The following is a 288,358-nucleotide window of genomic DNA, read 5'->3' as shown; positions in this document are numbered from 1 at the left end:
AGGGAAGCAATAGGAGGCAAAATAAATTTGACTGTAACAAGCACCCCCAAAGGAGCATTCATGCTTTAAACAATGACTTCTGTAACACTTTGTGGTAAGAACAATGTGCTTTGTCAAAACAGTGTTATGAAGAATTCCTGACAACCATTCTACTTTTTCGTGGAATGTCAAAACAGGTGATCAAATGATATAACCACAAAGAACCTTTCATAGTCCTATGTCCTTGCCATAGAAAGGAAGAAAAAAAGTACTGTTATGAAACAGCCTATCTTGCCCCAGGCTCAGAATCCTGAAGTGATAAATTTAGCATAAAATAACATTGTTCTAACAAAGTCACTTAAATTATGCGGAACTGGTTGTGTTGTAAGATACATAACTTCCAATAGGTCTTTCATATGTATACATATGTGAGTGTAATATATATATATATATATACATATATATATATATATATGTACTTTTTAAGTTCTAGCAGAGTTAAAATTTCATTAATTTAATTTGCAACATGTCTACCAATATATACTGAAATGCTTCTTCGGTTTTTAGTTATTGTACCAGCTTTCACATTATAATTTCAGTTTCCTTTGCCAAAAACAGTAATGTAATAAATGCATATCACCTAACTTTTAAAAATATATATATAGGTGTGTCATTTAAGAGAACTGACTTTCAAACTAAAATATCCATAAAAGGTATCTTTTCTGTGCTCCATCAGAGTAATTCATATTTAAAGTAACTTATTTATTAGTTAACCAAAGTTCTCTCTGGGGAGCACAAAAAATGTTTCTGTGTAGATTTGAAGAAGTGGCATATGAAACAGTAACACTGACAAGACATCATTTAACACTATTAAGTAACTTTGACAATTACAGCAATGACCATCTACAGTGTGTGAAATGCCACAAGAAGTCATCAACAAGGGAGAAGAGTTATGTCAGTCCAATTTCTTCAAGAACACTACGTGGGGTTTCAGCTTTCTGTGGAGGGAAAATGTGAGACTAGTAAGGAGATCTAGAGAGGCTTAAAAGTGTGAAATTGACATGGCAGGTTGTACATGTTTTAGAGAATAAAGAAAGCAAAATGGGAAACAACCTTTAAAAAAACTCCTCAGGATTACAGGAGCTCTCTACTAGTGATAGCTAGTGGTTATTTAGTGTTTGGGGTCCAAAACACCTGGGATCACAGAAAAATTATTTTCAGCATTCTTTAAATACCTAATGATTACCTACCATACTAATAACACAAAATTGCAAACTGACCAGCAATTTCTGAAATCACTACTACTGACATATGCAGGAAAGAGAAACTGTTAAAACTAAACTCCTCTTCTCCAAATTGAAAGAAAAAAAAAGTGTTTCTTTCCATAAATCTTCAAAAGTTATTTTTTGTGCTGTTCTTGGGTCACATTTTTATAAAAATATACTTTTTAAAAAAATTCTGTTAAATTAATTATTCATAGGCAAACCTTCAAAAAGAGTTACTGCCTCAAGCCTTTCAAAAGCAACCAAAGGCAATGGTAGAAGCAAAATAGAGAAATAATGCTCTGGGACAAAAAAGGCGTATTTAACAATTGGTAGTCATTGTTAAATTTCCAAGAGGACAAAACAAAGCAGGAATATTAAGAAAAATTTTGAAAAATTTCTGCTGTGGCTGGTTTTGCACATTACAAAAAAAAGAAAAAGGTACCAAGTAAGTCAAATTTTAGATTTTACCACCGACAGTTTTGTAATTTAAAGGTGAACTGTACGTTAATGGAAGAAACAGTTTAATTTTATAATATCCATCAACTAAATACATAAACTTACTTTTGCATCCTAATCATGGTATAGCACAAAAAAAAGAAAATACAAATTATATAAAACCACAAATTGTTAAAACATTAGATTTAATGTGTTTAGAGCACTAAACATTGTAATCTTATTTATCTGCTTAACTGGATGGTCTGTTTCCTTATGTGGAAAACAAAAACAGTACTTACGTCATGCATTTAGATTATCAAATAAAATAATTCTAATAACTTACTGATAACATAAATAATTGATTAGCACATATTTTGTATTACATATTATATACAGAAAAGAAAGTATTATTAAAAATCATAAGGACTATACTGTATTTATTGAAAAAAATCCACCAATCAGACCTATACAGTTCAAACCCTTGTTGTTCAAGGATCTACTGTATATGTCCATAATATTAGACTTTAGGAAATAACTTTCAAAGCCCTCTTTTAGTGGTAAACCAGTTTGATTAACTTTTGAATTTACTGTTTAATTATAACTTACTTAAATCAGACATTAAATTCCCTAGATATAAACAATGAATTATTTGGTATTTTTCCTTTTATATTGAATGTGATGCATGTTTTAATAAAAGCACATACAATATTAAAAACCTGGTTTTAATATTCTATAATATAAAACCATAACTAGAAATCATTAACTATAAACACACTTAAACTATATTACAAAACCAAAACCATATTTTGGTAAAAATACTTAGTTAAACAGATGGATATATATTTTTTAAGCTTTTATTTATTTGAGAGATGAGAGAGAGAGAGGGAGAACGAGCAAAGCGAGGGGCAAAGGTAGAGGGAGAAGCAAGCTCCCTGAGCGCAACAAAGGGCTGGATCCCAGGACCCTGAGATCATGACCTGAGCTGAAGGCAGACACTTAACTGACTGAGCCATCCAGGTGCCCCAAAACAGATGATATCTTAACTCTATAAATAAAGTTAGTAATAATACCTTTAAAGTGATACTTACTACTAAGCAACATATATTGTATATTTTCTGACAGTTTTGAGATCCTAAAGAGAGACCGTTTAATACCATTATATAGCAAAATATGATTCAATGAATGAGGCATTAGAAATCCTTAAAATTGCTAAGAAATGTTTACCTTAAACATTATATAATGGAAAAATTAATTTTACTTGAATACTGTTTCCACATACTATTATTATGGGACGAAACTAAGTGATAACACATAAGCTTGTACAGAATGGATGTAACATAAAACCTACAACTTAAGTTTTAATGTTCTTAAATATATCAATTATTGGTTTGGAGACCAAACTACACTGTTGATTATGGCACTACTTATGCTAACCTAGTTTTCCAACTCTTCGTTTTCTTTAGTAAACATTTTAATAATTGCAGATTTTAATCTTACAAGGTTAACCAAAGATTAAAGTATTCAATCATAAAAAAAAATTTCATTATGATGAAATTCATGATGTTTCATCTTTAGAAACATATGCGTTTAAAAAGAAATATTCCTCAAATGTTCATAGGTCAAAATTTTTTTCAATAGGAAATATGTCAACTGTGGGCAGGAATAAGGTATATGAAGATCACACACATAATAAAAATAAAAAAGTAGGATTAGAGTTGCAGAGAGGGAAATATATACTTGTAAAAATACTAGATCTACACTGAGCTGAGTGTATCTTCATTCATAAGTAGGTTTTCATAAGTGTGTCAGCTCTTTATGTTTCTTTTAAAAAAGATGACTAGTTATTTAGCACACCAGTTATTAGACTATTCATAATGTGGCAGAAAAAGAAATGGGCATGTTCTTACATAGAATACATTAAGTTGACATACAGTAAGACTTCTACAACACTTAGTGCACAGTAAAACAAAAACAAATTTTGCTGTTTTTTTTAATGATTGAATATTTAACTTTAAAAGAACGCTCAAGAATTCAGATTCATTTTACTATTTCTATCTTAATGTATATCATGATACTCATTCAAAATGACAACCTACCTTCCGCAAAACCATGAAGCATTTTATTAAAAATAATGGAAATATGTTCAGTATAGTCATCTGCTGAATACTGAGTTAACTGAAAATTCAATTAGAATAATCCACTCTGCCAGTTTATCAGGATTAAGTTAAGCAGGATCTTATTACTACTGCCTTCATGAAAATTACTACACTGTAATAATCATTACATCTTAATGTGATCATAAACTCCTACAGATCACCAAGGAAAATTTTTCCCAAGGAAAAGTAGTTTCTCATCAGCCATTTTAAATAGTAATGCAGATTTCTAACTATTAAACTCAGCTATGAACAACAACAAAAGCCAAAAGAATGACTTTGAAACTAAGGATATTACTTTAGGAAAATAAACAAAACACTCCACAGATTTTAAAGAATTCCCCAAACAGATGTGTTAGATGCCCAAGCCTACAAATTTAAAAACATGTCTCTCAATTCCACAGGAAAAAAGAACCACCTTTTTACTGTCCCTTATAAAGTCTATGGATGAAATTCTAGTAATACGAGAAACCCTTAACATTAGAGACAAAATTATGTACATTTTTTTTCTAGGCAGAGGGTCCTTGGCTCTTCCGAGTCATGCCCAAAATACCTGTAATACCCAAAGCTAAAACTATTAATTTTAAAAAGCAATGCATACTAAGTATTTTTAAAGTATTTCACTTTAATATTTAACCACAAACACTGAATACTTAAGGTATGAAATTATGTAAAGTACTCTAAAAAAATGTAGATACATTTCAACCTAAACTTACAAAACAATTAAATGGAGAAAAGCCAGTTAAATAGTAACCCTTAGTCCACTCCCCAACATTTTAAAGAGATATTTACCTTACCTCTTTTTTCCATTCCACTTGTAATGGAATGAAGCTGTAAGTTAAAATAAGTTAAACACAAACGCAATTCATTCTCTTACAAAAGATCTTACTTTCTGGGGGGAATCTATTTTTTAATCAATGCCATTAGTGATTCATATTATTTTATGAATAAATATTTTTCCAGTGAAATTCTGGATCTATTTCAATATTCTCTCTAGAAAAGTTGCATTATAAGCTCTGATGTTAACACATTAGGGCAAAATTTCCAATAAAAATACTAATTTACAGGGGAAAATTTCCAATAAAAATAATTAACAGGGCAAAATTCCCAATGAAAGTAACAATTTAATGAAATATTTGGGGCTATCTCTTGTGATACAATTAGACTTTTCAGGTAATATGAAAACATAAATGGCAAACCTGACAAAATTATAAATACAAATGGACTTCACAAATTGTACTAGTTTTTAAATTTTTAATCTGTGTTTCTGTGACTGGCTTATTTCATATATGCTAATGTCCTCAAGGTTAATGATGCTGTTCCATATTGAGAATTTCCTTCTTTTTTTAAGGTTAAATATTCCTTTGTATGTATATACCACATTTCCTTTATCCATTCATCTACTGATGAAAATTTAGGTTGCTTTCATATCTTAGCTATTGTGAAGAGTGCTTCTTTTTTGGATAGACACACAGAAGAGGGACTGCTGGATTATATGGTAGTTCTACTATTAATATTTTGAAGAACTTCCATACTATTTTACAAAGTAACTGTACATTTAGCATTCCCATTGAGTGTATAAGGGGTCCAATTTCCATATCTTCATCATCAGCTGTTAGATTCTGCTTTTTGTTACCAACCATCCTACCGCATATAAGGTGGTATGTCACTGTGCTTTTCAGTTCTGATGAGTGGTGGGATATTACGCATCTTTTCATACACTTGTTGGCCATTTGTATGTCTTCTTTTGAGAAATGTCTACCAAGTCCTTTGCCCATTTTTAAAATCAGTTTTTTGTTGAGTTGTTAAGAATTCTTGATATATTTTGGATATTAACTCATTATCCAGTCTCAAAATCCTAAAAGAGACTTATTATGAAAGAGAATAAACAACCCTGTATGAACACCTACAAAATGTGATAGTCTCAGCCAACCCTACAATTACATAGATGAGCAGATCTTTTTCTTTAGGCAAGGATTGATAATAAGCCAGAGTATTCCTCACAGGCAATAATCATTCTACTAAAATAAAAGATTAACATTAATTAGCTATGAAGGCCATTCTCCTTTATTAGGGAGAAAAATCCTCTTCATTGTAAGAGAAAACAACCTTAAAAGAAATCTCTGAAAGACTCGGCCAAAAATAAATACGTTAATGACATTTAAATATTTAAGATTGAGTTTTAGTTAAATGATATATAAGCCCGACAATTAATCAACTCATTTTGTTCTCTCATGTATCAAGAAAATATAATGGGGTAAGTATAAATTTAGTATTCTGGGTCTTCATGACATTAATACATCTTGGGAGTAAAAAAAATAATAAGAAGAATTACGGAGTGATAGCAGCAAAATGGTAGCATAGGCAGTGCCAACCTGTCATTCCCTCAAAGAAACATCAAGAAACAAGCTGAACTATCAAAAACCAATCATTCTTCTATATACAGAAGAATGAAACTCGACCATTCTGTAAAACCATACACAAAGATAAACTCAAAATGGATGAAAGACCTCAATGTGAGACAGGAATTCATCGAAGTTCTAGAGGAGAACACAGGCAGTAACCTCTTTGACATCAGCCACAGCAAGTTCTTTCAAAACACGTCTCCAAAGGCAAGGGAAACAAAAGCGAAAATGAACTTTTGGGACTTCATCAAGATAAAAAGCTTCTGCACAGCAAAGGAAATTATCAAGAAGACCAAGAGGCAACCCACAGAATGGGAGAAGATATTTGTAAATGACACTACAGATAAAGGCTGGTATCCAAGATCTATATAGAACTTCTCAAACTCAACACCCAAAAAACAAATAATCAAGTCAAAAAATGGGCAGAAGACATGAACAGACACTTCTCCAAAGAAGACACATAAATGGCTAACAGACACATGAAAAAGTGTTCCTCATTAGCCATCAGGGAAATTCAAATCAAACCACATCGAGATACCACCTTACACCAGTTAGAATGGCAAGTATTCTAACTTTGGAAAACAGTGTGGAGGTTCCTCAAAAAATTAAAAATAGAGCTACCCTATGACCCAGCAATTGTTCTACTGGGTATTTACCCCAAAGACACAGATGTAGTGAAAAGAAGGGCCATATGCACCCAATGTTCATAGCAGCAATGTCCACAATAGCCAAACTGTGGAAAGAGCCCAGATGTCCTTCAACAGATGAATGGATAAAGAAGATGTGGTCCATCTATACAATGGAATATTACTCAGCCATCAGAAAGGATGAATACCCAACTTTTACATCAACATGGATGGGACTGGAGGAGATTATGCTAAGTGAAATAAGTCAAACAGAGAAAGTCAATTATCTTATGGATTCACTTATTTGTAGAACATAAGGAACAGCATGGAGGACATTAGGAGAAGGAAGGGAAAAACGAAGGGGGGAAATTGGAGGGAGAGATGAACCATGAGAGACGATGGACTCTGAGAAACAAACTGAGAGTTTCAGAGGGGAGGTGCGTGGGGGGAGGGGTTAGCCTGGTGATGGGTATTAAGGAGGACACGTACTGAATGGAACACTGGGTGTTATACAAAAACAGTGAATGGAGGATCACCACATCAAAAACTGATGATGTAGTGTATGGTGACTAACATAACATAAAAAAAAAAAAAAACAATTTTGTCAGGACACTGGAAACCAGTCAAGTTTACAGGAACTAAGTAAGTTCTGAATGAAGAAAAAGGTAACTTGAAAGTGGTAGGAAAGCTTTGTAGCATTTTCTATACTACCACCCACTCCCTATAGGCCACAGTGGCAGTTCTGAAGTACAGATAGGCATGCTTCTAGTGTAGGACCCTTCTGGCTCTGGAAGGAGCAAAGTAGAACTTCTTTGTAAAGTACTGTCTATATCTATACTAAACTGTGTGCAGGCTCTCTGAAGAATTCATGTAAGGCACTCAGTTCTTTCATGCAGCAAAAGGGCTTCCATGTAGACTTTGGACAAAAACAATATAAAGCAAATTAACCGCAGTGCTTGGGGCAAAAGTAAGACTTACAACTGACTACTTAAGGCCTTAAGGGAAAGCTATAGGAGATTCTTTGGGAAACTGAGACTTGCAAAAACAGAAGAGAAGGAAACATTTCCTAACTTATATTATGAAGCCACCATTATTCTGATCCAAAGCCAGATAAAGACATCTTGAGAGGGATAAAAGAGACAGTGAACTAGAAAGCTCCAGGCATTTGTTCTCCCATTATTACACCAATAAACAATAACACAAACCAAAGTATCACTGAGAACTCTAAGAGCCAGTTAGAAAATTGCAATTACCAAGCAAACACGGAAATAAGCAAAAGCTGAACTCAAATACTAAGAAATTTCATGACATCTTCACTTTACCCTTAACCTACATGTTTCCCCAGCAGGGCTAAAACCAGTAGTAACCCCAGTAGGAACAAAGCCACCCAATTTCTGGTCTTCCCTTGAGTTAGAAGAAAAAATGTGGAACTTGCTTGCAACATTCTGGTTTGTATGGGGCTACTCCATGAAATGGTATCTCCTCACCTTACTCAAAATGATGATGGGAAGAATGGCATAATTTGGATATCAAGTTGGAGGCTACTTAAAATAATGGCAGGTGCCATGGTGTGTGAGGAATTGTAGGGATGCTGCAGACCTATGGGTGCCTGCAGATTACAGACAAAGACATAGAATAGAAAGCGAGCTCAAAGAACTAGAGGAAGAGAGAGGGACAGAGAATCCCAAGCAGGTTCCGCACCCAATGCAGAGCCCAGGGCAGGGCTCAATCTCACAACCCTGGCATCATAACCTGGGCCGAAATCAAAAGTCGGACACTCAACCAACTGAGCCACCCAGGCATCCCCATTTACATTTTTCAAGTAATTACTTTGAGGAAAAGATACTATTGCCACTCTATGTGTTATCAGACTGAAGCTCAATAAGGAAATTTAGAGCTTGAACAATCATACTATGAGACAAGTGGACTTAAAAGACAAAGACAAGAATACTCCACCCAGCAACATCCGAATATGCATTCGTCTCCAGTGCACATGAGACCATATATTAGACCACCAAACAAGTCTTAATACATTTGAGATTATCTTTTCCTGTCACAGTGAATCAAACTAGAAATCAATAGCTGAAGAAAATCAGAAAAATCCACAAATAAATCCACAAAATTAAATGACATAATCCTAAATACCCAATGAGTCAAAGAGGAAATCAAAGAAATTAGAAACTATCTTTAGACGAAAAAAAATTATAACATGCAATGTTAAAATTCTAGGTTTTGCTATAAATTTCCATTAAAAAAGATAAAAGATCTCAAAACCAACACCTAAACTTACTCCTTACAGAACAGGAAAAGAACAAACTTAAACCCATAGTTAGCAGAAGGGAGAAAAATAGTAGATTTACAGCATAGATAAACAACAGGGAGGCTGGAAAAACAGAGAAAATCAAAGAAACCAAAAGTTTGGTCTCTGAAGAGACCAAAATTGACAACCCCTGAAACTAGTAATACAGTATATGTTAAGTAAGTTGAATTTAAATAAACAATTTAAAAGAACTGACAAATCTTTAACTAGATTGACTAAAAAACAGAAGATTCACATCCCTAAAATCAAATCAAAAAGGTCATTGTAACGATTTTTTATAAAAATAAAAAAAAGGATTGTAAGAGAATATTATGAACAACTGTGTGCCAACAAAACTGGATAACCAAATAAGATGTATATATTCCTAGAAACACAATCTATCAATGAGCTATAAGGAAATAAAAAATCTCAACAGATCCGTAGCTAATAAGACTGAATCAGGAATCAAAACTTCCCAACAAAGAAAAGCAAGCCCAGTACCTGAGTTACACCAAACATTTAAAGAAGAACTGACACCAATTCTCTTCAAACTCTTCAATAAAATTGAAAAGCAGAAAACACTCCCAAAATTATTCTACTAAGCCAGTATTACTTTGATACCAAGCCAAACAAAGGCAACTATAAGAAAAGCACAAATGAATATCCCTAAAAAATACTGATTTAAAAATCCTTAACAAGTTACTAACAAACACAATTCAAAGCAAAATAAAAAAAATTATATACCACCACCAAGTGCAATTTACTCCTAGAATATCAGGTTCATTCAACATATCAGTATCAATCAACATAAGAAGCCACACTAAAAGAAAGTCAGAGAAAAAAAACCACATACTCATCTCCACTGCTGCACAAAAAGCATGACAAATTTAATAATCTTTTATGATTTAAAAAAATTAACATTTCCGGAACAGAAGGATAATAAAGGGTATGTATGAAAAGTCCACACTCACATTCAGTGATGAAAAGTCTAAAAGCTTTTCCTCTAAGATCAGGAAAAAGATAAGGGTGTCCATTCTTTCCACTTTTATTCAACATAGTCCTTAAAGTCCTAACCAGAGCAATTAAAAAAGGAATAAAAAATATCCAAGTTAGAAAGAAAAAAGGAAAATTATGTCTGCTATAACATGTATCTTATAGAAAAAGCCCTACAAAATCCACAAAAAAATCAAATCAATAAAGTCAGCAAAATGGCAAGATAAAAAAAATCAATATGCAAAAATCAGTCTTATTTCCACACATTGGAAATGAATATTTCAAAAGGAACTTAAAAAAACAATGCCATTGACAATAGCATCAGGAAAAGTAAAATATTTAGGAACAGACTAACCAAGAAGGAGGTAAAACACTTGTACACTGATAAATACAAAACATTGCTAAAAGAAATTAAACACAAATGGAAAAATATCCAGTGTTCACTAACTGAAGACTTACTAACATTGTTAAGATTAACTATACAAAAAGTCATCCACAGACTCAATGCAATCCCAATGGTGCTTTTGCAGAAATTGCAAAATCTATCTTAAAATTCATATAAAATCTCAAAGGACCAAACTATCTTCAAAAGCCAATCTTCAAAAGTGAAAACAACCTTGAAGAAGACCAAGGCTGGAGATCTCGTATTTCCTGATTTCAAAACTTAATATAAGGCTACCGTAATCAAAACAGTGTGGTTCTGGCTCTGGCATAAAAAGACATACAGACCAGTTAGATAGGACTGAGAACCCATAAATAAGCCTATCATACATCTGGGGCCAACTGATTTTTTGTATCAGTTTTATTAGTAATCTATTTATTATAAATTTTCTTAAACGCTGCGCTACATGCATTACAGAATGGGTATCACTTCCAAATGGTAAAATAATTCTGTCATATACACAGCTTGTAGGTAGCTTTCTTAGAAGCATCTGTATTACAAGTCTTTTTATTTCCCCAATTTTATTAAGATCTAATTGACATACATCACTGTATGAGATTCAGATGTGCAGCATAAAAGTTTGACTTACATGTATTGTGAAATGATTACCTAACATCCATCATCATTTAGATACAATAAAAAGAAATGGAAACAAAAATTTCTCCTTGTAATCATATACCATAGCGTCTACTCTCTTAACTTTCCTATATATCATACAGCAGTATTATAGTTATCATGCTTTACATTCTACCTCTAATAATTATTTATCTTATAAATGGAAGTTTGTACCTTTTGACCACCTTCCTCCAACTCCCCCTTCCTCCACCCCCAGTAAATACAAATCTGATCTCTGATCTCTTTTTCCATGATTTTTTCCCCGTAGAGTCCACATGTGAGATCTGTCTTTGTCTGACTTATTTTACTTAGCATATTGCCTCCGGTCCAGCCACACTGTCACCTATGACAGGATTTCCTCATTTTTTTATGACTGAATAATATTCCATTATACCTATCTATCTACTTATCCATCTATCTCACAATTTCTTTTACCATTCATCCATGCATTGATATTTAGGGTTGTATTTCTATGTTTTGACTACTGTAAATAGTGCTCCTATGTACATAGGGGTGCAGATAATTTTTCAAATTAAGTGTTTTCATTTTTTTGGGTATATTCCCAGAAGTAGCACTGCTGGATATAACAGTTCCAATTTTAATCTTTTAGGGAATAACCAAACTGTTTTTCATAGTGGCTATACCAAATTACAATGCCTCTAAAAGGGCACAATGGTTCCCTTCTCTTTACATCCTCACCAATATTTGTTATCTCTTATCTTTTTGATGATGATGGCCAGGCATAATATCTCATTGTTGTTTTGACTTGCATTTCCCTAATAATTAGTGATGTTGAACATCTTTTCATGTACCTGTTGGCCAACTGATTTTTTGAGAAGGGTGCCAAGAACACTAAATGATTAGAGAATGGTCTCCTCAATACATGTTGCTGGACTCATTGGATTTCCACATGAAAAACGAGATATGGACCCATTTCAACTTTTACTATATATAAAAATTATTTCAAAATGGACCACTGATATAAATGTAAGAGCTAAAACCTTAAACTCATAGAGCAAAACACAGGTGTAAACCTGATGACCTTGGATATGGCAACAGATCTACAGGTATAACACCACAATCATTACTAACAAAAGAAAGAGGATAAATTGCACTTTTCAAAATTAACACCTCTATGCAAAAAAGGATTTAATCAACAAGATCAAAAGCTAACATACAGAATGGGCAAAAACATCTGGAAATCATATACTTGACATACATTTAATACTTTCCTTCCTCTCTTCCTTCAAGAGACAGGGAGGGGTGGGAAAGGGGGAGAGAGAGAATCTCAAGCAGACTCCCCATTGAGCACAGAGCCCGACTTGGGGCTCAATCTCACAATCCTGAGGTGATGACTTGAGACAAAATCAAGAGTCAGATATTTAACTGACTGAGCCACCCAGGCACCCGTAATTTTCATAATATATAAAAAACTATGGCAGTTTAACCACAAAAAGACAAACCAATTCAAAATGGCAAAGAACTTGGATAAGCATTTCTCCAAATAAGATATAAACTGAGAACAAGTACATGAAAAGATGTCCCAAATCATTAGTCATTATGGAAATACAAATCAAAAGTACAGGATAGTACTTCATACCTACTAGAATGGGTATAACAACAATACCACCACCACCACCAACAACAAAGCAACTACTGGCAAGAGTGAGAACAGACTGAAAACCTTGTATTTTACTGGTGGAAAGCACTAATGGAGCAGCTACTGTGAAAAACAATTTGACTATTCTTCAATAAGTTAAACCAAGAATTACCGTGACTCACCAATTCTATTTTTAGGTATATACATACCCAAGAAAATTTAAAGCAGGCACAGACAGATACCTCTATACCCATGATAGTAACATATTTTTCACAATATCCAAAAGGTGGAAATGATCGAAGTGTCCATCAATGGATGAATGGATGAATGGACACAGTATGACATGTAAATGCAACTGAATATTATTCAGCCATAATTCTGATGGTAAAACATGGTTGAAGCTTGAGGACATTATGCTAAGTGAAATAAGCCAGACACAAAACAATATGAAGTAGAACCGGAAAGAGGCAGAAAACAGCATAGAGATTACCGGGACTGGTAAAGGGTAGCAGGGAGATGAAACTACTATTTAATGGTTGAGTGTTGCAGTATGGGCATGATAAAAAGTTCTGGAAATGGAGAGTGATGATGGTTGCACAACACTGTGAATGTAATTAGTGAAACTGAATTATGCACTGCAAAACAGTTAAAATGGTAAATTTTATTTTACATATACCCTAAGAAAATAAAAAAGTTAAATTTTTAAAAAATACATGAATGGAGTATACCTGATTTACCAAATCCTAACAACTGTGAGAACTAATGGAAAAATATGAAGAAAATTGAGAAACACATTTCCTCAAAGGTGAAAAAAAGGGAAAAAAAACCCTAAGAAAACTCTAATCTGCTTTGCTACATTTACACTTATCAGGCATCAAATGAAAATAAGGACCAACTGGGAAAGAAATGCCAGGCTCAATTACCCAGCCTAAAAAAAGGAGGTTTTCTTAAGTAACTAAAACAATATATAATAAAGTTCTTGAAATATTAATGTTAACTGATTCTTTTTTTTCCCTTCTTAATGTAGTCTACCTACTAAAAACTCAGGCTGATATTCTGAGTGCTAAAAATAGGCACAGAGAGAACACTGACAGACCATTTTCAAAGTGAATAATATCCATTGATAATTGAGTTGATGTGACTGAACATGTGTTATAAGAAATAAATAGCCTGCACATGAACACTATATTCCACCTATGTTTCTGAGTACTTTCTGAAAGTATAAGGATGATGACCAAGACTTCTCTAGCAACAGCAAAACATGATAGTCCTAGTAAAGAAGACTAGTAGAAGTAGCTTACCTCCTGAAGTAGATCTGCCTGCTCAATTGCTTTTAGGACATTTTTCTTGGGATGTTTCCTGAACTTCCCCCCTAAAAGAAACTCATCCAAAATAAAATAAGCCTTCTCAAAATTAAAGATGATATCAAGTTCACACACCTAAAAAGCAAAAATAGTAAGAATAATAATAATGTTAAACTAAAGGAAGCAAATTTTGCTTATATGCTATTAGGTGGTAAAATAAAACCTAACACAGTCAATCAATCTTAACTCCTTGTAAAATAGCAATTATACTAGTCAAAGCATCACCAACTTACCTTTCAAATTTGAAGTACCTGAAAACACAATGTCTACAAGCTAAATAATATTTGATTTTGCATGTTCCCAACAAAATTTTTCTACCTTCAAAACTATTGTTTCCGTACTTATTTAACAAGTAAATATAGCTGCTATTCAAATCTAAATTCCATACTAAACATTTTCAAAACAGTAAACTATTTGCAGTTGAACTTCCAATTCCAGTATCTTAAATCTTATTCTTAGTACTATAAATAAATGAATAGTTCTCTAGGTAAAAGGAATTTTTTTTATTGTGTTATGTTAATCACCATACATTACATCATTAGTTTTTGATGTACTGTTCCATGATTCATTGTTTGTGTTTAACACCCAGTGCTCCAAGCAGAACGTGCCCTCCTTAATACCCATCACCAGGCTAACCCATCCCCCTACGCCCCCTCCCCTCTAGAACCCTCAGTTTGTTTCTCAGAGTCCATAGTCTCTCATGGTTCTTCTCCCCTAGGTGAAAGGAATTTGAGTTAACTGACTACTCACACTTACAGGAAGCTGAGTCATTCTTTACCTCCCAGTAACAGTAGCATTTAAAGAGAATCCGTAAAACAAATGATAAACTCATCATGAAGGTTAAAAAAATACTATGGCATTCAATTTCTTACAATACTACTCACACTGCCAAAATATTTGTCAAGTAATTCCACATAACGATGAATTATTTCCAGAGTAATCAGTTCATTTTCCTGATCCTCAATAGCACAGCAAAAATACAAGCTAGCATATCTGTAACAAAATATAAATGTGGGATAAAATTTTACCCTGTACTTGTGTTTTCTAAATACATTTTTATACACTATTGTGAAAATCCCCAGACTTACAAATTTTCTTTCTTCTAATAGTCCAGATTACTTTTCTTCTAGACTAAAAAAATAATAAATGCTTCTAAGAGAAATTCCGAAAAATACACACAGGGAAAAAGAAGAAACATCATTCAATCACATAAACTAGAAAGGGTAACATTTTTTTTTTTTTTTACAAGACAGAAGAAAGAGAAATTAAGGCTAACATATTTTTTTATACTTTCTTTCAGGCTCCTTTCTATGAGTATTTTAAAACACAGCTGATCCAGGGTTTTTTTTAATTTAAGGATTTTATTTATTTATTTGATAGAGCTCACAAGCAGGGAGAGGGAGAGGGAGAGGCAGGCTCCCCACAGAGCAGGGAGCCCGATGTGGGGCTCGATCCCAGGATCATGACCTGAACCGAAGGCAGTTGCTTAACCAACTGAGCCACCCAGGTGACCCTGATCCAGGTTTTTTCTTGCGCTTACTTAATTAAAACAAAATACACTCCATGATTAGTTCAAAGGACAAGTAAGCAAAGAAGAAAATAGAGGATTTATTGAAGATACTGTCATTTGAAACACCACAATGACCCTAACCACAGAACAAGGCTTAGTTAAGTAAAGGGCCCAGGGTAAGTAATATAATAAAGATTTTTTCTCCCAGCTGTGAGCATTCACAGGGCTAGGATAACTTCACAGGCAGCTTTTACCCAAAGTGTTTAAATGCAAAATTATTGGCTGCACCAACAATGGGCAGGAGATAATAGCTGGGAGAAGCAATACAGAGCAAAGCAGACCTAAAGGCTTGTGAGAGAGTGGGAAAGGAGACATGATGGGGAAAGAGAGTTTTTAAGATTCCTGAGGTATTTTGGGTAGTTTAGAACATCACATGTATGTCCATGGCTGGACACATACTCAGAAAAAGCCTGGACAGACACTAGAGAATATTTGAAGAAATGGCCAAAAACTTTCCAAATGTGATCAAAGAAATGAATTTACACATTCAATATTCTCTAGCAATTCCACACAGAAAAGTTCAAAGAGCTCTATACTGAAACAGACTATATTCAAATTGCCAAAGACAAAGACATATTCTTGAAAGCATCAAGAGGGAAGAAACTCACCAAGTACACAGATCCTCAATAATATTAAGTGCTGATTGTTATTCAGAAACTGTGGAAGCCAGCAGTGGTACTACATACGTAAAGTGCAAAAAGCAACAACAAGAACAACAGAGTCAACCAAGAAACTAGAGGATCCTGGTTACTAAAATCTGAAATAGAAGTGGGAACATTACTACTAACTTTCAGCAATGAAAAAGTATATCAGAACACTAAAAACAACTGAATACCAACAAATTAGACAATCTAGACAAAATGGAAAATTCAAAGGAATGCACAAAATGTCAAATGACTAAAGAAACAGAAAATCTGAATAAATTTCTAGCAAGTAAAGAGACTGAACTGGTAGGCAAAACCTCCCAACAATGAAATGCCCATGACCAGACTGCTTCAATGGTAAATCCTACTATATTTACAGAACAATTAATAACAATCTTTAAATTCTTCCCTAAAGAGAGAGGAGGAGGAATTTAACTTAGTTTGGGATGCAACCATTACCATGAAAGCAAAGCCAGATAAAGATTTCACAAGAAAACTAAAGATCAATTTCCTTTATAAATACAGATACAAAATTCCTCAACAGAATAACTGAATCCATCAACATGTTAAAAGGACTGTACATTATGACCACATATGGTTTCAAAAAATTCAAGGGTGGTCAACATACAGAAAAAAAAATTGTTATAATACACTACAGTAAGAGAATGAATGAAAGATAATAACCACATAATCATTTCAAGTGATGCACAAAGCATCCAGCACCTTTTTATGATAAGTAATAGGCAAAGAACTCGAGTAGACTTTTCTCCACAGAAGATAAATGAATGACCAAAAAGCACAAGAAGATGCTCAATATCATTAGTCATTAAAAAAATGCAAATTGAAACCACAATATCACTTCACACTCACCAGGATGGCTATAATAAGGGAAAAAAGCAAATTAAGTATTGGCAAACTTATAGAGAAATTCAAACTCAGCTTGTACATTTATACATACAAATATTTTTTGAGGGGGTAGGGGCAGAGGGCAAAGGCGGAGGAGAATCCTCAAGGAGACTCTCTGCTGAGCACAGAGCCTGACATGGGTCTCCATCTCTTGACTCTGAGATCATGACCTGAGCTGAAACTAAGAATCTGACACAACCAAATGAGCCACCCAGGTGCCCCAGAACTCTTGTACATTTCTAGTAGGAATGTAAACTACTAGAGCCATCACAGAAATTTGGCATAACCTCAGAAGGATACACACAAAATTATCTTACAACTCAGCAATTCCACTCCTAGCTCGCTAAAGAACTGAGAACAGGTAGTCAAGAAAATACTTGTACATGAATGTTCATAGTAGCACTATTCATAATGGCCAAAAATTAGAAACAATTCGAATGTCAACCAACAGATGAATGAATAATCAATGTAGTAAATCCATACTATGGAATATTATGCATCATAAAAAGGACTGAATTATTGATATGTGCTATGGCATGGTCAAATCTTGAAAACATTATTTTAAATGAAAAAAGTAATATGCAAAAGGCCCATTTCACATGACTCCACTTACTTGAAATGTCCAGAAGAAGATAAACCTACCCTGACAGAAAAAATTAAGGTCACAAGAGAAATGGACAGAAATAAATATGTAGCCACTGCTAATATGTGTGAAGTTTCTTTGGTGATGATGAAAATAGAGGTGATACAGCTGGGTGATAATTGCACAACTCTGTAAATACAGTAAAAATAATGAATAATGTAAGGATTAATGGTTTATGTGAATTTTATATCAACCTAGGAAAACACAATGGGATACCATTTTATACCTAATAGAATGGTTATAATAAAAAATGACAGATAACATCTGTTGGCCTAGGTGAGGAGAAATTGGAATCCTCACAACCTGTTACTAGAAATGTAAAATTGTACATACGCTTTGGAAAACAGTTTAGCAGTTCCTCAAAATGTTACTTTATGACCCAGGAATTCTACTCTTAGGTATAAACCTAAGAGAAATAAAAACTAGGTCTACAAAAAGTTTGTACACAAATGCTCACTTTACCTATAATACCCCCAAAGTAAACACAACTTAAATGTCCATCAACTAATTAATGCATAAAATGTTGCCTATCCATATAACAGAATATATGTAACAAGGAAAAGAAATGAAATACTAATACATGCTACAATAAATCTTTGAAAAGTAATGCTACGTTAAAGAAATCAGTGACATGTTTTACGATCACATGTTTTAGAAGTCCATTTACATGAAATGTGTGCAACAGGTAAATCTATAAGGCTGTACGTTGATTAGTTACATAAGGCAAGGGGGATGGATTTTGGGTAGTGTGGCAGCTAAAAGCTACATGGTTTTTGGGGAGAAGTACTGGAAATGTTCTAAATTGATCATACTGGATGCACAGCTCTGTGAATATACTAAATATATTAAAAGCCACCGTATTATACACTTTTGAATGACTGATTTATCTGATATGCTAGTTATATCTCAAAATTGTTAAAGAAAAAAACCCAGAGCAGTAAGAAATTATCTGCGTTGTTTTTAACACAGCTTCTTTTAATTATTAGCTTTCAAAAACATATAGAAGTATCTATTCATATATTCAAAACACTTGACTTCTCCGTCAGCTAAATATCTATAGACTGACTGTCCATGAATATAGCTGAATGTCATACCCACTGGTATATTAATAAAAATTGTTTTGCTATTAAAGAAAATCTGTTCAGCAATATTCTTTAACAAATTCTCAAAATGATAATTTGGAAGTATGTTTATTTTATAGTAAATGTAAATTCAGCGCCTCTTCCCCCCAGCCCAAAAAAAAGCATTCAATATTCTGTCTTCAAGCAATCTTTAAGAACATTTTCTGTAGAGAGGAGGAAACAAAGGGAAAATGCTAGTGGTAGAAACGGAATAAAACTGAAGTCTCTACACTTTTCAATGTGTTGTTTTTTTTTTCAACTGTATTGTCCTTAGTCTCTTATCTTTCTTTCCCAAATAGGGAAAATCTGCATAAGAGATATTCAGGATAAGAATATGGATGAGACAGAACACAATGTATAAGTTAATGAAGATATAAAGACCACTTGTTGATGTGAACAGCAAAATATCAGAATTTCTCTGATGCTCAAAAGTAATTCTCTTGCTTAAAAGATCTTTCCTCTTCCAGCGGGGCTAGAGAAAACAAATCACCTGTTTATATCAACAAAAAATAGTTCATTAAGTAGTAGCATAAATGAGTCTTCAATACAAAACAGGGGGAGGGGATTTTAATAGGTACACTGATTACAAATGACACAAAACTTTTTCATGTGAATTTTCCCTCAATTCAAGTATCAATCACAATAGATTACATACTATAGCTATTAAAAGGAAGGGACAGGCTGATTGATATGTGTACTGCTTCTCCTTTCATCCATTTAACAGCCCTTTTACTTCAAATACAGGAACTTTGACTCATGGGACTTACTCTCTTGAAAGCACTTTCAAATCTTCCTCTTTTAACAGGGACTCCCTCTATGTATAAACAAGCTTAAGGTTCTCAATCCTTTTTGAAGCCCTATCTCCCAGTCCTAGGAGTATGGGTGGATACTACCTCTTCTTTTCTTTCATGGCAAAGTTCCCCCAAATAGTCTACATTTGCCTTTTAAATTTCTTCATTTCTTCACATTGCATTTCACTACATGGAGAGTTCTGCCTCTATTACTCTATTGAAAATGTTTTGGCAAAAGACATTCATGAAATGCCCCACTGTAAAATCTAATGGATTATTTCTTCATTTTAATTGGGAACTTTATCTGACATTTTGAGCCATATTTGAACTAGTAATCTTATTTTTAAATAAATTATCTTTTTGATTGTATACTAGAGGAACAGCCTTGCCCAAAAAGACATCTGGGTTCTAGAAGATTATCTCTAATATCTAACATCTTGCAATTCCCTGCCCGACGAGAGTATCTTTGTTTACCTGGAGGCATTGGGCGTACCACATAGTCTATGCTGAGAATCATTTACAGTGGGGGTTCTGGGCCACCATATATCAGCTGAAGTAGGCCATTCAGTTATGTTTATGTGACCAAGCAAACCCCAATAAAAACTGGTCACCACGACTTCCCTGGTTAGAATGTTTATATGTATTTTTAGACATTACAGCATAGAGAAGGTCACATAATTCCAGTGAGAGAAACCAGTCAGAAAGTTCAAGCCTGGAACTCTTCTGAACTGTATGCTACGGTCCTCTTTTCTTGGCTTATTGTAATCTGGATCCTTTCCCCGTAGTAACCATGAATATACTACTTTTCAATAAGTTTTGTGAATTATGATGAAATTAACTTAAAGTGAGTTATGAACCTGAGGGTAGCCTTAGAAAACCCTGATTTTATATCTGGTGTCAGATGTGAGGATAATCTTGGGGAGTCCAGGACTTTACACTGATTATATGCTCATTGTTTTTCGTTTTTATTCCACTCTGGAGGTTTTTTCTTTTATTCCTTTTGCCAAATGCTAAATGCTAATTAACAATTTATATCAAAAATTTCAACATACTTTTCAGCATACTCACTCCATCAGAAAACTAAACACTGGCAAATGCAAGTCACACAGGCATCACAAACCACCTAAAAAATGAGCCAAGTTCTCCAGTTTATCATTTTCCTACTGAGCTGAACCAGAAATCACCCCTCTACCCTCCTTCATTCATTGCCTTCCCTACTTCTATGAATAACCAAGTCTTACAAAATTTACCTTTATTAGAACTTTCCTTTCCACCTGCTGAGGGCCACTGTCCTTGTTCAGGACCTCATTATAATATCTTCTTAAGTTATCTCTTAGGACTCAGTCTCAGAAGTATACAACTTCAATTATTTTCTTATTACAATAATCTTTTAAGAAATATAAATCTGATCCCTTATCTGTGAGGTCTTTTTATCTCTATGATTAAAATTTGACTTTTAGTGGCATGTCATTCACCCTTCAGACAAGACTCCTTGAATTTGAGGTTTGATCAACAGCAACAGATTTCTGAGAAACTCTATGCAGAAGACAGAAGCCAACTGAACAAAGGCACAGGCTCCCTATTCCTGACTTTACAATCGCAGCTCCACTTCTACTTGTTCTACTTATTAGGTTCTATCTTAACTAGGTATCTCCTAGCTCTAAATTTCTATGGTTTTCTATGATATTTTCTTAGTAAACACTAAAATAACACTGAATATTAAAAAAAAACAAAAATGATCAAATTCATTCTGTTAGAATATTTAAACTGTATGTTCTATAATCTCCATTTGTTCTGCCACCATTCCAACAAAGATATCACCAACCATATCGAGTGAAATAAATGAAAGCAGATAAAAAAAAATCAAACTTCTTTTTAATCCTCACAGCATCCATACCATTAGTTTCCTGCACATCTCCCATGTAAGAAACAATTTTTTACATACAGAAACTGTCTTGTCTTTACTTGAACTCATTAAGGTAGTTATTTATTTTTTTTTTAATTTTAACATTTTTTTGAAGACTTTATTTATTTGAGAGAGCGAGAATGAGAGAGAGAGAGACTACATGGGGGGGGAGGGTCAGAGGGAGAAGCAGACTCCCCACCGAGCAGGGAGCCCGATGCGGGACTCGATCCCGGGACTCCAGGATCATGACCTGAGCCGAAGGCAGCCGCCGAACCATTAAGGTAGTTATTTATCTTTAAATTAAAGAGCTTAAAGGGAATAGGAATGGGGAAGAAACAAAGTAAATATGGCCCAGATGTTCTATAAAAGAAATTACATTTCTTTTAACCTTCTCAGAAGAATCTTTAAAAATTCGTTCTAAATTTTTTAAAGCTTCAGATACTAATAAAGAATATGCTATTTCCAATAATAATTAAGATAGCATATTTTTGGTAACTTCAGTGTTAAGAGAAATCCATGAGATGGACTATGAGATCAAATTTTAAAGAAGTTATCCGTGGCAAAATTGATAATTATTCACACTTCTACCATTGCTTCATTTTACTTCAAATTAATAAACCTACCTAAAAACCAGATCCTGTACACAAACGTAAGTTACAAAATAAATGTATTTAAACAACTAAATGACTGAACATCATATTTAAGATGTGTTTATAATTGAATAAGACTTGAAAATGAAGAAAAAAGCCTTATCAATATCAATCATTACAGAGTCATAAGGAGAGGTGGAGTGGAGTGGGAGAATGCATTATTACATTCTCTTATCTATTCTTACCTAAATTAAAGAACTGATGACTTAAAATATTGACCCTACATAATTTGCAAGAAAACGAGTTCACTGAATTTTTCTAGAAGGTAAACATGAACATTATTTGTAAACTGAGTTAAAAGTATTCCCCTGCTTTTAAGATTTAATCTGGGTAATAAAAAAGTTATTTTAAAAAACAAAGTTTCTACCTAAATAGGTTTATCAAAAATTTTACTATTTATAAATGTTCGTCCTCAAAAGTCTACAATTTCCACACTACAAATGACCTAACATTTGATTCTACTTCCAAATTTCTGATAAATAAAAATTATACCTTTTGTAAACAATCTTCAGATCTCGCCACTCAAGAAAGCTGCACATTTTAGGTTTACGTGCTAAAACAGTTTGAACAATTTCCCTTGTGATTTTTTTCTTCTCTCTGTCTGATAGTGAGACATACCATTTCTGCAGTCGAAGCTTTCCCTGACGACTAAAAAGCAACATAAACTGCATCTGTTAAGATAAATAAAACCAAAGTTACATTTGATGACTTCATTCAGTAAAGTTAAGATTACAAAATAAAAGGCCTTTGAAGAAAATGAAAATAGATAATTCTTGTAGAAAAAAATCTTCCCAACCTACTTTGGTCTGCTTAAATCCGGAAAGAAATGAATGGGGAAAAGAGAAAAGCATTGCCTGTTGCAGTCAACTTTGCAACTTAAAAAACTATTTTCTATCTTTTCTGTACATTCCATACTCTATTTAAACAAAAGAGAACTGTATACATCAATTAGTTAGACAAATTTAAAAGAAAAAGAGACCCACAATTTTTGACACTTGGGTCTTTCCACTTCCAGAAAGAATCATTTAGACTTTCATTTAGAATGCTTTCTTCAGTTAATGCTAGCTAGCATATTTTAAGCAAACATTAAAAATCTAAAATCAATGAAAAAACCCAAATGTACATACAGGTTTTTCTTGAAAAGCTAATTTTTAGGTACCTTTTCTCATCTCACTTTAAAAAAAAAATCCAAAAAATATGCATACAATAAAGAACTGAGTTGATGCAATATAAAAGTATATAAGCCTTTAAAAGGCAAAAGATATAAATTTGGAAGCATTACACAAAATTCTTCATTGAAAATAATAAATAGCAGCTTCTACAGATGGAGTGGGTGTTGAAATCTAGCAAATTTATAAAATATTTCGTTTATATTTATTTAGAATCTAGAAAGCAATCTGATTTATCTTCATGGTTAGTTTTTGAAGAAAGCCTGTTGTAATTCAACTGGTTGTACCAACTGCAAACAGAAAGTGATATTTCTACAAAGATTAAAGGCAGAATTTACGTAGGTAATCTTTTCTTTTCATTTGCTGAAATTTCTCTTTATTTTAAAAAAATAAAATTCAAGCCTGATATTAATATTTGCCACACTATCTTAGATTTGAATAAGGGTGAATTAGACAACCAGAATAGAAAAAGAATGACTCCTAAATCGCAAAGCTACTAAGAAATCCGAAGATTTCCACATAATCCAAGAAACATTAAGCAAACATTTGGAAATTTATGAAGCGACATTAAGTATTGTCTTAACGATCCAACCCATTTTATTTCACTGAAAATGATTCATTAGCACAAACTACAAACATTCGTATACATCAACTCGCTTCCTAATATTGTACACAGCAGCTCTGAAAAGGAACAACAAATAAGTGTCACTAGGCAATATACAAATGCAAACTGGCTACCGGAATTCGGAAAAGAATGGAGCCTAAATTCGTGGATATTGAAACAGAAGTGAGGGTGCGGATTTGCTTTGGAAAGGTAGGGTATGCACCTAAGACTGCTTGTAGGGTACCGGTATTCCGCACCTCCACACCAACCCCAGCTATTCTTTATAGGAGTAATAACTTACTCTTCTTTAAATATACATTTTCTCCTAGAATGGACAGGTACTTACTTGCAACATACAAGTATTCATAACCCGCCTTGTTAAAAAGCAATGCTTTTATTACTCTGCCGAAAACGACAGCATACCGGAACTCTGATTTTGGTATTAAACACACCGGCTCGACCAAGACGCTGGGCCGCCGTCCAACTCTCCTCGACGGGTCGTCTCCTATGCTTCACCAATGATGGACGCCAGGGGAGATGATAGGCAAGGTGCACAATAAAGGCATCAGCCGACAGCGTCCCTGTTCGCGAGCCCCTCCCAAATATGACCCACGAAATTTAATGATTCCAGAACCAAAGATAACGGGTTAGGCCACACCGCATCAGTCACTGGCTTCCACATCCCCCGGGGTGACGCGGATGGAAAAGGTGCTCAACACTCGTTTACGGCCCCCGACGCCCCAGTCGCCCCCCAGGACTTACGGCGGCCGCGGGCCGCGGGCTCTCCGTAACTTGTTCTGCCGCACCCGCGGCAGTTGAGGGGAAGCCCCTGTCGCCAAGCTGTGGAAGAGAAGCAGTGTTGCTGTCAGGAGCGGACCCAGTTGGCGGAAGGAAGGCTTTGGCAGCCAGGAGAAGGCGGGCCTACAAACCCGCCCCAAGGACCGGATGAGAGAAGGGCCGGAGTTGTGTCGAACGGAGGGGAGCACCGCACTACATGCGGGACGCAGCTCCGCTGTCCCCAATGGCTCGGGAGCCTGCGCACGGACCTCACAATCCGAGGAATCCGGAATGACAAGGAGGCATGTCCCGGAAACAGCTTTGGGGGAGGGCGCCTGCGCACTTCTTTCTAAGGAGACCCAGAGGGAATTTGTCCTAGTTCAAGTGGAAGGTTTTCGTACCTTTGCAAGTGAAGAGACAGTTTCAAGGCCGGGTAATTCTCCGTGCCCCCAAAAGACTAGCAGCTTATCCCCGATGGAATGGTAGGAGAGAGGGCGCTGTTATCCTGGGTGAAAGAACTCAGATCTTTCGTGTAGTTAGTGCCGGCATTAGAAGTGTCTTTTGCAAGTTTTTCTGCTACAAAACTGCCTGAAACTAAAAATGGGAAGCCCCCTCCGACCCGTGTGTACTGCTGTACGTTTTGCACGTGAGACAAAACGTCTTCTATGGATGGCTTCGCCCGTCCTGCCTGGTGACGGACTGGTCTCTACTGACAACCCAAACAGCGGCTTTTCTCGGCGGTAAATCCCATTCCTTTCTGCACTGGACACGGCCATGCTGGCTTTCAGTCCAACTTGGAGGTGAATCCAGACACTGTAAAACTCTGTCCAAACATTGTAAAACTCTCTTTTTCACCCACTTCCCATTTCTCTCTATGTACCACATCATTTTGACCATTCATTTTATAACCTCAGCCTCCTACACTATTTGGAAAAAACTTTAAAAAATCAGTTGACTGACAAGGACCATGAAATTAATAGACTTGTTAAAACCCATAATGCTCAGCATAGTGCCTTTTACCTAATGGGTGCTCTTTTTTTCTTTTTTCTCTCTTCTTTTTTAATGGAAAAATGTGTGATCCCTCAAGTCTAACTTGTCTTATACACATGAAGAAAGGGGAGCCTTATATACACATGAGGTTTCCCATGTGGAATGCTAATTACCCATCAATGCTTCTTAAAAAGGAAGCAAAAAGCTGACCTTGTTGGCCCATAAACTTTTTGTTGAATATCCCAAAAATAAATTAGAATTTTTTTCAAAACTAGATCCTTTTTCAATTAAGCATTTAATTCTAATTACAGTATAATGAATATTTAGTGTTTAATATTAGTTTCAGGTGTACTATATAGCAATTGAACAATTCTATACATTAGTAGATGTTCATTCATCATCATAAGTTTACTTATATTTAAGGGAGTGAATTACAAGTAATTCTTTTTTTACGCATTTATTTTATTTTCAGTATAGTAACAACTAGTGTTTTATTAGTTTCAGATTACAATATACTGATTTAACCATTCTGTGCATTACTTAGTGCTCATCATAAGTCCTTTAATCCCCATCACCTATTTCATCCATCCTCCCACTGACCTCCCCTCTGGAAACCATTAGTTTGTTTCTCTATAATTAAGAGGGTGGTTCTTGGTTCGTTTCTCTCTTTTTTCTTTTTATTTTGTTCCTTAAATCTCCCATATGAGTGAAATCATACAGTATTTGTCTTTCTCTTATTCACTTTGCATTCTACTGTCTAGTTCCATCCTTGTTGCAAATGGCAAGATTTCATTTTTATGACTGAATAATATTCCATTGCATATATGCATCATCACATCTTTATCCATTCATGGATATTTGGGCTGTTTCCATAACTCGGCTTTTATAAATAATGCTGCTATAAACATTGAGGTGCATGTATTCCTTTCAATTAGTGTTTTTCTGTTTGTTAGCTAAATACCTAGTAATGGGATTGGTGGATCATAAGGTAGTTCTATTGTTACTTTTTTGAGGACCCTCCATACTATTTTCCAGAGTGGCTGCAGCAGTTTGCATTCCCACCAATAATGAAAGAGGGTTTCTTTTTTTCTACCTCTTTGCCAGTATATGTTGCTTCCTGTGCTTCTGAGTTTAGCCATTCTGACAAATATGTGGTGATATCACATTATAGTTTTGATTTGCATTTCTCTGTTATAAGTAATGATGAGCATCTTTTTATGTGTCTGTTGCCATCTGCTTGTCTTTTTTGGAGAAATGTCTGTTAATGTCTTCTGCCCATTTTTTAATTGCATTATTTGGGTTTTGGGTGTTATATTATTTCTTCATAGATTTTGGATACTAACCCTTTGTCAGATATGTTGTTTGCAAATATCTCTCCCATTCTGTAGGTTCCTTTTTAGTTTTGTTGATTGTTTCCTTAACTGTGCGGAAGCTTTTTATTTTGATGTAGTCCTGATAGTTTATTTTTGCTTTCATTTCCCTTGTCTCAGGAGACATCCATAGAAAGAAGTTGCTAAGGCTGATGTCAAAGAGTTTACTACCTGTGTTCTCTAATACCTACATTTCTGAGTCTCCTCTCACATTTAGGTCTTTTATCCATTTTGAATTTATTTTTGTGTATGTTGTAAGAAGGTGGTGCAGTGTCATTCTTTTGCATGAGGCTGTCCAGTTTTCCGAAAACCATCTGTTAAAACGTGTCTTTTTTTTTCATTAAATATTCATTCCTGCTTTGTTGAAGATTAATTGCCATATAATTGTGGGTTTATTTCTGGGTTTTTTATTTTGTCCCACTGATGTATTTGTGTAGTTTGTGGCAGTATCATACTGTTTTGTTTACTACAGCTTTGTAATATAACTTGAAGTCTGGAATTCTGATGCCTCCCGCTATATTTTTCTTTTTCAACATTCCTTTGGCTATTCGGGGTCATTTGTGGTTCCATACAAATATTAGGATTGTTTGTTCCAGCTCTGTGAAAACTACTGGTGGTATTTTCGTAGGGATTGCATTAAATGTGTAGATTGCTTTGGGTAGTATAGATATTTTTAAATTTCTATTCTTCCATTCCATAATTATGGACTTTCCTTTTCTTTGTATTCTCTTCAGTTTCTCTCTTCAGTGTCTTATGTTTCAGAGTATAGGTCTTTCTTCTCTTTGGTTAGGTTTATTCCTTAGGTACCTTATGGGTTTTGGTACAATTGTTTTTTTTTTAATAATTTTTTATTGTTATGTTAATCACCATACATTACATCATTAGTTTTTGATGGGTTTTGGTACAATTGTAAATAGAATTGCTTTCTTAATTTTTCTTCCTACTACATTTTTAGTGTATAGAAATGCAAAAGATTTCTGTACATTGATTTTTATCCTGTGACTTTACTGAATTCATTTATCAGTTCTAGCAATTTTTTGGTGGTCTTTTGGGTTTTCTTAATATATAGTATCATGTCATCTGCAGAGTGAGAGTTTTACTTCTTCCTTACCAATCTGGATGCCTTTTATTTCTTTTTGTTGTCTGATTGCTGAGGCTAGCACTTCCAGTACTATGCTGAACAATAGCAGTGAAAGTGGACATCTTTGTTGTGTTCTGACCTCACGGGAAAAGCTCACGGTTTTTCTGCATTGAGGGTCATATTAGTGGTGGGTTTTTCATAGACGACTTTTATTATGTGGAGGTATATTCCCTCTACACGTACTTTATTGAGGATTTTTTTTTTTTATCACAAATGGATGTTGTGCTTTGTCAATTGTTTTTCCCGCATCTATTGAAATGATCACATGGTTCTTATCCTTTCTCTTATTGAGGTGATGTATCACATTGATTGACTTGCAAATGAATATCCACACTTGCAACTGAGGAATAAACCCCACTTCATCATGGTGGATGATTTTTTTCCTTCTAATGTGTTGTTGGATTTCGTTTGCTAGTACTTTGTTCAGGATTTTTTGTATCCATGTTCATCAGAGATATTGGCCTGCAGTCCTCTTTATCTGTGGTGTCTTTATCTGGTTTTGGGATCAAGGTAATGCCTCATAGAATGAGTTTGGAAGTGTTCCTTCCTTTTCTATTTTTTAAAAGTTTGAGAAGAGTTAACTCTTCTTTAAGTGTTTGATGGAATTTACCTGGGAAGCCATCTAGGGCTGGACTTTTGTTTGCTGGGAGTTTTTTGATTACTGACTAAATTTTTTTCCTGGTTATCAGTCTGTTCAAAATATTTCTTTCTTACTGTTTCAGTTTTGGAAGATTATATGTTTCTAGGAATTTATCCATTTCTTCTAGGTTGTCCAATTTATTAGCATATAGTTTTTCATAATTATGTATAATTATAAGATTGACATTAAATAATTATAATTGTATTTCTATGACCTGATTCTTATTTCTCCCTCATTTGTGATTTTTTTTTTGAGTCCTTTCTCTTTTTTTTCTTGATAAGTCTGGCCAGAGATTTATTAATTTTATTGGTTTTTTTCAAAGGACCAGTTCCTGGTTTCATTGACCCATTCTTTTTCAGTTTCTGTATCATTTATTTCTGCTCTAGACTTTTTTTCTTTCCTTCTGATGATTTTAGGTTTTGTTTGCTATTCTTCTTCTAGCTCCTTTAGGTGTAAAGTTAGGTGTTTTACTTCAGACTTGCTTCTTGAGGTAGGCCTGTATTGCTATATACTTGTCTCTTAGGACTGCTTTTGATGTATCCCAATGGTTTTGGTCCATTGTGTTTTCATTTTCATTTATTTCCATGTACTTTTCAATTTCTTCTTTGATTTTTTGGTTTGCCCATTCATTGTTTAGTAACATGATATTTAACCTCCACATATTTTTCAGATCTTTTTCTTGTGATTGACTTCAAGTTTCATCGCATTGTGCTCAGAAAAGATGCATGGTTTGATTTCAGTCTTTTTGAATTTGTGGAAGCTTGATTTGTGACCAAATATGTGATCTATTCTGGAGAATGTTCCATGTGCACTCGAGAACTACGTATATTCTGTTGCTTTAGGATGGAATGTACTGAATGTATCCGTGAAGTCCACGTGGTCCAGTGTGTCATTCAAGGCCATTGTTTCTTTATTTTGTTTGAAAAATCTGTCTTTTGATAGAATTGGGGAGTTAAAGTCCCCTACTATTATTGTATTGCTATTGATTAGTTCCTTTATGTTTACTATTAACTGTTTTATGTATTCGGGTGCTCCCATTTTAGGTGCACAAATATTTATAACTGTTATATCCTTCTTGTTGTATTATCCCCTTTATGATTCTATAGTGTCCTTCTTTGTGTCTTATTACAGTCTTTGTTTTAAAGCCTGTTCTGTCCAAAGCAAATATTGATTCTCTGGCTTGCATTTTAAATGTTTCTCCATCCCCTCACTTTCAATCTGCAGGTGTCTTTAGGCTTGAAGTGAGTGTCTTATAGGCAACATATAGATGGTCTTGATATTAAAGCACACTGTCAACCTATCTTTTGATTAGATTGTTTAGTCCATTTACATTCAAAGTAATTATTGATAGATATGTATTTATTATCATTTTGTTACTTGTTTTATGGTTGTTTTCGTAGCTTTTCTTTGATCCTTTCTTCTCTTGTTCTCTTTCATGGTTTGCTGGTTTTCTTTAGTGATATACTGGGATTCCTTTCCCTTTATTCTTTGCATGTTGGTGGTTTTTGTTTTGTAGTTACCATTAGGTTTGTATACAACATCTTCTGTATATAGAAGTCTATATTAGGTGGATAGTCACTTGGGTTTTGACTCATTCTTTACTCTCCTTGCCCAATGTTTTAGGCATTTGTTGTCATATTCTACATTCTCTTATTTTCTGAGTCATTTGACTAATTTATCACAGAAATAGTTGTTTTGCTGCTTTTGTGTTTCCTACTTTTCATAGTCTTACTTAGGGTCTCTCCTTTGCACTCACAGAGTCCCCATTAATATTTCTTGCAGGGCTGGTTTAGTAGTCATGAACTCCTTTAGTTTCTGTTTGTCTTAGAGACTGTCTCTCCTTCTACTCTGAATGATAGCATTGTTGGATAAAGTATTTTTGGTTACAGATTTTTCCTATTCAGCACTTTGAATATATCATGCCACTTTCTTCTGGCTTGCTAAAAAATTAGCTGATAACTTTATGGAGTTTCCTTTCTATGTAATTGTCTTCTTTTCTCTTGCAACCTTTAAAATTCTTTCTTTATCACTGTGTTTTGCCATTTTAATTACTATGTGTCTTGGTGTGGACCACCTTGCTTTGAATTTGCTGCGAGACCTCTGTGCCTCCTGGATCTGGATGTGTGTTTCCCTCCATGGATTCAGGAAGTTTTCAGCTATTATTCTTCAAATGCATTTTCTGCCTCCCTTTTTTTTTTTCTTTTTCCTTTCTTTCTTTTTCTTTTTTCTTTTCTTTTTTTTTTTTTTTTACTCTTCCTGGGATCCGTTTGATGCAAATGTTATTGTATTTCATGGAGTCATGAGTTCTCTAAGTCTGTTCTCATTTTCGTGCTCTTAGGCGCTTGTGTATAAACTAAGGAATTGCTATGTGCTTAACTGCTTGAAAAAATACAGTGCTCTCCCATCTTCTCTCAGTCTCCTCTTTGTCTGTGTGTGTATGTTTTACATATATTTTCAGTGTATAAGTTATGATGATGTAAGTATAGTTCTCTACAGAGCTAAGTCATGAATGTTTTCATCCTTGTACACATTCTTGGTTTTACCAGTCTATTGGGGTTTCTGTCTTGGTGGTCTGCTCATTTTGCATACTTGCTTTCAAACAATTCCCCAGTTTTCAGCACCGTGCTATGGTTCAGTCTTCCACTTTTAATGCCTCTAGTTCCAGTATACCCCAAAGGGTATGTCAGATAAATTGGCTCCCACTTGTTTAGTTGCCTTTTCTTCAAGAACTTTCTCTGCTTTTCTATGTCAGTTACCACTTATCAGTGTCCACTTTATCTTGCACAATTTTGTTGACATTCTAGTGTTACTATCTCCTACTGGTACTTCTATGTCCTGTATAATGTAATACTTAAATGGTCCTTTATTTTCACTTAATTGTGTTTCGAGAGGGACAGGAAATAAAAGCATGTTATCATCAACATTTAACAACAACTACTAAACCCTAGGAAATTAATACGTATTTTGGCACTGCTGTAACAACTACCAAAAATGTGGCAATTGCTGTGGAACTAGTTAATAGAGGCTAAAAGAATTTTGAGACATTTGACTGCAAAATCTAAGATTTCCTTGAAGAGATACTTAGAAATATAGATAATAAGGGCGATTCTGAGTGGGTGGTAAGGAGGAAGTGTAGAGGAAATGGATAATGCACTGTCATCTTAGAGGATATATTTACATACACATATAGATATATAGGTGGATAAATAGATATCTTAAGTGAAAAGCTGAAAAATTTAACTTCAGTAACTATTCTTAGACTCATCAAACTCTAATCCATCAGAGACCAATCTAAATATTGCCCCTATAATTGAAGAGGGGCAAATGCAGAGACTGACAACTTACCAGAGGACAAATCCATGGGTGGAGTCCTCTTTTGGAACTAATATCAGGATAGGAAAACCTAAATATAACTGACCAGTTTCTAGACACTCATTGTGGCCAAGTCTAAGAGTTAAAAACTCCAGAGAGCTATAGTCATAAGCTCAGTCAGGCTCTCACAGTAAATATCAGAGAAATTTTTAACAGAGTTTAAGGAAAGGGAACCATTTTTAAAATACACCAGAGCATCTGTTAAAACTTCCCCTGAGAAGAAACTTTTTTACCGTAGCCTAAATTATTGGAGTTCTATCGGAGTCTAACTGGCATATGGGAAAAGAAATACCCAACTCTAGCCATTCTACCTCCTACTCAGGGCGAAAAACTGAGAAGCGCTTTTGAAGTTCATAGTCCACCTTAATAAAAGACAGACTTAATCCTAGGACTACAAAATGATTCCCATCCACCACATCTTACTAGCACATTGCTAAAGATATATTTATGTCAGTTCGTTATACCCAGTACATCATATCCAGTTATGAAAAAATGATAAAACACACTAAAAGGCAAAAAATAACCCTTTTTGTTTTTTTTTTTTTAGAGACTACCCTTTACTTACTGTCAGACATTGCTCTAAGTACATCACATACATTGCTTCATTTACTCTTTTAAAGGTCACCTAAAGGAAATGAAAAAATTATTTCCTCTGCCCCAGCTTTAGGATATAATTGACATATAACGTTGCATAAAGTTTAAGATGTAAAATGCAATGATTTATACATGTATACATTGTAGAATGTTTACTGCAGTAAGGTTGGATAACACATTTTTCACTGCATAGTAATTCCATTTTTTGTTGTTGTTATGTTGAGAAATTTTAAGATCTACTCTTACCAACTTTTAAGTAAAGAATAGTTTTGTTAACTGTAGCCATCCTGCTATACAATAGATCCCTGAACTTATTCCTCATAACTAAAACTTTATGCCCTTTACCATTATGTATTTATTTCCCTGAGACCCCAAGTGCTGGCATCCACATATTTACCGTCTGTAGTTTGGCTTTTTTAGAGTCCACATATAAGTGAAATCATAGTGTTTCTCGGTATGACTTATTTCACATGGTGTAATACCCTCAAAGTGCATCCATGTTGCAAATCGCAGGAGAGCCTTCTTTTTTATAAATGACTAAATATAGCTAAATATACAAATTATGTACACACACATATGCACCACATTTTATTTATCTACTCATCCACTCATCTGCTGATGGGTATTTAGGTTGTCTTTATGTTGACTATAGTGCTTAATACTGCAATGAATGTGGGGGTGTACATATCAGTGATTTCATTTCCTTCAGATAAATAGCCAAAGTGGGATTGATAAATCAGGAGGTAGTCCTACTTTTATGTTTTATTTTATTTTTCTTTTTTTTAAATTTTAAAATTTAAAGATCTTATTTATTTGATAGAGGGAAAGATAGAGAGAGAGGGAGAGAAAGAGGGAAAGAGCACAGAGGGAGAGGGAGATGGAGAAGCAGACTCCTTGCTGAGCTGGGAGCCAGGACCCTGTGATCATGACTTGAGCCAAAGGCAGATTCTTAACCAACTGAGCCAACCAGATGCCCCATGTAAGTCCTATTTTTAATTTTGGGGGGAAATTCCCTACTGTTCTTCATAGTAGTTATGCTAATTTATAATCCTACTCACATTGCAAAGTGTTTTTTCCTCCACATCATCACCAGCACGTATCTCTTGGCTTGTTGTTAAAAACCATTCTGACAGGTGTGAGGTGGTATCTTATTGTGGTTTTTATTTGTATTTTCCTGATGATGAGTGATGTTGAGCATCTTTCATTTGTCTGTTAGCCATCTGGATGTCTTTAAAATAGCAGTTTGGGTCCTTTGCCTGTTAATCAGATTATTTTGTTTTTTTGTTAATGAGTCATGAGGGCTTCTTACATGTTTTGAGTATTAATCCTTCAGATTTGTGTTTGGTAAATAGATTGCATAGGTTGCATTTTTATTTTGTTGATTATTTATTTCCTTTACTGTGCATAAGCTTTTTAGTTTGATGTAGTGACATGTGTTTATTTTTGCTTTTGTTGCCCTATCTTCGTCTCATATCCAAAAAACCATTGCCAAGACCAATGTCAAGGAGGTTTTTCCTGTGTTTTCTTCTAGGAATTTTATGGCTTCAGGCCTTATGTTTAAAGGTAAAATAAAAGCCCAAAGCTTATATAAACATCTTAGAGATATAACAGTCTCTTTTAGCCTGATAATTGAACTTCAGTCCCTCACAAAAAAAATCTTCCCTTGCATTCCTCCCTCCCACACACATTTTGATTGTCAGGATTTAAACTGGGTATCCCTTAAAAAAATTGTAGCTATAGCTGTTTTAAGACTTCTGGTCTTTAACCTCTATATTAGAGTAAGTGATAACACAATGCCATATTACAATATTGAAGCATTTTAAATTTCAGTATATATTTACCTTTACTAATGTGTTTTATATTTTTACATGTTTCCTTGTCACTAATTACCATCCTTTTATTTCAGCTTGCCTATTCCTTCCTGCATTTCTTGTAAGGCAGGTCTAGTTGATGAATTCTCTCAGCTTTTGTTTGTCTGGGAAAGTCTTTATCTCTCCTTCATTTTTGAAGGACAGCTTTGCTGGATAAAATATTTGCTGGATAAAACTTTCAATAAATCATTCCACTGTCTCCTGGCTTGTAAGATTTCTGCTAAGAAACCTAGTAACACTTGTGTGGGCCTTCCGCTGTAAGTGACAATCTTCTTCTCTCTTGCTCTTTTAAAATTCTCTTTCATTTTAATTTTTTATAGTGTAACTATAATATGTTTTGGAGAATTGAGTTAAATTTGTTTATGTACGTATCAGCTCCATTAATTGGATGTCAGATATCTCCCAGTTTTGGGAAGTTGCCAGTCATTATTTCTTTAAATAAGCTTGTTACCTTTCCCTCGTCTCTCTCCTTCTGTAACTCCAATAATGCATACACTGTTTATATTGATTGTGTTCCATAAGTCCCATAAGCTTTCTTAGTCCCTTTCATTCTTTTTCCTTTTTGCTCCTCTGACTAAATAATTTCAAATGATATGTTCAAGTTCACAGATTTTTTTTTTTTCTTCTGCTTGGCTCAGTTTGATTTTAAAGCTCCTGTTAAATTCTTTAGTTCAGTCATTGTATTTTTTAGCTCCAAAATTTCTGTTTAATTCTTTATTTTTTCTATCACTTTGTTGAACTTCATATTTTGTCCTTTATTGTTTTATTCATTTTGGTAAATTATGTGTTCTTTTGTACCTATTTGATCATCTTTACAATTATTGTGTATTCTTTGTTAGGCATTCTTTGTTATATCTCCATTTCTTAATACTTTGCTAAGGGCCAGAGGCAACCTTAGCCTGACCCCCAGGATCCTGTAAGTCTACTATCATATATAAAAATTCATTTGGAAACTTTCTTTATCTCTAAACGCCCCCAATATACGTGTTGGCAATCATCCCACAAGCGTATGACCCACCGATACACATCTGAAGGGTCTCATGAGTCAGGTTTTACTAGATGGTAATAAATGACCTTTTCCCAACAATAGCCAGGCCCCTCGAGGTCCCAGAAACCTTGCTTCCAAAATTCCTTGGAGACTACGGCTATGGTTACCCCACTCCCAACTTGAAGGTATATAATCAGTCACCTGTCACAATCCCAGGGCAGCGCTTTCTGCCCATGGGTCCTGTCCCTGTACTTTTTTTTTGTCCCTGTATTTTAATAAAATGAACTTTTTGCACCAAAGATGTCTCAAGAATTCTTTCTTGGGCATTGGCTCTGAACCACAGCATTTTTCTACATCAGTAGGAAGACCCTAAACTCATCTTATCCCTCCAACACAACTAGACAATTATTAAATCATCCTAAATACCCCAGAAATCATCCTAAATACTGACAGAACAAACTCCACAACTAAAGGGGGAGAAGAGGACTCACTGAAGATTGTAGGAAGTGCAGACATGTAGTTTGGGGGAGAAACAGATTACAGGTGCTGCAAGGGGAGGGAGCCCTGATCACAGAGAAGGGCCAGAGAGAGAAGAGCACGCAAGGTAATGCACAAGGAGAATGTTTCCCCAAAGCATTGGCTGGAAGAACAGGGGCTGAATTTCATGAGTTGTAGCAACTAGCAGGGCTTAAAGACCTGGAATTTTAAATGACAGCAGACAGCAATGTGGCTGGTATAGAGGCCAGGGAGCACTGCACTGCTTCTGGAGAAAAGACAGGCAAACAACCTGGAGGAGAAGGGGGAACAGCATGGAAACAGTGATCTGAAGAATATCTGGGGCACTCAGTGGGAAGATCCTTCACTCTTCTTGGAGCCTCTCCCTGAGAGACATATTCATGGAGACACCTGGAGGGTGCGGGAAGGAGCTGGCTGGCACCCTTTCCCTTCTCCACCCCGGAGCATATAGAAAGAGCTATGTGCAGGAAGCAGCTGAGTCCCAACACTGGCTGCATAACTTGCTTATACCAAGTTATGCACCTTGTGCACTGGCAGGACTGTCCTTCTTGGCCAAGCCTGCCTCAGTCCCAGTACAGCAGACCCCTTCCTCACAAGACCACCAGAAAACCCTGTTCACACCATTTCTCTTGATTAGAGTGTTCTGTAAGACTTCAGTTCTGATGGAGGTGGTGTCAGGTCTCATTTCACAAGCAGATCAGAGCACACACAGTTAAATCTCACCACATTCACGCCAGGAAGCAAACACTGCCCACTGAAGGCAAGGAGAGCCTCTGCAGTCAACTGGTCTGAAGGACAGAGCAGCCAAGACAGAGCAGCCAAGACACAACAGCAGACTTCACGCAGCACACAGCAGGGATGCTCCCTGAAGTGATGTGCCCTGGACAATACATGCATGACCTCTTCTATAAAGCACACTAGTTTCAGGAGCAGGAGATTTTTATGGCCTTTTCTAACAGAAAATTCATTAAAAAAAAATCATTCACCCTGATCAAGTTCGATTTATTTCTGGACTGCAAGGGTAGTTCAATATTTGCAAATTGATCACATTAATAAGAAGGATAAGAACCATATGATCCTGTCAATAGATGCAGAAAAAGCACTTGACAAACTACAACACCCATTTATGATGAAAACCCTCAACAAAGGATTAGTGGGAATATACCTCACCATAATAAAGACCATATACAAAAAAAAAAAAAAAAAAAACAGCTAAATTCATACTTTATGTGAGTTTCTTGAGTGATTGTTTTACAGATATACTTATTTTTACTGTTGCTGTCACTTTGGATCTCTCCTTTGCGCTCAAGGAGTCCCTTTAATATTTCTTGCAGGGCTTGTTTAGTGGACACAAACTCCTTTAGTTTTTGTTTGTCTGGGAAACTCTTTCTCCTTTTATTCTAAGTGGCACTCACTGGATAGAGTATTTTGGCTGCATGTTTTTCCCATTCAGCACATGCAGTATATCATGCTAAGTTTCTATTGAAAAATCTCACGCTATCCTAACGGACTTTCTCTTGTAAGTTAAGGACTGCTTTTTCCTTGCTGCTTTTAAGACTTTTTATTTCCTAAATTTACAGTATTTCTTGGTGTTGGCCTGCTTTTGTTGAATCTGTCAGGGATCTCTGTGCCTATTTACTGGCTGTCTGGATCTCGATGTCTGTTTCCTTCCCCAGATTAGGGAAGTTTTCAGCTCTTATTTCTTCAAATAAATTTTCTTCCCTCTTTTCCCCCTCTTCCTCTTCTAAGATTCTTATGATACAAATGTTGTTAATTTGATGAAGGCACCGAATTCCCTCAATCAGTGTATTGTCATGGTTTTTACCTGTCTTTTGTTCAGCTTGATTACTTTCCATTACTGTGTGTTCTAGGTCATGAATTCATTCCTCTGTTTTTTCCAGCCTGCTGTTCATTCCATCCAGCAAGTCTTACATTTCATATATTGTGCTCTTAATCTCGACTATGTTATACCTTATCTTTGTGTTAACGGTCTCATTCATGTCTTCCACTCATTTTCTCAAGTGCAGTGTGTATCCTTATGATCATTGCTAAATTTAAATTTATTTTAAATTTAATTTAATTTAAAATATTTTCAAAATATTTTAAATTCTGTATCAGGTATATTACATATGTCTGTTTCACTTAGATCTCCGACTATAGCCTCCTCTTGCTCTTTCATTTGGGAGACATTTCTCTTATCTCATTTTGTCTGCCTCTTTGTGTCTGTTTCTGTGTGTTAAGAAAGTCAGCAGTGTATTTTTCTCTTGAATGTAGTGACTTTATGAAGAACAGGTCCTGGAGTGCCCTCTAGTGTACTTCAGGGTCCTATGTGTTTTGCTTCCACCCTCTGTTGTGTCTGAGTCAATTTGCCCTTTAGTGTCATCATCTCCACTGATTCTCTGCCTGTGATGGGCTATGCTTGCTCTCTATGGTCAGTAACCCAGGCAGTCCAGCTCTGGGGAACTTGATAGTGGGATAGAATTGTTAGCAAAATTTTCATTGTACCACTAGTCCTATGCTTGATACCCGCAAGTGCTGGGGCAGGTGGGGGTTGCAGGTGGGACTGCACATGGGACTGCTGGGGGCGTGAGGTTGGGCCTGGTGTGCTTGGGTTTTCAAGCAAGTGGCTATATGTAGTACAGTGCAGTGACAGCAATGCACCTGGTCACTATATTGGTGTGGCACACCACAATGGCTAGGGTTACAGGGCTGGTACTGTGTTATGGCTGGACAGAGACTGTGAACAGCTTTAACAAAATTTGTCTTGAGTCCTGAGTTGAGACTGAATGTCTCTGCACACCTGACTCCTGCAAGTGTCTTTGTGCTTATACTAGGGGTTAGGAGAGGACAATGGCACCTGCCAGCTCCCTTGTTTTTGAAGTCCCCAACACATTCTAAAATCAGTTGACCGGATCTGTCCCATTTGCCCACGACTTTGTGTAAACTGCCATTTGTATGCTGTCTCTCCATGCAGGTTCTGTCTCCTTAGGGGCAGTGACCTTATCTATCACTTGCTCTCTCAGCCTGCCCAGTGCTGAGTCAGCTGACCTCCAAAGCTCCAGGCTCCAAGGCCCACTTGTTATATAAACTAATGGAATTTAGCCCCTCTGGTGTTTAAAGCCAAATATCATGGGATTAGTATTCCTATGTGAGCATCCTGGTGATGGGCTCAAATGAGGGCCCATTTCTCTGCCCTCTCCACTTACGGTTTTTCTCTCCTGCAGGCAATCTGCCTCCCCGTTTCTGACCTCCCTAACCATTCAGATGCAGCTTTTTCTCTGTATTTAGTGGTGGACTTTGTTCTGCCCGTCTTCACATGGACTTGGTTTTGTGGTTTATGGCCTTGGATGTGGATGATATCCAGTTGTAAACATAGGACAGGGTGAGCTCAGGGTCATCTTACTCTGCCATCTCCCCCCCGTGAAGTCTCTGTTATGCAGAGAGAAACAAGACTGATCCAGAATTTCTGCTCATTAAGCTCATTAAGTATTGAAGTATGACGCTGAAAGAATGGTATTTTCAGAGAAACAAAATTACTCAGATGATCTTACTAAAGAGCTATAAATATATGTATTTTCGTAAGAAGTTAATCCAGAATGAATTACCATGATAATTCTTAATGGGAAATGAATAGAAAAAGTGAAAATATTCATAATGTGAAATCTATAAAAAATTAATAAGGATCTAGAATGTAGGCAAAACTAAATATTGAGCAGAATAATAGACAAGTGGAGGGGAGCTGAAAAGCATCAATTATCCTTGTATTATTCTAAATAGAGATTAATTTCATTTTAATTTTGTTAAACAAAATATGAAAGTAAAATGTTTAAAAAATGCTTAAGGAATACAATGCTTAAGGAATACAATGTCTATGGAGCTACAGTGCATTAAACTAAGTGAAACAAGTCAGTCAAAGAAAGACATACTATATGATTTCACCCATTTGTGGAATTTAAGAAACAAAATAGATAAACATAGGGAAAGGGGAGAAAAAGAGAGGGAGGCAGATCATAAGAGACTCTTAATGATGGAGAACACCCTGAAGTTTGGGGAAGGTAGAGAACAGTGAATTTCTGGCCAAGCCAGGCTCAACCAGTTGCTTTCAGTTACAGGTACCTCCTATGATCTCTGAAGTTGGCAGTATGACTGCCTCTTGGGTTATAAGCAATCTGATTCAGCAACAAACTTAAGGAAAATTCATGCCTAGTATTCCTTCCACAAAAAGCCTGACAGGATAACATCAGACTCAACATTTCTTCTATCATTACCAGAGTGATTAAAGAAAAGAACCTGAAATATATTTTAGTTTTAATAAACATTTCCAGAATAACCTAGATTTTACATTTAAGAGGAAAATGCCTTCTTCACTACAAAAGGATTGCATTGGCCCCCTGTAATTTTGCCCGAACACTAGCTATTGTCTAATCACTACTTCAGGTCTGTCCTTTGCCTTTGGACATTTCAGGTGGATACTCTGGTGGAACCTACAGCACAGCAAACCATTTCCAGTCTCTTAGGATATATATGGTGATTCTCTCAGACTTTCTAGCATATTCTTCAAGTATTCATTAGAAAAATTATCCAAACTATTCCTATGTTATTCTTCATTAATTTTTTCAATTCATTTCTTTTTAATCATGCTACTGATTTTGATTCTGTATGAGTCATATTCAAATTGAGCATAAATATAAGGCAATTTTATATACATATTATGTTATCTAATAGTGAATCACACTGCTAGCTAAAGCACCCTCCATCACTGCAGATCAAATGTGATCTCTTCCACATAGCACTGAGTTTCCACCTCATGGAGGAACACAGTCTAGCTGTAGTCTCCCCACATATTATAACCTGTGGTTTCTACCTCTCAGCTACATGGGTCCATTGCCCATGTCTTTTCCAATATTTCATAAATGCCCTCATCTCATAAAGAGGGGGCTCACCAAGGATAAGGAGTAGATCGTCTGTCTCCTGTAGAGTTCAGCATAATGTTAGGTTTAGATCAAGTGCTTCATAATTAAATCTCCCTGGATTTTTATCAGAAATGAACAGAACAGGTTAAAGAACTTGTACATGGCTGAAGAGCAGTGTGGCAGTTGGTCTCTGAGATGCTGCAGATTGTCCTGAGCTACAGGTGGATCATTTCAGCATCAGGGACAGGAGGAACAGTGCCCCGCTCTGAGGCATGGGCACTGCTGAGCCTCTCACCTGATACAGGACTGTTACTTCCCTGTCTGTCTCCCCCAACCTGTCTCATTGCTAGCAGCAGGATGTTGGAATCCACAATGGTGAAGGCACTGAGCACGCCCATAAATACGTATGTATTTTCCAATCTTTTCAACTCATTTTCCACCAGTAAAAGAAGGTCTACGTTACTTCCGTCAGAAAAAGAACATTCTTATGCCTTCAGGTGTGAATGTAACGCATAAGCCCTACCTCTGGGCCTCACGCTAACCTTGAACAGCCCTCCTCACAGAAGCCCTCCTCCTGAGAGGGGCAGGCAGCATGGCAGATGAGGGAGCAGCCTGGGCCTGGATCAGAATCCCAGCTCTAGCACTATCCAGACCTGTGACCTTGAGCTGGTCTTTGAACATCTCTGTAGACTGGGGATAACAGCAGTATCCACTCCAAAGGGGTGCTCTGAGGATTTATCAGATAATGGGCCACATGCTGGTCAAAGTCACGACTCAGTTATGTGAAGAGCCACCTCTTGATAAGCATGAGCTATGATCAGGAGGCCTCTGTGAAGTAAACATCAGCACGCCTTCAACTGATAAGATTCATGGCCCAGGCAAAGGGTGGAAGTGGAAGAGAAGTTGAACTCAGTGGTGCAGCATGGAACAGGCATGCAAGGGGAAGCTCTCCCACAGCTTTTAGGGACAGCTGTGCTTTAGTGGTCAGACTCTTTTCCTAAACCTCAAGACCAAAAATAAGATAGCACTGCCTGTCCACTGGCATCATCGAATGGAAGTGGTATATGCATGAGATCAGGCCCAAGAAAGTTGTAGAAGCACAAGGAAATTAGATGAATTGGTGGCCCAAATGCCTGTGATCCCCACTCCTGCTTACACTGCCTTCTATCTTCCTGCACCTGCATCAGCCTGCACCGATGGCCCCTGAGGGTTCCTATATTCAGTTGACAGAGAAAGACTCAGGCCTGGTTTCAGATGGTTCTGCACTATATGCAGGCACCACCTAAAAGTAGACCGTTGCAACACCATAGCCTCTCTCTGACACATTGCTGGACAGGGGGTGAAAGAAAATCCTTTTGGGCAGAACGTTGAACAGTGCACCCTGCTGTGCTTGGAAGTATGAATGGACAAACATGCCATTGATTATATCACTAATTCATGGTCAGTTGTTTAGCTGGATGATTTGGAAAGGGTAAGACTGAAACATTGATGACAAGGAAGCCTGGGAAAGAGGTATGTGATAGACCTGAATGGGAGAAGAAATGAAGATACATGTGAATCTCAAGAAGGAGTTACTACAACAGAGAAGGATTTTCACTACCAAGTGGGAAGAATGACACATTCTGTGGATACTGTCAGCCTCTTTCCCAGCCACCCCTCTCATAACCTTGTGAGCTCACAAAGCGGCCATGGTGGCAGGATTGGAAGTAATACATGAGCTCAGCAACAGAGCCCTCCATTTACCCAGACTGACCTAGCTATAAACAGTGCTGAGTACCCAACCTGGCAACAGCAGGAACCAACACCGACTCCCCAGTATGGCACCATTTCCTAAGGTGATCAGCCAGCCAGATTTATTTACACTACACGCTTAATTACTTTGGATGGTTGATTACAAGGGGCATTGTTTTCGTCTAATTGGAATGGATACACTTATTCTAGATACAGATTTGCCTTCCCTGCTTCTGCCAAAACTGTCATCCATGGACTTCAGAAAGCCTTACCTACTATATAGACTTATACACATATTCATTTATAAGTAGATTATATACATATACACTTCCATATAAAACAGAACCATAGGACTTCTAAGATGTCTTATTTATCTGGAGAACTCTACTTAAGAAGCAAAGAATCTGTGTAAGACTGATGAATCACAGACCTGTACCTCTGAAATAATACATTATATGTTAAAAAAAAAAAAAGTAGGAAGAGAAAAATGAAGTGGGGGGGAATCGGAAGGGGAGATGAACAATGAGAGACTATGGACTCTGAGAAACAAACTGAGGGTTCTAGAGGGGAGGGAGGTGGGGGGATGGGTTAGCCTGGTGATGGGTATTAAGGAGGGCACATACTGCATGGAGCACTGGGTGTTATATGAAAACAATGAATCATGGAACACTACATTAAAAACTGATGATGTAATGTATGGTGACTAACATGACATAATAAAATAGAATTAATAAAAAAAAAAGAAGCAAAGAATCTGAATAAATTTTCTCCAAACAAGATTTACAAAAAATGGCCAATAAGTGCATGAAAAAGTGCCCAACATCATTAGCCGTTAGAGAAATGCAAATCAAAACCACAGTGAGATACCACTTTATACTTATTAGGATAAAACTATAGCTATAACTTTCTTAAAAGAACAAAAATGAACATAGCAAATATTTTCATAAAATTAGAATCTCTATACATTGCTGGTGGTATTATAAGATGGGACACTTTGGAAGACATTCTGGTAGTTCCTCAAATGGTTAAGCACAAAAATACCCCATGGTATCCAACAATTCCACTCCTAGTATATAAGAAAGAGCAGTGAAATAATATGTCTACGCAAAAATTATCAGAATTTTGACAGGATATTATTATAATATACAAAATGTGAAAGCTACTTGAAAGCCCATTAACTAATGAACAGATAAATAAGATGGGGTATATCCATCTTATTTATGTAACATTATGTAAATGTAATGTAACATTATGTAAAGTAATGTAACTTATGATATATTTAACAACGTGAATGAACTTTGAATGAAAACATTATGATAAATGAAAGAAGCCATAACAAAGGAGTACACACCGCATATGTCCATGAATATAAATGTCCAAAATAGGTAAATCTATAGAGATAGAACCTGGTGGCCTAAGGTGAGAAAGTACAGGAGACTTAGAGGTTATGGGGTTTCTTTGGGGATTAATGAAAATAGTCTAATATGGAGAGTGGTGACGGATTCATAGCCTTGTGACTAATACACTAAGAGCCATTGAATTATATTTTTTAAATGTTTACATCATATTGCATGTACATTACATCTCAATATATTTGTTTAAGAAATAAAACATGATTATGAATTACATATTTTAAAGGTGAGGACGAGACACTGAGAACAATGTATACAGGCAACATGGAGAACAGAAATTAAAGGTTAATCACAGTTGTGGAGTGGAGTGTGCTCTATTAGTGGTGAGTACAAGTCACAGAAAGTGGAAGCAGGGAAGAAACTGTCGTCATGCACCAAAATAAAGCTCTCAGACACTAATCTGGGCGGTTATGCAGGGCTGCCTCTGCAAGGGCGAGTAACAGCAGCTGAATTCTGCACATAGGTTTTATTTTGTTTTGTTTTCTTTTTATCAGCAAATCAAGGACAGATGTACCAAAGCATGGGGAAGGAATACAAAGAGATGGCAATTATCTTGAAGCTGGAAAGCAGGCCTGCACCCTCCCTTAGGCACAAGCACATGGAGGCAGTGATGGGATGAGGGAGGAATGGGATGTTTGTGCTAGCAATCTCCAGAGGCAGGAAGTGGAGTTGAGGGTTACTTTCTTTCATAGCTCCTAATCTATGGCCTGCCCCAGGAAATGATGGAATCCTGCTCCTACCAGGTCATTGTATTCAATAGCCCAAGATCAGGAATGCTGGTGGCGTTTCAGCTGCTTCTAGTCACCCCTTAGGGCTTACAATACACTTTCTACAGAAACCAGGTCAGCAAAGTTTTCCAGGATAAATAGGAAGTTGTTAGTAACCAGGTTTGTTGTTTTAATTAAATTCTTCATTACTTTTACTGGAATTCCAGAGACAGAGGTTGCAGAAAGGGGGATATCTCAGGTATAAGGAATATCAGGATATATCTTAAAAACTCCTTCAAGACTGTCCAAACATAAAACTATAAGCATGGGGGGACAAGAATGACATGGGATAAATTAGTAAAATGGCAGATGGCAGAGCACAATATCCTTTCCTTTAGATCAAGAACCTTGGACGGAAAATTTTACAGAAAAGAAATAGTGGATGATAAGGAAAAGTGGGAGAACAGTTGTGACCTTTGTTTTGTTTTCACTTATCTGGAAGACAGATGACTACCAATATGAAAAAAAGGCAAATGCAAATGAATCAAGACACAGGATAGATCATTTATTTATAGTGTTATAAATAAATACTGCTATAGCTGATTAAAAATCATCACAGTCAATTTATCCTTTCCTTAACAGTAAGCTTGAAACTCCTGCAAAAAGAAATTAGTTTTTCCTCAAGCTGACAAGATAGACCATCAAGAATAAAATGGTTTTATGTAAAAATAATAAATACATACTCAGATAGTTAAAAATATTCTGGTGGTAAGAAAAAAGTATAGCCCCTTATTAAAAAAGGCAAGAGCAGAACAAGATAGCAATGGCCCAACTCTAAAAGATTAACCACTTACCACAAGAACAGGGGCAGTTGGCTCAAATTCTGTGGAATTAGCATCTGAGGATTAAGAACAGTTCATAACTCACCAGTATTGCTGGAAAGTACTTTAAGTAATGAGAATTTTTTAAAATATTGTATTTATTTATTTGACTGAGACACACACACACACACACAGAGAGAGAGAGAGAGAGAGAGAGAAAGCATGGGTGGAGAGAGGGGCTCAGCAGGGACTGGATGACAGAACCATGGGATCATGACCTGAGCTGAAGGCAGACACTCAACTGATTGAGCCACCAGTTGCCTCAGGAATAAGAATTCTGTGACTGTTGATCAGATAATCCTTCTGTTGGGGTGTCTGCTTGGCTCAGTCAGTTAAGCATCCAACTCTTGATTTTGACTCAGGTCATGATCTCAGGGTTTGAGATTGAGCCTCATCTTGGGCTTTTGCTGGGCATGGAGCCTGCTTCAGATTCTCTGTTTCCCTTTCCCTCTGTCTCTCCCTGCACACCTCCTATGGAGGCTTTTGTGCTCTCTCTCTCTCTCAAAAAAAAAAAAGCAAAATAAAAATAAAATAATAATCCTTGTGTTTTTCCAGTTTTATTGAGATATAATTGGCATAACACTATTCATTTTAGTGTACAACATAATGATTTGATACATGTATATATTGCAAAATGATTAGCACAATAAGTTTAGTTAATATCCTGATTTTAATAATACATTATCACAAATATCAGGCTTACCTTTCCAACTGAAGCATTTTCTTGCAAACTCTATCAATGCTACTTGCATCCTAAAACAAACTCCTATTTTAAAAAGTGATATATATGTAAAGCAAATGAGTATGTTTTATATTGCTTCATATTTTGTGTTCATTTGTTTGCTCTCTGTCTCCTCCACTTAGAATGTAGGCTCTGAGAGAGCAAGACTTTTGGGTTCTCTTTTGGGTTCATTGCTAACTCTAACTTGAGGAAGGGGTAACAATTTCATGTTCATTATAGAAAAAATAATACAGAAAGGCCACCCATTATCATAGAAAGAACTCTGCTAAAATTTGGTAAAGTCAAGGTTTTTAATACTTTATTCAGACTGCAAAGGAAAGGACAGGGCAAGTTCCAAAAGATAAATCTACCTCTTGCAAACCTGTCTTTAAACTGAGGCATATGTAGACTGTAGGGCTTTGATTCCTTCAGAGAGTTTATAACACTCAAACTCCAGAGGAAGACTTCACATCACCTTTACTCAGAGACAGAGCCTTAAATGTGAGCTTTGCTCAAGAGCAGTTTCAGGTGGCCATAGAAATTTCAACTTAAAACATTTTTTTGTGACTAGAAAAATGTGGGGTTCTATTGAATGGTTTCCTGCTTGCAGTTATTATAAGGTAGGGTCAGATTAGATAGCAACTTCTCCCAGCTTCTTCCTACCCAACCAGAACAGTTCTCCTACATCAACAAATTTTGTACATAAAGGGCCATGGAGTCAATATTTTGGCTTTGAAAGCCACAGGGTGTCAAACTCTGTAGTTGTATCACACACGCAGCAATAATAGTATGTAAACAAGTTGGTGTGCTCTATTCCAATAAAATTTTATTTACAAAAACAGACCAATAGTCAGGATGGTCTATAGCAGATTATTTGGTACCTGAATATTCAAATCCGAGCTCACACTTTTCATGTTAACACACCCTATGAAATGTTACCCCTATTAGATATCAAAAATCTAATACACTCATAGTTAGGATCCATAAACATGAGTTTTAGCCAGGAAAGGCATCTTCTTTGTGCCCAAGAAATTGCCTGGAGTTTCCCCAACATTCCTTAGATTCCAAAGCCTCCCAGCACAAGAATGCCACTGCAATCAACACAAGACAAGGGTGAGTTTGACATTGTTTTTATTTTTAGAGCTCTTATTTTTAGCCATTCATGCTTACTGATTCCAAGTCCAATGTTTAGTGCATTAGCTAAAGAGTATGCTTGAGCTCTATTTTCAGAATTCTTGACATAACTTCACATCCTCATCTTTCCTCCTGAAATTTTCCCAATATATGAAGATGTGACAATTTCTCACAGCTGGCCTCAATATATATTTTCTGATAGGCCTCTGTGCCTTGTAGAGATAGTAACTAGAAAACTCAATTCGATTAAAAAAGCCATTGGGAGAAGAATCCGAATAAAAATAGGATAAGGTTCCTTACAAAATACAGCCAAACTAGTAAAATTTGCCCAAGATTTCAGTTGCTGAGTAAGTAATGGTGAATGAAATTATTCTGGCTACAAGACATTTTAGAGACCTCCAAGGAAAATACTCTTATTTGACAAATGAGAAGAGTTTAAAACTAAAGTGTCATGTTACCCCATAACACAATGCTGTTTCCAAGAGTCCTGTTGATTACATGTGAAATAAAACTTAGAATCAAATGATGTGGAAAAGAAAACGTAATTAAGAAAGAAGGGCTGTGATATACAAGATCCATTTTGCATGATTGAGTGTATTATCAACCTCACAGGCTGAAGGTCAAAGCTCAATTCACTTTCCCTCCATACAGGATCCTCAGGGGTCTCTCCATTTCCTCTGCACATGCCACTGGTATTTCATGACACATTTTAAAGTAAATGTATTGTGGATGCACCACAACCACCCATAACCACCACAAGTACTCAAAGCTACTTTCTAAATGAACAAAAATTAGTATTTGAAGTAAATTAAATCCTATGGAAAAAGCATAATGGCATTCTCCTAATTGGTAGGGGCAGTCCTCAGAACTCACTCAGCTTTGCACAGTCCTCAGACCTCACTCAGCTTTGCACAGCTTCTGCCAAGGGGTCCTCACTTTCAGTAGTCAGCTCCAGATCAATGGAGTCTATGTACTATAAAGCATCCAATAGATGAAAAAACATTTAAGAAAAGTAGATACTCAGAAGTACTCAAGGCATCTAACACTATGACCCAACTATTCAATGACTACTTATTATGAAAACACTCACTTAGAACAGAAAAGCACAATCTCTGTCTTGGGACTCATAATCTTCCAGAAAAACTACAGATTCAAATACAGGCACACACAATATAGCACAATAATGACTATGATGGGCAAAGAGAATGCTGTGGAAATGAGTAGGAGCCACACTTAATCTAGACCTTGAAACTGCAGGAAAGATGGGAAGGAGCACCATCAGGGAAGGTTTCTCTAAGAGGTGATGTTCAAGCAGCTCAGCCCTTGAGGATCAGTATGTGTGTGTGTGTTGGGAAGGAAGATGTGTGGCAGGAAGATGTGTGGGAGTCACAGGGAGGAGGGGAGGCAAAGGAACAGCTTATATGAAACCTCAGAGGAAAGAGACAAAGGGGTGGTCACTCCGGGGCTCTCAAAAAAGCCTCCACCCATGGAGAGGAGAAGTTTACACAAGTAATTGGAAAGAGGGTTTTAAGGAACAGAGAGCATACCAGGGAATTTTAGAAGGATCACTGTGGGCGATGTGGAGAATGGAGGGAAGACAGAAAACCACCTGGAAGCTGCTGCAGTAAAGCCAAGCTAGGTAATCACAGAAGGAAAGTGGTCTAAAAAGAATATGAAAAGGCCATAATTCAAGTTGTACTTCATAGAAGCTAATGTCAATGAATTCTATTAAATGAAAAATCATATATTAGATGTAAAATCAGAAGCAAGTATCAGTGAATTCCATTAAATGAATCAATTCCTATGCACATATAATCTTTACAGAACAGTAATATTTATATTTTAGGGGATGATCACCATCTGAATATATCTTACAATACAAAATTTTAGTGTGTTTATGAAATTTGTGTCATAAATTTTCCATTTCCATTTCCATTTCCAAATTTTCCATTCCATTCCGTTGTTTTCTTTTTTCTACAAGGAAATGGGGGTCTTGGAGTAGTGGGAGGAACAAGAAGTAAAATATTCCTTAGAAAACCAAAAATAAAAAAGTGATTAGGAAAAGAGGTGATAAAAAAGAAGAAAAGGTCACATAGGTCCAAAACTAGTGTCTAAGTTGAATTTAAAATTTCTTGGACATATAAATGCATCTTTATTATATAAAGGCTTACCATTAAATCAAGATAATAAGGCTTGCTTAAACAGTGGTATACCCATAGAAAGTATCATTAAATATAGCACAGAGAAGCACATGTATACACACATACACGTGCACACAAAACACGCATCCAGAAAGATATGCACCAAACTGGGAAAAATATGTACAATAGAGAAGTGGGACTTCAGGGAGGAGGGATCTTTCGTTCTCTCCATTTTATATGATGCTTTGTTTAAATTTTCTATGCTGAGCACATACTATTTCTATATGTAAGAAAGACAAAAACCATAATCTATATATAACTCCACCCCTACTATTCCAAATACTGATTTTCAAAAACAAATAATCACAGTTTGCCAGATATCACTCCTCCAAGTTAGAAACAGAAATATACCATTTTAAAAATCTGGAATCATATATGAAACTAGAAATAAATCGTAAGAAAAAACCTGGAAAACACATATTGTGGAAAAACACAAACATATGGAGACTAAACAATATGATTCTACAGGCAATGGGTCAATGAAGCAATCAAAGAAGAAATACAGTATATGGAGACAAATGAAAATGAAAACATAACAGTTCAAAAACTAGTATACACTGAAAATGATTCTAAGAGGGAAATAAAAGTGATACAAGACAACCTCAAAAAACAAGAAAAAGCTCAAATAAACAATGTAATCTTATACCTAAAGGAACTAGAAAAAGAACAAAGCCCATAGTGAGCAGAAGGAAGGAAATTATAAAGATCAGAGTGGAAATAAATGGCATAGAGAAAGAAAAAAGTGGAAGGAAGGCAGGCAGAAGAAAGAAATCAATCAATGAAATCAAGAGTTGCTTCTTTGAAAAGGTAAACAAAATTGGATAAACCCTTAGCCAGACTCAGCAAAAAAAAAAAAAAAAAGGACTCACATAAAATCAGAATTGAGAGAAAAGAAATAACAACCAACATCACAGATATACAAAGGATTGTAAGAGAATACCATGAAAAATTTACAATGCCAACAAACTGGAAAGCTTAGAAGATATAGATAACCTATACCATAAGTTTTTCTATAACAATACAATCTTCCAAAACTGAATCCAGAGGAAACAGAAAATCTGAACAGATTACTAGTCAGGAGTATGAATTGGTAATCAAAAACTACCGATAAATAAAAGTCAGGACAAGAAGCTTCAAAGGTGAATTCTACCAAACATTTAAAGAAGAGTTAATTCCTTCTCTCCTCAAACTATTCCAAAAAATAAAAAAGGAAGGAAAGCTTCCAAATATATTCTACAAGACCAGCATTAACCTCATAACAAAACCAGACAAAGGCACCACAGAGAAAGAAAACTATAGGTCAATATCCCTGATGGGGGATATCATCAACAAAATATTAGCAAACTGCACACTAAAAATATTACTGACCACTGTCAGGTGAGATTTATTCCAGGAATGCAAGGGTGCTTCAATATTCCCAAATCAATCATGATATATCACGTCAACAAAATGAAGGATAAAAATTATACTATTATTTCAATAGATGCAGAAAAAAAATTTGACAAGAATCAACATCAATTCATGATAAAACATTCAACAAAGTAGGTTTGAAGGGAACATACCTCAACATAATAAAAACCACAGCTAATATTATCCTCAATGGGGAAAAACAGAAAACTTTTCCCCTAAGGTCAGGAATAAGACAAGAATGTCCACTCTCACCACTTTTATTTAACATAGTACTGGAAGTGCTAGCCTCAGCAATCAGACAAGAAAAAAACAAATAGAGGTATCCATATTGGTAAAGAAGAAGTTAAACTGTCCCTATTTGCAGAAAACATAATACTATACATAGACAACCCTAAGGATTCCATTTAAAAAAAAAGCCCCACTAGATGTAATAAATAAATTCAGTAAAGTTGCAGGATACAAAATTAATACCCAGGTAGAGGTAGCATTTATACACACCAATAATGATTAACAGAAAGAGAAATTAAGAAAATAACTCTGTTTTGAGTTTCAACAAAAAACCAAATACCTAGGAATAAACTTAACCAAGTTATTTCACTTGGTCATATGGTTTATATGCCTTCTATGACAAAGAAGGCAAAAATATACAACAGGGAAAAAGACAGTCTTTTCAAAAAATGGTGTTGGGAAACTGGGACAGAAACATACAAAAGAATGAAACTGGACCACTTTTTTATATCATACACAAAAATAAACTCAAAATGGGTAAAGGGCCTAATTGTGAGACTTGAAATGATAAAAATCCTAGAAGACAGTACAGGCAGTAATTTCTCTGACATTGGCTAGAGCAACATTTTTCTAGATCTGTCTACTAAAGCAAGGGAAATTAGAGCAAAATTAAACTATTGGGACTTTATCAAAACTAAAAACTTCAGCATAGAGAAGGGCAAACAAAACAAAAAGGCAATCTACAGAATGGGAGAAGATATTTTCAAGTGATATGTCCATTAATGTCTAATAGCCAAAATATGTAAAGAACTTATAAAGTTAAACACCAAAAAAAAAAAAAAAAAAAATCCAATTCACAAATGGGAAGAGGGACTGAATAAGCATTTTTCCAAAGAAGACATACGGATGGCCAAGACACACGAAAAACAATCCACATCACTAAGCATCAGGGAAATGCAAATCAAAACCACAATGAGATATCACCTGATACCTGTCAGAATGGCTATAATCAGAAAGATACAAAATAAATATTGGTGAGAATGTGGAGAAAAGGAATCATCATGTATGGTTGGTGGGAATGTAAATTGGTACAAACACTGGGGAAAAGAGTATGGAAGTTCCTCAAAAAATTAAACATAGAAATAGCATATGATCCAGTATTTCCACTACTGGATATATCTCCAAAGAAAACCAAAACAATAATTCAAAAAGATACATGCATCCTTATGTTTATTGCAGCATTATTTACAAGTCAAGATATGAAAGCAACCCAAGTGTCCACCAATAGACAAACAGATAAAGAAGGTGTGTTTTATTTTTTATTTAATTTTATTAAAGATTTTGCTTATTTATTTGACAGAGAGAGACACAGCGAAAGAGGGAACACAAGCAGGGGGAGTGGGAGAGGGAGAACCAGCTTCCTGCCAAGCAGGGAGCCCATTGTGGGGCTCGATCCCAGGACCCTGGGATCGTGACCCGAGCCGATGGCAGGCGGTTAAAGAGTAAGCCACCCAGGTGCCCCAAGAAGATGTGTTTTATACATACAATGGAATATTACTCCATAAAAAGAGGCTGAGATCATGCCACTTGGGACAACAGGAAGGAACTAGAAAGAATTGTGCTAAGTGAAATAAGTCAGACTGAGAAAGACAAATACCATGATTTCATTTATATGTAGATTCTAAAATAAAATGAATAATAAACAGGAAGCAGAATCAGACCTATAGATATAGAGGACAAACTGGTGGTTGGGGAGTTGGACAAAATGCATGGAGGGGAATGAGAGGTATAGGCTTTCAGTTATGAAATGAGTAAGTCATGGGGATGAAAGGTACAGCACAGGGAATATAGATAGTAGTATTGTAATAGCATTGTATGATGGTAGCTACACTTGTGGTGAGGATAGTATAATGTATAGACTTGTTGAGTCACTATGCTGTACACCTGAAACTAATGTAAGATGTGTCTGCTATGCTCAAAAATATTAATAAAATAAATTAAAAATATAGATTCAATTCCAAAGCTAAAAGTAAAAAACAAAAGCTCTATTATTTTTTTCTTGGTCAAATATAATGTTCTTAAGTGATCATAATGCACACATTTACATGGATATGCAGAGCCTTATTTCAAAAATCGTGTTGTGACTTAAATCTGCCTCTACGAAAGACAAGATATCAAGATGAATGAATGAAATAAGACCAGGCAGGACTTACCATTACATTCAACTTGTGGTTGATAGCCAATGCTGAGTGTTCCCAAGCTTTGAACATGGAGGCATAGCCATCTCTGAGCTTGGTATATTTGCCAACCAGGACTATGGAACACATTTTCTGTAACCTCTTGTTTCTGAAAAGGATGATTGCCAGTAGCCCCAGAAGCTGGAACAATTTTCCTATCAGAGCCTGCAGAAGGAACTAACCCTGCTGATACATTTGATTTTGAACTTCTGACTTCTGCAACCGTGATAGAATACATTTCTGCTGTTTTAAGCCATCTGATTTATGGTCATTTGATATAGCAGCTACAGGAAAGTAATATGAAAACCAAACACTGGCTCTTAAAAGCACATATAATAATAAACTATGTAGTGGCACCTGGGTGGCTGTCAAAGTGTCTGGCTTCAGCTCCGGTCATGATCCCAGGGTCCTGGGATGGAGCCCCGCATCGGGAGCCTGCTTCTCCTTCTCCCTCTGCTGCTCCCCCTGCTTGTGCTCTCTCTCTGTCAAATAAACAAATAAAATCTCTCAAAATTTTTTGAAAAATTAATAATAAAGTATGATAATTAATAAATTAAAAGTGGCATAGAGTATAATTTAGGGCTGTTTCTAATAGACTCAAAATAATAAGAAAATATAAGAAAATTCTTACAAAGTTATTCCTTAAGAGTTCTGGAGGGCAGGAAATATTAATTGTATAAACATTCATAAAATTACCTAAGTTTAGAAAGTGTACTTTATTCCTGATTGTACTTGCCCCAGACATTGTAAAGTATTTTCAGATGTATAAGTAAAAGGGCAAGCAAACTTCAATCTACTAGTCATCTACCAACATCAGTGATTTTGTCACCATCAAATCATTTTAATTATTGATTGAAATATTAGTAATCAATATTTAATGACCAATTTGAGGTTAAGGCCATATGTGATTTCTCTCTTAACTTCCACAACATGGGGTACTGGTTATCTCCTGTTATACCTGGATGAAAGAACAACCCCACAGGTTAAGTAATCCACCCACTCATACATAGTAAGGAGAAGCTGAGGTCTGAGTCCACATTATCTAATACAATATTTGTAACTACTTCACCTTCTGTCTCTATCTAATCCATACAAAACTCCAGCAGCAAGGAGTTTCTGGAATCATACTTTGTCTACATTTAGTAAAGGAAACAGGTGATGAGGATTTCATTTCTATATGGATTCAAATTAGACAAAGCTTGCTTACATCATTATGATTGTCTAAGAGACAAAACCTATCAGGGGTTTTAATGATGCTGAATATTTACTAACAGCAGGATAAAATTCTAATGGCATACCCAAAATCTCCCATTCAAAATTATTTTCTTAGGAAATGTTAGCTAAATTGTAAAAACATGCAAAACAAAACAAAAACCTATAAAAAATCTTTAAAATATTACAAAACTAAGAATAAACCAACAAATCAAAGCCCTTCTGAAATTGAAATTCCTTAAGTTTACTTTCATGTAAGTAAAGAAAATCAAGAGGTGCAGGAATCTTCAAAGAATACAGTAGAACTGCAGAACAATGTGCTAAAGCCTCAGGTAAATCCAGACTAAAACATACATATACATGAAGCCAAATGTGACAAAGGCACATTTTAAGTATGTCTTAATTCTACTTCCCACCCAAACCGAAATTCAAGAACTACTGAAGATTGCATTACTAACTTTTACACATACCTGTCAGCCATATTTCCTTACTCGATAAGCAAACTACTTGCAGAATCATTAACAGGTAGGTCCAATCTTTCAGCAGTGGTAGTCTCTATGTGGAAGAAGCATCATGGATACAGATGACCTGATTAGTGATAATAAATGACATATATAAATGCAATGAGTCAAACAGTCATACCTCAGCTCAAATGAAACCAAACAAGACAAAGCAGAAACACAAAACAAGGCAGACTGACAATGTACTTATGCTGATATATAGGGATCTAGGAACTTAAATGAGAGTGATTCTCACAAGGTTAGTACGACCTAATTATAAAACTGTGAATTTATTTTTCTACATCTGAAACTATACATGCTTTATATGTCAATATCCAAGACATATGGCCCAAGGCACCATCCTTAAGTCTAGGTTAAAACAGTGGAATTGAATTGTGCCTCCTAAACGTGAGTATGTGGTTTGCTTATTCATTCATTTGTTGTTGCTGCCTCTGTAGTTGCTTTTGTCTGCTCCCTTAATTTGGATAAATTTTCAAACATATACTGAACACCATAAAGTTAATTACACTTTACAGAAGAAAGGCTCCTTTAAATATCAGGTAGTGTGGTTGCTTTCTGTCACTTCTGTGTTCAATCTTCCCAAATCCATGGCTACACTACCAAGAGTTCTAATCTGTGTGGACGTATTTAAGACTATTGTTTCTCATTTGTGATAGCTAAGAAAACATTAATTGCCAAATTTCAGTCCATGAAGACTTTTTTTCTTCAAGCCTTTTTTTAGTTTCCCTCTTACATTTATTTCTTTGACCATTTTAGATTTTTTGCATATGTGTGAAGTAACTATATAACTTCATTCCTTTGTATGTGGATATCCAGTTGTTTAAGCACTATGTGTTAAAGAGACTTTTGTTTCCTCACTGATTGTTATTAGCACTCTCCTTAAAAATCAGTGACCAGAGTGCCTGGGTGGCTCAGTCAGTTAAGCCTCCAACACGTGATTTCAGCTCAGGTCACGATCTCAGGGTCATGGGATCAAGCCCCACATCTGGCTCTGCATTCAGCTGGGAGTCCGCTTGGGATTCTCTCCCTCTGCCCCTCCACCCCTCGTGCTCTCTCTCTCTCTTAAATAAATAAATCAATCTCTAAAAAATCAGTGACCATAGGTATATAAGTTTATTTCTGGAATCTCAATTCTAACCCACCTATAAGTCTATCCTTCTTCTACTACCACATTGATTATTGCAGCTTTTTATCTAGATTTGAAATTGGGAAATATTGGTCCTCCAACTTTTATCTCTCATTCAATATTGCTTCAGTTATTTGTAGTCCTTTGCATTTACATATGAATTTTTAAGATCAGCTTTCCACTGCTGGGGAAAAAAAGCCGTTGAGATTCTGATAGACATTTCATTGATTTGGGAGACCATGAGGGGAAGTAGTACCATCTTTATAAAATTGTCTTCCAATCTACGGAATAATACAGGATATCTTTCCACTTATTTATGTTTTCTTTAACTACTTTCAGAAATGTTTCATCATTTTCAATGTACAAGTCTTACACCTCCATAATTAACTTTCCATAATTAATTTTATTCCCAAGCATTTTATTATTTTTGATATGTGTAAATAGAATTGTGTCTTAGTTTCCTTTTACATTATGCTAATGTCTAGAAATACAACTGATATTTTAAAAAGATTTATTTATTTACCATTTTGGAAGGGGACAAGAAGTAGAAGGAGGGAGAGAGTCCCAAGCAGACTCCCTACTGAATGTGGAGCCTGACACAGACCTCAATCCTAGACCCTGAGCCGAAACCAACAGTCTGATGCTCAGCCGCCCCTTGAAATACAACTGATTTTTGTGTGCTGATCTTGCTTGTATCCTGCAACTTGTCTGAATTCATTTATTAGTTCTAATGCTTTTTTTTAGATTCTTTAGGATATTCTATCTATAGATAATGACATCTATGAATACAGATAGCTTTGGTCCTTTATAATGAGAGACAGTTCTCTTTTATTCCTGATTTGTTCAGTGGTTTATTTATTTCTTTATCATGAAAGGGCTTTGCATTTTATCAAATGCTTTTTCTGTATGAATTAAGATGACTATGTTTTTTTTTTCCTTTTCCATTATTCCTTTATGTGGTATATTACATTGATTTTTTTCAACTTTTTATTTAGGTTCCACTTAGTTAACATAGAGTGTAATATTAGTTTCAGGTGTACAATATAGTGGTTCATCAGCTCCATATAGCACCCTGAGGTCAGCACAAGTGCCCTCTTAATACCCATCACCCCTGTAACCCATCCCCTCCCACCTCCTCTCCATGACCCCACAGTTTGTTCTCTATAATCGGGTCTGTTTTCTGGTTTGTCTCTTTTTTTCCCCTTTGATTGTTGTTTTGTTTCTTAAATTCCACATATGAGTGAGATAATATAGTATTCGTATTTCTCTGACTGACTTTTATCGCTTAGTATAATATCCTCTAGTTCTATCCACATCCATCATTGCAAATGTTTTCATTCTTTTTGATGGCTGAGTATTATATCTGCCACATTTTCTTAATCCATTCATCGGTTGGTGGCCATCTGGGCTCTTTCCATAGTTTGGCTATTGTGTACATTGCTGCTATAAATATTGGGGTGCAGGCATCCCTTCGGATCACTACATTTGTATCTTTGTGGTAAATACCTAGTAGTGCAATTGCTGGGTCATAGGGTAGCTCTACTTTCAACTTTTTGAGGACCCTCCATGCTGTTTATAAGAGTGGCTGCACCAGCTTGCATTCCCACCAACAGTGTAAGAAGATTCCCCTTTCTCTACATCTTTGCCAACACAAACAACACTGTTGTTTCCTGAGTTGTTAATTTTAGTCATTCTGACTGGAGTGAAGGGATAGCTCATTGTAATTTCGATTTGTATTTACCTGATGATGAGTGAGGTTGAGCATTTTTTCATGTGTCTATTGGCCATCTGGGTGTCTTCTTTGGAAAAATGTCTATTCATGTCTGCCCATTTTTTAACCAGATTATTTTGCTTTGGGGCATTGAGTTTTATAAGTTCTTTTTATATTTTAGATACTAATCCTTTATCAGCTATGTCATTTGCAAATATCCTTTCCCATTCTGTAGGTTGCCTTTGAGTTTTGTTGATTGTTTCCTTTGTTGTGCAGAAACTTTTTATTTTGATAGAGACATATCTACAAAGAAGTTCCTAAGGCTGATGTCAAGAAGGTTATTGCCTGTATTCTCCTCTAGGATTTTGATGGTTTCCTATCTCACATTTAGGTCTTACATCCATTTTTTTAATTTATTTTGTTTTTGGTGTAAGAAACTGGTCCAATTTCACTCTTTTGATGTTGCTGTCCAATTTTCCCAACACCGATTGTTGAGAAGACTGTCCGTTTGCTTTGTCAAATGTTAGTAGACCATATAATTTGGGATTCATTTCTGAGTTTTTATTATTCCATTGAATTATGTGTCTGTTATTGTGCCAGCACTCTACTGTCTTGATGATTACAGCTTTCTAATATAAGTTGAAGTCTGGAATTGTGATGCCTCTTGATTTGTTTTTCTTTTTCAAGAACGTTTTGACTATTTGGGGTCTTTTGTGATTCCATACAAATTTTAGGATTGTTTGTTCCTGCTCTGTGAAAAATGCTGGTGGTATTTTCACAGGGACTGCATTAAATGTGTAGATTGCTTTGGCTAGTATAGACATGTCAACAATATTTGTTCTTCCAATCCAAAAGCATGAAATGTCTTTCCATTTCATTGTGTCGTCTTCAATTTCTTTCATTAGAGTATTAGAGTTTTCAGAGTACGGATGTTTAACCTCTTTGGTTAGGTTTATTCCTAGGTATCTTATGGTGTTTGGTACAATTGTAAATGGGATCGATTCCTTGATTTCTCTTTCTGCTACTTCCTTATCGGTGTATAGAAATGCAAGAGATTTCTATATGTTGATTTTGTATACTGCAACTTTATTGAAAGTATCAGTTCTAACAATTTTTTGGTGGAGTCTTTCAGGTTTTCTACATAAACTATCATGTCGTCTGTAAATAGTGTAAGTTTGATTCCCTCTTTGTTGATTTGGATGCCTTTTATTTCTTTCTGTTTGATTGCTGAGACTAGGACTTCCAGTACTATGTTAAATAACAGTGGTGAGAGTGGACATCCCTGTCTTGTTCCTGATCATAAAGGAAAGGCACTTGGTTTTTCCCCATTGTGGAACGATATTAGCTGTGGGTTTTTTTGTTTGTTTGTTTTTGTATCTGGACTTTATTGTTTGAAGTATGTTCCCTTTAACCCTACTTTGTTGAGTATTTTTATCATAAATGGATGTTGTACTTTGTCAAATGCTTTTTCTGGATCTATTGACAGGATCATACGGTCCTTATCTTTTCTTTCATTAATGTGGTGTTTCATGTGGGATTGTTTTGCAAATACTGAACCACCCCTGCAGGCCAGAAATAAATGCCACTTGATTTTGGTGAATGATTCTTTTAATGTGATGTTGAATTCAATTTGCTAGCATTTTGTTAACAATTTTTGCACACATGTTCATCAGGAATATTGGCCCATACTTCACTTTGTTGGAATCTTTATCTGCTATTGGAGTCAGGGTAATGCTGGCCTCATAAAATCAGTTTGGAAGTTTTTCTGCCTCTTTTATTTTTGGAATAGTTTAAGAAGAATGGTTATTAACTCTTCTTTAAATGAGGGTAATGGATATGAAGGAGGGCATGTGTTGTGATGAGCACTGGGTGTTATATGTAACTAATGAATCATTGAACCCTAAATCAAAAACTAACGATATCCTATACAATGGCTAACTGAACATAATAACAAAAAAAAGAAAAAAATGCTTGGTAGAATTCACCTCTGAAGTCATCTGGCCCTGGGCTTTGTTTATGGAAAATTTTTGATAACTGATTCAATTTCTTCGCTGGTTATAGGTCTGTTCAAGTTTTCTATTTCTTCCTGTTTCAGTTTTAATCTATTTTCCTTCTTTTATTGGCTTTACATTTCATTTGTTCCTTTTCTGGTTCCCATAGGTGTAAGGTTAGGTGATTTATTTGAGATTTTTATTGTTTCTTTAGGAAGGACTGCACTGGTATATATTTCCTTCTTAGGACCACTTTTGCTGTATTGAGAGGTTTTGGACTGTCATGTTTTTATTTTCATTTGTCTCCATGTATTTTTTTTTATTTCTTCTTTGATTTCCTGGTAGACCCATTCCTTCTTTGGTAGCATGTTAGTTGACCTCCATATATTTGTGGTCTTTCCAAACTTTTTCTTGTGGTTGACTTGAAGTTTCATAGTGTTCTGTTCTGAAAATATGTGTGGTCTCAATCTTTTCATATTTGTTGAGACCTGATTTGCGACCCAATATGTGATCTATTCCAGAGAATGACCCATGTGCATTTGAAAAGAAAACAGTGTATTCTACTGTTTTAAGATGGAATGTTCTGAATATATGTGTTAAGTCCATCTGGTCCAGTGTGTCATTCAAAATCATTCGTTCCTTGTTGATTTTCTATTTAGATGATCTGTCCATTGATGTAAGTGGGATGTTAAAGTCCCCTACTATTATATTATTATCAATGATTTTCTTTATGTTTGTTATTAATTAATTTATATATTTGGGTTCTCCCAAATTGGGGGCATAAATAAGGATGTCTACTCTCAACGGTTTTATTCATAGTACTAAATAGTACTAGCTACAGCAATTAGGCCAACATAAATAAATAAAAAAGCATCTAAATTGCTAGGGAAGAGATAAAACTCTTACTATTTGCAGATGACATGATATTATATGTTGAAAACCTGAAAGACTGCATGAAAAAACTACTGGAATTGGTCACTGAGTTCAGTAAAGTCATAGAGAAAAACTGATGTATAGAAACCTGTTGCATTTCTTTACAGTAATAATGAGAAAGCAAAAGAGAAGTTAAGAAAACAATCACATTTACAATTGTTCCAAAAACAATAATACACCACTGAAGAGGTGTAACACCTGCTCTGAAGACAATAAAACACTGATAAAAGAAATTGAAGATGACACAGGAAAGGGAAAAGACATCCCATGCTCATGGATTGGAAGAATAAATATAGTTAACATGTCTATACTTCTGAAAACAATCTACACATTTAATGCAATTCCTACCAAAATACCAATAGCATTTTTCACAAAAATAGGCAATGATCCTAATATTTGTATGGAACCATAAAAGACCCTGAATAGTGAAAATAATCATGAAAAAGGAAAATAAAATGAGGTAAAACAATTCCACATTTCAATTTGTATTACATAGCAGAGTAACTAAAATAAGATAGTACTGGCATTAAGAATAGTCACATAAATCAATGGAATAGAACAGAAACCCCAGAAATAAACCCACAATTATATGGTGACTTAATCTTCAATAAAGGAAGAATGAATATACAATGGGAAAAGGACAGTCTCTTCAATATATGGCATTGGGAAAACTGGACAGCAACATGCAAAAGAATGAAACTGGATCACCTTCTTACATCACACACAAAAATAAATTTAAAATGGAATAAAGACCTCAATGTGAAGCCTGAAACATAAAAATCCTCAAGGAGAACACAGGCAGTAATTTCTCTGACATCAGCCATAGCAACATTTTTCTATATATGTCTCCTAAGGCAAGGGAAACAAAAGTAAAAATAAACTATTGGAACCACATCAAAATAGAATATTTCTTCAAAGTGAAGGAAAGAATCAGCCAAACTAAAAGGCAACCTATGGGAGAAGATATTTGCAAATGACATATTCAATAAGGGTTTGGTATCTAACATATATAAAGAACTTACACAACTGAACACCCCAAACACAAAAAAATCCAATTTAAAAGATAGGCAGACAACATAAACAGAAATTTCTACAAAGACATACAGATGGCCAACAGACACATGAAAAGATGCTCAACATCAGTCATCACCAGAGAAATGCAAATGAAAACTAAAATGAGATATCAACTCACACCTGTCAGAATGGCAAAAATTGAAAGCACAAGAAAAACAAGTGTTGGCAAGGATGTACAAAAAAACAAACCTCTTGCACTGTGGGTGGGAATGCAAACTGGTGCAGCCACTCTGGAAAACAGTATGGAGGTTCCTCAAAAGTAAAAAATACAATTATCCTATGATCCAGTAAAGCCACTACTGGATCATAAAAAATATAAAAGTTATTTTCAAGGGATACATGCAGTCTTATGTTTATAACAGCATTATTTATAATATCCAAGGTATGGAGGCAGCCCAAGTGTCCATTGATTGATACATGGATAAAGAAGATTAAAGAAGATGTGGTGTGTGTGTGTGTGTGTATATACATATATACAATGGAATATTATTCAGCCATAAAAAAGAGTGAAATCTTGTCATTTGCAACAACAGGGATGGAGTGAAAGAGTATTATGCTAAGCAAAATAAGTCCATCAGAGAAAGACAAATATCATATGATTTCACTCATATGTGGAATTTAAGAAACACAACACATGAGCAATGGAAAAACAACAACAGAGAGAGAGGGAAACCAGAAAACAGACTCTTAACTATAGAGTACAAATTGTTGGTTACCAGAGGAGAGGTCAGTGGAAAGTTGAGGGGCAGGGATTAAAAGGTACATTTATCTAAAGGAACTTAGGAAGATGGCGGAGGAGTAGAAGGACCCTAGGCTGGTTTTATCTAATGATAAAACTAGATAACTATCAAATCATCCCAAATACCCAAGAAATCAACCTTAAGACTGACAAAACAAACTCCACAACTAAAGATATAAGAGGCCACATCAAGGAAGGCAGGGTGTATGGAAGAATGGGTGAGGGGAGAAATGGATCATAGGTGCTAGAGCACAGAGGGGATTGTGGTTGTAGAGAAGGGCAAGAGAGGCAGGGGCATACAGGGTAATGCAGAAGGAAAACATTTCCCCAAGCTATTGCCTGGGAAAACGAGAGGAGCTGAATTATGTGAGTTCTTGCAACTAATGAGGCTTAAAGCCTGGAGTTTTAAAAATATGAGACCTTGGTTGAGATGGAATCCAGAGGACACTCTACTCATGCTGGAGAGAAGGCAGGCCAAACAACCTGGGGGCAGGTGGAGTGGAAAGAGTGGTTTGAAGAACATCTGGGGCACACAATGGGGAGATTACTCACTCTTCTTGGACTGCTTTGCTGAGAAGCAGCCTTCACGGAGATGCCTCTCCAGGGACAAAGAAGCTTCAGCATAAACACAGAGACACTTGCAAGAAGCAGTGCAACATCCACTCACTACCTGACTTCCTTATACCAAACCACAGGACCCTGCCCTCTAGCAGAACTCCTCTTCTCAGTCAATCTTCCCTCAGTCTCAGTGCAGCAGGCCGCTTCCCCAGACCAACACAATTCTCTGCCCACACCCTGTCTCTCAACCAGAGAGTTCTGCAAGGACTGCAGAACTAATTCCACCCCAAGCTAAAACTCACCAAATTCAGGCCAGGGACCAAACACTGCCCACTGCAGGCAAGGAGAGTCTCTGCAGATAATTGCTCTGAAAAATAGAGCAGCCAAGGCATAGCAGCAAAGTGCATGCAGCACACACCAGAGCACACACACTCCTGAAGTAACAGGCCCTGGGCACCACAAAGACTCTCATAAAGGAGAATTACAGACCAATATCCCTGATGAATATGGATGCAAAAATTCTCACCACAATACTAGCCAATAGGATCCGACAGTACATTAAAAGGATTATTCACCACAACCAAGTGGGATTTATCCCTGGGCTGCAAGGTTGGTTCAACATCCACAAATCAATCAATGTAATAAAAGAAAGAACAAGAACCATATGATCTTCTCAATAGATGCAGAAAAATTATTTGACAAAGTACAGAATCCTTTCTTGATCAAAACTCTTCAGAGTATAGAGATAGAGGGTACATACCTCAATATCATAAAAGCCATCTATGAAAATCCCACAGCGAATATCATTCTCAATGGGGAAAGACTGAGAGCTTTTCCCCCTAAGGTCAGGAACGCGGCAGGGAGGTCCACTCTCACCACTGCTATTCAACATAGTATTAGAAGTCCTAGCCACAGCAATCAGACAACAAAAAGAAATCAAAGGCATCCGATTCGGCAAAAAAGAAGTCAAACTCTCACTCTGCAGATGATATGATACTTTATATGGAAAACGCAAAAGACTCCACCCCAAAACTGCTAGAACTCATACAGGAATTCAGTAAAGTGGCAGGATATAAAATCAATGCACAGAAATCAGTGGCATTCCTATACACCAGCAGCAAGATAGAAGAAAGAGAAATTAAGGAGTCGATCCCATTTACAACTGCACCCAAAACCATAGGATACGTAGAAATAAATCTATCCAAAGAGGCAAAGAATCTGTACTCAGAAAACTATAAAATACTCATGAAAGAAATTGAGGAATCATTTTCAAAGAAATGGAAAAACGTTCCATGCTCAAGGATTGGAAGAACAAATATTGTGAAGATGTCAATGCTACCTAGAGCAATCTACACATTCAATGCCATCTCCATCAAAATACAATCTACTTTTTTCAAAGAAATGGAACACATAATCCTAAAATTTGTAGCGAATCAGAAAAGACCCCAAATAGCCAGAGGACTGTTGAAAAAGAAAAGCAAAGCTGGTGGTATCACAATTCTGGACTTCAAGCTCTATTACAAAGCTGTCATCATCAAGACAGCATGGTACTGGCACAAAAACAGACACATAGATCAATGGAACAGAAAGAGAGCCCACAAATGGACCCTCAACTCTATGGTCAACTCATCTTTGACAAAGCAGGAAAGAATGTCCAATGGGAAAAAGACAGTCTCTTAAACAAATGGTGTTGGGAAAAGTGGACAGCCACATGCAGAAGAATGAAACTGGACCATTTCCTTACACCACACACAAAAATAGACTCAAAATGGTTGAAAGACCTAAATGTGAGACAGGAGTCCATCAAAATCCTAAAGGAGAACACAGATAGCCACCTCTTCAAGCTCAGCCGCAGCAACTTCTTCCTAGAAACATGGCCAAAAGCAAGGGAAGCAAGGACAAAAATGAACTATTGGGATTTTATCAAGATAAAAAGCTTTTACACAGTAAAAGAAACAGTCCACAAAACCAAAAAGACAACTGACAGAATGGGAGAAAATATTTGCAAATGACATATCAGATAAAGGGCTACTATCCAAAATCTATAAAGAATTTCTCAAACTCAACACCCAAAGAACAAATAATCCAATCAAGAAATGGGCAGAAGACATGGACAGACTTTTTTCCAAAGATATCCAAATGGCCAACAGACACATGAAAAAGTGCTCAACATCACTCGGCATCAGGGAAATCCAAATCAAAACCTCAATGAGATACTGCCTCACACCAGTCAGAATGGCGATCAAACCATTCGGAACACCTATGAACTCAAAAGGAGATCGAAGAAAAGAAGAGCAGCAACTCTCTGAACAGAAAAGCGACCACTTTCTAGAAGGTAGGACGTGCGGAGAAGTGAACCGAGGCGATATTTGGGAGGATAGACGGCGGGGAAGGGGGCCTCCGTCTGCCTGCTTCTGGCAAGTGATAGAGCCGCGGAGCACAAAATCGGAACTTTTAGAAGTCAGCTCTGCTGAAGGACGTCACTCCAGTGGCTAAGCGGGGGGTTGGAACCCTCGCGGGACAGTGTGGTCTCAGCACCCTCGGGGTCACAGGAAGACCGGGGGTGCCTGAGTGCGGCAGAGCTCCCAGGTATCAGAGCGGGGAAGCCGGCTGCAGAGACGGAGCGGAGGAGTGGGCTCTCAGCTCGGGGTTGCCATAAACCGTGATCTGCAGCACAGTCGGGCCCCTGCTCTTCCAGCAGGGACCCAACAAGCGGCAGATCCGGGGAGACTCCCCTTCCTCCCCTGGGAGGAGCAGTGTGGGAGCTCACTGCGGGAATCGGCTGGGTTTGGAGACTCCAAACAGGGTCGTGTGCCAGAGATAGAAACACTTGGTCACAAGCCGGGTGAGCACAGAGTGAGGCCGGAGACCCGGGAGATGGGAGTGACTGACTGCTTTTCTGTGGGGGCGCACTGAGGAGTGGGGCCCTGAGTTCTTGGCTCCTCTGGGGCAGAGATTGGGAGGCCACCATATTCTTTCTCGTCTTCCAAAGCTGTACAGGAAGCTTTCACCGAACCAAAGCTATCAAGAGCAAACCCGAGCGGATTATTTGGCTCGGCCAGGGCAAGGGCTGGGCAATTCCGCTTCTGGCAAAGACATTTGAGATTCAGGGCAACAGGCCCCTCCCCCAGAAGATCAGCAGGAACAGCCAGCCAAGACCAAGTTTACTGATCAATGAGAACGGCACTAGGGGAATACAGCACATAGAATTCATGGCTTTTTCCCTGCTTCTTTAGTCATTCAAAGTTAACTTTTTAAATTTTCTTTATTTTTTTCCTTTTCTATTTTTTTGGAGTTTTTCTTTTTCCCTTTTACAACCAACATCTTATCAATCCCTTTTATAAAAATCTTCATTTTCGTACTTAGAGTCCTATTCTATCCCTTCATTGTAGTAAACCTTATTTTGTGTGTGTGTGTGTATATATATATATATATAAGTTGTTATCTCTTTAAAGTTTTGGGATACAGTTCTTCTAACAGGCCAAAATATACCCTATTTCTCTAGTGTATGGCTTTGTTCTAGTCTCCTGCCTGATCACATTCTCTCCCCCACCCCTTTTTTTGTTCTTTTTAAATTTCTCTTCTTTTTTTCAACCAACTTCTTATCTTATCAATTCCTTTTATCAAATATTTTATAATTTTCATCTTTACACTCATATTCCATCCCTTCATCATATTTACCCTTATTTTTGTACATATATAAGTTTTTCTTCCTTTAAAATTTTGGGAGGCAGTTTCTTCTAACAGACCAAAATACACCCAAAATCTAGGGTATGACACTGATCTATTCACCAGCCTGATCATATTTGATCATATTCTTTTTTTCCCTTTCTTCCCGCCCCCTCCCACCCCAACCCCCCCCCCCCGAGTTTAGGGTCTCTTCTGATTATTTAGTGTATATTTTTCTGGGGCCGTTGTTACCCTGTTAGCATTTTGTTCTCTCGTTCATCTGTTCTCCTCTGGACAAAATGACAGGACAGAAAAAACTCACCTCCAAAAAAAGAACAAGAGGCAGGACCGACTGCCAGGGACCTAATCAATATGGACGTTAGTAAGATGTCAGAACTAGAGTTCAGAATGACGATTATAAAGATACTAGCTGGGCTTGAAAAAAGCATGGAAGATACTAGAGAATCCCTTTCTGAGAAAAAAAAGAACTAAAATCTAACCAAGTCGAAATCAAAAAGGCTATTAATGAGGTGCAATAAAAAATGGGGGCACTAACTGCTAGGATAAATGAGGCAGAGAGAGAATCAGCGATATAGAAGACCAAATGATGGAAAATAAAAAAGCTGAGAAAAAGAGAGATAAACAACTACTGGATCACGAGGGCAGAATTTGAGAGATAAGCGATACCATAAGATGAAACAACATTAGAATCATTGGGATCCCAGAAGAAGAAGAAAGAGAGAGAGGGGCAGAAGGTATACTGGAGCAAATTATAGCAGAGAACGTCCCTAATGTGGGGAAGGAAACAGGCATCAAAATCCAGGAGGCACAGAGAACCCCCCTCAAAATCAATAAAAAAAGGTCAACCCCCTGACATCTAATAGTAAAACCTACAAGTCTCAGAGGCAAAGAGAAAATCCTGAAAGCAGCTCGGGACAAGAGATTGGTAACCTACAACAGTAGAAACGTTACATTGGCAGCAGACCTGTCCACAGAGACCTGGAAGGCCAGGAAGGACTGGCATGATATCGTCAGAGCACTAAACAAGAAAAATATGCAGCCAAGAATACTAAATCCAGCTAGGCTGTCATTGAAAATAGGAGGAGAGATAAAAAGCTTCCAGGACAAACAAAAACTGAAAGAATTTGCAAACACCAAACCAGGCCTCCAACAAATATTGAAAGGATCCTCTAAGCAAAGAGAGAGCCTAAAAGTAATACAGACCAGAGAGAAATAGAGAAAATATATAGTAACAATCACCTTACAGGCAATATAATGGCACTAAATTTATATCTTTCGATAGTTACCCTGACTGTAAATGGGCTAAATGCCCCAATCAAAAGACACAGGGTAACAGACTGGATAAAATAACAAGACCCATCGATATGCACATGAAAAAGTGCTCAATATCACTCGGCATCAGGGAAATACAAATCGAAACCACAATGAGATTCCACCTCACACCAGTCAGAACGGCTAAAATTAGTAAGTCAGGAAACGACAGATGTTGGTGAGGGTGCGGAGAAAGGGGAACCCTCCTGCACTGTGGGTGGGAATGCAAGCTGGTGCAGCCACTCTGGAAAACAGTATGGAGGTTCCTCCAAAAGTTGAAAATAGAGCTATCCTATGACCCAGGAATTCCACTACTGGGGATTTACCCCGGAGATACAAATGTAGGGATCCGAAGGGGTACGTGCACCCCAATGTTTATAGCAGCAATGTCCACAATAGCCAAAGTATGGAAAGAGCCAAGATGTCCATCAACAGATGAATGGATCAAGAAGATGTGGTATATATACACAATGGAATATTATGCAGCCATCAAAAAACCCAAAATCTTGCCATTTGCAACGACATGGATGGAACTAGAGGGTATTATGCAAAGTGATGTAAGTCAGTCAGAGAAAGACAAGCATCATATGATCTCACTGATATGAGGAATTCTTTTTTTTTTTTTTAAGATTTTATTTATTTATTTGACAGAGAGAGACACAGCAAGAGAGGGAACACAAGCAGGGGGAGTGGGAGAGGGAGAAGCAGGCTTCCCGCCGAGCAGGGAGCCCCATGCGGGGCTCGATCCCATGACCTGAGCTGAAGGCAGATGCTTAATGACTGAGCCACTCAGGCCCCCCTGATATGAGGAATTCTTAATCTTAGGAAACAAACTGAGGGTTGCTGGAGTGGTGGGGGGTGGGAGGGATGGGGTGGCTGGGTGATGGACATGGGGGAGGGTATGTGCTATGGTGAGCGCTGTGAATTGCTAAAGACTGATGAATCACAGACCTGTACCTCTGAAAGAAATAATACATTATATGTTAAAGAAAAAAAAAAGAAGAAGAAGAAGGGAAAAATGGAGGGGGGCGAGTTGGAGGGCGAGACGAACCATGAGAGACTGTGGACACTGAGAAACAAACTGAGGGTTTTAGAGGGGAGGGGTTTGGGGGGATCGGTTAGCCTGGTATTAAGGAGGGCATGTATTGAATGGAGCACTGGGTGTTATATGTAAACAGTGAACCACGGATCACTACATCAAAATAAATAAATGAATGAATGAATGATTGAATAAATAAATAAATCAAATAAAAAATAAAGTAAAATAATTATACCAAAACAAATCAATAAAAAGTAGATTTGAAAAAAATGTAAGTATTATATAAACTTTTAGAGTTCAAGACGAACATAACAAAGTGCTATCAACATGTTTTAGTGGTCACTTAAAGATTACTCTTTCAACCCCAAATCACCATACACCAACACTAGCAACTAATATATTCTCTATAGTATCACTGGCTTAATCTGGGGGATGGGAGGAGATGTTAAACAACTTTGCGCCCTTCCATTCTAGAAAGTTCCCGTTACAAAAGCCCAGCTAAATTTAAGAAAATTATCAATAATGGTGCACCTGGCTGACATAGTTGGAAGAGCATGCGATCTTGATCTTGGGGTTGTAACCTTGAGCACCACCCTAGGTGTAGAGATTACTTAAAATTAAAAAATCTTTTATTTTATTTATGTTATTATTTTTATTATGTTCAGCTAGCCAACATACAGTACATCGTTTTTGTGTAGTGTTCAACGATTCATTAGTTGTATATAACACCCAGTTTAAAAAATCCTTAAAAAAAACTATCAACATAAAGAATATTTAAAACAATGCTAACATTATTTGAAGAGTACTGTAATATGTAAAGTATCTCAAATAATCTGAGCTTAAAAGTTATATTATTGGTATTGACTAATTTCGTAATTTATTTAGTAAAGTAAAATAGGAGCAAATTAATAAACGAAATGTATTTGCTCGCCAGATATATTGACAATAAAGTGATACAAAGAATCAAGAATTTTTTCGATACTTGGTTATGAGTAATAGTTAAGATTTAGTAGGTGAGAAGTAAACACAGCATATACTTTTATCCCATTTTTCTCTGTAATAGAGGTGAATGATGCAAGAGACAGCGGGAGGGAATTTCACTGACACGTTCTCCCTCAGAATTTAGAAATCAAAAGTTCCCCTAATAAGAATAATCACTGAGAGACTGAGTTCTGACTCAGGTAGCACATATGTAGAAAACCTAGGGCTCATTTTTCTATAAAAAAAAGCATTAAAAGTTGTAACTTCTTAAACTTTAAGATGTTTATTTTGTATGTCAAATAAAATATGCACCAGCTTGTGTGTAGTTAAATATTTTAATAAGATAAGAGAGTTTCGGGATGCCTGGGTGGCTCAGTCAGTTGAGCACCTGACTTGGTTTCAGCTTAGGTCACGATCTCAGGGTCCTGGGACGGAATCCCACACCGGGCTCCACACTCAGCATGGAGTCTGCTTCTCCCTCTGCTCCTTCTCTCTCTCTCAAATAAATAAATAAATAAAATCTTAGGAAAAAAAAAAGAGTTTAGTTTTAAGACAGTGACTCTACTATTTGTTTTCATTTTTTATTGCTGAAAAATCAAAAGAGATTTAAAAGTTAAAACATTAAAATTTTAATAAAATTTTGGTATTTTTGCTCTACCTACAAACTACTTTATTAATTGACTAATAAGGTGGTACAGATACGTAGTGGAGCTGCACAAAAGGACAAAGGCTGAAAATGCTAAGTACCTGAATAAATTTGTAAAATTGTTTTCCTTCAGTCTAAATCTGAGTGTTGACTATTGACACAAAAATAATGACAATGTACTATGGGTATATAAGGAAAAGTAAAATGCATTACATTGCCAAAGAGGCTTGTAAGAGAAGAAGGGAAATATATAATTTTCAGATGCTTTTACTGTACATGAAGAGATATAATATTCCTTGAAGGTAGATTAGAATAAGTTGAGGATGTGTATTATTAACTCAAAACAACAACTAACAATAAGACAGTTATAGCTAAAAAGCCAGCAAAAGAGATTAAGTAGAATAAAACATATTTGATAGGGTACGTAGAAAACTTTAATCAGTATATTAACTGTAAATGACTTATATGCCCTAATAAGGAGGCACAGCTTGTTGGGCTGGATTTTAAAAAACTCTAAGTGCTGCCTGCAAGAAATGCACACTAAATAAGAAAACAAAGGAGGCACCTGGGTGGCTCAGTGGGTTAAGCGTCTGCCTTCCGCTCAGGTCACGATCTCAGGGTCCTGGGATCGAGCCCCACATCAGGCTCCCTGCTCCGCGAGGAGCCTGCTTCTTCCTCTGCCTCTGTCTCCCCCACCTTGTGCTCTCTGCCTCTCTCAAATAAATGAATGGAAATCTTTAAAAAATAAAAATAAATAAGAAAAAAAATAGTAAGTAAAGATGAATTAATAAAACACAGGTAAAGGGATGGGAAAAAGTCGTAAAAGTACTAGTCATAAAAGAGCTTGGTGGTCAGATTAATATCAAAGTAGATTTCAGAGCAAAAAACTGGGGATAACATAGATCACTTCCTAATGATAAATGATCAACTGATGTTCCAAAGCGAGTTCTGAAATCAGACTTTCTAGGTTAGAAATGCGGCTAAAACCAGTGGATGAAATTCTGAGGAGAATTTAGTAATTGTGAGTGACCTCTGGGAGTGGTCAGATAGATATACCCAAATAAAAAATGGACTAAATTTCTTTCTTCCTATTTCTTTTTCTTTCTTCCTTCCTTCCTTTCTCTCTCTTTCTTTCTTTTTTTCAAGATTTTGTTTATTTGACAGAGAGAGACACAGGGAGAGAGGGAACACAAGCAGGGGGAGGGGAAGAGGGAGAAGCAGGCTTCCCGCCGAGGAGAGAGCACGATTTGGGCTCGGTCCCGGGACCCTGGGACCCTGGGACCATGACCTGAGCTGAAGGCAGACGCTTAACGAATGAGCCACCCAGGCGTCCCTTCCCCTTCATTTAAAAAAAGATTTATTTCACAGAGAGAGACACAGCGAGAGAGGGAACACAAGCAGGGGGAGCGGGAGAGGGAGAAGCAGGCTTCCCGCGGAGCGGGGAGCCCGATGCGGGCCTGGATCCCAGGACCCTGGGACCATGACCTGAGCTGAAGGCAGACGCTTAACGAATGAGCCACCCAGGCGCCTCCAAAATGGACTACATTTCTTATTAGCAGACGTGATCTATAAGAAATATGAAAGGAAGATATTTTCATAATGAATGGATCAAAAGGATAACATACGAAATACGTAATTTCTCAAAAGAGAGACAGTGTGTTTCTTAAAAGGACGAGATAGAAAGTATCCTGTAGCACTTACAACTACAGAGGAGAGAAGAGAATGGAACATTCATATCTACCTGTGAAGTACGTGTAAATATGGAAATATGAAATAGTCATTTGCAGATGATTTCACCACTCACCCAAAGATGTCATAAACATGTTCTTTTGAAATAATGTAAGCTAAAGATACAATGTTAGCAAAAGAAAGATGTTATTTTAAATGATTTTTAAATCCAGAGTGACTGCGTGAATAAGAAAAAAAGGGAAGGAGAGAATGAAATACAGAAGAGTAGGTGAAAAGAGGGAGATCTAAGATATTACGAAAGGAGACGAGAAGTCTAAAGCAAGACATGACTAAATAACCGGAGACAACTGAGCTTAAGGGAAGAAGGAAATCAATATTGTAAGAAATGAAATCCATTATCTCCCCCAGCAATCCATAAGTCAAATGTATAGATATTAAAGATTATACCTTTCTCCCAGCCCAGCCCAGCCCACTCCTCTCTCCTCAGAACATGTAAGCTGACTTGTAAAGTTTATTTTTAGAAAATACCTGTGAAAACATCTACATACGGTAAAGCCTCAGAGTTTAAAAGTAGGTCATTGGCAGTGTACAAATTTAAATGTAAAGTTAAAGAGAACAGTCACAGAGTGAGGGAATTCAGGTGTACCTGGGTGCACTTTTTAAATTTCACATAGCCTGTGCTGCAAAACATCCGACTAACTCAAAATACACTGCCTTTCTGCCACTTGGTTGAGATTTATTTATTTTATTTATTTTTAATTTCTTTATTATGTTATGTCCCCATACGGTTGAGGTTTAGCTTAAAAAATTAAACAGTTCATCCTTCTACTAATTATTAACTACAAAATTTATAATCCATTAACCATTGTCCAACCTGAGAGTGCTCATCAGCATGTTCTCTTTTCTCACATAGAATCAGTTGACAGAGTCTTCTGTCAACTTCAAGCCTCCAGGACAAAAAAAAAAAAAAACCTAAAGTCACCAGATTTATGACAGATACAAGTATTGCAAAATATCTGGGTTTAGGCAGAGAAAGGGATAGGTAGAAGCAGCTGAAAAAGAGATGTTGGAGCTGCTCCTTATTTGCGGTCCTATAGTTTTGGAGCATGTTCCAACCATAAGGCATTTTATTTTCAACCTGAAATCTCTTAGGACTCCTACTGAAATGAGGGGCTTTACTCACCTAACATGACCGTTCCTGTCTCCTAGTTCATTTTGCAACCTTAACCTTCTCTCATCTGCCTGTTCCTTTTCATGTAGCCTCCAGGTTAAATATAACACAGACTGGAGGAATATAATTAAAAACAAAATCTGCACCCAGTCTATAAAACCTCTTCACAAAGACAGAAGAGAAAGAAAACAGTTTTGTGATAGAGTGTGCACCAACCAGAGAGAATGTAAGGTGCATCACATCTTAAGTGATAAAAAGATCGCAAAGACAGAAATCTTATTCTTCTATATAGCTAAGAAGATACAACCTATTCTATTCATGTTTTCCAGATAAAATAGCTCATGTCTTTTATCTTCATGGAGGTAAGGTTTAAAATTTAGAGTCAGATGAAATTTGAATTAGGCCATCTTTCCCTAAAATCCCCAAACTCTTCTTTCTCCCTACTTGATGAAACTTTTCTACATCTAATGTGATTTCTGCTTTCTGTTCCTCCCATTAACTCGCTGTTTTCTCTACATATACACACCATTGTTTGTAGCCGTAGATAATCACTAGGCCCCCCCAAAAATTGCATGTGGAAAATTAAGGAAATGCCCCAGAATATAAATACACATCTTTACAATTTTGCAAAAAAAAAAAAATGTTTGAATGAAATAATTGTCAAAATCCATGAACCTGCATCTGGAGGGAGTATCTTTTTTTTTTTTAAGATTTATTTTATTTATTTATTTGAGAGAGAGAGTTTGCACAAGTGGTGGAGCGGGGAAGGCGGGTAGGGACAGGATCTGAAGCAGACTCACAGCTGGGTGCGGAGCCTGAGTTGAGACTTGATTTCATGATCCTGAGGTCGTGACCTGAGCTAAAACCAAGAGTTGGATGCTTAACCAACAAAGCCACCCTGGAGGGAGTATCCTTTTATCTTCATGAAATATTTACTGATGTGAAAATGTTTATTACTTACTGTTAATACATAAAATTCTGGATTTAAAAAGTACATTAAACTAAGACATCCGCCTAATGTTGGTATCTCTGAGGCATGATAAAATACGGCAATTGTAAAAATAATTAATTTCTTCTACACGTATTAAAAAGACAAAGGAGTCACAATATCATACCATGAACCTACAGAAATTCTTACTGTAGGTGGAGTGTGGTTATTGCTAGACAGAAAAGGAACTTTTTACTCAGAATTGAGATTGCCTTACAAATGTACATTCTGTTTGTTGGGCACAAAGATTATCCCACATAATCTTTTTGTATATACATTGGCTGTTGCAATAAAAGCAATTTTCCCAAGAGACACATAGAAATAGATTTTATTTATAACACTGTCCTGTTATTTTTTTATCTCCGACTCTTTAGGATCTCATTCATGGTAGATCTCCTGACATCTCTTAAAATCTTTTACTTCCTATCTAACAGGTATTTACAGACATACCAAACAAAATCATATTTATTCCACTAATATGACTATGAAATGTATTTGATACTATTTAACACAGAATACTTACATATGAGAAACAGATAAGTTAACTTTATATTCAGAAACTTAATTACATTTTATTTTAGTCAGTAATAACAACAGATTCAGGCTACTGTTAAAAAATTGAGGCAAAAAAATTGAGGTAAAATACACATTATGTAAAAATAACCATTTCAAAATATAAAATTCAAGGGCAATTGTATCTTTGTAATGTTGTATCATATTACCTAATTCTTAAATATTTTCAACACCTTAAGAAAAAATCCTTTAAACAGAACTTTCCCTTCCCCTCTCACCTGGCCCAGGGCAACCACTAACTTGTGGTCTCAATGACTTTCTTTATATACAGGTTACACAGATTTAAGTTCCAAATCGTCAGGGCTTTTTAAATCTTTTGTTTTACTCATTTTTTTGCAGGTTTCACTTACCAGGTTTTATGTTATTGGCACCAACCTAGTAAGAGTGTGTTTAGAAGAAGGAAATAACTTTATATCAGGGGCTAAATATAATTATGTATTTATTTCTTTAAAAAATTTTGTGAAAAAGATTTTGTACATCTTAGTTTTTTGGTCGCTGTCTACATAACTTTTATTTTAAGTACTTTATTTTAACTGAAATGAATTTCACAAGTAAACAGTCTGGCTTTAATTGCTAGGAAACAGGCATCTTGTGATGTCACAACTACTCAAGTGGTAGAGCATTGTGACGGTCTGGGTAGTCTATCTGCGGAGGCCAGCCAAAGCGGCATTTGAAGCTGCAGTGTTCAAAACCATGCAGATGAGAAACGTAGCTGAAGGAAAACTTATTTGAGATGGCACATGTTTCTTCAGAAATTCAAGATGATTCTCCTAAAGATGGATCGACTGGTTCCGCAGCCTCCATTAGCGCTCCTTTGTGTGATCACACATTCACTGGAGATGTGGACCTGAGGTCTATGATTGAAGAAAATGCTTTGCAGGCCTTGTCAGGAGGATCCTTGATAAAAAGACCATGTTACACATTCTGTGTCTCTGAACCAGATGAAGATAATGATTTTCTTTCTCTGACCTTTCCCAGGAAACTTTGGAAAATAGTTGAAAGTGATCAATTCAAGTCAATTTGGTGGGATGAGAAGGGAACTTCTATAGTGATTGATGAGGAACTCTTCAAGAAAGAAGTGTTGGAGAGAAAGGTTCCCTTCAGGATATTTGAAACTGGAAGTATGAGGAGTTTAGTTCGCCAGCTTAATCTTTATGGATTTAGTAAAATGCGACAGAGTTTTCAAAGATCTGCTTCTCTGGCTGACTTTCTAGCAGAGGAAAAAGAAGTTTCTGTTTTAAGCAAGGTACGCAAAAATGTTATTACTTATATAAAGAATATATAAGATTTCACCTTGTATAGCAGTAAATATGTTCGTGTGTATAGGCTAAAGTCAGATTTTTAAATTTTTAACATTTTTTAAAAATTGAGGCCAGCTTAGGCATGAAACATTCAGGGGTATAAGAAATCTTGGTAGTATCTTTGATCGTTACCAGTGAACTTCAATTTAAATAAGGTCCTGAAGCCACTTAAAGTGCTATTCACTGTTATCTGTAAATATATAACACATTTTCATGAACCGTAATTAAACGTTTGTTTCCAGTAAGTAAATTCTTAAAAATACTAACATACTAAATATGTTATTTGATGACTTTTTGTGATGAAACTACAGTCAGATTTTATAGGTTATCTTCTATCTTAGTTGGAAATGTCACTTAGTAAAGTTCTCCTTTGGTTTCAGTTACAGTACTATCATAATCCATATTTTAAACGAGGCTGCCCCCATCTTTTAGTAAGAATGAAAAGAAGAGCCGGGATTAAAAATGCTTCTACAGTTTCATTAGTTCAAGGTTTCAACAAGAAACCCTGCAGAGCAGTGGATAATGTGGAGAGACCTAATTCTGGTTTTGTTGCTGAAACTAGCGGAGAAAGGGTATGTTCAAACTCCACCAACGTAAATGTGCCTCTAATAAGGAAGCTTTCTCCCAGCCAGAGAATTGCTACTACAACGGCCCCTATGAGAAGTGATTTTTCTCCTGCATCAGCAATGTCGGTTAGACCACCGGGACAAATTGGAATGGAGCCACATGCTACTTTAAACCAGTTGACCACTTTCCACATGTACTCACATAGCAGCTACACTCAAGCAAATGGCCACATTGTGAACTTCGTTACAACTACAACTTCTACATCTCAGTACCGTATCATATCTCCCTTACAGAGCAGTTATTTTGGTATGAGGGTGGAGCCTTCCACTTTTCCAACTAGATATGCGGATTTGTCAGCCAGTGAGGCTCGTTTTTCTAACCTGCAACCGGCCGGCAACCCATGGTGCACAATGCCAATGATAGGTGATACTTCTGCTGCCTCACTTTCAAGGACAACTCGTCAACCCTCTCCATCGTATGCACATCATCCTAATTACAACTGATCTGTCAAAGGACTATCATTATGCAAGATAACAAAGATTATCATTTGTTGGCAATTGACCGCATATTGGCAATTCTCTTACTTGAACAATAAAATTACACGTTCATCTGTATGGTTTCATTACGTTTATTTTTTGAAATAGTTCAGAGTAAAAATCTTTATTTTATTTATTGTATTTTTTTGTCATTTGGCAAGAACAGGTGACATACATCCTAAATAAATTATATATATTTAAAAAAGAACGGGAGCCAAGGAAAAGAAGCATTTGGAGTTAAGTAATTTCTGAAATAGTCCAGGATGAATAAAATGAGGGCATAAATTACAATGAAGTGGAAGGGGGCGCCTGGGTGGTTCAGCTGTTAAACGTCTGCTTTCGGCTCAGCTTATGATCCCAGGGTCCTGGGATCGAGCCTTGCGTCCATTGCAGACTTGTGTCCTGAAGCAGACTCCTCCTCCCTTTGCCGCTCCGCCCACTTGTATCTGCTCTGCAATAAATAAAATCTTTAAAAAATTGATGTGGAAGAGATACAGGTCAATGAAATCCAGAAAAGACAAATACATAGTATTCACTTCAGTATTTTCTCAATTACATTATATTCTCCCAGTTATTTAGAAGAGTCCTTGGATTTTAGTGGCAAAGGTTGTCTTCATTAAAAAATACATTCATAGTGGAAAGTATAACACTCTCACCAGTTCAGCAACCATTATGTGATCACATGCTGCAGTCATGGGCTGCATGTCTCAGAATGTTGTGTAATTTTACAGGTGGTATTATCAAAGGCCTGTTTTGCCCTAGTGATCTCAAAACATTCCATTTTGTGCCTTCATTTCCTCCCCTCATTAGCCCACCTTTTATATTTTTCAATGGAGACATTTATGTTGCTTTCTGATTCCATCCACAGCCTATTTCAGGCTTAAGTCCTTATGCTGTTTTTGATGCCTTTTAAATTCTGAGCCTTGAAATTCAGCATAGTTAACAAGACTTTAGAGACAACTGTTTACCTGAGCACGTTCATAAGTTTCCATTACATTCACACTCTTTTTAGCCATGCCAATTCTCATCATACAACTCTTAGGGTGAACCCCTTTACTTTGTCTTGGACATCACAGATTGAGCACCATTACTGTCATATTTGACAGTATTTTTCTATGTATATATTGAATGAACAATACATGGACGTTGGTTTAAGCCAGTCAAAATCTACTTTTTGTGACTGAACCCATGTCTTTTACTATTATCATAATTGGTCTTACTCTTCACTGGAAATTTTCTTCAAGAGTAGTTCACAGTTATGTACACTCCAGATAATGAGTTTGACTTAAGGAAACTAGCATCACTAGGTATCAGTGCATGCACTAATTTTTAGTTTCCAGTTTTTTGGCCATTATGAAAACTTGGCTGTTCTGGTTAATGCCACTATAAAGGCTTTTTTGTGTCCTGTTTCGTTGAAATATAGGATTATTTCTCTGCCTGTCACAGTATCTTCTCCATCTTCTGCTTTCACAAGTCATTCCCTGAGAGAATTTGCTGCATACTTACCAGCTCTGTGTCTATGGCAGTATCCCAACTAGTGTGCAGTACAATGACAAAATTCATTCCCTTGGCCTCTGAGATAGCTGGAATTGAGATGAAATCCAGACCTGAACAATCCATTCTTGTCATCCTACTTCATCAACACATATTTTCAAACTGTGTCTACACCGGAAGAGTTTGCAATCATTACTCTGTATAAGGAATCCCGGTTTCTTCCTGGAGTTTCATGAGAATACCATGGTCATCTATGCCCATATGCCGTTAATCACCATTATTTAGTTCTCAGATGTGTAATTATAGAGGATATAGTTTAACAACATGGTTAAATGTTATACATAAATTTTTTTTTCTCAGTATTTGTTTTTTAATTTTCTTATGTTATGTTAGTCACCATACAACACATCACTAGTTTTTGACGTGGTGATTCACGATCCATTGTTTTCGTATAACACCCAGTGCTCCATGCAGTATGTGCCCTCCTTAATGCCCGTCACCGTGCTGACCAATCCCCCCTCCCCTCTAAAACCCTGTTTGTTTCTCAGAGTCCACAGTCTCTCGTGGTTCGTCTCTTCCTCCGATTTCTGCCCCCTTCATTTTTCCCTTCCTTCTCCTAATGTCCTCCATGCTGTTCCTTATGTTCCACAAATAAGTGAAACCATATGATAATTGACTTTCTCTGCTTGACTTATTTCACTTAGCATAATCTCCTCCAGTCCCATCCATGTTGATGTAAAAGTTGGGTATTCATCCTTTCTGATGGCTGAGTAATATTCCATTGTATATACGGACCCCATCTTCTTTATCCATTCGTCTGTTGAAGGGCATCTCGGCTCCTTCCACAGTTTGGCTATTGCGAACATTGCTGCTCTGAACATTGGGGTGCATGTAGCCCTTCTTTTCACTACATCTGTGTCTTTGGGGTAAATACCCAGGAGCGCAATTCCTGGGTCATAGGGTAGCTCTATTTTTAAATTTTTGAGGAACCTCCACACCGTTTTCCAAAGTGGCTGTACCAACTTGCATTCCCACCAACAGTGTAAGAGGGTTCCCCTTTCTCCACAACTTCTCCAACATTTGTTCTTTCTTTCCTGGTCCATTTTTGCCATTCTAACTGGTGTAAGGTGGTATCTCAATGTGGTTTTGATTTGAATTTCCCTGATGGCTAATGATGATGAACACTTTTTCATGTGTCTGTTAGCCATTTGTATGTCTTCTTCAGAGAAGTGTCTTTTCATATCTTCTGCCCACTCTTTGACTTGATTATTTGTTTTTTGGGTGTTGAGTTTGAGAAGTTCTTTATAGATCTTGGATACCAGCCCTTCACCTGGAGTGTCTTTTGCAAATATCTTCTCCCATTCTGTGGGTTGCCTCTTTGTTTTGTTGACTGTTTCCTTTGCTGTGCAGAAGCTTTTTATCTTGATGAACTCCCAAAAGTTCATTTTTGCTTTTGTTTCACTAGCTTTTGGAGATGTATCTTGAAAGAAGTTGCTGTGGGTGAGGTCAAAGAGGTTATTGCCTATGTTCTCCTCTAGGGGTCCTCTCTACCTCTAGGACACGAATGTTTGTTTCATTCCCCAGATTAGGGAAATTCTCAGCTGCAATTTGCTCAAATACATCTTCTAGTCCTCTCTCTCTCTCCACTCCTTCCGGGATTCCAATTATTCTGACATTGGAACGCTTCATGGTGTCACTTATTTCTCTGATTCTATTTTCATGGATTCTGAGTTGTTTTTCCCTGGCCTCCTCTTTTCCCCTTTTATCTAGTATATTGTCTTCCAGGTTGCTTATTTGTTCTTCTGCCTCACTTGCCTTGGTGTTAGATTATCTAGATTGGATTGGATCTCATTGATAGCATTTTTCAGTTCTGCCAATTCAGTTTTCATTTCTGCCCTTAGACACTCTATGTTGCCATTGATTGATTTCTCCATTCTAGCCATTGTCTTCACAATTGCTACCCTGAATTCCTCTCCGACTACTACCCTGAATTCCTCTCCGACATCTTGGTTATATCTGCATCCATTTGTAAATCTGCACCATAAGTCATAATCTCTGAGTCTTTTCTATTTTAGGGGTTCCTCCTCCTAGTCATTCTGTTGACGGACGTTTGAGGGAATGTACAGAGTCCAAATTATTGACCAATACCCAAGCAAGATGCACCTGTTTGTTAGGGACCTTAGGGTTGCTGGCCTCTTGTTTCCCCAGCCTGTCTTCCGGTCGAGGGGCCTGGTGTGCTGTTACTCAGGCAACCCTGTTTGGGCAGAGTTGCCCTACCCCCCTGTGGCGGGGGATGGGCTCAGTGGGAACTGGTTTTGGGGGGCTTTTGTTCTCTGGTGGCTTTCCACGTCTCTTCCACAAGTCAGAGCAGAGGAGACCGTTTCCAACCCTCTGCCTCAGAGCAGAGAGACCGCAGTCTGTTCTTCAGTGAGCTCTCCAGGCCACACCGTCTGCGTTTCTGTCCGTGCTGCTATAAACTGCAGGGTCCTGGTTTGTGTGCCCCTCTGCAGCGCCCCCAGTCCTGCCTCCAGGTCGGAGCATGTCTCTGCCCTTTGTGCTTCTAAAACCGCCAACAGCTCCCGGTTCCCACGTGCGACCCCGTGGCTCCAGGTTTCCGCCCGGGGGCCGCCCTAAAGTCCTTTCCCTGCCGCTACTGGTCTGTGAGTCTGTGCCCCATCCCCAGGACATGAGGCTGTCACTCACCGGAGGTGTAGGATCCCCACGGCCAGGCACCTTCCCGCTGCCATTTATCCTCCGATATCTGCCCGCAGAATCAGGGCTCCCCTCTTAGTACCTCAAAACCAACCGCCTGCGATATTCTGTTTGTAGAGATCCAGATCTTCTTACATCTCAGGCTGGTTTCGTGGGTGCTCAGGGTGGTCAGGTAGATACCCAGCTCAATTCCGGGTACCAGTTGAAACAGGGTTCCCTACTCCTCTGCCATCTTTCCTCTCCTATCAAGCGCTGACTCTTGATCTCAACTCAGGTCTTGATATCAGGGTCCCGCGTCCAAGCCCTAGAGTGAATCTTTTATAGAAAGCATAAAGTTGGATGATGGTTTTTCCATTATCACAAATAGTGTCTTTTACTTAGATAGTCTAATTCATGTACATTTAAAGTGATTGATGATAAGGAATTTTCTACTACCATTTGCTATTTCTTTTCCATATGTTGTATATTTTTTCTTCATTAATATATCTATTACTACCCTCCCTTTGTATCTCATGGATTGTTTTCTCATTTCCTCTTCTGTGCATATTAAAGTTATTTTTAGTAGATATAGTAAGGATTACATATATTATCTTGAATATAAAAATTTAGTCCAATTTAATATCAACTTAGGTCAGTAGCATATAAAAATCTGTTTCTATACACCCCTGTCCCTCCTGTATTGTCACGCACTGCATGTTTACCTATACACTTTATAAACTGTGTGTTTATTAAAACACATAAGCTATCTTTGTTTTGTCTTTTAATCCATGTAGAAATGAAGAGGCTTTAGAAAAATACAGTAATTTTCATTTGATATGTACCGATGTGATTCCCCTTAATCATGTTTATTTCTTTAGGTTGCTTCAAATTACTGTGTGGTATCATTTCATTTAAGGCTTCAATATTTACTTTAGCATTTTTTAATTTAGCAGGCATGTTAGTGATAAAATTTCTCAGCTCGTTTATTTATTTATTTTTTAAGATTTTATTTATTCATTTATTTTAGACAGAGAGAGACCATGAGTGGGGAGAGACGCAGGGAAGGAGAAGGGAGAGGCAGAAAGTACCTGAAGCAGTCCCCTAACCGAGTTGGAGCCTGACACAGGTTGGATCCCACAACCACAAGATCATGACCTGAGTGAAAATCAAGAGTGGGACACTCAACTGAATGGGTCACCTGGCGCCCTTTTTCTCTAGTTTATATGAGAATGTTTTAATTTTTTCAAAAATTGGTTTGGCCACATATAGAACTCTTGGTTGACGGCAAGATTTTCTCCTTTTTCCCTCTTTAAGTATATCATCCCACTGTTTCTGGCTTTTATTATTTATGAAATCTCATTGTGGATGTCTGGTGCACAATGAGTCACTTTTAGCTTGATACGTGCAAGATTCAGAGGTCTTTGGTTTTTGAAATTTTACTATGATTGTCTCATTGTAGATCTTTTTGATTCTATTCTGGTTGAAATTTCTTGAGGTATTTGAACGTGTTCATATGTTTATTTCAAAATTTTGAGAAGTTTTTGACCAAAACAACTATTCTTTGTACTCCTTTTCTCTCCTCTCATTTTGGAGAGGATAATTCACTATTATTATGTGAATACTGGTTTACTTTCTAGTGTCTTAAAGGTCTTAGTCTTTGTTATACTTTGTCTTCATTCATTTTTGTTCTGCTTCTCAAGCTCCACAGTTTCAATTGATCAGTCTTTAAGTTCATTGATTCATACTTCTGCATGCTAAGTCTTCTCTTAATTCTTAGAGTAAAATTTTCATTTCAGTAATTTTATTTTTTATCTTCCAATAAAAACCCACAGAAGGGAGAAAAGTATATCTGACAAATGACTTGCATTCATAATATCGAAAGGACTATTATAATTCAACTAAAATACAAATGACCATTAAAACTTGGACAATGGACAAAGAAAATTATCTTAAATTGCAGACGATTTGATACATAAAAAATATTAAGAAGTCAAAACAGTAGAACAAATAATGTGTTAATAATATGTTAATAATTATAATTCCATATAACTGAACATAATTATAATCCTAGCTCATTATAATAATGAATTAGCATTATTAGAACTAATGAGTGTAGTAGGTTGCAGAGGATATTAATACACAAGATCAATTGTATTTTTTTATGCCCACTATTACATTTGAAAAAAGTTAAGAAGACATTTACAACAGCATCAAAATAACATCAAAAATATTTTTAAAATTTTTTTCCAGTTTGAAACCATACTTTATTTTTAATGTAGCTAGAAATCCAATAACTATTTATTTTTAAGCAGAAAAAACCTCCTTTACTTTTTCCTTCTTATATCATTGTTAGCATAAGAAAAAAGACTTCTGGTTTAGAAATGATACTGAGTTTCTATTAAAATGAATGTACTTTGTTATTTGTGGAACTTAAAAGCACAGGACACATTTTCAGAAGACCAATTTTACTTTTACCCACTTGTAATATTTGCAATGTTAAAATGTACTTAAGTAATATATAATAAGTAAATCAAATAAGGAACCCAAAGTTATTCAAAGCACACATTAGAAAATTTGAGAGAGAACACACATTAGCAACAACAACAAAAACCGCTGGCAAGCTCAAACACAAGTTTATATGCTGAGTATTTTTAAAGGGTTTAAAAAGCATGCTGCGTTAGCCTACAGCTTTTTCTCACTTATATAACAGATGCATTTCTATCTGCTTGTGTACAGCAAAGGGTTAGAACCTGGATCCACTTACTTGACTTCATAAACGCGCTACTTCAAAAATGTATTCCATGGAATTTTCTTCACTGCTCTTACCCACTGATTCTTCAAATAAGCAAAGTACAGAGGGTCTCATCCCTTGAAACTGTTTTTAAACACTAGTACTTGACACTGGAAGACAGGTAGAAACCTAGCAATTCCTGGTACAGTGCCTGGACTTAGTCGTAATTAATGTTGAGAGTTGAATGTACAATAGAAAAGTCTATCATGTCTTTATCCTTGGAGGAGAGGGAGGGAGAAAAGGGAGAGGTGGGGGATATGTAGTACTTAAGAGCTAAACAGGAGCACAATGACTCATAATGCCATCAACCCCACAATGAAGAACCATGGATCTCATCGATTGTATAATTCACGTTGGATCAAAGATGTTTGTTCCCCTCTATGTCTATCAGTGAATTCAAACCTCATACTCTCCAAACTACAGAGATGAATGATGTAAGATAAATTCCAACTGCAACAGGTATTTCCTAACTAGAAGACTGAACGCCGAAGGGAATCCAATCCCTCCTTCCGACCTCTTTTGACATGGTAAGATTTCCACCAAAGCGGAAACCTAACATTTAAATATGAAATCTTTTGGCCAAGTAAGAAACTACAGCTGTTATGGCTATTACCTCACATAATCACTGTATTACATATTAAACCCAGCATGACATACACTTGCAGAATTATGTTGTGAATGATATAGTAGTGATGATGCCAGTAACAAAGGACTATCTTTAGCTCAAAAAGAGTATGGGGGGGTGGTGCGGGGGGAGGTGAAAACAAGTAGAAAGTGCACCAGGAGATGGATCTTTTCTGACCAGGAAAGGTCACTCTAAACACAGAAATATCAAAAGAAAAGTATTCCCTTATTTCCCCTATGTGGAAATAATGCAAAACATTTATTTTCTAAATCAGAGAAGAACACACCTAAGTAATCCAATTCTACTGCAGCATTATAAAAATCATCCCTTTACCACAGTGTAAGATTTAAATGCATCTGCACAAGCGTGCACCCTATATAAAAGGAATAAGGTTGCTGCTGCCCTGCCAGGCACTTCCAGTCCCTACCTAGGTCCTACTGCAATACTGGTGGCCCTAATGGTTTTATCCAAATAAATTCTGTTTAAAAAAATAAAGCATTTCTGGGGCACCTGGGTGAGTCAGTCAGTTAAGTTCTCCCTTCGGCTCAGGTCATGATCTCAGGGTCCTGGATGGAGCCCCCACCGGTCTCCCTGCTCCGCGGGAAGCCTGCTTCTCCCTCTCCCACTCCCCCTGCTAGTGCTCCTGCTCTCACTCTCTCTGTCAAATAAATAAATAAAATCCTAAAAAAATAAAAAATCAAGGATTTAAAAAGACAAGTCAAAATGTCTCAGAAACTGTATCTCCAGGTCAAAGTTCATCTATTTAAATGTTATATTTGCTTCTTCCCACTAATAAACCTTTATTTCACTCAAACTGAGCAATAAATCTTCCACACTGAAGTATCTTCCTTGCCCAGTTAATCCAAAGGAAAAAAAATGAAATGATTAGTAAAGGACAATGTAGAGACTAATACACCCTTTTAATATGTTTTTAAAAAGTGTTTAAAGTTTGTAATTCCTAGTAGGAAAACAGTATCTGAATGAATACCCTAATGGCAAACCACTGTAGAGTGTTGCAGTTGCAGGTGGGGCAGAGGGGTAGGGATTCTCTTCTCAGCACCCCAGCTTTCTTCATGAGAAGGTCAGAGGTACACTGCTTTGTATCATTGCGACATCCTTTGGGTGATCGTTGCTTTTCCTTCAGCAAGGGCTTTATTTGTCTGAAGGGCATTATGCTTGACCTCCCAATCTGACTGACAATTTATTGATGAGATTCATAACCTTTGGATTGCTCTATTTTGACATACTCGCTGGGGTCTGGGCCACATCCTGGAAGGCCACCATAACTTCTGGATCCTGCATGGCTGCGAGAACCTCTGGATCACTAAGAATTTCACTGAGCCCAGGCATTCCTGACATTCCAGGCATTCCCCCCTGCCATTCCAGGCATTCTCCAGGAAAACTACCAGGCATTCCCCCAGGAAAGCCACCTGGGAAAGAGCCATAGGAGCTCCTGATTGTCATCTGGCTTCTTCCTCCCTCTGGGCTCTCTCATGTTCTTCCCGAGCCTTCTTAAACCTTTCTATTCTTTCTTTGATCTCTTGTTCTTCACGTTTTCGCTCATACTTTCTCCGATGTTCAGCAATTTTCTGGGCCCTCGGTTGAACTTCTTTCAGCACTGCACTAGCATCTTCGTCGTAATCCAGTTCACAAGCAAGGGCAAGGTCATGTGCTGCTTCTTCCCAATGGCCCAGAAGTCTGTGTGCTTTCCCTCGTCACTTATAAGGCTGAGCTGAATCAGGATTTATTTCAATAGCCCTGTCACAGTCTCGAAGGGCAGCATTTCGCTTCTGTCATTTGATGAAGACACTGGCTCTCTTGGCATACAGAATGGCCAAGCGAGGAGGATTCAGTTTGATGGCATCTGTGAACAAGTCAATGGTTTTCCGTAGTTCACCATCATTTAGGGCATCAATGGCAGCCACTTTTTTATCATTTGCCTGATCCATTAGTTCCTCGGTTCATCTCCCATTTCTTGAGGGGCGTCAGTATCTGGTTCAATCACACCTTCATTGTCGATTTCTAGATCACTTTCCTCACTTGATGGTTCATCTCTCTTTATGTTTTTCCTCCGCCTTCTTACTATTTGTTTTTTCTTCCTTGATATTGTCTTCTGATTCAGTTTTACGAGTTGCAGGTGGTATTTTACCCCCCACGCTCTCCACACACTCCCGCAGGAAGCGCCATTCCTCGGTGTGCAGAACGCTCGAATCCAGCCTCCACATTTTCAGGAAGGCCCTAAGCTCGCTCACTTTGAGGGGGTCCGTGGTCCGGAGGCGGTGGCAGGCGGCAGGCGTGATTGTGTGGAAGGGGGCGGCTGCCAAGAGGCAGAACAGACTAGAACCTTCCCGGCCGCTGGCTCCTCTTACCCCACTTGTTAAACTTTTAATTTAAAAGTCCAAGCTTATATTCAGAAAACTACACAAAAAATGTTTAAACAATAAGGAAGATTTAAATAAATGGAAAAATATCTCTAGTGGACTTAACTGTGGTCCTCTTCATGTTCATATGATGAAGCTCTAACCCTCAACCTAGCTGTATTTGGACAAGATGCTTTTAAAAAGTAATTAAGGGGGCGTCTGGGTGGCCCAGTCAGCTAAGCATCTGACCCTTGCCTTTGGCGCATGTCATGATCTCAGGGTCTCAAAATTAAGCCCAATGTTGGGCTCCATGCTAGGTGTGGATCCTGCTTAATATTTTCTCTTCCTCTCCTGCTGCCCCTCCCCCCAGCTCACTCCCTTTCTTAAAAAAAAAAAAAAGGAATTAAGTAATTAAATGAGTTCCATAAGTGTGGAGCCATAATCTGATTGGATTTTATCCAATGATAAAAGGAAGATTTTTCTCTCTTTCTCTCTCTCTCTCTCCTGCTCTCCTTCTCTTCTCCACTCCCCATCACTGTCTCTCTCTCTCCCCAAGTATACAATTTTCACTGTTTATATAACATAGTCTGTGATATTTTGTTATGGTAGCCTGAGCATACTAGTATAATATCTCATCGAGAAAGTGAGAAGAAAAATCCGTAATAAAAGAAAATATTTACAAATCATATATCTGAAAAAAGAGTTGTATGTAGAATATATAAAGAACTCTCACAAATTAATGATAAGAACAAATTTTTCTTCTTAGGACCCAATTTTTTAAAAGCAGAGACTGAATAGATATTTCTCAAAAAAAGATCTATGTGTTCAATAAGCCCATGAAAACATGCTCAACATCATTAGCCAAGAGAATGAAATAGAAATTAAAACTACTTCACATCCACTAAAAACAATCTAATGTTTTTTAAAAAGGAGAAACACAGTATTGGCAAAGATATGGAGGAATTGATTCTCTCACATACTGTTAGGAGTTTAAGATTGGAAGAGTCTGACAGTCCACAAAAGATTAAACATAGCATTACTATGTGACCCCTACAATTCTACTCCGACGTACATACCCAAAAGTTGTTGAAAACATATGTCTACACAACTTGTCCATGAATGTTCATAGCCACATTATTTATCATTGCGAAAAAGTGGACATTATTCACTGGATGAATTCATAAAGAAAAGTGGCACTATCCATACAAAACATACACATTGTTTGAAAAGGAGGATCCAAGAAGTCAATGAAGGAAGACCCTGAACTCCTCTCTTCTGGGAGCATACCAGGTCTACATCTACTTATAGAACAATTCCTCCTGAAGAAGAACTTTAGGACTTCTTGAACAGCTTCTGCACAACAACATTTGGACTACTTAGAGATCAGCAAGAGTGATGGAGACACAGACACAATAATGAAGACACATCTGACACAGCAAATTGGAATGCAGACAGAGAGTAACAAGAACACATATGTCTGCCCCGGGGCACAGACAAAACTCTGGGTTTAAAACAGCAAGTAGGATATAAAAGGAACCAGCCCAAGAATCCCACCAAACTCCGGAACTGTCTCTGGGTGGGAGGGGCTGGAAAGCGCCACAGTTTATGCTGCTCCTTCATCTTGACAGCATCAATAAAAGCAAGGTCCAGATGCTAAAGCCAGGCTGCCACTTCAGAGAATAGCCCATAGAAGCCACATATAATCCACCAAGGTGACCCCAATGCAGTAGACACCAAGACATCCCTGGTCAGTGATCATGACACCTCCACCCATCTCAGGGGACACAGGGGCAAAGCACTCCAGAACACTGTACACTTGCACCACCTTGGCTCCGGATGACTTGCCAGGACATCCCATGCACAGAAATGTCTGGTCTCCAGTCACTCCACCAGGGCTTTCCCCTCACCACAAGCATGCCTTGGCTCTAGCAACTTAGCAGGGTGCCCTTTGTGTGGAGCATCACAAGACACCTTAATCCATCCAACCTCGGCTCCAGACACCCTGGTTGGGTGCTCCCTCTGTGGAGGACTCTGGGACACCCTGACCTGCCCCCACATCAGATTCAGCTGACCTCCCAGGTCACAGGGGGAGACCTGGGACTGCTTATCCCATGCCAGCCACAGCCACCGCCAGCCCACACCAGGAATAGCCATATAAAAGAACATTCTTTCAAGTCTAGGAGAAGTAACTGTTCTGCTTAATTCATATAAATAAACACCAAAAATTAAGCAAAATAGAAAAGTATGCTAAAAAAGAAAAAAACAAAGCAAAACATCAGAAAAAGAACTAAATGAATAAAGATAAGCGATTTATGTGATTATGAATTTAAAATAATGGTTAAAAAGATGCTTGCCAGATAGGAGAGGAGAATAGTTGAACTCAGTGTGAATTTCAACAGAGATAGAAAATAACAATTCAGAGTTGAAGAATGCAATAATGGAAGTGAAAATTACACTTGAGAGAAGCTACAGTAGGGTAGAGAATGAATACAGAACAAAGAAGAGTGAAGTAGAAGGCAGTATAATAAAAAACACCATAGCTGCATAGAAAAAAAGAAAAAATGGGGATAGGTTAAGGGATCTTTTGAACGAATCAAACAAAATTCACACAATAGAGGTCACAGATAGAGAACAGAGAGAGAAAGAGTTAGAAAATATATTTTAACAAGTAAGAGCTGAGAGCTATCCTAACCTGAGGAAGGAAACAAATATCCAAGTTCAAGAAGCACAGAGAGTTCTAAACAAGATGAGAACATAAGGGGGTCCGCTACACAACAACAGTATTTAAAATGTCAAAGATTAAAGATTAGAGCGAGTTTTAAAAACAGTTGAAACAAGTAACTAGTTACATAGGAAATCACATTAGGCTATCAGCTAATTTTTCAGCAGAACTATGCAGATCAGAAAGGAGTCACATGATGTATTTAAAGTGATGAAATGAAAAAGTCTACAAATAAGAATACACTGCCTGGCAAGGTTGCAGTTCAGAACTGAAGGAGAGTTAAAGAGTTTCCCAAACAGACAAAAACTAGAGTTCATCACCGCTAGGTGGCCATACAAGAAATGTTAAAGTGACTTCCTAAAGCGGAAAAGAAAGGACCATAATTAAAAGTAAGAAAATTATTAACAAAAACATATACAATATGATGACATATAACATGAAGGGGAGAATACAAAGGTTCTTTTAGAATGTTTTAGAACTTAAGTGACTATAACTTAATTGAGACTACTATAGGACATGGATGAATAACAAAAAACCCGTAACAGATGCCAAATCCTATAATAGGTACACCCAAATTAAAGAGAAAGAAAGCCCAACCATAATATTACAGAAAATCAACAATCACAAGGAAAGAGAGCAAGAAAAAAAGAAAGGAACAGAGAAGTACTACAAAATCAACTACAAAACAATTAACAAAATGGAAATAAGTCCGTACTTATCAATAATTACTTTAAATGTAAATAATCTAAATACACCAATAAAAACATGTAAGTTGGCCAAATGGATACAAAAACCATTCCCATCTCTCAACTTCCTACAAAGTGACTCACTTCATACCTAAGGACACATAAAGGCTGAAAAATAAGGGACAGAAAATACATATTTTGCAAATAGAAAAGAAAAAAAGCTGGGGTAGCAAAACTACATCAAACAAAATAAACATTAAAACAAAGAGTATAACAAAAGGCAAAGAAAATCAATACATAATGATAAAGAGATGAGGGGGAAGAAGACATCAGTGAAGTAGGAGGACCCCGGCTCCTCTCATTCCATGAACACAACTAGGTAATTAGCAAATCACCGTAAATACCCCAGGAATCAATCTGGAGACTGTCAGAACAAACTCCACAAGTAAAAGGAGAGAAGAGGCCACATCGAGGAAGGTAGGAAGTATGGAAATGTGCTTTAAGAGAGAAACAGATCATGGGTGTTGTGGGAGGAAGGAGTCCTGGTCACAGAGAAGGGTGAAAAAGAGAGAAACACAAGGGAACACACAGGAGAATACTTCCCTGAAGCCATTGGCTGGGGAAATGATAGGGGCTGAATTTTGGGAGTTCTTGCAACTACAGGGGCTTGCAGACTGAAGCCTTAAAGGTCAGTGGTCTTGGCTGTGATAGAGCACGGAGGGCACTATGCTGCTGCAAGAGAAAAGGCAGGCAAGCAACTCGCGGGCACATGGTATGGAAGCACTGATCAGAAGAAAGCCTAGGACACCAAGTAAGGAGATTATTTGCTCTTCTTTTGAGTACATCCCTGAGAGGCAGTGTTCACAGAGATACCTCTACATGAGCAAAGTAACTGTCTGATCCCATTTTCCTCCCCCCATCCCTCAGCATAAACACAGAGCCACGTGCAGGAAGTAGTGCAGCAGCAACACTGGCTACATAATTTGCTTATAACAGGTCCCACTCCTCCCTGGCAGGACTGCACTTTTCATTAAAGCTTGCTCAATCCCAGCACAATAGGCCCCTTCCCCAGAAAATGAGCAGAAACCACTTCCTACACCACATCTCCCAACCAGAGTTCTTAAGAGCCTCAGATCTCCTGGAAATGGTGTCAGTTCTCAAATCACAAGCAGACCAGAGCACACCTAGTTAAAACTTACCACACTCTGGCCAAGGATGAAACCCTGCCACAGAATTATTAAAGGGGACACAATACAAATGAGAGCAACAATGACAAAGGCAAGGCATCAGAGAAAATCGGCAGAAACCACCACAAAACAAATAATAAAATGACACTAATACATATCTGTCAATAATTATCTTGAATGTAAATGGATTAAATACTCCAATCAAAAGACACAGGGTGTCAGAATGGACAAACAAACAAGACCCATCTATATGTTACTTACCAGAGACTCATTTTAGACCTAAAGACACTTGCAGATTGAGAGTAGAGAAACTTTTGTCATGTAAATGGACATGAGGAGAAAGCCAAAGTAGCAATAATTGTACTGGAAACTAGAATTCAAGCCAAAGACAGTAAGAAGAAACAAAGAAGGACATTATAAAATAATGAAAAGAAAAATCCAACAAGAAGATCAAATAATTGTAAATACTTATTTCTCCACTTCAGAGAAACCAAATATATTAATTATTCACAAACATAAATGAACTCATTGATACTAATACAATAATAATAGGAAACTTTAACATCCCACTCACGGTAATGGGCAGATCATCTAAACAGAAAATCAACAAGGAAATAATGGCCCTGAATGACACGCTGGATCAGATGGACTCGATAGATATACACAGAACATTTCACCCTAAAGTAGCAGAATACACATTCTTTTTGAGTGCACATAGAACATTCTCCTGAGGAGATTACATACTGGATCACAAATCATGCATATTTTCTGAACACAGTGCTATGAAACTTGAAGGCAACCACAGGAAAAAAACTGGAAAGGCCACAAATACATGGATGTTAAACAACATTCTACTGAAAAATGAATGGGTCAACCAGGAAATCAAAGAAGAAAATAAAAAAAAAACACAAATGAAAATGAAGAGACAATAGTCCAAAATGTTTGGGATGCAGTAAAAGTGGTCTTGAAAGGGAATTATATAGCAATAAAGGCCTACTTAAGAAGCATGAAACATCTCAAAGAAAAAGCCTAACTTTATACATAAAGGAGCTAGAAAAAGAACAACAAATGAAGCCTAAAGGTTATAAATGGAAATATTGACATAGAACCTAAAAAAGAAATATAACAGATCAATGAAAGCAGGAGGTGGTTCTTTGAAAATTTTAATAAAATTGATAAACCCCTACCAGACTTATAAAAAAGAAAAGATCCAAATAAATAAAATTTAAAAATGAGAGAGAAGATGTAACAACCAACAATGCAAAATACAAATAAGCATAAGAGAATATTATGAAAAATTCTATGGCAACAAATGGGACAACCCGGAAGAAACTGATGAAGTCCCAGAAATATATAACCTACCAAAACTGGAAGAAACAGGACAAAATAGAGAACTTGAGTAGACTGATAACCAGCAAAGAAATTGAATGAGTAATCAAAAAATCTCTGAACAAACAAAAGTCTAGGACCAATTGCCTTCACAGGCAAATTCTACCAAACACTTTAAAAGACTCTATGCCTATTCTTCTCATAATATTCCAAAAAAGGGAAAGAAAGGTTCTAATTCATTCTATGAAGCTAGCATTATCCTGATACCAAAACCAAAGTCTCCACTAACAAAGAGAAGTACAGGCCAATATCTGTGATGAATATGGATGCAAAAATTCTCAATAAAATATTAGCAAACTGAATCCAATAATACATTTAAAAAATCACAAATTTACCACAATCAAGTGGTATTTTTCCTGGGTTGCCAAGGTGGTTTACAAATCAACACCACATCAATCAAAGAAAGGATAAGAACCATATGATCCTTTCAACAGATGCAGAAATTGCCTTTGATCAAGTACAACATCCATTCTTGGTGAAAAGCCTCAAAAAAGTAGGTTTAGAGAGAACATACATCAACATAAGAAAGATCATATATGAAAACCCAGCTAATGTCATCCTCAATGGGGAAAAACTGAGAGCTTTTCCTCTGTCAGGAACAAGAAAGGATGTCCACTCTCACCACTGTTATTTGACATAGTGTTGGAAGTCCTAGCCACAGCAATTAGGAAACAGAAAAAAGGCATCCAAATTGCCAAGGAAGAATTTAAACTTTCAGTACTTGCAGATATCATGATACACTATATAGAAAATCCAAAACACTCCACCAAAAGACTGCTTGAACTGATGTGTGAACTCAGTAAAGTCACAGGATACAAAATCAATGTGCAAAAATCTATTAGATTTCTATATACCAATAATGAAGCAGCAGAAAGAAAAATTAAGAAAACAACCCCATTTACAGCTGCACCAAAACTGGTAAGATATCTAGCAATAAACCTAACCAAAGAGGTAAAAGACCTGTAATCTTAAAACTATAAAAGATGAATGCAAAAAATGAAGACAACACAAACAAATGGAAAGACATTCCATACTCAGGGAGCAGAAGATATTGTTAAAATTGTTAAAATGTTTATACTACCAAAAGGAATCTGCACATTTAATGCAATCCCTACCAAAATACCAACAACATTTTTCATGGAGCTAGAACAAATAATCCTGAAATTTGTATGGGACCACAAAAGACCTCAAATAGCCAAAGAGACCTTGAAAAAGAAAAGCAAAGCTGGAGGTATCACAATTCCAGACTTCAAGTTGTATTACAAGGCTAATACAAGTGATAAAACAGTATGGTATTAGCATAAAAACAGATACGTAGATCAATAGAACAGAGTAGAACCCCCCGAAATGATCCAACAACAAATGTTCAATTAATCTTTGGCAAAGCAGGAAAGAATATCCCATCTGAAAATGATAGTCTCTTCAACAAAGTGTGTTCAGAAAAGGTGCAAAAGAATGAAACTGGACCACTTTCTCACATCACACAGAGGGACAGACTTGTGGTTCTGAAGCCAACTCTAGTGACACTAATCACAAATGGAAGGTACAGCACAAGCACAGGATCAGATCCCAAACGAGGCATCCCAAGGACAGTGGATGATAATTTCTCATAATATTTAGACCTGAAAACCAGCAAGCCTTACCTGTGGGTACTTTAAAAACCAGAGGACTTAGCTCTGAGAGAGCTGGAGGGTATGAATTCTTCTTTAAATCTTTGGTAGACTAACACAACATAATAATAAAAAAAAATTAAAAAAAAAAGAATAACAGATAGTGTTTTGTTAGAAATAGTAGTGTTTAATACATAATAATAAATTGTGATTATGACTAAAAAAAATAAATCTTTGGTAGAATTTACCTGAGAAGCCATCTGATCCTGAACTTTTGTTTGCTGGCAGTTTTTTGAGTACTAATACAATGTCATTGCTGGTAAATGGCCTGTTCAAATTTTTTATTTCTTCCTGATTCAGTTTTGGGATTCTGTATGTTTCTAGGAATTTATCAATTTTTTCTTATATTGTCCAGTTTCCCCCGGCATATATATTTTTATAATATTGTCACAATTCTTCGTATTTTAGTGGTGTTTGTGATTCTTTCTCCTCTTCTGATTCTTATTTTTAATTATCTGAGTCTCACACCAGTCTCTGTCTCTGTCTGTCTCTCTGTTTTTCTCTCTCTCTTTAATGACTCTGGCTAAAGTTTGATCAGTTTTGTTCATCTTTTCAAAGAATCAGCTCTAGTTTTATTTATCTGTTGTGCTTTTCTTTAGTCTCAATTTCATTTATTTATTTTCTAATCTTTATTATTTCCTTCTTCCTGCTGTTTTGGGGCTTTGACTAGTTTCTTTAGGTGTAAGATTAGATTCTGTATTTGAGATTTTTCTTGCTTCTTTAGGCAGGCCTGTCTTGCTATATACTTCCCTTTTAGAAAAGATTTTGCAGCATCCCAAATATTTTGGATGGTTCTGTTTTCTTTTTTATTTGTCTCTATGTATTTTTTAATTTCCTGTTTGATTTCCTGATTGACCCATTTATTCTTTAGTAGCATGTTGCTTAACCTCCACACATTTGTGGTCTTTCTGGATCTTTCCTTATGGCTGATTTCTAGTTTCATAGCATTGTGGTCAGAAAAGATGCATGATATGATTTCAGGCATTTTAAATTTGTTGAGTCTTGTTTTGTGGTCCAACATGTGATCTATTCGGGAGAATGTTCCATGTGTACTAGAAAAGAACATGTATTCTGCTGTTTTTGGACGGCATGTTCTGAATGTATCTGTTAGATCAATCTGACCCAATTAAAAGCCATTGTTTCCTTGTTGGTTTTCTGTTTGGATGATCTATCCATTAATGTAAGAGGGGTATTAAATTCCCTTACTGTTAATGTATTACTATTGATTTCTTCCTTTAGGCTTATTAATATTTGCTTTATGTATTTTGTGGTTCCCATGTTGTGTGAATAAATATTTATGATTGTTTTATCTTCTTAATTGGATTGCACCCTTTATGATGATGTAGTGTACTTCTTTGTCTCTAGTTATAGTTTTTGTCTTAAAGTCTATTTTGTCCAATATAAGTGTTGCTAAACCAGCTTTTTTTTTTTTTTTGCTTCCATTTGCATGATGAATGTTTTTCCATCCCTTCACTTTCAATCTGCAGGTGAATTTAGGTGTGAAGTGAATCTCTTGCAGGCAGCATATAGATGGGTCTTGCTTTTTTATCCATTCATTAATTCCATTTCTTTTGATTAGAGTATTTGCTTTATTTACATTCAAACTAATTATTGATATGTATGTACTTACTGATATTTTACAACTTGTTTTATAACTGTTTTTATTGTTCTTCTCTGTTCCTTTCTTCTCTTGCTTTCTTTTCTTGTGATTTAATGGTTTTATTTAGTGACATGCTTAGAAACCTTTCCTTCCTTCCTTCCTTTTTTTCTTCTTCTCCTTCTAGTTTTTCTTTCTTTCTTTCTTTTTTCTTTCTCTCTCTCTTTCTTCTTTCTTTCTTTCTTTCTTTATCTTCCTTCCTTCCTTCCTTCCTTCTTTCCTTCCTTTCTTTCTTTTCTTTCTTTCTTTCTTTCTTTCTTTCTTTCTTTCTTTCTTTCTTTCTTTCTTTCTTCTTTCTCTCTTTCTCTCTTTCTCTCTTTCTCTCTTTCTTTTCTTTCTTTCTTTCTTTCCTTCCTTCCTTCCTTCCTTCCTTCCTTCCTTCCTTCCTTCTTTCTTCTTTCTTTCTCTTTCTTTCTTTCTTTCTTTCTTTCTTTCTTTCTTTCTTTCTTTCTTTCTTTCTTCTTTCTTTCTTTCTTTCTTTCTTTCTTTCTTTCTTTCTTTCTTTCTTTCTTTCTTTCTTCTTTCTTTCTTTCTTTCCTTTCCTTTTCTTTTTTCCTTCTTTTTTTTATATCTATTACAGGAATTCAGTTTATGGCTACCAAAGGCCATATATAATATTCTATGCATATAGCAGTCTAAATTACATTAATGGATACTTATATTTGAACACATTCCTAAAGCACTAAATTTTTATATCCTCCTTCCCCATAGTTTATGTATATAGTGCCATATTTTACATCTTTTTGCTTTGTGAGTTTCTTCACTGATTTTTATAGATATAATTGATTTTACTGCTTTTGTGCTTTAACCTTCATACTGGTTTATAAATGATTAATCTACTATTTTTATTTATCTTTTTGGATGAAAAGTTCAATTTTATATTTTATTATTATTTTTTTAAGTTTGTGTTTAAATTCCAGTTAGTTAACATACAGTGTAATATTATTTTATTTTATTTTATTATGTTAATCACCATACATTAAATCATTAGTTTTTGTTGTAGTGTTCCATGATTCATTGTTTGCGTATAACACCCAGTGCTCCATTCAGTACGTGCCCTCCTTAATACCCATCACCAGGCTAATGCATCCCCTCCCCTCTAGAGCCATCAGTTTGTTTCTCAGAGTCCATAGTCTCTCATGGTTTGTCTCCTCCTCCAATTTCCGCCCTTCATTCTTCCCTTCCTGCTATCTTCTACTTCTTCTTTTTTAACATATAATGTATTATTTGTTTCAGAAGTACAGGTCTGTGATTGAACAGTCTTACACAATTCACAGCACTCACCATAGCACATATCTTGCCCAATGTCTACCACCCAGCCACCCCATCTCTCCCACCCCCCACCACTCCAGCAACCCTGTTTCCTGAGATTAAGAATTCCGCATATCAGTGAGGTCATACGGTACATGTCTTTCTCTGATTGACAGCACTATCAACAATAGCCAAATTATCAAAAGGGCCCAAATGTCATTGACTGATGAATGGATAAAGATGTGGCATGTATATACAATTGAATATTACTTACCATCAAAAAGAATGAAATCTTGCCATTTGTGAAGACCTGGATTGAACGGGAGTATTATTTTTTTTTAAGATTTTATTTATTTATTTGACAGAGAGAGACAAAGCGAGAGAGGGAACACAAGCAGGGAGAGTGGGAGAAGGAGAAGCAGGGTTCTCGCCGAGCAGGGAACCCGATGTGGGGCTTGATCCCAGGACCCTGGGATCATGACCTGAGCCAGAGGCAGATGCTTACAAATCAAAACTACAGGGAGCCATCCAGGCGCCCCTGAACTAGAGTGTATTATGCTAAGGAAAATAAGGCAGTCAGAGAAAGTCAAATACCATGTGACTTCATTCAGTTGTGGAATTTAAGGTACAAAACAAATGAGCAAAGGGGAAAGATGAGAGAGAGGCAAACCAGGAAGTAGACTTAACTCTAGAGAACACACTGATGGGCACCAGAGAGGAGCTGGGTGGGGCATGGGTGAAACAGGTGATGGGGATTAAGGAGGGCACATGCTGTGATGAGCACTGGATATTGTATGGAAGTGTTGAATCACTATATCATACATCTGAAACCAATATTACTCTGTATGTTAACTAACTGGAATTTAAATAAAAACATTTTTAAGATTATAGAAGCTGTCAGTTTTTAATCAAGTACTGGTCCTTTGGGGGTGATTATTGCAGGTGTAACTGGTTTCTGGGCTGGATGGTAGATATAATGGGCTGAGTTCTAAACAGTAGGCTGGATCTAGGCTGTTTACTGCACATTGTTGGTCTGGGCTCTATTTTTCATTTGATTTTTACATATAAAAAGAACAAAGTAAGCAACAAATATCCTATGAAGCTCAGGAAGGCAAAGATTTAGATGACTGGAACACCGGATTAAAAATAACGGAACAGCACACATCAGCAGAACCGCTGGCCATGGAGAGCAGGCAGCCAGGTGGGCGAAACCCCGAGAAAGCTCTACAACGTGAACCGCTAATGTCAGGGCAGCAGCGCCCCAGTGTCTCTGAAAAAGAAGCTTCCACCCCCTTTTCTCGTTCGCGCACGTCAGTTCCTGTGTCTCCACAAGAAGGCTCCGGAGGGAATCCGTACCACTGCGGGAAAGGAATTGTTGGCAAGTTGGGTCCTGCGGGATGCAAAGGCTGTAGGAGCCCTGTAGTCCATTGCTGGTGGCTGGCGGACAGAAGACCGTCCCTGTACCGTTGCCATGATTCCCGTGTCACTGACTGTGGTGATGATAGGTATCTGGACTGGAGTCTACTTAATGGATTTGGTGTTGAAGGTGAGATCATTACCCTGACGCCCATGAAGGCCAGGGCCCAAGGCCCTAAAGCCTTTTTCTTTTTTTTTTTTAAACTTCTGCCTCGCTTCTTGGTGGGTATGTGTCACAATACTGGCCAGTGATGGCATTGTAAAGTTCAGGTCCTGCGGAAGAGGCAATTGGGGGTGGAAGTGAGGCAACTGAAATTAAAGGATCACGGTGAAATGTATTGTTTCCCCTGATCTTTACGGTCAGAACTCTCTAGAGATGCTGGTACTGGAATGAATGAAATTTAATTGTTAATTTATTGCACTGGTCTCAAACTTTAACGTACATAAGAGCATTTGGGTTTCCACTTAAAATGCACGTTTATGAGAGACCGTGGACCGGAAACAAACTGTTACAGAAAGGAAAGGTGTGGAGAGATGGGGTACCTGGTGATGGGCATTGAGGAGGGCAGGTGTGGTGATGAGCACTGGGTGTTATAAGCAACTGATGAATCGTCGAACACTATGTCAGAAACTAATCATGTACTATATGCTGTCTAACAAACATAATACAAAAAATACAAAAGGGAAAAATGCAGATGCCAATATAGTGGGTCTGGGGCATTTTCTAAGATGTGAATTTCTGATAACTTCCCAGTTGCTTGTGATGTTTTAACACTAAGTATCAGGTAGACAACTTTTTTTTTTAAATGCCTTTATTGACATATAATTAAACAGCATTTAACTATTCAACTTTTAAAAATGTACACATATTTGGTATGTGCAATTAGAAAAATTCTTACATTTGTATACATCCATAAACCCATCACTATTTCTGTCATCCCTACACATTTCCTCCTGCCTTTCAGTAATACCTTCTCCAAGGCTTTTTCAGCCTTTGTCCCAAGGCAACTTTTGCTTTTCTATCTCTCTAGTACACATTTTCCAAGCTTTAGTATAAATGAACTCATATATCTTATGTGTGCTTAGGAGGACTGTAGAGGATTCTTTCACTTAAATTATTTGGATTCAATACATCCTTCCATTTTGTTTCTGAGTGGTATCCTATATTGTATAGATATACCAATTTATTGTATCCTTTCATCTGGTCAACATTTCAGTTGTTTCCAGTTTTTGTCATTACAAATAAACTTGTTAATATCTAGTAAACACCTTTGTTTGGACATATATTTCTTTTTCTTTTGCACAAATACCTAGGAATGGAATGCGTATGGGAGATAAGTTGTTAGCTTTCTAATAAACTGCCAACTATTTTCCAAAGTGATTGTGCCATTTTAGAGTCCTACCAGCAGTATATTAGAAATCCAGTTTCTTCACATCCTCACCAACACTTAGTATAGAAAGTCTTCAATTTTAGCTGCTCTCAAAGGTGTAGTGTATCATTGCAGTCTTACTTTACATTTCCCTAATAACTAGTGATACTGAGTACTTATTGATATGCTTATTTGCCATGTGTATCCTTATTAAAATGCCTTTTAAAAGTCTTTTGCCCTTTTAAAAATTTTAAGAATTTATTACTTAAGATATTTTTAGAATTTTTTATGTATTCTAGATGCATATTCTTTAAAAATTAGTTCTTCATATCTGTATGGATTTATTTCTGGACTTTGTATTTTTTTCTGTACCAAGCTGTTTGAATATTGTGGTTGTCTAATTATTCTTGAAGCCAAGAAGTTCTTACAACTTTTTTCCTTTTCTAAGTTGTTTTGGCTATCTGAAATTCTTTGCATATTTGTTTGAAACTTGGAATCAGCATATGAATTTCCACAGAAAAATTCTGCTGGGATTTTTACTTGGATTACATTCATTCAATTATGTCATCTTGGGGGAGATTTGACATCTTAACAATATTAACTATCCTGACCTATAAACTGGGTATATTTCTCTCTTAACTTATACCTTCTCTAATTTCTGTCAGCAATATTTTATAGTTGTTAGTGTATACTTTTTCATCTTTCATTAGATTTATCCCTAAGTATTTCACAATTTTGATTTTTTTTTTAAGATTTTATTTATTTACTTGACAGAGAGAGACAGGGAACACAAGCAGTGAGAGTGGAAGAGGGAGAAGCAGGCCTCCCACCGAGCAGGGAGCCTGATGTGGGGCTTGATCCCAGGCCACTGGGCTCATGACCCACTGAAGGCAGACGCCCAACAACTGAGCCACTCAGGTGCCGCACCATTTTGATATTCTTATGTAGAATTTTTAAATTTGAATTTTCTACAACCCATCACTAGCATATGGAAATACAACAAAAGTTTTCTTTCTTTCTTTCTTTCTTTTTTTTAGGTTTTATTTATTTATTTGAGAGAGGGAGAGAGTATGAGCAAGGGGAGGGGTAGAGGCAGAAGGAGAAGCGGACTCCCCACTGAGCAAGGAGCCTGATGTGGGGCTCGATGTGGGGCTCTCTCCCAAGACCCTGGGATCATGACATGAGCTGAAGGCAGACACTTAACTGACTGAGCCACCCAGGTGCTCCCAGAGTTTTCTATATTGATCTTATATACTGCAACCTTGCTAAACTTACTTTGGTGGTTCTACTAGCTTTTTGTCTGTTACATCAGATTTTCTCAAAAATCATGTCATCGCAAACAAAGGGAATTTTACTTTTTTCTTTTCCACTGGATGCTTCTTTTACTTTTTCTTGCCTACTTTGCAATGGCTAGAATAAGGGTGATGACAGTGCATGACTTTGACTTTTTTCTGATTTTCAGGGGTAACATTCAGCTTTTTACTATATTGAAGTTAACTTTGGGTTTTTTTATTCTTGCTTTCTATCAATAAAAGATATTCTCTCCTTTTTCTAGTTGCTTAGGGCTTCCAAAATGAAACACAGTCCTACTAATACTTGTTTTAGCCCAATTAGAGCCATATCAGACATCTAACATACAGAACTATAATATAATAAATTGGTTTTATTTTATTTATTATTTTTAAAATAAATTGGTTTTATTTTAAGCGATTAATTCTGTGGTTATTTGTTTGGGTAAGTACAGAAAAGCAAAACAATAGTCTAATTAGAAATATTTCTTCGGTTCCAATTACTTAAGATTTTTTCCAAGAACTTTCATATTATTATTATTTCTAGTTTGATTCCATTGTGGTCTGAAAACATATTTCCTATAATTTGAGTCATTCATCATTTATTTAGACCTTTTAACATTCCAGAATATGGTGTGCCTTGCTAAGTGTCTTGCAAAAAAAGTTTATTCTGTTAGTACTTAGTCTATAAAGGTTAATCAGGTCAAGTTCATGGACAGTGTAGCTCAGATATACTATATCATAGCTGATTTTCAGCCTAATTGTCCTATTAATTAAGAAGAGATGACTATTGAAATCTCAAGTCTTATTGTGGATTTGTTTCTTTCTCCTTAGAGTTCTATCATATTTTTCTGTTGGGGAGTAGGGGTTGAGAGTAGCATTCTTTTGGGTATGCTTTTAAGTAGCTATCAAGGAAATCTCAGAGAATTTAAGAGACTCTAAATAATATATGTAATCAAACTCAGCCTAATTTCTTGTGGGTAATTGTTCAGTAAGAAAATAGAGAACATTGATTGATTTTTAAGTAGCCTTTTTTGTAAGTCAAGGACAAATCCCTTCCAATGCCTTGTTGGGGGCTTAATTTAATTTAATTTTAAAAATATGTAATTGAAGTATAGTTGATACATAATGTTAAATTAGTTTCAGGTACAACATAATGATTCAACAATTATATACATTATGAAATGCTCATCCCAATATTACAATATTATATATTATATGTATATTGACTATGCTGTACTTTTTATTCCTGGACTTATTTTTTTTTTAAGATTTTATTTATTTATTTGAGAGAGAGGGAGGGAGAGAGAGTGAGTAGAAGCCAGGGGGGAGGCAGAGGCAGAGGGAGAAGCAGGCTCCCCGCTGAGTAGGGAACCCGATGTGGGGCTCGATCCCAGGACCCTGAGATCATGACCTGAGCCGAAGGCAGATGCTTAATGACTGAGTCACCCAGGCGCCCCTCTCATGATGTATTTTATAAGTGACTGAAGTTTGTACCTTTTTAATCACCTTTGTGTATTTCACCCATCCCTCATAGCCTACCCTTTGGCCACTATCAGGTTGTTCTCTATATTTGAGTCTGTTTCTCTTTTTTGTCTTCATTTTATTTATTTATTTGCTTGTGTTGGTTTCTATATTCCATATATAAATAAAATCATATGAAATTTATCTTTCTCTGTTAGGCTTATTTCACATAGGTTTATATGCTGTAGGTCCATCCATGTTTTTGGGGGTGTTTTTGAACCACAATATCAGTCTCTTTTCTCCTGTATGAAAGCAAGGTTTCTTGAATAAACATAGACCCGTTAGTCTGAGACCCTCTAGATGCCTTGAAACTGAACATTAAGCTTTAAAATTATAAATCTGGGTGGGCAGTGTCACATGATTATCTGTAGAAATACATTTGTTTGCTTTCTTAAGTAGCCCAAATTATTCTTCAAAATTGAGTAATGTGGAACTCTTCTTTTATACTTAGTCATCTGTATATTTTAAGCAATCTTATGAAGACTGACTAGAAAACAATGGAATAAACATCTCTCCTTTTCACATAAGATGGCAAACTGCTGTTTTCATTTGTGCCTTTTACAGTTGGGGATGGAGGAAAGCAGGGATGCTTTACCAGTGGTATTATTGATCTTTTCTTTTTGGTTTAGATTTTTCATTATAATCATGATGAATGTTAAATTAAGTTTTTCACTCACTCATACTCGACAGAGTTTTTAAATGTTGACAGTTTACATATTTCTGATTTTTCTATACATTAGAAATCAAGGAGTTTATGGTATATGTGGCTGGGAGTTTTACAGTGATCTCTGGGATACTAGAGATTAACAGGTTTTATCATTTAGAGAATTTTTATTATTCAAGGAGATGGGAGGACTTTGTCAAAATTCCTTTTTGTTAAAATTTAGCTCCAAATAAAGTAAAAATAACAGTAAATGAACAAATCAACAGAAAATGCCATAGTGAATCAAACCAAGGAAATAGAAGTAAAGAGATAACAAGGATAAGAGCAGAAATAAATGAAATATAGAACAGACATACACTAGGTGAAATCAGCAAACCCAAAGTTAGTTCTTTGAAAAGTTGAAGTAAGCTAATAAGCCCTGGAGCATGACTGATGAAGAAAAAAATGAAAAGTGACCAAAATCAGCCTTGAAAAAGTCTACAGAATCTATAGAAAAGATTATTAAAATATTAAACTAATATTAAAATACTATTTAAAAATAATATTATTATAAATGGCCATTAATTTGAAAAGTTAGATGAAATGGATAACTACTTTGAGAAACACAACTTATCCAAAAGTTAATAGAAATGTTAACTGGTTATTCCCAACTATAGAATGATAACTTTTAATTATTAAGTTGATAAAAGAAGGAAATTGTCACTATATTTTGTCATGTTAATAAACTCATTTGTAAAACAAAACAAAACTCATTTGTCATAAGAGCTAAAATAAAAATGATCAGTAAGTGAAAAAAAATGTCACATTGACAGGGCCTTCATAAATATTTGAAAACAACATTAAGACACCAATATGTAAATGAACAAATAACATGATAGTAAATAGCTTTTTTAAAGTTTTATTTATTTATTTGCTAGAGAGAGAGACAGAGAGAGAGCACAAGCAGGGGGAGTGGCAGGCAGAGGGAGAAGCAGACTCCCCACCGAGCAAGGTACCTGATGTGGGACTCGATCCCGGGACCCTGGGATCATGACCTGAGCCGAAGGCAGGCGCTTAACTGACTGAGCCACCCAGGCGTCCCTGTAAATAGCTTTTTTAAAAACTGGGAACAATATTAGCCTTTTCAGTTACCATACAATTATAAATTCCTAAAATTCTTTAAATAAATTGGTGCAAATGCTTTAGTCAAGTAGCTGAAGTTCAAGTGGGTTGAAAAAAGCAGAGTTGTGGAAATTTTTAGCCAGTATCTTGAGTCTGTAAAATGTGGCTAATATATTTGAGTTATGAGAAATTCTACATTTTTGTCATTTTCCTTTTAACAGGTTTAACTTTGGAACAGTGTTTGGAGTAATTGCCATGTTTAGTTCTTTTTATCTCCTTGGAAAAACACTCATGCAGAGTTTGGCACAAATGATGGCTGACTCTCCCACTTCTGCATCCTCCGTTTCTTCTTCCTTCTCCCTTCCTCCACCTCCTCTTCCTCTTCCTCCTCCTCTTCTTCTTACTCAAGGTCCTTCTCCTCTACCTCCTCCTCCCCCTCCTCTTCCTCTTCAATTCATAGTGAGCAGGTGCTACAAGTTATGGTAGTGCCATCCTTGAAAAAAAGTAGTATATTTGAGTTAATGTTACCTGTGTGGTATAACTTCTACCTATAATAAGAATATGAAAATAAATTATTTCTCGCAATATTGCAAAATATATGCTTTAAGATAAACAGTAAGAATATAGTAGGAACTAATAAAAATTGTAATTTGAAGTATTAATAGAACAAATGGACCACTATTCAGACTTCTAGCAATTAGTGAATGACCAATTTAATTCATATTGTCTACTCGAGATGTTAGAATATCAAAACTAGAAAAATAAGGTTACTTATTTAAAATCACTATAATATTTAATATAAATTATTTGATATAAATTCAATGGCATTTTAGTCCTATGGAAAATGCTTGCCTTTTCTTTTTATGATTTCCAGAATATTTAGTACTTATTTATTGCTGCATAATAAACCCCCTACCTGGGAGCTAAAACAACAGAACTTCTGCAAATCAGGAGCCAGAAATCCAGACACAACTTAATTGGGTCCTCTTCTTCAAGGACTCAACTTGGGCCAAGTTCTGTATTCTTATCTGAAAACTCAGCCTCCATTCCAAACTCATATAATGGTGGTTAGTAGAATTCAGTCACTGGAGAATTTATAGACTGAAGATCCTCATTTCCTTGTTGGTTGCTGTCTGAAGGCCACTTTAGTTTCTTATCATTTCGCCTCTCCACAAGGTAGCTTGTTTCATTGGAATATGTAAGCCACAGGGCAATAAAGAGAAGATGGAAGTCACAGTCTTTAATATGCTTGTCACAAAACTAACATTCCTAAATGGAATATTACTCAGCTGTCAGAAAGGATGAATACTCACCATTTGCATCGACATGGTTGGAACTGGAGGGTATTATGCTAAGTGAAATAAGTCAAGCAGAGAAAGACAATTATCATATGGTTTCACTTATCTGAGGAATAGCTCAGAAGATCATAGGGGAAGGGAAGAATAACTGAAGGGGAAGAAATCAGAGAGGGAGATGAACCATGAGAGACTCTGGACTCTGGGAAACAAACAGAGTTACAGAAGAGAGGGGTGTGGGAGGATGGGATAACAGGGTGATGGGTATTAAGGAGGGCATGTAAGGTGATGAGCACTGGGTGTTATACACAAATAATGAATCACTGAACACTACATCAAAAACTTAAGATGTACTACATGTTGGCTAATGGAAAAAAAACACAAAAAACCAACATTCCTTCACTTTTACCATATCCTCTTTGATAGAAACAAGTTTATTAGGTCCACTCAAGAAGAGGGAATTACACAAAGGAGGCTAGAATCATTGAGGGCATGTTTGAGAGATACCTCTCACATAATCTAATCAATAATACCATTTTATTTAAAGACATAAGAACTTGAATGGACATTGTGGTTTTGTGATGTGATAAACACACTCCTTAGATTATAAGCTCTCTGTAATAACTCTTACTTTAAGGCACATGTTTACATATATGTTATCCTTTCATATCTTCAGAGTTTGGAGGTTGTTTTTTAACATTGGCTTTTCTTTCCAACTTTTACCTTTCCACTTTCATAAGCCATGAATGTTTTATCTTCAATTATTAGTTATTAACATGATGTACTATTAAGGAGTCAGTAATAGATTTTTTAAGTCATTTTTTGTGACCTCTATTTAGCTAGATCATCATTACACTATTTAGAAGTCAGTTGAAGAGAACAATAAAGAATTTGTCCTATGGTAATAGCTCTTAGAGACCCAAAAATTCACTATAGAAGAATCATCAAACAAAAAGATGACTTATTTGTCCAGTAAATATTATTGTGTGTACACTGGCCATTTGCTGGATTGTGCTTATACAGGGAAAAAAATCTAATTCTAGCTCTTATGGAGCTTTTAGCATAGAGAGAAAGCACGTTTTGTTGTGCCATAATTGGATATCACCCAAGGTGCTATGAAAACATAAAAAACAGTCTAGGTGTATCCCGGGAAAAGATTAAAGCAGATCTTCAAGAGAAGGATGAGAAGAGTCCACGTATCCTGGAAAAAGAAGGTGGAGAAGGAACCATATAATAGGGGAAAAAACAGTAATAAAAAACCCTAGTAAATAGGCAGCACTTCCTCTGTTAAGATTCTGTGACCATTTTATTTTATTCTTGCAACAATCCTAAGAAAACCATTGTTATTTCTGCTTTAAGATTGAGAAAATCAAGGTACAGAGATGTTTAGTAACTTGCCTGTCCTCACAGCTGCTAAGTGGTAGGTCCATCTGCCACCTACCACTGATCCCAAACCCTGTACGCATTATGCTCTATACCTCTTAGGAAAAATCAGTAATTCTTTAGGAATTTTGACCTGTATATAGGAGATGTGTGTGGTAGGAAGGTTAAGAGTGATGACAAGAGAATGAGACAGTGCAAGAAATAAGATGGGACGCTTTGTTGGGAGCAGATTTTGAAAAGCATTCCATGAAATTTTTATTTTATCTGGGTATAACAGATCTGTGCAAAATGGACCAAAGTAAGATTAGATCAAAAACCATTTAAGGTGGTTAGAGTAATTCATATTGTATGTTGTAAGCATCTAAATTAAATTAGTGTCAAGGAGAATGAAGAGGATGGATTCAAGTGATCTTTTAGAGCGGACTCTTCAAATGTTGGTGATGAATAGCATATGAGCTAGAGGAAGAAGGAAAAGTTTAGGATGACTCTCAGTTTATACACTAACTTATCGTTCATCGAGAGAGGATACATGTGAAGGAAGCAGGCTTGAAGGTTATATTCTTTGCTGTGCTGAGGGTTAGAATGGCAAAATGTTCAGTATTTAGAGAAGAAATTATTTTTTTCTGTTTGCTGTCAACTTATTCACAAAGCTAACAAAATTATTGGCTTTATTAAGAGCTTTGGAATCATTAAGAAATCAGCTGCCCTTTGTGTTCCATTATCTATTTATGTTTAAATTTAAGAGTGTTACCTCTCCTGAATTTGATGAGTTTTTGTACCTTGGGGAACATAATTTTTATTTATTCTGTAATTACCTGATGGTCTTGTTCAATACTAATTCTAAAAAACCTGGCACTGTGTATTGTCAAGAGGTAAGTGTGCTCTAATGCATATAATATCCTGTGTGATTATGGAAAAGACAGATGGTCAATTAAGTACTGTTTTCAGCAAGTGATACTTTTATCTATTGGTGCAACTTACCTCTATACATCCATAGCTGCATTTAATTTATAAAATGATGAAATGAAACTAGTATTTTATTAGATCAAACTTAATGAATTCATTTGAAAGAACGATATGTAATGAAAACACTTTGTGATATACAGAAAATTTATGAGATTTAATCTGAAGTTCATAAATTTACAAAGCAGTTAAGGAATGAAAACTACTTAGTTGCACAGACTCCTGGTAACAAGGAAATGTAGAAAAGGGAATATCGGTGTTCTTGAAAAAAGCTGTATAGTAGAATCTCAGTGAAAAGGATTTAAGATCCTTTTTTTGTGAGCATCACAAAAAGGTCCCTATCCTTCCTCTGCATTTCTATATCTGGAACTCCTCCATATGTAAACAAAAATATTTATTAATGTCTTTGTCCTAAAAACTGTTTATTGTTATGAAAAGTTGAAAGTAAGCACAAATATGTCAAAATTGTGGAATAGTTAAATTATAAGGTTGTCATTGAATGGAATCTTATGCATACATCGAAAATGATTAGATTTAGTTGATAAATGAAAACAAAAAGTGAAATTATTTTCTTTTGTATAAAAGTCAATACCAATTGAAGTTAAAACATGAAATCATAAAAGAACTTAAAAGAAAAAATTACTACTTACATGAAATCAGAATGGGGAAGACATTATAAACATAGAACTAAGCCAGAAACCGTGATCAATTTGGTAGATTTGACTAAATGAAAATGTTTTTATTAAAAATAAAAGCAACTTACTTTTTTATTATGTTATGTTAATCACCATGCATTACATCATTAGTTTTTGATGTAGTGTTCCATGATTCATTATTTGCATATAACACCTAGTGGTCCATGCAGAACATGCCCTCTTTAATACCCATCACCAGGCTAACCCATCCTCCCACTTCCCTCCCCTCTAGAACTCTGTTTTTCAGAGTCCATAGTCTCTCATGGTTTGTCTCCCCCTCCGATTTCTCCCCCTTCATTCTTCCCCTCCTGCTATCTTCTTTTTTTTTTTTAACATATATTGCATTATTTGTTTCAGAGGTACAGATCTGCGATTCAACAGTCTTGCACACTTCACAGCACTCACCATAGCACATACCCTCCCCGATGTCTATCACCCAGCCACCCCATCCCTCCCACCCCACCCCTACTCCAGCAACCCTCAGTTTGTTTCCTGAGATTAAGAATTCCTCATATCAGTGAGGTCATATGATACATGTCTTTCTCTGATCGACTTACTTCGCTCAGCATAATACCTTACAGTTCCATCCATGTCTTTGCAAATGGCAAGATCTCATTCCTTTTGATGGCTGCATAATATTCTATTGTGTATATATACCACATCTTCTTGATCCATTCATCTGTCGATGGACATCTTGGCTCTTTCCACAGTTTGGCTATTGTAGACATTGCTGCTATAAACATTGGGGTGCACGTACCCCTTCAGATCCCTACATTTGTATCTTTGGGGTAGATACCCAGTAGTGCAATTGCTGGATTGTATGGTAGCTCTATTTTAAACTTTCTGAAGAACCTCGATACTGTTTTCCAGAGTGGCTGCACCAGCTAAGGCAATTTACTTTTAAGACCAGCTAAAAAAAGGAATTTCTTCAAAAGATAACTCTGGGTCCAAATTTCTGCATTGTGAGTCATAGATGTGTATAATTCATATTAGCAATATCTGGTGTGCCCACTTAGCCTGACTTATAGAATGTCTTAATCAGTTCTTAACTGATGTCATAACTTGGAAGTAATTACCTTATAGAAAGATTCTTGGCTCTCTAAAAAACCAAAACCAAAAAACATACAGTACACCTGTTATATTATAAATATTGAATTATATTTATATTTTTTATATTATATAAACTTTCAATGTGTGTATAATGAGATACATACACAACATTTTAGGACTGTTTCCAAGGCAACCCCCACTTCCTATACGGGTATAAGATGACTACATAGTTCATTTGCTTTACATTCTTCCTTAAATTTTAATTTGAATGTAATATTTACAAATTCTTCAATATTATTTTTCTGACTCATGGATGAACTGGCTAGATGAAATGGAGAGCATTTCGCTTCACATTAGACACTTTATTACATTAGCTTTTATAACCAACTTTATAATGAGAATATTAAAATGAAACACATTATGTTAGTGAGATAGCTTTTCTTTATTACTCTGCAGAGGTACTTGGAAACTAGCAATAATAATCAAAGGAAGATCTAGGAATTATAATAAGAATTCCCAAATTGGCTGTCCAGTCCTTGAGGTAGAGAGGTTGCTAACTTCTTCACTGTCACTCTGCATTCTCTGACACTTTGCTAGATTCCGTAATTTGCATGATGACAGTTTCAGTAAGCTAAACTTTTCATTTTTAATCTGGTGTTTGCTGTTCTGTTTAGACTGGTGTGTTATTAAAGAGAAACTACCCATTTCAAAAAAAGTGACTAGTGTTTTGTTTTGTATTATGTAGACATGGAGAACTGAATGATTGCTATTTATATTACTTTTAGGTTACAGCACATTAGGTTGGAGTTTTAAGCTTTAACATAGTGAACATCATGGTCTTTTGGCACCAAATATGTATTTATCATTGTGTCTATGAACAGGTTCCTGGTATGAATTTACCCATCAACCAGCTGACCTATTTCTTCGCTGCAGTCCTTATTAGTGGTGTTGTACATGAAACTGGACATGGGATAGCAGCCATTAGGTAATAATATTTATGTCTTTATTCTGTATGCAATATTTTAACTGAGGAGGGCTTGTTAGTGAAATCTGTGACATTTGGTACTTTATTGTGTTTCCTTTCTGTGGCTATTGCATAGTTTGGTATCTACTATTGGTACTCTGATATTGTTTTATCGAAAAGAATAATGTGTCAATGAATATGTTTTGTTAATCATGCACATATACAGCATCTAGAATTCTTTTCCCAAGATGTTTAAATTCTCATGGTGCTTAGGTTTTTTCACACAGTCCTTAAACCTGGTATTTCCATCCATGGGGGCCAAAATAGCCACTATCCTCAAAGCCTGTTCACTTGCCCTCTTAGTATGTTCTTTCACTTATCAGTTGAGATATTTTTCTCCTTGTGTTTACATTCTCTGCTAGCAAGAGTAAGGAAACAGAAAGTGCTGAGTTTGTTAATGACTATCATGGTGTATCCAGAAACCCATGTAGGAGGATGAGAAGTGAGACTTCTTTAAGTATCATTCTTGGTGTTGGCTACCCCAAATTAGTTATTGATTATATCTGAGTATTTAAGAATGCACCAACTTTTCTAAAATAGTGATTGCAGAGAAGGCTTCCCTGACCTTCACTGATAATTACTGCCATAATGACTAGCTATGTTTATAGAATGTGAGTTATGCTTTGACTCTATGGGCCAAATGAAAGGTTAAGACACTGCTGTTTTAGAGGAACATATTTAATCAAAACAAGAGTCTACTGACTAGCAATAAGCTATCATCTTTTTTTTTAAGATTTTATTTATTTATTTATTTGACAGAGACAGTGAGAGAGTACAAGCAGGGGGAGCGACAGGCAGAGGGAGAGGGAGAGGGAGAAAGAGAGTCCCCACTGAGCAGGGAGCCTGACGTGGGACTTGATACCATGACCTGAACTGAAGGCAGATGCTTAACCAGCTGAGCCACCCAGGCGTCCCAAGCTATCATCTTGATAGAGCACTTACTATTCAACAGAGATACACAGTAGTTATTTAAGTGGACATTTTTTTTCTTTTTTACCTTTGCTTTAACATTTAACTTGTAGCTCTTAGGGTTTTACATATAGAAGCATTATTACTATTATTTATTATTATCAATTAATTAATATCAATTAACTTATAATAATAATTATTATTAGATTTCGGTTTAGTCACTCAAAATCTGTTTGTGAAATAATTTGGATGATTTCTATTAAACTCCTACCTGCCAAGAAAAAGATTTTACAAATGTCTTTTCTTCATTAAGAATTAAGTCAGTCTTCAACATATGAAGGTGATTTTGGGGTTGGGCAGGTAACTTAATACATTGTGCTTTGATACCTTCTTACTTACACAGTGGTATGATTTCCTTTTTATAGTGTACACTGTGTACTTTTTGTTTTCTTCGCAGAATGTTTCCTTTTGCCTTTTTCCTAAATGCTGGTTATAAGAATCATTTCCTTTTCTCTCTTCACCTCTCATCTACACACTTCACTCTATTGCCATCTATGAATTAATAACATTCTAAGTATGTATTTCTGTCCCAAATTTTTCTCCTTTAATACCATATGTAAACTTAATATCTCACTGTGGGCATACATGTGTCAACTTTCTATATCTGTCCACAGTTTGTTAGATGACACTATTTACCTAACAGAAACCTGTCAGTTATCCATGATTTCATCCTTTCTCTTACTCATTTCATTTCAAGTGCTAAGTCACTATAAAATTTAAGATTTTAAATTCTATACTCTCTTAAATGATGTCATTTTTTCTCTGTTTTTGTGGTGACTTTTCTACTTCTTGTCCATTAACTCCCTCATCTAGCTTATTGTAATATCACTGTTTTTAAAGAAACAGATTGCCCAGATACCCAAATCTATTTTGAATACTGTTTAAAGCATGGAGCACTGGGTGTTATGCACAAACAATGAATCATGGAACACTACATCAAAAACTAATGATGTAATGTCTGGTGACTGACATAACATAATAAAATGAAATTTAAAAAAAGTGATGTATATATGTGCATTTTGATTTGGTTTATCCAGGGAAATTCTCTTTTTTAAACAAAAATTTGAATTAGAGGGGTAATTCATAAGATTCTGTGGTATTATTTATTTGATAAAAGAATTGCATTACTAAAATTTTTTTCTTCTGTGATTTCTTAGGGAACAAGTTCGATTTAATGGCTTTGGGATTTTTCTCTTCATTATTTATCCTGGAGCATTTGTTGATCTAGTCACTATTCCTTTGCAACTTATATCGCCAGTCCAGCAACTAAGAATATTTTGTGCAGGTAATAAATTTTAAAATTATTTTTAAATGTCTGTATGTTGATACCGCTTTTATGGAAAGTATGCTTTAAGGTTTAAATTCATTTTATAAAACTTCCAACTAAAGGAGGTAGAATAAACACATTTTTTTCATTTCAACCAGCCAAAATACATTGAACATTATGATTTATACTGAAATTTGTTTGAAATCAAGGAAAAATACCAAGAGCCAGTCAAATGATGAATCAAAACAATTGAAGAATGAAGATGGCATAGTATGTAAAATTAGATAGATGAGTTTTATAGTTTGTGGTTTGCTCAAAGAAGCAGAACCATTAAAAGTAAAAAAATATGCATGTTTTAGGGTTTCACCTCATACTCTTGTTGCAGCTGTGTAGAGGCTATTGTTTCTGTGTCTGCCACTGAAGCCTAAAGTTAGGCAGGCATCTGGGAAGAAAAAATGGATGTTAACTGGAGCCTATAGGGTTTACCTGACCTCATGACCACAGACTATATAACTTATATAGAGCTCCTATGACTTGCAAGTCTCCAAATTTTATGATGGGGGTTTTCTGCAGGAGAATTGGGAGTTACTCATTTAAGTTAAGCACATATTTGCACCAGAAGGTGGAGAAGTTGAAAGGATATCTGGCAGAATTTGGAGCCTGTGGTTCTAGCTACTACCAATACCTACCCAGTGACGCAGCATATAAGCATGATGAGTAAAATATTCTTATTAAAAAATAGGAATGGAAAAATTATATTTCCTGATAGAACACTTAGAAGCATTCTTGCTAAGATCCAGATGAAGACTTTCACTAACACCCAACTATTATAATCAAGTGGAAAGTGGAAGTATTTGATCAATTTGATAAGAGAAACTATAAGACACATAAATATTAGAAAAGAACGTATGGTTTTACATGTAAGTATATGAGGGAAATTAAGTTATATGTATCAGAAAATCTAAAATATAATGAAGAGCCTGCACACAAATTAACATTTGGAAAAGCAATTTTATAGTTTCTCTGTAAAAATCATAACTAATTAGAAAATGTGAAGGGAAAAATTTAATAACAATAAAGATAACATATCAGACAATATAGGAAAGGTAACTTGCAATATGCAGGCAATCCATTGGCTGTAGTTCTTTTTTTTTTTCTCTTTTGACAAAGATTCTACGTATTACTCAAGGCTTACCCTAATAAGTATAGTCATCATCCGTCACTGTTCAATGTTATCACCATATTATTGACTGTATTCCCTATGCTATACTTTCCATTCCCTTGACTTACATATTTTGCAATTGGAAGTTTGTACCTCTTAATCCCCTTCACCTATTTCACGAATCTCTTCTAACCCCTTTTGGTCTGGCAACGCCCCATTTGTTCTCTGTATTTGTGAGTCTACTTCTTTTTTGTTTGTTCATTTGTTTTGTTTTTTAGATTCCAAACATAAGTGAAATCATATCTTTCTCTAACTTCATTTAGTATAATACTCTTTATGTTGTTGCCATGTTGTTGCAAATGGCAGAATTTCATTCCTCTTATGGCTCTGTAATATTCCACTGTGTGTATATATACCACATCTTCTTTATTCATCTATTGATGGACACTTGAATCACTTCCATATCTTGGCTATTATAAAGAATGCTATGTTAAACATGGGGGTGTACATATATTTTTAAATTAGTGTTTTTTCATTTTCTTTGGGTAGGTACCAAGCAGTGGATTTACTGGCTCATGGATTAGTTCTATTTTTAACTTTTTGAGGAACCTCTGTGCTGTTTTCCACAGTAGATACAACAGCTTGCATTCCCACCAACAATGCAAGAGCGTTCTTTTTTCTCCACATGGTCTCCAACATCTGTAGTTTTTTATCTTTTTGATTCTAGCCATTCTGACTGGCATGAAGTATATCCCTTTGACTCTAGTTCTTGATGATAATGTGACAGTTTATGTAGTAACTCCACATGCAAAAGATTTCATTAAGTGTGGATTATGAGTTTGATGATTGTTTTTTCAGAGTGCTCTTCAGTACTACCAATAAAATGGTTTAGTATAGTCCCGAGTTTAGGCCGATAGAGTGGGCTTATATCCTCAGACTACTAGAAAGATGACGAAAATAAAAATTTTAAAAGAGGCTCCCTTGGTGAACTTATGAACTGATCATTTAGGGGAAAGATTGTTTGGGTAATGCCACTGAGCCATCATGGGCACATCATAAATCTAGAGGAATGGTCGGTTGCCATCTAGGTGCCTGCCTCACACCATAAATCTGAAACTGCCCTGAGAATCAAAGATCAATACGATATTATGCTCCTGCGTTTGTTCATATTATTACTGTGTCCGTTATTTGAATAGAGAGAGCCATGGTGTAAAGAGATGTAATCCTAAACAGGGATGAGAAAATAAGCATTTTGGCAGTCCTAAAAAGACAGAAAGTCTGAGCACAGATATAGAATATACAAAGATCTTTTATATCTATGGTTTCACTATGGATTGTAGATGTGAAAAATACAACAACCCAAATAAGATGTGTGCAACTGACTAGGGTGCCTGGGTGGCTCAGCTGGGTAAGTGTCCGATTCCTTTGTTGTTGGTTTTTTTTATCATGTTATGTTAGTCACCGTACAGTACATCATTAGATTTTGATGTAGTGATCCATGATTCATTGTTTTCATATAACACCCAGTGCTCCATGCATTACGTGCCCTCCTTAATACCCATCACCAGGCTAACCCATCCCCTCACCCTCCTCCCCTCTAGAACCCTCAGTTTGTTTCTCAGAGTCCATAGTCTCTCATGGTTCATCTCTCCCTCCGATTTACCCCCTTCATTTTTCCCTTCCTTCTCCTAGTGTCCTCCATGCTGTTCCTTATGTTCCACAAATAACTGAAACCATATGATAATTGACTTTCTCTGCTTGACTTATTTCACTTAGCATAATCTCCTCCAGGCCCCTCCATGTTGATCTAAAAGTTGGGTATTCATCCTTTCTGATGGCTGAGTAGTGTTCCTTTGTATATATGGACCACATCTTCTTTATCCATTCATCTGTTGAAGGGCATCTCGGCTCTTTCCAGTTTGGCTATTGTAGACAATGCTGCTGTGAACATTGGGGTGCATTTAGTCCTTCTTTTCACAACCTCTGTGTCTTTGAGGTAAACACCCAGGAGTACAATTGCTGGGTCATAGGGTAGCACTATTTTTAATTTTTTGAGGCACTTCCATACTGTTTTCCAAAGTTGCTGTACCAACTTGCATTCCCACGAAAAGTGTAAGCGTGTTCCCCTTTCTCCACAACCTCTCCAACATTTGTTGTTTCTTACCTTGTCAATTTTAGCCATTCTAACTGGTGTAAGGTCGTATCTCAACGTGGTTTTATTTGAATTTCCCTCATGCCTAATGATGTTGAACATTTTTCATGTGTCCGTTAGCCATTTGTATGTCTGCTTTTGAGAAGTGTCTGTTCATGTCTTCTGCCTATTTTTGGATTTGATTATTTGTTTTTTGCGTGTTGAGTTTGAGTTCTTTATAGATATTGGATATCAGCCCTTAATCTGTAGTGTTATTTGCAAAAATCTTTTCCCATTCCACGAGTTGCCTCTTTGTTTTGTTGACTGTTTCCTTTGCTGCACAGAAGCTTTTTGTCTTAATGAAGTCCCAAAAGTTCATTTTTGCTTTTGTTTCCCTTGCCTTTGGAGACGTGTCTTGAAAGAAGTTGCCATGACCAATGTCAAAGAGGTTACTGCCTATGTTCTCCTCTAGGATTTTGATGGATTCCTGTCTCACATTGAGGTCTTTCATCCATTTTGAGTTTATCCTTGTGTATGGTGTAAGAGAATGGTTGAGTTTCATTCTTCTGTATATACTGTCCAATTTTGCCAGCACCATTTATTGAAGAGACTGTCTTTTCTCTATTGCATATTTTTTCCTGCTTTGTTGAAGATTATTTGACCATAGGCTTGAAGGTCCATATCTGGGCTCTCTATTCTGTTCCATTGATGTATGTGTCTCTTTTTGTGCCAGTACCATGCTGTCTTGGTGATCACGGCTTTGTAATGTAGGTTGAAATCAGGCAACGTGATGCTTTGTTTTTCTTTTTCAACATTTTTGGTGATTTGGAGTCTTTTCTGATTCCATACAAATTTTAAGATTGTTCCGGCGCTTTGAAAAATGCCATTGGAATGTTGATTGGGATGGCATTGAATGTATAGATTACTCTGGGCAACATAGACATTTTAACAATGTTTATTCTTCTGATCCATGAGCATGGGATGTTTTTCCATCTTTTTATGTCTTCTTCAATTTCTTTCATGAGTGTTCTGTAGTTCCTAGAGTATAGATCCTTTACCTCTTTTGTTAGGTTTATTCCGAGGTATCTTATGGTTTTGGTGCTATTGTCAATGGAATCAATTCCCTAATTTCTCTTTCTACAGTTACATTGTTAGTGTATTGGAAAGCAACTGATTTCTGTGCACTGATTTTGTATCCTGCCACATTACTGAATTGCTGTATGAGTTCTGGTAATTTAGGGGTGGAGTCTTTTGGGTTTTGCACATAAAGTAGCATGTCATCTTCAAAGAGAGAGAGTTTGAATTCTTCTTTGCCAATTTGAATACCTTTTATTTCTTTTTGTTGTCTGATTGCTGTTGCTAGGACTTCTAGTACTATTTTGAACAATGGTGGTGAGAGTGGGCATCTTTGTCATGTTCCTGATCTTAAGGGAAATGCTCTCAGCTTTTCCCCATTGAGAATGGTATTCCCTGTGGGTTTTTCATAGATAGGTTTTTATGAAATTGAGGAATGTTCCCTCTATCCCTACACTCTGAAGAGTTTTACACAAGGAAAGGATGCTGATTTTGTCAAATGCTTTTTCTGCATCAATTGAGAGGTTCTTCTCTCTCCTCTTATTAATGCGAATGTTGAACCACCCTTGCATCCCAGGGATAAATTCTACTTGGTCATGGTGGATGGTCCTTTTAATGTACTGTTGGATCCTATTAGCTAGGATTTTGTTGAGGATTTTGGAATCCATATTCATCAGGGATATCAGTCTGAAAATCTCCATTCTGATGGGGTCTTTGCCTGGTTTGGGGATCAAGGTAATGTTGACATCGTAGAATGAGTCTGGAACCTTTCCTTCTGTTTCTATTTTTTGAAACAGCTTCAGGAGAATAGGTATTATTTCTTCCTTAAATGTTTGGTAGAATTCCCCTGGGACTCCATCATGCCCTGGACTCTTGTTTTTTTGGAAGGTTTTTGATCACTGCTTCAGTCTTCTTACTGGTTATTTGTCTAGTCAGGTTGTCAGTTTCTTCCTGTTTCAGTCTTGGTAGTCTGTAGATTTCCAGGAAGGTGTCCATTTCTTCCATGTTTGCTTAATTTATTGGCATATAGTTGTTGATAATAATTACTAATAACTCTTTCTATTTCCTTTGTGTTAGCCATGATCTCTCCCCTTTCATTCATAATTTTATTAATTTGGGTCCTTTCTCTTTTCTTTTGGATAAGTCTGGCCGGTGGTTATTGATCTTATTAATTCTTTCTAAGAACCAGCTTCTAGTTTTGTTGATCTGATCTACTGTATTTCTGGTTTCTAATTCATTGATCTCTGCTCTAATCTTAATTATTTCTCTTCTAAAGCATGGCTTAGGCACCGTTTGTTGCTTTCTCTCCAGTTCTTTAAGGTGTAAAGTTAGTTGGTGAATTCAGGACTTTTCTATTTTTTTGAGTGAGGCTTGGATGGCTATGTATTTCACCCTTAGGACCGCCCTTACAGTATCCCATAGGTTTTGGACCAATGGGTTTTCATTCTCATTGGTTTACATGAATTGTTAAGTTCTTCTTTGATTTTCTGGTTGACCCAAACATTCTTGAGCGGAGTGGTCTTTAGCTTCCAAGTGTTTGAATTTCTGCCAAATTTTTTCTTGTGATTGAGTTCCAGTTTTAAAGCATTGTGGTCTGAGAATATGCAGGGAATAATTTCAGTCTTTGGGTATCAGTTGAGACCTGATTTTTGACCCAGTATGTGGTCTATTCTGGAGAAAGTTCCATGTGTGCTCAAGAAGAATGAGTATTCTGTTGTTTCAGGTGGAATGTTCTGTAAATATCTATGAGGTCCATCTGGTGCAGTGTGTCATTCAAAGCTCTTGTTTCTTTGTTGATCTTCTGCTTAGATGATCTGTCCATTGCTGAGAGTGGAGTATTGAGGTCTCCTAAAATTAACGTATTGTTATCAATATGACTCTTTATTTTGGTTAACAGCTGGCTTATGTAGATGGCTGCTCCCATGCTGGGGCCACAGATATTTACAATTGTTAGATCTTCTTGTTGGATAGATCCTTTAAGAATGATATAGTTTCCTTCTGTGTCTCTAACTACAGTCTTTAGCTTAAAATCTAATTTTTTGATATAAGAATTGCTACCCCAGCTTTCTTTTGAGGTCCACTGGCATGGAAGATGGATCTCCATCCCTTCGCTTTCAGTGTGGATATAACTTTAGGTTCCAAATGAGTCTCTTGTAGACAGCGTATGGATGGGTCCTGTCTTCTTATCCAATCTGCAACCCTGTGCCATTTTATGGGAGCATTTAGGCCATTCACGTTGAGAGTGATTATTGAAAGATATGAATTAATTGTCATCATGTTGCCTGTGAAGACATTGTTTTTATAGATCGTCCCTTTAAATTTCTGTTGTATATCACTCTTGGGATCTTTCTCCTTTTATAGAAGCCCCCTTAATATTTCTGGCAGGGCTGGCTTTGTGGTCACATATTCTTTCAGTTTCTGCCGGTCCTGGAAGCTCTGCATCTCTCCATCCATTCTACATGACAGCCTTGCCACATAATGTATTCTTGGCTGCATGTTCTTCTCATTTAGTACCCTGAATATGTCTTGCCAGGCCTTTCTGGCTCGCCAGGTCTCTGTGGATAGGTCTGATTATTCTGATGTTCCTCCCTCTGTACGTAAGGAATCTCTTCCCCCTACCTGCCCCTAAGATGGTTTCCTTGGTTCTAAGATTTGCAAGTTTTACTATTGCATGCCGGGGCATTGGCGTATTTTCCTTGATTTTGGGAGGGGTCCTCTCTGCCTCTAGGACAGGAATGTTTGTTTCATTCCCCAGATTAGGGAAGTTCCCAGCTATGATTTACTCAAATATATCTTCTAGCCCCCCCCCCTTTCTCTCCACCCCCAGGGATCTCAATAATTCTGAGACAGGAACAATTTATGGTGTCATTAATCTCTCTTAGTGATCTCTTGGGCTTTAATCTGTTTCTTGTAGGCCTCTTCAGCTTCCTTCTTTTCTATCATCTTATCTTCTAGCTCCATAATTCATTCTTCCTCCTGGTTTACCCTGGCAGTCAGAGTATCTAGTTTAAACTGCATCACATCCATAGCATATTTAAGTCCGCCTGATTAGATCTCATTTCTGCCCTTGGAGATTCTAATTTGTGGTTAATATTTTTCTCAAACCTAGATAGCACTTGGTAATTGTTACTCTGAAGTCTATTTCTGACATCTTGCTTATATTCATATCCATAGGTCTGTGGCAGAAGCCACAGTCTCTGAGTCTTTCCTATTTTGGGGATTCGTCCTCCTAGTCATTCTGTTGAGGTGTGGTTGAGGGAATGTACAGAGTCCAAATTATTGATTACAACCCAAGCAAGATGCACCTGTTTTATTAGGGACCTTATGGTTGCTGGCCTCTTGTTCTCTCAGTCTGTCTTATGGCGGAGGGGCCTGCCGCGCTGTTACTCAGGCAACCCTGTTTGGGCAGAGTTGCCCTGTCCCCTATTGCGGGGAGATGGGCTCAGTGAAAAACTGGTTTTGGGGGGCTTTTGTTCTCTGGCGGCTTTCCTGGTGGCTTTCCGCCTCTCCTCTGAGAGTCAGAGCAGAAGTGACTGCACTGAAACCTCTGTCTCAGAGCAGAGAAATCACAGTCTGCTCTTCACTGAGCTCTCCGGCCACACAGTCTCCATTTATATCAGCACTGCTAGAAACCACAGCTTCCCGGTTGTGCACCCCACAGCAGCACTCCCAGCCCTCTTCCCCAGGGCTGGACATGTCTCTGCCCTTTGTGCTTCTAAAACCACCAGCTGCCCCCGGTTTGCACACATGCCCCCAAAGCTCTAGGTTTCAGTCTGGGGGGCTGCCCTAAAGTCCTGCCGCTGCCAGTCTGCGAGTGTGTGCCTGGTCCCCAGTGCAGGAGGCTTTCATGCTCCGGTGTTATATCACCTTCCCAGTGCCAGTTTATGGCGGCTCCCTCCCCCTTCTGTTTATCTTCTGATCTCTGTATGCCGAATCGTGGCTCCACCCTCGAGACTGTTGGAGATACTCTGTTTGTAGAGATCCAGATATATCTTCTTACATCTCAGGCTGATTTTGTGGGTGTTCAGAGTGGTTTGGTAGATATCCAGCTCAATTCAGGGTACTGGTGAAACAGGGTCCCCTACTCCTCTGCCATCTTTTTCCCCTCCTTTAATATCTAAAATTTAAAAAGCCTCCTGCTGTTTATCTGTCTAATGTAACTAATAACTAGACATCTCTGTCTTGTTACTTCTTATCATTTTACCAAATTATCAGAATTCCCACATATTATGAAGTCCAAATACCTACCTCATCCCTGTCTTTGGTTGTGCTTATTCCTTTTTCTCTCTTTTCAGGTGTCTGGCATAATTTCATCCTTGCACTGTTGGGTGTTTTAGCTCTTGTTCTCCTCCTTGTAATTCTCTTGCCATTTTACTACACTGGAGTTGGTGTACTTATCACTGAGATTGCCAAGGTAAATAATAGATTTGGGGGGGCATTGTTTCGCCAACTTTGTGGACTAATATTAACATATTATGGCTGGAGAATTTATTCACATTTTGCTAATAGGGAAAATATAAGTTTTTTAAAAAAGAAATCACTATTTCTATAATTTCCAAAGTAATTACTATTTCTGTAACAACATTTTTTTCCTGAAAAATTTCAAATTGCACAAATTATTTAAAGTACATTGGCTTTTTAAAAATACCATGAAAATTGGGGCATGGGAGTTTTGAAGATTTCTTTATTTATTTTAGAGAGAGAGACAGAGATCAGGGGTGGGAAGGGGCAGTGGGAGACGGAGAGAGAGAATCTCAAGCAGATTCTGCACTGTGTGGAGCCCCATGAGGGGCTCAGTCCTAAGACCCTGAGATCATGAACCTGAGCCAAAATCAAGAGTCGGAGGCTTAACCAGTTGGGCCACCCAGGCAGCCCCCATGAAAATTGATTTTGTTCTGAGTTATGAGACAGTATCAAGATTCTCTACCTGTCGTTTATAAATAAAATATGTCATTTACCTTTATGTCCTACTTTATGGATATATATTTACTCCTAAGAAATAAAAAATTTGAAAAAGAAACCTAGGCTTGCAAATCAGGACATTGAGTAGAAGAGTTAAAGTAATATCTTCAACTCTGTGTTTAACAGTCTTAGACAGCGACAGCATCAAGACTTTTATTCAGACATTGAAAACATGAAATTGTTGTGAATAACAACTGGCTTACATGATTTATGTTGCTAACAGTTTTGTCTGCATATTTGGTGCTGTATTTATATAAGGAATTGTCTTACACTTTTACCTGTTTAGGGAATAGGAAAACGAAGGACACATGGAAAAAATGGTGACTAATTTCACACACACACACACACACACACACACACACACAAGCAAATTAGCAGCATGGGAGAAACTTTGTTATCAGCCAGCAAAATGGATTTTTTTCTAGTCACCAAAAATTCAAAATCTTAGACTATTCTAAGATTTAAGCATTTAAACTGAATATTTTCTCATTATTTAAATATCCTACTTAATTAGCTCATTGTCTATAGTTTGCTTAGATGAATCATAACTGATCAGTTCGCTTAATTAATCATACTTGTCTTCACACATTCTCTGATTTGGTTGTTTCCTCTTCCCAAGGACTCACCAGCCATTGGACCCAGAGGCCTTTCTGTGGGAGACCTTGTCACCTGTCTGCAGGATTGTCCTGTTACTAATGTGCAAGATTGGAATGAATGTCTAGATACCATTGCCTTTGAGCCCCAGGTTGGTTACTGTATAAGTGCTGCAACTTTACAACAGTTAAGCTTTCCAGTTAGAGGTATGTATATTTTTTTTTATTTTTTTTATTGTTATGTTAATCACCATATATTACATAATTTGTTTTGGTGTACTGTTCCATGATTCATTGTTTGTTCATAACACCCAGTGCTCCATGCAGAATGTGCCCTCCTCAATACCCATCACCAGGCTAACCCATCCCCCTACGCTCCTCCCCTCCAGAAACCTCAGTTTGTTTTTCAGAGTCCATCATCTCTCCTGGTTCATCTCCCCCTCTGACTTACTCCCTTCATTCTTCCTCTCCTGCTATCTTCTTCTTTTTCTTTTTTCTTAAAATATGTTGCGTTATTTGTTTCAGAAGTACAGATCTGTGATTCAACAGTCTTACACAATTCACAGCGCTCACTGTAGCACATATCTTCCCCAATGTCCATCACCCAGCCACCCCATCCCTCCCACCCCCGACCACTCCAGCAACCCTCAGTTTGTTCCTGAGATTAAGAATTCCTCATATCAGTGAGGTCATATGATACATGTCTTTCTCTGATTGACTTATTTCACTCAGCATAACACCCTCCAGTACTATCCACGTCGTTGCAAATGGCAAGATCTCATTCCTTTTGATGGCTGCATAATATTCCATTGTGTATATATACCACCTCTTCTTTATCCATTCATCTGTCGATGGACATCTTGGCTCTTTCCACAGTTTGGCTATTGTGGACATTGCTGCTATAAACATTGGGGTGCACGTACCCCTTCGGGTCCCTACATTTGTATCTTTGGGGTAAATACCCAGAAGTGCAATTGCTGGATCAAATGGTAGCTCTAATTTCAACTGTTTGAGGAACCTCCATACTGTTTTCCAGAGGGGTTGCACCAGCTTGCATTCCCACCAACAGTGTAGGAGGGTTCCCCTTTCTCTGCATCCCCGCCAACATCTGTCGTTCCCTGACTTGTTAATTTTAGCCATTCTGACGGGTGTGAGGTGGTATCTCATTGAGGTTTTGATTTGGATTTCCCTGATGCCGAGCGATGTTGAGCACTTTTTCATGTGCCTGTTGGCCATTTGGATGTCTTCTTTGGAAAAATGTCTGTTCATGTCTTCTGCCCATTTCTTGATTGGATTATTTGTTCTTTGGGTGTTGAGTTTGATAAGTTCTTTATAGATTTTGGATACTAGCCCTTTATCTGATATGTCATTTGCAAATATTTTCTCCCATTCTGTCGGTTGTCTTTTGGTTTTGTGGACTGTTTCTTTTGCTGTGCAAAAGCTTTTTATCTTGATGAAATCCCAATAGTTCATTTTTGCCCTGGCTTCCTGTGCCTTTGGTGATGTTTCTAGGAAGAAGTTGCTGCGGCTGAGGTCGAAGAGGTTGCTACCTGTGTTCTCCTTTAGGATTTGGTTGGACTCCTGTCTCACGTTTAGGTCTTTCAACCATTTGGAGTCTATTTTTGTGTGTGGTGTAAGGAAATGGTCCAGTTTCATTCTTCTGCATGTGGCTGTCCAATGTTCCCAACACCATTTGTTGAAGAGACTGTCATTTTTCCACTGGACATTCTTTCCTGCTTTGTCAAAGATAAGTTGACCATAGAGTTGAGGGTCCATTTCTGGGCTCTCGATTCTGTTCCATTGATCTATGTGTCTGTTTTTGTGCCAGTACCATACTGTCTTGATGATGACAGCTTTGTAATAGAGCTGGAAGTCTGGAATTGTGATGCCGCCAGCTTTGCTTTTCTTTTTCAATATTCCTCTGGCTATTCGGGGTCTCTTCTGGTTCCATACAAATTTTAGGATTATTTGTTCCATTTCTTTGAAAAAAGTGGATGGTATTTTGATGGGGATTGCATTGAATGTGTAGATTGCTCTAGGTAGCATTGACATCTTCACAATGTTGGTTCTTCCAATCCATGAGCATGGAACGTTTTTCCATTTCTTTGTGTCTTCTTCAATTTCTTTCATGAGTATTTTATACTTTTCTGAGTACAGATCCTTTGCCTCTTTGGTTAAATTGATTCCTAGGTATCTTATGGTTTTGGGTGCAATTGTGAATGGGATCGACTCCTTGATTTTTCTCTCTTCTTTCTTGTTGTTGGTGTATAGGAATGCCACTGATTTCTGTGCATTGATTTTATAGCCTGCTACTTGACTGAATTCCTGTATGAGTTCTAGCAGTTTTGGGGTGGAGTCTTTTGGGTTTTCCACATACAGTATCATATCATCTGCAAAGAGTGAGAGTTTGACTTCCTCTTTGCCGGTTCGGATGCCTTTGATTTCTTTTTGTTGTCTGATTGCTGTGGCTAGGACTTCTAATACTATGTTGAATAGCAGTGGTGAGAGTGGACATCCCTGCCGTGTTCCTGACCTTAGGGGAAAAGCTCTCAGCTTTTCCCCATTGAGAATGATATTCGCTTTGGTTTTTCGTAGATGGCTTTTATGATATTGAGGTATGTACCCTCTATCCCTATACTCTGAAGAGTTTTGATCACGAAAGGATGCTGTACTTTGTCTAATGCTTTTTCTGCATCTATTGAGAGGATCATATGATTCTTGTTTTTCTTTTGTTAATGTATTGTATCACGTTGATTGATTTGCGGATGTTGAACCAGCCTTGCAGCCCAGGGATAAATCCCACTTGGTCGTGGTGAATAATCCTTTTAATGTATTGTTGGATCCTATTGGCTAGTATTTTGGTGAGAATTTTTGCATCCATGTTCATCAAGGATGTTGGTCTGTAATTCTCCTTTTTGATGGGATCTTTGTCTGGTTTTGGGATCAAGGTAATGGTGGCCTCATAAAATGAATTTGGAAGTTTTCCTTCCATTTCTATTTTTTGGAACAGTTTCAGGAGAATAGGTTAATTCTTCTTTAAATGTCTGGTAGAATTCCCCTGGGAAGCCATCTGGCCCTGGGCTTTTGTTTGTTGGGAGATTTTTGATGACAGCTTCAATTTCATTAGTGGTTATAGGTCTGTTCAGGTTTTCTATTTCTTCCTGGTTCAATTTTGGTAGTTGATACATCTCTAGGAATGCACCCATTTCTTCCAGGTTATCTAATTTGCTGGCATAGAGTTGCTCATTATATGTTCTTATAATTGTTTGTATTTCTTTGGTGTTGGTTGGGATCTCTCCTCTTTCATTCATGATTTTTTTGATTTGGATCATTTCTCTTTTCTTTTTGATCAGTCTGGCCAGGGGTTTATCAATCTTGTTAATTCTTTCAAAGAACCAGCTCCTACTTTCGTTGATCTGTTCTACTGTTCTTTTGGTTTCTATTTCATTGATTTCTGCTCTGATCTTTATTATTTCTCTTCCCCTGCTGGGTTTAGGCTATATTTGCTGGTCTTTCTCCAGCTCCTTTAGGTGTAGGGTTAGATTGTGTATTTGAGACCTTTCTTGTTTCTTGAGAAAGGCTTGTATTGCTATATACTTTCCTCTCAGGACTGCCTTTGCTGTATCCCAAAGATTTTGGACAGTTGTGTTTTCATTTTCATTGGTTTCCATGAATTTTTTTAATTCTTCTTTAATTTCCTGGTTGACCCATTCATTCTTTAGTAGGATGCTCTTTAGCCTCCATGTATTTGACTTCTTTCCGACTTTCCTCTTGTGATTGAGTTCTAGTTTCAAAGCTTTGTGGTCTGAAAATATGCAGGGAATGATCCCAATCTTTTGGTACCGGTTGAGACCTGATTTGTGACCTAGGATGTGATCAATTCTGGAGAATGTTCCATGGGCACTAGAGAAGAATGTGTATTCCGTTGCTTTGGGATGGAATGTTCTGAATATGTCTGTGAAGTCCATTTGGTCCAGTGTGTCATTTAAAGTCTTTATATCCTTGTTGATCTTTTGCTTAGATGATCTGTCCATTTCGGTCAGGGGGGTGTTAAAGTCCCCCACTATTATTGTATTGTTGTCAATGTGTTTCTTTGCTTTTGTTATTATTTGCCTTATATAATTGGCTGCTCCCATGTTTGGGGCATAGATATTTACAATTGTTAGATCTTCTTGTTGGATAGACCCTTTACGTAGGATATAGTGTCCTTCCTCATCTCTTATTACAGTCTTTGTTTTAAAATCTAGTTTGTCTGATATAAGGATTGCCACCCCAGCTTTCTTTTGGTGTCCATTAGCATGGTAAATGGTTTTCCACCCCCTCACTTTCAATCTGGGGGTGTCTTTGGGTCTAAAATGAGTCTCTTGCAGACAGCATATGGATGGGTCTTGTTTTTTAATCCAATCTGATAGCCTGTGTCTTTTGATTGGGGCATTGAGCCCATTTACATTCAGGGTAACTATTGAAAGGTATGAATTTAGTGCCATTGTATTGCCTGTAAGGTGACTGTTACTGTATGTCGTCTGTGTTCCTTTCTGATCTTTGCTGCTTTTAGGCTCTGTCTTTGCTTAGAGGACCCCTTTCAATATTTCTTGGAGGGCTGGTTTCATGTTTGCAAATTCCTTTAGTTTTTGTTTGTTCTGGAAGCTTTTTATCTCTCCTTCTATTTTCAATGACAGCCTAGCTGGATATAGTATTCTTGGCTGCATATTTTTCTCGTTTAGTGCTCTGAAGATATCTTGCCAGTCCTTTCTGGCCTGCCAGGTCTCTGTGGATAGGTCTGTTACCAATCTAATATTTTTACCATTGTAGGTTACATATCTCTTCTCCCGAGCTGCTTTCAGGATTTTCTCTTTGTCTGTGAGACTCGTAAGTTTTACTATTAGATGTCGGGGTGTTGACCTATTTTTATTGATTTTGAGAGGGGTTCTCTGTGCCTCCTGGATTTTGATGCCTGTTTCCTTCCTCACATTAGGGAAGTTCTCTGCTATTATTTGCTCCAATATACCTTCTGCCCCTCTCTCTCTTTCTTCTTCTTCTGGGATCCCAATTATTCTAATGTTGTTTCGTCTTATCGAATCACTTATCTCTCGAATTCTGCCCTCGTGATCCTGTAGTTGTTTCTCCCTCTTTTTCTCACCCTCTTTACTTTCCATCATTTGGTCTTCTATATCACTGATTCTCTCTTCTGCCTCATTTATCCTAGCAGTTAGTGCCCCCATTTTTGATTGCACCTCATTAATAGCCTTTTTGATTTCGACTTGGTTAGATTTTAGTTCTTTTATTTCTCCAGAAAGGGTTTCTCTAATAACTTCCACGCTTTTTTCAAGCCCAGCTAGTATCTTTAAAGTCATGATTCTGAACTCTAGGTCCGACATCGTACTAATGTCCGTATTGAGTAGGTCCCTGGCTGACGGTACTACCTCTTGTTCTTTTTGCTGAGGTGATTTTTTTCGTCTTGTCATTTTGTCCAGAGGAGAATAGATGAATGAGAGAACAAAATGCTAACAGGTTTACAACGTCCCCAGCAAATATACTGTATACAAATCCGAAAAGACCTGAAACCAGGGGAAAAGAAAGGGAAAGAAAGAAAAAAGAAAGAGAAAAAAAAAAAAGAAAAGAAAAAGGTAAAAACAAAAACAGAACAATACAAAAAAAGCAGAGTGTGATCAAATATGATCAGGCTAGTGCATAGATCAGTGCCACACACTAGCTTTTGGGCGTATTTTGGTCTGTTAGAAAAAAGTGCCTCCTAAAATTTTAAAGGAAGAAAGACATATATGTACAAAATAAGGGTTGCTACAATGAAGGGATAGAAGATGACTGTAAAGATTAGAATTATAATAGATTTTATAAAAGGACTTGATAAGATAAGAAGTTGTTTGAAAAAAGAAAGAAGATTAAAAAAAAAAAAAGAAAGAAAAAAGGGAGAGAATGTGATCAGGCAGGAGACTAGAACAGAGCCATACACTAGTGATTTAGGGTATATTTTTATCTGTTAGAAGAAACTGTATCTCAAAATTTTAAAGAGAGAACAACTTATATATATACGCCAAAAATAAGGCTAACTACTATGAAGGGATAAAATATGACTCTAAAAATGAAAAATAAAAAATGTTTTTTTTAAAGAGATTGATAAGATGTTGGTTGAAAAAGGGAAAAAGAAAAAGAAAAAAAAACAGTTAACAAAAATTAACTTTGATGAACTAATGAATCATGGTAAAAAAAAGCCATGAAGTCTATGTGCAGTATTCCCCTAGCGCTGGAGTTCTCCCGTTCTCCTTGATCGGTAAACTTGGTCTTGGCTTGCTGGCTGTTCGTGTTGATCTTCTGGGGGAGGGGCCTGTTGCTGTGGTTTCCAAATGTCTTTGCCGGAGGCTGAATTGCCCCGCCCTTGTCGGTCTGGGCTAAGCAAGCTGCTCGGGTTTGATCTCAGGAGCTTTTGTTCCCTGCAAGCTCTCCGTACAGCCTTGGAGGACCAGGGCAAAAATGGTGGCCTCCCAATCTCCGCCCAGAGGAGCTGAGAACTCGGGGCCCCGCTCCTCAGTGCGCCCCCAGAGAAAAGCAGTCACTCCCTTGTCCTTGGTCTCCGGCAGCACTCCGTGCTCACCCGGCCTGTGACCGAGCGTTTGTATCTCTGGCACCCGACCCCGTGTGGAGTCCCCAAACCCAGCAGATCCCTGCGGTGCGTTCCCGCGCCGCTCCTCCCCGGGAAGGAAGGGGAGTCTCCCCGGATCTGCCGCCTGTTGGGTCCCTGCTGCAGGAGCAGTGGCCTGACCGGGCCGCGGATCACAGTTTATGGCAACCGCAAGCTGAGAGCCCGCGCCTCAGCTCTGTCTCTGCAGCTGGCTTCCCCGCTCTGATACCTGGGAGCTCTGGCGCACTCAGGCTCCCCCGGTCTTTCTGTGACCCCAAGGGTCCTGAGACCCCACTGTCCCGCGAGGGTTCCACCCCCGCTTAGCCACTGGAGCGACGTCCCTCAGAGGAGCCGACTTCTAAAAGGTCCGATTTTGTGCTCCTCGGCTCTATCACTTGCCAGAAGTGGCCGGCGGAGGCCCCTCCCCCGCCGTCTATCCTCCCAAATATCGCCTTGGATTCACTTCTCCGCACGTCCTACCTTCCAGAAAGTGGTCGCTTCTCTGTTCAGAGTGTTGTTGCTACTCTCCTCTTTGATTTCCTGTTGAGTTCATAGGTGTTCAGAATGGTTTGATCCCTATTCAGCTGAATTCCGGAGACCAGACGAAATCTAGGTCTCCTACTCCTCCGCCATCTTGCTCCGCCCCCAGAGGTATGTATATTTTCTCAATGTAATATTGCTTCCAGCACTTGCCATTTACTAATCCTTGGAAAATATCCATGGATTTATCCTGTTCTAACCTTTGTAAAGTGCATCAGTAAAGTAACAATAGGCTCAAACTACTATAAATTCTTCTTTGTAAGTTGATACAAATAATACATTTCCTTTACATTGTTACCAAACCTTCAGACTAATTCTATAATATCTTATTTCACTTTCAGTACACCAGTCTAATTCTTCCTGCTTTCAAAACGCCTAAACATTCAAGTTTACCATGACCAATAGCTAAATTTCAGTAATTCAATCCATTGCCTAATATGATACTATCTTTATATATTTACAATAGAAAAAATATGTAACAAGATTTCCATAAAGTTATTTCAGAATAAATAAAATATTAACAGTTAATAACTAGACAGATAAAATCAAACATAAGCATTCTTTTTTTTAAAAAGTTTTTAAAATATTTTATTTGTATATTTGAGAGAGAGAGAGAGACTGAGGGAATGAGTAGGAACAGGGGGCAGACAGGGAAACAGACCTCCTGCACAGCAAGGAGCCTGACATGGGACTCTATCCCAGGACACTGGGATGATGACCTGAGCCAAGGAAGATGATTAACAGACTGAGCCACTCAGGTACCCCCAATATAAACATTCTTTATAATAAATTATTAACGTAAAACTTTCGTGAAGATTCTGAAAGAGACAGACAAGTCGGACCAAGTGAAAGGTCCAAATTGCAATCTGGTGCCAGTAATAGGTACATAGGTGGTGGTATAACTAATCTCATCAATCTTCCTCCCAACTTCAAAAATTATCAACATTTTGCCAATATTTTAATCTAATCATCTCAACAATTTCACAGTATTTTAAAGCATGCATCCTATTCTTTTATTCATTAATGTCAGTGTTTATCTTTAATAATTAATGACTCCTTAAAAAATAACCATTATCTCTTTATCAAACCTAAAAAAGTGTAATAATAATTCCTGATTACCATGATTTATTCTTTTCCCTAACTGTCTTTTAGAGTTGACTTGTGTCATTTGGTTGTTATAACTCTTAAGTCTCTTTTAATTTACAATTTCCATTCTCAATTTTTTGAAATGCCATTTACTTGTTGAAGAAATTAAATCATTTTTAATAAATTTTCCATAATTTGAATTTCTCTGGTTATATCCTCCGTGATGATGCATTAACATATTTATCCCTTCTGCAGATTTCCTGTAAAATATTTACTAAAATCCATAGACTTACTTAGGCTAAGAATCCTTTTTTTTTTTTTATTGTTATGTAAGAATCCTTTTTTTTAATTGATAAATTTCATAGGTAGTACTAAGTACTTCCTAACACATAATTATCAGGAGGTCAATCTGCTCGTGTCACTCTTAATGATGTTAAATTACTTAGTAGATGAACCTGATTCTCAGAAGTTATAACGTTAGTGAAAATCCCCCTTTTTTGAGAGCTGGTTAACATCTTCCAAAACCTTTCAGAAGACAGAAAGTCAGTATACAACTCAAAGCATATTCTTTAAGAAAAATAATCCATTATTTCACACTTTGAGTCTTTTGTCATTTTCTTATACTTCCTGTCTTGAGTTACAAAAGCTAAAGTAACTCATTAATCAATACGTGTGAGGACTCAGTGACTATAAAATCATTTGACATATATGCCAGATTGATTTCAATGATGGGCTTAGCCACTGGGGCTGTGGACATTAAAAAAAAAAAACATATTACAGACTAGATTGTATCCATTCAGTCCATATATGGAAGGGCTAACCCTCAATGTGACAATATTTGGCCATATGACCTAAAGGAAGTAACAAAGATTAGAAGAAGACATAAAGGTGGGACCTAATCTGATAAAATTGTGTCTTTATAAGAAGAGGAAGAGAGACTAGAACCCTCTTTTTGTCAGGGCACAGCAAGAAGGTTGCCATCAGTAAGCCAGGAAGAGATCACTCTCCAGAACACAAATATACTGGCACTCTACTCTCATAAATTTCTTCTGCCGAAGTCACCCAGTTTGTGGCATTTTGTTTTAGCAACCCAGCTAACTAAAGCAGGTATGGAATAGCGGCATTTTATATACATCTAGGGTGGTTTTAGTATTTCTTTCCTATGAATGATAATATACCCAATGAAAGATAATATGCCCAGACTTGGGGTCTGTAATCCAAATGAAGATACTCATGTTCAATTAATATGGAATTCCATACAGATTCTGAATGTATTTTCTAATTGTCTTCTAGACAGGGATTATCTATGCGTTTTAATTCTGATTTCTTAGACCCTATGAACTTATCCTATATTATCCTGAGCCTCCCATTTCAGTCTTGAAATGGACTGGCTTCCTATGATTGATAGAATGTCGAATTGAATTAACCTCTTGTGATTCCTAGATAGGTATTATAAATATAATCTATAGCATCCCCAATTTGTAGGTTAAGAATTGAGTCACAGACAATGAATCATGGAACACTATATCAAAAACTAATGATGTATTGTATGGTGACTAACATAACATAATAAAATAAAATTTTAAAAATTTTTAAAAAAGAACCGAGTCACAAAAACAGCTTTATGGGATTATGTAGAAAAGTTTCTGAAATGATATATACATTTTCAAAACCACAACTTTTTATTTATTTTCTTTAAGATTTTATTTATTTATTTGAGAAAGGGAGAGATAGCAAGAGCATGAGGGGCAGAGAAAGAGGGAGAAGCAGACTCCCTGCAGAGTCCAATTCAGGGCTCAATCCCAGGACCCTGGGATCATGAATGAGCCAAAGGCAGATGCTTAACTGACTGAGCCACTGAGGCGCCCCTCAAACCACAACTTTTTAAACAATAAAGGTCAACAGAAAAATATATCAGGTGTAGTTCTCACATGGAAGCTTAAAATAGTAAATCTTTAGCAGAAAATTTTAGTGGAAAGTTAAGTATGCACTTAATATTGCGAGGGAGAGCATAACTATGAATTTTATTGTAATTATTACCATAGAAAGAATCCTAGCCCAGATATCCATTATGTTGAGGTCTAAATATCAAATCCAGTATTAACAAATATTTTTGGTTTGCCTGTATTTGCTCTTAATTGGTGTCAATGTTAGAAGTTAATGGTTCACATGTAAGTCTACACTGTTAGCTTCTTTTCAGGAAAATTTAGCAATATTGGACTGTGAGTTGAACCCCTTAGAGAAGGGTGTGGTGCTATTTGATTCATTACAGTCCCCGTTATATCCTATTTTTTTTCTATACATGATTTCCTTCATTTTTTTGGTATATGCATAACTTCTATAACTGCATATTCATCTTGCTCAGTTGTATCATTATGAACCAAGTGTTATCAGCATTGTCAGATTTATTATTTAAAATGCTATAGTGTCCAAAAATGTCCCAAGTTAATTGGTATTAATTTTTAATTTTTAAAAACAGTTACTGATAAGACATAAAATGTAATTTATGCTTGCAATAATGTTGGTTCACTGGCGTATACATAATACATGTGGCACATAAAGGTAGTTCATTAGTCAATCAACAAGAGGTATTACTATGAATTGTACCAAGATCTTCTAGTTTATGTGAAGATAGTATTATTCTTTTTTTTTTAAAGATTTTATTCATTTATTTGAGAGAGAGAATGAGAGACAGAGAGCACGAGAGGGAAGAGGGTCAGAGGGAGAAGCAGACTCCCCGCTGAGCAGGGAGTCCGATGTGGGACTCGATCCCGGGACTCCAGGATCATGACCTGAGCCGAAGGCAGTCGCTTAACCAACTGAGCCACCCAGGCACCCGAAGATAGTATTATTCTTCATTAAAAATTGAATATAGACTACAAAAAAGCATCAAACTGAACTCTATATAGTTCCTTCTGAATTCATATGCCATTTTACTTATTCTAGAATTTTTGCCTTGAAAGCAAAATTTTTATTAAAAATGTACTTCTGTGGAACAGTCTAATGGACCAACTCTTTCTTGGTCTTTATTTCTCTTTAGCTTACAAACGGCTAGATGGTTCCACTGAATGTTGTACCAATCACAGCCTTACAAATGTGTGCTTTTCCTACAGAAATAATTTTAATAAACGGTTGGTAAGTTACCCATGGAGCAGTTTGTTGGCATACAATTATTGCAAATAAGAATTAAAAGAGTATATGATAACTTTCCCCTTTTACTATATTCGCTTTATATCATTTGTTAAAATCCCTATATTTCATACATTTCTTTGAAACTCCTTAAAATTTTATAGTGTTAACATCTCATTTGGGCAGATATTACTTGAAGCTAACTGTCCTTTCTTTTGTATAAGCTACATTCCTAATATGTTAAATTACATGAAATATATTAAAGAAAAATGACTTGGAGTAGACTCAGCACAATAAGTGTAAATAATGTGTCACTCTACAACAATATTGCATTTTTTATCCCCATGATTTTTATCCCCATTATAAATGGAAATTCATACTTATTGACCCCCGTTTATCTATTTTACCCATCCCCCACCTACCGGCTCTCTGGCCACCACTCTTGTTTTCTATATTTATGAATCTCTTCCTGCTCTTTTTATTTCTTTGTTCATGTATTTGTTTGTTTTTTTCATTTGTTTCACATGAAAGTGAAATCATATGGTATTTGCTGTTCTTTGTCTGACTCCATCCATGTAGCCCTCTAGGTCCATCATGTTGTTGCAATGGCAAGATCTCATTTTCTTTCATGGCTGATATTCCATTGTAAATCTACTTATACCACATTTCACATCTGTATCAATTCATCTATGCAAACCACTTTTAATTAACTAATATCTTATTTATAGCATACCTGTCTACCTGTCTGGAAAGCAGTTGAGGCCAACCAAGTCTATAGAACCAGTAAAGATTGTGAAAAATCTTCAAGTTTCTGTATACTGCCTTCTTTGGAAATTCACACTGGCTTAATAAAGGTGAATCATCCACCTCAAATTGATACATTGTACATAGGACATCCACTGCACCTTCACTACACAGGTAGGTATTGTGGTAGACTCTCAGAAAATCATTATCCTAAAGATTTTCAATGGTAGAAATTCAATGCAAATCCTTTCATTACTTCTATTTATAACAAATTTGATCAGTTATCGCCATCTTAACTTGTTCTTAATAAGCATGAAGTGAAATTTAAGGAGTAGAAAAAAAATATGAGTTTATAAAGACAGATGCAGTTGAAGCCCATCCCTGCCAAGGGAAAGTTAGACCTATGCTGAAGTCAAATAATTGCTATTTATTAGATTTATCTGAATTGCCCACAATAATGGCAAAAACAGAATGGATTACAGAACAGGATTAAACAGGATTAAACAGAGCACAAAATAATTTATGCATGACAAATGAATTTTATATAAATATAATTTCAAAACTGGGTCAGTATAATTATAACAGTCGCAGCATGATTGTCTTAAGTATACAATTTCTCCATATGGGTGAAGATCATATAATCTAATGCACTTGGTTGTGTTAAGATTTTCTGTGTTGCTTTATAATAAGAAATTTATTGAAATACAGCATATATTTGTATACACATACACACACATTTATATGTCATACAATTCACCCATTTAACATGTACAATTCAAAAAGAAAGCTCAAACTCATTAACCAATCATCCTGCATTTTTCCCTGTCCCCTGGATCCCTGTCAGCCACTAATCACTTTCTCTCTCTACAGATTTATCTATTCTGCATTAGTCATATGAAAGAAATGATATAATGTTTAATCTTCTGTGTTAGACTTCTCTTACTTAGTATGTTTTCAAGGTTCATTCATGTTTTAAAATGCATAATTCTTTCTTTTTTTTTACAGCTACATGACATTACATTATATACATACGCAGTATTTTTTTTCCATTCATCACTTGATAAACAATTGAGTCTTCATGTTACTTTTTTAGTTATTCCATGCATACAACCTAGGTCATTCTCTATATTTGTTAGTTTGACACTGTGACTCTATTAAATACTATCTATATTAAATACTGCACTATTGAAAAGGTCACCAATTAGAGTAATTCAGAAATGTGTATTATGGATTCTACGTAATTGAAAGAGGGAAGTTTTAAATGTTTCAACAAACACAGATTATGGAGTCCAGAGTAAAAAAGACTTTAAAAATACTCTGGTCTTAATTCTGTTTAAAGAATGAAGAAAATAACGGGCCGGAAAGATGTTGGGTGGCCTGTAATTAGAGTAGATGTGATTTTAAGGTTATGCTGCTTTGAAAGAATAGAAATTATCTGATGCAAATTCTGATATATTTTAAAAGTCATTCTCTGTATTTGGTAGTCATAATTGGTATACAGTCAGTTTTTTTACTCCTACTTCAAAATAGTACACACTGGAGTGCATTACATGTTCTAGAATAATCACTTGTTTTTAAATCAAAATGTGTTTGTTTTATTTTTTATTTTATTAAAGATTTTACTTATTTATTAGAATGAGAGAGAGAGAGAGCACAAGAGGGGGGAGCGGGAGAAGGAGAAGCAGACTCCCCGCTGAGCAGGGAGACTGATGCGGGACTCGATCCCGGGACTCCAGGATCATGACCTGAGCCGAAGGCAGTCACTTAACCAACTGAGCCACCCAGGCGCCCAAAAAGTGTTTGTTTTAAATATTGCCAGGCTGTGTATGTTTAGATAGGGCTTTGGTCAGCGAATTTAAGAGGTTAGCACAATATTTGGTATTTTGAAAAGTCTGGCTCAATATTGATAAAATTTATAATGCTGTGGTTTATGTGCTGTGGATAATACTGTTTTTCTCTTTTAGTGAGCATATCCAGTTTTATCCCACTTTTCAACTTTCTAAGCATAGATCTACCTGTGATAGTGGAGACATTTGTCAAGTTTCCTTTCTAGCGTGAAAAATGTTTAAAAGTGTGTTATATTGATAAAATATTTAGCATATTTTATGTACAAAAATTTTTTAAATTTTAAAAATAGATTTTTAAAAAATTGATTAGGATGTAGAACTTGAATAAACAGCAGTTTGGAAGGCTTTAGTTTTACTGTTTAAAAATCTTTATGAATTTTTCTCAATAATTTGCCAAAAACAATGAAAAATGTATGGTATTTAAATATATACATACATATGTATTTATATAAAATCAAATCATTCCACAGGTCTCTACAGCCTTGTCTTAGAGAGATTTTTCACCTAATACATTACACATCACCTAATATCACCTAATACATTATAGCAAAATTAAATGCCACTGAAGGGTCAAAATCGTGTTTCTTTATATAAGATAACAATGTGTAAGATGAAAAAGTAATTTTCTCTCATTTCTTATCCCTTCTACAATCATTTCCTCATATATCATTACAAGTGTAGATCAGGGGTCAACAGACTTTTGTCTCTAAAGGGTCAGATGTAAATATCTATTATCTTTTACAGAGCATATGAATGATCTCTGTCACATCTGCTCAATTCTGCTGTTGTTAGTGTGAAAGCAACCACACACAATAGGTTTTTAAAAATTAGCATAACCTCATTGCATTAAAATTTTACTTAGAAAAATGAGATGGTGGATTGGATGTGGCTGCATTTGGTTGACCCCTCATTTAGACTTAGGTTCTTGGAAACTCATTAAGTATTAGCTTAGTATATATACGGTTGGCTCTTATTTTAACCTATTCAAGGAATTTGTACTTAAGTATTTTGTTCATACTCCGTCTCCAAAAAGAGCAACTTCTACTTAACACCTCATGCTAAGAAGTAAAAAGCTGAACAGACTGAAAAACCATCACCGCTTCACAGATCCATCAGAGAAGTAAGGTCACAGGCCAGTGTACTACTGAAAACAATGGAGAAAGGTGTATGAGAAAATGACAACTTACTGGGGTAAATCCCACAAAAAGAAACCACTTTGGAAACCAGTGCTAGGATAGGAGAAACTGCACTATAGTTAAAAAATTGCTGGAGACTCAGTGTGGATGACTCAGAGTTAAAAAAATAATTAAATGAACAAACAAAACAAAACAAAAACACCTTGCAAGGACTTAATTATGAGGGAAGCTGAAAGTTTTGTATTACTTTTAGGAATTCTAGTAGGTCATCAGTGAATACGACAGAAATATAACAATTTTGAAATGCATCACAACATTCTGTTCTTAATAAGGTCTGCGTTCAGGAGAAACTATTTTGCCAGAGCTTAACCTGCTGGGAGTTTATCAAAGCCTAACCTACACCAAGAAGGCAAATACGCAACTCCAACCACCTATAACCATGCCATCCTTAAAAAGAAACAGGGAGGAGGGTGATGAATGAGAGGCATTGCCAAAGTGAACAATGCAGGAGCACAAGCTCACCAAAACATTGAATTTTCATCATAGAACTACTGAATGTTTGTCCTCCCGACAGACTTTACCACCAAATGACTTAAAACGCCACTTACTGCAATTTTAGCTAATATGTCATGTACATCTTTCAACAAAAACTTAAAAGACAAGCCAAAAGGCAAATAGCACAATTTGATAGGACTAAAACCACAATCAGAAAAGGCGGGAATATTGGTATTATCAGACCAGGGAATTTAAAAGCCTGTAATTAATATGCTAAGATCATTGTGATAAAAGCCAAGAAAAAGAACACATGTATAATGTACAGATACAAATTCTAAGAAAAAATTCTAGAAGTCAAAAACATTACAGATAAAATAAAGTGCGCCTATGGTGGATTCATTAGGTGTACATGATTGGGAAGAATATCTGAGCTTGAGCACTTGATGATGGAAATTCCCAAATTGAAAACCAAGATGAAAGGAGAAAAGAGAAAAGAAAAGAAAAGAAAAAGAACCAAATAACCAAAAGCTGGGACAGGTACAAAAGGTATAGCATAAGTATAATGCGAATACCAGAAAAAGAAAAAACAAGGAACAGAAGTAATATTTGAAATAATTATGCTGTAACTTGTGCACCTCCCCCCCATTCATGACAGACACCAGACCAAACATCCCAAAGTGCTCTGAGCTACCTCTAGGCCCATTATATTCAAATAGAAAAATTTAAAGATAAAAATTCTTGAAAGAAGCCAGAAGACAGAATTACCTATATAGCAGTAAGATAAGAATTACATTCATCTTCTCAGAAACCGTGCAAGCAAGGAGGAAGTACCACCCACCTAGAATTTTGTGACATGTGAAATTCTTCAAAAGTACACGGAAAATACTTTCTCAAACAAAAATTGAAAGTAGTTCTCAGTAGATCTACCTTGCAAGAATTATTAAAAGAAGGGTTTTTTGTTTTGTTTTGTTTTAGAAAGGAGGAAAATAATATATGTCTGAAACAGAGCTACATAAAGAAAGAGCATTAGAAGGTAATATGAAGTGGATAAGTGAGGGTAAAATAACTCATTTATTATCGTATCGCTTATCTCTCGAATTCTGCCCTTGTGATCCTGTAGTTGTTTATCTCTCTTTTTCTCTGCCTCTTTATTTTCCATCATTTGGTCTTCTATATCGCTGATTCTCTCTTCTGCTTCATTTATCCTAGCAGTTAGTGCCCCCATTTTTTATTGCACTTCATTAATAGTCCTTTTTGATTTCGACTTGGTTAGATTTTAGTTCTTTTATTGCTCCAGAAATGTTTTCTCTAATAACTTCCACACTTTTTTCAAGCCCAGCTAGTATCTTTAAAGTCATGATTCTGAACTCTAGGTCTGACATCATACTAATGTCTGTATTGAGTAGGTCCCCTGCAGACGGTATTACCTCTTGTTCTTTTTGCTGAGGTGATTTTTTTCATCTTGTCATTTTGTCCAGAGGAGAATAGATGAATGAGAGAACAAAATGCTAACAGGTTAACAACGTCCCCAGCAAATATACTCTAAACAAATCAGAAAAGACCTGAAACCAGGAGAAAAGAAAGGGAAAGAAAGAAAAAAGAAAGAGAAAAGAAAAAAAAAGAAAAGAAAAAGAAAAAGATAAAAACAAACAAAAACAGAACAAAACAATAAAAACAATATGATCAAATATGATCAGGCTAGTGCATAGACCAGTGCCACACACTAGATTTTGGGCGTATTTTGGTCTGTTAGAAGAAAGTGCCTCCTTAAATTTTAAAGGAAGAAAGACTTATATATGTACAAAATAAGGGTTGATACAATGAAGGGATGGAAGTTGACTGTAAAGATGAAAATTATAAAAGATTTTATAAAAGGACTTGATAAGATAAGAAGTTGTTTGAAAAAAGAAAGAAGATTTTTAAAAAAAAGAGAAAAAAGGGAGAGAATGTGATCAGGCAGGAGACTAGAACAAAGCCATACACTAGTGATTTAGGGTATATTTTGATCTGTTAGAAGAAACTGTATTTCAAAATTTTAAAGAGAGAACAACTTATATATATATGCCCAAAATAAGGGTAACTAGTATGAAGGGATAAAATATGACTCTAAAAATGAAAAATAAAAAATGTTTTTTTTAAAAAAGGGATCGATAAGATGTTGGTTGAAAAAGGGAAAAAGAAAAATAAAAAAAAAGTTAAAAAATTTAACTTTGAAAAACTAATGAATCATGGTAAAAAAAAGCCATGAATTCTATGTGCAGTATTCCCCTAGCGCTGGAGTTCTCCCGTTCTCCTTGATTGGTAAACTTGGTCTTGGCTGAATGGCTGTTCGTGCTGATCTTCTCGGGGAGGGGCCTGTTGCCATGGTTCCCAAATGTCTTTGCTGGAGGCGGAATTGCCCGCCCTTGTCGGTCAAGGCTAAGCAATCTGCTCGGGTTTCCTCTCAGGAGCTTTTGTTCCCTGCAAGCTCTCGGTATAGCTTTGGAGGACCAGAGGGTAAACGGTGTCTCCCAATCTCCACCCAGAGGAGCTGAGAACTCGGGGCCCCACTCCTCAGTTTGCCCCCAGAGAAAAGCAGTCACTCCCATCTCCCCGATCTCCAGCCACACTCCGTGCTCACCTGGCCTGTGACCGAGTGTTTCTATCTCTGGCACCCGACCGCATGTGGAGTCTCCAAACCCAGTAGATCCCTGCGGTGTGCTCTCGTGCGCAGGAGGAGGAGGACTGCCTCCCAGGGCAGGAAGGGGAGTCTCCCCAGCTCTGCCGCCTGTTGGGTCCCTGCTGGAAGAGCAGTGGCCCGACTGGGCCGAGGATCACAGTTTATGGCAACCCCGGGCTGAGAGCTAGCTCCTCAGCTCCGTCTCTGAAGCTAGCTTCCCCGCTCTGATACCTGGGAGCTCTGCCGCACTCAGGCACCCCCAGTCTTTCTGTGATCCCGAGGGTCCTGAGACCACACTGTCCCACAAGGGTTCCAGTCCCCACTTAGCCACTGGAGTAACGTCCCTCAGGTGAGCTGACTTCTAAAAGTTCCGATTTTGTGCTCCGCTGTTCTATCACTTGCCAGAAGTGGCCGACGGAGTCCCCCTCCCCCGCCACCTATCCTCCCGAATATCGCCTCGGATTCACTTCTCCGCACATCCTACCTTCCAGTAAGTGGTCGCTTCTCTGTTCAGAAAGTTGTTGCTACTCTCTTCTTCGATCTCCTGTTGAGTTCGTAGGTGTTCAGAATGGTTTGGTCCCTATTCAGCTGAATTCCTGAGACCAGACGAAATCCAGGTCTCCTACTCCCCTGCCATCTTTCTCCACCTTCCTCTCTTTAAATTTTTTTCTTGTTATGTTAATCACCATACATTACATCATTAGTTTTTGATGTAGTGTTCCATGATTCATTGTTTGTGCATAACACCCTGTGCTCCACGCAGAACGTGCCCTCTTTAATACCCAACACCAGGCTAACCCATCCCCACACCCCCCCTATCCTCTAGAACTCTCAGTTTGTTTTTCAGAGTCCATTGTCTCTCATGGTTTGTCTCCCCTTCTGATCTCCTCTCCCTTCGTTCTTCCCCTCCTCCTATCTTCTTTTTTTTTTTTCTTAACATATATTGCATTATTTGTTTCAGAGGTACAGATCTGTGATTCAACAGTCTTGCACAATTCACAGCCCTCACCATAGCACATACCCTCCCCAATGTCTATCACCCAGCCACCCTAACCCACCCACTCCACCCCCACTCCAGCAACCCTCAGTTTGTTTCCTGAGATTAAGAATTCCTCATATCAGTGAGGTCATATGATACATGTCTTTCTCTGAATGACTTATTTCACTCAGCATAAGACCCTCCAGTTCCATCCACGTCATTGCAAATGGCAAGCTCTCATTCCTTTTGATGGCTGCATAATATTCCATTGTGTGTATATATATATATATATATATATATATATATATATATATATATATATACCACCTCTTCTTGATCCATTCATCCGTCGATGGACATCTTGGCTCTTTCCACAGTTCGACTATTGTGGACATTGCTGCTATAAACATCGGGATGCACGTACCCCTTCGGATCCCTACATTTGTATCTTTGGGGTAAATACCCAGTAGTGCAATTGCTGGATTGTATGGTAGCTCTATTTTCAACTTTTGAGGAACCTCCATACTGTTTCCAGAGTGGTTGTACAAACTTGCATTCCCATCAACAGTGTAGGAGGGTTCCCCTTTCTCTGCATCCCCGCCAACATCTGTCGTTTCCTGACTTGTTAATTTTAGCCATTCTGAGGGGTGTGAGGTGCTATCTCATTGAGGTTTTGATTTGGATTTCCCTGATGCCGAGCGATGTTGAGCACTTTTTCATGTGTCTGTTGGACATTTGGATGTCTTCTTTGGAAAACTGTCTGTTCATGTCTTCTGCCCGTTTCTTGATTGGATTGTTTGTTCTTTGGGTGTTGAGTTTGATAAGTTCTTTATAGATTTTGGATGCTAGCCCTTTATTTGATATGTCATTTGCAAATATTTTCTCCCATTCTGTCGGTTGTCTTTTGGTTTTGTGGACTGTTTCTCTTGCTGTGCAAAAGCTTTTTATCTTGATGAAATCCCAATAGTTCATTTTTGCCCTTGCTTCCCTTGCCTTTGGCCATGTTTCTAGGAAGAAGTTGCCACGGCTGAGGTCGAAGAGGTTGCTGTCTTTGTTCTCCTTTAGGATTTTGATGGACTCCTGTCTCGCATTTAGGTCTTTCAACCATTTTGAGTCTATCTTTGTGTGTGGTGTAAGGAAATGGTCCAGTTTCATTCTTCTGCATGTGGCTGTCCAATATTCCCAACACCATTTGTTGAAGAGACTTTTTTCCATTGGACATTCCTTCCTGCTTTGTCAAAGATGAGTTCCATTGATCTATATGTCTGTTTTTGTGCCAGTATCATACAGCCTTGATGATGACAGCTTTGTAATTGGGCTAGAAGTCCGGAATTGTGATGCCACCAGCCTTGCTTTTCTTTCAACATTCCTCTGGCTATTTGGGGTCTTTTCTGGTTCCATACAAATTTTAGGATTATTTCTTCCATTTCTTTGAAAAAAGTGGATGGTATTTTGATGGGGATTGCATTAAATGTGTAGATTGCTCTAGATAGCATCGACATCTTCACAATATTTGTTCTTCCAATCCATGAGCATGGAACGTTTTTCCATTTCTTTGTGTCTTCCTCAATTTCTTTCATGAGTATTTTATAGTTTTCTGAATACAGATTCTTTGCCTCTTTGGTTAGATTTCTTCCTAGGTATCTTATGGTTTTGGGTGCAATTGTAAATGCGATCGACACCTTAATTTCTCTTTCTTCTGTCTTGTTGTTGGTGTATAGGAATGCCACTGATTTCTGTGCATTGATTTTATACCCTGCCACTTTACTGAGTTCCTGTCTGAGCAGTTTTGGGGTGGGGTCTTTTGGGTTTTACATAAAGTATCATATCATCTGCAGAGTGAGATTTTGACTTCTTCTTTGCTGATTCAGATGCCTTTTATTTCTTTGTGTTGTCTTTTTGCTGTTGCTAGGACTTCTAGTACTATGTTGAACAGTAGTGATGATAGTGGGCATCCTTGACATGCTCCTAATCTCAAGGGAAGCGCTCTCAGCTTTTCCTCATCGAGAATGATATTTGCCGTGGATTTTTCATAGATGGCTTTTATGATATTGAGGTATGTACTCTCTATCCCTACACTCTGAAGAGTTTTGATCAAAAAAGGATGCTGTACTTTGTCAAATGCTTTTTCTGTATCTATTGAGAGGATCATATCGTTCTTGTTCTTTCTTTTATTAATGTGTTCTATCACACTGATAGATTTCCAAATGTTGAACCACCTTTGCATCCCAGGGATAGATCGCACTTGGTTGTGGTGGATGATCCTTCTAATGTATTGTTGGATCCTATTAGTTAGGATTTTGTTGAGGATTTTGGAATCCATATTCATCAGGGATATCGGTCTGATAGTCTCCGTTTTGATGGGGTCTTTGCCTGGTTTGGGGATTAAGGTAATGCTGGCCTCATAGAATGAGTCTGGAAGCTTTCCTTCTGTTTCTATTTTTTTGAAACAGCTTCAGGAGAATAGGTATTATTTCTTCTTTCAGTGTTTGGTAGAATCCCCCAGGGAATCCATCAGGCCCTGGACTCTTGTTTTTTGGGAGGTTTTTGATCACTGCTTCAATCTCGTTACTGGTTATTGGCCTGTTCAGGTTATCAATTTCTTCCTGTTTCAGTCTTGGCAGTTTACAGGTTTCAAAGAAGGCATCCATGTCATCCAGATTGCTCAGTCTATTGGCATATAGTTGTTGATAATAATTTCTAATAATTGTTTCTATTTCCTTGGTGTTAGTCATGATCTCTCCCCTTTCATTCATAATTTTATTAATTTGGGTTCTTTCTCTTTTCTTTTGGATAAATCTGGCCAGTGGTTTATGGATCTTATTAATTCTTTCAAAGAACCACCTCTAGTTTTGTTGATCTGATCTACTGTGTTTCTGGCTTCTAATTCTTTGATCTCTGCTCTAATCTTAATTATTTCCCTTCTAATGCATGGCTTAGGCATCCTTTATTGCTTTTTCTCTAGTTCTTTAAGGTGTAGAGTTAGTTGGTGAATTCAGGATTTTTCTATTTTTTTCAGTGAGGCTTGGATGGCTAAGTATTTCCCCCTTAGGACTGCCTTTGTGGTATCCCATAGGTTTTACACTGATGTGTTTTCGTTTTCATTGGTTTCCATGAATTGTTTCAGTTCTTTGATTTCCTGGTTGACCCAAACATTCTTGAGCAGAGTGGTCTTTAGATTCCAAGTGTTTGAATTTCTTCCAATTTATTTCTTGTGATTGAGTTCCAGTTTTAAAGCCTTATGGTCTGAGAATATGCAGGGAATAATCTCAGTCATTTTGTATCAGTTGAGACCTGATGTGTGACCCAGTATGTGGTCTATTCTGGAGAAAGTTCTATGTGTGCTCGAGAAGAATGAGTATTCTGTTGTTTTAGGGCGAAATGTTCTGCATATATGTATGAGGTCCGTCTGGTGCAGTGTGTCATTCAAAGCTCTTGTTTCTTTGTTGATTCTCTGCTTAGATGGTCTGTCTGTCACTGAGGGTGGAGTATTGAGGTCTCCTACAATTAATGTATTGTTATCAATATGACTCTTTATTTTGGTTAACAGTTGGCTTATGTAGATGGCTGCTCCCATGTTGGGGATATAGATATTTAAAATTGTTATGTCTTCTTGTTGGATAGACCCTTTAAGAATGATATAGTTTCCTTCTGAGTCTCTAACCACAGTCTTTAGTTTAAAATCTAATTTGTCTGATATGAGAATTGCTACCCCAGCAATCTTTTCAGGTCGGCTGGCATGGAAGATGGATTTCCATCCCTTCACTTTCAGTCAGGATGTGTCTTTAGGTTCAAAATGAGTCTCTTGTAGACAGCATATGGATGGGTCCTGTCTTTTTATCCAACCTGCAATCCTGTGCCATTTTATGGGAGCATTTAGGCCATTCAGGTTGAGAGTGATAATTGAAAGATATGAATTAATTGTCATCATGTTGCCTGTGAAGTCATTTTTTTTATAGACCATCCCTGTAAATTTCTGTTGTATATCACTCTTGGGGTCTTTCTCCTTTTATAGAACCCCCTTAACATTTCTTGCAGGGCGGGCTTTGTGGCCACATATTCTTTCAGTGTCTGCTGGTCTTGGAAGCTCTGCCCCTCTCCATCCATTCTAAATGACAGCCTTGCTGGATAAAGTATTCTCTACTGCATGTTCTTCTCATTTAGTGCCCTGAGTATGTCTTGCCAGGCCTTTCTGGTTTGCCAGGTCTCTGTGGATAGATCTGACGTTATTCTGATGTTCCTCCCTCTGTATGTAAGGAATCTCTTCCCCCTAACTGCCCTTAAGATGGTTTCCTTGGTTCTAAGATTTGCGAGTTTTACTATTACATGCCGGGTGTTGGCCTGTTTTCCTTGATCTTGGGGGGAGTCCTCTCTGCCTCTAAGACATGAATGTTTGTTTCATTCCCCCAGATGAGGGAAGTTCTCAGCTACAGTTTGCTCAAATATATCTTCTAGTCCTCTCTCTCTCCATTCCCTCAAGGATCCCAATAATTCTGACATTGGAACGTGTCATGGTGTCACTTATTTCACTGATTCTGTTTTCATGGATTTTGAGTTGTTTTTCCCTGGCCTACTAATTTTCTTCTCGTCTATTAGTTGGTCTTCTAGATCACTAATTCGTTCTTCTGCCTTGTTTACCCTAGCTGTTAGATAATCTAGATTAGATTGGATCTCATTGATAGCACTTTTATGTTCTGCCAATTCAGCTTTCATTTCTGCCCTTAGAGACTCTATGTTGCCATTAATTGACTTCTCCATTCTAGCTATTGTCTTCACAATTGCTACCCTGAATTCTATCTCTGCATTCTTGGTTATATCTGCATCCATTTGGAAATCTGTGGCAGAAGTCAGGCTCTGACTCTTTCCTATCTTGGGGGTTCCTCCTCCTAGTCATTCTGTTGAGGGGTGGTTGAGGGAATATACAGAGTGCAAATTATTGACCAGGACCCAAGCAATATGCACCTGTTTTATTAGGACCTTCAGGTTGCTGGCCTCTTTTCTCCCAGCCTGTCTTCTGGGGGAGGGTCCTGCCACATTGTTACTCAGGCAACCCTGTTTGGGCAGAGTTGCCCTGCTCCCTGTGGGGTGGGGGGCTCAGTGAAAACCATTTTTAGGGGGCTTTTGTTCTCTGGTGGCTTTCCTGGCAGTTTTCCGCATCTCTTCCGAGAGCAGAAGAGATCGTTTCCAACCGTTGCCTCAGAACAGAGAGATTGCAGTCTGTTTTTCAGTGAGCTCTCCAGGCCACACTATCTGCCTTTCTGTCCGTGCTGCTATAAACTGCAGTATCCTGGGTTGTGCACCTCTCAGCAGCACTACCAGTCCTCGCCTTCAGGTCAGGGCACATCTCTGCCCTTTGTGCTTCTAAAATCGCCAGCCACCCCCCAGTTCACAGGTGCGGTCCCGCTGCTCCAGGTTTCAGTCTGGGGGGCTGCCCTATAGTCCTTTCCCTGATGCTACTGGTCTGCGAGTCTGTGCCCTGTCTCCAGCGCTGGAGGTTATTGATCACCGGAGGTGTAGGATCCCCACGGCTTCCTCCCTCTTCCGTTTGTCTTTAGATATGTGCCCACAGAATTATGGCTCCCTGCTTCATACCTCGAAGCCATCTGCCTGTGATTTTCTGTTTGTAGACATCCAGATCTATCTTCTTACATCTCAGGCTGATTTTGTGGGGGTTCAGAGTGGTCTGGTAGATATGCAGCTCAATTCCAAGGAGAGATTGCAATAGGGTCCCCTACTCCTCTGCTATCGTTTCCTCCCACTAGGATTACTCCAGACACCTTAGTAGGAGAAAGGAGAGGGCATGGGGACCAAATGCTCTGGTGACAAAATTCCTGAGCCAAACTCTGCCTCCACTTTTATTGTGAATGCTATCATACAATAAGGGAATAAGAAAACCAAGAGAGAATGTGAAGCTTTAATAATCAGGACAGTGGTATAGGGAGTATCATGTGAATAGAACAAGCTGTGCTTGTGACGTGCATGCAGGCAGGGAGTACATGGAGTGTGTGACCTCCAAAGATAAATGTTTCTCCTAAGTCAAGCATTTACTCTCTGGATGTGTACATTGAGCTGCAACAAGGATCCGGCTGTTTTCAGGCCAGAAACTCTAAAGGAGCCCTAATTTTCCAGACACTCCTTCTTCACTTTTTAACTAGTCTCATCTGGGGAGGACTGTGCTTTTAAATCTTATCGAGCCAGGCATTATGAATTCCGACAACCACAAAGAGATACCGCCTCACACCTGTCAGAAAGCTCAAATTAACAACACAGGAAACAATAGGTGTCGGTGAGGATGTGGAGAAAGGGGAACCCTCTTAAACTATTTGAATAAAAACTTGTGCAGCCACTGTGGAAAACAGTATGGAGTTTCCTCCAAAAGTTAAAAATAGAGCTACCCTATAACTCAGCAATTGCACTACGAGATATTTACCCAAAGGATACAAAAATACAGATTTGAAGGAGAACATGCACCCCGATGTTTATAGCTGCAGTAGCAGCAGTAGCCAAACTATGCAAAGAGCCCAAATGTCCATTGACTGATGAAAGGATAAATATGTGGTATATACATATACAATGAAATATTATTCAGCCATAAAAAATGAAATCTTAACAACGTGCAATGACATGGATGAAGCTAGAGTGTGTTATGCTAAGGGAAATAAGACACAGAAAGAGAAATACCATATGATTGCACTCAGATGTGGAATTTAAGAAAGAAAACAGGTAAACATATAGCAATGTGGAAAAGAAAAGGAGAGGGAAACAAACCACAAGAGACTCTTAATGACAGAGAATAAACTGAGGGTTGATGGTGGGGAGGTGGGGAGGGAGTAGGCTAGATCAGTGATGAGTATTAAAGAGGGCACTGTGATGAGAACTGGGTGTTTTATATAAGTGATGAATCACTGAATTCTCCCCACACCAATATTGTACTGTATGTTAATAACTAAAATTTAAATGAAGAAAAAAATACCTTAATATACAATTTCAGGTTGCTAGTCCTTGAATAAGGCAGGCATCAACTTTACCTGTGTGGTTTCTCAGAATGGCAAGTTGTTCCTCTTTGAGGGTTCTCTAAAAACTGTTTGGAGACAAATAGCTACAGGTTTTTTGAGTGTTACACATCAACAGTTCTTCCCCTTCTTTCTGTTACTGATGTAGGAAGTGGTTGGGGTTTAGAGCCAATGTCCAAAAAAGAATTCTTGAAATGTCTTTGGTGCAAAAAGGTGATTTTATTAAAGAACAGGGACAGAACCCATGGTCAGAAAGAGCTGCACTGAGGTCATGAGGAGTGGCCCATTATATACCTCCAAGTTTAGGCCCATTATATAACCTCCAAGAAGAGGTTAGGGATAGCACAAGTCTCTAAGGAATTTTGGAAGCAAGGTTTTCAGGACCTTGAGGAGGCTAGCTATTGTTGGGAAAAGGTCATTTATTACTGCCCAGTAGACCCTCAGTCGTGAGGTCCTTCAGAAATATATTGGTGGGTCCTATGCTTGGGAGATGATTGACAAAATATATCTTGGAAGAGTAGAGATAAAGAAAGTTTCCAAAGGAATTTATATGTTAAAGTAGACTTGTGAAATCCTGAGGGTCAGGCTAAAATTACCCTTTGCCCTTAGCAAAGTGTCAACATCAAGGCAGCTAAGCAACCAGATGAAGGTCACTGTACCTGTTTCAAGGACTTGTCAATGGGCTGTAGGCAGTAAGAAAATTTAATTTTTAATTTGCCCTTGTTTCCCACATCATTCCCTCCTGAACAACTCTGATCCTTACATCTTTAAGTTTGCTGAGGGTGGAAGATCTCATTTTCTGTAACTTCCTCCTACTGAATAGGGGCATAGAGATGTCCCTACCTATGGGTCAACATTGGTCAGTTGGGGACTTATATAGATATAAGAGTTACAGCAGAGGTTGCTGAATCCAGGGGAGACCACATGTGTGGATCTCCCCGAGTGGAAAGGATCACTTGTTGGCTTGAATCTATGGCAGTGAAGGAGTCTTGGCACCAGGTGGAAAGACATGGGAGAAAACAGCAAAACATGATTAGTGTAACAAAAAGAAAAAGAAACCCAAATGAAAGTCCCTTGATAGTTGACAAAAATTTTCTTCCTGTCCAGTTTAACCAATCATTAAGGGAAAGAACAGGAAAGCTATAGAAGATATAGCTTTCTATAGCTTTTATAGCTCCAGTTTGAATATTCATTTCATTTAACCCAGAAATACTTCTGTGGTAATCTGGAATGTATGCACAGCATACTGGTTTTATGCTTGCACACATCCCCCTTGTGCACCAGTTAAAACATCTAATGCTGTTATAGTTTGTAAAACTGCTTTACATATTTTTGTAACTTTGGTATTTAGTAGAGAAATGTTATTTTGAGTGTCATTTAAGGCTTTGACTATGTACTTATTAAGAGCTTCCATGTGCCAAACAACATCCTCTGGTCCCAAAGATGAATGGTAGATGGTCATAGCAATGAAACACAGAACATGTCCACTCTTGTTTTATATTTGGAAAGTTGGCTGGTTTGGTAATGGTTTTAATAGTGTGTGCATGCATCCAGGCAAAACTCAAGAGTACAATGGCCTATCCAGCCTGGGAGAAGCTATGGACACAAGTTAGAGCCACATAGCCATTGGGTCCTGTCAGGAGACAGTCATCTAATTCTGGGTTTCCTTTAACTGCAGTCAGGATATCAAGGGCTATTCAGTTTTGGAGGGCCGCCTTTCCAGAGGATTGTAGATGCCAGGATAAATTTTTAATTTTTAAGGCCCAAGCTATTTGATGAGTTATTTGTGCAATAAAAGATGGTCCATTGTCACTTTGTAGGGACCAAGGGAGTCCAAATCTAGGGACAGTTTCTCTTAGCAATGTTTTTGTCACCTCAGTGGTCTTTTTACCCAAATGAGTACTCTAGTATAAACCTTGTTTTACCTTATATTGGTTATTTTTGGCTATAGGGATTTTCCCCTCATTACTAATAAGTCAGTCCTGTGCATTTTTGAATATCCTTGTTCCTGGACTGTATGAAATTCTTGGTCTGAAATGACTGGACTTATGGACTTTATTAGAGTTAAGACTGAGAAAAGAGTTAATATTTGTTTATTTTGTGCTATCTTCTTTGCTTCAACGTCTGCCAAATAATTTCCTTAAACTCTAAGGTCATATCCTTTTGATGTCCTTTGAGGTGACTCACAGCCACCTCCTTAAGTAGGTGTAGAGTCTCAAGAGTAATAAATTCAGGCCCATATTTGATTAGGGAGTTATGGCTTGATAATAATCCCCTTTCCTTCCAATTTGCTCTGTGGGCATGTAGGACTAACTGGGATGGCATGTTTAGAGTCAGCACAGAGACCCTTTGCCAATTGTAAAGCATGAATGAGCACTATTATCTCCACTTTGGGGCAGACATATTTGCTAGGACGTTTTAGTTTCAACAGTCCAAGTTAGACTAACTATAGCATACCCAACCTTTCTTATCCCCTTTACCATGAAACTACTGCCATCAGTCAATAATACCTGAGCAGTCATGTTTTAACATGGAAGTCATGTTTTAACATGGTCAGACCCAGGCACAAGGGTAGCTGAGTTTAAAGTTTGACAAGTTTTAAGTATTATTTCAGATATAAGGTATATTTTAAGTATTATTTCAAGTATAAGCATAGTCTTGTATTTAATAAGTCAGCCTCCATCATCCATTGGTGGCCTCTGTTCTCTAAAACACTCAGGACCTGATATGGAATCATTACAGCCAGGGACTGTCTGACTGTTTTGAGGCTTCTTCTACTAGGAGGGCTGTTGTATGCTCTGCTAAAGCCTCTACTTGCAATTTTATATCAATAGAAATGACTTCTCAGATAAATATGGCTGAGGCATAAAACCATCAAGAAACCCTCTTTGTTAGGTCTAGCCTTAACAATATCCTAACTGCAAGGAATCACTGGCATAGGAAGAAGACTTGTTTCAGGAGATAATAGCATCCCCAAGTGCATCATCCAATACAATCACAGGGATGGTGGGACCACCCAATATCTTCAAAAGACCATAGTTAACCTCAAGGAGTCAGGTATTCTCTGGTGTTTAGGGAAAAATTTTGTCATCCCAACCACAGAGAATTGGTCAGGGCTCTAGTTGAATTATACAGTACTAGGGGAATCAATCCCATTTTCCAGGCGTGTAAATAATCATACAAGCATGAAGATGTCTATACATGAGCTATTGTGGCAATATTTCTGAAGATTACCTCAAGTCAGCAACTATTCAAAGACAAACAGACCTAGAATTTGACATCTGCAGTGGTAGGTTATTAAAACATATTTTTTTCTCTCTAAAATCACCCTTATTTCCAGTGATAGCCAAATTAAGTCTAATTCATTTGTAAATAAGTCCAATTTTAACAACTTTGACTTAATTATTTATACAAGCTCAACAAGAATAGTGATTGGCCATGGAGATCTTTTATTTTAAATATTTTTTATTATGTTCAGTTAGTCAACATATAGTATATCATTAGTTTTTGATGTAGTATTTAATGATTCATTAGTTGCATATAACTCCCAGGGCTCATCACAACACATGCCCTCCTTAATGCCCATCACCTGGTTATCCCATCCCCCCAACACCCTCCCTTCTGTAAAACTCAGTTTGTTTCCCAGAGCCCAGAATCTCCCACGGTTCATCTCCCGCTCCAATCCCCCCCACCCCTTCATTTTTCCCTTCCTTCCCCTGTGGTCCTCCATGCTATTCCTTATGTTCCATATATATGAGTGAAACTGTATGATAATTGACTTTCTCTGCTTGCTTATTTCACTTAACATAATCTCCAGTCCCATCCATGTTGATGTAAAAGTTGGGTATTCATCCTTTCTGATGGCTGAGTAGTATTCCATTGTATATAGGAACCACATCTTCTTTATCCATTCACCTGTTGAAGGGCATCTGGGCTCTTTCCACAGTTTGGCATTGTGGACATTGCTGCTTTAAACATTGGGGTGCAGGTGACCCTTCTTTTCACTACATCTGTATCTTTGGAGTAAATACCTAGTAGCGCAATTGCTGGGTCATAGGGTAGCTCTATTTTAACGTTTTGAGGAACCCCCACACTCTTTTCCAAAGTAGCTGCACCAGCTTGCATTCCCACAAGCAGTGTAAGAGGGTTCCCCTTTCTCCACATCCTCACCAACATTTGTTGTTTCCTGCCTTATTAATTTTGACCATACTAAATGCTGTAAGGTGGTATCTCATTGTGGTTTTCATTTGTATTTCCTGATGGCTAGTGATGTTAAGCATTTTTTCATGTGTCTGCTATCCATTTGTATGTCTTTTTTTTTTTTAAAGAAGTGTCTGTTCATGTCTTCTGCCCATTTATTGACTGGATTACTTGTTTTTTGGGTGTTGAGTTTGATAAGCTCCTTATAGATCTTGGATACGAGCCCTTTATCTGTAATGTCATTTGCAAATATCTTCTCCCATTCTGTGGGTTGCCTCTTTGTTTTGTTGACTATTTCCTTTGCTGTGCAGAAACTTTTTATCTCAACGAAGTCCCAAAAGTTCATTTTTGAATTTGTTTCACTAGCTTTTGGAGATATATCTTGAAAGAAGTTGCTGTGGCTGATGTCAAAGAAGTTACTGCCTATGTTCTCCTCTAGGATTTTTTTTTAAAGATTTTATTTATTTATTTGAGAGAGAGAGAATGAGAGATAGAGAGCACGAGAGGGAAGAGGGTCAGAGGGAGAAGCAGACTCCCTGCTGAGCAGGGAGCCCGATGTGGGACTCGATCCCGGGACTCCAGGATCATGACCTGAGCTGAAGGCTGTCGCTTAACCAACTGAGCCACCCAGGCGCCCTCCTCTAGGATTTTGATGGATTCCTGTCTCACATTGAGGTCTTTCCTCCATTTTGAGTTTATCTTTGTGGATGGTGTAAGAGATTGGTCCAATTTCATTATTCTGTATGTGGTTGTCCAGTTTTCCCAGCACCATTTATTGAAGAGACTGTCTTTTTTCTATTGGGTGTTCTTTCTTGCTTTCTCAAAGATTAGTTGACCATAGAGTTGAGGGTCCATTTCTGGGTTCTCCACTCTGTTCCATTGATCTATGTATCTGTTTTTGTGCCAGTACCATGCTTGAAAATATGGTTTTGTAATAACTTGAAAACAACAGTTTTGTAATATAGCTTGAAGTCAGGCATTGTGATGCCCCCAGCTTTGGTTTCCTTTTTCAACATTCCCCTGGCAATTTGGGGTCTTTTCTGTTTTTTTAGGATTGTTTTTAGGACATACATTTTTAGGATTGTTTGTTCAAGCTCTATGAAAAATGGCAGTGGTATTTTGATAGGCATTGCATTGAAAGATATAATTAATTAATTTTTAGAGAGACAGAGAGTGGGGGAGCGGCGGAGGGAGAGGGAGAGAAAAACTCAAGCAGACTCAGTGTTCAGCTTGGAGCCCAAAAAGGGGACCAATCCCAAGAGCCTGAGATCATGACCTGAACTGAAATCAAAGTCGGTCACTTAATCAAATGAGCCATCCGGTTGCCACTAGATCTATTTGATTTTGTGTTTGTTTTTTAATTTTAGATAGTTAACATGCAGTGCAATATTGGTTTCTGAAGAATAATTATGGGATTCATCACTTATATACAACACCCAGTGCTCATCACAAGTGCCTTCCTTCGTCCCCAACACCCATCTAGCCCACCCCCCCACCACCTTCCTCCATCAACCCTCAGTTTGTTCTCCATCATTAAGAGTGTCTTGTGATTTGCTTTCCTCTCTCCTTATTTTCTTTTCCCCTTCCCATGTGTTCATTTGTTCTCTTTCTTAAATTCCACAAATGAGAGAGATCATGTGGTACTTATTTTTCTCTGACAGACTTAGTTCCCTCAGCATAATACATTCCAGCTCCAACCATGTCATTACAAATGACAAGACTTCATACTTTTTGATGGCTGAGTAATATGCTACTGTGTATATCCATTCACCAGTCGATGGGTATCTTTCTATTTTGGCTATAGTTGATAATGCCGCCATAAACTATAGGGTGAATGTTCCCCTTCAAATCTATATTTTTGTATCCTTTGATTAAATACCTAGTAGTTCAGTTGCTGGGTCGTAGGGTAATTCTATTTTTAACACTTGGAGGAACCTCCATGCTGTTCTCCAGAACGGATGCACCAATTTGCATTCCCACCAACAGTGCAAGAGGAGTCCCCTTTGTCTGCACCCTTCCCAACACCTGCTGTTTCCTGTGTTGTTGATGTGAGCCATTCTTTTTTTTATGTTATGTAAATCACCATACATAGCATCATTAGTTTTTTTTATTTTATTTATTTATTTATTTTTTAATTTTTTATTGTTATGTTAATCACCATATATTACATCATTAGTTTTTGATGCAGTGTTCCATGATTCATTGTTTGTTCATAACACCCAGTGCTCCATGCAGAACGTGCCCTCCTCAATACCCATCACCAGGCTAACCCATCTCCCTACCCCCCTCCCCTCTAGAACCCTCAGTTTGTTTTTCAGAGTCCATCGTCTTTCATGGTCCATGTCCCCCTCCGATTTCCCCCCCCCATTCTTCCTTTCGTGCTATCTTCTTCTTCTTTTTTTTTTTTGACATACAATGCATTATTTGTTTCAGAGGTACAAGTCTGTGATTAAACAGTCTTGCGCAATTCACACCGCTCACCATAGCACATACACTCCCCAATGTCTATCATCCAGCCACCCCATCCCTCCCACCCCCCACCACTCCAGCAACCCACAGTTTGTTTCCTGAGATTAAGAATTCCTCATATCAGTGAGGTCATATGATACATGTCTTCTCTGATTGACTTATTTCTCTCAGCAAAACAACCTCCAGTTCCATCCACATCATTGCAGATGGCAAGATTTCATTCCTTTGGATGGCTGCATAATTTTCCATTGTATATATATACCACCTCTTCTTTATCCACTCATCTGTCGATGGATGTCTTGGCTCTTCCCACAGTTTGGCTATTGTGGACATTGCTGCTATAAACATAGGGGTGCATGTACTCCTTTGGATCCCTACATTTGTATCTTTGTGTTAAATACCCAGTAGTGCAATTGCTGGGTCATATGGTAGCTCTGTTTTCAACTTTTTGAGGAATCTCCATACTGTTTTACAGAGTGGCTGCACCAGCTTGCATTCCCACTCACAGTGTAGGAGGATTTCCCTTTCTCTGCATCGCTGCCAGCATCTGTCATTTCCTGACTTGTTAATTTTAGCCAGTCTGACTGCTGTGAGGTGATATCTCATTGATGTTCTGATTTCGATTTCTCTGATGCCGAGCGATGTTTAGCACCTTTTCATGTGTCTGTTGGACATTTGGATGTCTTCTTAGGAAAAATGTCTGTTCGTGTCTTCTGCCCAATTCTTGATTGGCTTATTTGTTCTTTGGGTATTGAGTTTGATAAGTTCTTTATAGATCAGATAAAGAATTGATATGTCATTTGCAAATATTTTCTCCCATTCTGTCGGTTGTCTTTTGGTTTTGTGGACTGTTTCTTTTGCTGTGCAAAAGCTTTTTATCTTGATGAAGTCCCATAGTTCATTTTTGCCCTTGCTTCCCTTCCCTTTGGCCATGTATTGAGGAAGAAGTTGCTGTGGCTAGGTCAAAGATATTGCTACTTGTGTTCTCCTTTAAGATTTTGATGGACTCTTGTCTCACCTTTAGGTCTTTCAATGATTTGTGTGTGTGGTGTAAGGAAATGGTCCAGTTTCATTCTTCTGCTTGTGGCTGTCCAATGTTCCCAACACCATTTCTTGAAGAGACTGTCTTTTTTCCATTGGACATTCTTTCTTGCTTGGTCGAAGATGAGTTGACCATAGAGTTGAGGTTCCATTTCCGGACTCTCTATTCTGTTCCATTGATCTATGTGTCTGTTTTTGTGCCAGTACCATACTGTCTTGATGATGACAGCTTTGTAATAGAGCTTGAAGTACAGAATTGCGATGCTGGCAGCTGTGCTTTTCTTTTTCATCTTTCCTCTGGCTATTTGGGATCTTTTCTGATTCCATACAAATTTTAGGATTACTTGTTACATTTCTTTGAAAAAAGTGGGTGGTATTTTGATGGGGATTGCATTAAATATGTAGATTGTTCTAGGTAGCATTGACATCTTCACAATATTTGTTCTTCCAATCCATGAGCATGGAACGGTTTTCCATTTCTTTGTGTCTTCCTCAATTCTTTCATAAGTATTTTAGAGTTTTCTGAGTACAGATTCTTTGCCTCTTTGGTTAGATTTCTTCCTAGGTATCTTATGGTTTTTGGTACAGTTGTAAATGGGATCGACTTCTTTATTTCTCTTCTTCTGTCTTGTTGTTGGTGTATAGGAATGCCACTGGTTTCTGTGCATTGATTTTATATCCTGTCACTTTACTGAATTCCTGTATGAGTTCTAGTAGTTTTGGGGTGAAGTGTTTTGGATTTTCCACATAAAGTATCATATCATCTGCAAAGAGTGAGAGTTTGACTTCTTCGTTGCCAATTTGGACGCCATTTATTTCTTTTTGTTGTCTGGTTGCTGTGGCTAGGACTTCTAATATTATGTTGAATAGCAGTGGTGAGAGTGGACATCCCTGCCATGTTCTTGACCTTAGGGGGAAAGCTCTCAGTTTTTCCCCATTGAGAATGATATTCGCTGTAGGTTTTTCATCGATGGCATTTATGATATTGAGGTATGTACCCTCTATCCCTATACTCTGAAGAGTTTTGATCAAGAAAGGATGCTGTACTTTGTCAAATGCTTTTTCTGCATCTATTGAGAGGATCATATGATTCTTGTTCTTTCTTTTGTTAATGTATTGTGTCACATTGATTGATTTGCAGATGTTGAACCAACTTTGCAGCCCAGGGATAACCCCACTTGGTTGTGGGGTTTTAATCCTTTTAATTTACTGTTGGGGTCTATTGGCTAGTATTTTGCTGAGAATTTTTGCATTCATGTTCATCAAGGACATTGATCTGTAATTCTCCTTTTTGACGGGTCTTTGTCTGGTTTGGGGATCAAGGTAATGGAGGCCTCATAAAACGAGTTTAGAAGTTTTCCTTCCATTTCTATTTTTTGGAACAGTTTCAGAAGAATAGGTTTTAATGCTTCTTTAAATGTTTGGTAGAATTCTCCTGGGAAGCCATCTGGCCCTGGGCTTTTTATTTTTGGGAGGTTTTTGATGACTGCTTCAATTTCCTTTGTGGATATAGGTCTGTTCAGGCTTTCTATTTCTTCCTGGTTCAGTTTTGGTAGTTGATACATCTCTAGGAAAGCATCCATTCTTCCAGATTATCTAGTATGCTGGAATATAGTTGTTCACAATATGTTCTTATAATTGTATTTCTTTGGTGTTGGTTGTGATCTCTCCTTTTTCATTCGTGATTTTGTTTATTTGGGTCATTTCTCTTTTCTTTTTGATAGGTCTGGCCAAGGGTTTATCAATCTTGTTAATTCTTTCAAAGAATCAGCTCCTAGTTTCATTGATCTGTTCTAACGTTCTTTTGGTTTTTGTTTGATTTACTTCCTCTCTGATCTTTATTATTTCTCTTCTCCTGTCCCGTTTAGGCTTTATTTGCTGTTCTTTCTCCAGCTCCTTTAGGTGTAGGGTTAAATTGTATATTTGGGACCTTTCTTGTTTCTTGAGAAAGGCTTCTATTACTATATACTTTCCTCTTAGGACTGCCTTGCTGTATCCCAATGATTTTGAACAGTTGTATTTTCATTTTTATATGATTCCATGAATTTTTTAAAATTCTTCTTTAATTTCCTGGTTGATCCACTCATTCTTTAGTAGAATGCTCTTTAGCCTCCATGTATTTGAGTTCTTTCTGACTTTCCTCTTGTGATTGAGTTCTAGTTTCAAAGCATTGTGGTCTGAAAATATGCAGGGAATGATCCCAATCTTTTGGTACCAGTTGAGACCTAATTTGTGACCTAGGATGTGATCTATTCTGGAGAATGTTCCATGGACACTAGAGAAGAATTTGTATTCTGTTGCTTTGGGATGGAATGTTCTGAATATGTCTGTGAAGTCCCTTTGGTCCAGTGTGTCATTTAAGGTCTTTGTTTCTGGAGGGCAGAGCAAGATGACAGAGGAGTAGGAGACCTGGATTTCCTCTGGTCTCAGGAATTCAGCTGGATAGGGATCAAACCATTCTGATCACCTACGAACTCAACAAGAGATTGAAGAAAAGAATAGCAACAACTCTCTAAACAGAAAAGCAACACTTTCTGGAAGGTAGGATGTGCAGAGAAGTGAATCTGAGGTGATATTCGGGAGGAAAAATGGTGGGGAAGGGGGCCTCTGTCTGCCACTTCTGGCAAGTGATAGAGCAGCGGAGCACAAAATCAGAACTTTTAGAAGTCGGCTCCACTGAGGGATGTCACTCCAGTGGCTAAGTGGAGGGTCGAAGTCTTGTGGGACAGTGTGGTTTTAGGACCCTCGGGGTCACAGAAAGACTGGGGGTGCCTGAGTGTGGCAGAGCTCCCAGGAGTCGGAGCAGCTAAGCTGGCTGCAGAGACGGAGCTGAGGTGCGGGCTCTCAGCTTGGGGTTGAATTAACCATGACCTGCGGCACAGTCGGGCCCCTGCTCCTCCAAGCAGGGACCCAACAAGCATCAGAGCCAGAGAGACTTCCCTTCCTCCCCCCAGGAGGAGCAGCACAGGATCACACCGCAGGGATCTGCTGGGTTTGGAGACTCCACACGGGGTCATGTGCCAGAGATAGAAATGCTCAGTCACAGGCTGGGTGAGCACAGAATGCAGCCGGAGTCCAGGGAGATGGGAGTGATTGACTGCTTTTCTCTGGGGGCACACTGAGGAGCAGGGCCCCGAGTTCTCGGCTACTGCTGGTAAGAGATTGGGAGGCGGCCATTTTCACTCTCATCCTTCAAAGCTGTACCGAAAGCTTGCAGGGTACAAAAGTTTTAAGAGAAAACCCAAGCAGGTTACTTAGCCCGGACCGGCAAGGGCCGGGGAATTCTGACTCTGGCAAAGGCATTTGGGAACCATGGCAACAGGCCCCTCCCCTAGAAGATCAGCAAGAACTGCCAGCTGAGAGCAAGTTTACCAATCAATGAGAACAGAAGAACTCCAGCACTAGCGGAATACTGCACATAGAATTCATTGCGTTTTACCATGATTTTTAGTCTTTCAAAGTTAATTTTTTTTACATTTAAACAATTTTTCTTTTTCCCTTTTTCAACCAACATCTTATCAATCCCTTTTTAAAAAAATTTTTTTATTTTTCGTTTTTAGAGTCATATTATATACCTTCAGAGTAGTTACCCTTATTTTTGGCATATGTATATGTTGTCCTCTCTTTAAAATTTTGAAATACAGTTTCTTTGAACAGATCAAAATGTACCCTAAATCTCTAGGTGTCTGGCTTTGTTCTAGTGTCCTGCCTGATCACATTATCTCCCCCCTTTCCTTTCTTTCTTTTTTTAATCCTCGTCTTTCTTTTTTCAAACAAATTTTTATCTTATCAATTCCTTTAATAAAATTTTTAATAATTTTCATCATTACAGTAGTTCCATCCCTTCATCATATCAACCGTTATTTATGTACATATATAAGTTATTCATTCTTTAAAATTTTGAGAGGCACTTTCTTCGAACAGACCAAAATACAACCAAAATCTAGTGTGTGGCACTGATCTATGCACCACCCTGATCATATTTGAGTATATTCTTTTTGTTTTGTTTTGTTTGTTTTTATCTTTTTCTTTTTCTTTTTTTCCTCTTTCTTTTTTCTTTCTTTCCCTTTCTTTTCCCCTGGTTTCAGGTCTTTTCTGATTTATTTAGAGTGTATTTTCTGGGGACGTTGTTAACCTCTTAGCATTTTGTTCTTCCATTCATCTATTCTCCTCTGGACAAAATAAAAAGATGAAAAAAATCACCTCAACAAAAACAACAAGAGGTGGTCCCATCTGCCAGGGACCTATTCAATACGGACATTAGTAAGATGTCGGACCTAGAGTTCAGAATCATTATTTTAAAGATACTAGCTGGGCTTGAAAAAAGCATGGAAGTTATTAGAAAAACCCTTTCTGGAGAAATAAAAGAACTAAAATCTAACCAAGTCGAAATCAAAAATGCTATTAATGAGGTGCAATCAAAAATGGGGGCACTAACTGCTAGGATAAATGAGGCAGAGAGAGAATCAGCGATATAGAAGACCAAATAATGGAAAATAAAGAGGCTGAGAAAAAGAGAGATAAACAACTACTGGAGCACGAGGGCAGAATTCGAGAGATAAGTGATACCATGAGAAGAAACAGCATTAGAATAACTGAGATCCCAGAAGAAGAAAGAGAGAGAGGGGCAGAAGGCATATTGGAGCAAATTATAACAGAGAACTTCCCTAATTAGAGGAAGGAAACAGGCATCAAAATCCAGGAGGCACAGAGAACCCCTCTCAAAATCAATAAAAACAGGTCAACACCCCAGCATCTAATAGTAAAACTTACGAGTCTCAGAGACAAAGAGAAAATCCTGAAACCATCTCAGGAGACGAGGATATGTAACCTACAATGGTAGAAACATTAGATTGGCAACAGACCTCTCCACAGAGACCTGGCAGGCCAGAAAGGACTGGCATGATATATTCCGAGCACTAAATGAGAAAAATATGCAGCCAAGAATACTATATCCAGCTAGGCTGTCATTGAAAATTGAAGGAGCGATAAAAAGCTTCCAGGACAAACAAAAACTAAAGGAATTCGCAAACATGAAATCAACCCTTCAAGAAATATTGAAAGGGGTCCTCTAAGCAAAGACAGAGCCTAAAAGCAGCATAGAGCAGAAGGGAACACAGACAATATACAGTAACAGTCACCTTACAGGTAATACAATGGCACTAAATTCATACCTTTCAATAGTTACCCTGAATGTAAATGGGCTAAATGCCCCAATCAAAAGACACAGCCTATCAGATTGGATTAAAAAACAAATCCATCGATATGCTGTCTGCAAGAGACTCATTTTATTTATTTTTTTAAAGATTTTTATTTATTTATTTAACAGAGAGAGAGAGCAAGAGAACACAAGTAGGCAGAATGGCAGACAGAGGGAGAGGGAGAAGCAGGCTTTCCACCAAGCAGGGAGCCGGATGCGGGGCTCGATCCCAGGACCCTGGGATCATGACCTGAGCTGAAGGCAGCCACTAAACGGACTGAGACACCCAGGCGCCCATGCAAGAGACTCATGTTACATCCAAAGGCACCCACAGATTGAAAGTGAGGGGGTAGAAAACCATTTACCATGCTAATGGACATCAAAAGAAAGCTGGGGTGGCAATCCTTATATCAGACAAATTATATTTTAAAACAAAGACTGTAATAAGAGTAGAGGAAGGACACTATATCCTACTTAAAGGGTCTGTCCAACAAGAAGATCTAACAATTGTAAATATCTATTCTCCTAACATGGGAGCAGCCAGTTATATAAGGCAATTAATAACAAAAGCAAAGAAACACATTACAACAACACAATAATAGTGGGGGACTTTAACACCCCCCTGACTGAGATGGACAGATCATCTAAGCAAAAGATCAACAATGAAATAAAGACTTTAAATGACACACTGGACCAAAACGACTTCACAGACATTTTCAGAACATTCCATCCCAAAGCAACGGAATACACAATCTTCTCTAGTGCCCATGTAACATTCTCCAGAGTAGATCACATCCTAAGTCACAAATCAGGTCTCAACTGGTACCAAAAGATTGGGATTATTTCTTCATATTTTCAGACCACAATGTTATGAAACTAGAACTCAATCACAAGAGGAAAGTCGGAAAGAACTCAAATACATGGAGGCTAAAGAGCATCCTACTAAAGAATGAATGGTCAACCAGGAAATTAAAGAAGAATTAAAAAAATTCATGGAAACCAATGAAAATGAAAACACAACTGTTCAAATTCTTTGGGATGCAGCAAAGGCAGTCCTAAGAGGAAAGTATATAGCAATCCAAGCCTTTCTCAAGAAACAAGAAAGGTCTCAAATACACAACCTAACCCTACACCTAAAGGAGCTAGAGAAAATACAGCAAATAAAGCCTAAACCCAGCAGGAGAAGAGAAAAAATAAAGATCAGAGAAGAAATCAATGAAATAGAAACCAAAAGAACAGTAGAACAGATCAACGAAACTAGAAACTGGTTCTTTGAAAGAATTAACAAGATTGATAACCCCCTGGCCAGACTACCAAAAAGAAAAGAGAAATGAGCCAAACCACAAAATCATGAATGAAAGAGGAGAGATCACAACCAACACCAAAGAAATACATACAATTATAAGAATATATTATGAGCAACTTATGCCAGCAAATTAGATAACCTGGAAGAAATGGGTGCATTCCTATAGATGTTCCACTACCAAAATTGAACCAGGAAGAAATAGAAAACCTGAACAGACCTATAACTACGAAAGAAATTGAAGCAGTCATCAAAAATCTCCCCACAAACAAAAGCCCAAGGCCAGATGGCTTCCCAGGGGAATTCTATCAAACATTTAAAGAAGAATTAATACCTATTCTCCTGAAACTGTTCCAAAAAATAGAAATGGAAGGAAAACTACCAAACTCATTTTATAAGGCCACCATTACCTTGATCCCAAAACTAGACAAAGACCCCATCAAAAAAGAGAATTACAGACCAATATCCTTGATGAACATGGATGCAAAAATTCTCACCAAAATACTAGTCAATAGGATCCAACAGTACATTAAAAGGATTATTCACCATGACCAAGTGGGATTTATCCCTGGACTCCCAGGTTGGTTCAACATCCGCAAATGAATCAACGTGATACAATACATTAACAAAAGAAAGAACAAGAATCATATGATCCTCTCAATAGATGCAGAAAAAGCATTTGACAAAGTACAGCATCCTTTCTTGATCAAAACTCTTCAGAGTATAGGGATAGAGGGTACATACCTCAATATCATAAATGCCATCTGTGAAAACCTACAGCGAATATCATTCTCAATGGGGAAAAGCTTAGAGCTTTCCCCTAAGGGCAGGAACGCGGCAGGGATGTCCATTCTCACCACTGCTATTCAACATAGTATTAAAAGTCCTAATGACAGCAATCAGATAACAAAAAGAAATCAAAGGCATCCAAATCGGCAAAGAGGAAGTCAAACCCTCACTCTTTGCAGATGATATGATAGTTTATGTGGAAAACCCAAAAGACTCCACCTCAAAACTACTAGAACTCATACAGGAATTCAGTAAAGTAGCAGAATATAAAATCAATGCAGTGGCATTCCTATACACCAACAACAAGACAGAAGAGAGACAAATCAAGGAGTCGATCCCATTTACAATTGCACCCCAAAGCATAAGATATCTAGGAATAAATTTAACCAAAGAGACAAAGGATCTGTACTCAGAAAACTATAAAATACTCATGAAAGAAATTGAAGACACAAAGAAATGGAAAAACATTCCATGCTCATGGATTGGAAGAACCAACATTGTGAAGATGCAATGCTACCTAGAGCAATCTACACATTTAATGCAATCCCCATCAAAATACCATCCACTTTTTTCAAAGAAATGGAACAGATAATTCTAAAATTTGTTTGGAACAAGAAGGGACCCCGAATAGCCAGAGGAATATTGAAAAAGAAAAGCAAAGGTGGCGGCATCACAATTCTGGACTTCCAGCTCTGTTACAAAGCTGTCATCATCAAGACAGTATGGTACTGGAACAAAAACAAACACATAGATCAATGGAACTGAATAGAGAGCCCAGAAATGGACCCTCAACTCTATGGTCAACTCATCTTTGACAAAGCAGGAAAGAATGTCCAATGGAAAAAAGACAGTCTCTTCAACAAAGGGTGTTGGGAAAATTGGACAGCCACATGCAGAAGAATGAAACTGGACCATTTCCTTACACCACCCACAAAAATAGACTTTAAATGGTTGAAAGACCTAAACGTGAGACAGGAGTCCATCAAAGTCCTAAAGGAGAACACAGGCAGCAACCTCTTCGACCTTAGCCGCAACAACTTCTTCCTAGAAACATCGCCAAAGGCAAGGGAAGCCAGGGCAAAATGAACTATTGGGATTTCATCAAGATTAAAAGCTTTTGCACAGCAAAAGAAACAGTCCACAAAACCAAAAGACAACCGACAGAATGGGAGAAAATATTTGCAAATGACATATCAGATAAAGGGCTAATATCCAAAATCTATAAAGAACTTATCAAACTCAACACCCAAAGAACAAACAATCCAATCAAGAAATGGGCAGAAGACATGAACAGACATTTTTCCAAAGAAGACATCCAAATGTCCAACAGACACATGAAAAAGTGATCAACGCCGCTCGGCATCAGGGAAATCGATGTCAGAACCTCAATGAGATACCACCTCACACCAGTCAGAATGGCTAAAATTAACAAGTTAGGAAACGACAGATGTTGGCGGGGATGCGGAGAAAGGGGAACCCTCCTACACTGTTGGTGGGAATGCAAGCTGGTGCAACCACTCTGGAAAACAGTTTGGAGGTTCCTTAAACAGTTGAAAATGGAGCTACCCTACGATCAAGCAATTGCACTGCTGGGTATTTACCACAAAGATACAAAATGTAGCGATCCGATGGGGTACGTGCACCCCAAAGTTTATAGCAGCAATGTCCACAGTAGACAAACTGTGGAAAGAGCCAAGATGGCCATCGATAGATGAATGGGTAAAGAAGATGTGGTATACCTACACAATGGATTATTATGCAGCCATTAAAGGAAATGAGATCTTGCCATTTGCAACGACATGGATGGAACTGGAGGGTGTTATGCTGAGTGAAATAAGTCAATCAGAGAAAGACATGTATCATATGACCTCATTGATATGAGGAGTTCTTAATCTCAGGAAACCCCTGAGGGTTGCTGGAGTGGTAGGGGGTGGGAGGGATGGGGTAGCTGGGTGATAGACATTGGGGAGGGTATGTGTTATGATGAGCGCTGTGAATTTTGCAAGACTGTTGAATCACAGATCTGTACTTCTGCAACAAATAATGCAATATATGTTAAGAAAAAAAAAGAAGAAGAAGTTGGCAGGAGGGGAAGAATGAGGGGGAGTAAGTTGGAGGGGGAGACGAACCATGAGAGACGATGGACTCTGAAAAACAAACAGGGTTCTAGAGGGGAGGTGGTTGGGGGGATGGGTTACCCTGGTGATGGGTATTAAAGAGGGCAAGTTCTGCGTGGAGCACTGGGTGTTATGCACAAACAATGAATCATGGAACACTACATCAAAAACTAATGATGTAATGTATAGTGATTAAGATAACAATAAAAAATTTAAAAAAACTAATGATGTACGGTGATTAACATAACAATAAAAAATAAAAAAAAGAAACCACTTTCTTTGTTCACCAATAAGAAGCCCCTTCACAGCCATTCACAAAAAAGAAACAAAACAAAACAAAAAAGTAATGATGTAATATGGTGATTGACATAACAATAAAAATTTAAAGAAAATAAATATAAATAAATAATAAATAAATAAATAATAAATAATAAATAATAAGTCTTTATTTCCTTTTGATCTTTTGCTTAAATGATCTGTCCATTTCAGTGAGGGAGGTGTTAAAGTCCCCTATTATTATTGTATTGTTGTCGATGTGTTTCTTTGCTTTTGTTATTAATTGCCTCATATAATTGGCTGTTCCCATGTTAGGGTCATAGATATTTTCAATTGTTAGATCTTCTTGTTGCATAGACCCTTTAAGTAAGATATAGTGTCCTTCCTCATCTCTTATTACAGTCTTTGGTTTAAAATCTATTTTGTCTGATATAAGGATTGCCACCCCAGCTTTCTTTTGGTGTCCATTAGCATGGTACATGGTTTCCCACCCCTTCACTTTCAATGGCAGTGTCTTTGGATCTAAAATGAGTCTTTTGCAGAAAAAATATCGATGGGTCTTGTTTTTTAATCCAATCTGATAGCTTGTGTCTTTTGATTGGGGCATTTAGCCCATTTATATTCAAGGTAACTATTGAAAGATATGAATTTAGTGCCATTGTATTGCCTGTAAGGTGACTGTTACTGTATATTGTCTGTGTTCCCTTCTGGTCTATGTTGCTTTTAGGCTCTGTCTTTGCTTAGAGGACCCCTTTCAATATTCCTTGTAGGGCTGGTTTTTTGTTTGCAAATAATTCCTTTAGGTTTTGTTTGTCCTGGAAGCTTTTTATCTCTCCTTCAATTTTCAATGACAGCCTAGCTGGATGTAATATTTTTGGCTGCATATTTTTCTCATTCAGTGCTCGGAATATATCATGCCAGTCCTTTCTGGCCTGCCATGTCTCTGTGGATAGGTCTGTTCCCAATCTAATGTTTCTACCATTGTAGGATACAAATCTCTTCTCCCGGCCTGCTTTCTGGATTTCTCCTTGTTTCTCAGACTTGTAAGTTTTACTATTAGATGCTGGGGTGTTGACCTATTTTTATTGATTTTGAGAGGGGTCTCTGTGCCTCCTGGATTTTGATGCCTGTTTCCTTCCTCTAATTAGGGAAGTTCTCTGTTATAATTTGCTCCAATATGCCTTCTGTCCCCCTCTCTTTTTCTTCTTCTTCTGGGATCCCAATTATTTTAATATTATTTCATCTCATGGTATCACTTTTCTCTCAAATTCTGCCCTCATGATCAAGTAGTTGTTTATGTCTCTTTTTCTCAGCTTCTTTATTTTCCATCATTTGGTCTTCTATATCACTAATTCTCTCTTCTGCCTCATTTATCATAGCAGTTAGAGCCTTCATTTTTTATTGCACCTCATTGATAGCCTTTTTGATTTCAACTTGGTTAGATTTTAGTTCTTTTATTTCTCCAGAAAGCGTTTCTCTAATAACTTCCATGCTTTTTTCAAGCCCAGCTAGTATCTTTAAAATGGTCATTCTGAACTCTAGTTCTTACGTCCTACTAATGCCCGTATTGATTAGGTCCCTGGTAGTCGGTACTGCTTGTTGTTCTTGTTGATGTAATTTTTTTCCCTCTTGTCATTTTGTTCAGAGAAGAATAGGTGAATGAGAGAACAAAATGCTTACATGGTAACAACGACCTGAGAAAAATGTACACTAAACAAATCATAGGAGACCTGAAACCAGGGCAAAAGAAAGGTGAGAAAGAAAAAAGAAATAGAAACAAAAAAAGAAAAAGAAAAAGATAAAATCAAACAAATACAAAACAGAACAAAACAAAAACAGAATATGATCCAATATGATCAGGCTGGTGCATAGATCAGTGCCACACACTATATTTTGGGCTTATTTGGTCTGTTTGAAGAAAGTGCCTCCAAGAATTTTAAAGAAAGAAAAACTTATATATGTAGAAAATAATGGTTACTACGATGAAGGGATGTAATATGAGTGTAAAAATGAAAATTACAAAAGATTCTATAAATGGAATTGATAAGAAGTTGGTTGAAAAAAGAAAGAGGATTTAAAAAAAGGGGAGAGAATGTTATCAGGCAGGAGACTAGAACAAAGACATACACTGGAGATTTTAGGGTACATTGTGATCTGTTAGAAGAAACTGTATCTCAAAATTTTAAAGAGAGGACAACGTATATATATGTATAGAACATGACTCTAAAAATGAAAAACAAAAAATATTTTTTTAAAAAAGGGATTGATAAGATGTTGGTTAAAGAAGGGAAAAAGAATAATTTAAAAAAAGAAAGAAAAAGAAAATTATAAAAATTAACTTTGAAAGACTAAAGAAGCAGGGGGAAAAGCCATGAATTCTATGTGCAGTATTCCCCTAGCGCTGGAGTTCTCCTATTCTCATTGATCAGTAAACTTGGTCTTGGCTGGCTGTTCTTGCTGATCTTCTGGGGGAGGGGCCTGTTGCTGTGGTTCCCAAATGACTTTGCTGGAGGCAGAATTGACCCGCCTTTGCCGTGTCTGGGCTAAGTAATCTGCTCAGATTTGCTATCGGGAGCTTTTGTTCCCTGCAAGCTTTCCATAGAGCTTTGGAGGAGAGTGAAAATGGTGGCCTCCCAATCTCCACCCCGCCCCCCGGCGGAGCCAAGAACTTGGGGCCCCATTCCTCAGTGAGCCCGCAGAGAAAAGGAGTCAGTCACTCCTGTCTCACCGGTCTCTGGCCACACTCCATGATCATCCGGCCTGTGACCGAGTGTTTTTATCTCTGGCACCCGACCCCGAGTGGAGTCTCCAAACCCAGCAGATCCCTGTGGGTGCACTCCTGCTCCATTCCTCCCAGGGAAGGAAGGGGAGTCTCCCCAGATCTGCCACTTGTTGCGTCCCTGCTAGAGGAGCAGTGGCCCGATGGTGCCATGGATCACAGTTTATGGCAACCCCAAGCTGAGAGCCCACTCCTCGGCTCTGTCTATGCATCCAGCTTCCCTGCTCTGATACCTGGGAGCTCTGCCACACTCAGGCAGCCCTGGTCTTTCTGTGACCCGGAGGGTCCTGAGACCACACTGTCCCAGAGAAGGTTCCACCACCCCCAACCACCCCACCCCCCGACTTAGCCACTGGAGTGACATCTCTCAGTGGAGCAGTCTTCTGAAAGTTCCGATTTTGTGCTCCGCTGCTCTACCACTTGCCAGAAGCAGCCGACGGAGGCCCCCTCCCCCTCTGTCTATCCTCCCGAATATCACCTCAGATACCCTTCTCTGCATGTCCTACTTTCCAGAAAGTGGTCGCTTTTCTGTTCAGAGACTTGTTGCTATTCTTTTCTTCGATCTCTTGTTGAGTTAGGGGGTTTTCAAAATGGTTTGATCCCTAACCAGCTGAATTCCTGGGACCAGACAAAATCCAGGTCTCCTATTCCTCCGACATCTTGCTACCCCCATTTGAGCCATTTTGACAGATGTGAGGTGGTATCTTATTGTGGTTTTCATTTGTATTTCCCTGATGATGAGTGCTGGTGAGCATGTTTTCAAGTGTCTATTAGCCATCTGGATGTCTTCTTTGAAAAAGTGTCTATTCATGTCTTCTGCTCATTTCTTAACTGGATTGTTTGTTTTGGGGGCATTGAGTTTGATAACTTCTTTATAGATTTTGGATACTAACCCTGTATCAAATATGTTTGCACATATCTTCTCCCATTCTGTAGATTACTTTTTAGTTTTGTTGACTGTTTCCTTTGCTGTGCAGAAGTTTTTAATCTTGTTGAAGTCCCAGTAGTTCATTTTTGCTTTTGTTTCCCTTGCCTCTGGCGATGTGTCTAATAAGAACGTGCTATAGCCGAGGTCAAAGCAGTTGCTGCCTCTAGGATTTTGATGGTTTCCTGTCTCCCACATTCAGGTTTTTTGAACCCATTTTGAACTTATTTTTGTGTGTGGTATAAGAAAGTGGCCCTGTTTCATTCTTCTGCATGTTGCCCTCCTATTCCCCCAATGCCATTTGTTGAAGAGACTGTCTCTTTTCCTGCTGTGGCTACTCTTTTCCTGATTCCTCAAAGATTAGTTGACCACAGAGTTGAGGGTCCACTTCTGGGCTCTCTATTCTGTTCCATTGATCTATGTGTCTGTTTTCGTGCCAGTACCATGCTGTCTTGATGACCACAGCTCTGTAATAGAGCTTGAGGTCTGGAATCCTGATGCTGCCAGTTTTGGTTTTCTTTTTCAGGATTGCTTTGGCTCTTTGGGGTCTTTTGTGAACCTATGCAAATTTTAGGATTCCTTGTTCTAGCTCCAGGAAATACGCTGGTGGTATTCTGATAGGGATTTCATTAAATGTGTAGATTGCTTTGTGTAGTATACACATTCTGACAATGTGTCTACTTGCACTCCATGAGCTTGGGATGCTTTTCCATTTCTTTGTGTCCTCTTCAATTTCTCTCACAAGTGTTCTATGGTTTTCAGAGTACAGATCTTTTACCTCTTTCATTGAAATTATCCCTAGGTATGTGGTGGTTTTTGGTGCAGTTGCAAATGGGTTGGATTCCTTGATTTGTTTTTCTGTGGCTTCGTTACTAGTGCATAGAAATGCAACAGACTTCTGCACATAAATTTTATATCTTGTGACTTTGCTGAATTCATGTATGAGTTCTAGCAATTATTTGGGTTTTCTACATAGAGTATCATGTCATATGCAAATAGTGAAAGTTTGGCTTCTTCCTTGCCAATTTGGGTGCCTTTTTACTTCTTTTTGTTGTCTGATTGCTGAGGCTAAGACTTCCAGGACTATGTTAAGTAGCAGAGGTGACAGTGGACATTCCTATCGTGTTCCTGACCACAGGTAGGAGAAAGGCTCTCATTTTTCCCCCTTGAGGGTGATATTAGCTCTGGGTCTTTCGCATATGGCCTTTATGATGTTGAGGTATGGTCCATCTATCCCTACTAAAGGATGAGGGCTTTTATCAAGAAAGGATGCTGTATCTTGTCAAATGCTTTTTCTGCATCTATTGAGAGGACCATGTGGTTCTGCTCCTTTCTTTTATTAATGTGGCCTGTCGCGTGATTGATTTGCAACGATTGAACCACGCCTGCAGCTCAGGAATAAATCCCACTTGATCACGGTGAAGAATCCTTTTAAGGTACTGTTGAATCTGATTTGCAAGGATCTGGTTGAGCATTTTTGCATTCATGTTCATCAAGGATATTGGCCTGTAGTTCTCCTTTTCAGTGGGGTCTGTGCCTGGATTTGGATTCAAGGTAGTGCTGGCCTCATAGAAGGAATGGGGAAGATTTCCTTCCATTTGTATTTTTTGGAACAGTTTGAGAAAAGTACATATGAACTCTTCTTTAAAGGTCCAGTAGAGTTCCCCTGGGAAGCCATCTGGCCCAGGACTTTTGTTTGTTGGGAGATTTTTGATTACTGATGCAGATTCTTTCCTGGCCATGGATCTGTTCAGATTTTCCATTTCTTTCCTGTTTCAGTTTTGGTAGTTTGTATGTCCCTAGGAATTTGCCCACTTCTTCCAGGTTGCTCAGTTTGTTGGCATATAAGTTTTCATAGTATTCTGTTATGATTGTTTGCATTTCTGTTATGTTTGTTGTGATCTTCTCTCTTTCATTTGTGATTTTATCTATTTGGCTCCTTTCTCTCTTCTGTTTGATAAGTCTGGCTAGAGGCTTATCAATTTTATTCATTCTTTCGAAGAACCAGTTCTTAGTCTTGTTGATCTGTAGTGGTTTTGTTGTTGTTGTTTCTATATCGCTTATTTTGGCTCCAATCTCTATTATTTCCCTTCTTCTGCCGGTTTTAGGCTTTATTTGCTAATCTTTTTCTTTTTAAAAGATTTTATGTGTTTATTTGACAGAGAGAGAGACACAGCGAGAGAGGGAACACAAGCAGGGGGAGTGGGAGAGGGAGAAGCGGGATTCCAGCGGAGCAGGGAGACCCATGCAGGGCTCGATGCGGGGCTCGATCCAAGGACGCTGGGATCACGACCTGAGCCAAAGGCAGACACTTAGCGACTGAGCCACCTAGGCGGGCCGGCTAATCATTTTCTAGTGAGAGTGGGCATTCTTATCTACTTCCTGACCTTAGGGGAAATCTCTCAGTTTTTGTTGTTGTTGTTGTTGTTGTTGTTGTTGTTTTCTACTGAGGATAATGTTAGCTGTGGGATTTTTAATATATGCTGAGGAATGTTCCCTCTAACCCTACCTTGTTGAGTTATCTTATCATAGGTGCATGTTGTACTTTGTCAAATGCTCTGTCTGCAGTTACTGAAATGATCATATGGTTTTCTCATCCTTTTGTGTTATTGTGATGCGTCACAGTGATTGATTTACAAATATTGAACCACCCTTGCACCCTTTGATCCCAGGAACAAATCCGTGTTATTTGAGATAAATGACATTTTAAATGTATTGCTGGACTTGGTTTGCCAATATTTTGTTGAGGATTTTTGTATCTAGGTTATCTAGATATTTTGCATCTAGGTTACCTAGAGATACTGAACTGTAGTCTCTTTTTGGGGAGTGTTTTTTGTTTTGTTTTGTTTTGTTTTTATCTCATTTTGGAATTAGAGTGATGCCGGCCTCATACGATTAATTTGTAAGACTTCCATCCTCTTCTCTTGTGGAATAGTTTGAGAGGAATATGTATTAATTCTTCTTTAAGTGCTGGGTAGAAATAGCCTGTGAGGCCATCTGTTCCTGGACTTTTGCTTGTTGGTATGTTCTGCTGTTGTTGTTGTTGTTGGTGGTGGTGGTAGTGTTGGTGGTGGTGGTGGTGGTGGTGGTGGTGGTGGTGGTGGTTTTTGGACTAATTCAATTTCTTTGCTGGTGAATTGGCCTGTTCAAATTTTCTTCCTGCTTCAGTTTTGGAAGGTTTTATGTTTCTTGGAATTTATCCATTTCTTCTAAGTTGTCTCACTTTTCGGCATATAATTTTTCAAAATATTCTCTTATCACCCTTTGTATTTCTGTGGTATCAGTTATTTGTCCTCTCTCATTTCTGAATTTGAGTCTCCGTCCTTCTCTGTCTCCCCTCCCTTATTCCCTCCTTCTGTCTCTCTCACTGATTACTCTAACTAGAGGTCTATTGACTTTGTTTATCTTTTCAAAGAACGACCTACTGGTTTCATTGATGTATTCTATTGTATTTGAGTTGCTATTTTGTTTTCTTCTCTAACCATTATTTCCTTAATTCTTCTGGCTTTGGGTTTTGTTTGCTCTTCTCTATTCTACCTCCTTCAAGTGTAAGGTTAGGTTGTTTAATAGAAATGTTTTTATTCCTTGAGGCTGTATTGCTATAAACTTCCCTATTTGGACCTCTTTTGACACCTCCCAAAAGTTTTGGACCATGGTATTTTCATTTTTGTTAGTCTCCATGTCCTTTTTTTTTTTTTAATTTCCTCTTTGACTTCTTGGTTGACCCATTGATTGTTCAGTAGCATGGTATTTAACCTCCATGTATTTATGTCCTTTCCAGATTTTTTCTTGTGTTTGACTTCTCATTTTATACCACTGTGGTCAGAAAAGATGCACAATATGACTTGGACTTTCCAAAACTTGTTGAGACTTCTTTTGTGGGCTAATATGTGATCTGTTCTGGGGATTGCTCCATGTGCACTTGAAAGGAATGTGTACTCTGTTGTTTTCGGTTGGAGTGATCTGAACACCTTCTGTTAGACCCATCTGGTCAAATGTGTCATTTAATGCTACTGTTTTCTTATGGTTTTCTGTTTGGATGATCTCTCCATTGATGTAAGTGGTGTGTTAATATCCCCTGCTATTATTGTGTTACTGCCCATTATTTTCTTTATATTTGCTATAAGTTGCTTGATGTATTTGGGTGCTCCCATTTTGGGTGCGTAAGTATTTATAATCGTTATATATCTGTTGGATTGTTCACTTTATGATTATGTAGTGTCCTTATTTTTCCCTTGTTACAGGCTTTGTTCTAAAATTTTTGTTGGGCTCAGCCCGTTAAGCATCTGCCTTTGGCTCCGGTCGTGATCCCAGAGTCCTGAGATTGAGTCCACATCTGGCTCCCTGCTCAGCAGGGGTCCGCTTTTCCCTCTACCCCTTCCCCTTGCTCATGATCTCTCTCTCTCTCTCTCACACTCTTCCTCTCAAATAAATAAGTAGAGCTTTTTTAAAAAGTTGTTTGTTTCGTTTTGTTTTTAAATCTATTTTGTTTATATAGGTATTGCTACCCTAGAGTTCTTTCCACTTCCATGTGCATGGTAAATGTTTCTGCACCCCCTCACTCTTTCAATCTGTAGATGATTTTAGGTCTAAAATGAGTCTCTTGAGAGCACCATATAGATGGCTCTTGTTTCTTTATCCAGTCTGACACTCTATGTCTTTTGATTAGAGCACTTAGTCCGTTTACATTCAGAGTGATTACTGATAGATATGAAGTTATTGCTATCATGATACCTGTAAAGTTGGTGTTTCTGAGGGATGTTTTTCATTCTTTTCTTTTCTTTGTTACTTTTGGTCTCTGTTTCCCATTCCAAGAGTTCCCCTTCATATTTCTTGCAGGACTAGTTTAATGGTCATGAAATCCTCTACTTTTTCTTTGTCTCTTTTTCTCTCCTTCTATTCTGAATGATAGCCTTGCTGGATCTCGTATTCTTGGTTACATAATTTTCCCATTCACATTGAATATAAGCTGTCCTTCTCCTCTGGCCTTCCTAGAGATGACACAGGCTTCTAAAACTTCAGATTTTGAGCTTCACTCCTTGTATAGACTTGTGGCCAACCCTCTTCTTTTCCTAGTCAATGTGATTGGGGAACAGTTTTTCTTTTGCCATTCACGGCACATGCTGTCACTCTTTCACTCTCTCTTCTTTCTCTCTTGCTCCTCTACATGTTTGGGGTTCCCTCTCACCCACAGTTCCCACAGTTCTTCCCCACCCCAAATCAATCCTCCACAGCTCCTACCTTCCACGAAGTGGTCATTTTTCTACCTCTAGTTGTGCAGTTTGTTCTCTCAGTCTTCAGATCAATACTTCTTGTTCAGAGTATTTAATATTATCTAGCTGTGTTTGAGGGTCCCCCACTATTCTGCAGTCTTAACTCCTTCTTCTGGAGTGTCATATTTTCAATGATACTCATTTAATATCAAAGCAATCCAGAGGTTTCTTCAGGAAAGTCAAGGAAGGGCAGAGAAAACCATTTAAGATTGGTTAGTTTGAAGAATTTGGACAACTCTATACTATAGGGGTGATCTCTAGTTGCCTGACTGCTGGTCCTGGATAGTTTATTATAATTTATTGACAGAAAAAATATTATCTTGGTGAGAGAGTTGGATATCAAAGAGGCTATCATCTCAGCCTTGGATCCATGCTGTATATACGAATGATGAGTCCCAGGGAAGTTGACTTGTAGGACAGAGGTAAATACTTTGATCAATAAGTTTGGACCTGTGATTAATGAGTGCTAATGACACAGATAGAATTAAATAAAACAGAAAATTGGAACAGGAAGCTGCAAGTTATCATTCTCTCATGTAATTGTCAAAGAGCAGAAACTTCAGCTGTAATGTTAGGATGTTTATTTGAGAATTTTCTTGCTTCTTGAAGTAGGCTTGTATTGCTATATACATTACTCTTATGTCTGCTTTGGCTGCATCTCAAAGATTGTGGACCATCATGATTTGAGTTTCATTTGTGTCCATGTGTTTTTTATTTCTTGTTCAATTTCCTGGTTTACCCATTCATTCTTTAGTAGGATGTTCTTTAAACCCATGTGTTTGTGGTCTTTCCAAACTTTTTCTTGTGGTTGACCTCAAGTTCCATAGCATTGTGGTCAGAAAAGATGAATGCTATGATCTCAATCTTTTTGTAGCTATTGAGGCCTGATTTGTGATCCAGTATATGATCTATTCTGGAGAGTTTACATGTTCACTTAGAAGGAATATGTATTCTGGTTCTTCAGGATGAAATGCTTTGATTATATGTTAAGTCCACTGGCCCAGTGTATCATTCAAAGCCCTTGTTTATTGGTTAATTTCCTGCCTAGATGATCGGTCCATTGCTGTAAGATGGGTGTTAAAGTCTCCTACTACTGTTGTGTTATTATCAATGAGTTCCTTTATGTTTGTTATTAATTGTTTTATATATTTGGGTGCTCCCATGTTGGGGCCGTAAATACTTATAACTGTTCTATCTTCTTGTTGCATAGTACCTTTCATTATGTTATAGTGCCCTTCTTCATCTCTTGTTATAGCCTTTAGTGTGAAATCTAGTCTGATATAAGTATTACTCTTCTGGCATTCTTTTGACATCCATTTGCATGTAATGTGTCCCTATATCCTCACTTTCAATCTGCAGGTCTTGAATGAATGAGTCTCTTGGAGGCAGCATATAAATGGGTCTTATTTTTCTAATCCATTTTGACATCCTATATCTTTTGATTGGAGCATTTAGTCTGTTTACATTCAGAGTTATTATTGATAAATGTGTATTTAGTTTTATTTTATTGTTTTATCATTATTTTGGAGATTTTCTCTGTTCCTTTCTAGTCTTTGACACTTTTGTTCTTTCCTTCCCACCCAAAGTGTTGATCTTAATATTTCTTGCCTGACAGGTTTAGTGGTGATGAATTCCCTTGGTTTTTGTTTGGGAAACACTTTATCTCTCTCCTTCTATTTTGAATGATAGCCTTGCTGGATAAAGTATTCTTGGCTGCAGATTTTTCCCATTCAGCACTTTGAATATATCATGCCACTCTCTTCTGGCTTGAAAAATTTCTGTTAATAAACCTGCAGCTAACCTTATAGGTCTTCCCTTGAAGTTAGGGACTTCTTTTTTCTTGCTGCTTTTAGGATTTTTTTCTTTTTTACCATATTTTGAAAATTTAACTACAAGGTGTCTTGTGTTAACATAATACCAAAGTGTTAACATGCTTTTGTTGAATTTGATGAGAGTTCTCTGTGCCTAATAGACGTGGATGTTTGTTTCCCTTCCCAGATTAGGGAGGTCTTCAGCTCTAACTTTCTCAATTACTTTTTTCTGCTCTCTTTTCTCTTTTTGTTCTGGAACTCCTATAATACAAATGTTATTATATTTGATGGAGTCTTTGAGTTGCCTGATCTCATAATCTGTCATTCTTCTTCCTCTTTCATTCAGCTTCATTATTTTCCATAATTGTATCTTCTATATCAGTTACTCATTCTTCTGCTTCTTTCATTTCTGTGGTTATTACCACAAGTCAGTTTGAATCTTGGTATTGCATTTTTCATTTCTGATTTTTTTTTAGTTCTTTTATCTCTGTGGTAAGGATCTCCCTGATGTCTTTCATGCTTTTCTCAAGTCTAGCAAGTATCATTATGTTTGTTTATTTAAATTATGCATCAACAATATTACTTATATCTATTTTGATTAGATTTCTGGCCATGAGATCTTTCTTTTTCTTTCTTTGTGGATGAATTTCTCCATCCAGCATTTTGTCTAAGTCTGTGTAGTCTTCTTTGTATTAGAAAATCCTGTTAGGGGCACATTGGTGGTGCAGTTGGTTAAGTGTCTGATTTTGGTTTTGGCTCAGGTTATTATGATCCTGGGGTGGCGGGATTGAGCCCGGTGTTGAGCTCCGTGCTCACTGGGCAGTCTGCTTGAGATTCTCTCTCCCCTCTCCCTTTGCCTTTCTCCCTGCTCTCTCTCTCTCTCTTTCAAATAAATAAATCTTTTTTAAAAAGAAAATCATGTTATGTCTCCTGCTCCTATGAATAGCGGCTTTGTGAAGAAGAGGTCATATAATGTCCTGGGTCTGTCACATCAGGGAGTGTCTCTGGTGTGTGCTGCCTGCACCCTGCTGCTGTGTCCTTCAGACCAATTGTCTGCAGAGGCTCTCCTTGCCAGCAATGGGCAGTGTTTGTACCTTGTCCAGATTGTGATGAGTTTTAAGCAGGTGTGCTCTCATCTGCTTGTTATATGAGATCTGATGCTTTTCCCCTAGAATTGAAGCTTTTCAGAAGTCTGTCGTCAGTACATGTGGAGCATGTGTGCATTTGTGCTGCTCTTCTCTGGAAGAGGCCCCATGCACTGGTCCTTAGGCACACTTACCAGAGAGAAGCAGGACCAGCAGAGCACAGGGAGATGTGACCGGTTGTAAGCAGTTTAGGCACCCAGTACTGACACTGTACTATTTAGTAAAGCTGGCTTATGCTGGATGGCAGGGGAGAAAATGATGCCAGCCAGCTTCTTTTTCCCCAGAGGGGGAGTTCATGATTGTTGCTCCCAGAGAAACCCTCTCAGAATGGTGAATAATTTTCTCTAGTGTGTCCTGGGCATTTTTCAGATCCACTGTTTCACACCATCTCAAGATTCCTTGTCTTTCTGAAGCAGCACAATGCACTTTGGTCTTTATCACAGCCAAATCTGATGACTTTTAAAACTCCAAGCTTTATGGACCTAGTGTGGCAAGGTACCTGTGCTGGTTTCCTGGGTAAAGGTTTCACCTGCTGGAACCAGTGCAGGTTTGACCTAGAAAGGCAGTTGTGCTAGAGGCAGGGGCATGTGATTTGGAGAAAGCAGGCAAAATAGGCACTATTTGTGTTAGCCACCCTTGGCAGGTGTCTCTGAGCCTATGCTCAGGGGTGGGAGAAACAAAGTGGCAGCCACTGTCCCCAGAGAGGGATGTCTCGCAAAGGCACTCAAAGAAGAGTAAGTAATCTTTCCCTGTGTGTCTTAGGTATACTTCGGAACATGCCATCTATCTCAGGGTTGCTTGCCTGCTTTCTCCCCAGGAGTAGAGCAGTATCCTCAGGTTTATTTCCCAGCCAAGCCCACAGACTTCTAAAACTCCAGTCTTTGAGCCTGCTGGTTGCAAAAACTCACAAACACCAGCCCCTCTCTTTTTTCCCCAGCCAATGTCTTTGGGGAAGTGTTCTCCTTCTGTATATCCCTGTGTAGTCCACTCTCTCACATTATTTATGATCAAGACTCCCTCCCTTCCACAATACCATGGTCTGTTTGTCCCCTAAATCATGTCTCCATACTTCCTACCTTCCTTGATGTGGCCTTTTCTCTTTCTTTAGTTTGTTCTGTGAGTCCTCAGGCCTATTATTGTGTATTCAGAATGATTAATAGTTATCTAGTTGTGTTTAAGGGACAAGGTATGCCTAGGGTCCTCTCATAATGCTGCCATCTTATTGAACTTATAATAGAGAATTTGAAGTAGTTGTCATAAAGATATTCACTGGACTGCAAAAAAGGGTGGAGAACTTCATTAAGACTTTCAACAAAGAGATAAAAAATAACATATGAAGACCTCAGTAAATGAAATTAAAAATAAAATATTGGCATAAATAGTAGCCTGAATAATCAGCGTAATGTATCAGCGCTGTGAAGGATAGACTAATGTAAAGCAAACTGAAGATAGAGACAAAAATTACTGCATAATGAGGGGCGCCTGGGTGGCTCAGTCATTAAGCATCTGTCTTCAGCTCAGGTCGTGATCCCGGAGTCCTGGGATCAAGCCCCACACTGGGCTCTCTGCTCAGCAGGAAGCCTGCTTCTCCCTCTCCCACTCCCCCTGCTTGTGTTCCCTCTCTCGCTGTGTCTCTTTCTGTCAAATAAATAAAATCTTTAAAAAAAAAAATTACTGCATGATGAGAATACATGTACAAAATTCAGTGACACCATTTACTGTAATAACATTCATATTATAGGGATCCTAAAAGGAGAAGAAAGAGAAAGAGGGGCATAAAATGTATTTGAAGAAATAGTAGCTGAAACTTTCCTAGTTAAGGAATCAGAAATCCAGATCCAGGAGGCACAGATATCCCCGAATCAATCCAACCCAAGGTGGTCCACATGCAGGCACAGAGAAATGAAAATAGTAAAAAATAATAATAAAAAATTGTAGAAGTTGCAAGGGAGAAAAGAATAGTTACATACAATGAAAACCCCATAAAAATCAGTGGATTTTTAGAATCTCTGCAAGCCAGAAGGGGTGGCCTGATATATTCAATGCCGAATGAGAAAAACTCGTGCCATGAACACCCTATCCAGCAAGGCTATTAATCAGTATAGAAGGAGAGATAGTTTCCCGGACAAACAAAAGTTAAAGGAATTCATGACCACTAAAGCAGCCCTCTAAGAAATGTAATGGGAGACTGTGAGTGCAAAACAATAAGTAGGATTAAGAAAAATAGGAAGTACAAAAAAAATCTAAGTATGTCTGTAAAAAATCAGTCAAGAGAAGTAAAAAATTTTAAAAAAATGTAAATTATGATACCAAATATCTGAAATGTGAAGTGAAGAGGAGTAAATAATGACTTCAAAATTAAGTGACCATCAGCTTAATGTAGAACACCAAATGCAGGTTATATATAAACTGAAGGGTAACCACAATGAAAAAAACAGTAATAGATATGCAAGAAATAAAGAGTTAGGAATCCAAGTGTTTCACGCAAGAAAACCAGCAAACCATGAAATAGCACGAGAAGAAAAGATCAGAGAAAAACTAACTAGAAAAATAACCACAAAACTGTAACAACATGGCAATAAATACCTATCTATCAATAATTACTTTGAGTGTAATAGGATCAAATGTTCCAAGAGACATAGGGCATCAAAATGGGTAAGCAAATAAGACCCATCTATATGCTGCCTACCAGAGACTCCTTTTACACCTAAAGACACCTGCAGATTGAAAGTGAGAGGATGGAGAAACATTTATCACATAGGTGGATGTCAAAATAAAGCCAGAGTAGCAACACTTATATCAGAAAATAGACTTTAAAACAAAGATTGTAAGAAGAGACAGAGAAGGACACTATAAAATAATGAAGGAGAAAATGAAACAAGAAAATATAACAAGTGTAAATATTTATGCCCTCGACATGGGAGCACCCAAATATATAAGACAATAACAAACATAAACGAACTCACTGATAATAATACAATAATAGTAGGGGACTTGAACACCCCACTCACACCAATTAACAGATCATCTAAGCAAAAAGTCAACAAGGAAACAAGGCCTTTGAATGACACACTGCACCACACAGACTTAACAGATATATTCAGAACATTCCATCCTAAAAACAGAATATACCTTGTTTTTACATGAACATGAAATATTCTCCAGAAGAGATCACATATTAGACCACAGAATAAGCTCAACAAATTGAAGAAAAACTTCCAAATACATTCTATGAGGCCAGCATTTATGCTGATACTATAACCAGAGAAAGACATTATGAAAGAAAGAAGGAAAGAAAGAAGGAACGAGAAAAGAAAGAAAGAAAGAAAGAAAGAAAGAAAGAAAGAAAGAAAGAAAGAAAGAAAGAAAGAAAGAAAGAAAGAAAGAAAGAAAGAAAGAAAGAAAGAAAAGAAAGAAAGAAAGAAAGAAAGAAAGAAAGAAAGAAAGAAAGAAAGAAAGAAAGAAAGAAAGAAAGAAAGAAAGAAAGAAAAGAAGAAGGAACTAAGGAAGGAAGGAAGGAAAAGAGGGAGAGAAAGAGAGAAGGAGAGGAGAGGAAGGAAGGAGGGAGGGAGGGAGGGAGGAAGGAAGGGAGGGAGGGAGGGAGGGAGGGAGAAAGAGGAAAGAAGAAAGAAAAAGAAAGAAAAGAAAGAAAGAAAGAAAGAAAGAAAGAAAGAAAGAAAGAAAGAAAGAAAGAAAGAAAGAAAGAAAGAAAGAAAGAAAAGAAAGAAAGAAAGAAAGAAAGAAAGAAAGAAAGAAAGAAAGAAAGAAAGAAAGAAAGAAAGAAAAAAGAAGAAAGAAAGAAAGAAAGAAAGAAAGAAAGAAAGAAAGAAAGAAGGAAGGAAGGAAGGAAGGAAGGAAGGAAGGAAGGAAGGAAGGAAGGAAGGAAGGAGGGAAGGGGAAGGAGGGAGGGAGGGAGGGAGGGAGGAAAGGAAGGAGGGAGGGAAGGAAGGAGGGAGGGAGGGAAGGAAGGAAGAAGGGAAGGAAGGAAGAAGGGAAGGAAGGAAGGAGGGAAGGAAGAAAGAAAGAAAGGAGGGAAGGAAGGAAGGACGGACATCTTTCTTCTTAGCCTCAAAATCTTAGAAAAAAATTTATTATGGTAACAACAAAAACTATCATCTTAACTATTTTTAAGTGTACAGTTCAGTGGTATTAAATACAATTATAATGTTGTGCCGCCATCACTACCATCCATCTCAATAACTATTTTCATCTTGAAAAACTGAAACTCTGTGCCCATTAAACAATAACTCTTCATTCCCTGTCTCTCTCAGCCCTAGCAGCCACCATCCTACTTTCTGACTCTGATTGGACTACTCTAATTACTTTATAAGTGTGTTTTTTTTGTGCGTTTTTATGAGTTGCTTATTTCACTTAGTGTAATGTCTTCAAGCTTCAGCCATGTTGTCCCATATTGTAGAATGTCTTTTCTTTTTTAAGGTGAATAATATTTCATTGTTTGTGTGTACCATATTTTACTTGTTTTACTATGAACATGAGTGTACAATTCTCTGTTCAAAATCCTGCTTTCATTTTGTGGGGTATTTACCCAGAAGAAGAATTGCTGGATTATAGGGTAATTCTATTCTTAATTCTTAGAGGAACTCCCATCTTGTTTTCCACAGCAACTATGCCATTTTATATTACCACCGACAGTGCACAAGTGTTCCAGTTTCTCTATATCTTTGCCAATATTTATAGTTTTCTGAGTTTGTTTTATTTTTTTTTTTTAGATAATGGCCATCCTAATGGATATAAAGTGGTATCTGCATGTAGGTTTGATTTGCATTTCCCAAATTATTTGGTGAAGTAGAGCATCTTTCATGTGCTTATTGGGCACTTACATATGTTCTTTGGAGAAATGTCTATTCAAGTCCTTTGCCTATTTTGTAAATTGTATTCTTTCTCTGATGTTGTTTGAGGAGTTCCTTAGATATTTTTAACTTCTTTTATTTAAATTCAATTAGTTAACATATAGGTATCATTAGTTTCAGATGTAGAGTTCAGATATTCATCCATTGCATATAACACACAGTACTCATTACATCATGTGCCCATCATCCATCCCCCTAATCACCTCCCATCCAACAACCCTGTTGGTTTCCTATAGTTAAGAGTTTCTTATGCTTTGTCTCCCTCTCTAATATAATCTTATTTTATTTTTCCCTCCCTTCCCCTATGATCTTCTATTTTGTTTCTTAAATTCCACATATGTGTGAAATCATATGGTAATTGTCTTTCTCTGATTGACTTATTTCACTTAGCATAATACTCTCCAGTTCCATCCATGTAGTTGTAAATGGTAAGATTTCCTTCATTTTGGTGGCTGAGAAAAAATATTCCACTATATTTATCTATCATCTAGCTAGCTAGCTAGCTATACCTATCTATCTATCATCATCATCATCTATCTATCATCTAACATCTATCATCATCTGTCTATCTCACAACTTCTTTATCCATTTTCTGTCAATGGGCATCTGGGGTCTTTCCATAATTTGGCTATTGTGGACATTGCTGCTATAGACATTGGGGCAAGTGTGCCCCTATGGATCATAACATTTATATCCTTTGGGTAAGTAACTAGTAGTGCGATCCCTGGGCCATAGAGAAGCTCTATTTTTATCTTTTGAGGAACCTCCATACTCTTTTCCAGAGTGGCTGTAACAGTTTGCATTCCCACCAATACTGTAGGAGAGTTTCCCATTCTCTACATCCCCACCAACAATTGTTTCTGGATTTGTTAATTTTAGCCATTCTGACTGGTGTGAGGTGGTATCTTATTGTGATTTTCAATTATATTTCCCTAATGCCCAGTGATGTGGAACAATTTTTCATGTGTCTGTTGGCCATTTGTATATCTTTATTGGAGAAATATCTGTTCATTCCTCTGCCCATTTCCTGACTGGGTTTTCTTTGAAGGGGGGGTGTTGAGTTTTTTTATAGATCTTGGATACCAGCTTTTTATCTGTAATGTCATTTGCAAATATATTGTCCCATTCTGTAGGTTGTCTTTTGGTTTTGTCGATAGTTTACTTTGCTGTGCAAAAGCTTTTTATCTTGCTGAAGTCACAATGGTTCATTTTGCTTTTGTTCCCCTTGCCTTTAGAAATGTGTCTGGCAAGAAGTGACTGCAGCTGAGGTTGAAGAAGTTGCTCCTTATGTTCTCCTCTAGGATTTTGATGGATTCCTGCCTCACATTTAGGACTTTCATTCATTTTTAGTTTATCTTTGTGTATGGTGTAAGAGAATGGTCCAGTTTCATTCTTCTGCATGTGGCTGTCCAATTTTCCCAACAGTATTTGTTGAAGACTGTCTTTTTACTACTGGATATTCTTTTCTGCTTTGTCAAAGATTAGTTGACCACAGAGTTGAGGGTTCATTTCTGGATTCTCTATTCTGTTCCATTAAACTGTATGTCTGTTTTAGTGCCAGTACCACACTGTCTTGATGACTACAGCTTTGTAATATAGCTTGAAGTCAGGCAACATGATGCCCCCAGCTTTGTTTTTGTTTTGTTTTGTTTTGTTTCAACATTCCTTTGGCTACTTGGGGTCTTTTCTGCATCTATACAATTTTAGGATTATTTGTTCTAGCTCTGTGAAAAATGTTAATGGTGTTTTGATAGGGATTGCATTGAAAGTGTAGATTGTTTTAGGTGGTATAGACATTTTGACAATATTTGTTCTTCCAATCCATGAGCATGGAATGTTTTCCCATCTCTCTGTGTCTTCTTCAGTTTCTTTCACAAGTGTTCTGTAGTTTTCAGAATACAGATTCTTTACCTCTTTGATTCGGTTTATTCCTGAGTATTTTATGGTTTTGGGTGCAATTGTAAATGGGATCAAATCCTTGGTTTCTCTTTCTTCAATTACACTGTTAGTGTAAAGCAATGCAACTGATTTCTGTGCATTGATTTTGTATCCTACCACATTGCTGAATTGCTGTATGAGTTTTAACAATCTTGCGGTGGAGACTTTGGGTTTTCCACATAAAGTATCATGTCACCTGTGAAGAGCGAGAGTTTGACTTCTTCTCTGCCAGTTTGAACACCCTTTATTTCTTTTGGATGTCTGATTGCTGAGGCTAGGACTTCTAGTGCCAAGTCAAACAACAGTGGTGAGAGTGGGCATCCCTGTCATGTTCCTGACCTTAGGGGAAAAGCTCTTTTTTTCCTCATTGAGAATGATATTCACTGTGGGGCTTTTCATGGATGGCTTTTATGATATTGAAGTATGTTCCCTCTATCTGTGGAGAGTTTTAATCCAGAAAGGATACTGTATTTTGTCAAACGCTTTTTCTGCATCAATTGAGGGGATCATATGGTTCTTGTCCTTTCTTTTATTAATGTGATGTATTACACTGATTGACTTGTGGATGTTGAACCACTCTTGCAGCCCTGGAATAAATCTCACTTGGTCGTGTTGAGTAACCGTCTTAATGTACTGTTGCAGCGTATTGGCTAGTATCATGGTGAGAATTTTGGCATCCCTGTTCATCAGGGATATTGGTCTGTAATTCTCTTTTTTGGTGGGGTCTTTATCTGGTTTGGGGATCAAGAATGAGTTGGGAAGTTTTCCTTCCATTTCTATTTTCTGAAACAACTTGAGAAGAATAGGTATTAATTCTTCTTTACTGTTTGGTAGAATTCCGCTGGGAGGCTATCTGGTCCTAGACTATTATTTGTTGGGAGATTTTGGATTAGTTCTTCAATTTTCTTTTTGGGTATAGGGCTGTTCAGGTTTTTTATTTCTTCCTGTTTCATTTTTGGTCATTTATATGTTTCTAGGAATGCATCTATTTCTTCCAGATTGCCTAATTTGTTGGCATATAGTTGCTCATAATATGTTCTTATAATTGTATTCTTTTGGTGTTGGTTGTGATTTCTCCTCTTTCACTTATGTTTTTATGTATTTGGGTCCTTTCATTTTTCTTTTTGATAGATCTGGCAGTTTTTTGATCTTTGTAATTCTTTCGAAGAACCAGCTCCTACTTTCATTGATCTGTTTTACTGTTTTTCTGGTTTCTATTTCATTGATTTTGTTCTAATCTTTATTTGCCTTCTCTTGCCAGGCTTAGGCTTTATTTGCTGTTCTTTCTCCAGGTTCTTTCAGGTGTAAATTTAGGTTATATATTTGAGACTTCTTGTTTTTTGAGAAAGGCCTGTATTGCTATATGACCACCTTTGCCGCAACTCAAAGATTGTGAACTGTTGTGTTTTCATTTTCATTGGCTTTCATGAATTTTTAAAATTCTTCTTTAATTTCCTGGTTGACCTACTCATATTTTAGTAGAAAGCTCTTTAACCTCCAAGTATTTGAGTTCCTCCCAAATTTGCTCTTGTGATTGAGTTCAAGTCAAGGTATTGTGGTCTGAAAATATGCAGGGAATAATCCCAATCATTTGGTACTGGTTGAGACTTGATTTGTGATCCAGTATGTGATCTATCCTGGAGAATGTTCCATTTGCACTTGAGAAGAATGTGTATTCTGTTGCTTTAGGATGTAATGCTCTGAATATATCTATGAAGTCCATGTGGTCCAGTGTGTCACTGAACATTCTTGTGTTCTTGTTGATCTTCTCCTTAGATGATCTGACCATTGATGTGAGTGGGGTGTTAAAGCCCCTATTATAATTGTATTATTGTCAATGTGTTTCTTTAATTTTGTTACTAATTGGTTTATATAACTGGTTGCTCCCAAGTTAATGGCATAAATATTTACAATTGTTAGGGTAGACCTTTTAAGTATGATAGTGTTCCTCTTCATCTCTTATTATAGTCTGGTTTAAAATCTAATTTGTCTGATACAAGGATTGCTACCCTAGCTTTCTTATGATGTCCTTTAGCATGATAAATTGTTCTCCACCCCCTCATTTTCAATCTGGAGGTGTTTGGGTCTAAAATGAGTTTCTTGTAGGCAACATTTAGATGGGTCTGGTTTTATATCCAACCTGATACTCTGTGTCATTTGATTGGAACATTTAGCCCATTTACAGTCAGAGTAACTGTTGAAAGATATGAATTTAGTGCCATTGTATTACCTGTAAATTCAGTGTCTCTGTATATTGTCTCTGTTCCTTTCTGGTCTGTGTTACTTTTGGATTGTCTCTTCACTTAAAGTTTAGTTTTTCTTACAAGGCTGGTTTAGTGATAAAAAAATTCTTTTAGTTTCTGTTTCTCCTGGAAACTCTATCTTTCCTTCCAGTCTAAATGACCGCCTTGATGGATAAAGTAATCTTGGCTGTATGTTTTTCTCACTTAGCACCTTAAATATATTATGCCAATCCTTTCTGGCCTGCCAGGTCTCTGTGGACAGGTCTGCTGCCAGCCTTACATTTCTGCCCTTATAGGTTAAGGAGCTCTTGTTCCGAGCTGCTTTCAGGATTTTCTCTTTATTTCTGAAATTTGCAATCTCCTCTATTATGTCACCTGTTATCCTTTTTTTTGGGGGGGGGTGGGCATTCTCTGTTCCTCCTGGAGTTGAATGCCTGTTTTCTTCCTCAGATTAGGGAAGTTCTCACCTATAATTTGCCCAAATAAACCTTATTTCCCTCTCTCTCTCTTTCTCTTTCTCTTTCCTCTCTTCCAAGACCCCTACTATTCAAATATTATTGAACTTTACTGTATAACTGATTTCTCAAAGCTTCCCTTCACGATCCAGTAAAAATTCTTTAGATTTTATGAATAGTAATCCCCTATCAGATATGTGATTTACAAATATCCCTTCCATTCTGTAGTTGCCATTTCATTCTGTTGATGTCTTTTGATGTACAACATTTATAACTTCCATGGAGTCCAATTTGTCTATTTTTTATTTTGTTCTCCTTACCTTTGGTATTATATCAAAATGATTGTCAAAGCCAATGCAGATTTTGCCCTATGTTTGCTTATGAGTTTTACAATCTTAGGTGTTGCATTTATGCCTTTGATTCATATTTATTTTAGATGGTGGTAGGTAAGCATTCAAATTCATTCTTTTGCATATAGATATGCAGTTGTCCTTTTTCCCATTAAATGTTCTTCACATTCTTGTCAAGAATCATTTGACTAAATATATGAGAGTTTATTTTGGGGTTCTCTATTCCATTCCATTTGTCTGTATGTCTGTTTTTCTGTCAGTAACACAGTGTTTTAATTACTATATGTTTATAATAAGTTTTGAAATCAGGAAGTGTGTGTTCTTCAGTTTTATTCTGTCTCACGCATCTTTCCTAGATTTGGTGGTGTTCTTTACTGGTATTCTTGGCATCTGTTGGCTTATAGCTACTACAGGTGGGGAAAAGTTCTGCACAGAATTCATTTATACCTTTAGAAACAAGAATTATTTTGTATTGCTGCAAGTAATCTGCAATTTACAGAGTTGTAAAATAGTTTCAGATGAAGAAAAGATAGAATCTGATAACCTGAAAGACTGTGCTATAAATATTACTTAGTTTCTGTTGAAAAGAACAGGAATCTTTTTGTTTATTTGCAGTATCCTCATAACATTTAGAAATGTCTCACATTACTTGAGAAACTTAATTGGAAGAATTATAAAAGGAAGAGGTTTAAATATTAGGTTGCTTTGGATAGAGTTCTCTCTTAAATTCCTACATAGGCTTGTAGAAGGATTTTTTCTTTTTTTTTTTTTTTTGTAATCACAAAATGAATGCTTTTTCTAGGATAAGGGAGACTAAACATTGATCACAATGAAATGCCAGAGGTTTGGCTATGTTTATGAAGTGCCTTAACATACTCTTACCTTCTTGTCTTCAGAAACCCTTGTGAAATCAACAGGATGGTGCTATTGTTTTCACATTACAGATTAGGAGACTCCTAGATAAGTTTCAGGAAGCTAGTTTTCCTCCTTGAACTGGATTAGAAGCCAGGTGAAATTTGCTTCCTCCTGCTCTGAAGGCCAATCTCATTTAGTAAACACTGCATCCTGTTCCAAAATTTTTCTGATGGAGATCGCCAACATATTCTGGTGGAGGCAGCTCCAGCAGCTCTCATTTTAGGCAGCTCTTTCCATAGACTGGAAACTGAAAGGATCGTATCTTTCAACCTTTCTGTTCACCCCGTTAATTCCTGAAGAAACAACTTAAAAGCATTTCTACATCTGGACAATCTGGATGTACTGGAACTTGTATAGACCCTAAGGGAGTTAATCCCTAGAGGGACAGCTGGATAATTCCTGGTGTAGGTTAGGGATTCCTGTGATTAAATATAATTAAATACAACTCCTATAGAGATTGGGGAGAAGATTGGCATGCTGTGACTTGGCAATGTGTGTTCCTTATCCCAGTAAATTTCAAAATTTTACCTGGCTGGTTGGACACCCAGTTATGTGGTCCTGGATCTCAGTCCATGATGCTGAGCTAAGCATAATGCAGGAAGACAGGGGTCATCTGAGAATTGCAGGGTCTTGAGAGACCAGTTTGCATGGACAGAACAGTGTTGTTGTTTTTGCACATTCATTTATTCCATTTTTGTGGAATGATGAGCCGCAATTGAATGAGGAAGTCATAAAGAAATACACAGTCAGTGGTGAAGACTACAGTGCCAGTTTGGGATTGCACTTCAAGAAAATCCATGGCTTCTGTCTTGAGGAATGCATAAGGTGTCTGTCAATGCTGTCAACTTTGGCTCAACTTTCTCCTATTTGCCCTGGTGGAAATTTTTTGGTGTCTAGGTTCAGGGGTTATTAGAGCAGTGGGCTGCAGAGGGATCCTGTGAATATGCCAAACCTGACCCAACAGTGAATTAATAAGTATTCACAAATTAGAAGTTAATCTTCTAGGGTTTAAATTGAACTGGATGCCCTTTCACTGACTACCAAGCACACACTGGCACAAGAAAGCTTTAGGCTGTGGTCAACACAAGACCCAATAGTGTTTGTAAGAGGGTGAGGAATGACCACACTGCCCTGGTTGCTGGTGATCAGAAGTTCATAGTAATCTGCCAATAACTGGCCACCAGAAGTTAGGTAGGGGATGGGGGGGAAAGGAGAGGGAATTCTATAAAAGACTTTCTCTGACTTTTCCTTCAACAGGAAAGAGGCTCAGCGATTTTCCTTTACAAACAAAAGGCTAAATATTAAGTCTTCTCTTTGTTCAATTTCATTGTATAACTTTTATCTTGGAAAGTTAGATCCCAGTTATTTGACTCAAAGCATCTCCCAAACTCCTTAACACTGAGGACCCAACTTTGGAGAAACAGAATAACTGGAGGCATCCAGATTTGTAAAGAAGAAACTAATACTATTTACAAAACATGCTCTTGTACACAGTGTAGAAAATATTAACAAACAAAAACACACACACATGTGCACACACACATTTCTGTTAGAACTAATAAATAAATTCAGGAAAGTTGAAGTAAATAGGATCAACACCCAAAAGCTAATTGTATTTCTATAAATTAAAAATGAATAGTCTATTCCATTTTCCCTCCCTTCCCCTATGGTCCTCTGCACTATTCCTTATATTCCACATATTACTGAAGCGATCCGATAATTGTCTTTCTCTGCTTGAATTATTTCACTTAGCATAAGACCATCCAGTTCCAATGGAAGAAATATCAGAGAGGGAGACAAACCATGAGAGACTCTGGACTCCGGAAAACAAGTTGAGGTTTGCAGAAGGGTAGGGGTTGTGGGGATGGGGTAACGGGGTGATGGGCATTAAGGAGAGCATGTGATCTGATGAAGTCTAGGGGTTATACATAACTAATTAATCATCGAACACTACATCAAAAACTAATGATGTACTACATGTTGGCTAAATGAATTTAATTTAAAAAAGAAAATAAATGAGTGATCCAAAAATGGAAATAAGAAAACATTCCATTTTCAGAAGCATCAAAAAGAATAAAATACATAGGAATAAATTTATCCAAAGATGTGCAAAACTTGTACGTTGAAACTACAAAATATTGTTGAAAGAAATTTTAAAAGGCCTAAAAAAAGAGTGGAAAGACTTCTGTGTTCATTTATTGGAAGACTGAAAACTGCTAGCAGTACTCATTGACAGGTGATCTACAGCTGATCCCAAAAAGATCTGCCACTTCTATGCAATCCTTTTCAAAAATCTCACTTGGCTTGTGTGTGTGTGTGTGTGTGTGTGTGTGTGTGTGTGTGTGTGTGCGCGCGCGCGCGCACGCACATGCGCGTGCTTATTTTGTTTTTACAGAGATGCACAAGTTAATTCCAAAATTCACATGGGTTTACAAGGGACCTGGAAAACCAAATCAATCTTCAGAATATAGGACTAATACTTCCAAGTTGCAAAATGTACTACAAAAGTAAATACAGTATAGCAATGGCATGAGAATTGACATACAGATCAATAAGAAAATTTAGAGTAAAAAATAAACAGTCACATGTATGGTCATTTGATTTGCAACAAGAGTGTCAAAACCATGTAATTGGGGAAAAGAGTCTCTTGCAGGAATGGTGCTGGGATAACAAGTTATCAACAAATAAAAGAATGAAGTTGGACTCTACAATACATAATGTACAAACACTATACAAAATTGTTTTAAGAACTTATAAGAATTCAAAATTCTTATAAATATAAAAATTAAAACTATAAAACTTTTAGGAGAAAACATAGCTACAAATCGTCATGTCTAGAATTAGGCAATGGCTTCTTTTTTAAAAAAATATTTTATCTATTTATTTATTTGAGAGAGAATGAGATAGAGAGAGCATAAGATGGGGGAGAGTTAGAGCAAGAACCAGGCTCCCTGCCTAGCAGGGAGCCTGACGCGGGACCCGATCCTGGCACTCCAGGATCATGACCTGAGCCGAAGGCAGTCGCCCAACCAACTGAGCCACCCAGGCACCCAGGCAATGGCTTCTAAAATATGACATCAAAAGTACACATGCAAAATAAACTGGGTTTCATCATTATTAAAAACCTTTTGTGGCAAGAGAAACCATGAAGAAAGTGAAAAGGTAACTCACAGAATGGGAGAAATATTTGTAAATCATACCTGATACAGGTTTATATCCAGAATGTGTGAAGAACTCTTACATCCTAGTAAGAATAGCCCAAATTTTAAAAGGGCAAAAGAGACATTTCTCCAAAAAGATATACAAACGGCAATAAGGAAAAGATGCTAGATATCATTCATCATGGGGGAAGTACAAATCAAACTATAGTAAGATCTGATTCACACCCCCTTGGATGGCTATAATCAAAAGAATGAATAACAGGTAGCATTGTTGAGAATGTGAATAAATATGTTGCTACTGGGAATATAAAATTGTGCAGCTGCTGTAGAAAACACTTTCATCAGTTTTTCGATAAATTAAGCATAGAATTACCATATAATCCAGCAATTTCTCACTCTTAAATATATACCCAAAAGAACTCAAACCAGATTATCAAATACTTGTTCAGAAATGTTCATGGCACAATGATGTTCACAATCGTCAAAAAGTGAAAACAATACAAATGTTCATCCACAGATGAAGAAAATATGGAAGTCCAAGGTTTATATGGAGCCCTAGAGCGATTTGAAGAACTGAGAATCTTGAAATCATTATTGTAAGTGAAAGAAACCAATCTCTAGGCTGAGGGAGAATGTGGTGAGTATGGTTTTTTTGTGGTTAGATGATGAAAATATTCTGGATTTATATAGTAGTCACTGGACAACTTTATAGATACCGTAAAAATTACTTAATTGTACACTAAAAACATGGAGAATTGTATGGAGTGAATTGTATCTCTAAAAAAGTCTTAAATCTTGATTTTATCAACTGGAAACAATGTTCAGGAACCCTCAGAGCAAGGTTGCATATTAACATCATCAACAACAACTAAAACTGACTCAGCAAACGAAGTGTATTACAAATCTAATAACGAAACAGTGGCTCACAGTAGAATCCATTCAACAAGTATTAAACATCAACTATTTGTGTAACTGTGTTCTTGAAGCCCCGGAAGGTTAGTTAGCACTCAACAAGACACGGTCCTCATCCCACAATAATCTGAAACTAGTAACGGACCACCAAGGTTATGATGGCTGGGCGGGGCTCTGGGCAGACGTTTGAGACCTGACAAATTATAAAAGCCAATACTCCTGAGTTTTTTCCTAAGTGTGAGGCCGCCATATAGCTTAAAGCAACAGGGACAAAACAGAAGCATATAATTCCTTTGATGTATTAACTTCCCAAACATTGGAATACTTACAAAGTTTTTCGAGTACTTTCCATAACCCGACCACCACCCCTTGAAAACTACAAATCCCAGTAGGCTGTGCGCGCAGCTCAGTGGGTACTTTCCCTTTCTCAGAACCCTGAATTACGCCATAAACATTATCTGGGCTTGGGGAGCTAGGACCACGAAGCTTGCAAGGAGTGTCAGTTTTTTCCAGAGTCTTCGTCAGGGACTTCGCAAACTCGTCTCGGCCAGTACCCAGCTTTTGGCGGACGAGTTCAGCCTAGCGTCTAGTATTCCCCACCCCCATCCCAGGCCCTTCCTTCTGGGGCCAACCTCCTCCGGTCACGTGGAAGGCCTCGTGTGCGCGATTGGTCGCCGGGGTACAGAAGCTGGGAGATAGATCTTGCGAGCTTCCGTGCTGCTGGTTGAATTGCGGTTTTGTTGGCTTCCGTCAACTTTCGGCGACTTGGGTCAAATAGGCCGTCCGGAAGGAGGCGTCCACTTTTCCTAGCAGGTCTGTCGCCTAGATTCACTGGTCACCGCTGGCTGCAGGGGTAGAGGGTAAGGGAGAATACGGTCTTTTACAAGTTGGCTTTTAAGTCGTTTGTTTACTTCAGCCGCGGGACGAACACTCGGCTTTCTTTCCTCCCGGGGGATCACGGTGGGAGCAAGTGTGTGTTTTTATCTGTGTGACGGACTAAATGGGGTGGAAGAAACGGCCAGGGTTTGGGGGCGCGCGGCTGACAGAGAAGGAAAGGGAGGGAACGCAGCCCTGTCTGAAGGAATAGTATGCGAAGCAGGGGTGAGCCAGGTGTGACAGCCACGTGCGGACGGCGCCGCGGGGCCTCCGGGAGGCTGGTGTCCTCTCCCCCAGCCCCTGTCGTCTCCGTGCTCCCCGCGCTGGGCACCACCGTCGGGAGACTAACTCAGGTCGACAGCTAGCCCTCAGGTTTTGGCGGGTGCACAAGGAATTGCGCAGGATCCTCCCTGGCAGAGCTATTGCGTAGTTCCGTGATGGCGCGGAAGCCGTCGCTACGCTACCTCCTCCTTTTCTAGGTCTTTCCTTTCTTTTCATCCGCGAAGGGTTGTGGGCTGCTGTGAAGTAGCTGGTTATGGCTGCGTGGTTCCTGAGACCGTGGCTCTTGGTGTCACCGGTTTGGCGACACTTGGGGCAGCGATGCCGATGTGCCAGACGACCTCACCAGCGGAATTGGCAAACATCGTCATGTAGTAACTTCTAATTCATGTTTTTTTTCCCTTTCTTTTTCTTGTCCTTTGAATGCCTCTCCTATTCCTATGGCTTTTGGTATCTCAACCTGTGATACATCCTAGAAAATTTCCCTTATTTTATTTACGTCAAGGAGTTTTCATTGTCTTTGTGGATACAGGAAAATGGGGACCTCCTTAAGATTGGGAAAATCCAGGAAAAATCCTGGGGTCAGTGTATAGAATTCGGCAAAGTTCGCACAATGGATGGGCTAACCTCTCTACTGTTTTCAGAGCCGCGGAGTGGAGAATTGCAGGGAAGGGCCTGGGAAGATGAAAACCCCGTTTGTTTTTCCCTTCACTTGGGCATATTGAAACATTCACGCCTGTATGAAATTACGAAATAATCTTCTAACAACTTTAATGAATTTCAAAAGGTCAAGTTTATATTTGATCAGAGTGTCAAGAATTCGCTTTTGAGGTTCTCTTTCCTATGTCAGGTGTTTTCATGTGTCACTACAAGGTGTTTACTACTCAGTTGTGTCCCCCCACCCCCTCCACCCCCGCCCCTTTTCACTTTCCATACATCTGAAAGAAAGATCCAGTACCTGCAGCATTGAAAGAGAAGCCATGGATTCAACATACTCTAGGGATTCAAAATTGTAACTTTTGGTGACAGTGATGTTGGAGGTCTTTACCTGAGGGACAACTCTGATTTAAAAACAAAACACATTGCTATTAAGGACGTAAGTTTTGGTTTATGCTCCTTGGGGTGAGGGTAGAGACCTGTTGAATCTGGAACAAAGTTTTATTCAATTAACAATTGAAATGACCAAAATAAAAAGGTCAAGGTAATGACCCTTTGTGTTAGTAGTTGGATATGAATGGTCTGAAACTAATAGTGCCTTAACGGTGTCATTTTCATTTACCAAAGTATACAGTCCGTCCTTCTCTGCCTGTGCTTTTCTGAGCATTTTTCTAGTTTTATCATCTTTCCTCATTTAACAACACGGGATTGATATACATGATAAAGTACTAGTTTTTCAATTTTTATTTTAAAAACTTGGGTAAATATCTACTGTCTGCATATATCACTTTTAGGTAGGTTCTTTATGACTCTTTAATTTTTAAATTTTCTCACTGACTTGAAAAAAGTACTTAACACTACGTTAACCTCTGTTCTTTCTTAGGAAGCAGAAATGATGTATAATTATTTGGGTTTTTTTTTTAATATTGGGGAAATTAAAAAACAAGTGACTTTTGTCTCTCTTTACCTGAGAAGAGGGCCTTTATTGGGTTCTTATTTTAGAATTTCCTATTTTTCCCTTCAGTTGTGTTTGTTATTGCTTATATATTTTGGGGTTCTGTTAGGTGTATGTAAATTTGTAATTGTTAATTTTCATGCATTGACATTTCAGTCAATATATAACACTTTTGTAACAGTTTTTGCCATAACATCTTTTTGTCTAATTTTAGATTGCCACTCTACTTTTCCTTTATTTTTTCCTATGGAATATCTTGTTCCATCTTTTAGTATTCCTATAATTTGAGTCCTTCTGTATGAAGTGAGTCTCTCCTAGAAAGCATGTAGTTGGATTATTAATTTTTTAGAATACTTTCTTTATTTGAGAGAGAGCAAAAGAGAATATGAGTGGGGGTCCAGAGGTGAAGGGCAGATGGAGAAGGAGAATCAGACTCTGTGCTAAGCAAGGAGCCCTGTGCAGCGCTCAATCCCAGGACCCCTGGGATCATGACCAAAGTCAAAGGCGGATGCTTAACCTACTGAACCACCCAGGCACCCCATATTATTAATTTTAAAATCCAAGTGTCATACTTTGCATTATTTATTTACTTATTTATTTATTTTAAAGATTTTATTTGTCAGAGAGAAAGAGAGCATGCACAAGCAGGGGGGAGGAGCAGAGGCAGAGGGAGAAGCAGGCTTCCCACTGAGCAAGGAGCCCGGATGCAGGACTACATCCCAGGACACTGGGATCATGACCGGAGCTGAAGGCAGCCACTTAGCTGACTAAGCCACCCAGGGCGCCTATATACTTTGCTTTTTAATTGGCAAGTTTACTCCATTTACATAAAAATAATTACTAACAGACAAGTTTATTTCTGTTAATTTGTTTTTGTAGGTCTTTTTTCCCTCTATTACTGCCTTCTTTTGTGTTTGTGTTTTTTGTAGTGTAGCATTTTATTTCTCATTCCTTTTTCTATACATTGTTTAGTTTTCCATTTTCTGGGTATTATAATTGGCAACTTCAGTTTAAAACAAATCAATTTGAATTAACATCAATTTTTCTTCAGTAGTATGCAGAAAGTCCGCTCCTATATAGTTCTGCCCTCCTTTCTTTTGTTACAGTGTCTTAGACTATATCTTTATAGATGAAATAGTTTTATTAATGTTTGTAATTTATCTTTTAATCATGGAGAGAAAAAAGGAGATAAAACCAATAATGTAATAATAATGGCTGTCTTATGTAGCTATGTTTACTATTGTTTATTTCTTTGTATGGCTTTGAGTTGCTGAGTGATATCCTTTCATTTCTGTCTCAGGATTGTCATTTTCATTTTTTGAAATGAACAGACATCAGCACTGAACTCTGGAAGCCAGATTCTGCCCCTACTCCCTAGGGTTCCTGGTTGCTGCTTATAAGGGGTTGTAGTTGTTTAGTAACTTTTCATGCTATGGCTAGTTGGGGGGGGGGGGTTGCTCTTTTGTTAAATTTGTTATTTTATTTTTTTATGGAGTGTGGTTGACATACAATATTGTTTTCAGGTGTACAACAAAATTATTCAACATTTGAGCACGTTAACGAAATGATCATATGCTTAATCTCGTTACCATTTGTCACCATCTTCAGCTTTTGTTTATCTAGAGATTAAAATATCTCTTTGTTTTGAAGGATAGACTTTGAGTTTATCATATCTAAAGTTCTTTTAGTTCATTGGATGTGTAGATGAATGGTGTTCCTCAAATGTGAGAATTTTTTTGGCTATTTCTTCTAAAAAAAAATTTTTTTTTTGGCATCTTTCTCTTTCACTTCCCCTTTAACTCTCATTGTGTGTATACTGGTATGCTTCCCGGTATCCTAGAAGTCTCTTAAGTGCTCCTGACTGTGTTCATTCTTCTTTCTGTTTCTCGGACTAATTTCAGTTGACCTAACTTCCAGTTTGCTGATTCTGCTGCCTGCTGAGCTCTGCTATTGAACCTCTCTCTTTAATGGATTTTGCTTTTACAGTTACTGTAGTGTTCAGCTCTGGGGTTTCTATTTGGTTCTTTCTTTAAATAATTTCTCTTTACTGATGCTGTTATTTTGTTCATATATCATTTCCCTGATTTAGTGCTTTGTTTAAGTTTTATTTTTTTAGTTTAACTTTTCGAGCATAGTTACAACACTTGGTTCAACATGTACTCCGAATTAGTTCTATACCAGGGTTTGCTCAGGGACATTTTCTCTTAATTTCATACCTGTAATTTGCCCATCTTTCCATGTTTCTTTGCATAATTTGTAATTTTTCTGTTGGCAAGTAAATGTTGTGAATGTTATAATGTTGTCAAACAAAAACAAACTGTGATTTGATAAGACACCTTATTCAAGGACAGTACAGCAATAGGGAGAACATTCTGATTTTAGAAATCTGAAAGTATTTCAGAATCAGAATGATTTTTCTTTGATTGGAAGGGGTAGGGTAAGCAGGACTAGTAGAAACTTTATAAGAGGAAACTGAGCAAGGAAAGAATGAGCCGACAGCATAATAGGAAATGTGTCACAGCTCTTCCTTGGGATGACCTCTTCATTAAGGGGGCATAATCTGTATTTTAGTGCTCACTCAGGGGTAAGCCCAAATTCAGGGACCTGAGGGAAGGAGAGAAACTTGACTAAAGTTTGGTCAAGAGAAGGCAATGAGTACGAGGTGTGCCGTGGTGAACACTGAACTCTGGAAGCCAGATTTCTTCCCCCTACTCCGTTGGGTTCCTGGTTGCTGCTTATGAGGGGTTGTAGTTGTTTAGTAACTTTTTATGCTTTGGCTAGTAGGAGTTTTGTAAAAATAACATATGCTTTGTATGGCTTTGGAAGTCTCTTCTTTTAGCTTAGAGGTCAGCTAGTGACTTGAAAGAGATTTCCTTGAGAACGGGGAACACCAAAAAAACAAACTCAGTCTTTGCAAATGGGTTCTGTTTGGGGAACTCCTTAGCGCTTAGCCAGGCCATTTAAAATTTGCATGTACTTCCACCTTGAATATAGCAAGATGTAAAGTGTAGGGTCTTTGAGGTCTTTTCTGAGCATGTACCCTGCCCTTTCATATGTGTGGTCTTCTAGATTCCCTGGTATACCTGGAGCTTTTTCAAAGCTCTGTTCCATGTATCTTCTTTCTCAACCTTCTCATTTCTAGGCTGTTTGCCTTACCTGTTATTCTTAGCCAGAACAGTAGCTGCAGCTGTTAACTTCAACTTTGATACTAGGAGGCCACACCAGTCTGAGAGAGTTCTAAGGCTGGCAAAACAAAGACTCCTTGGGAGCTGCCATGTAGGTCAAAATCCATCATCAGGGCTCTTAAGAGTTTCTGTTACCCACCCTGGCAACCAGCAAGTCACACCAGGAATGCTAGCTACTTCCAGGCTACTAGGCAGGTAGTTAGAAAGCCACAATGTCCCTTTACTGAAATGTAGTATTCTTTCTTCATTTAGCCTGTCTGTGGTTGTTGTAAATTTTGATTATATTCCAGAGTTTCAAAAAATTAAATTTTTTCGTTGTGTTTTTGGAGCTTAATCTTTGCTTTAGTGTAGGAAGAATGGGTTTTTAGAAACCCTGCTTCATCATTTTCAGTCATGTTTCTCCCTCTAGTATAAGCTTAATTTTGTAAAGTAGTAGTATCTGGATAACACATCCAGTTTAAAAAACAAACACAAAAAAACAGCAAAACTTCCTTAGGTGACGTAGTTCCTAATCATGTTGCGGATGTTTAATCAGAGCAAGCCAGAGCAATGAAGATACAAGGGAAAATGCTTTATATCACCTCCTATTTGGATTTTCCTGGCTTGATAACACCGATCACTTCACAAAAGGAGGTCTTATTTATAAGTTACAGTTGATTGAGAAGGAAGTGGTTGGTACTCCTCTCCCTGTTGTCCTACCCAGTTCCACGGCATTTTCCCTAAAGTTGGGTTTGCCTGATAACATGTAAGGTAGGGATCCCTCTTCGACAATGTCTTTTTTTCTACTGTCTTCCTGTCTGTGTCCTTGTTTACACCCAAGGGCAACAGTTCTCTAACTTAACTATTACTTTTTTTTTTAAGATTTTATTTATAACTTAACTGTTACTTAATTTTACTTTAAAAATTACTTAAAAAGCACTGATGACTCCAATATTGAATCTTAAACCCTATTAGAACTTTTTCTAATGTGCCCTTTTAAAAATCCAATGCTCTGTTTTATGCTTTAGATGCAGCCCTGTCTCTTTGGGTCATTTTGTAATGCATTGTCATGCGGAAAATATTGAATCACTGAGTTGTGTAGATCTTTCAAATGCTGTTACAAAATATTAGACTATCATAGTTGTTGGTACCATGATCAGTCTCATCATAAAAGTCTTTATGTACTGGGAAGCTGCCAGTCATGGTGGCTGACTGAAATTTTCCAAAAATTCTAATTTTCGTTTCAAAGTTTGAATTTTCCCATTGCAACAGATACTGTCTGTTCTTTATCCTTATGAGGTTGTTTCATTCATTTTCTAGAAAATGCCTGGCACATACCCAAATTTGAATAATCACAGTGACTAGAAACTACGAAGGGTCTGAGATGTTATTTTACTTACAAACTAATTTTTTTTTTTGTCATAGTTTTTGAGTACTGGGAGAAGTGTCAAGACAAAAGCCAGGTTTTTACAATAACATATACCAAAGTGTCCACATTCACACCTGTTTCCTGAGCCTCAGTTCCTGCACGGTGATGTAAAGAGAACCAGATGATGTTTGCATTTCATAGGAGGAATCCTAAGCTTAGGATCCTAAGATGACTCTTTTAGAATGTGGCAGACTCAAAGATGCCCATGTCTTAAACAGGGATCTGTAAATTATCTTATTGGCCATAGGGATTTGGTATAGATGTGCTTGCATAGATTAGGATTTTGAGGGGTTATCAGGATGGGCCCAGTGAAATTGCAAGGATCTTTATAACAGAAGGAGGAAGACAGGAGTCAGACTGAGAGAGTGGGCATTGTGCATAAGGCTTGTCTTGCTGTTACTGGCTTTGAAGATGGAAAGAAGAGCCAGGAGCTAGCCTCCATAAAAGGCAAGGGAATGGATCCTCCCATAGACCCTTGAGAAGGGGATGTAAGATGATAATAAATAAGCCACTGAGCTGTGGCAATTTATTATAGCAGCAATTGGAAACATGCCAATAAACAAATATGTTTTACTGCTTTCAAAATAGACACCATTTCTCTTTCCCACCCACCCTGCAAGGCTGTTGGCTGTATGGGCATCCTTGGAAAGATGGCCTGAAAGAAAGGCATCGTCTCTGTCCACAGGAGAAGCAGAAATACTGTCATAGGTTCTGGTGAATTTTCCCTTGGGTATACAACTCCTTTGCTAGGACCAGATTTGTTCAGTTTATCTGATAGGATACTATCAACAGGACTCCAAGCATCAGGAAGAGCCCAAGTGGCAGAATTAACTTCAGCCCTACCCTGAGATCCAGATGTAACAGGCTGAACAAGTCTCATAATCTATCAGATCTACCTCAGAAAACCAGCTGGTTTTCTTCCTTGAGGCTCCGTGTTGACCTTCCACTGGCTGGGAGTGTGGCTCATGAATGGTCCACAAGAAGGGCAGTTTTATCATTACTAATCATTATCATTACATTTATCATTACTAATAACGGACTCACCTGAAACCAGGCAGTCATTGATCATTTCAACTAAAGTTTTGGACAGATTGCAGACTACCTTTTGTTAGTGAGTGGCTCCCATTGTGGGGACAAAACTACCTGCAGTGTGGGCATAAGCCCATGTTATGTGTGGAATGAGTTGGCCCTCTGGTGACTTCATGCAAGGAACCAAAGGTGTAAGGGCTACATGAGTACTAGTTGTGTTTCCTTAAACAGTTGATGATCTCTTATGACCACCCCTCAGGGAGAAGACACAGAGTTTTTTTGAGGGATGCAAGTTAATGCACAGCTTCCATGAAAGAAGAGGTGCTTATTGTACATCTGTAAAGAAAGTGTTTTTATGATTTTGGGGCTTCCCAAGTAGTACTTAAATCTGTGTTCTCAAGCGGATGCAAGTTTAGAGCGCTTTACTGCTTAGCTCCCTGGAGAACTTGGAAGTCTTACGATTTCCCGTTGAGTAATTAAATTACGCCCTCCTCCCCTTTTTGAAAGGCCTGCCTGAGGCCACTCTGTCCAGTTTGCCCTGTCTCTCGATTACATCAGCTGGATGACATTTGTTTACCCCTGGAATGACTTGGTGATGACTAGAGGAATGAGGGCAGGAAAGGCATTCAGTCACTTAACATAAGTGTTTTATTTGGGGGATGCAGGAGTTGGGACATCCATTTCTGCTTCCCTTTAAAAGGCAATAAACTTACCATCACTGTCTCTCTGTCAAATAAATAAACACACACACACACACACACACACACACACACACACACACTAGTGTGGTCTGCTTCCCTTTAAAAGGCAATAAACTTACCATCGCTGTCTCTCTGTCAAATAAACACACACACACACACACACACACACACACACACACACACACACACACACACACACACACACACACACTGGTGTGGTCTTCTCAAACTGTTGCAATGTCCTTGGATCTGAGGCACTGCGGAATGTAGCTTCCAGCCAGATCCAAGGACATTGCAACAGTTTGAGAAGGCCACAGCAGATGTGTATGTTATATACATTTATGTGTGTATGTTACATATATTTGTATGTATATGTTATATACACATATATATATATTTAAGATTTTATTTATTTATTTGACAGAAAGGCGGTGAGAGAGGGAACACAAGCAGGGGGAGTGGGAGAGGGAGAAGCAGGCTTCCTGCTGAGCAGGGAGCCCGATGTGGGGCTCGATCCCAGCACCTTGGGATCATGACCTGAGCTGAAGGCAGACGCTTAACAACTGAGCCACCCAGGTGTCCCCAGAGTATATTTTTTATGAGGAGGTCTCCAGGAATAGTTTTGAAAGACACAGGATAGTTAATTACTTTCCTCCCTCAACACTCCTCAGTCTAAGCTGTTACTCAGTACCTAGATTTTGTAACTGCCACAAGGTTGGTATTTCCAGTAGATTCAACTTCACCTTTTGTCCAGTCATCCCTCACGTGTAGCAGTCCTTTTGTCCAGAAAGGTTAGGTGCTTGGGGGATGGGGAAAGTTTTATAGACTGTACAGAGGTCAGAAGACCTCTTTGACATGTGTGGGCTGTCATCCGAGGGATACCCCATGGGCAGTGAACAAGTGGTCATTATCCTTGTGATATAGGACCATGTCAGTCCCATAAGAGAATCCAGGTAGCTGAACCAAAGTTTGACTCCTCTAGGGCCCATTTTGTACCTGGAGAATGTACCATGTGGATTGATTTGGTTTTGCTTTTGGGGGAATGAAAGAAGCATCAGTTTATGAATGGTCAGGGTTCTTTGAATTTCATTGATGGTGGTGCAAATGTCATGATCAGTGCAATGACTGTAACTCAGGTAGCAACGGTGGCAATCTGGGTGGGGCAGGCTTGATCAGTGGCTTCATGGCTTCATTTTAGTTGCCTTGGGCATCTGTATGAATAGCCCAGATGATTCATTTAGTAGGTTTGATTGATTTCCTCATTTTGTGATGCTGAAGAGGAGGTCTTTCATCTACGACTGTATTCATCTACTGCTCCACAGTTTTCTAAGTTGAACACCAAAGCGTGAGGCTGTAATAAGGCTTATCAGGGAGTACAGGTCAGAGCAATTCCCTCCACTAACACATTCTTGGTCCTTCATAATTTATGTTGAGGCAAATCAGCCACTGCAGCCAGCTGCACACTGTTCAGTTTCATTGTAACTGAATCCCCTAGTAAACAGGAACAAGGCATTTGCAGAGCCTCTGTGAATCCCACTGGGCCAGTGGCTTTGCTTTAGGCAACAGATCTCCAAAATGATGCCCTACACTTCTTTGTGTAGCATTGAGATGAGACTTTGCTGGCTAAATTCTTGACTCTAGACTCTACCATTTCAGTTTGAGAAATGAAGTTTGTTGTGCCTTTCCTACATGGTTAGTCTGATAAACTGAGCTGACCCACCCCAAAAGAAGAGTATTAGGCCAGAGACTCAGGAGGGTTTCATTCATTAGGTGTTAACTGTTTGCAAGAGCCCCGAGGTAAGATAATCGGTGCTTTTCCAAAAGGATATGTCTGGTGTGTGAGGGAGGCTGCTCTTTGCTTGCCTTAGCATAGAGACTTGTGACATAAAAGAGTCATTAGGGTTTGCGGACCCCCAAAGTACTTATTTGTGGGTTTCCCAAATGAGAGAATCCCCATTGGCAGCATATTACACTTCATATCTAATGTATATACGTATTTGTGTAGTAATCTATACTATACATTCAGATTTGGGGGCAGCACCTACAGTACATTGAATAAAGGCCAAAGCTGGTTGGTCTAACTTCATAGGTCCACTGTGACGTGTGCCCCAGATGCCATTAGTGAAACAGAATCAGGTGGGGCAGTGATTTAGGTAGCTGTTTCCAAACAGAGACCTAAAAATTTGAGTCCCTCAATTCTACACAGCGCGCCAACATACTAGGATGCGTATGTGTGACCTTTGGTTTCATTTGGGGATGGGGAATCCTTGGTCCCAACCCTAACCATCTTTCTCCTTAAGGTGGTTAACGTCAGGTTACACAGGAAGAAATGAGAGGACATGAAGGAGAGAGTAGGTCCATCCACGTGATACGCAAGAAATGTTTCTTCTTGCTTCTGAACAGCATAACCAGGGTGTTTATAACTCTGCTTTCAAATGTTAGCCTTCACTTCTGTTTGAAGTCCAGACTGAAGGCCAGGAGGAGATAAAAGATAAGTTTGGGATGTGAGAGCTTTTAAAAGCATATCATCATCTCCTTTTCCAATTTCTCTCCTCTCAGTTTTTTTTTCCCCCTCTGTTGCTTGCTTTTTCCTGATTGTTGTCCCTTAATCCAGCTGTTGAAGTCAATGTTTGTGCCTATAATGCTTTTATCCAGAGCTTCCTGGAAAGCTGCCCCACCTTGGGGCAGCTCTCTCAAGAGTGAAACAAAGGCAAACTCTTGCACAGGTTTCTCAGGGAGCTGCCAGAAAGGTTGAGGGAATCCTTTGAAAATAATGTCTGTATTATTCCCTCTGGCACTAAGAGTCTGGGCTGCCATCTTTACGGCCACTGTTGTTAGAGTGTGAGGAAAGGTAGGTGGGTTGTTTTAAATCCCACGGTGCTCTCCTAGAGCAAAACAGCAGCTTTTCTATTCACTAAAGCCTTCCATTTGGGTTGAAGTTTTAATTTCCTGGGTACATTTTTAGAAAATTCCAGAAGGAGTTTCTGCGAAAGTTGTTTCTGATGGATTCTGCCAGTATATACTACTTTTGGAGGCACAGGGCCTTGGAGTTTCTTATTCCACTGTTACGGTAGTCCTTTTTAACTCTTTGCCTCCTTTCATTCTAAACAGCATCGTTATTTTGTAAACAACTATGAAAGGATGAAAAAGTGTCAAATGATGACGTGCCTATTGATTGTACCACATAACAAAAAGTAAAACGTACATTTAGACATGAAGAAAGAGTGTAGGATGGAAAACTGTATTTTTATGTACTGCGTAGTTCCCTCCCTTGATTTCATTTGATTGAGCTTCCCTTCCATGACCTTTCTTTCTCCTCATTCTTTCTAGCTTATGATTGGCATAATGGAAGACTCTAGAATTTGCAGGCTAGGACTAAAAGCAGATATATCGTGTATCTCTCAATCAAATGACATTCTTCAACATCAAGACTCAAATTGTGCTGGCGCAAGTTATAAGAATTCCTTGCAAGAGGGTGAAGGCAGTAACTTTATAACAAAGAACAGGAATTTGGTGAGCCCAGTGCACTGCATGCAAGAATCAAGAGTGGATCCTTCTGGACCAGAGGCTGGAACAGATCCTTCTGATAGTCAACAAGATTCAGAGTGCAACAGGAACAAAGAAAAAACCTTAGGTAATAATCTCATAAATAAATCTCATGTCTCATAAAATTTGACATTTTTACATGCTGCTCATTTTACCTAACTTTTCTGTGGCACAGGCAATTACAGAACCTGTCCAGTTTCGAGGTAGTTGTGGTTTTGGTTAAAACACACCTCTGTGGTCAGTTATATGTAGAAGGGGAAAATGGCGAGATAGGGACCTTAGTTATAGGATCTGAGTTATTTCTCCCTGAATAATCAAGAAATTTTTTTGTGTGTGAAAAAGTCTATGACCATTTGGCAGAAGCACTATTCCTTTGGCCTGTTTCTTTTGGTTCTGTAAAGTAATCGGACCAATTACTGTGAAGACTGTGTTTTTGCTCAATTTATTTAAAGAATATTTACTAATATTTGGCATGATACATTATTGCTGGCTTAGAAAGCAGGCTAGTAACACTGGATTTCACGGTGCGTTTTCTCCCTTCTGCTCTGGTAGTTTGAGAATTTAGGGCTAAGAATGTGATATGTTAAATTTCATGAATAAAATCTAAAACCCTAACTTTGGCTTTAGGGGTTGCTTCTCATTTTTAAAAATTCCTGTTCGTGGGGCGCCTGGGTGGCTCAGTCATTAAGCGTCTGCCTTCGGCTCAGGTCATGGTCCCAGGGCCCTGGAATCGAGTCCCACATCAGGCTCCCTGCTCAGTGGAAGGCCTGCTTCCCCCCTCCCCCTGCTTGTGTTCCCACTCTCACTGTGTGTCTCTCTCTGTCAAATAAATGAATAAAATCTTTAAAAAAAAAATTCCTGTTCGAACCAACATTTACCGTATTTGAATTGAGTGATTTCTGTACCTGACACTAACTTGGAATTTTTTTAAATCCACTTTCTGCCATCCTTTATGACTTTAAAATTTATAGGAATATGGGTAGTATTTAAAATTCCTTGCAAACAAGACAGGTATCTTCAGACTAGGCATCCTCGACAATATATGTAAAATGCGGCTTTAGGTTAAGATTGTTTAAATAGTTGTAAATGGTTACAGTTTAAAATCTTCATAAAATTACATTTTAAATGTTCTGTTACTTAACCAATTGTCATTCCCTCTTTATTTGTCCTTGAACTCAAGGAGAAACAGTTTCAGAATGAAACTTTTATGTGCAAAGTATTTTATTTTATGTTATTTAAATTCAATTAAATAACATATAGTGTATTATTAGTTTCAGAGGTAGAGTTCAGTGATACATCAGTTGTATGTAACACCCAGAGCTCATTCCATCACAAGTCCTGGTTAGTGCCCATCACCCAGTTACCCCATCCTGCCTCCCCCTCCCTTGCCCCCAGCAGCCCTCAGTTTGTTTCCTAGAGTTAAGCATCTCTTACGGTTTGATTCCATCTCTGTTTTTGTCTTATTTGTCCTTCCCTTCCCCTATGATCCTCTGTTTTGTTACTTAAATTCCACATATGAGTGAAATCATATGATAATTGTCTTTCCCTGACTGACTTATTTCGCTTAGCATAGTACCCTGCAGTTCCATCCATGTCCTTGGAAATGGTAAGATTTCATTCTTTTTGATGGCTGAGTAAAAGTCCGCTGTATGTCTTTATCCATTCATCTGTCGACGGACATCTGGGCTCTTTGCATAGTTTGGCTATTGTGGACATTGCTGCTATAAACATTGGGGTGTAGGTGCCCCTTTGGATCACTATTTTTGTATCCTTTGGGTAAATAATTAGTAGTGCGATTGCTGGATCATATGGTAGCTCTATTTTCAACTTTTTGAGGACCCTCCAAACTGTTTTGCAGAGTGGCTGCACCAGCTTGCATTCCCACCAACGGTGTAGTAGGAGGGTTGCCCTTTCTCCACATCCTCACCAACATCTGTTGTTTCCTGGGTTGTTCATTTGAGCCATTCTGACCATGGAAGTGGTATCTCATTGTGGTTTTTCATGTGTCTGTTGGCCATTTGTAAGTCTTTGGTGAAATGTCTGTTCACATCTTCTGCCCATTTCTTGACTGGGTTGATTGGTTTTTGGGTGTTGAGTTTGATAAGTTCTTCATAGGTCTTGGATACCAGCCCTTTATCTAATAAGACATTTGCAAATATCTTCTCCCAATCTCTCGGTTTTCTTTTGGTTTTTTCACTGTTTCCTTTGCTGTGCAGAAGCTTTTTGCCTTGATGAAGTCCCATTAGTTCATTCTTGCTTTTGTTTCTCTTGCCTTTGGAGGCGTGCCTAGCGAAATTTACTGTCACCGAGGTCACAGAGGTTGCTGCCTGTGTTCTCCTCTAGGATTTTGATGGATTGCTGTCTCACATTTAGGATTTTCATCCATTTTGAGTTTATCTTTGTGTATGGGGGAAGAGGTCCAGTTTCATTCTCCCACATGTGGCTGTCCAGTTTTCCCAACACCATTTGTTGTAGTGACTGTCTTTCCCCATTGGATATTTTTTCCTGCTTTGTCGAAGATTGGTTGACCATAGAGTTGTGGGTCCATTTCTGGAGTCTCTATTCTGTTCCGTTCGTCTATGTGTCTGTTTTTGTGCCAGTACCATGCTGTCTTGGTGATCACAGCTTTGTAATAGAGCTTAAAGTTGGTCAGCCTGATGCGCCCCTAGCTTTGTTTTTCTTTTTAAACATTCCCCTGGAGATTTGGGGTCTTTTCAGGTTCCATACAAATTTTAGGATTGTTTGTTCCAGTTCTGTGAAAAATGTTAGTGGTATTTTGATAGAGATTGCGTTGAATGTGTAGATTGCTTTGGGTGGTATAGACATTTTAACATCATTTGTTCTTCCAATCCATGAGCATGGAATGTTTTCCCATCTCTTTTGTGTCTTCCTCAATTTCTTTCACAACTGTTCTGTAGTTTTCAGAATACAGATCTTTTACCTCTTTGGTTCGGTTTATTCCTAGGTATTTTGTGGTTTTGGGGGCATTTGTAAATGGGATCGAATCCTTGGTTTCTCTTTCTTCAGTTACACTGTTAGTGTAAAGCAGTGCAACTGATTTCTGTGCATTGATTTTGTACCCTGCCACATTGCTGAATTCCTGAATGAGTTCTAGCAGTTTTGGGGTGGAGCCTTTTGGGTTTTCCACATAAAGTATCATGTCACCTGCAAAGAGCGAGAGTTTGACTTCTTCTCTGCCAGTTTGAATGCCCTTTATTTCTTTTTGCTGTCTGACTGAGGCTAGGACTTCTAGTACTATGTTAAACAATAGTGGTGAGCGTGGGTATCCCTGTCGTGTTCCTGACCTTCGGGAAAAAGCTCTTTTTTTCCCCATTGAGAATGATATTTGCTGTGGGCTTTTCATGGATGGCTTTTATGATATTGAGGTATATGTTCCCTCTGTCCCTACACTGTGGAGAGTTTTAATCCAGAAAGGATGCTGTATTTTGTCAAATGCTTTTTCTGCATCAATTGAGAGGATCATATGGTTCTTGTCCATCCTTTTATTAATGTGATGTATTACATTGATTGACTTGTGGCTGTTGAATCAACCTTGCAGCCCTGGAATAAATCTCACTTGGTTGTGTTGCGTAACCGTCTTAACGTACTGTTGCATCCTATTGGCTGGTATCATGGTGAGAATTTTGGCATCCCTGTTCATCAGGGATATTGGTCTGTAATTCCCTTTCTTGGTGAGGGTCTTTGTTTTTGAGATCAGGGTAACTCCAGCCTCATAGAATGAGTTGGACATTTTCCTTCCATTTCTGTTTTCTGAAACAGCTTCAGAAAAATAGGTGTTGGGGCACCTGGGTGGCTCAGTCGTTAAGCCTCTGCCTTCGGCTCAGGTCATGATCCCAGGGTCCTGGGATCGAGCCCCGCGTCGGGCTCCCTGCTCGTGGGAAGCCTGCTTCTCCCTCCCCCACTCCCCCAGCTTGTGTTCCCTCTCTCGCTGTGTCTCTCTCTGTCAAGTAAATAAATAAAATCTTAAAAAAAAGAAAAATAGGTGTTAATTCTTCCTTAATGTTTGGTAGAATTCCACTGGGAGGCTCTCCGGTCCTAGACTATTCTTTTTTAGGGAGATTTTGGATTAGTTCTTCAATTTTGTTGCTGGTTATGGGTCTGTCCAGGTTTTTTATTTCTTCCTGTTTCATTTTTGGTAATTTATACGTTTCTAGGAATGCATCCCTTTATTTCTTCCAGATTGCCTAATTTGTTGGCATATAGTTGCTCACAATATGTTTTTATAATTGTTTGTATTTCTTCGGTGTTGGTTGTGATCGCTCCTCTTTCCCTTATGTTTTTATTTATTTGGGTCCCTTCTCTTTGACAAATCTGGCTAGGGGTTTTTCAGTCTTGGAATTCTTACAGAGAACCAGCTCCTATTTTCATTGGTCTGTTCTACTGTTTTCTTGGCTTCTATTTCATTGATGTCTGCTGTACTCTTTATTATTTGCTTTCTCCGGCTGGGTTTAGGCTTTAATTGCTGTTCTTTCTACAGGTCCTTTAGGTGTAAGGTTAGGCTGTGTATTTCAGATTTTTCCTGTTTCTTGAGAAAGGCCTCTATTGCTATATACTTCACCTTCGCGCAAAGGTTTTGTAGAGTTGTGTTTTCATTTTCATTGAGCAAAGTATTTTTTTGACGTCAACCTGTTTCTTCCTCCCTACCCCCCTTGCATTGCAGTTTGTAAAGTGTATACCAACTAGGAAAGTTTTCCTCAGATTCTTAAGATGAAATAACCTAAATACAAGAGTGAACAGTTTAGAAAATAAAAAGGCACCTACCCTCAGGGTAAAAAGGAAACATTATCACTTACTTTGAAGTACCATTTGCCTGCACTTATCTCAGCCACATCCTTCTTCCTGCCAAAGTTATTAAAAGTATTCTTTTTTTTTAAGATTTTATTTATTTATTTGAGAGAGAGAGAGAGAGAATGAGAGATAGAGAGCACGAGAGGGAAGAGGGTCAGAGGGAGAAGCAGACTCCCTGCTGAGCAGGGAGCCCGATGTGGGCCTGGATCCCGGGACGCCAGGATCATGACCTGAGCCAAAGGCAGTCGCTTAACCAACTGAGCCACTCAGGCGCCCTTAAAAGTGTTCTTTTAAAATTCTTTTCCCTGAGGGAAGAACGAATTATTCGACTTTGTTTTCTTGAACCTAAAGTTGGTTAACACCCAGAATATGGTTGGTAAATCACCTGAAAACAATTATAACTCAAATTGGTCCTTGGAAAAGTTGTTGGTCACAGTGGATTTTGTGTGTTTTCGATAGGCAGAGTGTGCTAGCTGAATAGTCTTAAGCTTCCTTCAGTATTTGTATTTGGCCAGTGGGAAGGTTTTGAAAACATTCCCACCCTTTGTAAAATGTTTTACCTTGGAATCAGCAGTTAAGTAAGAGGTGTTTTTTGTTTTGTTTTGTTTTAATTTTATTATATTCGTCACCGTACAATACATCATTAGTTTTTGATGTGGTGATCCACGTTCCATTGTTTTCGAAAAACCGAGTGCTCCATGCGGTACGTGCCCTCCTTAATACCCATCACCAGGCTAACCAATCTCCACTCCCCCTTCCCCTCTAAAACCTTGTTTGTTTCTCAGAGTCCATAGTCTCTCATGGTTCATCTCTCCCTCCGATCCCCCTACCTTCATTTTTCCCTTCCTACTCCTAATGTCTTCCGTGCTGTTCTTATGTTCCACAAATAAGTGAAACCATATGATAATTGACTTTCTCTGCTTGACTTATTTCACTTAGCATAATCTCCTCCAGTCCCATCCAAGTTGATGTAAAAGTTGGGTATTTGCAAATGACACTACAGATAGAGGGCTGGTATCCAAGATCTATAAAGAACTTCTCAAACTCGGCACCCAAAAGACAAATAATCAAGTCAGAAAATGGGCAGAAGATAGGAAAAGACACGTCTCTGAAGAAAAGTGGCTAACGGACACATGAAAAAAATGTTTATCGTCATTAGCCATCAGGGAAATTCAAATCAAAACCACATTGAGATACCACCTCACACCAGTTAGAATCGCAAAAATGGACAGGGAAAGAAACAACAAATGTTGGAGAGGTTGTGGAGAAAGGGGAACCCTCTTCTGTTGGTGGGAATGGAAGTTGGTACAGCCCCTTTGGAAAACAGTGTGGAGGTTCCTCAAAAATTTAAAAATAGAGCTACCCTATGACCCAGGAATTGCATTCCTGGGTATTTACCCCAAAGACACAGATGTAGTGAAAAGAAGGGCCATATGCACCCCAATGTTCATAGCAGGCATGTCAGCAATAGCCAAACTGTGGAAAGAGCTGAGATGCCCTTCAACAGATGAATGGATAAAGAAGATGTGGTCCATATATACAATGGAATAAGTAAGAGTTTATAAACTTTCAGTAAGTGGTGTGCTTACTGTCTTAAGTGCCAAGTAGCTAGTTGCTAATGGCATTAGTAAACTGAAGAAATTTGATGGGGGGGCAGGGGGGGGCTCTTCCTCATAGTTTCACTGATTTACTGGTGACTCTATAGCTGATTAACAGCCTTACATCATAATCTGAATATTTGAATATCACATTTATGTAGAATTTACAGATTGGATTCATTTTTTCCTTCTGGTACTTTTTTTTTCTTTTATTGACCATCAGGAAAAGAAGTGTTATTATTGATGCAAGCCTTAAACACTCTTTCAACTCCAGAGGAGAAGCTGGCAGCTCTCTGTAAGAAATATGCTGATCTCGTGAGTATTAAGGGTGCAAAACCTACGTAAAATAATAGCAAAATGTGTGTTTTAAATAGAATTTTGATATGGCTTTAAATGTAAAGTTGTATTTCACTACAAAATTGAAGGGAAGAATCTCTTTTCATTTTTGTTATTTTTTTAAAATTTTTTTATTGTTATGTTAATCACCATACATTACATCATTAGTTTTTGATGTAGTGTTCCATGATTCACTGTTTGTGCATAACACCCAGTGCTCCACGCAGAATGTGTCCCCTTTAATACCCATCACCAGGCTAACCCATTCCCCCACCTCCCTCCCCTCTAGAACCCTCAGTTTGTTTCTCAGAGTCCATCATCTCTCATGGTTCGTCTCCCCCTCCGACTTACTCCCCTTCTTTCTTCCCCTCCTGCTATCTTCTTCTTTTTCTTTTTTCTTAACATATGTTGCATTATTTGTTTCAGAAGTACAGATCTGTGATTCAACAGTCTTGCACAATTCACACCGCTCACCATAGCACATACCCTACCCAATATCTATCACCCAGCCACCCCCATCCCTCCCACCCCCCACCGCTCCAGCAACACTCAGTTTGTTTCTTGAGATTAAGAATTCCTCATATCAGTGAGGTCATATGATACATGTCTTTCTCTGATTGACTTATTTCACTCAGCATAACACCTTCCAGTTCCATCCACGTCATTGCAAATGGCAAGATCTCATTGCTTTTGATGGCTGCATAATAATCCATTGTGTATATATACCACATTTTCTTTATCCATTCATCTGTTGAGGGACATCTTGGCTCTTTCCGCAGTTTGGCTATTGTGGACATGGCTGCTATAAACATTGGGGTGCACGTACCCCTTCGGATCCCTACATTTGTATCTTTGTGGTAAATACCCAGTAGTGCAATTGCTGGGTCGTATGGTAGCTCTCATTTCAACTGTTTGAGGAACCTCCATACTGTTTTCCATAGTGGTTGCACCAGCTTGCATTCCCACCAACAGTGTAGGAGGGTTCCCCTTTCTGAAGGGAAGAATCTAATTTCTTGAGGCTTAGGTTGATTGTATGGCCTCATTTTATGGTGTGATATATACAACATTTTATTGCTTTCTGACATGTAAGGTAGATTTTGTAAAACTCGGTCGGTTTTAGCATTTCTTTCTTTTTTAAGATCTTATTTATTTGAGAGAGAGAAAGCAAGCATGGTGGTGGGGGCGGGGGCAAGGGAGAGGGAGCCTGAAGAGAGGCTCGACCCCACGACCCTGGGATCATGACTTGAGCTGAAGGCAGATGCTTACCTGACTGAGCCACCTACATGCCCCAGTTCTAGCACTTCTATGTGAGCATTTTAATTGCATGTTTATATACCTGACAATTGTGAGGGGGTAATTTCATGTGTAAATTGAGGAATTCTAGACATGAAAGCAGTATTAAGTTTGAAGGATTTAAGGATTTTGAATTAAGTTGTGAGTTACATGAAGTAGTCTAGCAGTTTCTTAGGAAAATATTTCCTTAGCACCCACTCTATGCCAGGCATTGTATTTTTTTCCCATGTTCCAAAGAAATTGTCTCCTAAAAAGAGTTTGTTCTGAGCTATGGTCTATGTTATTTTAAGTAGCATTAATCCTTTCTTGGGGGATATGGAAGAACTCTCAACATGGAAACCCTGCCATCATTTTAAAAGTGAAGAATGGGAAAGTCATAAAACCTTTTGAAGAACAGTTGTGGGAATTTTTTAGAATCGTTGGTTCTGATGTAAATGCTGAAATTCTTGTGTTTTGTGAAATATTTATGTGAATTATTTCTGGTGAATTGTATGCATTCACACGTGTTATTAAATCAACTACGCTATATCGTATATATTAGATTAAAAGGTATACATCATATCTTCTAATAGACTATGTTTTGTGAATAATGGACTCTAAGTGTAGAGCTGGAACAATTATAGTTACTATTCCTTCAGGTAGTACACATACACCCCACTGGCATTTTCTGAAATTGTGAGATGCAGGAACCACTCAGCATCAATGAAAAGGCCTAGAAACTGTCCAGATGCAAAGATGGCCGTAATCAGAGTTGTTGGATTGCTGGCCTTAGGAAAGGAAAGGGCTGTTGCCATTGGGTAGGGAAGTCAGTCTGTAATGGTACACTCACATGATGAAAATCAAATGAGAAAAGGTAGAAAAAGAAATATGGAGAAAGGAGTGAAACTCACGTAGGAAAGTGGCAGAATGGAAGGTTGGGTATTTGACCTGGTGATGTGATATATCAGCAGGCAGCATGAAAGGATTAGGGAAGAAAGAGCAAATTGACTAGCAAGCAGAGTGGGCTAGGGCAGTCCTTCTCAAACTCATACACATCACCAGAGGATTTTGATTGTAGATTCCGATTCGGTAGATGTAACATTCACTTTATAGTAGGTCTGAGGCAGGGATGGGGGAGATGGCTAAAACACCGTATTCTAGCAAATTACCAGTTGATGGCCAAAGCTGTTGGCCCAGGGACTAGACTTGGAGAAACAGAAATCAAGTGGGGTTTCACTTAGGAGGAGGACACGATAAGTAAGAATTACTGCTTTTGTTTTAGCAAGCAACACATTAGAGACTTTGCTAGTGAGTAGCCTCTCTTTGATCCCATTCAGATTAGTAGTTCTTGTGAGTAATACCAGCAGGCATATTTTGTTTTGAAAAAAAACACAATGTTCTAATACTTTGTTACTTGAAAAACTAATTTCCTAAAAAAGTAGAGTAGTAGAGTTAGGGTACATAACAGTGAGACCATTTTGAGAGTATAACATCAGTATCAGAGTAAAAAGCAAAGGGCCACATTACAGTGGATAGGAGAGACCGAGACACAAATCCCATCCCCAGCATGGCTGCCAACAATCCGGAGGATTGTCTGTGAGGAGCAAAGGGTTCATAGCTCATATCACACACCCCAAGTTTGAAGATCTGCAACTGAGAGACAGACCTCCACAATATCAGGCTTTGAATACTGGTGGGGTTTCTATTCACAAGACCCAAAGGGCAGTGTCACCTGAGATACTGTTCTGTAAGGACTTGTGCCTAGACTCACTTGCCCTAGGGCCCAACACAGAAGCCGCTGTTTGAAAAACACCCAGACTTAATGTGCAAGACACTCATCTGATTATCTTAGAGTGTGGACCTGAGGGACAAGGGCGTGTTGGAATGCTCCTCAGGGACTGTGGTGATAGCAGGCACCATTTTTATACCGTCCTTCCCCTATCCCTTGCTAAAGCCCATGAGTGCCTTTTTTTCCCCGCTTAACTCTAGACCCCCGCGAATCCCCCCTTTAGTGGGTGCCATCTTTGCCCTCTCCCTGTGTGTTGCTACAATCCATGGGAACCATTCTTTTATTTCCTTTTCCTTGGTGGTGCCATCTTTGAGCTCTCCGTCTGCCATGCTCCCCAACTCCCAGGGGGAAGCTTGTTTTTGTGCTTGCCTCCCAGGGGAAAACAGTTTGTTGTCTGGCTCTTGAGGCTGAGGAAGTTGTTTTGCTGGATCCCACAGGACTGTAACAAGCAGGGACAGTTCTTGGCTGATTACCACCCCCAGGGCCCTGCACAGACACCACACAGGTAGCCGACTGAAACATGTCTTCAGTCTTTCTGGGAAACTTTATCATCACAGCTGCAGTCTGAGGGTCTGTCTTATAATAGACATGCCTCGATAGGCAGACTGTAAACATCTCCAGAGATCTTGGAAGATGTGTGTTGTCTTTGAGCTCTCCCTCTCCCACTCTGGAGCACCAGATTCTCTTAGAGAACAGCTCTTATACGTGTCTGCTGCCCACAGGACACCCCTTGAATGCCTCGTCCAGTGGCCACAAAGTCTTGTGTTCCTGGATCCCATAGGGCTGTAACAATCCGAGAGATAGTTCATGGCTAGAACGACCCACAGGACATTGCACAGGCAGCTGACTGAACCATGCCAGCAAGTCTCTGTGAAAAAAGCCTGTTTGCTTGTCCTGAAACATCAGCTCGAGAGGCAGGCTTCAGGTTTCTATATAGTTGCTCTCTTGGAAGAGAGGCCAGAGTATGCCATGATTATTCTCTTCCTCTGCCTCACTACAGCTCACGATTATCTCCCAGAAAGGAGCTTGTTCGCTCCTCTGGAATTCTGATTTTTATGACTTTCACCCAGGGGATACCTCCAGATCTCCTGTTCTGGGAGACAGGCTGGCTTATGCTTCTGGTCCTACAGAACTCCAGATATTTGCGTATTTTAAGATGTGTTATCTGGGCCTGTCTTCCAGTCAGCACAAATCTCAGTGATCTCTCAGACCTGCCTACTTTGGGACACTGACATATCTTGGCACACTGAACAGCTGTGAGTCCATGAAGGGACAAACAGGCCACTGGACACTCACGAAGGCTTGACAGACAACCAAGACGTAAGGCATTGCTGAATTCCACGGTTCATCCCACAGAAGGCACTCCTTCAAGACTAGGAGGGGTGGCTGCTTCATCTGCTGCATAGAAACCAGGACAGAGAGTCAAGAAAAAGGAAGAAACAGAGGAATGTGTTCCAAAGGAAAGAGCAAGATAAAAAACCATAATGAAACAGAGTAAGTAATTTACCTGATCAAGAGCTCAAAGTGATGGTCATGAAGATGCTCATTGAACTCGGGAAAGGAATGGTTGAAAACAGTGAGAACTTTAACAAAGCCTTAGAAAATACAAGAAAGAGCCAAAGAGAAAAGGAATACGATAACTGAAGTGAAAAATACATTAGAGGGGTTCAATAGCAGACTAGATGAGGTAGAAGAAAGAGTTGGTGAACTTTGTAGCAAGAACAGTGGAGCTCACACAATCAGAGCAGCAAAAAGAAAAATAAGAATAAAAAAAGGTGAAGATAGCTGAGGGGACGTAACCGGACAACATCAAGTGGATTAACATTTGCATTATAGGACTCTGAGATGGAGAACAAAGGCAGAAAGAGAAAGAAAATTTATTTAAAAAAGAATAGGTGAAAACTTCCCTAACCTGGGGAAGGAAAAAGACCTTGAGATCCAGAAAGCACAGTTCCGAAGAAGATGGACCCAAACACATCCACACCAGGACGCATCGTACCTAAAATGTTAAAAGTTAAAGACAGATTATTAAAAGCAGCAGGAGAAAACAAAACAAACAACAATAACAACAACAACAACAACAAACACTTGTTTGTTGTTGGGTTCCTATGTATATAAGGTTACATAGGAACCCTACTAGATTATCAGCAGATTTTTTAGGAGAAACTTTGCAAGCCAGAAGGGAGTAATACAATATATTCAAAGTTCTGAAAGGAAACAAAACAAACAAAAACAAAACCTCTAACTAAATGAGAACACCTACCAGGTGAAAGCTATTATTCAGAATTGAAGGAAAGGTAAAGAATCTTCAGATAAGCAGAAGCTTAAAGGAGTTTGTCAGGCCTAAACTGGCTTTACATGAAATGTTAAAGGGACTTCTTCAAGCTGAAAAGAAAGGGTACTACACAGCCATAAAAACACAGGAAAGTCAGGGCGCCTGGGTGGCTCAGTTGGTTAGGCGACTGCCTTCGGCTCAGGTCATGATCCTGGAGTCCCCGGATCGAGTCCCGCATCAGGCTCCCTGCTCAGCGGGCAGTCTGCTTCTCCCTCTCACCCTCTTCCCTCTCGTGCTCTCTGTCTCTCATTCTCTCTCTCAAATCAATAAGAATAAAAAAAAAAGAAATTAAAAAAAATAAGAAAATAGAAACACAGGAAAGTATAAATTGCCCAGGTAGAGGTTAAAGGCTATAAAAGGCAGTGCGTTAATCACTTATAAAGCTAGTATAAAGTTTAAAAGACAAAAGTAGTAAAAATAACTACAGTATAGACATGGACATGGATATATAGTACAGGATAGACATGATAAAAAGATGAAAAATGTGACGTAAAAACATAAAATGCAGAAAGAATTAAAATGTAGAGCTTTAGAATATATTCAGTCTTACATTGCTATCAACTTAAAATAGTCTGGTACACACACGTATATGTATGATGTTATGCGCAAGCCTGTTGGTAACCCAAAAACAGAAATCTATGGTAGATACCCAGAACACAGTGAGAAATGGATGTAAGCCTACCGCTTAAGAAACTCATCAAACCACAGAGGAAGAGAGTAACAGAAGAAGAAAGGAACAGTGGTAGCTACAAAATAGCCAGAAAACAATTAACAAAATGGCACTAAGTGCATACCTATCAATAATTACTTGAAATATAAGTGGACTAAATTATTTAATCAAAAACCTAGTGATTGAATGGATTAAACAACAGCAACCACAACCACCACAAAAAAACCCCAAAACAAGAGCTGTCTATATGCCGTGTATAAGAGAATAACATAAGATATAAGGATGCACACAGACCAGAAGTGAAGGGAAGGGAAAAGACATTCCATGCAAATGAAAACCAAAAGAGAGTTGGGGTAGCTATAGTCAAATCGGACGAAATAGCCTTTAAAATAAAAAACCAAGACAAGGGCATTTCGTAATGAAAAATCAGTCAGTCCAACACGAGGATATAATGGTTTTAAGTATCTATGTCTGCAACTTAGAACAGCCCAAATCAAACACTAAGAGACCTAAAGGAAGAAATAGATAGGAATATAGTATCAGTGAGGGGCTTTCACACTCTATTTACATCAATGGACAGAGCGTCCACACAGAAAATCAGTAAGCGAATATTGGCCTTAAAACAGCACCGTTAGAGCAGATGGACTTAACAGCTATATATGGAACATTCCATGCTAAAGCAATCGAATACACATTGATTTAAAATGCACATGGAACATTCTCCAGAATAGATCACATCAGGCCACAAAAGATTTCTTAGTGCATTTAACAAGATTGAAACCATGTCAGGCATCCTTTCCAAGCACAATATATATATTGGTATACAACAAGAAATCAGTCAGGAGAACTAAAGTGGGAAATTCACAAATGTGTGGAGGTTAAATCACGTGCTGAACCAGTGGATCAGTAAAGGAATTTAATTAAAGGAAATTTTTTTAAATGTTGGGACAAGGGGCACCTGGGTGGCTCAGTTGTTGAGCGTCTGCCTTCGGCTCAGGTCATGATCCCAGGATCAAGCCCCGCGTCTGGCTCCCTGCTCAGCGGGAGGCCTGCTTCTCCCCCTCCCACTCCCCCTGCTTGTGTTCCCTCTCTCGCTGTCTGTCTCTCTGTCAAATTAATAAATAAAATACTTAAAAATAAATAAATAAATAAAATGTTGAGACAATTGATGATGGAAATCACATCATACCGGATTGTGGTATACGAAACTGCAAAACCAGTTTTCAGAGGGAAGTTCATAGCACTTTGCGCCTACCTCAACATGAGAAATCTCAAACAAACAACCTAAGTTTACATATCAAGGAACTAGAAAAGGAAGTTAGGAGAAGGAAGGAATACATAAAGATAATAATATTAAGATCCGAGTTGAAATGAATGATAGACCAAAAAGCAGTAGAAAAGATCAACAAAACTAAGCTGGTTCTTTGAAAAGATTAACAAAACTGACAAAATCTTCAGCTAGACGTAGCCAGAAAAAATAGGGATGCCTGGGTGGCTCAGTCAGTTAAGCGTCTGCCTTTGGCTCAGGTCATGATCCCAGGGTCCTGGGATCTAGCCCCACGTCAGGCTCCCTGCTCAGCAGGGAGTCTGCTTCACCCTCTCCCTCTGCCTGCCTCTCTGCCTACTTGTGCTCTCTATCTCTCTGTCAAATAAATAAATAAAATCTTAAAAAAAAGAAAAAGAAAAATACAGAGAGGCCTCCAATAAATGAAATAACTAATAGAGGAGACCTTGCAAGTGATAGCACAAAAATACCATTAACTATAGCTGCTGATAGTGGTTGTCTGTGGGAAACCAATTCCTAGGCCCTGATCATTGAGCCACACTACCAGAATAATCTTGCCTCCTGGCCGTAAGTGAAAGCCATGGTGCCTAGGACTAGGGGAATTAGGTCTTGAGGATGGATGATGTCTTTCCTTCTCCCCTCTGACCTCCACCAAAAAGGAAACAGACAAAAGTTCCATGGTCGTCTTTGATTCTTACTCTGTACCACATGAAATGCAAACTCCAGAATTTATAGCCATATCTAAAATCAGTACCTCAACTTGCATTGCCGAAAGCTGTTTTTCCCCTGAGGACCTTACTCCCTTTTGGTCTCCCCTCCCTCCCCAAATATCTTGAGGCTAGGAGGTGCACCCTTCGCACTTCTTTCTGTTTCTCTGTCTTCTTTTTTCTTTTTTTCTTTTTTTTAAAGATTTTATTTATTTGACAGAGAGACACAGTGAGAGAGGGAACACAAGCAGTGGGAGCGGGAGAGGGAGAAGCAGGCTTCCCGTGGAGCAGGGAGCCCGATGCGGGGCTCGATTCCAGGACCCTGGGATCATGACCTGAGCCGAAGGCAGACGCTTTAACGACTGAGCCACCCAGGCGCCCCTCTGTCCTCTTTTTTCAAAACCTGTGTTTCCAAAGTTTTGAAACAAATCTAGCTCTCGTGCTGTTTTTTTTGTTGTTGTTTTTTTTTCTCTCTCTCTCTCTTTTTGTTACTGTCATGAACCATCTTTTCTGGTCACGCAACTCTCTCACTCATTGAAGACTTTTGCACTGACCCACAGTGGTCCACGGTACCCTGACTCCTATTCTCAATCCTGGTGCTTCCTCACTGTGGGTGCCCCATATGAAACTCCAGCCCTGGCCTCTTGTTTCTGTGTTTTTAAAATAATGTATTTTAATATATATACATACATACCATTAAATGTACCATATTAACCACTGGTAAGCAGTGCATTTCAGTGGTATTAAGTAAATTCATATTGTTGTGAACAGTCGCCACTGTCCATCGCTAGGAACAAACCAAACCTCTAAATGGTAACTCCTCCTCCTGCTCTCCCTCAGCCTCCAGTAACCACAATTCTACTTCCTACCTCTACAATTTTTGACTACTTGAGGTGTGTCATTTAAGTGGTATACGTACATACATATACACTGTTTTATATCATGTAGCGTGTCTCAGAGTTCATTCATGTTGTAGCATGTATCAGAACTTTCTTTCTAGCAGAATAATATTGCATTGCATGTGTATACCACAGTTTGTTTATCCACTCATCCTTTGATGGACATTTGTTTTGTTTATATCTTTTGGCTGTTTTGAATAATGCCTCTATGAATATGGGTGTACAAATAATCTGTTCATGTACCTGCTTTCGGTTATATCACGTGCATACCCAGAAGTTGAATTTGTGGATTATATAGTACTTCTGCATATACCCCGGTGGCTATAGCCAGCCAGCAATGCTCAATGATTGCATTTGCTCCACATCTTTGCCAACATTTGTTGTTTTCTGTTTGTCTGTTAAAAGCCATTCTAATGGGTGTGAAGGGGTATCTCACTGCAGTTTTGTTTGCATTTCTGTAATGACTGGTAATACTGTGCATCTTTTATATGCTTACAGGCAATGTGTATGTCTTCTTCGGAGAAATGTCTATGCAAGTCTTCTGCCCATTTTATAACTGGGTTGTTATTTTGTTCTTATGTTTTAGGAACTGTCTATAACGTGCAAATACTAATCTCTTATGATATGGAACTTAACATTTTTTTTTCTGTTCTGTGAGTTGCCTTTTCACTTCCTGGATAGTGTCCTCTGATGTACAACAGTTTTTAATTTTGATGGAGTAAGTTGTTTGTTTGTTTCTTTTTCTTTTCTTGCCTATGTCTTTGGTATCAGGTCCAGGAATCATTGTCAAATGCAAGGATTCTTTTCCCTAAGTTTTCTGGTAAGAATTTTACAGTTTTAGGTCTTACATGTAAGTCTTTGATCCATTATTTTTTCTTTTAGGAGACATTTGGGATACAGTCTCTAGGTGGTTGTTGTTGTTGTTTAATAGGGTTCTTCCTCTTTTTTTTTTTAGTATAGTTGTTAACGTTATACAACATGGTGACTGGACAAATTTAAACATTATGCTATGCTCACTACAAGTGGAACTACCATCTGCCCCATTACATCCCTATTACAACTGTGCCTTTTACTCTTGACGCTTAATCGTTCCATAATCGGAAGTCTGTTATCTCCCACTCCCCTTCACCCATTTTGCCCATCTTCCCACTCCCCTCTGGCAACCATCAGTTTGTTCTCTGTGCTAATAGGTCTAGTTCTGCTTTTTGTTTGTTTATTAATTTTTTCCCTTAGATTCCACTTATGAGTGGAATCTTGTGGTATTTGCCTTTCTCAGTCTGACTCATTTCAATTAGCATTGCACCCTCTAGTCCTGCCATGTTGGTGCAGATGGCATGATCTCATCCTCTTCTATGGCTGCGTAATATATCATTGCATGTTATACCACATTTTTCTCACCCATTTTTCTTAGGTTGCTTCCAAGTCCTGGCTGATCTAAGTAATGCTGCAGTAAACTTTGGGACACATATTTTTTCGAATTCATGTTTCATTTTCATTGGGTAAATACACTGTCATTGAATTACCAGCTCATACGGTAATTCTTTTTTAATTTTTTTTGTGGAACCTCCATACTTTTTCCACAATAGGCTGTACCAGTTTGCAGGAGGGTGGTTTTTCTCCACGTCCTCATCAACAGCTGTTGTTCCTTGTGTTTTTTATTTTAGCCATTTGGGCAGGTGTGAGGTGATAATCTTATGATGGATTTGATTTTCACTTCCCTGAACATTATTGATTTCTTTTAATTAAATTAATTAATTTTTAGATTTTATCTATTTGAGAAGGACAGTGAGAGAGAGAGAGAGAGTAGGGGCGGAGTGGGGGGAGGTGCAGAGGGAGAGGGAGAAGCACTCTCCCCACAGAGCAGGGAGTCCGATGCGGGGCTCGATCCCAGGACCCTGAGATCACGACCTGAGCCAAAGGCAGACGCTTAACCGATGGAGCCACCCAGGCACCCTGAGTTGTTTAAGTTCTTTATATATTCTGGCTATTAGGCCTTTATCGGTTATGTCATTTGCAAATATCTTCTCCATTTAATAGGTTGTCCTCTGTTTTGTTGATTGTTTCCCTTGCTGTGCAGAAGCTTTTATTTTGGCATAGACCCAGTAGTTTTTGTTTTTGCTTCCTTTGCCATAGGACACATAATGGAGAAAAATATTGCTGCAATTGGTGTCAGAGACATTACTGCCTGTGCTCTCCTCTAGGAGTTTTATGATTTCGGGTCTGACGTTTAGGTCTTTAGTTCGTTTTCTGTTTATTATTGTGTGTGGTGTAAGAAAGTGGTGCAGTTTCATTTTTTGGCTTCTTGCTGTCCATTTTTTCCCGAACCATTTGTTGAAGAGACTGTCTTTTTCCAATTGCATATTCTTGGCTCATGCCAAAGGTCGGTTGACCATATACCTTGGGGTACCTTTCAGGGTTTTCTGTTCTGTTCCATTGATCTGTGTGTCTGTTTTTGTGCCAGTACCATGCTGTTTTGAATACTACAGGTTTGCATTATTTCTTGAAGTCCGGCAACATCTTACCTCCAGTTTCATTCATTTTTATCAGTATTTCTTTGACCATTCAGGGTCTTTTGTGGTCCCACACAAATTTTAGTTTCATTTGCTCTAGTTTTGTGAAAAATGCTATTGGCATTTTGATACGGATTGCATTAAATGTGTGGAATGCTTTGGGTAATGTGGAGATTTTAACAGTATTCCTCAAATCCACAAACATGAAATATCTTACCATTTGCTTGTGTCATCCTGAATTCATTCCATAAGTGTTTGTTATAGAGTATAGATGTTTCAGCTCAGTGTTAACTTTTTTCATAGGGTTGTTGAATTAATTTATTTATTTGGTACAATTATAAATGGTATGTTTCTTTAATTTCTCTTTCTGCTACTTTGTTATTAGTGTATAGGAGCACTACCTATTTCTGGGCATTAATGTTGTATCCTGCCACTTTGCTGAATTAGTTTATGACCCATAGTAGTTTTTTTTGCTGGAGTCTTTATGATTTTCTGTGTCATCTGCAAACTTCAATTTCATTCTTTTTGGATATTATTTCCCCAGCATCTTTTGTTGAAGACACAGGTTTTCCCCCATTGAATGGTCTTGGCAGCCTCGTTGAAAATCATTTACCATGTACTTGAAAAACTATTTCTGTACTGTTTATTCCATTGATCTGCATGTTTGCCTTTATTCCAGTCCACACTATTTTGATTAGTATAGCTTTGCAGAAGTTTTAAAGTCAGGAAGTGGTGAGATATTCAACTGTTCTTTTTCAGTATTTGGCTATTCTTGTCCCTTGAGATTCCACATGTTTAGCGTGGATTTTTGTACTTTTGTGAAAAACCAAAAACCAAAACAAAACAAAAAAGCCCACACCATTGGAAACTTGATAGGGATTTCACTGAATCTGTAGATCACTTTGGTAATGTTGCCATCTTAACAATATCCTGACACTAATATAGCCACCCCATTTGTCTTTTGGTTCTCTTTGTGTGTAATGTCTTTTTCTTACCTATTTACTCTACCTATGTGTATTTTGGATGGTAAGTGAGTCTCTTGTGGACAGTGTGTAGTAGGCTCATGCATTTGCTTGCCCATTTATTTACTTACATTTTTTATTGAGATATAAATGGCACGACATTTAATAGTTTCAGTTGTACAGCATAATGATTAACAGTTGTATATGATCGAAAATGATCACAATAAGTCTAATTAACGTCCATCAACACACATCATTCACAAATTTTATTTTTCTTGTGATGAGAACTTTTAAGATCTTCTGCCTTGCCAACTTTCCAATATACAGTACAGTGTTAGTTACAGTCACAATATAATACATTACATCTTCAGGACTTATAACTGGAAATTTGTACCTTTTGACCACATTCACCCATTCTTGGCTCCCCCACCAACTCTGCTTCTGGCCACTACCAGAATTTCTTTTGTTTTTGTTTTAGGATCCACATATAAGTCAGGTCACAAGGTATTTATTTTTCTCTGCCTGACTTACTTCACTTAGCATAATGTCCTCAAGGCCCATCCATGTTGTTGCAAGTGGCAGCATTCCCTTCCATTTTTATAGCTGAATAATATGCCCCTTCCCCTTTCTGTGAGTGTATGACTTCTTTATCCATTCATCAGTCAGTCGACACAGGTGGTTTTATGTGTGGCTAATGTAAATAATGCTTCGGTGCACATATACGTTTGAGTTTGTACCTTCATTTCCTTCACAAAAGTACTCACAAGTGGAATATGGTACTCCTATTTTTAACTTTCCAAAAAACGTCCATACTAATCACCATGGTGGTTCTGTGGTTCTGAGCCTCTTGTAGGACAGTTCTGTTTCTGTGCAAAATGCCATTACAGTTTGGATACAGACTGCATGAATTAGTAGATTGCCTGGGGTAGTATGAACATCTTAGAATGATAATTCTTCCAACCCATGAGCATGGAATTGCTTTACATTTATTTGTATATTACTCATTTATTATTATTATTATTTATTTATTTGACAGAGAGAGACAAAGCGAGAGAGGGAACACATGCAGCGGGGAGTGGGAGAGGGAGAAGCAGGCTTCCCACTGAGCAGGGAACCCGATGCGGGGCTAGATCCCTGGGATCATGACCTGAGCCGAAGGCAGACGCTTAACAACTGAGCCACCCAGGCACGCCCCTTTTTTTTTTTTTTCATCAACATCTTACAGTTTTCAGTACAGGTCTTTCATCCTCTTGGTTAAATTTATTCTGAAGTATTTTATTAGTGTAATCGTATAAGGGATTGTTTTCCCAATTTCTCTTTCTGATACTCCCTTTGTTGCTGTGTAGAGAAAAACACAGCTGATTTCTGCATATTAATTTTATATTCTTTAACTTTACTGATTCATATATCCATTCTAACAGTTTTTTCGTCGAGTTGTAAGGGTTTTCTCTACATACATATCGTGTCATCTGCAATTAGTTAGAGACACTTTTTTCCTTTCCAATTTGGATTATTTTATTACTATTTTTTCTTGTTGAATTGCTTGGCTAGGATTTCTTTTCTTTCTTTTTAAGATTTTATGTATTTATTTGACAGAGAGTGAGGGAGCACAAACAGGGGAAGTAGCAGAGGTAAAGGGAGAAGTAAGCTCCCTGCCTGACACAGGGCTCGATCCCAGGACCCCTGGATCACGACCGGAGAGGAAGGCCGGCGCTTAACCGACTGAGCCACTCAGGCACCCCGTGGCTAAGATTTCTGATACTATGTTGAATTAAAGTGGTGAGAGTGGGTATCTTTGTCTTTTTCCTGATCTTAAAGATCAGGAAAGCACTGATTTATTTATAGAGACAGGGAAGAGAGGGGGAGAGGGAGACCGAGAGAAAGGATCTCCAGTAGACTCTATGCTGAGGGTAGAGCCCATCACAGGGTTTGATCTCAAGACCCTGAGATCATGACCTGAGCCAAAATCAGAAGTTGGATGCTTAACCTACTGAGGCACACAGAGCCCCCTCGGCTTTTCACCATGGACTGTGATGTTAAGTGTGGGCTTATCACATATGGCCTTTATTGTGACGAGGTGTGTTTCCTCCAAACCCACTTTATCAAGAGTTTTTATCATAAATGGATGTTGGTTTTTCTGCATGTACTGTGAAGATCCTCTGGTTTTTATCCTTTATTTTTTTATTGTTTTAGTATATCATATTGATTGATTTGTGAATGTGGAACCATTCTTGTATTCCTGGGATAAATCCCACTTGATCGTGGTGTCTGATCATTTTACTGTATTGTTGAATTTGATTTGCTAATATATTGTTGAAGGTTTTTGCATCTATCCTGCTCAGGGATACTGGCGTATAATTTACTTTCCTGTCTTGTCCTTGTCTGGTTTTGCTGTCAGCATAATGCTGGCCTCATGAAAATGAGATCAGAAGTGTTCCCTCCTCTTCAGTTTTTTCTTGGAAGAGATTGAGGTGGGGTGTTAATTCTTAAAAGTTTGGTAGAATTCCCTGGTGAGGCCCTTGGGTCCTAAACCTTAGTTTGTGGGGAAGTTGTTGATTACTGAGTTAATCTCCTTGTAATTTGTGTGTTCGTATTTTCTATATCTTCATGATTTTGCTCATAGGTTATTTGTATCTAGGAATTTATCAGTTTCTTCTAGGTCGTCCAATGTGTTGATCTCTAATTGTGTGTGATAATCTCTTATGATCCTTTGTATTTCTGTGGTATTTGTTTTTATGTCTCCTCCTTCATTTCTGATTTTGAGTCCTGTTGTTTTCTTGGTAACTGTGGCTAAAGATTTGTCAATTTTATTATTATTATTTTTAAATCAGCTTAGTCACTGAGGTTTTCTATTGCCTTTTTAGACTCTATTGCTTTTATTCCACCTGATCTGCGCTATTTCCTTACTTCTACTAATTTTGGGTTTTGTTTATTCTTTTTTTTTTTTTTTTAGTTCCTTGAGGTATAAATTTAGGTGGTTCTTCATTTGGGCTCTGTGTTTTGAACTTCACTGTTAGAAATGTTTTTGCTGCGTCCCATAAGAAGATCTTTTTTAATTTCTTTTGATTTCTTCATTGATCCATTGGTTTTTCAGTATGTGATGTTTAATCTCCACACATTTGTGTATTAACCCTTTCCCCCCCTTGATATTGATTTCCTGTTCCGTACCATATTGTTTGAAAAAGGATGATTACGATTTCAGTGTCCTCAAAATGGGCTTTGGGGCCTATCATAAGACCTATCCTGGAGAATGTTGCATGTGCACTTCAGAAGAATGTGTATTCTGCTTTTGGGTGGGATGTCTCTGGTGCAGTTTTGTTATATCCTTTTGGTCTAACCTTTTTTAATCCATAGGTTGATTTTCTGTTTGGGTGATCTTCCTTCTTGTCTCAGTGGAGTTTGCTTTGAAATCTGTTTTGTCTGAAATAAGTGTAGTTACCCCAGCTTTTTTGGTTTCCATTTGCATGTACAATTTTTTCCATCCCCTCATTTTCAGTCCTGTGCATTCTTATTGTTGAAGTGAGGCTCTTCTAGGCAGCAAATGGCCAGTCTGTCTTGTTTTTTTAAATCCGTTCAGCCACTCTATGTCTTTTGATTAGAGAATTTAGTCTATTTACATTTAAAGTAACTGTTTCTGCTGTCCCTACTGCTGTTTTGTTCATTGTATTCTCTGTTAATGAATTACCAGTGTAAATGTGCTGTACTCATAGACCATAGTAGGACTTAAAAGCAAAACTATTCTTTCCTGGCAGGAATTTCAATGAAAGTATTTTTAGTAGCTGTAAACATGTTGCCTCCAAGAGTGTTTGTTTTTTAAGATTTATTTGTTTGAGAGAGAGAGAGAGTGCGAGCGAGTTGCCTGAACATGTGGGGGGAGGGGCAGAGGGAGAGAGCGAGAATCTCGAGCAGACTCCCTGCTGAGCACTGAGCAAGACACGGCTGGATCCCATGACCCATGAGATTAGACCTGAGCTGAAACCGAGTCAGATGCTTAAGTAACCTAGGAGTGTTTGATAAATCAACATTTGTCAACATTTTTTTTCTTCATGAAAGCTTTATTGAAGTGTCAGCAAGACTCCTATAATTTGCTCTGTCTACAATTGCCTTCTTCTCACTCACAAAGAGCTGCTAATTTTTTCAATAAAGTAGTTTTTGTATGTTCTTGTAGAAAAGCAAACCCAGATGGTGTGTGCGTTCATAAGTTTTCCTAAAAGATCTCTCTTTGTTTTTCATGAAAAAAATAGACACTGAGGTTTGATTTTCTTCATACACTAAATTATTTGCATACTTTTTTTATGTCTCAACTGAATAAGAAAGTAGTAGAAAGATTCCATGATGGTACCTCCCCAATTCTGCCAACTGTAACTCAGAGGTTCTTACTTTACTTTGTAAACGTATGGAGTGCTTGTTAATTTTAGCTGGAGGAGAGCAGGAATGTTCAGAAGCAAATGAAGATTTTGCAGAAGAAACAAGCCCAGATCGTGAAAGAGAAAGTTCACTTGCAGAGTGAACACAGCAAGGCTGTCTTGGCAAGGAACAAGCTAGAGTCTCTTTGCAGGGAACTTCAGCGTCACAACAGGACATTAAAGGTTAGTTTTTTGACTTTTTTGTTTTTCAGGAGATCGTTAGGGTGATTTTATCATCACTGTGTATGTGTTCGAAGTAAATCCTTGCTTTCACTTGCTGTACTGGAACTTGGTTATAATAATGGCTGCCCGTTCATACTCTTAGGTACACTTGCTCTGATAGGTTAGGTTCCTGAGCAGAGGACTTTGTGGGGTCCTCAAGGACATACTACCTTGCTTACTTGTTTATTCATTTTTGCCTGGGTTAATGCTGTATGTGAGTCCACTATAAATCTGAGACTCACTCTGTCTATCCAACTCGTGGTTTCAGCTTCAAGGAAGAGCTCTGTAGTATGTATATCTTATACTTGATCACAGGGAACCGAGATGGTATTGATGTTTCTGTCCATAGCCTTCCTGCTTAGTAGGGAGCTCAGGGTGGCCAGATACTCTGCTGATCATTAACGTAGTTGATTACCACACTCTTCTTAGATAAGAAATGAAATGCTTAGCTGAAATGAAGAGACTGGTAGGTACAGACTTGAATCAGAATGAGTTTAAGAAGGAAAAACAGGTTGCAGAGCCGAGCCGCACTATGGATGCTGATTGGTGAGGGTGCCTGAGTATTCTCTGCCAATCTTCAGCTATTCAGTTGCTAAATACTGCAGAATAGCACTTATACCTAGGCTGATTTTATGTACCTGTGTGTATGTAAAAAGTATATATAAATCCAGGTAGTCCTATATATAAATTAATGTCCTGTATATAGGATTATAGATTATTTGATTATTTGTATATGAAAAGGGCTATATGTGTGTGTATTATATATGCATATGATTTTATACATAAAGTATATGTATATTTATACATAAAGGAAGAGGGAACAGGTATCAAAATTTGTGTAAACCAGGGAAGAAGGAACAAGAACAGAGACTCTAGAAGGACTCTGCCTTCTATAAAGGGAACGTGTCTGCCTTTAGCTAACAGTAGCTAAGCAGGTACAAATGGAGTAGGATTTTGATTAAGTAGGATTTCTAATTACCTCTGTCACAGCAAACTCCCTGGAATATAGGATGACTCATGAAATGAATCCTTATGTAGTGTGAGGCTTGCCCCCCGCCCCCCCATTTAGAAGCCTTAAATTTGGATTTAACGAAAGTGGGTTTTTTTCCTCCTTATTTCAAATTAACATTTTGACTAGACTGATCACTGTTTAGGTAAAGCTCTTTTGTGCTTGTATCCTATGAAGGATGGAGAGTAAGGGTTTTTTTTTGTTTTTTGTTTTTTTTATTATGTTCACTTAGCCACCGTACAGTACATCATTAGTTTGTGATGTAGTGTTCAGTGATTCATTAGTTGTGTACAAAACCCATTGCTGGGTATTAAGGAGGGCACGTGTTGTGATGAGCACTGGGAGAATAAGCTTTTAAAATAAAGGTTCCATGTGTCCCTTGACTCTCAGGGAATGGAAAGTGTGACTCAGAAAGTAGGCTGCTAGATGGGACATCTCTCTTCAGACTGATATAGAATGATGTTTTGCCAAACCAGTGAGGAGAATAGTGGGGAAAATAATGAGGAAGAATATGACTGTGTGGAGAAGCTTCTTACTTGCGCTTTGGGCAGTAAGGTCTGCACGGTCAGCAAAACACTTATTTGGTAAGCAGGGCAATTGTTTCTCTCTGATTATCTACTTAGGAAATATGTTTGCTTTTAAATGAAAGTTTTCTGGTCATAGATAAGGAGAAGGAGGTGAGAAGCATACTTGGGGCAGGATTACATGAACTGACATAGCAGTAACGTGAGCAGTTTATGTATGAGTTTTATACCATACCAGTAACAGAAATTATTTTGGATAATAAGGAAGAAAATACGCAGCAGGCACAAGAAGAGGAAGAACATCGTAAAGAAGCAACTGCACGTTTCCAGTTTACTTTAGATGAAATCCAGGCACAGCTGGAACAACATGACATACACAATGCCAAGCTCCGCCAGGAAAACACTGAACTGGGAGAGAAGCTGAAGAAACTTGTTGAACAGTATGCATTAAGAGAGGAGGTAAAGACGTTTTGTTTATATAGCTACTTTCTGCAAGACATGTTGAGTGGTACTTGTTTTCCATGCGATAGTAGAAGATTGTGGTTTTAGCATACAGATTGTTTTTCTCATACCCAACCTACCAGTAAATAAATATTTGGCCCCCCGATATCCAATAACTCAGACTTCCATGGTAATCCATCATATATCTATGATGATACAAGGTATAGTACCATTGCATTCTACCTACCATACTTTTTGGGAGAAAAAAAAAAAAGAAGCTTCTTTTAACAGAGCACCCAATCTTCTTGGTTGTCACACACAGTAAGTTTACAGGAATGATCTATAGCCGTACAGGTGCAGTTATTTTACACAAACTAGTCTGGAAGTTCCGTGGCATCCAGCTTAAGAGGAAATTGGTGATAACAGGCTCATTAAATTTTGTTACTTTCTGAGTTCAAGTGTACAGGGTGAGAGCCTTTGGGTTTTCCAGAGGGTACATTCCTCTGCCTTTATTATGCTTTAAGGGTAGTAAAATGTGGCATTAGGTGTGTTGAACTCCTCACACAACAGATTAAAACTGCTAATTCAAAAACATTCTGACCAATAAAAATAGCTAAAATGGTAAATTTTAAAATGGTGTATTTTATTCGCCAAAAGGGCCCCCAAACAAATCCAACAACAATTTCTATGGCCTTTATCCAATTGTACTTCAAATTTTAGATTGTTTTAACTTACGGAGTTATTTACAGCCTTTGAAAACATAGTTAGGATTTTGAGCATTTTCCTAACTATTCTCGTTCATTCATCTTTTAACAGCAAGTCTGTGTTTAAGCATATCCGAGATGTCATATTACTTCACTCAGCACTATTTGAACATATCTTGAAAGGACAAGACTCTCTTGAAGCAGAAACACAATACCATTTTCACACCAAAATATTTAATAATAATTACTTAATCAACTACCTTGTCACTACCCACCTTTTTCTGTTCCCCAACCCCCTTTTTAAGATTGTTTTAATCAGATCCAAACAAGGTTTATACGTTTCATTGGTTGTTGTGTCTCAAGTCTTTTTTCAAATACAGGTTTCCATCTCTGTGTTCATTCTCCGTGCAGTGTATTTATTGAAGAAACTGTTTTTCAGGCCTACAGAGTGGATTGTCCTCATTTTCTTAAAGTTTTCTTTCATTCTGTGGTTGTTACAAATGACAGCCTATTTCATTATTAGAGTGGCACATTTTGAAAGTGTATGTTCAAATCATACTACGTGTAAGTCTTTTTGTTTTAGAATTTTCTCTCGTCTGCCCTTTTTTGTAAATGAGGTCAGAATATAATTTGATAATCTAAACAATTTACAAATTGTTTAGACAAATCTAGTGCACTCCTTAAAACTTAGATGACTCATTATTATCTAGCATTTCTTCCTATCACATGGAATATTGAACAAAAAGTTTTAATGTTTCTCCATCTGTAAGGGATGTTCTGATGACTTTATTATACAGAAATACTACTTAACAACCCAGTTTGGAAATAGGAATGACCTCTTCTCTTACTAAGTGTCTAATGTGGTTAGGCACCAAGCACATTAAATACGGTAAGCATTGTATTGATTTTTACAATAACGTCAGAAGGTACATGTGTGGCTGTCCTTCATATAGGACAATAAAGGAGCTGAGATTCATCAAGGAGCAGAATTTGTCCAAGGCCATACACTGAGCCATGATGCAACCCCAGGCCATTCCTACCACTTACCATGCTACTACTATCTACTCTAAGAAATTTGGGGAAATTTAATGAGGAGAAAAAGTATCCTGGAGTTGTGTGTGTGATAAATGGGTTCCGTAGTTTTATCTCCTTATCTGTCTGGGGTTTTTTGGTTGTTGTTGTTGTTGTTTGTTTGTTTCTTTTGATAATTTGAGCCTAATTCTCAGTGTAAAGCAGAAACAGGAACTACAAAGCCATTGATTGGGTTAGACCCCATCAACAAGAATGGCCTCAGGTTAGTAGTCAGAGGGAATCATTTCTGCAGCTGCAGAGTGGTTTGCAAGGTGACATGAATAGATGCTTCTGCAAACACAAGGATAGAAAGACCCAATGTTATTAGTTATGGTGGTATGAGCAGAAAGAACAGGGAAGGAAATTATTGTTAACTTGTGTTGTATCTCCTCACCAATGTATAGCCTTTTTCATTAAGTGACGGGAGAAATTTTATATTTTCTGTAGCATATTGATAAAGTGTTCAAACATAAGGAACTGCAGCAACAGCTTGTGGATGCCAGGCTTCAGCAAACAACACAGCTCATAGAGGAAGCAGATGAAAAACACCAAAGGGAGAGAGAGTTTGTAAGTTCTGTTTCCTGAAAACATTATTGCACAATTGTAAACAAAACATTTAAAATCCTTAAATTCATTCAATATTTTACATAGACCTGGGCATGTAATTTGTTTTTTTACTGTCAAGATTGAGAAATTTTAGAATACATTCTGCTTTTTATTTCTGGTGAAATTTTCTTACAGAAATAGGCTTGGAAATAATTAGACCAAGTGAGTCAAAAGACCTGCAGTTGGCGATTTTGTTCACGTGTAGAATGTTATCTTGACTTTTAGGTAACAGTCACCAGGTACAACAGTTGTGGCAGGTATTGGCAAATTAGGCCTTAAGAGCTACAGACAGTTACATTTCAGATCAAGTTTACTGTCTCCTACAGCCTGTACATTTTCTCTTAAATGAGTAACTTGAAATAGGCAAGCTGGTTGTTTAACAACTCTGGTATAATTTTCTGGTAGAATTTAACAGAATTCTCTATTTCCTTAATCATGTAGCATTTTTCCCCTGAGGATGTACTTAGATTATTTTGTGTGTCAGTAATTGTGAACATAGTGAAATCTCATATGTAACATACACAGGTCAAACTGTATATGCTTAAGTTAGCTTAGATAAATTGTGGACTATTTCATCAAGCATTTCACATTTCATTCAAGTACCCTAGATGCTGAGGTAATGATGATATGAAATGCTTAGTTCCTGAATCTTCCTCAGGATGTGAACAACACATACTAAGTCTGAGTTTGGAAAGATGGATTTTCCAAAGCATGGACACCTTTAGTGCAGTGCAGTAGTGATACCTGGTGTACAACTGAAGGAACTATTGCCATTTCCAACCTGGAGTATAAAGAGTGTGTGTGTGTGTGTGTGTGTGTGTGTACACGTATGTATACATAAACGTGTACATACATACATTACATGTATTATACTTTCTGGTTGGTTTACAAACCTTATTTGTAATATATGTGATATTTTACTTCTGAAATTCAAAGACTGGATTTCACAACTGCTTACTCTACAACTTTTTACTATATAATTTTCTTAAAAACCTGGGTACAAAACTAGACCCTCCTCTTCCCCACTTTTTTTTTTAAAATGTAAGCAGAAACTGATACCTGTTTTCACTGCTTTGCTCTGTGTGTCCCCTTTCTACCTGCCTCATCTTATGTCTCTCTTGGAGTGGAAAGGCTTTCTAAACCACCTAGATAATGCCAAGGTTTCCAGTCCTGTTTTGTGCTTCTAAGTGTAGTTGCCTGATTTCGTTCACCTAAACATGACAATTTTAACCCTGAGTTTTATAAACCCTATTATGCCTCCAGGGTACTTTTTCTCCTTAAGCAGTTTAAAGATGCTTCCCACATTCCAAAGTATTAGCAGGTGGTGCAGATCAAAGATAGAAATACTTGGCAACTGATATAATGGGATGCTTGACCTGTGATTCTTGTGAAAATAATGAGAGGGAACACTAAACCTAAGTATCTGGTTATTTGACTTTCAGCCACATGTGTAATTGCTATTAGTATTTTGCCAGAATGTTTCTGTTTTCTAGTTATTAAAAGAAGCAACAGAATCGAGGTACAAATATGAAGAAATGAAACAGCAAGAAGTACAATTAAAACAGCAGGTAACTTGACAACAGAGGATAGTAGAATTTGTGAGTTGTTGTTCCCAGCCAATGCCAGCTAGAACTGAAAAATAGATCTCTTGACCTCCTGGAATGTTCCTCTTCATTTATGGTAACTAAGTCATCGTAAATTGACTAGGACTTTTCTCAAACTAGCACTGTGAGTCCTGTGTCTCAAAGAACTCCCTAGTCCCAAGCAAGTCTGGATGGCTGGTGAGCCTATTTTCAGTGTCCTCTTTCCAGTGTCCTAGATTATCTTCTCCAGGACCTTTTGAATTTTGTTCTATGGGGAAAATAAAACAGGCAGAAAATACATACCTTGTTGTATGTGTAGTCTTAAAAACCTGCATATGCTTACCAAATTCACTTTGCAGGTGAGTGTGTGTAGTGTGTGTGTACTTTCTAAAGGAGGAATTCAGATTCTTTGAGTTCATCCTTCTTATGTAGTTGCTTTATGTGGCATAAAGGAAGTAGATGCTGCATCATCACTTCAGGAAAAGGTCCAGGAAAGATGGTGCTTCCGTCTCTGAAAGATTACTAATATCTACCTAGTGCTTATAGACAATAACAATTAGGTATTTATCCATATAATTTATTCTTTTACTTAACCAAATTATATGTTGTTGAAAAAAATATCACGTACTTTTTAAAACTTTATTAAATGGTGTTTAACATAAGGACTCTCTTAATTAGTTCTAAAATACACTCATATATTAAGACTGGCACACACGTTCATGAGCAACTCTTCTGTGAGTGCTCTTTATCGCTTTGGGAACAGTTTTTAATGTGGTATGGGTGATAAAGCTAGTAGCCCCACTTACTGTGAAAATTGAAGAGGAATCAGATATGAGAAGACTTTTCTTCTTATGAAGCATAAGTTATGACTCTGCTTAGCATGCTTCCAGAAACTTCAAACCCTTCCTTATTAGTCCTATATACTCAGAAATCCATATAAAAGGCAGAGAGGATTGATGTGGAGAAGGTATACAATGTCTATATACAGCTTTGGAAGATGTTCTTTAATGTGGGATCATTGATAATTTCTCCAGTACCAGTCAGCAAAGGGCGTGTGATCAAGCGCCCAGGCAGCTCTGATTCTGTTGGGCTGTTCTTATTGCAACTTCTGTTGTCTGTACATCTGTGTCACTATGGGTCGTGTTATCTGGTCATTACTTTGTATCCTTTGCTGTCGCCTCTTCCTTGTCCCAGTCCTTAAATGTGGCTCTCCTTTCCAAGACTCAGTCTCACGTGTCAGTTTCCAGCATTTGTTGAGGATAGACTCACATTGGTGTGTGTTGACCATAAGGCAGGCATGTAAGTCCAGGGGTGTTGGTAGTTGCCACTTACTAACTACCCAGTTTGAGCCACCATTGAGCTCTTGGATGGGACAGTCTACCTGTTCCATCTTCAGTATATGCACACCATGCCCAGACTGCCATAACTTCTTATCTCCCTCAAGTGCCCAAACTGCTCCCTTTGTCTCCCTGAGCAGCACCATTGCTCTGACTGCAGGCCAGCACCTTCAGAAGCCCTGTCAGTGTGTGTCCCTCTACAGACTGCTCACAGTATTTTCCACTTCGCTCCTGAGTTTTGATTCAGCCTGGTCCTTGCCTTCCCTTTCTGTGGAAGTGAGTTGGTTATCTTATAATCATCTTGTCTACCGTGTTACCGGTAACACTCCCTTTAGTGTGTTTCTCCCTCCCATGTGCAGCAGAACTTGCTTTTTATTTGATTTGATTTGATTTGATTTGATTTGATTTTAATTTAATTTAATTTAATTATTTTATTTAATTATTTTTATTTTATTTTATTATTTAATTTAATTTTACTTATTTTAGTATTTTATTTTACTTATTTTATTTTATTTTATATGTATTTTATTTTATTTATATACTTTTATTTTATTTTAATGTTATGTTATGTTAGTCACCATACAGTACATCATTAGTTTTTGATGTAGTGATCCATGATTCATTGTTTGCGTATAACACCCAGTGCTCCGTGCAGAGCGTGCCCTCCTTAATACCGGTGATGGGTATTAAGGAGAACTTGCTTTTAAATGCTGTTTCCCATATGACCCATTCCATGTGATAACGGGGTGGACCGGTTCCATCATACCACATCTTATCCCTTCCCCATTGTGTTCAGGTGGTTTTATTAGTTCTCATACAGCACTGATGAAAATGGAAAGATATCATTTATATTATTTCTGGGCCTCTGATGGTTTTTTATTCTTTTCTAAACTTTTCTTGGGCAAACCACTATATTTCTCTGGTCCTCTTTCCTCATCCTGAACATAATATAATCATATATTAGTTACATACACTGTGTAACATGTACCATATATAATATGTATGTAATATTTGTATAAAATTAATTACCTTCATATTTGGAGACGGTCTTCAAAGGGCTCCCCCTGGCCTACATAAAACAATTCAGCCCATCCTGAGGCCTAGCTCAGCACTCACCTATGTGAGCTTTCTCTTCTGGCCACTATGCATGTTCCTCCCCTCTGCTGCAACTCCTTTTCTCAGGGGAAGAAAGAAGGGAGTCTGCATGCTGTATCCTTTGGGCTGCTTGGTTGGCATTGTCTTCCCAGCTACAATTTAAAAACTTCTTGAGGGTGGGCATTAAAAGAAAAATTGGTGTCTCTAACTTAATTTAGCTTTCCTTTTTCTCAACTACAGTCCCACTGAATTCTTTATCCTCCAACCAAGCCATTCTTCACCTTCTGTTATATTTTCCTGCCTACATTAAGGAAAGATTTAACCTTGGTATCAAACTAACAACTATGCAGGCTACTGATCTAAAAGAAAGATTTTCCCCCCCCAAGAAGTTCTTCAAATGTATGGACAGGGGGTAGTGCATAAAGCATTATAGTTATAGGAAGTTTATAGTTTCAGGAAATTTTTAGTTTTCATTATTGACATAATACAGCTAGTAAAGGCTTGACATTTCAGATATTTATAGTTAGATTAAATCAACAAGATTTCAGAAGTTTCAGAGCATTTCTTCTTCTTTGTAGCACTTATAACAAGTAACTAAGGTTTCACCATAGTACGTTCTTTTGCAAGTCTTTGGGATTGTAAATCGCTTATCTGGAACTCAGAATATTTGATACTTTTTTTCTGTAGCTTTCTCTTTATATGGATAAGTTTGAAGAATTCCAGACTACCATGGCAAAAAGCAATGAACTCTTTACAACCTTCAGGCAGGAAATGGAAAAGGTATTTACATGATTTTAAGTAGAATATTACCAATAAATTTATCTGAGGTCATTTTAAGCGTAATTAGTATTTGGATGAGTTTATATTGAACTGATATGATTTTAACTTTGTCTTTCCTGGTCTTCACCTGGCATACTCAGACATTTTGTCTTGAAATTACCCCAAGTTGCTCATGATCTTGATGCTGTCAAAATTCTATCATCGTTAAAAGTAATTCTTTTATTAAAGACAGCTTATTGTTAGAAGTAGATTTTGTTTTAAAAAAATCACTTCAGATGATCCCCACCCAGTTGTTTTCACAGAGCATTATTTATTCTTTTTTAAATCGAGGTCAAGGGAAGTTATGATATATTTTGGTTGAAATAGATGATTTCTGAGGATCTAGGTAAGCTGAATGTATTCTTGCTCTTTTAAATTTGATCTTTATACATACAATATATAGGGACAGATGTCCTTATAAAATTTTAAAATACTGTTAAAATTCAGGGTAGAAAAATGTTTGGGATCATTCCAGTTCAGAATGTGGGCTAAGTTACCTGCCTCTTCCCCAAATAAATAAACAGCCACCTTGGTTTGGAGCATGGACTTTGGAACTGGGTTCTGTTATTTGCATTGTGTAACTTCCATGGGGCAAACGGTTTAGCTTGGCATTTCCCCCTTTTAAAATTGGGATTTAAAAAGAAATGGTGGTCAGTAGAGGATAAGTAACAGTAAGGCTGACATTTTGTAGCCATCCAGTACATACCAGGCATGACTATTACTAGCTCTTACATGAGGTTGAGAGCATATGCTCGTTAGTCAGATTTCTTGGATTAATAGTCCTGGTCATCACTTACGGTAGACCTTGGACACGTTGTTTAACTTTTCTGTTCCTTCATTGTTAAGAATGGGAATAACAAAGCTAACTGCTGTGTTTCAAATGGTGCTTAGCCATGTTAAGTAGTCCAGTTACTACCTTCAGGTATTTTAACACCCAGTGGTGCCTAGAATTCAACAGGCAGCAGATTGGTTGTGCCTGCCAGTCCTTTCAGCTGGGTGCTGCAATGGAAGAGAAACTCCTCCACACAGAGAAAGTATTAGCGGACAGGGACTCCTCAGTTTGCTGCCATTCTGGAGAACTCACTGCAGTGGAACATATTCCTCTGTGCTAGTTGCTAATGCCTGTAGAGATCCCAGTTGGCAACACTGAACTTAGATCTTTCAGGAGCTCCTCCCACAGCTGTTGTCCTACTCTGCCTTGTGGGACTTCTCTGGTCAATTACCTATGGCATAGGGCGTTGGCTCTGGCTTATCCTAGTTTCCCTTAACAGTGCCTGATGCAGCTTCCCTACTTGGAACAGAGCTGATGTGCAGACCAACACTAAAGGAATATTGGAAAGATGGGTGATTGATGGGCATAGTTGAATCTAATTTTGAATTTCGGAGAATTGGGGTCCTGTAGCATTAATTTAAGATCACTCTTATTTTTACCCCCATTTTATCTTTAATAACAATCTTGAAATAGAATAGTCTTGTGAGTTGTGAGGATGGTTAAAGCTAAGGATTTAATAATTCCAGTATCATTTTCCTGATCACTTGCCTGAATTATGTGGCCTTTACTTCTGATACTTGATAGGGTTTTAGATTCTTAATCTCTTTGTGGACTAAGAATATCGCTCTTTCTGGAAATGTGATGAATTAGTTTAGTGTACTGTCTCTATAGAAAACTCGAGGTCATGGACGTTTTTTGATACAATTTAGGGAGAAGGTAGTCCCATTTCTTGCTACCTCTGGCTGGAATCAATGGCACTCCACTCTTAACTAAAAGAGTTCGGAGTGTGGTGGTATCTGAAGTTCCCATGTGCTGCTTCCTCTGAAATTGAGGAGATCAAGTTTGTTGTTCTTCTGATCATATGAAACTCCTACCTACTTTGGTTCCTGCTGCCGCCACTGTAGGGGTTTCTGCTATATTAGTTCTGCTAACAACAGTCAAACGTAGCTACTTTCAGCAAGACATGCACAGCTATCAGCTGGTTGAAGCAAGTGCACTAATGAGGGAGGGGAGGAACAATATAAGATATTTTCGTGGTGGGTCAGGGAATACAACTTAGAATTTAAATTTACAATTGTGTTGATTCACAGATGACAAAGAAAATTAAAAAACTGGAAAAAGAGATGATAATATGGCGTACCAAGTGGGAAAATAATAATAAAGTACTTCTGCAAATGGCTGAAGAGGTGAGAAGGCTTTACATGAATAACTTCATTTATTTCAGTAGTAAGGCAGGCTAACACTTCTAGAGGTTTCCTTACATGGTCTCTTGCCTGTAGTAAGTTAGGTTGTCTTAGGTGAGGGATCAAAATTATTTCCCCAACTTATTACCTCAGGGTTGTGTTATAGACACCTACAAAGTAAGTAGATTTTGCTTTCCTCTATAGCAAACCTAGCTTATAGAGACTAAGGCTTGTTAAACAGAATGCTGTGCCCACCCCTGCCCCCTGCTTTTGATTCGTTAGATCCGAAGTGTGGCCTGAAATTTTGCATCTCTAACAAGTGTCCAGCATATGTTCCTGTTGCTGTCTCAGGAGTCCACAAGTTGAGAATCCCAGCTTTTCCAGGAAGACAACTTTATTCAAATTGCCTATGGACAGAGAACAAACTTTTAACCCAACAACTTTTTAAGTTGATTTTGTATCTTGACTTACTTCCAAAGGCAGCAAAGTACTTTTTGCAAGGTTTGCTGTAAAGGAAGCTGAAGTATATTCCATTTGCTAAATTTCTCACTTTCATAAACTGGATAAGGAGTAGCTTATAACATTTCATGAGAGAAAGTATTAGGGTTAGAAAATGGTGGAAAGGAAGAAAAATCGAATAAGCATTTTAAATTAAAATCCTGAATTTTGTTAATACTTCATTAAGTTGACATAGATACTTGCAGTCAAAAAGTGGATTTTGGTTACTTTAAAGAGATATGAAAGAAGAGTATTTAACTTTTTGCATTGCTACAGAATAATTATAAATATTTTAAATATCATTATAGAGGGAGGTTCAACTGATGACAAAAGGTAGTTTACAGTATAGCACAGATTTCTTAATTTCCTTTTTTTTTTGTATGCAGTAATATAATTTCTATTTACATGTAGAATGGTTACATGAATTCTGCCCTTTTCTTTCCCCCCTCAGAAAGCCATCCGCGATAAAGAGTACAGGGCCTTTCAGATAAAACTGGAACGGTTAGAGAAGCTGTGTAGAGCTCTCCAAATGGAAAGAAATGAGCTCAGTGAGCAGGTGAAAGTCCTGAAACAGCAGGTCTCTGTCAATGCAGTGGATGTAGATTTAGCTGCACCTGTAATACGGTCCTGCACTGCTCTTGTTTCTCAGAATGAGTTGTCAAGTTCCTCTAGTAAAGCTCCAGGGGTCTGCCTGGATGCTGAGCTTGAGGGAGTGAATGAAACAAAACGCAGCTCCAAAGACCCTCTCTACATGATCTCTTCCAGGCACTGATTCAGTTGACTAACATGAAGTGTGATCACTGTATTGAGTGGTATTTTGTGTATAACTTTTCTGTGTTAGTTACTGTTGGTTTTGTGGTGAATGTTCTTAACTTTTTCTATTATATCTGTATTTTTCAAGAACTTTTGGACTGTGTGGTACAGGAGGCTGTTAAGCAGTCTTGCATTGTTTTAATGTATACACTTTCCAGAGCTGTATTGCACACCTGCCTTACCTTCCCCTTCCCTGGAATACATGTGTTCATTGCCTTATGCTTTTCACTTTGTGTATTCTTTTGCCTTAATCTTGCCCCTTGTGTAATTACCATAAGTAAATGGTTTCCCAATGTGGAAATTAATACTAATTTAAACTCTATAGTCCGTTGACACAAAAGAAAGAGAGACAGAAAGAGAGAGAGAGAAAGAAAGAGAAAGAGAAAGGAAGGGAGGGAAAGAAAATATAAAGATGATTAGTTTTGTCCGGTAGATCATTTAAATGCCATGTTAAAATGTCAAGTGTGGGGTATGAAATAAGCAAAGCAAATTTGGTATAGATTGTTTTTTTAATAATATTTTCATCACTTGCAAATTGAGATGACTGCAAGTTTGTGGTACAATATGTATACGAAGATGTCATTTGTAAAGAAAACAGCATAATGCGGGCAAGTGATCGGACAAACAGGTTTCATGCTTGAGTGACTAAAAATAGTTCTGCTTTGGTTTCAGCTTAGAACACATGTTTTAAGAAAAAAAAATGATTATGTAGTCCGCTGCATTTACAGTGGCAGAATTTCTGGAATTTGTAATTTTGTTCACTTTGTTATTTCAGTGTTCAAAAGCTAGTCTTATTTATGTGTTCCTGTCACATTTACGACGTAAAATGGGTTGAAAAGTGAAAATCACCTAGTAGGTAAGACAGTCTGGAGTGTGAGGTACTTGTAAACTTTCACCACTGACCATGATTAATTAATGGCTAGAGGGTGAAAGAAAAGAAATTTACATGAAATTTGACACTCTTAGTCCTCCAGGATGAGCAAAACCAAACAGCACCCCCCACAACTTTTTAAAAAGCCTCTGCATCAGGCTCCAAAGACCCACTACTTTGAGGGGAAATGAAAGTTATGTGTCACAAATATAATTTACCTTAAAAGTAATACTAATGATCATATTGCAGCAGAACCCTGCTGCATGTAAAGATCTTAACATCTTAACTAAGGTAGTTATGTGGCTCCCACACTTCCTTGTGGCACTTGTTTTGTGTGGAAGGTAAATCTTGGGCCGAAAACCATGTGGTTCAGAGCATGTGCTCTACTGTTTTGTGTTTAGTAGGTAAATGTTAGATAGTATTGTGTGAAATAATATAAGACATTGACAAGATCTGGATTCTGTTTGGGAAGCATTTGGTTTCCTTTCAGATTTTTTTCTCTGGTTAGCAAGAAAAAAGGAGCCCTTATGACAAGGATTCCCTTCCAAATGACTTTGTAGTATGTGCAGTAATACTATATTCTGGAACACAGGAGTTGTCAAACCATCTCTGTATTGGCTAGGCCTGCTTTCATACTACAACTGCTGAGTTGAGCAGATCTTAAATATTTACTGTCTGACCTTTGTCAGCCCTGTTTAAAAACCTTGTAGCTGGCCCAGGAAAAGTTTAAATGTTGCAATCAGTTAAATTGTTTGTTACACCACTCTGTGGAACCCTCTGGAGTTGTAAAGTCAGTAGTGTCAGTGGACTCCCAAGGTGTAGAAAAAAACATGGCTCTGCAAAAATAGGACATTTCATCTTCATGTGTGTAGGGAGTACATTTTGTGGTCATGAGACCAGTATTTTTAAATTATGTATTAACTGTCTTATCACACCTGCTTATCACAGTTCATCTCTCAGGTGTTAACAGAAATATCTACCTCTCAAACTGTAACTGAAAATAACCCAAAAAAGGATGCAGTGCTAAATAAACTGCTCTATTTTTACAGCTCACATCTTTCATGAAGATACAAAATTGATGAAGCAGCCATATTTTGCTTTTCAAAGACATTTTGTAGAGATTTTTCACTAATGTGAATCTGATTTTATCTACTCTGTTAAGGTTGAATAAATATGTGATGATTAATTTAACAGTGTCTGTGTATTCTTTATACTGAATGTGACTTAACTTGTAACATTCAAGCTCAAAGATAATTGTTCTAAATAGCTGTGGTCTTAAAACACAGCTAATTAATTATTGCACAATTAAATAAGCAAGGGGTGGAGGAGATTGCCTTCTAATGTTGGTAAAAACAATTTTATTCCAGCAGAGCACTGTAAGCACTCCCCCTCACCCCCATAAAGTAGGTGATTATAGATGATGTCTATGGTATCACTATGAATTTCTCTGGTCCTAGCAGACCTTACCGAGAGACACGTGTATATAGAATGTCTTTTTGTTGAACTAGTTGTTGATAATAAAAGGCGCAGTTGATCTGATAAAAGGCGCAGTTGATCTGATCCTATATAAGCAAGTTAAGTGAGTGAGTATTTTCTAGTTGAATAACCCGGGAGAAAGCTAATAATTGAGTACCCTGTTCAGGTACAAGTTAAAAAATAAAAAGTCAAGAATAACATCATAGAAAATGCCAGGAGTCTGGCCCTGCACTGAAACAACCAATTTTGAAAACTTTATGTCAAAGAATGTTATCTAGTAAGTGCAAAGGTAATCTATAAAATAGAAAAAAATTCTAAATCACATATCTGATCAGGGTATACCATTCAGAAGATACAAAGAACAAAAAGACAATTAAAAACTAGGTAGAAGGACTTGTATAGGTATTTCCCATATGTAAGACCCTATGTAATCATTAGTTAACCATATGAAATGAAGCTCAACATTAGTAATCTTTAGTGACATGCAAACCAGTATCATGAGACACCAGTTCATATTCACTAGGCCAAATAACAGTAGTAAACACTAGGCAAAATGAGAGAATGTGGAGAAATCAGAACTCTTGTTAATTGCTTAGGGGAATGTAAAATGGTGCAAATGCGGTGCAAAAGAGTTTGGCTGCTCCTCAAACAGATGGGAAGTGAGTGACATCCCAAGATGGCAATATAGGTCATTCTCAGTTTCACCCCCCTCTCACAAGAACCACCAACAGCTGTTCATGGACAAGACACCACTGACAGAATCCTAGAATATGCAGGTGAGGCTGGGGCAACCCTCCGCACCTCAAGAGACCAAGACAGACTGCCTTAGAAGGGTCAGAGGAAAGGCTACATGCTGATCTCATTGCCCCTCCCCCAGGCCAGTGCAGCACCATGAGGAGAGGTCTCCCTGAGTCTATGGTTCCTCCAGTGGGAAGAAAGAACCCAGGGTGGACAACCAGCCCCATCCCTCTCCCTGCCGCCCTCATGTGGGTCACTTTGTGGGAGCCACTACCCTGACCTCATCTCATGGAGAGTGCAGGGGAGTCCGCAGGGCCCAGCCACGGGGAATCTGACTGTGATGGAGAAGGGAGAGGGGCTCGCAGGGATCTTGGCTGACTGAGTGCATACCTGTAGTGCCCAAGTAATATTCCCAACTGGTGGTTTTGCTCATCTGCAGAGCCAGGTTGGGGGAGGGTTCTAATCAGGGAGCTTGGCAGGGGCAGGTCTGTGACATGGATCCTTAAGTGAGTTTTGCCAGCCATAAAGCCTGGTTGGCCCTGTGCAGTAAAGGTGCTGAATCACCACCCCAACCTGTTGTGGAGAGTGCCTTCCAGTCCCATCTGACATGCAGGGCGGCTGGCATCTCCTGGAAGCTGTGTGGCCTAGTGGCACTTGAACTCAGAAGCTGAGAGGTAGTACCAATAATTTGCAGAACAGAGTCAGTGGCTCGCCTCAGCCAGGGGAATTGGGATGCCACGTGGCTTGAGTTAAGGCAATAAATGAAGAGATCTACAGGCTTTAGAACTGCTCCCCCAACAGTGCGTGGGGAGGTAAGCTATTTTGTAGTGCCACTCATCAGTGAATACAGACTTCATTCAGCCTGTCCTACAAGGAAACCTAATGACAGCATGTGGGAAGCTGTGTAGCCCAGTCAACAGCCATATGTACAGTAGCACTTGAAAAGAGAGCAGAACCTGTGGTCTCACCCAAATACAGAGCAAAACTGGTGGCCTCCCCGGACCAGGAAATTGCATACTCCAGGCCTCATTTGGACCCTCTAACAATGAGCTGTACAGGACATGGGTTCCCCCCTGCTGCCCTGCTATGTCATGGCAGCTAATTCATAGTCCCACTGAGTATAGTACCCAGTCCTGGCCATAGAAGCCGTGCCACAGAATCCAGGCAATGCAGAATCTATCCTACAGCCTCACTTGTGTAGGGAACCAAGCCACTAGTCCTACCCAACTGTTGTCAATTAGAGACACACCCCACATTCGTGTCCCCATGTCTATCCCAAAAATATGCTCTAAGAGTAGGCCCCACCTGCCCGAAGACTTTACCAGCAGACATGTCCAGAAACTCAGCTGATATGATGAACCATCTCTGGCAAAGTAAACCTGTAAAGTCTGGAAGAGGAACCACATTACTAAAATGCACAGATATCAAAGATCATAAGAAATGAGGTAAACATGGTATCAATACGTTTCAAAGGAAAATAATACAGCTCCAATAACTGACCTTAAAGAAGTGGAGATCACGGCACCTGGGTGGCTCAGTTGGTTAAGCGTCTGCCTTTGGCTCAGGTCATGATCCCAGGGTCCTGGGATAGAAAGAAAGGAAAGAAAAAGAAAGAAAGAAAAGGAAAGAAAAAGAAAAGAAAGGAAAGAAAAAAGAAAGGAAGAAAGAAAGAAGAAAGGAAAGAAAGAAGAAAGGAAAGAAAAAGAAAAGAAAGAAAAAGAAAAGAAAAAAAGAAAGAAAGAAAAGAAAGAGAAAGAAGAAAGAAAGAAGAAAAAAAAATGAAAGAAAGAATGAAAGAAAAAAAAGGAAAGAAAGAAAAAAAAAGAAGAAAAGAAAGAGAAAAAAAGGAAAAGAAAGAAAAATCAGGTAAACATGGTCAATAAGTTTCAAAGGAAAATAATACAGCTCCAATAACTGAACTTAAAGAAATGGAGATCAGGGCACCTGGGTGGCTCAGTTGGTTAAGCGTCTGCCTTTGGCTCAGGTCATGATCCCAGGGTCCTGGGATAGAAAGAAAGGAAAGAAAAAGAAAGAAAGAAAAGGAAAGAAAAAGAAAAGAAAGGAAAGAAAAAGAAGAAAGAAAGAAGAAAGGAAAGAGAAAGAAAAGAAAGAAAAAGAAAAGAAAAAGAAAAAGAAAGAAAAAAAAAGAAAGAAAGAAAGAAAGAAAGAAAGAAAGAAAGAAAGAAAGAAAGAAAAAGAAGAAAGGAAGAAAGAAAGAAGAAAGAAAAAAAATGAAAGAAAGAATGAAAGAAAAAAAGGAAAGAAAGAAAAAGAAAAAAAAAGAAAAGAAAGAAAAAAAGGAAAAGAAAGAAAAATCAGGTAAACATGGTATCAATAAGTTTCAAAGGAAAATAATACAGCTCCAATAACTGAACTTAAAGAAATGGAGATCAGGACACCTGGGTGGCTCAGTCACTAAGTGTCTGCCTTCAGGTCAGGTCATGATCCTAGGGTCCTGGGATCGAGCCCGGCATCAGGCTCCCTGCTCAGTGCAGAGCCTGCTTCTCCCTCTCCCTCTGCTCTTCCCTCTGCTTGTGCTCTTCTATCTCTCTGTCAAATAAATAAATAAAATCTTAAAAAAAAAAGAAATGGAGATTAGTGAAGTCAAAGAATTCAGAATAATCCTCTTAAGGAAGGTTCGAGTTACATGTTGACAACTAAATGAAATTAGGAAAACAATGCATGAACAAAATTAGAAATTTGCAAAGGAAATAGTAACCATCAAAAAAATCAATAGAGGGCGCCCAGGTGGCTCAGTCGTTGAGCATCTGCCTTCCGCTCAGGTCATGATGCCAGGGTCCTAGGATCGAGTCCTGCGTCAGGCTCCCTGCTCAGCAGGGGGAGTCTGCTTCTCCCTCTGCTGCTCCCCCTGCTCATGCTCTCTCTGTCTGTATCTCTCTCTCTGTGTCACATAAAGAAAATCTTAAAAAAAAAAAAAAAAACAAAACAGAAATCCTAATTGAAAAATACAATAGCCCAACTGAAGAATTCAGTAGGCTTTCAAAATCAGACTCAAGCATGCAGAAGAAAGAGTAAGTGACCTGGGAAAATAGACATTTAAAATGCTTCCCAGTAAGGGGAGTGAAAAAGAAAAGAAAACATGAAAAAGAGTGAAGAAAGACTATGGGACATATAGGACACAATGTGCATTATGGGAATTCAAGAAGGAAAACAGAAACACAAAGGGACAGAGTATATTCAAAGTGATAATGACTGCAAACTTCCTGAGCCTGGGGAGAGAAATGGACATCCAGATGCATGAGGCCCGAATAGGGTTACACAGAGTCACAAATAATTGAATTGTCACAAGTCAAAGACAAAAAGAAGGACTTCTGGGAAAATGGTGGAGTAGGAGGCTCCTAACCTCACCTCATCCCACAGATACACCTAGATAACACCCACATCAGAGCAAATAACCCAGAAATGGGTCCACAGGACTGTCCATAGGAGCGAGGGACTCCATGGGTTTCAAGAGGGAAGAGGACCACACCCCCATACACCCGGACATGGGGGACCCTAATGGGGTCAGCTCAGCTCTGGGGAAGCTGGAGGGTGAGAGTGAACTGTGTCCCTGCCCTTAAAAAGGCAGTCCAACAAAGAGCGCAACTGAGATATGGCACAGAAACAACAGTTTGAAAAGTACATGGGGTATACGGGTATACGGGAAGGAGATTTGTTTACTAATCTCAGATCATGCCCTGGAGGGACAGGGATCTTTGGGGGACTCCTCCAAGAACAAAAGAGCTGGAGGGCACCATTTCAGTCCCCTGCCCTGGACACTCAGACATCTTTAAGAGCCAGCAGAGCATGAACAGTCAGCACCTAGCTTGCTAACAGCCCACCCTGCCCCCACAGTCTCCCGCAGACCTGCACCCTCCAACCTTCCCCCAGCAGTTCTCCAAAGCAGCTGCAGTTTGCCTCCCACAGGAAACCTGTGCAAACCTTGCTAATGCCAGGCACCCCAGCCCTGCATTGTCCTGTAGACTTGTCCCCTTGGCCAGAATCCTACTCCAAAGAGGTGCCACAAGTGTGGCAGGATGCAAGCAGCCCCCATAGGGACCAGCACCACTCTGGTGTGACCCCTGCCCCAGAAACAGATAACATCTGTCAGACTGCAGTCCTAGCAGTGGGCTGGGGGCAGGGTGCCCCCAACACCATGGAAATGCCACCACCCATGGAAAGCTCATCAGAGACATCACAGGGAGAGGGCCTTGCAGTTCAGTCTGACTGTAACATTGGAAAATACCTGGACTGACCTAGCTCAAGCCCAAATCGGCCCCAGACTGGCCCACTACCAACACCATGACCAAACCCTGCCCACAACAGGCCAAGACAGCCATTGCAGATGACTGGAGGGAAGGCAGACACAACTCAATCATAATAGTAAGAGGAACACAAAACACATAGCAGATACCCTGGAAGCCCCAGGTCCTGGTGAACAGGGTTAGGGTTAGGGTTAGGGCACTACAGGACCTCATCTTCATAAGGTGACTATTTTAAAGAGCAGGAGACGCAGCTGGCCTTCCTAACACACAGAAACACACATAGAAAAATGAGGACATAGAGGAATACATCCCAAAAGGAGGAACAAGGCAAAATCACAGTAAGAGAGCTAAATGAAACAGAAATAAGTAATACACTGAGAGAGAATTTGAAGTAAAGGTCAAAGATCTCTAGACTTGAGAAAAGAGTGGAGGATTTCAGTGAGACCCTCAACAAAGGGAGAGAAAACATTAAAAAGAACCAATCTCTGGTGAAGAACTCAAGAACTGAAATTAAAAATACACTACAGGGAATAAACAGTATACCAGAGGAAGCAGAAAAATGAATCAGTGAGCTAGCTGCAGGGCAGAGTAATGGAAAGCAACCAAACTGAACAGGAGAAAGAAAAACAGTATAATAAAAATTGAAAATAGCTTTGGGGCTTCTGGGTGGGTCAGTGAGTTGAGCATTGACTCTTGATTTTGGCTCAGGTAACGATCTCAGGGTAAGGAGATCAAGCCCCGCATCTGGCTTCCTGCTCGCGGGGAGCCTCCTTCTCTCCCTCTCCCTCTGCCTCATGCCACCACCCTCAAATAAATAAAGACATCTTTAAAAAAATGAGAATGGGGGCACCTGAGTGGCTTAGTCGTTAAGCGTCTGCCTTCGGCTCAGGTCATGATCCCAAGGGGATCACGCTCCCCTGCTTGTGCTCTCTCTCTCCCTCTCTCATAACTAACTAACTAACTAACTAATAAATAAATAAATAAAACCTTAAAAAAAAAAGATTTTAAGAAACATTTTAAGAATCCCAGAGAAGAAAGAGAAAGGTGGGAAGAAAATTTATTTGAAAAAATAATAGCTGAAAACGTCCCAAATCTGAAGAAGGAAAACAGACATCCGGATCCAGGAGGCACAGAAAACTCCCATCAAAATCAACCCAAGGACGGCTGCACATAATTATATTTGTTGGATTGTACACATTCTTTGCAAGTGCACCATGGAGCATTCCCCAGAACAGATCACAGAGTAGCCCACAAAAGAATTCTCAACAAGTTTTTGAAAAGTCCAAGTCATATATAATTACACATAGTAATTAAAATGACAAAAAGTAGTGATAAGGAGAAAAATTTTAAAACAACAAGACAAAAGAAGACTTACATTCAAGGAGAACTTCTAAGGGCTTTAAGCTCATTTTTCAGCAGTAGCATGGCAAGCCAGACAGGAGTGGCATGATGTGTTCAAAGTGCTGAAAGCAAAAAAACCTGAAGCCAAGACTACTGTATCCAGCAAGGTCATCATTTGGATAGAAGGAGAGAGAAAAAGAGTTTCAAGGACAAATAAAAGTTAAAGGAATTCATCACCATCCACTCGGCTTTACAACAAATATTTAAAGGGACTCTGTGTGTGGAAAGGAAAGACCAGAAGCAGGAATAAAAAAGAAGTAGGAAGCACAAAAGCTGTAAAATTAAGTATATCTGTAAGTATACACAAGGGATTCACAAAATAAGAGAACGTAAAGTATGACTTCATGTACCTAAATTGTTGGGGGAAAGGAGTAAAACTAGTGATTTTAGAATGGGTTCATATTTAAGTGGCCATCAATTAAATACAGACTTCTATATGCAAAATGTTATACATAAACCTAATGGTAACCACAAATATGCTTGCACCGATAATAGATATGCAAAGATAAAGAAAAAGTAATCCAAATATATCAATAGAGAAAACCTGCAAACCCCGAGAGAACTAGAGAAGAAAGAAACAAAGAACTGCAAAAACAACCATAAAACAAGTAACAAAATGGAAGTACATACGTACCAATAATTAATTTGCATCTAAATGAGTTAAACACTCCAATTGATGTAGGAAAGACATTATGGTTCAAAGCCAAGAACCAAGAAAGAATTCTTGAGACGTCTTTGGTGCAAAAATGTGATTTTATTAAAGCACAGGGATGGGACACATCGGCAGAAAGAACTGCACCAGGGTCATGAGGAGTGGTCCATTATATACTTTCAAGTTGGGAGGGGGTTAGGGATAGCACAAGTCTCTAGGGAATTTTGGAAGCAAGGTTTCCAGGACCTTGAGGGGGCTAGCTATTGTTGGGAAAAGATCATTTATTACCGTCCAGTAAAACCTGAGTCGAGACCCTTCAGATGTGTATCAGTGGGTCATACGCTTGGGGGATGATTGGCAACACCTATCTTGGAGGGGGGCAGTTGGAGATAAAGGAAGTTTCCAAAGCAATTTTTATATGTTAAAGTAGACTTAGAGGATCCTGGTGGGGCTAGGGGGAGGGGGTCAGGCTACGATTGTCTTTGGCCCTTAGCAAAGCATCAACATCGAGGCACTTCAGTCCCTAGAGGAAGGTCACTTTGCCTGTTTCAAGGACTGGTCAAAGGGCTGTAGGTAGTAAGGAAATTTAATATTTTTTCTTCTGCCTTTGTTTCCCACATCACACTCAAATGACATAGAGTGTCAGAATGGATAAAGAAACAAGACCCATCTATAATGCTGCTCTCAAGACACCATTTTAGACCTAAAGTCATCTGCAGATAGAAAGAGTGAGGGGGTGCAGAAACATTTACCATGCAAATGGAAGTGAAAAGAACTTCAGGGTAGCAATATCTATATAAACAAAATAGATTTAAAAAACAAAACAAACAACGTTTTTGTTTGTTTGTTTTTAAGATCTACTTATTTATTTGAGAGGAACAGCGTGAGAGAGAGAGAGAGAGAGCGAGATCACGAGCAAGGGGAAGGGGTAGAGGGAGAAGCGGACTCCCCGCTGAGCAGGGAGCCAGATGCTGGACTCAATCTCAGGACTCTGGGATCACGACCTGAGCCAAAGGCAGATGCTTAACTGGCTGAGCCCAACAAAATAGATTTAGAACAAAGCCTGTAACAAGAGAAAAATAAGGACACTACATAATCATAAAGGGAACAATCCAACAGATATATAACAATTATAAATACTTATGCACCCAAAATGGGAGCACCCAAATACATTAAGCAACTTATAGCAAATATAAAGGAAATAATGGGTAGTAACACAATAATAGCAGGGGACGTTAACACACCACTTACATCAATGGAGAGATCATCCAAACAGAAAACCATAAGAAAACAGTAGCATTAAATGACACATTTGACCAGATGGGTCTAACAAAATGTGTTCAGATCACTCCAACCGAAAACAACAGAGTACACATTCTTTTCAAGTGCACATGGAGCAATCCCCAGAACAGATCACATATTAGCCCACAAAAGAAGTCTCAAGTTTTTGCAAAGTCCAAGTCATATTGTGCATCTCTTCTGACCACAGTGGTATGAAATGAGAAGTCAACCACAAGAAAAAATCTGGAAAGGACATAAATACATGGAGGTTAAATACCATGCTACTGAACAATCAATGGGTCAACCAAGAAGTCAAAGAGGAAATTAAAAAAAAGGACATGGAGACTATCAAAAATGAAAATGCAATGGTCCAAAACGTTTGGGATGTGTCAAAAGTGGTCCTAGAGTCCATAGTCTTCTTTCTTTTCTTCTTCTTTCTTTCTTCTTCTTCTACTTCTCCTTCTCATTCTTTCCCTTCTCCTCCTCTTCCTCCTTCACCTTCTCCTTCTCCTTTTCCTTCTCTCCTCCTCCTTCTCCTTTCTTCTCCTTCCTTCTCCTTCTCCTTTCTTCTCCTTACTTCTCCTTCTCCCTTCTCCTTCTCCCCTTCCCCCTCCCCCTCCTCCTCCTCCTCCTCCTCCTCCTCCTTCTTCTTCCTTCCTTCCTTTTTAATATAATGTATTATTTGTTTCAGAGATACAGATCTGTGATTCATCAGTCTTACACAATTCACAGCATCACCACAGCACCTATCCTCCCCAATGTCTATCACCCAGCCAACCCATCCCTCCCACCCCCCACCACTCCAGCAACACTCAGTTTTTAGACTATGGACCCTGAGAAACAAACTGAGGGTTCTAGAGGACAAGGGGTGGGGGGATGGGTTAGCCTGGTGATGAGTATTAAAGAGGGCACATACTGCACGGAGCCTGGGTGTTATATGCAAACAAGGAATCATGGAACACTACATCAAACACTGATGATGTAATGTATGGTGATTAACATAACATAATAATAATAATTTAAAAAGTGGTCCTAATAGGGAAGTTGATAGAAATACAGGTCTACCTCAAGGAGCAAGAACACTTCTAATAAACAAACTAACCTTATACTTGAAGGAGGTAGAACAGAGAAGAGAAAACAAAACCCAGAGCCAGAAGAATAAAGGAAATAATGGTTAGAGAAGAAAACAAAATAGCAACTCAAATACAATAGAATGCATCAATGAAATCAGTAGGTCGTTCTTTGAAAAGATCAACAAAATCAGTAGACCTCTAGTTAAGAGTAATCAGTGAGAGAGACAGAAAGAGGGAATAAGGGAGGGGAGCCAGAGAAGGACAGGGAGAGAGAGAGAGAAAATCTCAAATTCAGAAATGAGAGAGGACAAATAACTGATACCACAGAAATACAAAGGGTGATAAGAGAATATTTTGAAAAAATTATATGCCAAAAGTGAGACAACTTAGAAGAAATGGATAAATTCCAAGAAACATAAAACCTTCCAAAACTGAAGCAGGAAGAAAATTTGAAGAGGCCAATTCACCAGCAAAGAAATTGAATCAGTCAAAAAACTACCACCACCACCACCACCACCACCACCACCACCAACAACAACAACAACAACAGCAAAACATACCAACAAGCAAAAGTCCAGGAACAGATGGCCTCACAGGCTATTTCTACCCAGCACTTAAAGAAGAATTAATACCTATTCCTCTCAAACTATTCCGCAAGAGAAGAGGATGGAAATCTTACAAATTAATCATATGAGGCCGGCATCACTCTAATTCCAAAATGAGATAAAAACAAAACAAAACAAAACAAAAAACCCTCCCCCAAAAGAGACTACAGGTCAGTATCTCTAGGTAACCTAGATGCAAAATATCTAGATAACCTAGATACAAAAATCCTCAACACAATATTGGCAAACCAAGTCCAGCAATATATTTAAAATGTCATTTATCTCAAATAACACGGATTTGTTCCTGGGATCAAAGGGTGCAAGGGTGGTTCAGTATTTGTAAATCAATCACTGTGACGCATCACAATAACACAAAAGGGTGAGAAAATCACATGATCATTTCAGTAAGTGCAGACAGAGCATTTGACAAAGTACAACATGCGTTCATGATAAGATAAGTCAACAAGGTAGGGTTAGAGGGAACATTCCTCAGCATATATTAAAAATCCCACAGCTAACATTATCCTCAGTAGAAAAACAACAACAACAACAACAACAAAACAAAACAAACAAAAACGGAGAGTTTTCCGCTAAGATCAGGAAGACGACAAGAATGTCCACTCTCACTAGAAAATGATTAGCAGGGACGCCTAGGTGGCTCACTCGTTAAGTGTCTGCCTTTGGCTCAGGTCTTGATCCCAGCGTCCTGGGATCGAGCCCCGCATTGAGCCCTGCATGGGTCTCCCTGCTCCGCTGGAAGCCCGCTTCTCCCTCTCCCACTCCCCCTGCTTGTGTTCCCTCTCTCGCTGTGTCTCTCTCTCTCTGTCAAATAAACACATAAAATCTTTTAAAAAGAAAAAGATTAGTAAATAAAGCCTAAAACCAGCAGAAGAAGGGAAATAATAGAGATTGGAGCCAAAATAAACGATATAGAAACAACAACAACAACAACAAAACCAGTACAGATCAACAAAACTAAGAACTGGTTCTTAGAAAGAATGAATAAAATTGATAAGCCCCTAGCCAGACTTATCAACAGAAGAGAGAAAGGAGCCAAATAGATAAAATCACAAATGAAAGAGAGAAGATCACAACAAACACAACAGAAATGCAAACAATCATAACAGAATACTATGAAAACTTATATGCCAACAAACTGAGCAACCTGGAAGAAGTGGGCAAATTCCTGGAAACATACAAACTACCAAAACTGAAACAGGAAAGAAATGGAAAATTTGAACAGATCCATGGCCAGGAAAGATTCTGCATCAGTAATCAAAAATCTCCCAACAAACAAAAGTCCTGGGCCAGATGGCTTCCCAGGGGAACTCTACTGGACCTTTAAAGAAGAGTTCATACGTACTTTTCTCAAACTGTTCCAAAAAATACAAATGGAAGGAAATCTTCCCCACTCCTTCTATGAGGCCAGCACTACCTTGAATCCAAATCCAGGCACAGACCCCACTGAAAAGGAGAACTACAGGCCAATATCCTTGATGAACATGAATGCAAAAATGCTCAACCAGATCCTCGCAAATCAGATTCAACAGTACCTTAAAAGGATTCTTCACCGTGATCAAGTGGGATTTATTCCTGAGCTGCAGGCGTGGTTCAATCGTTGCAAATCAATCACGCGACAGGCCACATTAATAAAAGGAGCAGAACCACATGGTCCTCTCAATAGATGCAGAAAAAGCATTTGACAAGATACAGCATCCTTTCTTGATAAAAGCCCTCATCCTTTAGTAGGGATAGATGGACCATACCTCAACATCATAAAGGCCATATCCGAAAGACCCAGAGCTAATATCACCCTCAAGGGAGAAAAATGAGAGCCTTTCCCCTACCTATGGTCAGGAACATGATAGGAATGTCCACTGTCACCTCTGCTACTTAACATAGTCCTGGAAGTCTTAGCCTCAGCAATCAGACAACAAAAAGTAAAAAGGCACCCAAATTGGCAAGGAAGAAGATAAACTTTCACTATTTGCATATGACATGATACTCTATGTAGAAAACCCAAATAATTGCTAGAACTCATACATGAATTCAGCAAAGTCACAAGATATAAAATCTATGTGCAGAAGTCTGTTGCATTTCTATGTACTAGTAACAAAGCCGCAGAAAAAGAAATCAAGGAATCCAACCCATTTGCAACTGCACCAAAAACCACCACATACCTAGGGATAATTTCAATGAAAGAGGTAAAAGATCTGTACTCTGAAAACTATAGAACACTTGTGAGAGAAATTGAAGAGGACACAAAGAAATGGAAAAGCATCCCAAGCTCATGGAGTGCAAGTAGACACGTTGTCAGAATGTGTATACTACACAAAGCAATCTACACATTTAATGAAATCCCTATCAGAATACCACCAGCATATTTCCTGGAGCTAGAACAAGGAATCCTAAAATTTGCATAGGTCCACAAAAGACCCCAAAGAGCCAAAGCAATCCTGAAAAAGAAAACCAAAACTGGCAGCATCAGGATTCCAGACCTCAAGCTCTATTACAGAGCTGTGGTCATCAAGACAGCATGGTACTGGCACGAAAACAGACACATAGATCAATGGAACAGAATAGAGAGCCCAGAAGTGGACCCTCAACTCTGTGTTCAACTAATCTTTGAGGAATCAGGAAAAGAGTAGCCACAGCAGGAAAAGAGACAGTCTCTTCAACAAATGGCATTGGGGGAACAGGAGGGCAACATGCAGAAGAATGAAACAGGGCCACTTTCTTACACCACACACAAAAATAAGTTCAAAATGAATAGAGCTACCGTATGACCCAGCAATTGCACTACTGGGTATTTACCCCAAAGATACAAATGTAGGGATCCGAAGGGGTACGTGCACCCCGATGTTTAGAGCAGCAAAGTCCACAATAGCCAAACTGTGAAAAGAGCCAAGCTGTCCATTGCCAGATGAATGAATAAAGAAGATGTGGTGTATGTATATACAATGGAAAATTATGCAGTCATCAAAAGGAATGAAATCTTGCCATTTGCAACGATGTGGATGGAACTGGAGGGTGTTACGCTGAGCGAAATAAGTCAATCAGAGAAAGACATGTATCATATGACCTCACTGATATGAGGAATTCTTAACCTCAGGAAACAAACTGAGGGTTGCTGGAGTAGTGGGGGGGTGGGAGGGATGGGGTGGCTGAATGATAGACATTGGGGAGGGTATGTGCTATGGTGAGCGCCGTGAATTGTGTAAGACTGTTGAATCACAGATCTGTACCTCTGAAACAAATAATACATTATATACTATAAAAAATAAAAAGAAGAGGATAGCAGGAGGGGAAGAATGAAGTGGGGGAGACGAACCATGAGCGATGATGGGCTCTGAGAAACAAACTCAGGGTTCTAAAGGGGCGGGGGGGTGGGGGGATGGGTATTAAAGAGGGCACGTACTGCATGGAGCACTGGGTGTTATATATAGCCTGGTGATGGGTATTAAAGAGGGCACATACTGCACGGAGCCCTGGGTGTTATACGCAAACAATGAATCGTGGAACACTACATCAAAACTAACGGTGTCATGTATGATGATTAACGTAACATAATAATGAAAAAAAAAGTTCAAAATGGGTTCAAAAGACCTGAATGTGAGACAGGAAACTATCAAAATCCTAGAGGCAGCAACTGCTTTGACCTCGGCTGTAGCAAGTTCTTACTAGACACACCGCCGGAGGGAAGGGAAACAAAAACAAAAATGAGCTACTGGGACTTCAACAAGCTAAAAAACTTCTGTATAGCAAAGGAAACAGTCAACAAAACTAAAAGGTAGCCTACAGAATGGGAGAAGATATTTGCAAACATATCTGATACAGGGTTAGTGTCCAAAATCTATAAAGAAGTTATCAAACTCAATGCCCCAAAACAAACAATCCAGTTAAGAAATGGGCAAAAGACATGAATAGACACTTTTTCAAAGAAGACATCCAGATGGCTAATAGACACTTGAAAAGATGCTCACCAGCACTCATCATCAGGGAAATACAAATGAAAACTACAATTAGATACCACCTCACACCTGCCAGTATGGCTCAAATCAACAACACAGGAAACAGCAGGTGTTGGCGAGGATGCAGACAAAGGCGAACTCTCTTGCACTTTTGGTGGGAATGCAAATTGGTGCATCCATTCTGGAGAACAGCATGGAGGTTCCTCTGAGTGTTAAAAATAGAATTACCCTAAGACCCAGCAACTGAACTGCTAGGTATTTATTCAAAGGATACAAAAATACAGATTTGAAGGGAACATTCACCCTACAGTTTATGGCGGCATTATCAACGATAGCCAAACTATGGAAAGAGGTCAAATACCCATCGACTGATGAATGGATACACACAGTGGAATATTACTCAGCCATCAAAACGTATGAAGCCTTGGGCACCTGGGTGGCTCAGTTGGTTAAGCGACTGCCTTCAGCTCTGGTCATGATCCTGGAGTCCCGGGATCGAGTCCCGCGTCAGGCTCCCTGCTCAGCAGGGAGTCTGCTTCTCCCTCTGACCCTTTTCCCTCTCGTGCTCTCTATCTCTCATTCTCTCTCTCTCAAATAAATAAAATCTTAAAAAAAAAAACGTATGAAGCCTTGTCATTTGCAATGACGTGGGTGGAGCTGGAATGTATTATGCTGAGCGAACGAAGTCTGTCAGAGAAAGACAAGTACCCTATGGTCTCCCTCATTTGTGGAATTTAAGAAACAGAACAAATGAACACATGGGAAGGGGGAAAAGAAAAGAAGGAGAGATGAAAGCAAATCACAAGAGACTCTTAATGATGGAGAACAAACTGAAGGTTGATGGAGGGAGGTGGTGGGGGGATGGGCTAGATAGGTGATGGGGACGAAGTTAGGGCACTTGTGATGAGCACTGGATGTTGTATGTAAGTGATGAATCACTGAGTTGTACTCCAGAAACGATTACTGCAGTGTATGTTCACCAACTAAGATTTAAATTTAAAAAAAAAGAAGAAAAGGGGGAAAAATGCAGAAGGAACTCAACACTCCAAAACTGAGTTATGCAATTTAAAATGGGGCAGAATTGTGAATAAACATTTTTCCAAAGGGCTAGTTAATTCTTGAGAGACAGTGAAACAATTTAGGCTTGAGCACATCTTTCAAATGCAAACCAACTAAATCCAGAGCCCACTTTCCCAAGTGTTTCTTGCACTCTTACTCACTTCCCCCTGCCCTAAATATGCCAAGGCCAGGTGCCAGACAATTGGAGAAACCTCCATGCCCCAGAGTTTATTGAACTTACTCAAATCAGGCAAAGTAAACCTGCTTACAGTTTCACAGGAGCTTTTACACAGAAACACCGTAAAGACTCCTGCCCACATTTTCTCCTCTCCCCTCCTCTTGATCCTGATGCTTCCCTGGGAGAGCAATGGCCTTCTTCCCATCCCCCTGCACTATGGTGTGGCCCCTTCCTTGGGATAGGCAAGTGTAAGAAATCTGTTTCATTGTCAATTATTTCGTAATCTGTTGGCCTCACCGTACCAATAAATAAATAAATTAGATAATAATAAAACCTGTTTTATTATTTATTTTTTAAAAGATATTTATTTATTTATTTGACAGAGAGAGAAAGCAGGAGTGCACAGGCAGAGGGAGCAGCAGAGGGAGTGGGAGAGGGAGAAGCAGGCTCCCCGCTGAGCTGCGAGCCCAATGTGGGGCTCCATCCCAGGACCCTGGGATCATGACCTGAGCCGAAGGCAGTCGCTTAACCAACTGAGCCACCCAGGTGCCCCTAAAACCTATGTTTTAAAACACAAATACTGAGAATGGATACATCCATGGGTATATTGGTGTTTGCCAGGGGCAAATTGGTCTTTTCCAGGGGCTGTGAGGAGATAGAATAGGGAGTGACTGGCTTATGGGCAGAGTTTACGTTTGTGGTGATGAAAATGTTTTGGAACTAGATACCGGTGGTATATGGTACAACACTATGAATGTATTAAATCCCTCTGAGTTGTATGCTTTAAAATGTTAATTTTATGTTATGTGAATTTTGCATAAAAAAAGGAAAAGATAGAGGTGAAAATGTAATTTGAGGCAAGTTTACATATCTGACAACCTGCAAATACAGACGCCTTTCATTCCCCTTTCTACCTTTGGATTATATCATCATGTACTTTGAAAACATAAATAAAGTTCTCAATGCATACTCCCTTGGATACATATAATTTTCCTTACTGATAAAATGAGGCAATTAAGGAATTGGAAACAAAATAGTAAAAAATGTATTTATTTTTGGTCAAGATTTGGAAAACACACCCACCCAGTCACTTTTAAGTATAGTTGTAAAACATATTTAAAAACTATTTCTGTAAAGCCAGTCAAGAACTGCTTGAGAGAAGAAGTATAAAAGTCATTCTTGCATATCCTGCAAATGTTCCAAGAAGTTTAGAAAATTTGGACTTGAACTGCTTGACTCATAGGTGGTACCCTGCTACTTGTATTTCAAGACAGCCCATGTCGGTTTGGGTTAAGCAACCTCCTTCTTAAATGTTATAAAACATATAATAGCTCATTGGAAAGTGCTAGAGTCAAAAGATAATGACTGTCATGCCATCCCACTGTATATCCTGCTTGCTTTTTTGGCACGTGATAAATGAAGGTTTACATTCCAAGGAATATGTTTGAATGTATCAAGTGGTCCCCAAATCTCCAATGATCATTTAAATGAACTCAACCTATGCCAAACACCAAACCAAACAAAACAAAACCCATCTCTTGCACTTTGATTTTAAGATCCTCCAACCCCCTGGGTGCAATATTCTAATGTCTCCTCTCCATTGTATGTATTTCCAGCCCAGAGATAAATCAAGTAATTCATGAGTAAACTTCAGGATTTAATAAGATGACGGTTTTTTTCCAGATCAAATAATGTGCTCAATTCTGTATGACTAGCTTTTTAATTTTTTATTTTAATTTTTTTGATTCATTGATTGGTGTGTTTCAGTACTAGAAATTAAATATGGACTTTTAAGCTTTTGAGGGGAATTTATCCACTAGTTCCATTTTTGTGTTTTCCCCAAGAACCTATATATTTTAATGGAAAGGCAGGCCAGTATTTTTAAAAATTATTCACACATGTGTACTTCCACATACATACTCAGCCTCTTATGCCCTGCTTTTATTTCAATTATTCATAAAAATTTCCACAAAGCAATTTCAAGCATCAGTTAGAGGGACTCATAGCCCTAAAGGGGTTGACTGTCAACTAAATCCCTTAGAGATAGTTCATTAGAGAATTCAGCATCATTTTAAAGTCTTGATGTTTTCCTCTAGTATCCTTCATGCCTATGTATGACAAAGCACAGACGTTAGTGGAGAAACACTGTAATAATAATGAAAATAGGAGAGCAGAAGCTATATCAATGTCTGTACATTTTTATTAGATGGGTATAGAGACTTCTCATGACATGATGTGACAAAAATGATGGATAAAACTGTAATATTGAACTATAGACTCTTGTTAAAATTTAAAATATTCTTGTAAACTCTTGGTTTTCTATAAATATTTGGTACAATATGCATCTAAGTAGTCAAATATTTTTACTATGTTGTATATACCACTAGTAATTTTTTTCTTCAAAATTTTTATTGTTATGTTAATCACCATACATTACATCATTAGTTTTTGATATAGTATTCCATGATTCACTGTTTGTGTATAACACCCAGTGCTCCACGCAGAACGTGCCCTCTTTAATACCCATCACCAGGCTAACCCATCCCCCATCCCCCTCCCCTCTAGAACCCTCAGTTTGTTTTTCAGAGTCCATCGTCTCTCATGGTTCATCTCCCCCTCCAATTTCCCCCTGTTCATTCTTCCCCTCCTGCTATCCTCTTCTTCTTTTTTTTTTCTTAACATATATTGCATCATTTGTTTCAGAGGTACAGATCTGTGATTCAACAGTCTTGCACAATTCACAGTGCTCACCATAGGACATACCCCCCCCCAATGTCTATCACCCAGCCAACCCATCCCTCCCACCCCCCCACCACTCCAGCAATGCTCAGTTTGTTTCCTGAGATTAAGAATTCCTCATATCAGTGAGGTCATATGACACATGTCTTTCTCTGACTGACTTATTTCACTCAGCATAACACCTTCCACTTCCATCCACGTCGTTGCAAATGGCAAGATCTCGTTGCTTTTGATGGCTGCATAATATTCCATTGTATATATATACACCACATCTTCTTGATCCATTCATCTGTCGATGGACATCTTGACTCTTTCCACAGTTTGGCTATTGTGGACATTGCTGCTATAAACATCGGGGTGCCCATACCCCTTTGGATCACTACATTTGTATCTTTGGGGTAAATACCCAGTAGTGCAATTACTGGATTGTATGGTAGCTCTATTTTCAACTTTTTGAGGAAGCTCCATACTATTTTCCAGAGTGGTCGCACCAGCTTGCATTCCCACCAACAGTGTAGGAGGGTTCCCCTTTCTCTGCATCCCCGCCAACATCTGTCGTTTCCTGACTTGTTAATTTTAGCCATTCTGACTGGTGTGAGGTGGTATCTCATTGAGATTTGGATTTGGATTTCCCTGATGCCGAGAATGTTGAGCACTTTTTCATGTGTCTGTTAGCCATTTGGATGTCTTCTTTGGAAAAATGTCTGCTCATGTCTTCTGCCCGTTTCTTGATTGGATCATTTGTTTTTTAGGTGTTGAGTTTGATAAGTTCTTTATAGATCAGATAAAGAACGGATATGTCATTTGCAAATATCTTCTCCCAGTCTGTCGGTTGTCTTTTGGTTTTGTGGACTGTTTCTTTTGCTGTGCAAAAGACTTTTATCTTGATGAAGTCCCAGTAGTTCATTTTTGCCCTTGCTTCCCTTGCCTTTGGCGATGTTTCTAGGAAAAAATTGCCGAGGCTGAGGTCGAAGAGGTTGCTGCCTGTGTTCTCCTTTAGGATTTTGATGGACTCCTGTATCACATTTAGGTCTTTCAACCATTTTGAGTCTGTTTTTGTGTGTGGTGTAAGGAAATGATCCAGTATCATTCTTCTGCATGTGGCTGTCCAATTTTCCCAACACCATTTGTTGAAGAGACTGTCTTTTTTCCATTGGAGAGTCTCTCCTGCTTTGTCAAAGATGAGTTGATCATAGAGTTGAGGGTCCATTTTTGGGCTCTCTATTCCGTTCCATTGATCTATGTGTCTGTTTTTATGCCAGTACCATATTGTCTTGATGATGACAGCTTTGTAATAGAGCTGGAAGGCCGGAATTGTGAAGCCACCAGCTTTGCTCCTCTTTTTCAGCATTCCTCTGGCTATTCAGGGTCTTTTCTGGTTCCATACAAATTTTAGGATGATTTGTTCCATTTCTGTGAAAAAAGTGGATGATGGGGATTGCATTAAATGTGTAGATTGCTCGAGGTAGCATTGACATCTTCACAATGTTTGTTCTTCCCATCCATGATCATGGAACGTTTTTCCATTTCTTTGTGTCTTCCTCAATATCTGTCATGAGTATTTTATAGGTTTCAGAGTACAGATCCTTTGCCTCTTGGGTTAGATTTATTCCTAGGTATCTTATGGTTTGTATCTTATAAATGGGATCGACTCCTTAATTTCTCTCTCTTCTGTCTTGTTGGTGTATAGGAATGCCACTGATTTCTGTGCATTGATTATATATCCTGCCACTTTACTGAATTCCTGTATGAGTTCTAGCAGTTTTGGGGTGGAGTCTTTTGGGTTTTCAACATAAAGGATCATATCATCTGCAAAGAGTGAGAATTTGACTTCTTCTTTGTCGATTTGGATGCCTTTGATTTCTTTTTGTTGTCTGATTGCTGTGGCTAGGACTTCTAATAATATGTTGCATAGCAGTGGTGATACCGGACACCCCTGCCATGTTCCTGACCTTACGGGGAAAGCTCTCAGCTTTTCCCCATTGAGAATGATATTCGCTGTAGGTTTTTCACAGATGGCTTTTATGATATTGAAGTATGTGCCCTCTATCCGCATACTCTGAAGAGTTTTGATCAAGAAAGGATGCTGTACTTTGTCTAATGCTTTTTCTGCATCTATTGAGAAGATCATATGATTCTTGTTCTTTCTTTTGTTAATGTATTGTATCACGTTGATTTGCGGATGTTGAACCAACCTTGCAGCCCAGGGATGATTCACACTTGGTCGTGGTGAATAATCCTTTTAATGTACTGTTGGATCCTACTGGCTAGTGTTTTGGTGAGAATTTTTGCATCCATGCTCATCAAGGATATTGGTCTGTAATTCTCCTTTTTGATGGGGTCTTTGTCTGGTTTGGGGATCAAGGTAATGGTGGCCTCATAAAACGAGTTTGGAAGTTTTCCTTCCATTTCTATTTTTTTGGAACAATTTCAGGAGGATAGGTATTAATTTTTCTTTAAATGTTTGGTAGAATTCCCCTGGGAAGCCATCTGGCCCTGGGCTTTTGTTTGTTGGGAGATTTATGATGGCTGCTTCAATTTCCTTAGTGGTTATAGCTCTGTTCAGGTTTTCTATTTCTTTGGTAGTTGATACATACCTGGGAATTCATCCATTTCTTTCAGGTTATCTAATTTGCTGGCATAGAGTTGCTCATAATATGTTCTTCTAATTGTTTGTAATTCTTTGGTGTTGGTTGTGATCTCTCCTCTTTCATTCATGATTTTGTTGATTTAGGTCATTTCTCTTTTCTTTTTGATAACTTTGGCTAGGGGTTTATCAATCTTGTTAATTCTTTCAAAGAACAAACTCCTAGTTTTGTTGATCTGTTCTACTGTTCTTTTGTTTCTATTTCATTGATTTCTTCTCTGATCTTTATTATTTCTCTTCTTCTGCTGGGCTTAGGCTTTATTTGCTGTTTTTTCTCTAGCTCCTTTAGGTGTAGAGTTAGGTTGTGTATTTGAGACCTTTCTTGTTTCTTGAGAAAGGCTTGTGTTGCTATATGTTTTCCTCTTAGGACTGCCTTTGCTGCCTCCCAAAGATTTTGAACAGTTGTGTTTTCATTTTCATTTGTTTCCATCAATTTTTTAAATTCTTCTTTGATTTCCTAGTTGACCATTCATTCTTTAGTAGGATGTTCTTTATCCTCCATGTATTTTTTTTAGTTTTTGTTTGTCCTGGAAGCTTTTTATCTCTCCTTCTATTTTCAATGACAGCCTAGCTGGATACAGTATTCTTGGCTGTATATTTTTCTTCTTTAGTGCTCGAAATATATCCGCCATTCCTTTCTGGCCTGCCAGGTCTCTGTGGATAGGTCTGTTGCCAATCTAATGTTTCTACCATTGTAGGGTACAGATCTCTTCTCCCAGGCTGCTTTCAGGATTTTCTCTTTGTCTCTGAGACTCGTAAGTTTTACTATTAAATGCCAGGGTGTTGACCTATTTTTATTGATTTTGAGAGGGGTTCTCTGTGCCTCCTGGATTTTGATGCCTGTTTCCTTCCCCACATTAGGAAAGTTCTCTGGTATAATTTGCTCCAGTATACCTTCTGCCCCTCTCTCTCTTTCTTCTTCTTCTGGGATCCCAATTATTCTAATGTTGTTTCATCTTATGGTATAGCTTATCTCTCGAATTCTGCTCTCATGATTGTTTAGTTGTTTATCTCTCTTTTTCTCAGCTTCTTTATTTTCCTTCATTTTGTCTTCTATATCACTGATTCTCTTCTGTCTCATTTATCCTAGCCGTTAGTGCTCCCATTTTTTATTGCATCTCATTAATAGCCTTTTGGATTTCGACTTGGTTAGATTTTAGTTCTTTTATTTCTGCAGAAAGGGATTCTATAATAACTTCCATGCTTTTTTCAATCCCAGCTAGTATCTTTAAAATCATGATTCTGAACTCTAGGTCTGACGTCGTACTAATGTCCGTATTGAGTACATCCCTGGCAGACGTACCACCTCTTTTTCTTTTTGTTGAGGTGATTTTTTCCGTCTTGTCATTTTGTCCAGAGGAGAATAGATGAATGAAAGAACAAAATGCTATCTGGGTAACAACATCCCCAGCAAATATACTCTAAACAAATCAGAAAAGACATGAAACCAGGGGATTCTCTCTTTTGTTCAGCTTCATTACTTTCCATTACATTGTCTTCTGTAGCACTTATTCATTCCTCTGCTTCTTCCAGCTTTGTATTCATTTTCCAGTGTTTTAAATTTCAGTTACTGTAATTTTTTTCTTCTGACTGCTTTTTAAACTCTATCTGTAGTAATGGCCTCTGTGAAGTTTTCTATTCTTTTCACAAGGCCAGTGAGTACCCTTATGATTATTGCTTTAATTTCTCCACCAGTGCCCATCATATCAAGGCCCCTCCTTAATACCCATCATCCAGTCACCCCATTCCACCATCCACCTCCCCTTCCCAAACCCTCAGTTTGTTTCCTTGAGTCCAGAGTTTCTCATGGTTTGTCTCCCTCACTGAATTCTACCTATTCAGTCTTCCCTCCATTCCCTTATGGTTCTCTACACTATTTCTTATATTCCAAATATGAGTTAAACCATATGATAATTGTCTTTCTCTAATTGATTTGTTTCCCTTAGCATAATCTCCTCCACTTCCATCTATGTTGATGCAAATGGTAGGTATTCATCCTTTCTGCTGGCTGAGTAATATTCCATTATATATGTACAACATCTTCTTTATCCATTCAGCTGTTGAAGGGCATCTTGACTCCTTCCACAGTTTGGCTATTGTGGATATTGCTGCTATGAACAGTGGGGTGTATGTGCCTCTTCTTTATACTACATATGTATCTTTGGGGTAAATACCTAGTAGTGCAATTGCTGGGTCATAGGGTAGCTCTATTTTTATCATCTTGAGGAACTTCCATCTGTTTTCTGAAGTGGCTGCACCAGTTTGCATTCCCACCAACAGTGTAAGAGGATTCCCCTTTCTCCACATCCTTACCAACACTTCTTTTGTTTCTTGTCTTGTTAATTTTGGCCATTCTAACTGGTGTAAGATGAGATTTCATTGGGTTTTGATTTGAAGTTCCCTGATAGCTAGTGATGTTGAGCATTTTTTCATGTGTTGGCTAGCCACTTGTATGTCTTCTTTGGAGAAGTGCCTGTTCATGTCTTCCTCCCACTTTTTGACTGGATTATCTGCAGTCTGGGTGTTGAGGTTGAGAAGTTCTTTATAGATCGTGGATACCAGCCCTTTACCAGAAATGACACTGCAAATATCTTCTCCCATTCCGTGGGTTGCCTCTTAGTTTTGTTGACTGTTTCCTATACTGTGCAGGATCTTTTATCTTGATGAAGTGTCAAAAGTTCATTTTGGCTTCTGTTTCCCTGGCCTTTAGAGATGGGTCCTGAAAGAAGTTGCTGTGGCTGATGTAAAAGAGGTTACTGCCTATGTTCTTTTCTAGGATTTTGTTGAATTCCTGTCTCACATTGAGGTCTTTCATCCATTTTGGGTTTATCTTTGTGTATGGGGTAAGAGAATGGTCGAGTTTCATTCTGCTGCAAGTGGTTGTCCAGTTTTGTCAGCACCATTTATTGAAGTGACTGTATTGAAAACAAAAATCTTGGGACTGAGGCAAGATGGAATAGTGGACCCCATTTAAAATGGTCCCCTGAAGTTAGCTGGATATCTATCAAACCATTTTGAACACTCACGAAATCAACCTGAAAATAAGAATACATATCTGGATCTCTACAAGCCAAGTAGTATTGCCTGTCATAAGGTAAGCAGGGCAGATTCGTGAATCTGTGGGGAGATGTTGGAAGATAAACACAAGGCAGACGGGGCCTCCATAAGCTGATTCCTGGAAAGTGAGATAACACTGGAGCCCAGAAGCATCCTGTGCAAGGGACCGGGCAAAAACTTGCTGGGTGGCGAGTAGTGGCTAGGAAAGGGCTTTAGAACAATGACCAGACAGGATCCAGCACCTGCAGGTGCACGCACAACCCCTCAGCTGTTGGAGGGTTCAGAAACACAAAGGGCAGGGACACACCCTGGCCCCTGGGATGACCTCTGAGAGTCACGGTGGGCCCGCACCTCAGGAGGCTGCAGTTTTCAGTGGCGCATACGGAAATGGAGATTGTTTGTCCTGGTGGGTTTACAGAAGAGAGCAGACTGCAGTTTCTCTGCTCTGGGCCAGAGGTTTTGGTATGGCCTTTTTGCTCTGACCCTCAGAAGACGCTCTGAAAGCCACCAGAGAACAAAAGCTCAAAAACCAACCAACCAAACAAACAAACAAAAAACAGCTTCCAGGGGCGCCTGGCTGGCTCAGTCGTTAAGCGACTGCCTTCCCCTCAGGTCATGATCCCAGGGTCCTGGGATCCAGTCCCGCATCAGGCTCCCCACTCTGCAGGAAGCCTGCTTCTCCCCCTCCCACTCCCCCTGCTTGTGTTCCCTCTCTCTCTGTGTCTCTCTCTGTCAAATAAGTAAAATCTTCAAAACAAAACAAAACAAAACAAAAAACCAAACAAAACAAAAAACCAGCTCCCACTGAACCCATTCCCCCAACAGTGGGGCAGGGCAACTCCACCCAAACAGGGTTGCCTGAGCAACAGCGGGCAGGCCCCTCCTGCTGAAGACAGGCTGGAAGAAGATGAGGACAATGGTATGGTCCCCATAAGACTGTAAAATCCCAACACCAGGGGAAAATAGTATATTGAGCTCTAGCCGTTGCCTCGCGGCTTGTGTATTTTTCAGATACAGCTCCCTTTTTCTTTTTATTCTATCTCTTATGCTTCTCTGTTTTTTCTTTTTATCTCTTTCTCATTTCAACTAGATGTTTAATGTATCAACTTATATTTCATAGTAGCTTTTTAACTTAGACTTTTTCACACCTGTATTGTTTTTATAGATATATGCTTCATTGTAGTCCTTTTTTCCCTATTCAATGTTACCTTTATATATAGGTAATATATATTACCTTTATACACACACACGCATGCACACACACACACACGCACATTTTACTTTCTCTGTAATTTTGGGAAGTAGTGTCATCTAACAAACAGAACAAAATACACCCAGGAACAACCGAAACACCCTGCTTTGTCCAAACTGATATATAGCCACCCACCATAACTCACTTTTTCCCTTCTTTTAAAATTTTTAATTAAATTTTTTTTAATTTTATAAATTTTATTCTTGTGTTTCATTTTGGCTTTGTTTTTTTCAGTGGTGGCTTCCAACCGCTCCAGATTTTCCTAGGATACATCTTGCTTGGGTTGTGGTTGATATTTTGGGATCTGTACACTACCTCAGCCATCCCTCAACAGAAAGAGTAGGAGGAAGAACTCCCAACAAACAAAAGAACTAGAGACAATGGTCTCTCCTGCAGACCTAATGGATATGGATATAAGTAGGATGTCAGAGATAGACTTCAAGGTAGCAACTATGAAGTCAATAGCTAGGCTTGAGAAAACAATTAGAGACAATACAGAATATCTAAGGGTCTAATCAAGCTGAACTTAAAAACGCTATGAATGAGATGCAGTCTAAACTGGATATTCTAACAGCCAGGGTAAATGAGGCAGAAGAACAAATTAGTGACCTAGAAGATAAGCTGATAGAAAGTAAGGAAGCCTAGGAGGATAGGGATAGGCAGCGAGAAGCTGCCCATGAGAACAGATTTAGAGAGATCAATAAATCCATTAAATGTTCCAGTGTCAGAATTATTGGGATCTCTGAGGGAGTGGAGACAGAGAGAGGACTAGAAGGTATATTTGAACAAATTGTAGCTAAGAACTTCCCTAATCTGGTGAGGAAAGAAACATTCTTGTCCAAGAGGCAGAGAGGACCTCTCCCAAGATCAATAAAAATAGACCAACATCCCAGTATATAATAGTAAAACTTACAAATCTTAGAGCCAAGGAAGCTATCCTAAGAGCAGCTAGGGGAAAGAGATTTCTTACACACAGAGGAAGGAACATCAGAATAATGTCAGATGTGTCCACAGAGACCTAGCAAGCCAGAAAGGGTGGCAAGACACATTCAGGGTATTAAATGAAAAGAACATGCAGCCATGAATACATTATCCACCAAGGCTGTCATTCACAGAATGGACAGAGAGACAAAGAGCTTCCAGGTCTGGCAGAAATTGAAAGAATATGTGACCACCAACACAGCCCTGCAAGAAATATTAAAGAGGATTCTATAAAAGAAGAAAGACCTCAAGAGCAATACAGACCAGAAAATTGCAGAGACAATCTACAGAAACAGGGCTTTACAGGCAATACGATGGCACTAAATTAATATATTTCAATCGTTACTCTCAACATGAATGGCCTAAATGCTCCCATGAAAGGGCACAGGGTTTCAGATTGGATAAAAAGACCCATCCATATGCTATCTACAAGAGACTCATTTTGAATCTAAAGAAACCTCCAGATTGAAAGTGAAGGGATGGAGGAACATTTACCATGCCAATAGACCTCAAATGAAAGCTAGGGGAGCAATCCTCACATCAGGCAAATTAAATTTTAAAACAAAGTCTATAGTAAGAGATGTAGAAGGATACTACATCTTACTTAAAGGGTCTATCCAATAAGAAGATCTAATAACTGTAAATATCTGTGCCCCCAACATGGGAGCAGCCAACTACATACACCAACTGTTAACTAAAATAAAGAAATACATGGGTAGTAAAACATTAATAGTAGGAGAGCTAAACACACCACTCACAGCAATGGACAGTTCATCTAAGCAGAAGATCAATAAGGAAACAAGGGCTTTGAATGACACATTGGACCAGATGGACTTTGTAGATGTATACGGAACATTCCACCCTAAAAAAATACCCAGAATACTCATCCTTCTTGAGTGCACATGGAACTTTTGCCAGATACTGGGTGACAAATCAGGTCTCAACTGATACCAAAAGAATGAGATTATCCCCTGAATATTTTCAGACCACAGTGGTTTGAAACTGGAATTCAATCACAAGAAAAATTTGGAAGGAACTCAAACACTTGGAAGTTAAAGAGCGTCGTGCTAAAAATGATTTGGTCAACAAAGAAATTAAAATTTAAAAACAGGTAATTAAAACACATTGGTCCAAAACTTCTGAGATATTGCAAAGGCGGTCCTAAGGGGGAAATACACAACCATCCAAGTCTCTCTCAAAAAATTAGAAAAATCCCAAATGCACAAACTTACATTCCACCTAAAAGATCTGGAGAGAGAGCAGCAAAAAAAAAGGCCTAGACCAAGCAGGAAAAGAGAAATAATAAATATTAGAGCAGAAATTGGTGAAATAGAAACCAGAAAAATAGTGGAGCAGATCAACAAAACTTGAAGCTGATTCTTTGATAGAATTAATAAGATCAATAAACCTCCAGCCAGACTTACACAAAAGAAAAGAGAAAGGACTCAAATCAATAAAATCATGCATAAAAGAGAAGAGATCCACAACTAATACCAAGGAAATAGAAAAATTATTAGAAATTATTACTAGCACCTATATGACAACAAATTAAGCAACCTGGAAGAAATGGGTGCCTTCCTGGAAACTTATAAACTACCAAGACTGAAACAGGAAGAAATAGGCAATCTGAATAGACCAATAACCAGTAAGGAAATTGAAGCAGTCATCAAAAACCTCCCAAAAAACAAGAGTCCAGGGCCAGATGCTTCTCAGGGGGCTTCTACCAAACATTTAAGGAAGAAATAATGCCTATTCTACTAAAGCCGTTTCAAAAAATAGAAATGGAAGGAAAGTTTCAAACACGTTCTTTGAGGCCAGCATTACCCTGATCCCAAAACCAGACAAAGACCCCACCAAAAAGGAGAAATACGGACTAATATCCCTGATGAACATGGATGCCAAAATACTCAACAAAATTCTAGCCAATAGGATCCAACAGTACATTAAAAGGATTATTCACTATGACCAGGTGGGATTTATTCCTGGGATGCAAGGGTGGTTCAACATTTGCAAATCAATCAACATGATAGAGCACATTAATAAAAGAAAAGACAAGAACCATATGATCCTCTCAATTGGTGCAGAAAAAGCATTTGACAAAATACAGCATCCTTTCTTGATTAAAGCTATTCAAAGTACAGGGATAGAGGGTACATATCTCAATAGCATAAAAGTCATCTATAAAAAGCCCACAGCAAATATCATTCTCAATAGGGAAAAACTGGGAGCTTTTCTCTTAAGGTCAGGAACACGACAGGGATGCCCACTGTCGCCACTATTGTTCAACATAGTACTAGAAGTCCTAGCATCAGAAATCAGACAACAAAAATAAATAAAGGGCATTCAAATTGGCAAAGAAGAAGTCAAACTCTGATTCTTTGCAGATGACATAGTAGTTTATTTGGAAAAACCAATAGACTCCACCCCAAAATTGCTAGAACTCATAAAGCAATTCAGCAACGTGGGAGGATACAAAATCAATGCACAGAAATCAGTTGCATTGTTTTAGACTAACAGTGTGACAGAAGAAAGAGAAATTAAGGAATGGTTCCATTTACAATAGCACCAGAAGCCATAAGATACTTGGAAATCAACCTAACCAAAGAGGTAAAGGATCTATACTCTAGAAATTACTGAACACTTATGAAAGAAATTGAGGACAACACAAAGAGTTGGAAAAATATTCCATGCTCATGGACTGGAAGAATAAACATTCTTAAAATATCTATGCTGCCCAGAGCAATCTACACATCCAATTCAATCCCTATTAAAATAATATTGAACTTTTTCACAGACCTGGAAAAAACAATCTTAAACTTTGTATGGAACCAGAAAAGACCCCGAATGCCAGAAAAATGTTGAAAAAGAAAATCAAAGCTGGGGGCATCACAATGCCTGACTTCAAGCTATATTACAGAGCTGTGATCATCTGACAGCATGGTATTGGCACAAAAACAGACACATAGATCAATGGAACAGAAGAGAGAGTTAGAAATGGGCCCTCAGCTCTATGGTCAACTAATCTTTGACAAATCAAGAAAAACCATCCAATGGAGAAAATCAGTCTCTTCAATAAATGGTGCTGGGAAAATTGGGCAGCCACACGCAGCAGAATGAAACTGGACCAGTCTCTTATTCCATACCTAAAGATAAACTCAGAATGGATGAAAGACCTCATTGTGAGACAGGAATCCAACAAAATCCTAGAGGAGAACATAGGCAGTAACCTCTTTGACACTGGCTACAGCAACTTCTTGGTAGACATGTGTCTAAAGACAAGGGAAGCAAAAGCCAAAATGAACTATTGGGACTTCATCAAGATCAAAAGCTTCTGCATAGCAAAGGGAACAGTCAATAAAACAAAGAGGCAACCTACAGAATGGGAGAAGATATTTGCAAATGACATTGCAGATAAAGGGCTGGTATCCAAGGTCTATAAAGAACTTCTCAAACTCAACAACCAAAAAACAAATAATCCAGTCAAGAAATGGGCAGAAGACATGAACAGACACTTCTCCAAAGAAGACATACAAATGGCTAGCAGACACATGAAAAATGTTCCATATCACTTGACATCAGGGAAATACAAATCAAAACCACAACGAGATACCACATCACACGAATCAGAATGGCTAAAATTGATAAGGGAACAAGATGTTGGAGAGGATGTGGACAAAAGGGAAGCATCTTACAATGTTGGTGGGAATGCAAGCTGGTACAGCCACTCTGGAAAACAGTATGGAGATTCCTCAAGACATTAAAAATTGAGGTACTCTATGACCTAGGAATTGCACTGCTAGGTACTTACCCCAAAGATACAGATGTGGTGAAAAGAAGGGCCACATGCACCCAATGTTCATAGCAGCAATGTCCACAATAGCCAAACTGTGAGAGGAGCTGAGATGTCTTTCAACAGATGAATGAATAAAGAAGATGTGGTTCAGATATACAATGGAATATTACTCAGCCATCAGAAAGGATGAATACGTACCATTTACATCGCCATGGATGGAACTGTAGGGGATTATGCTAAGTGAAGTAAGTCAATTAGAGAAAGACAATTATATGGTTTCACTCATATGTGGAACATAAGGAATAGCATGGAGGACCACAGGGGAACGGAGGGATAACTGAATGGGAAGTAATCAGAGAGGGAGACAAACTATGAGAAACTCTGGACTCCAGGAACCAAACTGAGGGTTACAGAGGGGGACATGAGGGCGATGGAGTAGCCAATGGGTATTAAGGAGGGCTCAATTTGTGATGAGCACTGGGCGTTATATGCAACTAATGAATCATTGAACACTACATCAAAAACTAATGATGAACTGTATGCTGGCTAACTGAACATTAAAAATATAATAATAAAATAAATAATGGCTGAAATCTTCCTGAGCCATTGACAGAAATTATCATGAGATTCATGAAGCCCTAAAGGCTCCAGATAGGTTGAATTTAGAGGTCTAGACCAAGATGTAGTATAATTAGTTTGTCAAAAGTTAAAGAAAACAGACAACTTGAAAGCATCAAGGAAAAAGTAAATCATCACATATGAGGAAATCCCCATGACCCTCTCAACTACACTCTGATAGGAATCTTGCAGGCCAGGAGAGACTGTAATCATAAATTTTAAAACACTGAAAAAAATTACCAATGGGGAATAATACTGAACGCAACAAAACTATCATTCACATGTGAAGAAATAACATTTTGCTAAGCAAAACACAAAACTGAGGGAGTTTGTCACTATGAGCACTGTTAAATAAGAAGCATTACTGGAATTTCTACAAAAAGATGCTAACCAGCTACATAAAAAAATGTAGGAAAGCATAAATTTCATGGCGAAAGGTTGATAGAAAAAAGAATGTTGCTTTATTGTATTGTTGGTACATAATTTTAAATCCTAGTACAATCATTAAAAGATAAAATATTTGAGTACCTGGGTGGCTCAGTCAGTTAAGCGCACCCCACCCCCCCCCCCGCCCCACCGCCCCGGGTCTCGATATCAACTTGGTTCTTGATTTCAGCGTTGTGAATTCAATTCCCACATTGGGCTTCGTGCTGGCTATGGAGCCTACATTTTTTTAAAACAAGATTAAAGTACTAAGGAAAACTCATTACTGTATACATAATAAAAATAAATAAAACCAGCTATCCGTAATATAAAGTGCAGGTGAAACTGTATAACTTTTGTATGTGATTGAAGTGCAGTTGTTAGCAGCTTAATGTAGACTGTTATAACTACGAGAGTTCAGTGCAAGTCTCATGGTAACCAGAAAGAAAAAACCTTATTAGGTACACAAAATATAAGAGAAAAGAATCAAAACATCATTATAAAAATTCTGTAAACGAAAAAGAAAGATAGCGAATGGAGGAGAGAGTCAATGCAATTAGAAAGCAACAAAAACTGAATAATAGCATGCCCTCACCTATAAATAATTACTGTAGATGTAATTGACTTAAACTTCTCATTCAGAAGATTTAAGTGGATTCTAAGTGGATCTTAAGGAAAGAAAAATAATGAACTATCTGCTGTCTATAACAGACTCACCTTAGATTTAAGGACATGCATAGGTTGAAAGTGAAATGTTGGGAGACAGTATCCCATGAATACAGTAACCACAGGAGCAGGAGGTGGCTATGCTTGTATAGGACAAAACAGATTTTAAGTAAAAAATGGTCACAAGAGACTAGGTCATTATGTAATGATAAACATGTCAATTCATCAGGAAGATGCATACACCCACCATCAGAGCACCTACAAAAGTAAAACAAATATTGACAGAATGAAAGGAGAAATAGACCACGTTACATTAAGATTAGAAGATACACCTTACCTATTTCTTTATTTTTAAAAGGTATTATTAATTAATTAATTAATTAAAGAGACAGACGGACAGCAATTGTGGTTGGGGTGGGGAGGAACAGAGGAAGGGAGAGGAAAAGAACTTCAAGCAGACTCCCCCACTGAACACACCAACACCAGGCTCCATCTCACAACCCTGAGATCATGACATGAGCTGAAATCACCAGTCACTTAACTGACTGAGCCACCCAGGTGCCTCTCCACCCCACATTTAATAATGGACAGAACAAATATTCAGGCAGAAAATTAATAAGAAAAGAGAAAAGCTGGACACCTACAAAGAATTTTTACTTCTACCTTTCTGATCCACATGATTTTTTCTCATCTCATTGCACTGCTAGAACTTCCACTACTCTGTTGAATAGACAGGTGAGAGCAGGCATCTTTTTCTCACTCCTCATCTAAAAACAAAACAAAACAAAAACCTTCAATCTTTCACTATTATGATGTTGCTTGTTTTCCACATACAGCTTTTATTCTTTTGGCATAATGTCCCTCTATTTCTATTTCTTTTAGTATTTTTTTTAATTATAAGAGAGTTTTTAATTTTGTCAAGTGCTTTTTCTGCATTAGTTGAGATGACGATGTAGTTTTGTTCATCCGTACTGTTAATGTGATGTAATACATTGGTCAGTTTCTGTATGTTGAATCATCTTTGTCTCTAGGAATAAATCTCACTTGGTCATGGTATATAATCTTTTTAGTTTGCTGCTGAATTCAGGTTGCTAGTATTTTGCTGAGGATTTTTGCATCATTGGCATAAAGATACAGGTCTGTAGCCTTTTTGTAATATTAGTCTGGTTTTGGATCCAGAGTAATCTGGGCCTCACAGAATGAGTTAAGAAGTATTTCCTTCTCTTCAATATTTTTAAAATCCTTGAGAGATTGTGTTAGTCTTCTTTAAATATTTTTAAAATGTAGCAATGAAGCCATCAGGTAGTGCTCGGATATGTCAGGAGATTTTTGATTAATGGCTCAATCTCCTGACTAATTATAAGTCTATTCAGATTTCTAATTTTTGTGTATTTTTAGTGGGCTTTTTTTCCAGGCATTTTTCTATTTCATCTAGGTTTTGAAGTCCATGGTATGCAATTGCTTGTAGAACTCTCATAACCTTTTTACTTTTACAGAATCAGTACTAATGTCCCCACTTTCACTTCTGATTTTACTGCAACTAGAAATCAAACTAGACTAGAAAGTATAAGTCAAAAATACAGGAAAATGCACAAAATTTTGAAATAGAAGGACATGTTTCTAAACAACTAATGAATCAAAGAGGTAATCACAAGGGAAATTAGCAAACTCTTAAGAGTATTTCTCTTTGCTGTTAATCCCTCTAACTAAGTGTGCATGAATTTAGCTGGACTGTTCAAAAAACCTTGACTTTTAGATTTACTTGCCTCTGTGTTTTTTTCTTTTCTCCATTTCATTTGTTGTGGCTATGATCTTTAACATTACCTTCTTTCTGCTTGTTTATGGGTTAGTTTGGTACTCTTTTTCTAGGTTCTCAAGTTGTAATGTTTAGTTGTTGATTTTATTCTTTCTAGCTTGTTTATTATGTACTTTTACAACTATAAATTTCCTTCTTGGAAATTTATTTCTTTCACTAGGCCCCATAAGTTTTGACATACAATGATTTTGTTTTCATTCCTCTCTAAGTATTTGCCCATTTACCTTATGATTTCTTCTTTAATTCATTGGTTATTTAAATGTTTAATTTCCAAAATTTTGTGGACTATGTTTCCTTCTGTTTTTGATTTATAGTTTCTACTTTATTTTCTGGCTTTATTTCTAGTTGCACAGGAATATGAATTTACTTAATGCCTCTGAACTGCACATTAAAATGTTTAAGATGGTAAATTTTATGTTATGTGTATTTTACCAAAAAAGAAAAAGGAGGAAGTTGAGTCAGTTACTTTTTATGCATTACCAATGAGCCATATGAAAGAGATATTCTTTTAAAAACCCATTTACAAAAGCATCAAAAAGAATAAAACACAGTCATTACCCAGAGAGGTGAAAGGCTTATAAACTGAAAATTGTAACAGACTGAAGAAGGAAATTAAAGAAGACACTAATAAATGAGAAGATATTCTGTGTTCATGAACTGGAAGAATTAATATTGTTAAAATGACTCTACTATCTATAGCAGTCTACAGATTTGATGTAATTCCTATAAAAAATCCAGTGGCATTTTTCACAAAAATAAAGAATACAATCCTAAAATTCATATGGAACCACAAAAGACACAAGACTGGGAGGGATGGTGTTTCACCTATTGTATAGAAACCAACACAGAGAATGGAGAAAATGAGGAATAGAGAAATATATTCCAAATTACGGAACAAGATAAAACCTTAGGAAAAAAATCTTAATGAATTGGAGATAAGTAATTTAGCTCACAGTAGTGGTCATAAACGTGCTCACCTAAATAGGGAGGATGGATGAACACAGTAAGTACTTAAACAAGGGGATGAAAAAATAAAAAGAAAGTCCCAAATAGAAATCACAAGGCTGAGGAACACAATAAGTGAACTGAAAAATACTCTGGAGGAGTTCCACAAAAACTAGAGGAAGCAGAAGAAAAGATCTGCCAACTTGAAGACTGGGCTGTGGAACTCAAACTATCCGAACTATCCGAGCAGCTGAAAGGTTGGGGGTGGGGAGGAGGATGGAAAAAAAGAAGGTGAAAATAGTTTAAAGGATTTATGGGACAACATCAAACATCCTGCTCTTCACATCATAGATCTCCTCAAAGAAGAAGAAAAGAAAGGGAAAAGGGCAGAAACCTTATCTGAAGAAGCAATGGCTGGATAATTCCCTAACTTGAGAAAGGAAACAAACATCAAGATGGAGAAAGCCCAGAGATTTCCAAGCAAGGGGAAACAGAGACCCACATTATAATTAAAATGTCAAAAGTTAAAGAAAGGAAGAGAATATTAGAAGCAAGAAGATAAGTTGTTACATGTAAGGAAACCACACAGAACTACCTGCAGATTTTTCAGCAGAAAATTTGTAGGACAGAAGGGAGTATATGCAAAGTGCTGAGAGGAAAAAACTTCCAACTAAGAATACTCTAGCCAGGATTCTAAAGTTATTATTCAGAAAGAAGTAAAGGATAGATAAAGAATTTTTCAGACAAACAAAAACTACAGGAGTTCAACACCATTAAACCATCCTTATATGGAAATGTTAAACAAACTTCTTTAAAGTAAGACAAAGATACTTAGTAACAAGAACACATAAAAATAAATCTTAGTGGAATGTATATATATAGTAAAGGTGTTGGATTAAATACTTATAAAGCTATTATGAAAGCTAAAAGACAAAAGTAACTATGTTACAATAATTAGTTATGGGATACACAAGATAAAAAGATGTAAAATAGGATATCAATCACATAAAATGTGGAGAACAAAACCTTCTAGAAAGACCCTGAACTCACCTCCTCCTGCAAAAAAGAACAAATTCATAGCTACATATGGGATAATTTTCCTCTAAAAAAGTTCATACCTATTCTTCTCAAACTGTTCCAAAAATAGAAATGGAGAAACCTTCCAAACTCATTCTACAAAGCCAGCATTCTACAAAGGTGCCACTAAACACGAGAATTACAGGCCAACATCCCTGATGAACATGGATGCAACTAGATACTAGCAAACCAAAATCAACTGTACATTGTTTGTTGGGAGGTTTTTGATTCAATTTCATTGCTGATTATGGGCCTGTTCAAATTTTCTATTTCTTCCAGTTTCAGTTTTGGTCATTTTTATGTTTCTAGGAATTTGTCCATTTCTTCCAAATCACCCAATTTGTTGACCTATAGTTGCTCATAATATGCTCTTATAATTACTTGTATTTCCACCTGACAGCCTCAATTCTTTTTTTAGTGTATAATTGACATATAATGTTAATTTAACTTCAGATGTACAATATAATGACACAATATTCGTATTTATGCAAAATAATAATGGCAAATCTAGTTAACACACATGGTTACAGATTTTCTTTCTTATGATAAAAGATTTTTTTAAAAAAATCCTTCTTTTAAAATTTACTCTTTTAGCAACTTTCAAAATAAAATAGAGTATTACTAAGTTATCATGATATACATTTTCATAATGTCTATTTTATAACTGGAAGTTTGTACCTTTGAACCCTCCTTCACCCATTTCACCCATTACCACACTCTGATTTTGGCAACCATCAATCTGTTCTCAGTAGCTATGAAGTCAGTATTGCGTACTTTATTGTTCTTTTTGTTTTTGTTTTTGCTTTCAATTCCATATATAAATGAGATCACACAGTATTTCTCCTTCTCTGATTTATTTCATTTAGCATAATGCCATGAGTTCCATCCATGTGGCATAAATGGCAAAATTTACTTCTTTTTTATAGTTACGTAATATTCCACTCTCCATACCTATTCTACTCTTTATTCATTTATTCATTGGTAGACAGTTTTCCTCCATATCTTGGCTACTATACATAGTGCCACACAGAATAAAGGGATGCATATGACTTTTTCAGCGTATGACATCTGTTTGGTTTTTTTTTTTTTAGATAAATACTAAGAAATGGGATTTTTTATTATATGGTAGCTCTAGTTTTAATTTTTTGAGGAAAAAAAACTTTCTTCAAGAGTGGTACACCAATTTACATTCCCACTGAGAGTGCACAAGTGTCCACTTTTCTGCACATTGTTGTCAACATGTTCTTTCTTGTCTTTTTTAAATAGACATTCTAACAGTTGAGGTGATATTGTATTGTGGCTTTGATTTGCATTTCCCTGATGATTAGTGATGTTGGACACATTTTCATGTACCTTCTAGCCATTTGGATGCCTTCTATGGACAAATGTCTATTCACATCCTATGCCCATTGTTAAATCAAGTCATTTGCTATTAAGTTGTATGAGTTCTGTGTATATTTTGGATACTACCTACTTAATAGATACATGATTTTCATATATTTGCACCCCATTATGTATGTTGCCTTGTCAATGGTTTCCTTTGCTGTACAAAGCTTTTTCGTGTATTCCATTTGTTTTTGCTTAGTTTCCTTTGGCCTTTGGTTTCAGATCCAAAAATCATCACCAGATCAATATCAAGGAACTTTATCAACCATGATTTCTACTACTATGGTTTCATGCATTACATTCAAGTCTTTAATCCATTTCGAGTTTATTTTTGTGTATGTTGTATGAAAGTGGTCCAATTTCATTGTTTTGGCTGTTCAGATTTTACTACACTGCTTACTGAACAGACTGTCTTTTAGTCATTGTGCATTCTTGGCTCCTTTGTCATAAATTAATGGACCAAGAATGTGTGGGCTCTTTTTATGTTCCATTGACCTATGTGTCTGTTTATGCAATAGTGTACTATCTTAATTCCTGTAGCTTTGTGATACAATTTGAAATCAGGGAGTTTGATGCCTCTGACTTTATTCTTTTCTGCATGATTGCTACATGATAGAAATTTTGTGGTTCAACACAAATTTTAGTATTCCTTGTTCTATTTCTATGAGAAAGTGTCATTTGGTTTTGTTGGAGAGGGTTTGAATATGTAAATTACTAATTCTTTCTTCCATGAGCACAGGATATTTTTCCATTTAATTTTCTTCAATCTCTTTCATCAGAACCTTACACGTTTTATTGTATTGTATTGTACTGGTCTTGTACTTCCTTGGTTAAATTTATTCCTAGGTATTTTATTTGATGCAACTATAAATGGCATTGTTTTCTTACTTTTTCTTTCTTTTTTTAAAAAATATTTCATTTTTTTATTTGATAGAGCACACACAAGCAGGGGGTGGGGGGAATGGGCAGAGGGTGAGGGAAAACAAGCTCCTTGCTGAGCATGGAGCCTGATGTGAGGCTCAATCCCAGGACCCTGGGATCATCACTGAGCCACCAGGTGCCCCTTAATTTTCATTCTGATAGGTCATTATTAGTGTATAAAAATGTAACAGATATTTTCATACTGATTTTGTATCCTGAAACTTTACTGAATTCTTTGATTAGTTCTAACAGTTTTTTGGTGGAGTCTTTAGAGTTTTCTACATAAAGTATCACGTCATCTGTAAATAGTGGCAGTTTTACTTTTATTTTTCAATTTGGGTGTTTTAAGTTCTTTTTCTAGTCTGCATACTCTGGCTAGGATTTTTTTTAAAGATTTTATTTATTATTTATTTATTTATTTATTTGAGAGAGAGAGAGCAAAGGAGAAAGAGAGAGCACAAGCAGTGTGGAGGCAGGGGGAGAGAGAGAAACAGACACCCCCCCCCCGAGCAGGGAGCCCCATGTGGGACTCTATCCTAGGACCCTGGAATTATGACCTGAGCCAAAGGCAGACATTTAACCAACTGAACCACCCAGGTGCCCCTCTGGCTAGAATTTTTAATACTATACTGAATAAAAGAAGTGAGAATGGGATCCTTGTCTTAATCCTTGTCAAGTATAGTGTTAGCCATGGGCTTGCTATATGTGCCCTTTATTACTATACTTTGTTGAGAATTTTTATCATAAGTGAATGTTGAATTTTATCAAATGCTTTTTCTGCAACTATTGAGATGATTATATGATTTTTATCCTTCACTTTGTTAATGTGGTGCATCATGTTGATTGATTTCTGGGTGTTGAGCTATCTTTTTACTTCTGGAATGAAATACCCATTTGATCATGATGTACAAGCCTTTCAATATATTGTTGAATTCAGTTTTCTAAAAAAAATTTTTAAAGATTTTATTTATTTATTTGAGAGAGAGTGAGATCATGAGCGGGTGAGTGTCAGAAGGAGGAGCAGGCTCTCCAGTGAGCAGGGAGCCAGATATGGGGCTCAATCTCAGGACTCCAGGATCATGACCTGAGTCGAATGCAGACACTTAACCTACTGGGTCACCCATGTGCTCCTTTGTTAATAATTTTCCTGAGAATTTTTGCACCCATATTTCTTAGAAATATTTTTTATTATGTTCAGTTAACCACTGCATACTACATAATTAGTTTTTGATATAGTTTCAATGATTCATTAGTTATGTATAACACCAAGTGCACATCACAACACGTGCCCTCCTTAATACCCATCCTTTCTGATGGCTGAGTAATATTCCATTGTATATATGGACCACATCTTCTTTATCTCTTCATCTGTTGAAGGGCATCTCGGTTCTTTCCATAGTTTAGTTATTGTGGACATTGCTGCTATGAACATTGGGGTGTATGTGCCCCTGAATGGGAAGACATCAGAGAGGGAGACAAACCATGAGAGACTCTGGACTCTGGGAACCAAACTGAGGTTTACAGAAGGGAGGGGGGTGGCGGGATGGGGTAACTGGGTTATGGGTATTAAGGAGGGTACATGTGGTGATGAGCATTGGGTGTTATATGCAACTAAAGAATTGTCAGACACTACATCAAAAACTGATGTACTATATGTTGGCTAATTCAACATAATTTTAAAGAGAGAGAGAGAAAAAGAGAGACATTGGGAACCTGAGGGACTTTAAACAAACACAGAAACAGAACTTTCTATATGCTGCCTACATGAGACTCACTTAAAAATAAAGGCACATACACAAAATGAAAGGATGAAAAACCTTGTTCCATACAAACGGAAATGAAAAGAGAGAAGGGAAAGCAAAACTTATTATATCCAATAAAATAGACTTTATTTTTTTAAAACAAAGGCTGTAACAAAAGAGAAAGAGGGACATTACATAATGATAAAGGTGTCAATCCAACAAAAGGATAAAACATTTGTAAACATCTATGCAACCAGTATGGGAGCACCTAATACATAAACCAACATTAACTGACCTGAGGTAGAAATAGACAACCAATGGAATAACAGTAAGGGAGTTTGATACAACACTTACCTCAGTAAATAGATCTACCAGATAGAAGAATAATAATATTGAAAAATTGACCTTAAATGACACATTAGTCCAGATGGAATTAATAAATACAGAAAATTCCATCCCAAAACAACAGAACACAATTTTGTTTTGTTTCAAGTGCACATGAAACATTCTCCAGGATAGATTACATATTAGGACACAAAACAAGTCAACAAATTCAAGAAGATTGAAATCACAGCAAGCATCTTGTCTGACCACCACGGTATGAAACTAGGAAAGCAAGTAAAGAGGAAAACTGGGAAAAAAACACAAATATGTAGAGACTAAGCAACATGCTAGCAAAAAACCAATGGGTCTACAAATAAAAGAGGAAATTTTCAAAATACAATGAGAAAATGAAAATGGAAACCCAATGCTCCGAAAGCTTTAGAATACAGGCAAAGGCACTCCTAAGAGGGAAGGTCATAGTGACCAACACAGGTCTACCTCAAGAAACAAAATAAATCTCAAATACTCAAACAGTACAAGTTTATATTTAAGGAACTAGAAAAAGAAGGTTTTAAAATAGCCTAAAATTAGAAGAAGAAAGAAAAAAAATAAAGGTCAGAGTGAAGAGAAAGGAAAGGGACACTAAAAAACAGCAGCAAAGATCAATGAAACTAAGAGCTGGTTCTTTGTAAAGATAAACAAAACTGACATATCTTTAATCAGACCAACTAAAAAGAATGAGGGAGCCTAAATAAGTAAACTCAGAAATGAAAGAAGACAAATTATAACCAACACTAACTACAGAAATACAAAAGGAACATAAAACAATAACAATTTATATACCAACAAATTAGACAAGCTAGATTTAAATAAATTCCTAGAAACACACAGTCTTTCAAGATTGAATTATGAAGAAGTATAAAATCCGGAAAGACCAAAACTAGGAATGCGATGGTATCACTTATTAAAAAGGAAAAACTCCCAGGGAGCCTGGGTGGCTCAGCTGGTTAAGCAAGCATCTCCCTTTGGCTCAGGTCCTGATCCCAGGGTCCTGGCATGGAGTGCCACATCATGCTTCTCCCTCTCCTCTGCTCATGCTCTCTCGCACGTGTGTGCTCTTTTTCTCTCTCTCTCTCAAATAAATAAATAAATAAAATCTTAAAACAAAACAAAAAAAAACTCCCAACAAACAAAAATTCAGGACCAGATGGATTCACAGGTGAACCATATCAAATATTTAAAGGAGAATTAACACTTATTCTCAAATTTTTCCCGCAAAAAGCATAGAGGTAGAAACATTTCTAAACTTATTTTAGGTAGCCTATATTACCCTGACACCAAAACCAAAGACATACCAAAAGGAAAAAAAAAATTATGAATCCACATCCTTGATGAACACACATGCAGAAATTCTTAACAAAAAGCAAAGCAAAATCAATAATGCATTAAAAGGATCATACACCATGGCCAAGTGGAATCCATCCAGGTATGGACAGATGGCTTAACATCCACTAGTCAATTGCCATGATTTTATATATATATATATATAAGGCTAAGAAAACCATACAATTATCCCAACAGATGAAGAAAAAGCATTTGACAAAATTTAACATTCATTTAGGATATATAATAAAAAAATTCTCAACAAAGGGGGTATAGAGCAAACGTCCTTCAATATAAGCAAACGTCCTTCAATAAGCCAGACCCAAAAAAATATACAAAAAAAAATATTCTCAACAAAGTGGGTATAGAGAAAACGTCCTTCAATATAAGGCCATGTATGAAAAATCCACAGATAATATCATATTCAGTAGTGAAAAACTGAAAGCCTGTCTTCTAAGATCAGGAAAAAAACAGATGCCCATTCTTGCCATTTATATTTCACATAGTACTGGAGTACAAGCTACAGCAATCAGACAAGAAAAAGAAATAAAGCTTTTCCAAACTGGTAAGGAAGAAACAAAATGGTCACTATATGCAAATGACATAGTACCATATTTGGAAAACACAATAGATTCCACCAAAA

At 37.9% G+C, this 288,358-nt stretch overlaps 4 protein-coding genes and 1 pseudogene across 4 annotated transcripts; 3 read left to right on the top strand and 2 right to left on the bottom strand.

Moving 5' to 3' along the window:
• Nucleotides 1-413: 413 nt before the first annotated feature.
• LOC148162048 (AP-1 complex subunit sigma-2-like) lies at nt 414-25,234 on the bottom strand. Its single transcript, XM_088020332.1, has 5 exons — nt 24,943-25,234; nt 22,900-23,078; nt 15,061-15,169; nt 14,114-14,251; nt 414-977 (listed from the first exon to the last, which is right to left on the bottom strand). Exons 2-5 carry the CDS (start codon nt 23,076-23,078, stop codon nt 930-932), a joined length of 474 nt encoding a protein of 157 aa, XP_087876458.1. The 5' UTR covers nt 24,943-25,234; the 3' UTR covers nt 414-929.
• Nucleotides 25,235-76,700: 51,466 nt separating this feature from the next.
• On the top strand, nt 76,701-78,338 carry LOC148162047 (heat shock transcription factor, Y-linked-like). The gene is made up of 2 exons (XM_088020325.1): nt 76,701-77,213; nt 77,649-78,338. Exons 1-2 carry the CDS (start codon nt 76,701-76,703, stop codon nt 78,336-78,338), a joined length of 1,203 nt encoding a protein of 400 aa, XP_087876451.1.
• An 8,804-nt stretch (nt 78,339-87,142) lies between these two features.
• Nucleotides 87,143-100,367, bottom strand: LOC148162046 (hsc70-interacting protein pseudogene; annotated as a pseudogene).
• On the top strand, nt 100,366-195,854 carry LOC148162045 (membrane-bound transcription factor site-2 protease-like). The gene is given in 13 exon segments (XM_088020363.1): nt 100,366-100,440; nt 104,945-105,093; nt 106,480-106,599; nt 106,674-106,740; nt 112,526-112,629; nt 114,795-114,922; nt 123,567-123,685; nt 124,853-125,033; nt 136,130-136,224; nt 136,947-137,136; nt 138,927-139,002; nt 146,622-146,709; nt 195,741-195,854. Coding segments are annotated over 13 exon segments (1,506 nt in total).
• A 144-nt stretch (nt 195,855-195,998) lies between these two features.
• On the top strand, nt 195,999-246,432 carry LOC148162044 (gamma-taxilin-like). Its single transcript, XM_088020309.1, is given in 11 exon segments — nt 195,999-196,124; nt 207,685-207,988; nt 214,531-214,622; nt 231,491-231,661; nt 233,498-233,692; nt 235,897-236,016; nt 237,549-237,623; nt 240,758-240,850; nt 242,972-243,067; nt 244,014-244,283; nt 244,285-246,432. Coding segments are annotated over 10 exon segments (1,446 nt in total). The 5' UTR covers nt 195,999-196,124; nt 207,685-207,687; the 3' UTR covers nt 244,318-246,432.
• Nucleotides 246,433-288,358: the final 41,926 nt, after the last annotated feature.

The sequence above is a fragment of the Eumetopias jubatus genome, unplaced genomic scaffold (assembly GCF_037043125.1).
Source record: "Eumetopias jubatus isolate StellerSeaLion01/CBP00866 unplaced genomic scaffold, mEumJub1_p1.0 scaffold_23, whole genome shotgun sequence".
In the NCBI taxonomy this organism is placed as follows: domain Eukaryota; kingdom Metazoa; phylum Chordata; class Mammalia; order Carnivora; family Otariidae; genus Eumetopias; species Eumetopias jubatus.
The sequence above is the reverse complement of the archived record's forward strand: the minus strand, read 5'-3'. Positions and strand labels throughout refer to the sequence as shown.

Bases quoted from the DNA above. Each gene is read 5' to 3' on its own strand.
- LOC148162048 (XM_088020332.1), bottom strand. From the start codon at position 23,078: ATGCAGTTTATGTTGCTTTTTAGTCGTCAGGGAAAGCTTCGACTGCAG. The intron at 15,170-22,899 runs GTATAATTTTTA...ATTTTGTTACAG, and splicing joins CTGAAGATTGTTTACAAAAG to ATATGCTAGCTTGTATTTTT. The intron at 978-14,113 runs GTAAGCTACTTC...TTCCCTCCACAG, and splicing joins AGGCAGATCTACTTCAGGAG to AAAGCTGAAACCCCACGTAG.
- LOC148162047 (XM_088020325.1), top strand. From the start codon at position 76,701: ATGGCACATGTTTCTTCAGAAATTCAAGATGATTCTCCTAAAGATGGA. The intron at 77,214-77,648 runs GTACGCAAAAAT...CTTTGGTTTCAG, and splicing joins AAGTTTCTGTTTTAAGCAAG to TTACAGTACTATCATAATCC.